The 269,134-nt window shown below is 42.7% G+C and overlaps 3 protein-coding genes, 1 non-coding gene and 2 pseudogenes across 10 annotated transcripts in view; 2 read left to right on the top strand and 4 right to left on the bottom strand.

Moving 5' to 3' along the window:
- Positions 1-47,153, bottom strand: part of EDARADD (EDAR associated death domain) — a 124,715-nt gene extending 77,562 nt beyond the window's left edge. Inside the window, exons 1-2 of one of the 4 annotated variants that reach the window (XM_031659738.1) lie at positions 46,483-47,153; positions 43,502-43,581 (exon numbers count right to left, since the gene is read on the bottom strand). Coding sequence is in view for 2 of the 4 variants with exons in the window: in XM_003893726.5 (XP_003893775.1) it covers positions 10,777-10,837 (61 nt within the window). In the remaining 2 variants the exon portion in view is untranslated. The other 3 variants (XM_021931670.2, XM_003893726.5, XM_003893727.5) reach the window with 3 other exon arrangements.
- A 32,420-nt stretch (positions 47,154-79,573) lies between these two features.
- LOC116272570 lies at positions 79,574-79,645 on the bottom strand (annotated as a pseudogene).
- A 9,989-nt stretch (positions 79,646-89,634) lies between these two features.
- On the top strand, positions 89,635-94,684 carry LOC101020278 (annotated as a pseudogene).
- A 3,746-nt stretch (positions 94,685-98,430) lies between these two features.
- On the top strand, positions 98,431-166,393 carry ERO1B (endoplasmic reticulum oxidoreductase 1 beta). 4 transcript variants are annotated; one of them, XR_002519103.2, is made up of 16 exons: positions 98,431-98,781; positions 110,782-110,901; positions 127,819-127,902; positions 129,524-129,565; positions 131,602-131,684; positions 137,787-137,860; positions 144,786-144,906; positions 145,360-145,406; positions 148,377-148,388; positions 151,354-151,380; positions 155,225-155,317; positions 155,446-155,692; positions 156,819-156,888; positions 158,649-158,705; positions 159,966-160,052; positions 161,024-161,040. XR_002519103.2 is itself a non-coding variant. In XM_003893728.4 (16 exons), the coding sequence occupies exons 1-16, from the start codon at positions 98,680-98,682 to the stop codon at positions 163,439-163,441; spliced, it is 1,404 nt and encodes a 467-aa protein (XP_003893777.1). In that variant the 5' UTR covers positions 98,431-98,679; the 3' UTR covers positions 163,442-166,393. The 4 variants fall into 4 exon arrangements, 3 of the variants coding, with proteins under 3 accessions (XP_003893777.1, XP_009195310.1, XP_017808992.1); XM_003893728.4 differs by lacking the exon at positions 158,649-158,705 and adding an exon at positions 163,381-166,393 and having other exon boundaries at positions 161,024-161,157; XM_009197046.3 differs by lacking the exons at positions 148,377-148,388; positions 158,649-158,705 and adding an exon at positions 163,381-166,393 and having other exon boundaries at positions 161,024-161,157.
- LOC116271862 lies at positions 113,008-113,197 on the bottom strand. Its single transcript, XR_004180620.1, has one exon. It is a non-coding gene; the product is annotated as a U2 spliceosomal RNA (small nuclear RNA).
- Positions 166,394-173,969: 7,576 nt separating the features above from the next.
- On the bottom strand, positions 173,970-244,481 carry GPR137B (G protein-coupled receptor 137B). The gene is given in 8 exon segments (XM_031659710.1): positions 173,970-174,831; positions 177,940-178,064; positions 199,865-199,993; positions 204,124-204,273; positions 205,369-205,591; positions 216,407-216,456; positions 244,054-244,445; positions 244,448-244,481. Coding segments are annotated over 8 exon segments (1,197 nt in total). The 5' UTR covers positions 244,467-244,481; the 3' UTR covers positions 173,970-174,722.
- Positions 244,482-269,134: the final 24,653 nt, after the last annotated feature.

The raw sequence follows: 269,134 nt of genomic DNA, 5'->3' as shown, positions 1-269,134 counted from the left end.
AGAAAGAAAGAAAGAAAGAAAGAAAGAAAGAAAGAAAGAAAGAAAGAAAGAAAGAAAGAAAGAAAGAGACAAACATAAAAGAGGAAAACGCAGTAGATCGCTGGGAAAGGCAGAGCCACAAAAAAAGCATCATTGAGGACACACACAGGACAGTTAAAAGCAAGGAAGGACCGGTCCTCACTGGCACATCACTAAGAGCTGGCAGTCTGGCCTTGAACAAATCTAGTGCTGTGGCCTTGGACAAGCCTAGAGGTGTGACCTTGGAGAAGTCACGTAAGCTTTCTAAGCCTCGGGCTCTTCCTCTGCACCATGAGGAGTCCCGGGTCTCTGGATCCCACACTCAGCTTACTACCATTATTCTGGATTTGGGAACCACTGGGTAGGTGAATTTCAACTCCCCTCAGACTCTGACCGAGTTCTGTGAGATCCTGGGGCCTGTGTTGGAGGGTTATGAAGCTAACAAGATAGAGACAGAAGACAACATAGGCTTGGAGGCACAAAGTCTCTTGCTTTGGCTGACATCTCAGAATAAATGGAACTTAAGAAGACAAAGACACAGAGAATTTAGGTTTTTTTGTTTTCTGAAGCACAACAATGAAGTGAGAGGGGAACGGGGAAAGGCACTACTTTTAGAACAGGTATTAGAGGCATTTTCAGGTCTTTTTAAAAAAATTAATTAGTTAATTTTTTTTTTCTTTTGAGATGGGGTCTCACTCTGTCGCCCAGGCTGGAGTGCAGTGGCGTGATCTCGGCTCACTGCAACCTCCGCCTCCTGAGTTCAAGCGATTCTCCTGCCTCAGCCTCCTGAGTAGCTGGGATTACAGGCACCCACCACCACGACTGATACATGTTTGCATTTTTAGTACAGACGGGGTTTCCCCATGTTGGACCAGGCTGGTCTCAAACTCCTGACTTCAGATGATCCACCCGCCTCAGCCTCCCAAAGTGCTGGGATTACAGGTATGAGCCACTGCACCCAGCATTTTTTTTTTTTTTTTTTTTTTTGAGATGGCGTCTTGCAGTGTCACTCAGGCTGGAGGGCTGTGGTGTGATCACTGCTTACTGCAGCCCCAACCTCCCAAGCACAAGCAATCCTCCCGCCTCAGCTTCCCAAGTAGCTGGGACCACAGGCACGCATCACCACACCCAGCTAATTTATGGGGGATTTTGTCTTTGTTTTTTGTAGAGACGGGGTCTCGCTATGTTGCCCAGGCTAGTCAGGTCTTTTATTATTTTCCTTCTTGTGGTTCTGACTTTATCAACCTTTGCCTTATATTAAGCTGTGGATTAAGTTCTTACATACGTGTTATTGCCATAAATGCTCACAGACCCAGGCCCACGGTGGCGCCCCATGCACTCTATCTGGTACTGCACCTTCTCCCTGGCCTGTTTGAGATCACGCCAGACTCCTTTTGTTCTCACAGGTCCAGATGCGTGTGTGTACCAGGGAAGTTATTCCCAGGAGAGCAGAGCCTGGTTATTTGAGACTGATCCAGATGTGGAAAGTTGCCCAAGGTCTTTCTTAGGGCCTTGGAGTTTCATGTTTACAATACTATTAAGTATAAAATCAAATCATTTATCTAGAAGCTTTAAAATGTTTGTTTTTCCCAGCCCCCGCCTAACAGCAGGCTGAGCCTTCAGGCAAGGCTCTGATATCTGATGGGACATGGCTCAGAGGAGCCCCAAACAGAAGCGGGGCTAGAGCCCGGCGGAGACAAGACCAGTGGCTTTGCCAGGGCCGGGTGCAGGATCCGTCCCCTGCTCGTGGCTGCCATCTTATGCCGGGCTGTGTTTTTCTGCCAAAGCTGCCTGGGCTCCCCTGGGTCGGTGACTCTGCACAAGGCTCAAATCACCTCAAATTAGCTGGTAACTGACTGATGGGGATATCTCTGTCGGCAGTAAGATTGAGGTTTCACTCCCTCAAGCATATTCTGGAAAGTTCCTCAAAAGGCATGAGAGAAACCTGGTGAACTGATGCATCAGGGCTGGCGAGGGCACCTGGCCTGGCTCACAGAGGCTGCAGGTGAGAGCAGGCAGGGCAGGCTGTACCCTCATTTTCTTTCTGTGGGTCCTAAATGCCTAACTTAAACCTCAGGAGGTGAACAGAGCACCTCTACATCCCCTTCCTGCTTCAAAAGTCCATGAGTGGTGAGTAGTAGTAGCCATAAGGGTCAAAGAGCACCTCCAAGCTGAAAGTTCACAATTAAACTTTCAAAGCTCTCACTTTGAAAAGTTCGAAAAGCTGTCCAGGCGTGGTGGCTCACGTCTGTAATCCCAGCACTTTGGAAGGCCAGGGCGGGTGGATCACTTGAAGTCAGGAGTTCAAGACCAGCCTGGCCAACCTGGTGAAACCCCATCTCTACTAAAAATACAAAAATTAGCCAGGCATGGTGGCGCATGCCTGTAATCCCAGCTACTAGGGAGGCTGAGGCAGGAAAATCGCTTGAACCTGGCAGGTGGAGGTTTCGGTGAGCCAAGATCTCACCACTGCACTCCAGCCTGGGCAATAGAGTGAGACTCTGTCTCAAAAAAAAAAGAAAATAAAATAAAAGTTTGAAAAGCTTAAAAGCTTCCCTAGTGTCTGCTCTGCATGGCACAGCTTACTCACAGTCTCAGCTAAGCCTTACAGTAACCCCAAGGAAGGCATTAGACATCCCCTTTTTCACACATTGAGTACCCAAGATCATAGGGTGGGTGGTAAGTGGAAAAGCCAGAATTTGTATCTGGGACTTTCTGGCTTCATAATCTGCCTGTTTTCCAGTATAATCAGGTTCTAGAAGTGCCTCATGGCCAGATGTGGTGGCTGACATCTGTAGTCCCAGCACTTTGGGAAGCCAAGGTGGGAGAATTGCTTGAGTTCAGGATGCTTGAGAGCAGCCTGGGCAACATAGTGAGACCCCATCTCTACTTATTTAAAAAAATAAAAAATAAAATAATTTTGAGACAGGGTTTCACTCTCTCATCCAGGCTGGAGTGCAGTGGCTTAATCACAGCTCAGTGCAGCCTCCACCTCCTGGGCTCAAGCAATCCTTCCCACCTCCTCCTGAGAAGCTAGGACTACAGGCATGCGCTGTCACATCTGGCTAATTTATTTTTATTTTTGTAGAGATGGGGGTCTCACTCTGTTACCCAGGCTGGTTTCAAACTCCTGAACCTGCCTTGGCTTCCCAAAGTGCTGGGATTACAGGCATGAGCCACCATGCCCAAGCCAATACAATAAAATTTAAAACAGAAGTAGGCTGGGCACGGTGGCTCATGCCTGTAATCCCAGCACTTTGGGAGACCGAGACAGGCAGATCATGAGGTCAGGAGATCGAGACCATTCTGGCTAACACAGTGAAACTCCGTCTCTACTAAAAAATACAAAAAAAACTAGCCGGGCGAGGTGGTAGGCGCCTGTAGTCCCAGCTACTCAGGAGGCTGAGGCAGGAGAATGGCGTAAACCTGGGAGGTGGAGTTTGCAGTGAGCCGAGATCACTCCACTGCACTCCAGCCTGGGCGACAGAGCAAGACTCCGTCTCAAAAAAAATAAAAAATAAAAAAATTAACTGGCCATGATGATGGATGCCTGTAATCTCAGCTACTCGGGAAGCTGAGGCAGGAGAATTGCTTGAACCCAGGAGGTGGAGTTTACAGTGAGCTGAGACTGCACCATTGCACTCCAGCCTGGGCAACAAGAGCAAACCTTCGTCTCAAAATAAAACACAAGTGGTTCATGCACTGACCACCTGACAGACTCTCTTGAGAAGGTGAGTGTCTGTGTGTCCCATTTCCCCTTTTTATATGGGCACCAATCATCTTGGTTTAGAGCCCACTTTGATGACTTCATTTTGACTTGGTTACCGCTGGAAACACTCTGTTTCCAAAGAAAGTTACATTCTGAGGTACTGGGAATTCCGACTTCAACATATCTTTTTAGAGGGACACAATTCAACCCCTAACAGTTCACACTCCGCCCCCTGCCCATCCTTTCCACATGCAGAATCTATTTGCCTCCTCCCGACATCCCCAAAAGCATTAATCATTCCAGCATCCACTCTAAATCCCAAATCTCATCACTCATCTTCAACTCAAAGACTCAAATCTCATCATCTACCAAATCAGAGCCTCTTCAGGAATGCTAGGAAACACGTACTGTACGCAACAGCCTCTCCAGAAAGAATCCTCAGCACATAACCCGAAACAGACACTGGGGAGGTGGCCGAGGACTGCACTGCTGCATTCTGACATCAGATAGTGGTGAATGGTTCCTAGAGACGGTTTCTCAAAGAAAGTTCAAACATCTCTAAAGATGTCCTTTCAGAGAAAACAAAGAAGGAAGTATGTCAGGACTTCCTGGCTTTCCCAAGCATCCTGAGCCAGAAAAACGCAGTCACTGTGCTTTCCAGTGAAGAACTACAGGCAATTCTTTGAATGTGTGATTGCAGGATTAATTTCTTTCTCATTTGTTATTTGTTTTGTGCCATAGCTTTTTTTTTCTTTTTTTTTTTGAGACATTCTTGCTCTGTCACCCAGGCTGGAGTGCAGTAGTGCAATCCCAGCTCACAGCAACCTCTGCCTCCTGGGTTCAAGTGATTCTCCTGCCTCAGCCTCCCCTATAGCTGAGATCACAGGTGCCTACCACCACGCCCGGCTAATTTTTGTATTTTTGTTAGACACGGGGTTTTGCCATGTTGGCCAGCCTAGTTCTGGAACTCCTGACCTCAGGCGATCCACCTGCCTCAGCTCCTAAAGTGCTGAGATTATAGGCGTAAGCCACCACTCCCAGCCCATAACTTTTCTTTTGACTGCCATTGTCATTATTGGATATAAAAAAGGCTTGGAGGTGGGGCGTGGTGGCTCACTCCTGTAATCCCAGCACTTTGGGAGGCCGAGGCAGGCAGATTGCTTGAGCTCAGGAGATTGCTTAGGCAACATGGCGAGACTCCATCTCTACTAACAATACAAAAAAAAAAAAAAAAATAGCCGAGTGTGGTGGTATGAGCCTGTGGCCCCAGCTACTCAGGAGGCTGAGGTGGGAGGATTGCTTGAGCCCAGGAGATGGAAGTTGCAATGAGCCAAGATCGCGTCACTGCACTCCAGCCTGATTGCAGAGCGATACAAAAAAACAAAAGGAAGAGAAATGAAGTGAGAATTGGGAAAACCCACACAGAGGAGAAAGAGAAGGCAGAAGGAGCAGAGAAGTGAAAACCACAGATTGCCATCCCTCTCTCTGGTGTATCTGCAGAAAGAATTGGCTGGTCCAGCTTTGCATATATGAGTGCTCCAGGAAGTGGTTTACCCTTTAGTCCTGGGTACTGCCCACAATGCCATGGGAGAGTAGGTTGCCACCTTGGACCCATCGAAGCCCACAGGAGGGGCTGTGGGAGGCGAAGTGCCACCACTGGGGCTGTCCTGAGTTGGTGGCCCAGGGCCAGGGTTCCCCCAGGAAACAGCCCTGTGCTGTGGAGTCTCAGAACAAAGGGAGAATGTGCTCTCTTGCAGTACTCTGTGGCCGTCGGCACTTGCCTTACTGTAACGAAGCAAGGAATTATGCCACCTTTGACCCAGACCTTCAAAGCCCGGTTGTTTGTTTCTGTCTTTAAAATCTATCTGTATGAACAATCAAGAATAACCAGATTTTACACACATTTGACAGACAAATCTGGCTCATCCAGTGCGAGACTGTTTCTTAGTGGAAGAGACACAGGGTGATAGCTACACTGTAACCACCATCATTGTTTTCCTTCTCTGTGACTGTGAGTCTTGTGAATTTTCTCAATGTAAAAAGTCACTTTTAAAATTAACTCATGGCCAGGGCATGGTGGCTCACTCCTATAATCCCAGCACTTTGGGAAGCTGAGGCAGGCAGATCACTTGAGGTCAGGGGTTCCAGACCAGCCTGGCCAACATGGTGAAATCCTGTCTCTACTGAAAAAGAAATACAAAAATTAGCCGGGTGTAGTGGCACATCCCTATAATCCGAGCTACTGGGGAGGCTGAGGTAGGAGAATCGCTTGAACCCAGGAGGTGGAGGTTGCAGTGAGCCAAGATCACACCATTGCACTCCAGCCTGGGGGACAGAGTGTGACTGTCTCAAAAATAAATAAACAAGTAAATAATAAAAAATAAATAAAACTAACTCATAATATAGTATAATCATATACATACTTTTGTTATATGCATGTGGATATACGAAACATCTTACTTTAACTTTACAAAGAAAACTTAGTTAATACGGCTAACTCGATGAGTAAGTTCCTAAAATGCCAATGTGGGAAGAGCTTTTTTTGCCCCCAACTCTTTAAAGGGCCTGTGGTTAAATTTTATAACCTTCCTTCATTCACTCAGGCGGTATTTGCCCAGGGCTTACTATGTGCGGAGTACTGTGCTGAGTGTCAGGGAGAGCTACCACACAGACATGGCCTCTGTCCACAAGTTTATGGCCTACTGGAAATAGCCACAGTGGCCAAATCATCACAGCTAGAAATGGTGACAGGTGCCAGAAACAAAAGGTACAGGGTTTGCTGAGTGTGTATAACATCGGGCTGGATCTGGGTGACCTATGAGCTGAAATCTGGAGGTTAAGTAGAAGGAGACGGGTGAGTGGAGGATGGGGTGAGGGTTGGAATGCAGGGGGCCTTCCAGGCCGCAGGAACAAAATTTGCAAAGGCCAGGAGGTGTGAGGGTGCAAGAGGCTTCAAGGAAATGAAGGGAGGCAGCACAGCCGTGTGCAGAGAGCAGGGGTCAAGCTAGGTGTCAGGTGAGGCAGGCGAAGGAATAGGTAGGGATTGATTGTACAGAGTGGGGAAGCCTCAAGGACTGAGGATCTGTCGGAAAGTGTTGGAAAGCCAGCGCCGGATTCAAAGTCAGCACAGAAAAATGGCAGAATCTGATTTGTTTTTAAAAGATGACTGGCTGAGCACAGTGGTTCACAACAGTAATCACAGCACTCTGGGAGGCCAAGGTGGGTGGATCACTTGAGGTCAGGAGTTCGAGACCAGCCTAAAAATACAAAAAATTAGCCAGGCGTGGTGGTGTGCACCTGTAATACCAGTTACTTGGGAGGCTGAGACAGGAGAATCTCTTGAACCCGGGAGGCAGAGGTTGCAGTGAGTGGGGATCATGCCACTGCACTCCAGCCTGGGCGACAGAGTGAGGCTCCGTCTTGAAAAATAATAATAATAATAATAATAAAGATGACCCTGGCTACCTTTTGCAGAATACGTTACCAGAAGGCAAGAGTGGGTGTGAAAACCTAAGTTGGAACGGTGTGAAAACACCAGGCGGGAGAGGAGGGTGGGAAATCAGGCAAGAGAGTATGGTAACTTGGTCTGGGGTAAAGCGAGCTCAAGATATGGGCACCATCTATGGTTTCATTACAGAAATAGGAGTAAGGGTGTCTCCTGTGGGCTGCAGAAATGACACAATATGTTAGGAAGGGGAAATTGGGGTGTGTGTGTGCCTGTGTTTAAATGGAGGAGTGCTCATTTTATAGACAGAATAGAGTCCCAGAGCGGGAATGGACATTTGGATCATCTTTTGGATGGTCAAATATGTTCCTCAGCATCCTCTGCCAACTGGTGGGGAGCTCTTACCCTCAGGAGGCCTCCTTTCTCTTTGTGGGAAGCCCAAATCCATCTCTCTCTAAAGTTTTCACCGACAGGTTTGGGTTCTACCTCTTGAAGTCAAAGAGACAGATTCTTTCCACATGACTCCCTCTTACCATCATATCCTCCGTCCATCATATCCTCTACTCCTCCACATGTTCTGGGATTTTGAAATCCCTTTGTTCCACGTTGCCCATTTGTTCCAGGTTGTGCGCATCCATTTTGGCTGGACCAGGCAGACTAAGAATACCATCTTGGGAAATCTGGAACCTGTAGCTTTTTTTTTTTTTTTTTTTTTGAGATACAGGTTTTTGCTCTGTCGCCCAGGCTGGAGTGCAGTGGCTCAATCACAGCTTACTGAAGCCTCGACCTCCTGGACTCAAGCAATCCTCCTGCCTCAGCCTCCCGAGTAGCTGGGACAATAGGCATGCACTGCCACATTTGGCTAATTTTTCTATTTTTTGTAGAGTCAATGTCTCACTATGTTGCCAAGGCTGATCTCAAACTCCTGGCCTGAAGCAATCCTCTTGCCTCAGCCTCCCAAAGTGCTGGCATTACAGGCCTGAGCCACTGCACCCAACCACTGAGCTTTTATACACTGTGGTCACTGCTGAGCTGTTTTCCAACCCCTATCTTACCTGGTAGTGTCGATTTAGGGGGGGTGCCCAAGTAGATTTTACATTTTATCTCTATTCAGTGTGTCTCTCTCAAGATCTTTTTGAATCCCCCACCACATACACCTGCAATGATCATTTAATGAGATCTGAGGCCACTAGTAGTGAAATCTAGCCGAAAACACCCCTGGGCACCTTGTCAATTGGGTTCTCAGAAGAGGAGATGGATGCTAGGGTAGAAGTGGAGTGGGATGGGGCGGTACGACGGTTTCTCCCTTTGTTTCCCCTTCTATTTTTTCAAATAACAGGTATGGGGATGGGGAATAATATCTAGACAATGTATTTATTTTCTGCATCCAATTGATAAAATGTTTACCAAACCCCACTTTAAAAGAAAAAAAAGGTAGATCTTTCTTGGAAGTTTCCAAGAAACGCCCCCAAACCCAGCCATCACAATGCCAACTTAGTTGTTGGGTGTAGTATTCTGACCACCTGCAGACACACTGTCTTATTCTAACTGCTGAAGCCACAATTTAAGGATGGAACATTCAAACTCGGCCCCTGCCCAAGCTCAAGAAATGAAATAAGAAACGCGTTTATCTAGACGGTTATATTAGGTTCTACGTAACTCTCTTCAGTGTTTCCAACCTCAACGAAACCAAGTAAAGCCCCAGTGTACTCCGAGGGATAGATCATTCATTCACTTGTGTGTTCAAGAAACACCCACGGAGGTCACCGTCTAGGTTATAGGAGAGCGCAAAGAGAGAACTCCAGGAAAGTGAGGTCTGGGACGGATTTTAGATTCACATGAGAGAAAAGAGAAAAATCTCCACTCTGACCTCGGGTACCAACACACAGTATTTTAAAATAGAGACAGAACTAGAGGCCATTCTAATCACAGATGGGATCCCACAGGTGGGATCTGCCTCTCCATTCTGCGGAAACTATCTGATGAAATAGCTTCGAGGGCCAATGTTTAGACAGACAAAATCATTTCATCCAAGTGCACTGGGGGTGAGGAAGAGGAGTAATGAGAAGGCATGTAAGCGGAGAGAAAAGAAAAAGCCCGGGAGGGGAAAACGAAATCCACCCCCTTGCGCTCATTTCTGCCAGAGGTTTGCAGGACGTGTCTCAACCTGGCATCCCGAGTCCAGAACAAAAGCCACGGGGGCTGCGGCGTGGGCAGGGGGAAGGCGCTCAGTGGGTGACGCGGGGCAAGGGCCGTGGCGAGCGCGGGAGGGGCGGTCAGCAGCCGCTCGCGGGGCTGGACTAGGAGCCCCGTGAGACCCCGGGTCTGGCGCCTGGGTTGGGGGTGGTTCCCGGGCGTCCTTCGGGGGTCGCCAAGGCCCGGCCTCGATAGCCCTGCGGCTGCTGCGAGCGTCTCCCGAGCTCCCGCCCCGCGGTGCCCGCTCCAGGTGCGGGCGCGGCGCTGTGTCCCTTTACCTGCGCGGAGAGGGTCGTCCGGTGAAGCCATGGGGGCGGGCTAGGGGCAAACGAGCGTCCGAGCGGGGCTGGCCGGCCTCCGGGGGTGAAAACTCCTGCGGTTCCGACGCGCCGGCAGCAAACCGCGGCTCTGCGCGCCCCTGCCCTCCTCCGCCTTCCCCTCCCTCCTTCTTCTCCTCCTTCGCTTCTTCCACGAGCTCACTTCCTGCTTTGGCAATCAGCAAAGCCCCTTCGCTGCGCGTCCCTCGGTACCTCCCTCCGGAGGCGCGGGGCGGGAGCCGGGGTGCCGCGACCCGGGGCTGGGACGCAAGGCGGGGCCGCGAGTGTCCCGGGCGTCCCCAACGCCCGGAGCGCGCGTCCTGCCCGGTGCCCACGTCCCCCTGGGCGCGTCCTAGCGGGGGGCTGACACGACTGCCTCCCGGGACAGACCGCGGGAGAAGGACTGGCCTTAAGAAACGGCTGCAGTCGCGGGTCGCTTTCCCGGCTCCCTAATCACGCCCTCAGCTGAGACACCAGAACTCCCCTTACACAGGCCTGGGCCGAGATGCCCGCCGGCGAGCTGATAGTTAGACAATTTCCTGATCTTTAAGCAGACTCTGCCGCTGCATGATGGCACACGCTGGTACTTTCCATTTTGATTTTTCTTTGGCATTAGTTACTATATGACCTCCAGGGTGAGTGCTGCACAAAAAGAGTGAAAACAAGTGGCCCGATACACACTCACAGCCTCCCTAGAAAAAACAGCTTCGGGTTCTCTCGGAAAGGATGGCTTCAAATATTTAAAATATTACGTTTAAGTGGGGTTTTATACCCATTACTTAAGGGGGAACACGTTGGAATTGGTTATGAAGAATATATTTAAGATTGCTACATTTTAACTAAAACTATCATCCATCATAAGTCTATTATAGGAAGGCGACGGGCATTTTAAATTAAATAGGAATCTTTGAAGAGCTCTAAATAATCTTTCTCTGCCTTCGCACATAAGAACAGAAAGATAAAAGTTGGGTCGAAAAAGATAATAACACATTATTTAGTGTATAATATATCCGAAAATTATCATAAATAAGCAACCTCTGGCTAAAAACTCAGCTCTGAGAAATCCAGGAAGACAGCAAATGCCCACATACCGTCTTGGTGACCAGGAGCTTTAGTGCCTCTCCCCATCTGTTTAGTCTTCCTGAGGCCCATGGCAATCTTGAGCTTGGCTTCCTATTCTCTGAAGTTTGCCATGGAAGAAGCAAGAGGTTCCAAGAAGATGCTCGCTGGCTGTCTAGCCAGAGTCAAACCTTCTAGATGAAAGCTCTCTGGGGGAATTTGTGGGTGGGAGGATAAACTTCCTTTTGGTCTGCCTTCGGATAGGAAGGGAAATTTTTTTAAAGGGTATTTTATCTTAGAATCGATTTGGAGGTTTGTTTGTGGTTCTTTCTGTACTTCTCATGAAGATGGAATTATTCTGACGTTGGCCGTCAGGAAACACTAAGTGAGCTTGTTAGCAGCCCAACTTCAAGCATTGCTCTAGAGCTGGTTTGCTTTTTGAAACTCTGAACTGTAATTCATCTTTTTATCATTCCCATTCTGCATTATATCAAATAGAAGATGGGCGGTATATTTTGTTTGTTTGTTTGTTTGTTTTAAGGAAGATTGACTAGTTATGTAGGTTACTATTCCCTTTCATTTTCCTTTCCTTGTGCCTCCTTTCCTATGAATTGCAACGACCCCCATCATTACCTTTATTTTTCCCATGTGCTTTGCGAACTATAAAGTATGATACAAATGGGTGCTATTGTTGTTTTGCACTTTACAAAAAAAGTAATTTAAAACTGATTCTCATTCACCAGAGTTCCCATACAATCAATTTGCTGTCATAATATGTCCTTCGACTTTTATTTCTCTTGCTGTCCAAGAGTGTTTTAAAACTTACTGTTGAAAATAGACATTTTTGGGTTGGGCGTAGTGGCTTACACCTGTAATCCCAGCAGTTTGGGAGGCCGAGGCAGGCAGATCATCTGAGGTCAGGAGTTCGAGGCCAGCCTGGCCAATGTGATGAAACCCTGCCTCTACTAAAAATACAAAAAAACTCAGCTGGACATGGTGGCACATGCCTGTAGTCCCAGCCACTCAGGAGGCGGAGGCAGAAGAATTTGCTTGTACCCAGGAGGTGGAGGTTGCAGTGAGCTAAGATTGTACCATGGCACTCCGGCCTGGGCAACAGAGTGAGATTCTGTCTCAAAAAAAAAAAAAAAGAAAAGAAAATGGACATTTTTAACATTTTCTGATAGTACCCAAACAATCTCAGAGTCATGTGAAAAATTTCATATTTCTGTAACTTCACTGCTCTTTGAGTGATCTCCAATTTTCCTTTTCCAATAAATGGAGATAGTACATTTGGTAATCATGGAGTCAAATATGCTGGATTTTGCTGATGGACCTGTCACTGTAAGGTTGTGTTACATTAAGAAACCAAAACTGAGTCTGTAAGTGTCTGCAGGATTGTGATAATTCACTGAAATAATGTTTATGTGAAAATACTGGCTGGGCACGGTGGCTCACACATGCAATTTCAGCACTATCAGAGGCCAAGGTAGCAGGATTGCTTGAGGACAGGAGTTCAAGACCAGCTTATGCAACATTTTGAGACCCAGTCTCTACAAAATAATTTAAAAATTAGCTGGATCCCAGCACTTTGAGAGGCCAAGGTGGGTGGATCACTTGAAGTCAGAAGTTCGAGACCAGACTGTCCAACATGGCAAAACCCCGTCTCTAATTAAAATACAAAAATTAGCTAGGCGTACTGGCGGGTGCCTCTAATCCCAGCTACTAGGGAGGCTGAGGCAGGAGAATCACTTGAACCCAGGAAGCTGAGGTGCAGTGAACTGAGATTGTGCCATTGCACTCCAGCCTGGGCAACAGAGCGAGACTCCATCTCAAAATAAATAAATAAACAAACACAAATACAAAAACAAAAATTAGCCAGGCATGGTGGCAGGCCCCCAACTACTTGGGAGGCTGAGGCAGGACAATCGCTTAAACCTGGGAGGTAGAGCTGCAGTGAGCTGAAATTGCACCACTGAACTCCAGTCTGAGTGATGGAGCGAGACTCTGTCTTTAAAAAAAAAAAAAAAATTAGCTGGGCATGGTGGTACGTACCTGCAGTCCCTACTACTCTGGAAGGGTGAAGCACGAGGGTCACTTGAGCCCAGGAGTTACAGACCTCGGGGAGCTATGATAACACCACACCACTGGGTGACAGAATGAGACCCTGTCTCCAAGCAAACAAACAAACCTAAACTAAGGCCTGTCATACAGTAGTTACAAATAAACCAGCTACTCTCCTACCTTCGTTCTTTCCTTGTAATTTAGTTTATTGAGAGAAGCTCCTATTGCCTTTGTTATAAGAAATAAACCAATATTTATTACAGTGTTTGTACATAGCATGGAGCAATGGATTGATTGGTTGCATTCATTAATGCAATTTTAAAAATCTGAGTGCCTCCTCATGAACGAAACAAAATTCCAAGCCCTGGGGAAATTAAAATGAGAAGTCCCTGACTGTTAGGAGTTTGTGGTCAAAAGAGATTTGCAAATATTGTTTTGCTATAGAACTGGAGAAATGAAAGTTTAAACCAGGAAGGTGTGTGTGGAAGGAGGCACTGAAGATGTACGGAAGCAAAGTGGCTTGGTCACGACCATCTTGGATTGACAGGGGAAGTTTCAGGCAAATTCCGAGGCCTTAACTCATGGGTACGAGGCTGCAGCCGTAAGTGTGGAGAGAACTGTTGGTCTCGTGTTGTTTCACAAACAGATGACAATGATCAGAAATGTGCTGTTTCAAATGGGGGAACAACAACTCAAAATATATTTTGTTTGATTCGTCATAGAATACATCGTTTTTGTTTATTTTATACCATTTGAGGTAAGTGTTACAGAAATTTCTGCAGTCTAAGATAAAAAGTTAAATTATTGAACCACATACCTCTTATTTCAAAGGATATGTACATTGTGTACAGATAAAACCCAGCAAATTGGGCTACTCAAGTGGGCCTGAGCTATAGAAAAGTGGCTAGAACCACAATGGTAAAATATGAATTTAGGAACATAAGAGACCCTACGCCTCAGAATGGGCCAGTTCCTACAGCTGAATTTGCTTGATATACCCTTACTGAATCATATGTGATGGAAGATGCCCCAACAAGAGTTACTAAGTTCCTGTGTCGCTGCATTTTTGGAACACAGTTTTTAAATTTTGCCCAGAGTGCTATAAGGCAGTTGTACTAACTTCTCGTAATAGTGCCCAAGTTTTCTTCTTGAGAATCACCGTTCCCATCCTCAATCTGAGCAATTAGGTGGTGGCGACATCACCCCTGACTCCTGAGTCCAGGGGCTGGAATATGACTTAATTACAGCCTTTCAGGGCATTGCTACAGTGAGCCACTGAGTGGAGGAGGTGGGTGCGATCTTCACAGGGACAGGGGAATGGGTCTAAAATAACTAGCCCAAGCTGGGCATGGTGGTGGGTGCCTGTAGTCTCAGCTACTTGGGAGGCTAAGGCGGGAGAATTGCTTGAACCCAGGGGGGACAGTTTGCAGTGAGTTGAGATCACACCACTGCACTCCAGCCTGGCAACAGAGTGAGACTCCATTTCAAATAATAATAATAATAGTAATAACTAGCCCAAGAGCACACAGCTGGTATGTGGTGGAAGGAAGGAGTAGGAGTGAAACATTTAGGAGGCTCTACACTACTGACCTCCTTGAATGTCAGACAAAAGCATTTGAAACTAGTTTTTAGACAACAGGAAGCCAGGAAGCTAGCGTTTGAAAAGTGGCATGAGGAAATTGGTGTTTTGGAAGATTAATCCAGCAGCTGTGTGTAGGATGCAACAGAGCTAGGAGAGAATGCAGGGAGAGACCCTTTAATCCTTTTGATACACTGTAATTTATTAGAGTTGAATTTACATCCTCATCCAAATGCAGGAGAAACTCATATCAGAATTTTTTTTTCCATAAGTTATTGGGGTACAGGTGGTATTTGGTTACATGAGTAAGTTCTTTAGTGGTGGTTTGTGAGATTTTGGTGCACCCATCACCCGAGGAGTATACACTGCACCATACTGGTAGTCTTTTATCCCAGGCTCCCTCCCACTCTTCCCTCCAAGTCCCCAAAGTTCACTGTATCATTCTTATGCCTTTGTGTCCTCATAGCTTAGCTCCTACATATCAGTGAGAACATATGATGTTTGGTTTTCCATTCCCATTAGAAAATTTTAAATCTTCTTTTGCTACCTTCTTTTTTTTTTTTTTTTTGAGACAGGGTCTTGCTCTGTCTCTGAGGCTGGAGTGCAAAGTGTAGTGGCATGATCACAGCTCACTGCGGCTTCATAGTCCTGGGGTTCAAGCAATCCTCCCACCTCAGCCTCCTGAGTGTCTGGGACTACAGACGCACCCCACCACTCCTGGCCAATTTTTTTATTTTTACTTTTTGTAGAGACAGGAATCTCACTACATTACCTAGGCAGGTCTCGAACTCCTGGACTCAGGGGATTCACCTGCCTTGGCCTGCTAAAGTACTGGGATTACAGGCATGAGCCACTGTGCCTAGACTTCTTACCTTCTTAAGCATTCATTATTATACAGGAGTCAATTGCCTTGTAGATTTTGCATACATACATAAAATTATCTGGAAAGTTATATTCCAAAATGTCAACAGAGGGACAGAAGCTTAAAAATAAGCAAAATATTACCTTTGTGAGGCCGGGCGCGGTGGCTCAAGCCTGTAATCCCAGCACTTTGGGAGGCCGAGACGGGCGGATCACGAGGTCAGGAGATCGAAACCATCCTGGCTAACACCATGAAACCCCGTCTCTACTAAAAAAAAAAAATACAAAAAACTAGCCGGGCGAGGTGGCGGCGCCTGTAGTCCCAGCTACTCGGGAGGCTGAGGCAGGAGAATGGCGTAAACCTGGGAGGCGGAGCTTGCAGTGAGCTGAGATCCGGCCACTGCACTCCAGCCCAGGCCACAGAGCGAGACTCCATCTCAAAAAAAATAAATAAATAAAATAAAATATTACCTTTTGTGCTGATTTGATTTCTGTTTGTCAGAGGCACAGTATTCCAGTGCATGTATTTAAGCATGAATAATTCTTTATTTTTTATTTTTTATTTTATTTTATTTTTTTGAGGCGGAGTCTTGCTCTGTCACCCAGGCTGGAGTGCAGTGGTGCAATCTCGGCTCACTGCAAGCTCCACCTCCCGGGTTCACGCCATTCTCCTGCCTCAGCCTCCCAAGCAGCTGGGACCACAGGCACCCGCCACCACGCCCGGCTAATTTTTTGTATTTTTAGTAGAGACGGGGTTTCACCGTGTTAGCCAAGTTGGTCTCGATCTCCTGACCTTGTGATCCGCCCACCTCAGCCTCCCAAAGTGCTGGGATTACAGGCGTGAGCCACTGCGCCCAGCCAAGCATGAATAATTCTTAAAGTTTCCTCTCTTCACTTATGCAACACCCTTCCTCACACAGGAGATTAAATCTCTCTTGTCTACTTGCAATTTACTTTGAATTGTTTACTCACTAGAAGCATGAGCAATGTTTGGTTTCCCACAAAGAGAATGGCAAAGTGTGGGTGATTCTTAGTATGGTGTGTTGCTAAACACACTGTGAATGCCCTGGGTGGGGAGTGGTAGGTGCAGAGCAGAGAGGAGGGACAGGATGGGATAAAAAAGTGTGGCTGGGCAGAGGGCACTTTTATTCTACATATCCTCCTGCAGTCTCGGGATCCTCACTCACCACCTCGCAGGTGTTCCTGGTGCCTTGATCATGGGTGTTCCCACACCCAGCATCATTTCCAGCTACTTTTTTAGTGAATGCCTTCATACATAGCAATTGATTTCTTGCTTCAGATTTTGAGGTAAAATCTGTTCCGAGAGATGAACTTCATATATTAAAACCTGAAACCCAAGTAACGAAATTCAGCTAGAGAAGTTTTTTGGGGGATGTTTGCTTTGGTTATTGCTGTTGCAAGAAAAGGACAAATGGAAAAACAATCTAGTGTTATCAGTGACTGTAGCTAGCGCTCAGTTTCCTGTGTTTTCTACCCCCAGAATGGAGAACACAGGCTCAGACTGGTAACTCAGGAATCTACAAAATCATCAATCACTTTAATATTCATTTAACAAATTGTCATTTAAAACCTATTCTGAGCTAAGACAAGAAGGTGGACTTGGATCCAAGTGAGTCACCTGAGAAACTATTAGAAGTAATAAGTGAATATAGCTTGGTGGGGAGTTACCAAACACCAAGAGCTTTCTTATATGCCAACAATACCCAACTGGGTGCGGGGGGAAGGTCCCATTTAAACCAACAAATAAAACTATAAAGTAACTAGAAATAAATTCAATATAACTTTGTGAGAGCATTATTGCAAATACTACAAAGCTTTAGTGAAAAACATAAAAAGAAATCTGACTAAATAGCAAGCTATACCATGTTAATGGATAAAATGTCTCAATATTGTAAAGATAATCATGATTCCTTAATTAATCTACAGATTCAATGCTAACTCAACCAAATTAGCAAGATTTTCTTGGAACATAAAACTGATTGCAAAATTCATATGGGAGAGTAAATTCAAGATCACTTTGAGAAAGAATAACAAGGATTTGGCTTATAATATAGCAAGATATGATAAAACAACAGTAGTTAAAACACTGAATATTGGTACAAGAAAAGTGAAAAAAAGATTAATGGAACAGAACAAAAATTCAAGACACAGACTCATGTATGTGTTTGGAATATGATAAATGATAAACACATTTAAACGGTAAAAAGACAGTTCAAAAAATGGTGTTGGGAGGATACACACACACACACACACACACACAAAATGCGATTTATATTTCTGCCTCACCCTATACATAAAAGTAAGCTTTGGATAGATTAAAGATCTAATTGTAAAACATTAATTTTCAAATTATTAAGAGAGAATGCAAGAAAATCTTTTAACAATTTGGTAAAAGAAAGAGCTTTCTTTTTTTTTTGAGATGGAGTTTCACTCTTGTCGCCCAAGCTGGAGTGCAATGGCACAATCTCTGCTCACTGAAACCTCCGCCTCCCAGTCTCAAGCGATTCTCCTGCCTCAGCCTCTCAAGTAGCTGGGATTACAGGCACCTGTCACCACATCCACCTAATTTTTGTATTTTTAGTAGAGAAGGGGTTTCATCATGTTGGCCAGGCTGGTCTCAAACTCCTGACTTCAGATGATCCACCCGCCTCGGCCTCCCAAAGTGCTGAGATTACAGGCGTGAGCCACCGGGCCCAGCCTGGAAGAGCTTTCTTAAGGCAAAAAAAGAAAAAAAAAAATCAAAACGCATAGAAGAAAAATCTGATAAACCCAATCAGATACAAATTTAAATTCTCTGCAGCAAGACAAGAGAGGTTCTAAAGCAGGGGATAGACTTGGATAAATTAATTTATATTAATTATTAATCTTCGATATATAACAAAGGTGAGTATCCAAATTTTAAAGCATTTCTTCAAGTAAGTTAAAATATAATAAAAATAATTCAATATAAATGTAAACAAAGACTAAACAGAAAATTTCCAGAAGAAATAAAAATAGGCAATAAAATTATTGTCTGAAAATGGGCCAGGAGCTTTGGAAGGTCCAGGAATTCCTTGAGGCCAGGAGTTTGAGATTAGACTAGCTTTGGCAGCATAGTGAGACCCTGTCTCTACAAAAAAAATATTAGCCAGATGCAGTGGCATAGACCTGTAATCTAGCTATTCAGGAGGCTGAGGTGGGAGGATCACTTGAGCCCAGGAGTTTGAGACCATCCTAGGCAATACACAAGATCCTGTCTCTACAAATATTTAAAAATTAGCCAAATATGGTGGCATGCACCTGTAGCCAGGCTAACTGGGAGGCTGAGGTGGGAGGATCCCTTGAGCTCAAGAGTTTGAGACTACAGTGACCTATGACTGCACTACTGTACTCCAGAGCGAGACCCATCTCTTAAAAATAAAAAAATCAGAAAAGGTACTTAACCCACTAAAAGTAAGACAAAGGCAAATTAAAATACTAATGAGTTAACCGATTGGCAAAAATTTTAAAGCTTGTTCATATCAAATATTGGCAGGACTGCAGAGACATAGACCCTCATACCTTGTAGGAATGTAAATTGACATGAACACATTGTAGAGGAATTTGACTGATGTATTTTCCCTAAGCAAACTCTTACATGTGGGCACAAGGAGACATGCATAAGAACACTGGTTGCAGCGTGGTTTGTAATAACAACGATTGGAAATAACCTAAGTGTTCATCAATGGGGTATGGGTAAATATGATGCAACACATTCATGTAATATAATATTTTACAGAAGTTACAGGATATAAACTCAAAAACATTATTTTATATTGTTTTATTTTTTTGAGACAAGGTGTTACTCTGTCACCCAGGCTAGAGACAGTGGCACAATCACAGGTCACTGCAGCCTCGACCTACCAGGCTCAAGCGATCCTCCCACTTCAGCCTCCTGAGTAGCTGGGACCACAAACATGTGCCACTGCCTGGCTAATTCTTAAACTTTTTGTAGAGATATGGTATCTCTACGTTCCCCTGGCTGGTCAGTTTTGAACCCCAAATAACCCTCCCACCTCAGCCTCCCAAAGTGCTGGGATTACAGGTATGAGCCACCATGCTCAGCCAAAAACATTTCTAAATAACCAAGTAAGTTGCAGATTAATACCAGAGGTAGAAAAAAATCCAGTCTGTATATTTTCTGTAACTACATGTAATTCTTTTGTAAATGGATACATGTCAACTTTGTCTTGCAACCAAGATAGAGTAACAGGAACAAGATTTGCCTGTCTGCCTGAAACAACACAACAAAAAACCCAGATAAAATGTATGAAACAACAGGTTTTAAGACATAGCACACCAGGTGAAGAAGGATGGTGCTCTCTGGGAGCTGGAATACAAACAAGGGGATTCCTATGATTGCACCCAGCTTATTGCCTTGAGATAATTTTTTTTTTTTTTTTTTTTTGAGATGGAGTCTTGCCCAGGCTGGAGTGCATTGGTATAATTTTGGCTCACTGCAACCTCCACCTCCTAGGTTCAAGCTATTCTCCCACATCAGCCTCCCGAGTAGCTGGGACTACAGGCATGCACCACCACGCCTGGCTGATTTTTATATTTTTAGTGGAAACAGGGTTTCTCTATGTTGGTCAGGCTGGGCTTGAACTCCTGACCTCAGGTGACATGCCCACCTCGGCCTCCTAAAGTGCTGAAATTACAGGTGTGAGCCACGTTGCAGTGCAGGTAAAGGACACTCAGACAGAGGCTGGTGGACTCCTTGGCTTGAGAAGCTAGAACTGAGAGTCTGAAGAAATCAAAACATCTAGAAATCTCAGGACAGAATACTGTAGGGCAAAGACTTCCCAAAAAGATCCTAAGAGACCTAAAGAATGTCCCCCTTGAGGACCCAGTAGAACACTTATTGATCTGTGCATGCATCCTGGAAATTATCCAAGGCTGGGGAAAGAACCATGTGGGAACATTAGAGGGAACCATGCCTGGTGCTTACTCAGGGCCAGTAATAGTGTCTGTTCCTGCCAGCCAGACTGGAAAACCTCCTCATAATTCATGAGCATTTGGTAGAGTACACAAAAGGGTCTTGCCTGAATAGTGGAGAATAATTAGTCCTAGACTGAGCACACCCTGCCCCAGTTCCACCTAACAAACCTTAAAAGTGAGACACGAAAGTTTCAAATTCTTTCCAACCAACTTAACTGCACCCAGGACAAAGCTCAAGAAGAGGTATAGGAATACAAAAATATCCAGTATCCAATGAAGTGAATTCATAACATCTGGAATACAATGATTGCCAGACTTGCAGGAAGTAAAAAAATGTAGCTTACAATGAGGAGAAAAATTGGTTGATTGAAACAGACCCAGAATGGACACAGATGATAAGTTAGTAAGACGGACATTAAAACTTTTATTATAACTGTATTCCATGGGTTCAACAAGCTAAGTAGAGACACAAAAAATATAAAAAGGCCCAAACTACAACTTTTAGAAATTAAAACAATAATCCCTGAGATTAAAGATACTCTGGGCGGAATTAATGGCAGATAAGATATTGCAGAAGAAAATATTAGTGACTTGGAGACATAGATATTGAAGGGAAAAAGTAATTTTAGACAATGAAAAGGACTATGAGTAACTTCAAATCTCTTAATATACATGTAATTGGAATCCCAGAAATGTAAAGAAGAAGGAGGACAAAAATGTTTGAAGAAACAATGGTCAAAAAATTTTTTAAATTTGAGGAAAACCCTAAACTCACAGACTCCAAAAGCTCAATGAATACCAAGCACAAGACATATGAAAAAAAAATCACCAAAGCCCAGCATAATCACATTGCTCAAAGCCATGGATAAAGACAAAATTTGAACAGACTAAGCCAGGTATAGTGGCATGTGCCTGTAGTCCCAGTTACTCTGGAGGCTGTGACAGTAGGATGGCTTAAGCCCAAGAGTTTGAGGCCAGCCTGAGCAACATAAAGATCCCATCCATCGCTGAAAAAACAAATTAAAGCAACCACAGGAAGAAAAAAAAAAAAGACACATTACAGAAGCATAAAAACAAGGATGACAGCAGATTTTTCATCAGAAACCATGTAAGGCAGGAGGCAGTGGAGCTAGTTCTTTAAAGAATTGACAGAAAAATATGTCAACCTAGAATTGTACACCCAGTAGAAGTATCTTTAGAGTTGACAGAGCTAACGCCAGGAGACCTGAACCACAAAAAAATGTTAATGAAAGTCCTTCGCGCCAACGGAAAATGACACTAGATGGAAATTTAGATCTATGCAAGAGAATGAAGGGCACGGAAATGAACAATACGTGGGTAAATAGAAAAGGATTTTTCTATTTTTTTATTTAAAAAATAGGTCTTTTTTGTTTTGTTTTGTTTTGTTTTGTTGAGACAGGGTCTCCCTCCATCACCCAGGAGGGGGTGCAGTTACATGATTCCAGCTCACTGCAGCCTCAAATTTCCAGGCTCAAGCAATCCCCCCAGTTTAGCCTCCTAAGTAGCTAGGACTACAGGTGCATGTCACCACACCTAGCTAACTTTTTTTTATTTTTTGTAGAGATGGGATAGCACTTTGTTGCCCAGGCTGGTCTTGAACTCCTGGCCTCAAGCCATCCTCCCACCTAGGCCTCCCAAAAGTCTGGGATTACAGGCATGAGCCACCAGGCCCATCTTAAAAAATATATTTTAAATCAAAATGTAAGAATGTATTTGGGGCTTATGATATATGTAGAGATAAAACTGATGACAATAATTGTTCAAAAGCCTAGAAGGGAGATATGGAAGCTAAGGTTTTCATGCATGAATTGTTGTAATATCACTTAAAAATACACTCCGACATGTCAAAGATGTATACAATAAATGCTAAAGTAAGCACTAAAATAGCACAAACAAGAGTTATAGCTAATAAGCCAATAAAGGAAATAAAATCAAAATAACATTTTGGCAGTTTATTTAAAAATTTAAATGTACACCTATTATATGACCCACTCATTCCACTCTTATTCATCCAAGAGCAATTAAAGCACATGTGTGTTCAAAGACTTATACATGAATGTAAAAGCTGAAATGACAAAACTTGAGAAGAAAACATAGTAGAAATTTTTATAACTGTGGGTTACACCAAGATTTCTTAGGCAAAACACCAAAAAGATGATCCTAAGGGAAAATATTTAAAAACTGGATCTCATCATTTTTTTAAAACATTTGCTTTTCTAGAGAAACTCTTAAGAGACTGGAAAGACCAGCCACTGCTAGGGGGAACTATTTGCAAAGCATATATCTGACAAAGGACTTTTATCTAGAGTATTTTAAAAAATAAAAAACCCTCAATAATTATAAGAAACCAACTAACCAACTCATTAAAAAAAACGAACAAAACATTCAGAGAGACACTTTACCAAAGAAGATGGCATGTAAACACATGAATAGATGCTCACATTACTGGTCTTTTGGGAAATTCTAATTAAAACCATAATGAGGGCTGGGTCCGGTGGCTTGCGCCTATAATCCCAGCACTTTGGGAGGCCGAGGCGGGCAGATCATGAGGTCAGGAGTTCAAGATCAGCCTGGCCAACATGGTGAAACTCTGTCTGTATTAAAAATACAAAAATTAGCCGGACGTGGTGGCTTGTGATTCCAGCTACTCGGGAGGCTGAGACAGGAGAATTGCTGGAACCCAGAAGGCAGAGGTTGCAGTGAGTCGAGATCTTGTCACTGCACTCCAGCCTGGGCGACAGAGTGAGACTCCATCTCAAAATAAATAAATAAAATAAAATAAAACCATAATGAGTGAACTGGGCATGGTGGCTCATGCTGTAATCCCAGCTACTTGGGAGGCTGAGGCAGGAGGATTTCTTGAGGCCAGGAATTCAAGACCAGCCTGGGCAATATAGTGAGACCCCATCTCTAAAAAAAAAAAAATTTAAACCATAATGAGATACTTATGAACACCTATTAGAATGGCTAAACTTGAAACTACTGACCACACCAAGCATTGGCAAGGATATGGAGGAACTGATATCCTCATACCCAGGTAGTTGGAATGTGAAAGGGTACAACTATTTGGAAAACCATTTGACAGTTTCATAAAAAATTAAATATACACAAACCGTATGATTTTGCTATTCTACTTTTATATATTAACCCAAGTTTTAAAAAAAAACTTACATACATACAGAGACCTGTACACAAATGTTCACTGCAGCTTTATTTGTAATCGTTCCAAACAGGAAAGAACACAAATGTTCATCATCAGATGAATGGATTAAAAAAATATTGGCTAGGCGCGGTGGCTCAAGCCTGTAATTCAGCATTTTGGGAGGCCAAGATGGGTGGATCACTTGAGGTCAGGAGTTTGAGACTAGCCTGGCCGACATAGTAAAACTCCATCTTCACTAAAAATATGAAAATTAGCCGGGCACGGCAGTGTATGCCTGTAATCCTAGCTACTCGGGAGACTGAGACAGGAGAATCACTTGAACCTAAGAGGTGGAGGTTGCAGTGAGCCGAGATCACGCCACTGCACTCCAGTCTGGGCAACACAGCAAGACTCCATCTAAAAATAAATAAATAAATAAAAATAAAAAATAAACAAAAAATGGTATCTCTTTAGAATGGAATACTACTTAGCAATAAAAGGAACAAACTATTGACACACATAACAACGTAAATGAATATCAAAATAGTTATGCTGAGTGAAAGAGGCCAGAAAAAAACAAAAGCATGCATATTGTGTGACTCCACTGATAATAAATCTATTGCAACACAAGCCAATTTATAATAACAGAAAGCTGATTAATGGGTGCCCAGGATTGAGGGTGGGGAGGGAAGTCTCACTCTGTTGCCCAGGCTGGAGTACAGTGGCGTCATCTCAGCTCGCTGCAGCCTCCACCCCCTGGGCTCCAGCAATTCTCCTGCCTCAGCCTCCCAAGTAGCTGGGTTTACAGACGCCTGACACCATGCCTGGCTAATTTTTGTATTTTTAGTAGAGATGTGGTTTTGCCATGTGGGCCAGGCTGGTCTCGAACTCCTGACCTCAGGTGATCTGCCCGCCTTGGCCTCCCAAAGTGCTGGGATTACAGGCGTGAGCCACTGCACCCGGCCCCAACCCTGAATTTTAGAATTGCCTATCACCAGTATTTCAATAGACACTTTTTCAGTTTCAAGGGTATCTGTTTTGTTGAGAAGGCAGGGATTGTGACTTTAGCTGTTTGTTTATTTATTTATTTATTTATTTATTTATTTATTTATTTTTGAGATGGAGTCTCAATCTGGCAACCAGGCTAGAATGCAGTGGCATGATCTCGGCTCACTGCAACCTCTGCCTCCCAGGTTCAAGCGATTCTCCTGCCTCAGCCTCCCAAGTAGCTAGGATTACAGACATGCGACAGCACACCCAGCTGATCTTTGTATTTTTAGTAGAGACAGGGTTTCACCATGTTGGCCAGGCTGGTCTCGAACTGCTGACCTCTGGTGATCCTCCCACCTTGGCCTCTCAAAGTGCTGGGATTACAGGTGTGAGCCACCACGGCTGACTTTAGCTGTTTAAACAGGTAACTTCCAATAATGCTGAGTTTTCCTCAGAATTTTTTTACTTCAATCAGTGCAAAGACTTGTAGCTCTAGAAAGAATAATTTTTATCCCTCTCTCCTCATCCCCTCTCTGCATCTAGTGATCTAATCAATTACAAACACTGTAGTCTGTTTTTAAAAAATAGAGTTTGGGATTGAAGATTATGGATCTAAATGTTGAATATAAAAAGAAAATAATGCAAAAGAAGAAGAATTTTAAGTACATAAGATGTTCATTTTAGCTGAAGTATAAGTGCTTCAGAGATAAATAAGGAAAAGGTGTATTTAAAAGTTCAGTAAGTGCTTGAAGTAGTAGAGTAGTTGAATCATGCTACATTAATGAAGATTGCAAAATATATCAATTCAACAATAAAATAGTGATTTTGCTCTCAAATACTTAAAACTTTATAATGACCAGCACGCAGGGAGCTTGGAAGTCGTCACTCTGTCCTAACAAGTACAGAGCTCCACACACTGAAACATCTAACAGTCTTCTTACATTTATCAGAGAAGTAAGGTCATAGGGCAAATTCCTGCCCCCCAGAATTGGAGACACAGACAGGTGGATATAGAGACCCACAACTTTTGGGCATAGAAACCTCCCCAGGAACCAGCTCTGGGGTAGGAAAACCTGAACTGTAACTGAAGAATTGCTGAGTTGCCAGCAACTCTCTGAGCAATAAAAACTTCAGGCTCTCTTACCACACTTTTGTATTCACCTTAGAAGTTCCCCCAGGTTCACACAGTGACTACTGGAGAAAAATCCCCTTGTGCTTGCAGAAGAGGGAGGCGAAAGAACCATTTTGAAATATACCAGAGCATTCTATTCTTCTTAACAAGGCCTGATCTTAGGGGAAACTACTTCATGAGAGCCTAACTGACCAGGAAGAAGGAAAATACCCAACTCCAGCCCACTCTAACCATCAGATCCCACCTAAAGGAGTGTGGGTGGGACTGAGAAACACTTGGGAAGTTCACAATTCAGAGTCATAGGCTGACAAAAAGACTGAGATGTAATCATAGGACTAGGGAAAGCTCCCCTCCCCCAACACCTTAACACCACATTGCTGAAGACCTGTGAATATCAGTTCCTTTTACCCAGTATATCACGTCCAGCAGGTTAAGAAAAAATCATAACACACAAAAAGGCAAAAAAATTACAGGTTTTGTTTTTTAATGGAGTCGCGCTCTGTCATGAGGCTGGAGTGCAGTGGCACGATCTCGGCTCACTGCAACCTCTGCCTCCTGGGTTCAAGCCATTCTCCTGCCTCAGACTCCCGACTAGCTGAGACTACAGGCGCCCACCACCACGCCCAGCTAATTTTTGTATTTTTAGTAGAAACGGGGTTTTACCATGTTGGCCAGGATGGTCTCGATTTCTTGACTTCGTGATCTGCCCACCTTGGCCTCCCAAAGTATTGGGATTACAGGCTTAGCCAAAAAAATACAGTTCGAAGAGACAGGGCAAGCATCAGAATCAGACTCATATATATACGGCAGGAATGTTGGAATTATCAGACTGGGAATTTAAAATAACTATTATTAATTTGTTAAGAGCTGGGCTGGGCGTGGTGGCTCACACCTGTAATCCCAGCACTTTGGGAGGCCGAGACGGGCAGATAGCTTGAGGTCAGGAGTTTGAGACCAGCCTGGCCAACATGGCAAAAACCCATCTCTACTAAAAATAGTAAAATTAGCCAGGTGTGGTGGCAGCACCTGTAATCCCAACTACTCAGGAGGCTGAGGCAGGAGAATGGCGCAAACCCCGGAGGCAGAGGTTGCAGTGAACCGAGATCATGCCACTGTTCTCCAGCCTGGGCGACAAAGCAAGACTCTGTCTCTAAATAAATAAATAAATAAACAAAATATATAACATACATATATATATATGTATGTTAAGGGCTGTAATGGACACAGTAGGTAGCATGAAAGAACAAATGGGCAATGTAAACAGAGAGACAGAAATTCTAAGAAAAAAATCAAAAAAGAAATGCTAGAGATAAAAATACTGTAACAGAAGCGAAGGAATGTCTTTCATGGACTCATTGGTAGACTGGACATGGCTGAGGAAGAAAATCTCCTCTGAGCTTGAGGATATGTCAACAGAAACTTCCAAGATGGAAACGCAAAGAGAAAAGAGATTGGAAAAAAACTGGAATGAATATCTAAGAACTGTAAGACAACTACTAAAGGTTTAACATACACATAATGAGAATATCAGAAGGAAAAGAGAGGAAGGAACAGAAAACCTATTTGAACAATGACTGTGTATTTCCCCCCATATTAATAATGTCAGACACCAAACCACATATCCAGGAAGCTCAGAATATGCAAAGCAGGATAAATGCCAAAAGATTACATGTAGGCATATCACGTTCAAACTAGGAAATCAAATATAAAGAAAAAAGTTTGAAAGAAGACAGAGAGAAAAAAACACCTTATTTATAGAGGACCAAAAGTAACAATTACACCCAACTTCTCTTCAGAAATGTAAGCAAGATGAAAGTGAAGTGAAATTTTTTTAAGTGTTGCTGAGAGAGAGAAAAAAAGTCACCAATCTGAAATTCTATATCCTGCAAAATTATCCTGCACAAATGATGGAGAGATAAAAAGCTTCTCGGATAAACAGAAATTGAGAGAATGTCTTGCCTGCAGTCATGCTTGGAAGAAATGTTAAAAGAAGTTCTTTAAAGTAAAAGAAAATGACATAAGTCAGAAACTCAGATTACAAGAAGAAAGGAAGATCTTTAGAAAAAAATGAAAGTAGGCTGGCCGTGGTGGCTCACGCCTGTAATCCCAGCACTTTGGAAGGCCACGGCAGGTGGATCACCTTTGGTGAGGAGTTCAAGACCAGCCTGACCAACATGGTGAAACCCCGTCTCTACTAAAAATACAAAAATTAGTTGGGCATGGTGGTGCACGCCTGTAATCCTAGCTCCTTGGGAGGCTGAGGCAGGAGAATCGCTGGAACCTCAGAAGCAGAGATTGCAGTGAGCCAAGATTGTACCATTGCACTCCAGCCTAGGTAAGAGAGTGAGACTCTGTCTCAAAAAAAAAAAAAAAAATGAAAGTAAAACGAAAACATTCTTTTTTTTCCCTTAGAGACAGGGGCTCAATCTGTTAAACAGGCTGGAGTGCAATGGCACAGTCATATCTCACGGTAGCCCTGACCTCCTGGACTCAAACAATCCTACTGCTTCAGCCTCCCAAGTAGCTGGGACTACAGGCATGCAACACCAATCTTGGCTAATTTTAAATTTCTTTTGTAGAAACAGGGTCTTGCAATGTTGCCCAGGCTGGTTATTTTTCTTTTTTCTTTTTTTTTTCTCTTTTTGAGACTGAGTCTTACTCTGTTGCCCAGGCTGGAATGCAGTGGCGTGATCTCAGCTCATTTCAACCTCCACCTCCTGGGTTCAAGTGATTCTCATGCCTCAGCTTCCTGAGTAGCTGGGATTACAGGCATGAGCCACCACACCTGGCTAATATTTGTATTTTTAGTAGAGATGGGGTTTCACCATGTTGGCCAGGATGGTCTTGAACTCCTGACCTCAGGTGATTCGCCCACCTCGGCCTCCCAAAGTGCTGGGATTACAGGCATGAGCCACCGCGCCTGGCCTGGTTATTTTTCTTATTATTAATTTAACTAACAATAACAGTTTGTTCAAAATAATAACAACAACAATGTACTCAATTATGTATGCTTACATACATACATATTTACGTATGCTTATGTATCTGTGAAATGAATTACAATAATGATATAAGAAATAGGAGGGAAGAATTAGGATTATTTTGTTATTATAGGTACCTGCACTGCCTGTGTAATGGTATAATGCTACTTGAAAGTGGATTTGTATTAGCTGTAAATGTATATTGCAAACTGTAGGACAGCAACTAAAGAAAAAGAAAGTTTAAAAATAGTAGTATAACTGATATACTAAGAAAGGAGAGAAAATGGAATTATATGAAATACTTCATTAAAATCACAAAAAGCAGAAAAACTGTAGAAGACAAAAATAGGAACAAAGAATAAAGACAATGAATAGAAAACAGTAACAAATATGGTAGATACTCAATTATATCAATAATCACTCTAAACATCAATGATCTAAGTAAACCAATTAAAAGAGATTGTCAGAGTTCAGAGTAGATCAAAAAAAGACCCAACTATATGTTGTTCACAAGAGACCCACTTTAAATATAAAGGCACATGGACATTAAATGTAAAAATTAGAGAGATACATACCATGATAACATTAATCAAAAGAAAGTGAAAATAGCTATATTAATATTGAAAGAGCAGACTTCAGAGCAAGGAAGTTATCAGAGCTAAAGAGGGGGCATTATATAATAATAAAGGGGTCAATTATTCAAGAAGACGTAACAATCCTTAATGTGTATGCACCTAACAACGAAGCATCAAAATGTACAAGGCAAAAACAGAAGTGCAAGAACTAAATGAATCTATTATTATGGTTGGAAATAGCTTGAGCTCAGGAGTTCGAAACAAGCCTGGGCAACATGGTGAGACTTTGTCTCTACTAAAAATAAAAAAATTAGCTGGGTGTGGTGATGCATACCTGTAGTTACTTGGGAGGCTGAGGTGGGGAAGATCACTTGAGCCCAGGAGGTTCATGTCACTGCACTCCAGCCTGGGAAACAGAGCAAGACCCTGTCTCAAAGAAGGAAGGAAGGAAAAGAGGCAGGGAGGCAGGGAGAGAGGGAACAGATCTAGCAGGCAGAAAATGAGTAGGAACAGAACATAGTGGAATTCAATAGCACCATCAGTCAACTTGATATTACTGATGTCTATTGACTATTTCGTCTAACAACAGTACAACACACATTCTTTCCAAGCTCACATGAACATTCATCAAGATAGACAACAGACTTAGTCATAAACACACCACAACAAATTTAAAAGAATAGAAATTACACAATATCTGCTCTTAGACCACAGTGGAATTAAACTAGAAATCAATAATAAAAAGATATCTGGAAAATCTCAAAATATTATACTTGTAGATCAAACAACACACTTCTGAATAACACATGGGTCAAGGAAGAAATTGCAAGATAAATTTTAAAAATACTTTGAACTAAATGAAAATGAAACTACAACTTATCAAAATTTGTGGGATTCAGCAAAAGCAGTACTTAGAGGGAAATTTATAGTTTGAATGTATATATTACAAAATAAGTAAGATTTTAAATCAATAGTCTATGTTTCCACTTTAGGAAAACAGAAAAAGGAGATCAAATCAAATCCAAAGAAAGGAGAAGAAAATAAATATAAAAATTAGAGCCTAAGACAATAAAATTGGAAACAGAAAATCAATAAAGAAAAACCAACAAAACCAAAAGCTGCCTCTTTAAAAAGATCACTAAAATCAACAAGCTTCTAGAAAAGCTAACCTAGAAAAAGAAAGAAGACACAAATCATTAATATCAGAAATGTAAGAAGGGGCTGGGCACGGTGGCTCATGCCTGTAATCCCAGCACTTTGGGAGGCCAAGGCAGGTGATTTATTTGAGGTCAGGAGTTCAAGACCAGCCTGGCCAGCATGGTGAAACCCCATCTCTACTAAAAATACAAAAAAATTAGCTGGGTATGGTGGCAGGCGCCTGTAATCCCAGCTACTTGGGAGGCTGAGGCAGGAGAATCGCTTGAACCTGGGAGGCAGAGCTTAGAGTGAGCTGAGATTGTGCCACTGCACTCCAATCTGAGCGACAAGAGCAAAACTTCGTCTCAAAGAAAAACATCTAAAAACCTACAGCCAACATCCATGAATAGTGAGAAACTAGAAGTTTTCTGATATGATCAGTAACAAGTCAAGGATGTCTTCTCTTGCCACTCCTTTTCAACATCATACTGGAAGTCTGAGCTAAGGCAATAAGACAAAAAAAAAAAAAGGAAATAAAATATATTGATTGGGAAGGAAGAATTATCACTGTCTTTGCAGATAGCATGATTGTCTATGTAGAAAATCTGAAATATTCAATGACAACAACAAAAAGCTCCTGAAACTAATAAATAACTACAGCAAGGTTGCAGAATCCAACATTAATATACAAAAGCCAAATCACTTTTTCATACGCCAGCAATGAAAAAGTAGAATTTGAAATTAAAAACACAGTACCATTTATATTAGCACCTCTAAAAATGCAATACTTAGATATAAATCTAACAAAATCTGTACAAGATCTATGTTTCATGGGGGGTACCTATGCAAACCTACCTCTAAAGTCCAAGGAAGCCGAGAGGCTGAAAAAAGAGGCTGACAAAGTTGGATTGAAACTGCCTTTGCAAAATTATGACTGAGATAGCGAAAGAGACCTAACTTAACCGACTCTATCTTGCTTCTAACCTCCAAGCTGTCCTTATTTATTCCTGGGTGTAGGCTGAACTAACTTTGAAAGAAATTTAGTTTATAGGTGACAGTTTAAACAAAGACTTCCTTTTTGTCTAGGGACTAGACTGCCTTTGTAGGACTAATATTAGCCACAAGATTATAAATTATGGTTTAGGAGTCACGCAGCTGGAGGCTACAAGCTTCTGACTCTCCCTAAACTGCTCCTAAGATTAGTGCTTTGGATATTTTGCAGACCCTGCACTTGATGGATCACGGGGCACCACCCTGATCAATAAACTAGCTCATCTGGTCTTGTGGCCCCCACCCAGGAACTGACTCAGTGCAAGAAGACAGCTTTGACTCCCTATGATTTCATCTCTGACTGATCAGCACTCCTGGATCACTGGCCTCCCCCAGTTCACCAAGTTATCCTTAAAAACTCTGTTCCCCAAATGCTGAGGGGGACTGATTTGAGTAATAACAAAATTCTGGTCTCCCACACAGCCAGCTCTGTGTGAATTACTCTTTCTCTATTGCAATTCCCCTGCCTTTTTTTTGGAGACAGAGTTTCGCTTTGTCACCCAGGCTGGAGTGCAGTGGCGTGATATTGGCTCACTGCAACCTCTGCCTCCCGGGTTTAAGCAACTCTCATGTCTCAGCCTCCTGAGTAGCTGGGACTACAGGCACACACCACCACACCTGGCTGATTTTTTGTATTTTAGTAGAGATGGTGTTTCACCATGTTGCCCAGGCTGGTCTTGAACTCCTGAGCTCAGGCAATCTGCCTGCCTGCATCTCCCAAAGTGCTAGGATTACAGGTGTGAGCCACAGTGCCTGGCCAATTCCTCCATCTTGATGAATAGGCTCTGTCTAGGCAGCAGGCAACATGAACCCCTTGGGTGGTTACAAGTTTCTTAGAAAGAAATAGTTAATAGGGACTTCTGAACAGAAGCCATGACTGTGTCTTGGGTGGCAGCGAGACAAGATGGTGGATCCCTGCACTCTTATCCCTTACACCCAGCACTTACATACCAAAGAGAAGTTGTGGTTCAGAAGGGATGTGTAGGACAATTGAAGTATGATAACATCAAGGATAGTTGAAGTATGATAACAATTTTATGATAAGTACTGGCTCTTATACAAAAAACAAAGGATAAACTGGAAATCTTAGATGGCTTCCTGGAACAGGGGTTAATCAGAAGCCAAAATGGCAGATTAGGATCCAAATGAAGTCGCTTTGGCCTCTGCAATCTGTATAAGGAAAAATAATAAAAGAAAAGATGAAAGAACTCGAAGAAGAACTAAATAAATGAAAAGATATTTGATGCTCATGGGTAAGGGGACTCAATATCATCAAGGTGACAGTTCTTCCCACCTTGATCTATAGATTTAACACAATTTCAGTCAAAGTCCCAGCAAGTTACTTTGTGGATATCAACAAACTGATGTTAAAGTGTATGTGAAGAGTCAAAAGACCTAGTAGAGCCAATTCAATATTGAAGAAGAACAGCAAATTTGGAGGATTGACAATACCTTGCTTCAAGACTTACTAGAAACTAGCTATAGGCTGGGCACAGTGGTTCACACCTGTAATCCCAGCACTTTGGGGGGCCGAGGCAGGCAGATCACTTGGCTCAGGAGTTCAAGACCAGCCTGGGCAACATGGCAAGACTCTGTCTCTAAAAACTTGTTTCAAAAAGGCATATTCCTTACCTCAAAAATTTACATATTTTTGGGAAGACATACACAGATAGTAAAAGAAAAATACATAGCTGGATCATGGATTGTCAAATGATTGATACGGAAAGTAAGTACTATAAAGCTTAAAAGAAATAGAAATATAAGAGAAAGATTTTTTAGAGTTGAAAGTTCACATGACTAACAAGAGGTAAGAGTGTCGTAAGAATGACAGGATGAAAGCTGGACACGGTGGCTCACGCCTATAATCCCAGCACTTTGGGAGGCCGAGGTGGATGGATCACTTGAGGTCAGGAGTTTGAGACCAGCCTGACCAACATGGAGAAACCCTATCTCTACTAAAAATACAAAATTAGCCAGGTGTGGTGGCACCTGCCTGTAATCCTAGCTACCAGGGAGGCTGAGGCAGGAGAATCGCTTGAACCCGGGAGGCAGAGGTTGCAGTGAGCCGAGATTGTGCCATTGCACTCCAGCCTGGGCAACAAGAGCAAAACTCTGTCTAAAAAAAAAAAAAGAAAGACAGACTGGATGAGGGCTGGGGTAAGAGGAGGTGAGAACAAAGATTATGAAGACAAGAGAATAACGTGAATGGTTATACAATGAGAAATCGAACAATAGCTAAATAACACTTGGCTGAAGTAAAGATTTCTATGGGACATAAGGTTTGAAAGAGGTGGAAAAGCCCAACTGAAGACCTTAAATGCCAGCCAGAGGCTTGCTTGTGATGTTGATGGTGGTAAATATTATGAGTTATATGATGAAAGTTTTATGACCTTTTGGAGATACAGAAATTAATTTTGACTGGATTCCAAATATTTTATATTACTTATTGGGATTGGATTTTTTCTTTTTATTTGAGACAGGGTCTCACTCTGTCACCCAGGCTGCAGTGCAGTGTCTCACTATGTTGCCCAAGGTGGTCTCAAACTCCTGGGCCCAAGTGATCCCCCTGCCTCAGTCTCCCAAGTAGCTGGTACTACAGGTGTACACCACCACAAACGGATAATTTTTTAATTTTTTGTAGAGACTAGGTCTCGCTATGTTGCCCAGGCTGGTCTCGAATTCCTGGGCTCAAGTGATCTTCCAGCATCTGCCTCCCTAAGTGCTAGGATTACAGGCATAAGCCACAGTGCCCAATCAATAGTATACTCTGACTATGTTTTTCCTCTTTATTTTTCATTAGAGTCAGTTATGAAATGTATATCAACAGTAGCCTATGTCTGAGTAGGTCCCTTTTTATAAATAAATAAGCCAAAACATCTTAGCCCAAATGTCTCATTTTAGGGTTTGAAAAATATTGTGGCTGGGCGTGGTGACTCACGCCGATAATCCCAGCCCTTTGGGAGGCCAAGGCTGGAGGACTGCTTGAGCCCACGAGTTTGAGACCAGCCTGAGCAACATAGTGAGAACTCATCTCTACAAAAATGAAATAAAATGGGCTGGGTGCAGTGGCCCATGCCTGTAATCCCAGCACTTTGGGAAGCTGAGGTGGGTGGATCACCTGAGGTCAGGAGTTTGAGACCAGCCTGGCCAACTTGGTGAAACCCATCTCTAGTAAAAATAGAAAAAATAGCTGGACGTGGTGGCGGGCGCCTGTAATCCCAGCTACTGGAGAGGCTGAGGCAGGGGAATCGATTGAACCTGGGAGGCGGAGGTCTCAGTGAGCCAAGATCATGCCACTGCACTTCAGCCTGGGTGACAGAGTGAGACTCTGTCTAAAATAAAATAAAATAAATAAAACCCTTAGTTTCTGCTTCAAGCCAAGATGAGATAACAGGAACTGGAGGTATTGTCTAGCCTGAAACAACTGAAAAAACAGGCAAGATATGTGAAAATGTAGTTTTCAAGACACTCTACTTTTTTTTTTTTTTTTTGGAGATGGAGTCTCACTGTGTCGCCCAGGTTGGAGTGCAGTGGTGCAATCTCGGCTCACTGCAACCTCCATCTCCTGACTTCAAGCAATTCTCCTGCCTCCTGCATGAATCTCCTGAGTAGCTGGGACTACTGGTGCACGCCACCACCTCTGGCTAATTTTTGTATTTTTAGTAGTGATGGGGTTTCACCATGTTGCCAGGCTGGTCTCGGACTCCTGACCTCAGGTGATCCACCCACCTCGGGCTCCCAAAGTGCTGGATTTACAGGCATGAGCCACCGCACCTGGCCAGATACTCTACATTAAGCAAAGGTGAACAATGATCCCTGAAACAAAAAAAAAAAAAAGAGAGAGAGAGAGAGAGAGATGAGCTCTCTGACTCAGGTTACTGCCTTGAGAAAGCTTCCAGGCCAAGATGCAGGGAAGAAGAAACTGAGGGCAAATCTGGCCAACTTCCTGCACTGAAGAAATAGAGCTAAGAGTCTAGGGAGACTGAAGCAGTTGGTGTCGGTAGGTCAGAATACCAGGCAGGAAAGGGCTACACAAAGATCTGGACAGGGTTTCCTTCAGTACTCAGTGGAGTGCCAATCAGCACAAGTGTGGACACAATCTATACAAGGCCAAGGACAGAACTATCAGAAAAGATTAGAGGTGCCCAGTGTACACAGAGGACCAAAAGGACACAATGCCTTTTCCCACCAGGCCGACTGGAAAAACTCATAATTCACAGGGCATTGAGTAACATGCTCAAAAAGGTCTCAGCTCAGTGGTGGCGAGTCATTAGCTTCTGTCAGAGCACTGCTCCACACCCACCTAACAAATCTTAAAAGCAAGACACGAGAAGCTCCAACTGTTTTCAAAAAACAAAGCTCAAGAAGATTTACAGGAATATAAAAATATCCAGCACCCAGCAAGATAAAGTCACAATGTCTGGCAGTCGACCAAAGATTTCCAGGCATGGGAAGAGGCAGAAAAACATGACCCACACTGAGAGAGGAATCCATCGTAACTGTCCCAGAACTGACACAGATATTAGTGTCAGATCTGTTACATTAAGAATTACGTTTAGATGTTATTAAAATTGCATTTCATGTGTTCAAGAAGTTAAAGTAGAAATATGGGAGGTATTTTTAAAATACCTAAATCAAAGTTCCATTGAAGAAATGACCAATTACAAGAAGACAAATACATTGGATGGAATTAAAGGCAGATTAAACATTGCTGAAAAAAGGTTAGTGAATTTGAAGACATAGCAGTAGACACTAAACCAAATGACATACTGTGAGAAAAATAAGAACAACAAAGGATGATGAGAGCCCTAGTTAACTGTGGGACAACTTAGAGCTGCTTAGCATGTAGATAAAAAGAGCCTCCAAAGGAGGGAGGCCAACTGAAAAATGTATTTGGAGGAAGAACAGACAAAAGTTTTCAAAACTTGATTAAAACTATGCACCTACAAATCTAAGAAATCAGACACGAGATTCATGAAGTAAAGTAAACCAAGCAGGCACAGTGCCTCATTCCTGTAATCTCAGCACTTTGGGAGGCCAAGGTGGGAGGATTGCTTGAGGCCAGGAGTTCAAGACCAGCCTGGGCAACATAGTGAGAGCAACTCTCTCTCTACAAAATATAAAAAAATTTAAAAATTAGTTGGGTGCAGTGGTTCATGCCTGTAATGCCAGAACTTTGGGAGGCCAAGGCTGGAGGATCACTTAAGCCTAGGAGTCTGAGATCATCCTGCAACATAGTGAGACCTTGTCTCTACAAAAGATAAACAAAATTAGCTAGGTGTGGTGGCACACACCTGTGGTCCCAGCTACTTGGGAGGCTGAGGTGGGAGGATCGCTTGAGCCTGGGAGATTGAGGCTGCACTGAGCCCTGACTGTGCCACTGCATTCCAGCATGAGTGACAGAGAAAGACCCTGTCTCAGAAAGACAGAGAGAGAGAAAGAGAGAGAGAGAGAGAGAGAAAAGAAAACCTATGTGATCACTTCAATAGATGCAGAAAAACTTTTGACCAAATCCAACACCTATTCCTGATAGTCTCAGTAAACTTGGAATAAAAGGGAATTTCCTCAAACTGCTATAGAAAATCAAAAAAACTACATCTAACATTATACTCGATGGTGAAAATTGAGTATTTTTCTCCTAAGATCAGGAACAATGCAAGGATGTCTGCTTTCACCAATTCTATTCAGCATTCCACTAGAGGTTCTTGCCAGTGGAATCAAGCCAAGAAAAAGAAATAAAAAGCATCAGATTGGAAAGAAATTAAAACTCTTATTCATAGATGACATGATATCTATGTAGAAAATGTGATAGATTATACAAAAGAGCTACTAGAACTAATAAGTGAGTTTAGCAAGTTTGCAGAGCACAAAATCAACACACTCAAATGAATTATATTTCTGTTTACCAGCAACAATCAATCAGAAATGGAAATTAAGAACTACAATTTACAATAGAATTCTAAAAGATGATGAAATACTTAAGGATTAATCTGAGGATGTGAAAGACCTGTATGCTGGTAACTGAAAACATCGCTGAGCTAGATTAAGGAAGATATGAATAAATGGAGAAGTATACCTTGTTCATGGGTTGGAAGACTCATTACTGTTAAGATATCAATTTCCTCCGAGTTGATCTATCTATTCAAAGTAATTATGATCAAAATCCCAGCTAGTTTTTTTGTGGAAATTGAGAAGCCATTTAAAAAGTGACGTGGCAATGCAGAGTTTATAGAGTGGGCAAACAACTCCGCCAAAGGACAAAGGTGGAGGGCTGACCCCACCTGATTTCAAGACAAGGCTATGATAGACCAAATAGCTTCATATTAGCAGTAAGATAGACATGTATCTGGGATAATGTATTAGTTCATTCTTGCATTGCTATAAAATGAAAACTGTTGTTAATTCCTTTAACTATAGGAATTAAGTTAAATATTATAAATACTATCAAGACTGGGGAATTTATTTTTTTATTTTTTATTTTTTTGAGATGGGCAGTAGTGCAATCTTGGCTCACTTCAACCTCCACCTCCTGGGTTCAAGAGATTCTCCTGCCTCAGCCTCCCAAGTAACTGGAATTACAGGTGCATGTCACCACACCCAGCTAATTTTTTGTAGCGACAGAGTCTTGCTATGTTGTCCAGGCTGGTCTCGAACTCCTGATCTCAAGTGATCTGCCCACCTCGGCCTCCCAAAGTGCTGGGATTGCGGGTTTGAGCCACTGAGCCTGGCCAAGACTGGTAATTTATAAAGAAAAGAGGTTCACTTGGCTCACGGTTCCACAGGCTGTATAGGAAGCATGATGCTGGCATCTGCTGGGCTTCTAGGGAGGTCTCAGGAAACAACTGTGGCAGAAGGCAAAAGGGGAGCTGGATGTACTTCTTTTAAAGTGGATGTACTTCTTTTTAAAAATTATTTGTGGAGTGGTTGTGGTGGCTTATGCCTGTAATCCCAGCACCTTGGGAAGCTGAGGTGGGAGAATTGCTTGAGACCAGGAGTTCAAGATCCCATCTTATTTTTTTAAGTAAAAATACATACATACATACATACATACGTACATACGTACATACATATATACAAACAAATCATTTGTGTAGAGACGGAATCTTGCTATGTTGTCCAGGCTGGTCTCAAACTCCTGGCCTCAAGTGGTCCTCCTGCCTTGGCCTCCCAAAGTGCTGGGATTACAGGCATGAACCATGGCTGAAGAAGGAACATGTGGGGGATGTGACACACTTTTCAACAACCAGATATCACAAGAACTCACTGACTACCAGAACAGCACCAAGAGGGACATCCGCCCCTATGATCCAATCACTCCCACCAGGCCTCACCCCCAACATTGGGATTACTACTTGACATGAGATTTGGGCGGGGACACAGATCCAAACCATATCAGATGATAAAACAAACAAACAAAAATTGACACATGGATCAATGAAAGAGAGTAGAGATGTCAGAAATAGATCTGGGCCAGGCATAGTGGTTTATGCCTATAATATATAAATATATAAATAATATATTATTAAATATATAAAAACATATAAATATATAAATATGTATAAAATTATATATAAATATATAATTATATAAAAATAAATATAAATGGCCGGGCGCGGTGGCTCAAGCCTGTAATCCCAGCACTTTGGGAGGCCGAGACGGGCGGATCACGAGGTCAGAAGATCGAGACCATCCTGGCTAACACGGTGAAACCCTGTCTCTACTAAAAAATACAAAACATTAGCCGGGCGAGGTGGTGGGCGCCTGTAGTCCCAGCTACTCGGGAGGCTGAGGCAGGAGAATGGCGTAAACCCGGGAGGCAGAGCTTGCAGTGAGCTGAGATCCGGCCACTGCACTCCAGCCTGGGCAACAGAGCAAGACTCCGTCTCAAAAAAATAATAATAATAAATAAAAAAAATAAATAAATAAATATAAATTACATATATTTAAATTTATACATTATATATTTATATAATATATAATATATTTATATAATATAAATATATTATATATTATATATTTATATGTAATTTTATATATGTTTATATACTTTTTTTTTTAACTTAAAAAAATAAGATGGGGTCTTGAACTCCTGGGCTCAAGTGATTCTCCCACCTCAGCTTTCCAAAATGCTGGGATTATAGGCATGACCCACTGCAACCAGCCCACAAATAATATTTAAGAAGTAGATCCACACATAAATCGACAATAAGTGTTTGGTAAGGGCACAAGGCAAGGCAGTGGAGATAAGATGGCTTTTACAACAAATATTGCTGGAACAACTGGATATTGATGAGGAAGAAAAAAGAATTTGAATACTTCACAGTATACAAAAATTAACTCAAAATTGATTCTAGATCTAATAAAACTTCTAGAAGCAGTAACGGAGAAAACCCTTGGTGACATTGGGTTAGGCATTTCTTAGGCACAACACCAAAAGTGGAATCCATAGAATAATAACATCAAATGAAAACTTGGACTTCATCAAAAATGAAAACTTCTGCTCTACAAAAGACACTGCTAAAAGAGCAGAAAGACAAGCCACAGCTGGGGAAGTGTTTTGCAAAGCATCTAACTGATAAAGGATTTGTATCCATCATAAATAAACATCTCGCAAAACTTGACAATAAGAAAACAAACAGCACAATTAAAACTAGGCTAAAGATCTAGATTCACCAGAAAGATATATGGGTGGCAAAGAGGCACACAAACAGATGCTCAACATCATCAGTTGTTCCATACATGCAAATTAAAGCCACAACAAGATGCCACTGCAGACTCTTTAGATGGCAGAGATTTAAAAAGATGACAAGTAATCCCAGTACTTTGGGAGGCCAAGGTGCGAGGATCACTGAGCCCAGGAGCTTGAGGTTACAGTGAGCTATGATCATGCCACTGCACTCCAGCCTGGATGACAAAGCGAAACCCTGTCTCAAAAAAGAAACAGATGACAATACCAATTGTGGGTAAATATGGAAGCAACTGGGACTCTCCTATTCTGCTTGTGAGACCATAAAGTGACAAAGCCCCTTTAGAAAACCATTAGACAATTTCCTAAAATGTTAAACATACATCTACCACATAATCCAGGCATTCCAACACCTAAATATTTCCCTAAGATAAAAGAAGGCATATAAATAAACAAAACCTTGTACATGGATGTTCAGAAAAGCATTACTTGTAATAGCCCCAAACTGGAAACAACCCAAATGACCATATTCATTCATCAGTAGGTGATGAATAATATGAATAAACACATTGTGGTATAGCCACACAAAAGCCATAATATTATGGAACAATAAAAAGGGACCACTGATACTAACAACATAGATGAATCTGAAAATAATTATTCTGAATGCAAGAAGCTGGACAAAGTCGAATACCTATGGTATGAATGAATATATTTATATAAAATTTGGCCATGCATGGTGGCTCAAGCCTGTAATCCCAGCACTTTGGGAGGCTGAGGTGGGCAGATCACTGAAGGTCAGGAGTTCGAGACCAGCCTGGCCAACATGGTGAAATCCCATCTCTACTAAAAATACAAAACTTAGCTGGGCGTGGTGGTGGGCGCCTGTAATTCCAGCTACTCGGGAGGCTGAGGGAGGAGAATCGCTTGAACCCAGGAGGTGGAGGTTGCAGTGAGCTGAGATCGTGCCACTGCACTCCAGCCTGGGTGACAAAGCAAGATTCCATCTCAATAAAATTAAATAAAATATAAAACAAAACCAAGGAATCGATAGTGGTATAAAGTAGATCATTGTTGCTTAAGGACTGGTGGCATAGGGGAAAGGAATTACACAGGGTTATGAGGAAACTATTGGAGATGATAGGCTTGTTCACCGTATCGACTGCGGTAATGTTTTCACGGGTGTATACATATGTCAACGATTTGTCAAATTTTGTACCTCAGATATGTGCACTTTGTTGTGTGTCAACTGTATGTCAATACAGCAGGGTTCTTTGTTTTTGTTTTTGGTTTTGGTTTTTACAAAAACCTTAAAATGAGACTATTTTGGGTGTCACTCCAACACCCGTTTCCAGGCTCTGGCAATGCTGCTTCTTTCCTTGTGTCCTTAATGTTGGCTGCCTTCCTACTCTGGCTGATCTCTGATTCACCTCACCGTCCAGTTTGGCTTCTCAGTCCTTCATCACTACTGTAAAAAAAGTATCCCGGTCTGGGCGTGGTGGCTCGTACCTATAATCCCAGCACTTTGGGAGGCCAAAGTGGGCAAATCACTTAAGCTTAGGAGTTTGAGACCACACTGGGCAACATGGAAAAACCCTGTCTCTACAAAAAAGTATAAAAATTAGCTGGGCACAGTGGCTCACACCTGTGGTCCCAGCTGCTTGAGACGCTGAGGTGGAAGGTCACTTGAGCATGGGAGGTGGAGGTTGCAGTGAACCAAGATGGCACCACTGTACTCCTGCCTGGGTGACAGAGCGAGACTCTGTCTCAAAAAAAAAAAAAAAAAAAAGTCCCTGAATTAAAATCCCTCTGTCCTGAATATTTGAAGTTGCTTCTGTTTACCTAACAGATCCTGTCTGATATATTTGGTCACCACACAGTAATAATTTATCCAGGCCAGTAGACGAATCTCTGTGTGATCTTGGATGGATGTCATAAGGCAACTCTTTCCTCCTTTTAGTCTCCTAAGTACCTGAAATCTCCACTTCTTTTTTCTTTTTTCATAAGACAGGATCTAGCTCTGTTGTCCAGACTGGAGTGCAATGGCTTAATCACAGCTAACTTCAGCCTTGACCTCCTGAGCTCAATTCACCCTTGCCTTTGCCTCCCAAGTAGCTGGAACTACAGGTGTGCACCACCACATCTAATTAATTTTTTTAATTTTTCTTTTGTAGAGACAAGTCTCTGTCCAATCGGGGCTGTAGTGGTCTGGATTGTACATCAGACTTAGGAAGTATCTGACAATTTGCCTGATAATTCCTACCGTTAGGGAGTTTAACAAGAGTGTGGTTTTTCTTGTAGCCACAGGAATTTAGGAAATTGCCATGCCAGCTGAGCCCTGAACCCTTGACTCACCGGTAACTTTTGTTGTCTTTGTTGATAAAGGGATGCCAACTTGGCTCTCCCAGATCACAGATATTATCTATCATCTTATGGCTGGGGAACCTGAAGCTCAGAGAGTTTAATTAATTTGTCCAAGGTCACGGAGTCAAGAAGGGAGAATGCTAGATTCGAACCCAAGTATATCTGACATTCTATATTCTAGCCTTTTCCCTCATTCTGATATTTTCTCTGAAAATCCCTGGGTTTATCCTGGCACTTTCACGTGTTTAAGTCATTTGTGCAGAAGCCAAGGTTTGTTTCCTGGGTAGGCGCTGCAATACCTCCTTGGTATTTGAGGTCAGTACATTATAGGAATAAATTGTGCTGTGTCTAGGCTTTTAGTATCTAAATGATCGAGAGTTAGTCTTCAAAGGAGAAAACAGCGTTATAAAACAGGATTACAAAGGCAAGGCTTAGTGTCTTAGAATCTCTCAGCCTCACAACCCAAAGAGCAGAAGAGAAAAAAATGTCTCCAGCTCCAAGAGAACTAATGAGCTTTAAACGAAAGAGCTAGAGTCACATTTTCCCCTGAACTCCCATACATACATGAATATAAATCCGTCTTTTCTCTTGCAAAAAAAAAAAAATTTTTTTTTTACGGAAAGAGCTGTCATTTTGCTAAGCAACACCAAAAGCTGATTATCTGGTGCCTGCTCTCAGTACAAGGCAGAAAAGCCAAATGATGAAAAGATGCCACCTCATTTAACAACTAAAATATTACTACACAGTCGAGTAACTACCAAATAGGGTCCATTTAAACACCAACCTTAGTCCAATATCTTTTTTTTTTTTTTTGAGATGGAGTCTCACTCTGTTGCCCAGGCTGGAGTGCAGTCATGCGATCTTGGCTCACTGCAACCTCCGCCTCCCGGGTTCAAGTAATTATCTGCCTCAGCCTCCTAAGTAGCTGGGATTACAGGTGCCCACCACCACACCCAGCTAATTTTTGTATTTTTAGTAGAGACAAGGTTTCACCATGTTAACCAGGCTGGTCTTGAACTCCTGACCTCGTCATCCACCTGCCCTGGCCTCCCCAAGTGCTAGGATTACAGGTGTGAGCCACCACGCCTGACTGTCCAATATCTTTATGTAACATCTCCTTGTGTAAGCAGTCGCCTCATGCAAAGTGGGTGTCCAATAATCCTACAAACTCAGAGCTAGAACGATTTTTACCACCACTTACCATAGCTGTGTGCAGATACAGATAAGGGAGACCAGGAGGGGAAGAGTTTGCCCAAGGTCACACAGTTCTCTCCTGCAGAGCTGAAACAAATCCCAGTTATGTGGGGGCTGAGAGGTAACAACCCTGGTCTGTGAAGTGAGGCTGCCTCAGTTCAAGGCTGGAGTCTTGTGACAATCCCAAGAAAGGATAAGCCATGAGGCATGTGGTGTGCTTGCCCTAAATTCACTACTGTTAGTACCATTATTACTGTTAGATAATTGGTTTTTTTAGAGACAGAGTCTTGCTCTGTTGCCCAGGCTTAAGTGCCAAGGCATGGTCATAGCTCACTGCAGCCTTGAACTCCTGGACTGAAGTGATCCTTCTGCCTCAGCCTCCCGAGTAGCTGGGACTACATGCACACACCACTGCACCTGGTTTATTTATTTATTTATGAGATGGAGTTTTGCTCTGTCGCCCAGGCTGGGGTACAGTGGCACAATCTTGGCTCACTGCAACCTCCACCTTCCGGGTTCAAGCGATTCTCCTGCCTCAGCCTCCTGAGTAGCTGGGATTACAGGCGCCCACCACCACGCCCGACTAATTTTTGTATTTTTAGTAGACAAGGTTTCACCATGTTGGCCAGGCTGGTCTTGAACTCCTGACCTCAAGTGATCCACCCACCTCAGCCTCCCTGAGTGCTGGGATTACAGGCGTGAGCCATCGCGCCCGGCCCTGGCTAATTTATTTTATTTATTGTAGAGATGGGCTAGAGTGTAGTGGTGCAATCATGGCTCACCACAGCCTTCAATTCCTGGGCTCCAGCAATCCTCCTGCCTCAGCCTCCCAAGTACTTGGGAATGCAGGGACTCACTACCTCGAGGTTTTTAAAGGAAAAGAAGAGGCAGTTCCTAAATTGTTTGCCAAGATTTCACAATTAAATAATATAAGCTATGGATTGGCTATACATTCTTTGTATCACAAATTCCAGGAACAGGAAGACACTGGGTGAGGCGGCTAGTCAGGAACAAAATTACCTTAAACGATTGACCCCCAGGTATGGGGCAGGGGGAGGGCTGGAGGCAGGCATGACTGAAGTCTCACACTCCTGTCTCTCTGGTCCCGAGTACTTTACAGAGCTCAGAATGCTTGGAGCTATTTTTCTTCCCTCAAACCTGTAGGAGGAAAATAACTTTGAAAGGACCAATCTGCTTTTTGTTCTCAGCTTCCCCTAACACTTTCCTCAGCCTTTTTCTGTCTACCAAGCCAACCGCCTCTGCTCAGCTCATCAGAACCCTCATTCTGTCCCAGCCTGCTGGCTCACGCCTGTAATCCCAGCACTTTGGGAGGCCGAGGTGGGAGGATCACCTGAGGTCAGGAGTGTGAGACCAGCCTGGCAAACATGGTAAAACCCTGTCTCTACTAAAAATACAAAAAAAAAAAAAAAAAATTAGCTGGGTGTGGTGGTACACACCTGAGAGGACTAAGCCCAGAATTTTTTTTTTTTTTTTAATCTTGCCCAAATCCCTATCTAAGGGATCTGGGGAGTCATGCCCTACAAACCATAAATTCTCATCAGATGGGTTTTATTTAACCCTGTATATCATGACTTACTTTCCAATCTGACCCTGGCATGACAAGGAAGAATATCAAAATATTTTACCCCAAAACATGTTTCTCTGCCACATCTTGAAATGGCCCTGCAAAGCCATCCCTTGTGGGAAAAATCCACATTCTATAGAGAATCCTCTTTCCCCCTTTCTTTCATTGTTCTTTTTCGTTTTTGTTTTTTTGAGACAGTGTCTCACTCTGTCGCCAGGCTGGAGTACAGTGGCAAGATCTTGGCTCACTGCAACCTCTGCCTCCTGGGTTCAAGCAATCCTCCTGCCTCAGCCTCCTGAGTATCTGGGACTACAGGTGTGCACCACCTCATCCGTCCAGTTTTTGTATTTTTAGTAGAGACAGGGTTTCCCCATGTTGACCAGGCTGGTCTTGAACTCCCGACCTCAGGCGATCTGCTGGGAATACAGGCGTGAGCCACCGCGCCTGCCACCACCTGAACCCCCCGCCCTTTTTTTTCCTTCCTTCCTTTCCAGATTCAGGAGATAATCAACTAAGAGCCAGATACCCTTTTAGGTCCGATAAGAAACATTTTACAACCTGCTCTCTCTGGTCTGCTATCGAAGAGCTTCCTCTGCACAATAAAACTTGGTCTCCACAATCCTTTATCTTAACCTGAACATTTCCTTTCTCTTGATCCCAGGATAAACTCAACCGTCAACCAGAAAATGTTTAAATTGACCTATAGCCTGGAAGCACCCCCCCCCCCCCCCGCACCCCGCTTTGAGTTGTCCCGCCTTTCTGAACGGAACCAATGTATTTCTTAAATGTATTTGATTGATGTCTCATGCCTCCGTAAAATGTATAAAACCAAGCTGTACCCGGACCACCTTGGGCACGTGTTCTCAGGACCGCCTGAGGGCTGTGTCACGGGACATGGCCACTCATATTTGGCCGTCTCATATTTAAGAGAATAAATCTCTTAAAATATTTTACAGAGTTTGACTCTTTCGTCAACATGCCTGTAGTCCCAGCTACTGGGGACGCTGAGGCAGGATAATCGCTTTGAACCCGGAAGGTGGAGTTGCAGTGAGCCAAGATCCCATCACTACAGTCCAGCCTGGGTGACAGAGCAAGACTTCCTCTCAAAAAAAAAAAAGTCGAGTACCCCGTGGTACCTGCCTGTAGTCCCAGCTCCTTGGGAGGCTGAGGCAGGAGGATCACTTGAGCCCAGGAGTTTGAATCTAGTCTGGGCAATATAGCAAGACCCTGTCTCTAAAAAAAAAAAAAAGGAAAGAAAAGAAAATCAACTATTTACTGGGCTAACACAGGAGACATTTCTGGTCCTTGTTTTTATATTATTTGGGGGGTATATTCGTTTTAGACACCAGCCAAAATAAGTAGGAAGTTGTAGGCAACCAACACTTGAGATTGCAGTATTTTACCACAATTCAAACTTGAAATGGCTTCATTCAGGGATTCTTCCATTTTGATAGGACACTCAGTGAGAGAAGGACTAGAGAAAAGGTGGGCGCCTTCCACCGAGGTTCACGTGTTGCTTCATTGGGCAGTACATCGACGGCAGCCTGGAAGTAGGTCTTTGTGTTTGCAACTGTGGACCGTGCAGGGTACCAGATTTCCGAAAGCAGCTTCTGTTTACTCCGGAATCCTACAAGTCACTGGTGTAATTTCTAACAGCCTGTAGGTATGAGGCTACAGAAAGACTCATGAAGGACGAGAGCCCCCTGTTTGCAAAAGTCCAGGCTTATCTTTGGACAATCAAGGCTGTGCAGGGTGAGGGCGTAATTGCTGCACGTGGAGGCTGTAACCGGGGATGTGGGAGGGCCCAGGGAGGAGCGCTGCGACTGCCGCCGGGGCGGAGAAGAGCGCGCCCAGCAGCCCCGCCCGCACCTCACGGTGTTTTGGATGCCCACGTGATTCCGCCTCATTGGCCGTCAGGGAGCTCCAGCCCCGAGGAGGCGGAGCCGCCACCGCCGTTGTAGTTCCCGAGTTTCCTCATCCGGCTCCCCGGTCGGACTGTATGGCCCTAGGGGCTTCTGGGATCAGAATTCCCAGAAGGCCTCACGCTCGTGGGCGTGACACTGCAGGGTGGGCGTTGCAGAGATGCAAATGAAGTCTCTGCGCCCAGCATCTGCGCGCCCTCACTGGGCTTCCAAGGGGCGGGGAAAAGCTTTCTCACGGCCGAAAGGATTCCTCCTCCTCTGACCTCTGGACTCTCTCACCGCCCCGAACGTCACCTCGGACACTGCTCGAAGGGCAGCACGTTCCAGGAGCGGCTGAGGAGGCGCAGGGCTGGAGACTGGGTTGCGTTGAAGCTGCTGGTCCTCCGGCCTGCCTGGACAGCCTGTTTGGCGCCCAGGAAGTTACGGTGCTAAGAGGGGAACCATGGGGGAACCCCGGGGGTCCCCACCCAGGACCCCCAAGTCCAAACCAGCACCACGGGGTGGAAGCCGACTGTAACTGGGAAAAAGCAGAGCCGCTAAGGTGCTTTAATTTTGGCTAAGAAGATGAGCAGGAAAGACTATAGCCAGATCAATGGGATGAATGTCTGTGGATTATGCTGCGGCGTTTAAATCTGACCTCCATAATTCTTTATCTTTCATAAAGCTTTGATCGTTTTATCCCTTAAGTTACCTTCTGGGAGAATTCCTTGGCTTCGTATTTATTCCAGCTCTCTTGTTTGCTTTTCAGCAGTGCCCGACCTGCTGTTTTGCCCACCTCTTGAAGGTTTCTTTTTCTTTCAGTAGCTGTTTCTGTGTCCAAGATCTCTGGTTAATTCTTATTCTTATTCTTTTTTTTAGATGGAGTCTTGCTCTGTTGCCCAGACTGGAATGCAGTGGCGAGATCTCGGCTCACTGCAACCTCCACCTCCTGGGTTCAAGCGATTCTCCTGCCTCAACCTCCGGAGTAGCTGGGATTACAGGCGTGCGTCACCACACCTGGCTAATTTTTGTGTTTTTAGTAGAGACGGGGTTTCACCATGTTAGCCAGGCTGGTCTCAAACTCCTGACCTCAGGTGAGGCCTGCTTCAGCCTCCCACAGTGCTGGGATTACAGGCGTGAGCCACCTCGCCCGGCCTGGCTTTCTTTTCATAACTGCCTGCTCTCATTTCATGCCGTGATATCCTTGCTTATCTGTATCCGTATTTTAGTTACACTGATTTTCACTCTTTTAAACTTTTTTCCAAGTGCAGGTTCTCCTTTAGAAAAAAAAATGAGGCTGGGTACGGTGGCTCACACCTGTAATCCGAGCACTTTGGGAGGCCGAGGCGGGCAGATCACCTGAGGTCGGGAGGTCGAGACCAGCCTGACCAACATGGAGAAACCCCGTCTCTACTAAAAATACAAAATTAGCGGGGCGTGGTGGTGCATGCCTGTAATCCCAGCTACTCGGGAGGCTGAGGCAGGAGAATTGCTTGAACCTGGAAGGTGGAGGTTGCGGTAAGCCCAGATAGTGCCATTGCACTTCAGCCTGGGCAACAAGAGTGAAACTCTGTCAAAAAAAAAAAAAAAAAAAAAGAAAAGAAAAGAAAAATATATAAGGTTATTCTTTCCATGTGTGGTTTTCCTCAAATGTTTGTGACTGGTTATGTCCCATTTCTGTACCTGAGATTCCTTATTGGCCTGTTTTCCACTCTTTGCACAGATTTGCCCCTCCCCCAAGTATGTGCAAAAAGAAGTGGGTGCTACAGGATTTAATTAATTTTTTTTTTTTTCCTTTTTGAGATGGAGTCTCGCTGTTGTTGGCCTGGACTGGAGTTCAATGGCACAATCTCGGTTCACTGCAACCTCTGCCACCTGGGTTCAAGAGATTCTCCTGCCTCAGCCTCCTGAGTAGCTAAGATTACAGGCGCCTGCCACCATCCCTGGCTAATTTTTGTATTTTTAGTGGAGATGGGATTTCACCATGTTGGCCAGGATGGTCTCAAACTCCTGATCTCAGGTGGTCCACCAGCCTGGCCTCCCAAAGTGCTGGGATTACAGGCGTGGGCCACCAAGCCCGGCCAATTTGTTTGTTTTTTATTTTATTTGAAGAGACAGGGTCTCACTCTGTCACCCAGGTTGAAGTGCAGTGGCATAATCATAGCTCACTGCAGCCTCAAACTCCTGGGCTCAAGGGATCTTCCCACCTCAGCTTCTCAAGTAGTTGGGACTACAGGCATGTGCCATCACACCTGGCTAATGTTTTACTTTTTTTTGTGGAGATGGGGTCTGGCTTTGTTGACCAGACTCGTCTTCAACTCCTGGCCTCAAGTGATGCTCCTACCTGAGCTTCTGAAAATGTTGGGATTCCAGGCACTGTAATCCCACAGTGAGCCACTGTGCCTGGCCCTATTTTTTTTTTTTTAATGAGAGAAGAGGCAGTATTTGTAGCCTAGTGGCCAGCTGGGGGCTCCCCGTTCCCCCTAGTGTGATAATCATTGGCATTTGTACTCGTACTCCCAGATGGAAGCAGTGACCCCATTTTCTGTTCCCTGGAAGGTTGTATTTTGGTGAAACTTTTTGTTGTAGTGTCTCAGTTACCCTGTCACTCACTGGTCAGGTGTCTTATTGCTTCAGATATTTGCACAATAGACTGATTAAAATCCATCTCTGGCTACTTACAAACTATTACAGGCAGTGGAGCTTTGAAGGCTTTTGCTACAAGTCAAAGCCCTGGTTGTTAAAATTGTAGGAGAGGCTATTATGTAGCTTAGGCAGTGTGACAAATTGGCACCAATTGTTTGCAGGGGTGACAAACATCTGGAAGGTTCCCAGGAAGTGGTGGGTTTTGGGGGGAAAGCAAATGAGGGTGAGATTACCAGATTTAGGAGTTAAAGCTTGAGAGGTAGGACTGGAGTCATGAATTTTTGTTGTTGGCTTGGCAGGAGTTGAGGTATGAGGGTGTCCTGGTGCAATACTGAAGTGGATGGGATGCAGGGAGGTGGTGAAGTTGCTACTCCAAAATGAAGCCGGCATTCGAATTTGGGTATCAAGACACCACCAATAGAATTCAGCTGAATTATATTTGTAGTTTTGTGTGTGTGTGCACACATGTGTGTGTCTCATGTGGGTGTGTTGTGGTAGCATGTGTCCCAAGCCCCACAGTGAGTTTATTTTATCCATAACCAGACCCAGGTCCTTTGGCTCCAGGTCTGCTAGTTGGGCTGACCATCCTATATGTCAGGTGCAAGACAACCACTGGTGAGAGGTAGATTCTTTTCATTTCCCCTTGCGGACGGTGGACCAGCTCTATCAACTCTGACCAATAAGAGAAACCCAGCAAGCCCCTGGGACCGCATGCCCAGGGCAGAGTGTGCTGGTAGGAGACTCACAGGAGGCGGGCAGGAGGTGCCTCCACTCGTTCTCCTTCCATCACAGAAGGCACTTTGAGGTGGAGCAGGGAGCAGTATGGAGGTGGAGCAGCAACAGGCCTAGAGAAGACGGGAGCCATTGGAACGGAGGGTTTGGTTGTTTTGGATTTTGCAAGTGTGTGTGCATGTGTATGTGCATGTGTATGTGTGTGCATGAGAGAAAATGCACTACATTTTTTTTTTTTTTTAATTTTTTTTTGAGAAGAGTCTCTGTCACCAAGGCTGGAGTGGGGTGGCACAATTACGGCTCACTGCAACCTCCACCTCCTGGGCTCAAGGGATCCTCCCACCTCAGCCTCCTGAGTAGCTGGGATTACAGACATGCCAATTTTTTCCATGTATATGTGTATACAAATATTTTATATATATGTATATATAATATATATGTGTGTATATATATTCTTTAGAAACCAGCTTTCGCCATGTTGCCGTTGCCCAGGCTGGTCTCGAACTCAAGCTATCTGCCTGCTTCTGCCTCCCAAAGTGCTGGGATTACAGGCATGAGCCACCATGCCCAGCCTAAATTTTTAAATCAGAAAATAGCATTTGCTTTTTCTCTGATGAGTTTTTTTTTCTGTGATACCAAGAAATTCAATATGATTGTAAATGGAGTGCCAGTGCTGGAACCAAAGATTTGGAGAGGCAGATCTAAAGAGCTGTCTTCTTCTTTTTGTTGTTGTTGTTTTTGTTTGTTTTTAGATGGAGTTTCACTCTTGTCACCCAGGCTGGAGTGCAGTGACGCGATCTGGGCTCACTGCAACCTCCGCCTCCTGGGTTCAATTGATTCTCCTGCCTCAACTTCCTGAGTAACTGGGATTATAGGCATGTGTCACCATGCCCAGCTAACTTTTTTTAAATTTTTAGTAGAGACAGGATTTCACCATGTTGGCCAGGCTGGTCTCGAACTGTTGACCTCAAGTGATCCGTCCGCCTCGGCCTCCCAACGTGCTGGGATTACAGGTGTGAGCCACCGCTCCTGGAGTAGGAGCTATCTTCTTAAGTGATGTAAACGCCTAGCCATTGGCAAGACTGCAATTCTAACAATACGCTATGCCTGATGTAGTATTGGACCTGCTAAACTTGCCTCACTGTTTTTAACCTAATGGAATGAATCTTCATGGCATTAAGTGAAAAGGGCCCTGCTGCAATGCAGTGTGAGGAAGTTGTTGGGGCCTTTGTGGGTGGTGCTCTCCTGGCCTCCCGCTCAGGCCCACTGACTTGTCACTTCAGCAGCATTCAGCATGTACTCGCTGTGCAACCTATAGCAGTAAAAATAGCAACAGAGGTCAGTTACGGGCGCTTACTCTATTCTGTTCCAGGCACTGTGCTGTCACCTGGGTCTAGAATGGTGAGATAAAATTAAAAAAAAAAAAAAAGAGATTTGGTCTCTATTTCCATGAAACTGAAGCCCCTCTGTTCTCTTTCCCATTCTGTCTTCTTGAATCACTGTGCACGTGCTTACAGGGTTGCAAGTGTCTGATTCTGTAAAGTGACGGCAGTGTCCTCAGTGTGCTCCTAAGTTTGGCTCCGCCTTGAAAAGGCAAGGCATTTCTCTTCTTTCCATTCACCATCTATTTTGTACTCTGGGGGCGGTTCCTAGTTGCTGATAGTTGTAATTAATCTGCAATGTCCAAGGTGTTATTTGTGAGAGAAGAGTGGGGGACCGTGAAAGAAGAGCAAGTCCCCAGTGGTCCCTCTTACTCTTGGGGGTCGAGCATATTCCAAGAATGTGGCTAGTTCCCAAAGGTTAGTAGGCATGCTGTGCAGAGTGGTCTGGCATTTAAAAGCAATGCTAACAGCCCAGTTATGTTAACTGACTTCCTGATGTTTCAATTCTGCAAAGCATCTTGTGCTGAATAAGATGGTTTGTGGAACAAAGGGGAGAATGATGGAAGAAGTTTTCCAGTCATCGAGTTTATTAAGTTTTTTTATTCTGAACAGCACTCATTAATCTCTAGCCTAGTCGATATGTTAGTTATAAAAATGGGCTTTCTTTAAACTGACAATTCTCGTTTTGTGTCCTCTTTTAGGAATGCAAATCATTCTAACTTTATCCCAAATTTATCTAACCCTGTCTAGTAAAGCCAACTTGAGAGTTTTATAGTTCTATAAACATTGAAGAAAAACAGTGGACTCATTCTAGTTACTTTTTATCCTGTGTACTTGCCAAAGAAAGGAGAAAGTAAATATCAGAAATCTTACCACCAAGTACAAATTGCAATTTATGCCCAAGTCAAAATCATCAGGCTCTTCAGAAGCCTTATTTCTTATCATATCTCTATTATACCATACAGATTAAGGTAGTTACCAGACCCCAGTTGGTTCACTTATCAGAGTTCAGCTTACTCCTGGAAGTACAAATCGTTTGTTACGCTCTTTTTTTTTTTTTTTTTTTTTTTTTTTTTTTTTTGAGATGGAGTCTCACTCTGTCACCCAGGCTGGAGCACAGTGGTGCAATATTGGGCTCACTGCGACCTCTGCCTCCTGGATTCAAGTGATTATCCTGCCTCAGCCTCCTGAGTAGCTGGGACTACAGGCACACACCAACATGCCCGGCTAATTTTTTTTGTATTTTTAGTAGAGATGGGGTTTCTCCATGTTGGCCAGGCTGGTCTCGAACTCCTGACCTCAAGTGATCCTCCAGCCTTAGCCTCCCAAAGTGCTGGGATTACAGGCATGAGCCATCGTGCCCAGCCGTTTTGTTTTGTTGTTTGTTTTGGTTTTTTTTTTTTTTTTTTTTTTTTTTGAGATGGAGTCTCACCCTGTTGCCGAGGCTGAAGTGCAGTAGTGCAATCTTGGCTCACTGCAGTCTCCGCCTCCCAGGTTCAAGCGATTCTCTGCTTCAGAGAATTGTCTGCCACCTCCCTTAGCTGGGATTACAGGTGCACACTACCATACTCAGCTAATTTTTATATTTTTAGTAGAGATGGGGTTTCACCATTTTGGCCAGGCTGATCTGGAACTCCTGGCCTCAAGTGATCCACCCACCTTGGCCTCCCAAAGTGCTGGGATTACAGGCATGAGCCACTGCACCCGGCCGTTTGTTACACTTTCATCTCGTTACCTTGACACTAATACAGAATTAGCTGATTCATTAGCTGATTCCTAAATCAGGAACCCACAAAATTTTAATAGCAAACAATACCCTTGATTGTATCATGAAACTGTAAGTGCCCAGAGCAAGCTTCTTAATTTGTACAATTACTTAACCACTATAATAAATGAACCAAGGCCATTGTCAAGCATATGTCAAGGAGAGTCATTAACTAGAGGAATTTCCCATTGCTTTTGGGGATGATAGCCTCCCGCCTCCGTGAGCTGACAGTTTCCATTAGTTGGCTACACACATCTGGCTGCCTTGTGGACTTTTTGACAGCTGAATAGCAGACCTGTATTTAAGGCTTTGTAATCCTTTTTCTTGATGCAAGAATGCTAGTTTTATCACCTTTCAGGTTGCTGCCCTCTTCAGGAAAGGTACTGACTCAGAGAGTATGAACCAGCTCTCCAAGGGAATTTTCAAAAGAACCAGCTCCAAGGTATCCACCTGAGATACCCTCCAAGACCGTAAGTCTATAATATTTATAAGACAAGGATTTCCCCCTGCATACCGTAATGTCATACACACCCATGTGTGGAAGGATAACTCAAAACAACAGAGCAGCCCAATAAATGGAAGGAAGAATAGGCCAGGCGCAGTGACTCACGCTGGTAATCCCAGCATTTTGGGAGGCCAAGGCGGGCAGATTACTTGAGGTCAGGAGTTCGAGACCAGCCTGGCCAACATGGTGAAACCCCATCTCTACCAAAAATACAAAAAATTAGCTGGGCATGGTGGCACGCACCTATATCCCAGCTCCTGGGGAGGCTGAGGTGGGAGAATCGCTTGAACCTGGGAGGTGGAGGTTGCAGTGAGCCAAGATCATGCCATTGCACTCCAGCCTGGGTGACAACAGTGAGACCTCATCTCAAAAAAAACCCACAAACAAACAAATGGAAGAGTAAACATGAAAATTCCGAGGAGTAAGCCTGCTAATATATGGACTCCTTGAAAGCAAGATCTTGGCCCATTTCATTCACTGCTGTGTTACCAGCACCTAGAACAGCACCCGGCACTTTGTAACCACTCAAAATCGAATAGCTTTGAATGAATCACTTTGGTCTTTGACAGTGAAGTTGTTGGTTAGCTTATGAGACTCAGGTAAGGGGTGAGATTTGTGTTGGGATTTCAAGAATGGAAGGAGCCAAACAGCAAAATTGAGAGGCTAAGACTCTAAAGGACACACTTTGGAGTGGGTATACATTCATTAAAAAAATTTTATTGATGTATAATAGAGGTATGTAGTTTCAGGACACATGTGATAATTTAATGCATTCATATAATTTGTAAAGATCAAATTAACATACTTGGGGTATCCGTCACCTTAAATATTTGTCTTTTGTTTATGCTCAAACCACTTGAATTCTTTTAGCTATTTTGAAATATACAATAGATTATTGTAGACTGTTTATTTCTTTGATCAAACTGTGTATTTGTAGCCATTAATAAACTTTTCTTCACTCCCCACCCATGCCTCCCGGTCTCTGGTAACCACTAATCTACTCTCTACCTCCATGAGATTCACTTCGTTAGCTCACACATATAAGTAAGAACATGTGATATTTGTCTTTCTGTGCTTGGCTTATTTCACTTAGCATAATGACCTCCAGTTCCATCCATGTTGCTGCAAATGACAGGATTAGGGCTGAATAATATTCCATCGTGTAAATATACTATGTTATCTTTATCCACTCATCCATTGATGGGCACTTAGGTTTATTCCATGTTTTTGCTATTGTGAATAGTGCCTCCGTAAACATGGGAGTGCTAACGTCTTTTTGATATATTGATTTCCTTTTAGGTATATACTCAAGAGTGAAATTGCTGGATCAATCATATTGTGGTTCTATTTTCAGTATTTTTTTTTTTTGACACAGAGTTTTGCTGTTGTTGCCCAGCCTGGCGTGCAGTGGTGGGTTCAGCCTCCCAGGTTACAGTGATTCTCCTGCTTCGGCCTCCTCAGTAACTGGGATTACAGGCGCACGCCACCACACCCAGCTAATTTGTATTTTTAGTAGAGACAGGATTTCACCATGTTGGCCAGGCTGGTCTCGAACTCCTGACCTCAGGTGATCCACCCACCTTGGCTTCCCAAAGTGCTGGGATTACAGGAGCGAGCCACCGTGCCTAGCCTATTTTCAGTTTTTTGAGGACTGTCCATACTGTTCTGCATAGTGGCTGTACTAATTTACATTCCCACCAACAGTGTATGAGGATTTCCCTTTCTCTGCATCCTCATCAGCTTCTGTTATTCCATTTTTGACAAAAGCCATTTAAACTGAGGTGAGATTATATCTCATTGTAGTTTTGATTTGCATTTTTCTGATGATTATGAATGCAGTATTGCCTGACTTGGTCATACTAAGTGTTTGAAAGCCACTGTGTGTTTTAAATTTAAGTTTATAGCATATCTCAGTTTAGACTAGTTGTGGGCAGCTCTGCCCTTTGGGGCCTTTGTGGGTGGTGCTCTCCTGGCCTCCCGCTCAGGCCCACTGACTTGCCACTTCAGCAGCATTCAGCCACTTTTCAGGTGTTCACTAGCCACATGTGGCTACTGGCCACAGTATGGGATGGTACAGGTCTAGATAGTCCACATATTCTTCTATTCAAAAGATGTTGTTCTGGGTTATTCTTCATCTTAATTTCAATTAAGTCAATTAATGAAGTGGTGGTAATAACTCAATCATGGAATCATGGGGGGTTTTTTTGTTGTTTTTTTTTGTTTGTTTGTTTTTGAGAGAAAATCTTGTGCTGTCACTCAGGCTGGAGAGCAGTGGCCTAATCACAGCTCATTGTAACCTCCAACTCCTGAGCTCAAGTGATCCTCCTGCCCCAGCTGCCAGAGTAGCTGAGACTACAGGTGTCTGCCACCATGCCTGGCTAATTAAATTTTTTTTTTTTTTTTTTTTGTAGAGATGGGGTCTTGCTATATTGATCAGGCTGGTCTTAAACTCCTGACCTCAAGCTGTCCTCCTGCCTTGGCCTCCTAGAGTGTTGGTATTACAGGCATAAACCACTGAGCCCAGACCTGGAATCATGTATTCTAAACCTAACAAGGCAGGTTGTTGCACTGCCCATGTCTCTGCCAGAGTGCTTGCATGTTGTTGTTTTAACTGTTTTAATACTCCTCACTTACTGTGTGTTCGATGAAAGAATTAATGAAAATGTGTGGCTGCAAAAAACAGGATGAGTCATGACAAAGACTCTCTCCTTTAACCAAACTAGAGTCATGCTCCTCTGAGTTCTTCTGACCAATCACCAACTTTGGGCTCTGTCCTTCATCCAGTGACTCTGCCCACTTAATCCAGTTTTAGCAAGAATCCTGCCACGTCAGTTTAGTGAAAATCCTTCACACTTGCTATCTGATCATTCTTTTTGTTTTTGTTTTTGTTTTTGAAACAAGACTCCATTTTTAGTAGAGACGGGGTTTCTCCATGTTGTCCAGGCTGGTCTCCAACTTCTGACCTAAAGTGATCTGCCCCACTGGGCCTCCAGAAGTGCTAGGACCACAAGTGTGCGCCACCATGCCCAGCCTATCTGATCCTCCTTGATAGCTGATCAAATTCCTTATCCCCCACCCTCAATATCTTGTCACCCTTGCCTGCCCTGGAGGCAGAGGTTGCAGTGAGCCAAGATCACGCCACTGCACTCCAGCCTAGGCAACAGAGCAAGACTCCGTCTCAAAAAAAAAAAAAAATAGTACCTGTTTCAAAGGGTTATTCTGAGATTTTTGTCAGGCATTTATCACAATACTTGGTGTGTGCACACACACGGAAATGCCTGGCACCCAAAAACTGTTCCCTCATATTAGGATAACTTATCACTGCACTTTGCACCCAATATCGATGGACTCTTTTGTCAAGAGCTCATTAAAACAGAGTTGTCCTAAGAAGAGCTGGCACCTGGAGCCCTATGAGAAACTGGCACCTGGGAGGGTTTATCTTGGCTGTGCCTCCTGATTAGAAGGTGGCAAAACAGGCCTCAGAGAAATGGCTCACCCCTTCATGACCCAGTCTATCAGGAAATTTCTCAGAGGTATTCAAGCCGAATCTTCCAAAGACCACCAGAGACAGGCCTGCAGCCTGATCAAATCGAACTTTTTAACTTGGTGCAGTGAGCAGGACATTCCATAGGAACCATAGCATCCTGCTCAAAATAAGGGAGAAGAAATGCATCTTTAGCAAGGTTTAGGATCCCACGGTAGGAGTCTGAGGCAGATCTAAGGGAAGCAGAGATCAGTTCTAGATTGGTTGTGGTATCTAAAGTGGGGTTCATAGAAGCAGGGATTAATCATGATGTGGGTGCTGTCATAAACCCTTTCCAGTTGGGTATCCCCAGTAATAGACAAGATTCGCAAAGCAGGTGTGGGGGCATCATTGGTGAAAAACCAGTAGTCAATCAAAGAGGGGATCTTTGTGAGCCTTATGGCATTTCAAACTGCAGCATGACTTTAGAGCAGCAGTCCCCAACTTTTTTGGCACCAGGGGCCGGTTTCGTGGAAGACAATTTTTCCACGGACAGCGTGTGGGGTGGCAGGGGGGATGTTTTCCAGATGAAACTGTTCCACCTCAGATCATCAGGAATTCGATTCTCATAAGGAGCAGGCAACCTAGATCCCTCGCATGTACAGTTCACAATAGGGTCCGTGCTCCTATGAGAATGGAATGTGGCTGCTGATCGGACGGGAGGCAGAGCTCGGGTGGAAATGCGTGCTCACCTCCGGCTGTGCAGCCCAGTTCCTAACAGGCCACAGACTGGTTCCAGTCGGCAGCCCAGGAGTTTGGGGACTTCTGCCTTAGAGAAATGATGATTCTCGTGACCTTTGCAGCTGGTCTCTCTGCCTGTCCTCCGAGCCTGATTCACAGCAGAGCCACTGTTTCCTTTTTCAGTTCAAACTGATTTCCACTTTCAGTGCTGACAGATTGTGACCCTCTCAGAGTTAGCGTGTTGTCCACTGGAATTTAGCAAGTTTGTTTGCACAATTGTGGAAACTGCCAAAGGTCCAGAGTCACTGGTCTCTGAACCCAGCCTCTGTCGGTGTTCACAAGTTAGGGAACTCTAGTCTTGTTCACATCCTGGGCTGCCACCAATGGGTTCATATACATTGGCTTGTTTTATTTTTAAAATTTAATTGCTTGTATGTGTGTGTGGGGTGTGTGTGTGTGTATTTTTGTTGTAGAAATGGGTCTTGTCAAGTAGCCCAGGCTGGTCTTGAATCCTGGCTTAAAGCGATCCTCCCACCTTGGCCTCTCAAAATGCTGAGATTATAGGTGGGACCCACCATGCCTGCCCTTATGTGTGTGTTTAAATGGTAGTGATAGTGAGAGCCCTTAGTTGGGCTTTCAGTGAAAATGAGGCAGAAGCTGCACCTAGAAGTTACTAATGAAACTTTTAAGAACTCCCAGTTGGTATGAGGCTAGAGAGCGAAAGAGAGAGAAGCACTTCTGCCTCTATTTTTTGAAAGTCTGGGCCAAGTGCCAGGGCTCTGTGTGGTCCCAGGACAGGCTAAATTTTAGTTAAAGAACTTTGGAGACTCCATGCAGGGAGGTCCTCCTCAGCCTCATTTACTTGGGCTGTTCCAGGAGCAAACCTTAGTTTAAGGCCGAGGCTTGGGAACGAGGAGCAGCAGGCCAGGGTACAAAGAGCAGGACCACACCTCAGACCATGTGGCACAAGAGGGCAAGGCTGGGTGCGGTGGCTCAGGCCTGTAATCCCAGCACTTTGGGAGGCCAAGGCAGGCAGATCACTTGAGCCCAGGAGTTCAAGACCAGCCTGGCCAATATGGTGAAACCCCGTCTCTACTAAAGATACAAAAATTAGCTGATGTGGTGGTGCACAGCTCTAATCCCAGCTACTCGGGGGGCTGAGGCAGAAGAATCACTTGAACCTGGGAGGCAGAGGCTTCAGTGAGCCGAGATTGCACCACTGTACTCCAGCCCAGGCAACAGAGCAAGACTCCATCTCAAAAAAAGAAAAAAAAAGAAAAAAAAGAGGGCATACTCTGGCCAGGCTGGTACCTCCTCCAGTGATCTCGGCTCTTCAGGTGTGGTGGTGCCTTTGGCCCCTATAATGGGCTGTGCAGTACCTCAAATCCACAGAAGAGAAAAGGCTGGCTAACATAACTTATTTTGGGCTAAGAAGAAAAGCAAGAAGCCAGTCTTTACTTACGACAGTCACATAAGCTAAGCAACTTGGGAATGATGGAACTCGAGGATCTGTCCCTCCTATCTTTTAACTTTTCTCTCATAACTTGCTTCTCATTGTGTGTTGTATTCTCGAAGAAGTCCTTCGCTTGATATTCTATCTAGTTCACTGATTTGCTCTTGGACTGTGTCTTATCTGCTGTTCAGCCCATCTGTTGAATTTTTTACCTTTAAAAGCTATTTTTCTCATGTAAAACCTTTTCTTAACATCCAGTCTCCATTCTGCAGGTGTTATTGACTCTTAGCCCTCCAAAAATATTAACTATAGTTATTTTAGAACCCCCTTCTGCTTTGTTAAAGTCTCCTCATGTATAGAGATTACTGTCTCTCAGGACGTTGGTTTTCCTCAAATGTTTGTGATTGTTGAACAAATCTAAGTTTGAGAGTTCCTAATAACTTGATACCTTACTGTCCATATCACTGTGGGAAAAACTGTTGTCTAAAGGCAGACCCTCCATGTGCTGCTACCTAGCTCAAAGAGAGGCATAAAGCATTCTGGCTGCATTTTCCTCATCTCTATGATGTGATGAGAGGACGATTTAATATGTCAAAACATTGAATTTTTATAGTCTCTTCATAACTGAGACTTAAACAGGCATATATTCTGGGAATGTCAAAGAACATAAAAAATATTAAGCATTAAATTTTTTACAGAAACCACTGTTTTGCATAGTGGTTTTTAGTGGCAAATCTTATCATAAAATAAGATTTTTTATGTTGTCAAAGATAGGAATAATTAAAAATATATATTTTTAAAAATTAGCTGCGTGTGGTGGCATATGTCTATAGTCCCAGCTACTCAGGAGGCTTAGGTAAGAGGATGACTTGAGCCCAGGAGGTGGAGGTTGCAATAAGCCAAGATTGCACCACTGTACTCCTGCCTGGGTGACAGAGCAAGACCCTGCCTTGAAAAAAAATCTATATATATTTAGATAGATAGATATAAATAGATATAAATAATTAATTTTTTAAAACTTATGTTTTAGATATAAGAGTAGGTTACAGATAATCATATTGCATATTCTTTCTCATTTCCAAACTCATACTTAAAATAGCAACAAAAGGACCACCTCTCATTCTAGCTTCTCCTCAAAGTTTTTGTAGTATTGACCCTTAAAACACATTATCTGAAAACTGGCAAAATGCAATTAATAGTTTAAATCCTATTAGTACCATCAATCCCTGGAGTAATGGGTCCACATAAAACTGAATTTTTTTTTTAAGTGGAAAAAGTTGAGGTCAAATGTCTTTAGTTTATTCAATTTTGACTTCTCAGCATTCTTCAGGTAAATAACCAAGGGCGCATAGAGTTATCCAAAGCTCAAATGTGTTCCTATGGAAAAGTACGATATGAAGGTGTATAAGACTTGAACTAACAGAATTAGAATATTATATTCCTATTTTATATTACTGAACTTTAGATGAATTAATCTTTTCTTTTCTTTTCTTCTCTCTTTTTTTTTTTTTTTTTTAGATAAAGTCTTGCTCTGTCACCCAGGCTAGTGTGCAGTGGTGCGATCTTGGCTCACTGCAACCTCCACCTTCAGGTTCAAGCGATTCTACTACCTCAGCCTCTTGAGTAGCTGGGATTACAGGCGCCTGCCACCACGCCTGGCTAATTTTTGTGTTTTTAGTGGAGACAGGGTTTCACCATCTTGGCCAGGCTGGTCTCAAACTCCTGACCTCATTATCCGCCTGCCTCAGCCTCCCAAAGTGCTTGGATTACAGGTGTGAGCCACCGCACCCTGCCTGTTTTCTTTTGTAATATCCCCAGGATGATAGTAAGTTTATTTCAAAGACAGACTATGATAGTATCAGACCTCACCACACTTTAAAATATAATATTTCCCTTTATAAAAATTTCCATTTTCCTCTTTCCTTAAGACAAGAAGAAATTCTTTTTTTTTTTTTTTTTTTTTTTTGAGGTGGAGTCTCACTCTGTTGCCCAGGCTGGAGTGCCGTGGTGCCATCTCAGCTCACTGCAACCTCCCAGGTTCAGGCGATCCTCCCACCTCAGCCTCCCAAGTAGCTGGCATTACAGGCCCATGCCACCATGCTTGGCTAATTTTTTGTATTTTTAGTAGAGACAGGGTTTCATTATGTTGGCCAGGCTAGTCTTGAACTCCTGACTTCAAGTGGTCCACCTGCCTTGGACTCCCAAAGTGTTGGGATTACAGGCTTGAGCCACTGTGCCTGGCCAACAACAGGAAATTCTGTAAAACTAGACAAAATATATAGGGCAATGGTTTCAAGGCACCAGGCAAAAGCAACATAGACTGCAATCCCTGAGAGAAGGGAAACTCAGACAAAGACTTCTACAGTTGTCCAGCATTCTCTCTAGGAAAAATTTCCTGACTGCATTGCAGGAACCTGGAACCCAAGCATAGCTATTGATATGGCTGAATTCTGCAGAGCAGGACACTAGAAAAGAAGGAACTGCACAGTGAACAAAGGCAGAATTGTGTGTGAGAGTTTTCTGAAAATCCTTGCCAGGCAGAAATCTGAATGGGTTTCCTGCAAATCTTTGGCAGAGGGATGGGATTTATATGCACATGGAAAGACAAATCAAGGATTATCTGATAGTGGTTGCTATGGGGTTGAGAGTGGAACAGAGATATTAGAGGTTAAGAGTTGCTGGAAGACCAAGTTCTGGCCCTGTTAGTTAAGGACTTTTACAACACCTGATGCATCAATATAAAACAACAGAAATCCCATACCTTAGGAATAAAGGCCATGCTCTAGAACACGGATTGGCAACCTTTTGCTGTAAGAGGCAAGATAATAAATGCTTTAGGCTCATGGGACTAGAAAATATGATTACTAGATGGCCCAGATGTCAGATTTCATCAGAGATATTAAAACAGCTAGTATAAATGTCCAATGACTTAAAGGAAAATATGGTTTTATAAATAAACAGATTAGATTAAAAAAACTGCAGAGAAATTAAGATTACAAAAAATAAACAAACAAAAAAGTTAAAGCTAAAGAGTATAACTGAGCTGAGAACAGAGGTTCTGTTTTATAAAGTCATTTTTTTTTTTAACTTCTCCCTCCATTCTTCTAATTCTCTCTCTCTTCTAGCCTCATCTGGTACAGGTAGTATATATGTAAACATATGGAGGGATGCATGGCTAGGATTTAGGTGCCCCTGGATTCTCTGCAGCAAAGGGCTACTTCCTCTTTGGTTGCTCTGTTCTCATTGTGCTGGAGCTCTTCACGCTATTAAAATAACTTAAAAAAAAAAAATCCCAAGCTGGGCACAGTGGTGCATGTCTGTAGTCCCAGCTACACAGGAGGACTGAGGCAGGAGCATCCTTTGGGCCCAGCAGCTCAAGGCCAGGCTGGGTGAAACAGCAAGACCCATCTCAAAAATTAAAAAACATCCTCTTTAGTGGAATAGATTTTGTAATGTTTAATTACAAATCTGATATAATAACCTCTTATTAAAAGAATAAAGAAGGAAGCATCTCCCTTTCTCAACTTCCAATACTCAGAAAATGCAATGTTAAACTGACTCAAAGTTTTAAATGACCCATACTATAGTTTCCTCACCTTCAAAAGCTTTATAACTTTGGAGAGGCCTCATGTGTTCTGCCTATTTCTCCTTACTTTAGTGAGCTTCAATTCAGGAAAGGCATCTTCCCCTAAGTGAAAACGTGTTGAAAATAGTTAATATCATTACTAAAAGCTTTATGTAAATTGCACTAAAATTATTTATTTATTTATTTATTTTTTGAGATGGAGTTTCACTCTTGTTGCCCAGGCTGGAGTGCAATGGCACAATCTCGGCTCACCGCAACTTCCACCTACGAGGTTCAAGCAATTCTCCTGCCTCAGCCTCCCAAGTAGCTGAGATTACAGGCACACACCACCACGCCTGGCTAATTTTTGTATTTTTAGTAGAGACGGGGTTTCTCCATGTTGGTTAGGCTGGTCTCAAACTCCCGACCTCAGGTGATCTGCCTGCCTTGGCCTCCCAAAGTGCTGGGATTACAGGCGTGAGCCACCGTGCCCAGTCTTGCACTAAAATTATTTCACTTAAATATGTTTATAAACTGTAGATCTTCATGGAAATGACTTTTGAAAATTACAGACACACATAGCATTTGCATCAATGTTTTCAGTGTAAAAGAAAATATACGTGAAAATAAAAGTAATAAGGTAATAATAAATCCTATAATGTTACATTTGAATTGGGACTAGCAATATGAATTCACGTGCACTGAAAGGATCTAAAAGTAGTGATATCCTTTAGCAATATCAAATAGCAAGTAGATTGGTATTTCTAAATACCATTTTTACCTAAAAAATACCATTTTACCATTTTACTATGAAACGGCAAATTCAAGGTCTAGATCAACAAATACTGTATTGCAGATAAGCCTGCAACTTTTGCGCCAGAAAGCAAGGAAGCTATAAAATACTGTGAACACAGCTGACTTAAAGGGACTCTCACTGGTGAAAGAGTCAAGTTGAGTATCAAAAAGAATAATGACTACAATTTCTGAATGATATTCCATTGTATGTATCTACCACATTTTGTTTATTCATTCAACTACTGATGGAGAATTGGGCTGCTTCCACCTTTTTTTTTTCTTTTTTTTTTTTTTATGGAATCTAGCTCTGTTGCCCAAGCTGGAGTGCAACGGAATGATCTCGGCTCACTGCAACCTCTGCCTCCCGGGTTCAAGCGATTCTCCTGCCTCAGCCTCCTGAGTAGCTGGGATTACAGGCACATGCCACCAGGCCCAGCTAATTTTTGTATTTTTAGTAGAGATGGGGTCTCACCATGTTGGCTAGGTTGGTCTCAAACTCCTAACCTCAAGTGATCCACCTGCCTTGGCCTCCCAAAGTGCTGGTATTACAGGTGTGAGCCACTGCACCCAGCCTGCTTCCACTTTATGACTATTGTGTATAATGTTCCCATGTGTGGACAAATATCTGTTTGAATCCCTGCATTCAGTTATTGGGAGGTGTGTTTCACAATGGGCAGGTCTATGCAAACCTACCCCAAAGTCCAAGGAAGCTGAGAGTCTCAAGAGGAGGACAAATCCAGTTTCTTAGAAAGAAACATTTAATAGAGATTTGTGAGAAGAAGCTATGTTTGTGTCTCCCGCAGTGAGACAAGATGGTAGATCCCTTCACGGTTACCCCCAGACCAAGGGATTATATACCATAGGGGAGGGGCATCTGTGCTTCAGAGGGAATGGGTAGGAATTTGCCCTGATTGATGGTGAGTAGGTGGTCTTACACAAGGAGCAATAGACAAATTGGAAATCTCAGAGGCCTTCCCAGATTTGGAGTTAATCAGAAGCTAATGTGGCATATGAGCATCTAAGATGGAGTTGCTTCAGCCTGCACAGGGTATATATTCAGAAGTGAAATTGCTGAATCATGTGGTGAAATTGCCGAATCATGTGGTAATTCACTTTTTAATTGATTGATTTTCATATGCTGCACCATCCTTGTATTCCAGAAAAAAAAGAATCCCATTTTCTCAAGGGGTATAATCCTTTCGGTATGCTGGTGAATTTAGTTTGCTAGTATTTTGTTGAGTGTTTTTTACATTAATATTCATAAGGATTATTGGTCAGTAGTTTTCTTGTATTGTCTTTGTCTGGCTTTGACATTAAGGGTAATGCTAGTCTCACAGAATGAGTTAGAAAGCGTTCCTTCATCTTCAATTTTTAGGTTATCCAGCTTGTTGGGATAACAGTAGTTCATAGTACTCTCCTGTAAATCATCAGTACTTACATTCACACTTTCGTTTCTGGTAGTAGTAATTTGAATCTTGTCTCTTTTCTAAGTGTATCTAAAGGCTTATAATTTTGTTCATACTTTCAAAGAAAGAACTCTTGGTTTTTTATTTTTTAAATTGTTTTTCTATTCTCTATTTTATTTATTGCTGTTCTAATATTTATTTTTTCCTTCCTTTTGCTAGCTTTGGATTTAGTTCGTTCTTCTTTTTCCAGTTGATTAAGGTGTAAACTTAGGTTTTTGTTGATTTGAGAGTTTTTCTTTTTTAATGTAAGCATTTCCAGCTACATATTTTCCTCTTAGCACTGCTTTCACTGCATTTTATAAGTTTTGATATGCTGTATTTTGATTTTCGCTTTCATTAGTCTCAAGATGTTTTCTAATTCCTGTTGTGATTTCTTCTTTGACCTTTGGTTGCTTAAGATGGTGTTAATTAATTTCCACATATTTATAAATTTTCCAGTTTTACTTCTGCTATTGATTTCTAGTTTAATTCCATTGTGATCAGAAAAGATGCTTTGTATGATTTCATTCTTTTCAAATTTTTAGGACTTGTTTTGTGACCTAATCTATTAACCTATACTGGAGAATGTTCTATGTGCACTTGAGTAGAATATATATTCTGCTGTTGTTTGGTGGAATGTTCTATGGATGTTTTTTAGAACCAGTTGGCCTGTGGTGTTGTTCAAGTCTTCTATTTTCTTATTGACCATCTGTCTGGTTGTTCTATCCATTATTGAAAGTGATGTACTGACGTATTTTACTATTATTGTAGAGCTGTCTATTTCTCCCTTTAATTCTATCAATGTTTGCTTCATATATAGGAAATTTAATATTTATTGCATACATATTTATAATTGTTATGTTTTCTTGGTGAATTGAAACCTTTATTATTATTCAATATTCTTCTTTGTCTCTTGTGACAGTTTTCTACTTAAAGTCTATTTGTCTATGTTTTTTTAGTATAACCACCCCTACTGTCTTTTGGTTACTATTTGCATGGAATCTTTTTATCCTTTCATTTTCCATCTATGTGTGCCCTTAAATCTAAAGTGAATCTTCTGTAGAGACCAGATAGCTGGATCCTGTTTTGTTTATTTGTTTTAAATCCATTTTGCCAATCTCTGTCTATTCACGTGCAGCAGGATAATTAAGGAATCAGAGAGATCAAGGGGTTGAGGAGGAATTATTTAATTATTTAGGTGTACCAACTCAGTCAGATTAACATCCAAAGGACTGAGCCTCGAACAAAGAGTCTGGTTACCTCCTCTTAAGCATTTTGTGGGGCGGGGGTAGATCTGTGCAGGGGGAAGCATATTACAGAAGTGAGAAACAAAGACAGTTATTTAATTGAGACATGCATTACATCATTTCTTACTTTTCAAGGAACATGTTTTATGACCAGCGATTCTCCTGCCTCAGCCTCCCAAGTAGCTGGGATTACAGATGCGTGCCACCCACCATACCCAGCTAATTTTTGTATTTTTAGTAGAGACAGGGTTTCACCATGTTGGCCAGGCTGGTCTTGAACTCCTAGCTTCAAGTGATCCGCCCACCTCAGCCTCCCGAAGTGTTGGGATTACGGGCATGAGCCACCGTGCCCAGCCCAGCTTTCTCCATTTCTTGATATTGCTAATGCGAGTGACTGTCACAGCAAACCGTATAGCTGGGACAATTGTATCCCCCATCAGCCATTTATGGAATCTCCTTTCCTTTTAGGTTCTCACCAAACATCAGCTAGCCTGCATAGTCAGTGGATGAACTCTTTTTTAAAATCAAATTTTTAATTTTATTTTAGTAGAGACAGGGTCTTGCTATGTTGCCCAGGCTGGTCTTGAACTCCTGGGCTCAAGCAATCCTCCCACTTTGACACCTCCCAAAGTGCTGGCATTACAGGCATGAGCCACTGCACCTGGCCAGTCAGTGGATGATTTCTAGTTTTATTGTCTAACTTATGTAACATATTTAAAGTATGGAGTTTTAAAATGAATTTTTTAGTTATTTAATAAAATTGTGTGGAAAACAAAGTATCATCATAAAATACAAGTTATACTCATTAAATAGGAATTCTCTATGATGCTTGGTGACAGAAATAGCCTCCTGGAAAGTGAGCATAGGATGAGACAGTAGAGATAAGTTATTTTCAAGGTATTTCTTTTTTTGTTGTTGTTGTTTTGAGACGGAGTTTCTCTCTTATTGCCCAGGCTGGAGTGCAGTGGTGCGATCTCAGCTCACTGCAACCTCCGCCTCCAGGGTTCAAGCAATTCTCCTGCCTCAGCCTCCCAAGTAACTGGGATTACAGGCGCCTGCCACCACACCCAGTTGGAGTGCAGTGGCACTATTGAGGCTTAGTGCAGTCTCGACTTCCCGTGCTCAGACAATCCTCCCATCTCAGCCCTCCAAGTAGCCAAAACTACAGGTGCACACCACCAACCCCGGCTAATATTTTAAATTTTTGTATAGTCGAGGTCTTGTTATACTGCCCAAGTTAGTCTCAAACTCCTGGGCTCAAGTGATCCTCCCACCTCGACCTCCCAATGTGCTAGGATTACAGGCATGAGCCACCACAACCCAACCTCCAAATATTTTTGATCCATGGGTGGTTCAATCAACAGATGCCATATGGAAGGCCAATTGCATATGTTAAAACTTAGGTGGGTAAACTAAATTTTTATAATAAATGAGTTAAAAAGTTGTATTTCCTTATAATAAACATATAATAAATACAGCATCCTGCAACAAACTTGTAACCTTAGACTCAAAAGTTAAGGGCTAAATTCCATAGGAGTGGGCAAAAAAAATTTGCACTTAAAAATTGATTATTACAAGAGGATGTTTTGCCCTTCATTTAAAAAAATTAGCCAGAAACATAACTTTATGATACTAAAAATCAGAATAAGTTCAGAGCTTTACCCCACTTGGCTAATGCTCTTTTCTCCTTGTGTCGTTATGGTGACTGACAAGTAAATATTTTTCAGCCTTCTCCCTCTTCCCTGTCCAAGGGTAACAAGTTCAGAGCTTCCTTCTCAAAAGCGTTTGCCTCATGGGTCATCTTACCCTCTCAAAGAAATACTATCCTGGTTTTTCTCCCCCTGTGGCTTCACTTTTAATAAGAGCTAAATCAAAGTCTAGGGTTTATAATTTTCTGTTTGCACAAAGGGCACGAATTCTAAAAGGGTTATCTGAGATATCCTTTGACATCAAATGGAACATTGAAACACTATCAATGATTCAAGCAACTAATGATTACTGGCAACTGTCGGGGGTGCTGTGAGAAATAGAGAGCTATTGCACGGATGAGGAATTCTCTCCTCAAGGATGTTACATTCTGGATAGGCTATGATACAAACACACATAGAAGACAGCTCATAATACAGAGCAGCTAATGGTGAGCGGTAAATAGATGATGATGGACTACAGTTGCCAATAAACTTCAAAGAAGAACGAGATTGCTTTAGCCTGTGGCCGTGAGGTTGGCTGCACTGCAGGGTAAAGATAAGAAACCCCTTGGGATGGTGTAGAGCAGTGGTTCTTACAACTGGGCAGTGTCCACATACAGTTTAGACTGTCACAACTGGCAGGGAGCTACAGTTTTCTAGTGGGTAGGGTCAGAAGTGCTATGAAACACTCTACGATGCCCCAAAATGACCACAGTGCCAAGGCTGAGAATCCCTGATGTCAGGGAAGGAATGCTAAGACTTGGAACAGTAGAAATACTGACTCTGAGCCACATGTATGTCAGACTCATCCATGTCCCATCACTACATCCCAAGAAGGCCAAGAAGATTATTTAGATCCCATTGCAAAAGAAGTTTTAAAATAAGGAAACAAGACCACCTGAGGTCTAAATGTTAGTCTCCCTTTCCCCTTGCCAACCCGGTGTGTTCATAAATATATATCTTTCCTTTTTTTTTTTTTTTTTTTTTTTTGAGACCGAGTCTAGCTCTGTTGCTCAGAGTGGAGTGCAGTGGCACGATCTCAGCTCACTGCAATCTCCGCCTCTTGGGTGCAAGCGATTTTCCTGCCTCAGCCTCCCAAGTAGCTGGGATTACAGGCGGTCACCACACCCGGCTAATTTTTGTATTTTTAGTACAGACGGAGTTTCACCATGTTGGCCCTGCTGGTCTCAAACTCCTGACCTCGGGTGACCCTCCCACCTTGGCCTCTTAAAGTGCTGAGATTATAGGTGTGAGCCACTGTGCCCGGTCATGAATATATCATTCTTAGTGGCAAGGCTTCAAGTTATGTGAAAGCTCATTAATATGGACTTTCCATCATCAAAGCTTTCACTGCTGAGTGACTAATTTTTCTACTTTTTCTGGCCACCATAGTTCACACTGGACACCTACTCTGGCACCGTGTCTCAAGGTGACCAGCCAGCTACCTGGTGGTCTGCCAGTGACTTTGGACTCCTTTCTTCTTGGAAAGGGCAGCAATTTTTCCTTCCCCAGGACATATCCACTCTGCATTTGGATTTGCCTCCTCTGTCTGCCTCGACTCTGTCAACATTGTTATCTGTGAATTCTCTCCTGCAATCGGCAATGATCAAGAATGAAGCAGTGGGCCAATAAGTTATTTGGGGTTGTAGAACATGGTGGAACACATTAGTAAGAATAATCAAAAGGCTTCTAAAGATCCCAAACCTGATCAAACTTGTTCTGTGACAGCTAAAACTTGGTTACCTATGGAAAGAGAAATATTATGAAATTGTAAGAGATCTGTTACATTGCTTAACCAGTGTTTGATTAACAGTTGAAATATCATATAACAAAGAAATTTATTTCTTTTTAGTAATTTAGAAAAACAGAATTCTGCTTTGAGCAGTGTGCTTTTATCATACATTAGGGCTTGCGTGCAGTGGCTCATGCCTGTAATCCCAGCACTTTGGGAGGCCAAAGTGGGCAGATCATCTGAGGTCGGGAGTTCGAGACCAGCCTGGCCAACATGGTGAAACTCAGTCTCTACTAAAAATACAAAAATTGGCTGGGCGCGGTGGCTCACACCTGTAATCCCAGCACTTTGGGAGGCCAAGGTGGGCAGATCACGAGGTAAGAAGATGGAGACCATCCTGGCCAACATGGTGAAACCTTGTCTCTACTAAAAATACAAAAATTAGCTGGGTGTGGTGGTGGGCACCTGTAGTCCCAGCTACTGAGGAGGCTGAGACAGGAGAATCACTTGAACCAGGGAGACGGAGGTTGCAGCGAGCCGAAATCGTGCCATTGTACTCCAGCCTAGGCAACAGAGCAAGACTCTGTCTCAAAAAAATTTTTTAAAACATTAAAACAAATTAGAAATGATTTGGTTAAATATAGGGGTAAGGATCTAGTAACCCTGATTAAACATTTAAGCAATGTAGCGGAGAAGACTGCAGACTCCCTTCCCTCCAGGTCACAAGATGGCTGCTAGTAGCTTTTAGAACAAGACACTTCCTCACTGACTTCTATTCTAGCCATAAAATGAAAGCCCTTCCCATATGTCTCACTGGACCAACTTTGATCACTTATCCTGCGTCTGAACCAATAATATTGCCAGGGGTTGTCATGAGGACAACTTGGAGTTGAGATTTTTTTTTTAAAAAAAGTAAAATTAGATGTGACCAAGATTGCAATCCAGATAGATTTGCAGACATGGTATCATGAATTAAAATGATGCCAAGATAAGAGAGGTTGCAGATTTTTTGGCAGCATTGTGTGTCACCAATAGCTGTGATTTCAGAGGCTGTCAAAGCCTACTGATGTTGAATGGCAGAGAACTTTGGGTGCCCTATAAAATATAGTAAGTAGATGGCCACCTTTTTTCTTTCCAGGGGAATTGTAGTTAAAATATTTTATAAAAATTAAAAGTAAACAAAATATGAGTTGTCCTATAAATATTTAAAAAGACGTAAAGACTGGGCGTGGTGGCTTACGCCTGTAATCCCAACACTTTGGGAGGCCGAGGCAGGCAGATTACCTGAGGTCAGGAGTTCGAGACCAGTCTGGCCAACATGGTGAAACTCTGTCTCTACTAAAAATACAAAAAATAGCCAGGTGTGGTGGCACACGCCTGTAGTCCCAGCTGCTCTGGAGGCTGAGGCAGGAGAATTGCTTGAGCCTGGAAAACGGAGGTTGCAGTGAGCCAAGATGGTGCTGCTGCACTCCAGCCTGGCCGACAGAGCAAGACTCTGTCTCAAAAAAAAAAAAAAAAATAGGTAAATGAAAATAAACATAAAAAGACATAAAGTAATTTTAATTGTGTCATAATTAAAGTTCAACAAGGACTAGGCTTGCAAATACAAGACTTCAAACTACTATGTACACTCCTTGTTCTTTCTGGATAGCACATCTATTGTCAGCAATGTTTTCGCATTCCTAGTTGAGAAATGATATAATATGATGCTTTTTATACTGTACAGTACCTGCTGTAAGAGATGCTAAATATAACATAAATCTATAATTACTGATTACTTATGGGAGAGGTGATATTCTCAATTATGGCTTTGATGATACTGCTATCATGGTTCGTATCCACTTAAATCTGAATGGACTTTCATTATATATGGGACATAGCTCTAGATTTTCCAGAGATCTTGATTAAATATGGTTTAACTATTGTCAAAAATATTGAGTTGTGTAGTAGATCTATTACAAAAGGTTCCAGAGGAAGATACTGTCTTAGAAAGTATCAAATTAGGAAAAACATATCTAAGACTGCAATTGGAGGCCGAAAAGGTTTTCCTGAAGAATTATCATCAGGAAAATTCTCTCTATGAAGGATTTTGTTTTATTCACTTATGTACATATTACTTTAGGATTTTTAAAGAAATAATCCCTTAATAAGTTAGCAATAAGTAGATCATCACTATAGATTTCTTTAGACATGACATTTGGAGTACATTATCCATATAATTCTGGATCTTGACTTACCCATTTCTCAAAATGAGTCACTTCTCAAAAGTGACTACTGGTAAAATAAAAACTTTATAAAGAAACTATAGCCTTAAAAATGTCTCTAATATGTGCCCTGAAGATGATTTATTATCAAGCAAATCCTGCTGAAAGGCCATTTGTAACATGGGTCTTCTGGACGCCTGAAATCCTATTAATCCTATTCCCTTAATGGCCTCTAGGGAGATGTTTGCATTTTAGCAAGGCTATGTTTCCGGACTTTTTAAAACCTGGAAAGAGTCTCTAATTGAGTTAATGAAGCAGACAGACTTCAAACAGAAAAGTGCTAGGCATTTGGTGAAAAGAGCTGATGTCAGGGAAAAGCCCCAAGAGTCAGGAGTCGTGATGGCCATTTCAGTTGCTATTAGGAGCCAGGAGGTAGGGACATTAGTGAAATGGGACATTAATGAAAGGGGCATTGGTGAGGGGCTATGGAGTAGTGAGGTACATGCCCATTCCAGTGGCAGCAGCGTCTGCTAAGCTCCAGACGATGATTGACACGTCTGACTGTTGTCCGATATTCTGATTTTTCTTTCTTTTAAAAAATCTTTCCATTTTTATTTATTTATTTATAAAGACAGGGTCTCACTGTGTTGCTCAGGCTGGTCTCAAGCTCCTGGCCTCAAGTGATCCTCCCGCCTTGGCCTCCCAACATGCTGGAAATACAGGCTAGAGCCACTGTGCCTGGCTCCTTCAGATTTTTCAATGGAACAGCAGCTTGAATATAAATGTGAACTGCCCTTCTTGTTAAATGTTAATGACTAATTCAATTTAAGCAAAATCTGTACGTTAACATTTTGCAAGCCAAACAGGATAGTTTTGCATCATATGGCGCCACTAACTTCAGACCACCAGTTTGAAACCCCAAGGATAGGACGCTTCCCAAAGGAAGTTGAAGAATCTTGAAGATGAAAGTTGCTCTCTTCTGGCCTGGTGCAGTGGCTCAATCCTCTAATCCCAGCACTTTGGGAGGCCGAGGCAGGTGGATCACCTGAGGTCAGAAGTTCGAGATCAGCCTGGCCAACATGTCAAAACCTGTCTCCACTAAAAATACAAAAATTAGCCGGGCGTGGTGGTGGGCGCCTGTAATCTTAGCTACTCAGGAGGCTGAGGCAGGAGAATCACTTGAACCCTGGAGGCTGAGGTTGTAGTGAGCCGAGATGGTGTCACTGCACTCCAGCCTGGGCAACAGAGTGAGACTTCATCTCAAAACAAAGCAAAACAAAACAAAACAAAAAACGGTTGCCCTCTTCTCAGCTGAAACTAGAGCTAATGACACAAGGAATTCTCACCTTTATTCTTTATGAACTATCCATGATCAAGCTTTGCCTAAGAAATGTTTCTATGAACTAGGCCTGAAGATGAAGTTCAAAGCCAATATTCAGCTCTGTCAACATTTTCAGCACAAGCAGAGGCCTTATCCTTGCCCAGAAGTCACAAGTCAATCTTCTGAGTTAATAAAATCATGGGGAATCCTGCTGCTACTTCTTCTAGGGATTTAAGAGCATAAAAGTTGTGATATACTTAGCTTACTCAGCTCTCCTTCCGTATATTGTATATATAGTACAGTACTTGGTTTCTTCAATGACAGATTACTAGGAGCTTGGAACATGAACGTCAGGACTGGGAGTTGGTATTATAAACACTGCTAAGTCAGTTAGGGCCCTGCTGTGTTTAGGAACATGACCCCTGGAGCCAACTGCCTGGCTCAGATTCTGTCTCCACCACTTAGTAACTGAACTTAGGCAAGTTGCATAACTGTCTATAAAATTGGGGATAATGAAATATCTACCTAGGTGGTTGGTCTAAGGATTGAACAAGTTAATACTTAGAACAGAGCATCATACAGTTGTTTGTTATTATGGGGAAAATATTACTTTGAAGAGCTGAGGAAAGTAGTGCTCAGAGAAGCTAATTGGCTTATCTAAAGTCACATTAACTAAAAAAAAAAAAAGTAGGTGCTGACATTTGAACTCCAGTTTGTCTAATTTTAAACATAGTATTATAGTATTCTGGTCCTTTCACTGCACCCAAAATGTTCTTATATGATGTTAGGTTTATCTGATTGTTCTATGTTAGGTTTGTCTGATTGTTCAATATAACTTTTTTTTTTTTTTTTTTTGAGATGGAATCACGCTCTGTCGCCCAGGCTGGAGTGCAATGGCACAATCTCTGCTCACTGCAACCTCCACCTCCTGGGCTCAAGCAATTCTCCTGCCTCAGCCTCCTGAGTAGCTGGCACTACAGGCACCCACCACGACGCCTGACTAATTTTTGTGTTTTTGGTAGAGACGGGTTTTCACCATGCTGGCCAGGCTGGTTTCGAACTCCTGGCCTCAAATGATCCGCCTGCCTTGGCCTCCGAAAGTGCTGGGATTACAAGAGTGAGCCACTGCACCCAGCCTGTTCAATGTAACTTTTAAGTTCAATATAAGTTTATATATAACTGTGTTTCACTGCAAATTCTGGTTGCATCTGAATCCAGTATATTACAGAAATCAATGGAGGTAATTCTAGGTCAATAGCCTTCTAAATGATCAAGACTGATTCTCTAAAGAGGAAAGCAGGTTCAAGTCAATAGATGAATGTTAATAAGGCAAAGCTGGTATAGGTCCCATAACCCAGATGGCAGGGGAAAAAGAGTCTCTCCAGAGACAGTGGATTCCAAATGTTAATAAAAAGTTTCGTTCTTTTAGTGGAGAAAATGAAAAGCTTTTCACTTGGTGCTTGCTTGGGGATGTGGTAGAATAAATTCAAGACTGGATAACAAACTAGTCAGTAAAGCCTAGAGACTGAAAGAGGCCTCCTGAGCTAAATGACCTTGCAAAATTAATGTACAGCAAAAAGTTCACCCCAAAACACTTACAGCAGTTCGACATCTCTCTATCAGCAAAGGCCTTCTAAACAGCAGGTACTCAATAATAGTCATAAAACCTCGGCTAAAAGCGGCTTAATGTGATAATTTATTTACAGATAAGGAAACCAAGGCCGTGACACATGAATGACTTGCACAATGTCACCCAGTGAGCTACCAACAGAATGAAAACTAGACTCCAAGCCCATATACATCAGTGGATGGGCCCAGGTCCCTGGCATCAAATTCTGTGGAGCCAAATCCTACATTGCTTGTTATTATCTCGGTTAGTTTAGGGTATTATGAACTATTTCTAAGCTTCAGTTTTCTCCTGTCTAAAATAAAAGGGAGAGCAGCCCTTGCTTCATCACACTGTTGTTCTGAGGATGTGATCCATGAAAAGCCTTCGCCATAAAGCCTGGCACAGAGGAAGCACTCAGACATTAGCTCTTACTGTGATGACTGCTCGCACAGTGCACCTTCAACTGCGCAATTGCATTTAATAAATAAAGCAGGAAAACGGAATAAAAGGATCGCTTTATTGGGTTGATACGGAAAGGTACTTCTCTCCCAAATCAGTTCAAAGCAGTAAAAGCTGTGGACAACCTGCACTTGCTAGGTTTAACCAGGCCTGAGACTAGGCTTCTTTTTGTTTGTTTGTTTTTGAGACGGAGTCTTGCTCTGTTGCCCAGCCTGGAGTGCAGTGGCCGGATCTCAGCTCACTGCAAGCTCTGCCTCCTGGGTTCACGCCATTCTCCTGCCTCAGCCTCCTGAGTAGCTGGGACTATACAGGCGCCCGCCACCTCGCCCGGCTAGTTTTTTGTATTTTTTAGTAGAGACGGGGTTTCACCGGGTTAGCCAGGATGGTCTCAATCTCCTGACCTCATGATCCGCCCGTCTCGGCCTCCCAAAGTGCTGGGATTACAGGCTTGAGCCACTGTGCCCAGCCAGGACTAGGCTTCTTATGAAGCAGGTTCACTCAGGCCTCTGGAGTCCATTAACAACAGGTGGTAACTAGGGTTTCAGTGGGGCAGTCAGACTCTGTGGACTGGTAAATCTGGGCACGTTTGGGTGAGTACGCTGTGACTGCTTTCACAGGCTGAGGGGAGAGTCACATTCGGCCTGCCTCTCCCTCTTGCTTTGCTTTAAAGGCTGCTTGGTTCTCATCCTTTTCGAGCCCCAAGGTCATGGGCTCCCTTGGAGGCTAAGTTCATGCCCCTGCTTACTACCCAGGGGTGCTTCCTCTGGTTGCTACATTGCATACTCCACTGGGGGACCTGGAGACCCAAGACAAGACTCCAAACACCACAATGCAAGACAAGCCACTGCAGGGCCCTGGCCCAGGGCAAAGGAGCAGGTTTAGGCATGAAGGAGGAAGTAAGGGCACTGAGCTTTGGGGCCTTTGCTGAGGGCTACTAGCATTCGGAGGGGGGTTTTTCATGTGCTTTGGAGTAATCGATTAATTCTGGTCTTTCATTTTCTGAGACCTGTACTCTAGATGGGGACAGTCTGAGCCATGCAGTTGTCCACATCTAGGGAGGCACCTTGCTGGAGATGGAAAGGGGTGCTGAGGGGCTGCTGTTGGGTCTGGGCTTCTTAGAGTGCTCCTTGGAGGCACATGTCTTGGCCAAGCCACAAGCCCAGGCTCCAGACCAGGCACCCAGCAGGTCCAGTGCTGCTGGCTGGAACCTAGTGCTGGGTGGAAGTTGGGATGGGGGTGAGACTGAATTAGGCCCCTTTAGGTAATTTCTCTGGGGGAGAAGTTGATGAGGCATGAGGACAATGAAATCAATGAAATGCATGAACCCCAATGTTAGAACTTTTAGTTGTATCCACTCTGCCTCTTAACTTTGGGGTGAAATTCTTCAGCTGCTATTCTCATTCTTCTGTATAAAACAAAGTGGTTTTTCTCTTTTCTTCTCCTCTTCCTCCTCCTTTCTTCTTCTTCTTCTTCTTCTTCTTCTTTTTTTTTTTTTTTAATAGAAATGGGGTCTTACTATTTGCCCAGGCTGGTCTTGAACTCCTGGCCTCAAGGGATCTTCCCATCTCATCCTCCCAAGGTGCTGGGATTACAGGTGTGAACCACCATGCCGGCCCCAAAGTGATTTTTTTAAAATTGTGGTAAAATATGCATAATATAAGTATCATTGTAACTATTTTAAGTGTACAATTCAGTGGCATTAAGTACATTCATACTATTGTACAACCATCACCACTATTCATTCCCAGAACCTTTTATCATCAAAAACAGAAACTCTACAACCAAAACAGTAACTCCCCATTCCTTTCTCTTCCCAGCCACAGCTAATCTTTGTTACACTTTCTGTCCCTATGTATTTGCCTATTCTAGGTACCTCATATAAGTGGAATCATACAATATTTGTCCCTTTGTGTCCGCCTTGTTTAACTTAGCATAATGTCCTCCAGGTTTATCCATGTTGTGGCATACTTCAGAATCTCTTTCCTTGGCCCGGTGCAGTGGCTCGCCTGTAATCCCAGCACTTTGGGAGGCCAAGGCAGGAGGATTACTTGAGCCCAGGAGTTGGAGACCAGCCTGGGAAATACAGCAATCCTGTCTCTACAAAAAATTTTTTAAAAATTACCTGGGAGTTGCAGCACCACTGCACTCTAGCCTGGGTGATAGAGTAAGACCGTGTCTCCAAAAAAAAAAAAAAAAAAAAAAAAAAACAAAAAAGAAGAAGAAGAAAAAAAGAAAGTCCTTTTTAAGGCTGAAAAATATTCTATTGTATGTCTATATCACATTTAGTTGACCTATTCATCTGTTGTTGGCTGAAAATGATTTTTGAACAACTAAGCATTTCATTTCCAAGATCCCTAAATGTTTTAAAAATATATAATAGCCTTTCATGTAAGTAATGTCTTCTCTTAAATTTGGAGACTATATACTTTTTAAATATATAAAGCCCTGCCTTGTTTGCTCCATTAACTCTGTTTTCTCCTGAGTAAGAAATTCCCTTTATTTTCTGTTCTCTAGTGTCGGCTTGCCCCAGGTATTCAGTAAGTTTAGACCATGGGCTTATCTTTTGGGATCAGAGTCCGCATAGAGTGTCTGTTGCGCTTATTTGTACACCTTCTTGGGAGAGGGGCGGTGAGAGTCTACAAAGGCAACAGAGACTTATGTCCTCACCAATTTCTGGTTGGAATGAGGGGGAAGCAGAATGTGCTGCCCACCCTTACAACTCCAGCCTAGAGGTAGATCCCCTCCCACTTCTCACTCCAGGCCCAGAAGAGAGGGAAGAACCCAGGTGCCGGGACTACCTTTGCTTCAGTTTCCCAACTAATTGGCTTGGCTGTTGTCCCAGGGCCTCCTCCTGCGATGTTTCCTCCCACCTCCATTTCCACAGGTGTAAAAATGGGCATGAAAGCGGAAAGAATGTTTCCAACAGATTAATGTTAAATTCTTATCATGTTTTCTTCAGTATATATATGTTTTAATCAGGTGGGTAATGTGCTGACGTAGTAACAAAGTTTTGAATCAAGAAGTTCCCCTGACCCCTTCGTGAGCAGGAACTGGAGTGCAGCTGCTGGAAGTAGCTGGCTGCTTCCACGCAGGCGGGAGTGAACTCTGCTCACTTGAACCCACCGCACTCGACCTCTCCCAGGAGGGAGCATGCGGGTGAGCAGGTGCAGGAGCCCGGGTGACTGCTTTTGGGCGCTGGCAGTAATGAACTTTATACCACCCCCATGGCAGCCTCTAGGGGTGCGCCCACAACCCCTGAAGCCCCAGAAGGAGTGTTACAGTCAGTGCTCTTTTAGCCTTGCTCTCCACAGACAGCTTAAGTGTTAACAGCTCAGTGGAGGGTCAGTGTGACAGCCTTTCACACCTGTACCGAGTTCTTGTCCAGCATCCAGAAGGAATGAGGTCACACAAACAAGTTGGAGATGGTAAATGCAGGGGATTTTATTGTCGATGAAAACAGCTCTCAGCAGGAAGAGGAGCTGAAAAGGGGACGGAGCAGGAAGGTAATCTTCCCCCAGAGTCTGGCCGCCCTCAGCTAGACACCTCTCCAGAGCTACACGGTCAAGCTGTCCCTCTGAAGTCAAGCCACTTCTCTCTGATGTTCAGTCATAATCTCCGACATCCATCTGCTTCCGCTCTTCTCTGCCCGCAGAGTCTGGGGTTCTTATAGGCACAGGATCGGGGGTGGAACGGGCCATGGGGGTTTTGGAAAAGGCAACATTTGAGTGGGAAAACAGGGATGTCAGTTCTCACTTTGGGCTGCGGTTCCAGGCTTGAGGGTGGGGCCCTTGCCAGGGACCCACTGTCTTCTGCCCAGAATTTCCCTGCCTCCTGTCCCTATCAGTTTGAGGGAGGCACATTTCATACATGTGTGTGAAACCTCAGTCATCATGCTTATGAGTTACAAAAGGATCTAGTATTTCCATTAGAGAGAATCTTTTCTAGGAATATCAAAGAAACCACATGTATCCATGTACACATGGGAACTATAATGTATCCATGGTGCATATATGTGCCTGTGTGATTTTGAGAAATGCTATATAAAAAGGAGTAGTGATTTTAAAATTATGGGTTTTTGTTTTTGTTTTTGAGACAGAGTCTTGCTCTGTTGCCCAGGCTGGAGTGCAGTGGTGTGATCTTGGCTCACTGCAGCCCCCACCTCCCAGGTTCATGTGACTCTCCTGCCTCAGCTTCCCGAATAACTGGGACTACAGGCATGTGCCACCACACCCAGCTAATTTTTTGTATTTTTAGTAGAGATGGAGTTTCACCATGGTGACCAGGCTGGTCTTGAACTGCTGGCCTCAAATGATCCACCTACCTTGGCCTCCCAAAGTGCTGAGATTACAGGTATGAGCCACCGCGCCCAGCCTGAAATTGTGTTCTAAATGTGAAATTATTTGGATGTATTTATTTGGAAAATGAGGCACTAAAAAGTAATTTCTGTGTTGCCAGGAACTGAAGGGTCATACTGCAACTTAAACTAACAATAAAATGATAATCCATTCTTCTTATGTAAAACAAATTCTCTTACAGCTGTATAAATAACATGAGCTACTTCAACAAATAAAGAACATTGGTCCAATATAATTATTAAATTAGTTCTTATCTGGGCAACAATTACAATTTTAAAATTGAACCAGTGTTTTTTAACGGAGAACTTCTTTGTGGGTAAAAATTTGTTAACCCTCTGCAAATATTGGTTAGGAAAAAAAGACAAATATGAAATTTCTGAACCTCATAGATGAACTTATGAAAAATAAGAGTAAATGATGAGGGAACAGAAGGCTTCAAACTAACAAGGTTTTTGTGGTACAGTATCCCTATGTTATTATTTATTTATTTATTGAGATGAAGACTCACTCTGTCACCCAGGCTGGAATGCAGTGGCACGATCTCGGTTCACTGCAACCTCTGGCTCCCAGGTTCAAGCGATTCTCCTGCCTCAGCCTCCCGAGTAGCTGGGATTACAGGCATGCGCCACGATGCCCAGCTAATTTTTGTATTTTTTGTACAGATGAGGTTTCGCCATGTTGGCCAGGCTGGTCTTGAACTCCTGACCTCAAGTGATCCGCCCGCCTCGGCCTTCCAAAGTGCTGGGATTACAGGTGTGAGCCACGGCTCTATTTAAAATAGAGCCACTCTATTTTAAATTACCATAATTTTTGGTTGAATAAATTGTTGTAGGCCATTATAAAGTCTAGCTGTTTGTAAGCCTGCATTCAAGACAGCAGCGGGTAGTAGAGTTCCCAGGCTTTCCAGTGAGGCTCAGTTCAGAATTACCAATGCCAGGATCAGATTTTGTTCAGATTATGAAGTGTAATCACTCCTTTTCCTTATTCCCATTTTTCCCTTTTCTTCTCGGCTGGAGGGAATATTTGCTTCAAGGGTACTACATATTTGTGTCTGGCTTCTGAGAGAGGGAAAGAACTTTTTACAAAATGACCCAGAAATGAAAAATTTTAAATCATTATAAGGAGGTTCATTCAGCCCATCTTTTATGATGTAGCTATATAATCTATTAAAGAGGTAGAATAGTCTTGAGGACCTATAACCAGAACTGAATGAACCAAGAACTGTGATCTATCAAAGGAACCAAGGCGATCTATCAAGTCAACCAAGGTGACTTGGGTCTGAGTCTTCTAGGGAGCTCTTCTCACTACAAACACCAACAAAGACCACAGTGCGTCCAGCAAACACTTTAACTGGCATTACTGTTAGTGCTGTCTGTGAACTACCTACCTGCAACATTGGAAGAGCCAATGATTTCCTTAACTCTATATAACAAATCAAATAACATATTGCTGTTTTGAATAATCTCTACCCACATTCATATCCACATTTATGGATATGTAGACTTCAAAGACAACATAGAATACTGCTTAAGCACGCAAGTAGAGAGCCATTAGTATATACTTTCCAAATCCCTCCCCGTCTGGCTGCCTTCTGTATCCGGTAGAATATTGAGCACTGTGCAGGTGCAGTGGCTCATGCCTGTAATTCCAACATTTTGGGAGGCTGAGTCAGGCAGATCACAAGGTCAAGAGATCAAGACCATCCTGGCCAACATAGTGAAACCCCATCTCTACTAAAAATACAAAAATTAGCTGGGCATGGTGGTGCGTGCCTGTAGTCCCACCTACTCGGGAGGCTGGAGCAGGAGAATCGCTTGAACCTGGGAGGCAGAGGTTGCAGTGAGCTGAGATGGCACCCAAAAAAAAAACCAAAAGGAAAAGAACAAACAACTTTCCGGCCATGTGGGGTGGCTCACGCCTGTCATCCCAGCACTTTGCGAGGCCGAAGCAGGCGGATCACGAGGTTAGGAGTTCAAGACCAGTCTGGCCAACATGGTGAAAATTCATCTGTACTAAAAATACAAAAAATTAGCCAGGTGTGGTGGTGTCACCTGTAATCCTAGCTACTCAGGAGGCTGAGGCAGGAGAATCACATGAACCCAGGAGGCAGAGGTTGCAGTGAGCTGAGTTCGTGTCATTGTACTTCAGCCTGAGGGACAGTGCAAGACTCTGTCTCAAAAAAACCAAAAAAGAATATTGAGCACTGCATTCATACCCTAAGTATGGGCTACTTTCTCAGAGCTAGTTTCTCCATAGAGATAACCATGAAGGCCAATCTGCATGTCCATTTGACAAATATCTGTAGACCGACTACTTATCTGTTAGTCTCCTGACCTGGGGCTGGGCATTCAGTTGTGACCAAACAGACCCTGTCCTTGCCTTCGTGGACGTTAAGGTTTTGTCATCTGGGTTTAGTTTTGCAATTCACAATCCAAAATATGGTTCCATTGATAGTCCTGTTCTTTTATTATGAAGTTGGATCCTCCAACGAAGTTTGGATGAGCCTTGAAATGAAAAGTACCTGGAAATAGCAAGGAGTCAGCACCACCAAATGCTGTTATTTCACTTTACTTGTACATCAGCTTTATAAGGCTTAGGGAAGGCAAGAATTATCACACTCACTTTACAGATGAAGATATCTAAAAAGAAAGATTAGATGACCTGACTCAAGTCACTTGGTGGTAGAAGAAGGACTGGAAGTTTGGTTTCCTATAGACAGGTTACCAGTAAGTAGCATCACTGTTCTTTTCTCTTACTGAACAAAGTCTTCTTTCTACTTTCCCCAAAGGGCCCAACTTCCCATGAAAACAAAAATTCTAGTGCATCCCAGTGGACACTAAGCGTTATCAGGACTAGTGTTCCTTAAGTCCCTTTAGTAAGTCTTATCAAATTGCCACTTCAATAAATTTTTTTTAGAGACTTCCCAAGTTCCGAAAATCTGAACTTAGGGCTGTTTCCTAGAGAGTTGGTAGTAAACTTTTAAGAACAAGCAAAGGGCCTATAGATATAATACTTAAAAGATTAACTCCGTTTGAAAATATGCATATATATATGCACATCTGTTCCCATCCTATCTTTATCTCTCGCTGTAGATATTCAGTGTCATCACTAACTTTATTTCACAGATAAGGTAGCTGTATAAATGTATGTGGCTGACTGCCACTACTACTACTTGAGACCGTCACTACAGCAGTTACTACCATTACTTTTGAGACCATCATTATGACTGAACGAAGGGATGAACTAGAAAAAACAATTTAAAACAAAAGTAACTATTTTAAGGAAGGACTAGCATGGGGAAGAAGAGAGCTCCCTGCTTCTAGTGAGTAATGGCAGTCCCCCAAACTTCTACAGCTCTTCCTATTTATTGGGTAACAAGAGCAGGGAGGAGGAGGTAATGATTGATCAGCTGCTTAATTGTTCATATTGTTACTGACAGGCTTCAATTATGCCTAATCATAAGAAACATTTGTGCCTCCAACAAATGTACATTTCAATAAACATTTAAAATGTACCTACATTTTTGCAAGCATATCACACTGATTTCATTTGTCCATGTTTTCTAACTGGATCTTATCCACATGCATACAAACGCCATATGTAGTTTTTAATCATCGTTCAACTTTTAACAATTTTGTATTGATTTTCTGAGACAGGGTTTTACTCTGTCACGCAGGTTGGAGTGCAGTGGTGTGATCATGGCTCACTGCAGCCATGAACCCCTGGGCTCAAGCAGTCCTCCCACTTCAGCTTGGCTGAAGTAGCCTGGCTAAAGGGACACACCACCACACGTGACTAATTTTCAAAATTTTGTAGAGATGCAGTCTTGCTCTGTTGCCCAGGCTGGTCTCTAGCTCCTGGGCTCAAGCGATCTTCCTGCCTCAGCCTCCCACAGCACTGAGAGTACAGGTATTAGCCACTATGCCCAGCCTCAACTTTTATTTTTTAAAAAAATAGGTAAATAATATTACTCTAATTGCTTTATGGTCATTTTATTCACTTTAAAATTTTTGATTGATCTAAAGGAAGGAAAATCAAAGACCATTGCTTCATACTTGAACCCTCAACTGAAGGATTACATCTCCATAAAACATTCTTTCCTGGCTGGGCGCGGTGGCTCACACCTGTAATCCCAACATTTTGGGAGGCCAAGGCAGGCGGATCACCTGAGGTCGGGAGTTCGAGATCAGCCTGACTAAAATGGAGAAATCCCGTCTCTACTAAAAATACAAAAAATTAGCCGGGCATGGTGGTGCATGCCTGTAATTCCAGCTACTCGGGAGGCTGAGGCAGGAGAATCGCTTGAACTCAAGAGGCGGAGGCTGCGGTGAGCCGAGATAGCGCCATTGCACTCCAGCCTGGGCAACAAGAGTGAAACTCCATCTCAAAAACAACAAAAACAACAACAACAACTTCTCTCCTTCATGGGTCATAGGAAGTCGAAGAGAGACGCGCACCAGTTTTGCCTTTCAGCATGGGAAGTACTTACATATGAGAATCATGTGGAAGAACAAGAAAAAAATTTTGAGGGGATGGGAAGGACTCATTTAAAACAAGTCTCAGCTTAAGTTTATTTTTTTTTTAATTTAAAAAGGAAAAATTGATTCAAATTCTCATTCACAACACAGAAAATCCTATAAAAGTGGTAAATACAGTAGAGCATATTATTTTCTTTTTCTTTTCTTTTCTTTTTTTTTTTTGATACAGAGTTTCGCTCTTGTAGGCCAGGCTGGAGTGCAATGGCATAGTCTTGGCTCATTACAACCTCCACCTTCTGGGTTCAAGTGATTCTCCTGCCTCAGCCTCCCAAGTAGCTGGGATTACAGGCGTCTGCCACCACACCTGGCTAATTTTTGTAATTTTAGTAGAGATGGGTTTCACCATGTTGGCCAGGCTGGTCTCAAGGTCCTGAACTCTGGTGATTCGCCCTCCTTGGCCTCCCAAAGTGCTGGGATTACAGGCATGAGCCACTGCGCCCGGCCAACATAATTATATTTTAAATATAATGACAGTGATGGATGAGACACTCACTCTGGGATGAGAAGATTGTCTTCAAAATCTGCAAAGTCCAAATGTTGCTAATGCTGGTGCCATGAATGTTGGAAGAAATGGTGTACTGATATCCCAAGACAGTCCAATGACTTTTCTCCCAAATAGTTATTTATGACACTAATATTCAGATGCTTTAAAATATTTCTTTAGTAAACAATTATATTAAAATAACCCCACAATAACTAGTTCCCTTCATCTCAACACCAGCTTTTGTTAGTTTCAAGTTTCAATCTTTGGGTCAGAAAGTTTTTCTCACTTTTTTTTTTTTTTGAGACAGTATCACTCTGTCACCCAGACTGGAGTGCAGTGATGTGATCTCAGCTCATTGCAATATCTGCCTGCCAGGTTCAGGCAACTCTCCTGCCTCAGCCTCCCAAGTAGCTGGGATTACAGGCACGCACCACCATGCCCAGCTAATTTTTTATATTTTTAGTAGAGAGGAGGTTTTGCTATGTTGGCCAGGCTGGTCTCACACTCCTGACCTCAAGTGAATCGCCCGCCTCAGCCTCCCAAAGTGCTGGGATTACTGGCTTGAGCCACAACGCCCGTTCACTTGCGCTCTCTCTCTCTCTCTCTCTCTATATATATATATGTATTTTAAAGTATACTACATTCCTGTTTCTTGGGCATTATTATATGTAGTCTAGTCTAGTTTATTTCATGAGTATGAGGACTGTGACTTCTGATGGTTCCATTCACTCAATCCAGTTCAAACTATTGAATGTGGGAGGACAGGACAATGGGCCACTCACTGAGTTGCTGACACTGATGTTCATACTAAAAATAGAAAGGGACTGTTCTAAAATGTTTCAAATAGGTCAGAAAAAGTGTTTTTCGTTTGTTGGTTGGTTGAAAAAAAGCTCAGTACAGCTCTGTTTTTTAGGTGGAATCATGAAAGTCAAGGTTGAAAAACTCTTAAAACCCACATGGCCCAATCATTCATTTTGATGCCTAAACCCCCTACAACATCCCTGAGAAGTGGCTGTCTACCCTTTACTTATCTCTAGTGGCAGGGGAGGGTCTATTCCTCCGCATCATAGAAATTAACAAACAAGAACACATTAGTAGGTTTCCATTAAAAAATGATTAAGAAAGGGCCAGGCGCGGTCGCTCATGCCTGTAATCCCAGCATTTTGGGAGGCCGAAGCAGGCAGATCATGAGGTCAGGAGTTCAAGACCAGCCTGACCAACATGATGAAACCCCGTCTCTACTAAAAATACAAAAATTAGCCAGGCGTGATGGCGCGTGCCTGTAATCCCAGCTACTCAGGAGGCTGAGGCAGGAGAATTGCTTGAACCTGGGAGGTGGAGGTTGCAATGAGCCAAGATTGCACCACTGCACTCCAGCCGGGTGATAGAGCGAGACTCTGTCTAAAAAACAAAACAAAACAAAACAAAACAAAAAAAGATTAAGAATTGAATGCAACTTTTCAGGACAGTACGGGGATTTTTTAGTTGTCACTCAAAACATATCAGAGCTGTTTTTTACATGCGGAAATGCAGGTGGCATAGACACCTTATGCAGCAGGCTGAGATGTAGAGAATTCTAAGCCAATTCTGGTCTGAAGCACTTCAGAGGTGACCATACAGAATGATTTGGGAAGTCATGGCTGTAGGGTGCTATTCCAAAGACACCTAAGGAAAATCATTGTCTCTCTGTCTGGGCTGCTATAACAGAAATACCATAGACTACGTAGCTTAAACAGCAAATATTTATTTCTCACAGTTCTGGAGGCTGGGAGTCCAAGATCAATGTGCCAGATTCAGTGTCTGGTGAAGGCCCACTTCCTAGTTCATAGACCGCCATCTTCTCTCTGGGTCCTCATATAAAGAAGAGACGAAGGAGCTCTCTGCAGTCTCTTTCATAAGGACACTAATCCCATTCATGAAAGCTCAACTCTCATGACTTAATTACCTCCCAAAGGCCCCACTTCTAAATACCATCATTTTAGTGTGCATACATTTTGGGAGGCTACACAAGTAGTCTACAGCAGTCATTGTATCTTAATTTTCTTCCATAACCTTGACAGTGCTACAGAGATTTTTCTTATCTCTGATTTCACTTAAGCCATCTGGATTGCTGCAAGATTTAAAATCCCACTTTCCTGGTTCATAGTTTTGGTCAGAATATTGAGTTGATGATCATTAATGTTTTGTAAGATAACTGGGCACCACTACCCATCAGTTCTTTTTCTCTTGAAAGCACATCATGCAGACAGAATGAAGAGAAACCATTTTAAGCTAATGAATTTGATGTTTTGTTTTAATCTACATGGTTAGAATGAATTCCACCTCTATGGACTTTTCCATTTGTGAGATAAACCTCTAGGTAGTAAGGTTTATTTTAAAATTATTTCACTGGGGCAAAGAGGAATGAAAAGGTAGAGTGCAGGGGATTTTTAAGGCAGTGAAAACTATTCTGTGTGATTCTACAACAGTAGATACACATTATTAAACACTTGTCAAAACCCACAGGATGGGCCGGGCGCAGTGGCTCACGCCTGTAATCTCAGCACTTTGGGAGGCCGAGGTGAGTGGATCATTTGAGGTCAGGAGTTCAAGACCAGCCTGGCCAACATGGTGAAACCCTGTCTCTACTAAAAATGCAAAAATTAGGTGTGGTGGTGCCCTCCTGTAATCCCAGCTACTCGAGAGGCTGAGGCAGGAGAATCGCTTGAATCCGGGATGTGGAGGTTGCAGTGAGCCGAGATCCCGCCATTGCACTCCAGCCTAGGTTACAGAGCCAGACTCCATCTCAAAACAAAACAAAACAAAAAAACTCCACAGGATATATAATACAAAGAGTTAACCCGAACGTAAACTATGAACTTGATAATGATGTGTCAATGCTGCTTAATTGATTGTAACAAATGTACCACGGTGGTGGTGAAGTTGACTGTAGGGAGGCAGTGTGTGCAGGGCAGGGTTATAGGGAAACTCTCTGTACTTTCCACTTAACTTTGCTATGAGACTAAAACTGCTCTAAAAGATAAAGTCTATTTTTAAAAAATGACTACACAAAGCTTTCAGATATAAACATATGGTTTCGAATAAGCACACCTGATTTTCAAAAATGTTTTATTAAAAGTCTTAGAGCCTTTTTTTTGATAAATCAGTAAATTTTTATGTATGGTGATTTCAGAAGTACAGTGAAGTCATTTGGTAGGAAAACCTCTTCTTAAGTTACTTCGTATGGTGAAGAATCGCTCTAATATGGTTGTATGATAAATCCAGGGATCCCTTTTAAAGGCACCACCAGGAACATCAGACTTTAAAACATCATTAAAACAGTGTCTGGGCCAGGCACGGTGGCTCAGGCCTGTAATCCCAGCACTTTGGGAGGCTGCGGTGGGTGGATCACGAAGTCAGGAGTTCAAGATCGGCCTGGCCAAGATGGTGAAACCCCGTCTCTACTAAAAATACAAAAATTAGCCCGGTGTGTTGGCGGGCACCTGTAATCCCAGCTACTTGGGAGTCTGAAGCAGAGAACTGCTTGAACCTGGGAGGCGGAGGTTGCAGTGAGCCAAGATTGTGCCACTGCACTCCAGCCTGGGCAACAGAGTGGGACTCCCTCAAAAACAAAACAAAAAAACAAAACTAAAAAAAAAACAGTATCTGAAAATTGGGGAGAAGATACTCCCAAATAATTATAATCTGAATTAGTTGGACATTTTCTCTCTGTTTTCTGATTGTTTTATAACTTGCTGGCAATGCAGACTGTTGAAAATATTCCTAAGAAATAGCGAGATGATTTCATTGGATAACAGAATAGAAAGCAAATCCCTAGAATCACGGGAAAAAGGAGACACATAAAATGGCCTTTTTCATTCTTGGGGACTAGAACGATTCTCTCATGTAAGTTTACTATGGTGGCTCATCCTGCTCCTGTGGGTGACTGTGGGTTATTAATAAACAAGAATTCCACTAGGATTCCAACCTTGAGAAGTATTAGGTAAGAGGCACTTGTAATGCCTTGCAGATTATATCATAAGCTTGTCTTTTCCAGAAAAAGAGCACAGTATGTTTAAATACAATTCTAAACGCAAGGCCATCCTGCTCAAGTAGAAGAAAAAGATCCTTGAAGAATGTGTATCTCTGAGAGATCATCAAAAGTCCCTAAATGGAACAATGGAAATTATATAAAATAAAACCGGCAAGCAGATGACTCTGTTAAGGCCAAGTAGAATCCAAATCTGAGTCCAGAAAGAATAACATACAGGAGGTCAGGATCTTGCCTCACTGAGGCTGCACAATAAAAACCAGACTCTAGGCTGGGCGTGGTGGCTCACGCCTGTAATCCCAGCACTTTGGGAGGCCGAGGCAGGTGGATCATGACGTCAAGAGATCAAGAGCATCCTGGCCAACATGGTGAAACCCCATCCCTACTAAAAATACAAAAATTAGCTGGGCACGGTGGTGCGTGCCTGTAATCCCAGCTACTTGGGAGGCTGAGGCAGGAGAATCACTTGAACCTGGGAGACAGAGGTTGCAGTGAGCCGAGATCACGCCGCTGCACTCCAGCCTGGTGACAAGGTGAGACTCCATTTCAAACAACAACAACAACAACAAAAACAGACTTTCCTTGCAGGTGGGTGGGAAAGGGGGACAGTAAGGCAGCGGAGGCAGAGAAGCAGGAGCGGCACAAGGCACAGACGACGCATCTGACTGTAATCCATATACATACTCAACTGAACTCACGAAAAAGGATCTGAATGTAGAGAAACTAAACTTATTGAGGCTCCCAATGACATGGCATACAGACCAACAGAAGGGAAGAACTTAGTACCAGCATAGAACCACCCACTCACCACCATGTCCAGCTGGGCTGTGTAGTCAACCTTTTCCGACTTGCTGTCACCATCTCTGTGACCTTGGTCCTTTCTACTTCCTATGATGTTTGTGGTATTAGCTGTCGCTGTGATTTACCCTGGACCCTATGTGGAATGGAGTGGGTAAGGAGAGTAGGTAAAAGTCAAATGGTCCCAATGTGCCTCACAATTCTGTGGTTATGTGAAGGCTTTTTTTTTTTTTTTTTCATTATAGAAGTTATGTGGGGGGTGGAAATTGGTAGAATTATGTTTCTAGTTTTTCCAATTATTTGGATTCCTTGTCACATCTTATATTAACTTCTAGCATAGTATCGTGTTTGTTATAGAAAAGGTTTTATCCAAACTATATCACCATGTCAACTCCTTTAGAAATAGAATGAATTCTAACTGATTCAAGTTTATCAGCTTTAATGCTCTTAAGTGAAAATATTTGAGAATGACACAGCTGAGTAAATATTAAAGAAAAACAAGGAATACTTAAGGTAGGGTAACTAATAACAAGCCGCAGGCCAGACAAGTTCTTTGATTTTAACAACTTTTAATCCCTATTAATTATCAAAAGACAAGGGGAAGAAATCCCCTCAGTAAAATTCAGAAATCCAATCACCAAGCCAAAATTCCCCTATAACTATGTCACAGATGGAAATCCAGTTTTAAGAAACTGGCATGGTCAGTTGTTAACACACCAGTACTATCTGCAAACACAGTTGTTTAAACACAACAGATTGCCATTACTCAGCAGGTTCATTAATCACAATTCAGCTTGCTATTAGGAGAGAAAATTACTGGTGTTTTTAACTTCCATCCCATTACCTTGACTTTTATTTACAGCCATTCATCAACAATTTCCTCCTTCATTAGAAATCACAAGTTAACCAAGCCATACAAAGAAACACAATAAAAAAAAAACAATACATTTGATGATATCTTGAAAATGTAAATGCTTAGTGCAATTTTGTTAATTCACAAAGTTTCTTAAGCATTATGGCAATCTATTCAAGATAATTCTCAAGTCTTTGCTTCAGAATCCATTAGCTATAGACACTTCAAGTACTGCTTGAGGCAAACTCTAGCAGTGATGGTTTCCAGTAATGGGTCTCCACTAGTCTGAGGAGTCTGTTACTCCCTCAGTCTTTTTCATAGCCCCCAGATGCACCCCCGTTTAAAAAAACTGTAATCCTTTGCTTTAATGGAAGACTGCCAGTTTCATTTTACTGCATTCTCCAGGAACATGCCTTCCTAACAAAGCCACTTCCCAGCCCCTCCACAAGACACGTTCAGGGGCCCCCACATTCAGGATTGGTTCTGAGATATTATCTCCTAAGATAAATTGAGATAGTAAACAATATCCAGTCAATGAACAAGTGTTTACTGACTATTGTTCTTAGGCAGTAACCACTAAAGGGAATACGGTACAAAAAGATAGAGTCTACTAAAACTTTGCACTCTAGATGGGCTATAATACACATACACAGTGGCACAGAAAAGCTCACTCTAATGCAGAGTGGCAGATTGCTAGTGCTACGTGAATACTGTGTGTAGGAACTGCCATAGGGCTCCACTGATTCACTTTGGACTACAGAGATGAAATGATTCGCCATCCTTCCACAGAAGAGGGGAACATGGAGTGGGAAGGGGGGAAGGGAAGCATAGAAATAAAGAGATGAGGGGAATCATTTCTATTTGAGAGTAAAACAGAGTCCATCTGTAATCAATGTAAATCTGTTTTTTTTTTTTTTTTTTTTTCTGTTCTTCTGGCTTCTCAACATCAGTCTGTTTTTGTACATGGTGTCAGTGTGACTACACTTACAATACAAATAAGGTTAATCTTGATCAAAACACTTTTTGAAGCGGCTTCGTTGTCTGGGGTAAATACCCAGGATTCGTCATCTTGCGCCAGGAAGATGTAGGACAGGAACGCACACGAGGAGTTTAGGAACAGAGGCTTAATAGGCAAAAGAAAGAGAAAGGAGACCAGCTCTCCAGTGAGAGAGAGGCTTCTGCAAGGAAAGACCCGTGGGTGGTGGAGTGCGCTGGATTTTATAGTTTGGTTTGAGGAGGCGGTGTCTGATTTACATAGGGCCCACAGATTGGACGGATCAGGTGTGACATTTACATAGTGGGCGGGGAAGACTGGCTACCCCACCCTAAACTTATTATGCAAATGACCTTTCCACTTGACCAGGCCACTGCCAAAGAAAAGGGAAGTTGAGGCCTGTAATTTGAAGATGTCTAGTCCCAGGTAGCTTTTTTCCTGCCGGTATTCACCCCTGCAAGCTTCCAGCTTATCTTCTATTGTCTGCAGCTCGATTTTACACGCTGCTCTTTGTTAGAAAATGATTTGGGGGCTGCTTTTCGTTAAAAAGAAAAACCTTACGGAGGACTCCCATACCCTCACTATCTGCCTAAGTAGTTTCTTCTTAACTCCTCTGTCATTTTGACACTATCCGTTTGAAAAGCACACTGAGGTCATCCATAGTTGAGGCTGTTTGGCTTCATTTAGAATCATAGGAAATACAGTCATGGCTGGCCCTAGTGGAATGACCATCTATGTCCCTCTCAAGCTTGTTCAACCCGCCTTCTTCTGTCGTTGTTTTTAGTTTAGTTTTAGGCTTTTAGCGGCCTGAAGTCATAGTTTTAGTTTCTGTCTCTAGTGATAAGCAGAAAAGAGAGATGAAGAAGGGGCTTGTTAAAAGAAAAACTTCAGCCGAATTAAATTTAAAAGAGTTTAACTGAGCAATGAACTATTTCTGAATTGGGCGGCCCCCAGAATCACAGCGGGTTCAGAGAGACTCCCACGCAGCCACGTAGTGGAAGATTTATGGACAGCAAAAGGAAAGTGACCTGGAGGAAATGGAAGTGAGGTATAGAAACAACTGGATTGGTTACAGCTTGGCATTTGCCTTATTTGAACACGGTTCAAACAGTTGGCTCCATTTCTTTGCCCAAAACTTAGTGACTGGCACAAGTGTGGGCTATGGTTGGTTTATACCTCCAGTTGTTATAGTTCAGAAATATCTTTCGGCTGAAATTATATATGTAAGGAGGCAGCTTGAGGCTAAACTTAATAGGCTTTAGTGGCCCAACCAGAAACAAAAACTAAGAACCCATGACTGTATTCTCTCTCTTGGACACCCCTGTAACCCACTGTCATGGCCAAATCAATTACATATTATCATTGCTTACAATGAGGGAGTTGCGCTGATTGACATAGCTAGCCCTGCTCTATCTCAGATTAGGAAATACAAGAGGTTCATAAATTCTTCCATTCAAAAAATGTGGTCAGTTTTCCTGTACCTCACTTCCAGGTAATTAGGTTCATCTAACCTAGTTGATGATAGTTAATCATAAATTACATAAGCTATGATAGGCATACTGTTGCCATTTCTGGTCAGCCAGTGTCCCGATGCATGCTTTTTGGTATACCACAATCAAGACATCTGTGGGAACTGCAGCCGGCTGGCTCAGTGAGGCACAGGCAGTGGGGGAAGATGGCAGCAGCCATTCCACTGCAGGCGTGAACCCTGGAGCAGCTGCACAGTAAGCACTTGCCCAAGAAGGACTTTATCAAGTTTCTGCAGGACCACAATTCAGATTCGTTTCTTGCAGAACATAAATTATTAGGAAACACTAAAAATGTGGGCAAGACAGCTAACAAGGACCATTTGGTTACAGCCTATAACCATCTTTTTGAAACCGAGTGTTTCAAGGGTACCAATATGGTAAGTGTTTGCAAGTGAAAAATGTGACGCTTAATGAAGATAAACCCAAAGAAACCAAGTCTGAAGAGACTCTGGCTGAGAGTCCACCAAGATATGCAAAATCTGTTCTAAAAAAGGGAGATAAGGCGGGGCGCATTTGCTCATGCCTGAAATCCCAGCACTTTGGGAGGCCGAGGCGGGCGGATCACCTGAGGTTGGGAGTTCGAGACCAGCCTGACCAACATAGAGAAATCCAGTCTCTACTAAAAATACAAAATTTGCCGGCTGTGGTGGCACATGTTTATAATCCCAGCTACTCGGGAAGGCTGAGGCAGGAGAATCACTTGATCTCAGGAGGTGGAGGTTGTGGTGAGTTGAGATTGCGCCCCTGCACTCCAGCCTCCAGCCTGGGCAACAAGAGCGAAACTCCATCTCCAAAAAAAAAAAAAAAGGGAGATGAACAGCAGTAGTGAATAACATCTCTCCTTTTTGGGAGATGGGGAGATGTTGTTCACGGCTGGTATACAGGAACACTACAAGATGGGACTGTTTTTGATACTAACATTCAAACAAACTCAAAAAAGAAAATACTAAGCCTTTAAGTTTTAAGGTCAAAGTGGCAAAGTTATCACAGGATGGGATGAAGCACTCTTGACTGGGTAAAAGAGATACGCCTCAATCGAAGACTGAAGCAGAATGGGCTTATGGAAAGAAAGCGCAGCCTGATGCCAAATTCCACCAAATGCAAAGTTCGTTTCTGAAGTGGAATTGGTTAATACTGATTGAAATAGCAGTGCTTCAGCTCTAAGGATATCAGCAACGATGATAAAACTTGGCCTTGAAGAAACTTATGTAACTAACTAGAGTTTGTTACTATTGGAAGGGAAGAGTCACCTGGAAAATTCAGTTAAAAGTAGTTTGAGGTGGGCAAATCACGAGGTCAGGAGTTTGACACCAGCCTCGCCAGCATGGTGAAACCCCATCTCTACTAAAAATACAAAAAATTAGCTGGACGTGGTGGCTCATGCCTATAATCCCAGCTACTCGGGAGTCTGAGGAAGGAGAATTGCTTGAACCCCGGAGGCGGAGGTTGCAGTAAGCTGAGATCGTGCCATTGCACTCCAGCCTGGGTGAGAGAGCAAGACTCCGTCTCAAGAAAAAAAAAAAAAAACTTGTTTAACCTGATCCCAACTTTTCAGAAATGTAATCCCTTATAAATCCCTGAAGTCTAAAATGTTTTACACTACAACTGTGTAAAATACTGGTCAAGGAGAACTTTTTCCTTTTACCTCATGTTGTAAACTAAATGGCTGAATAAAAACATATATACTTGGGAGGAGGGGCGTGGAAAGACATCTGTGATAATGTGATGAATGTGTGAATACAAGCTGAGGCGAAGGAAGTGAATTCGAATGCAGTACTCAGTAAGAACTCAACGTCCTGAAGGAGACATCTGTTGCCTTTGTCTGACCAGCATCCCTTTCCCCTCTATTAAAAATAGAAAGTTGTTTGAGGCCAGCCTGGCCAACATGGTGAAACCCCATCTCTATTAAAAATACAAAAATTAGCCAGGTGTGGTGACACACTTCTGTAATCCCAGCTCCCCTGGAGGCTGAGGCATGAGAATCGCTTGAATCTGGGAGGTGGAGGTTGCAGTGAGATGGCACCACTACACTCCAGCCTCAGGTGACAGAGTGAGACTCCGTCTCAAAAAAAAAAAAAAGAAAAAGAAAGTAGTAGTTTGTGCAGCTACCTCTGGCTCATTTCTTGTGGTCTGTAGGACTGTGAATCAAGGTGCTCACATTCTACCTTCTACCTGCAAGCTAAACTCCAGAAAGAATGTGAATTTTGATAGGAGGGACAGAAGATTAAAAGCGATGGGAATCGATAAGTATAATGGCAATGCCCTAGAAGAGACTGTTCAATCATGAATTGTACTCTTTAGAGTCCCTGAATTCTGTCCTAATGGACTTACCTTTCTAGAGGTGTGTGGTGAAATCTTCCTCAGTACCGTACGCAATTTGACATTTTTTTCCTTTACTATTTCAAAAAAATTAGAGTTACAGCTGATTTTTGTGGCGTGCAATCAAAGGGGTTTAGTTGTCTGCACTTTCTTCCTGTTTCAACTTCTAACCACAGCCTTAGGAATGAGAAGGTTCTAACAGAACATCATCTGCAGGAAGCATGGGTGATAGCACATCGCCGCAGCCTCTCACAATGCCAGTTTCAGTGTAGATGATTTTAGGGAAAGCAGAGGTAAATCAGCCCGAATGAGAGAACAAAGAGGAGGGCTGCCTGTTCACAAAGGAACAACCCTGCCATAGCACTCATAACAATGAACGCTAAAACAGATCATGACAGGCACCACTCTAAGTGAACCTTGGTACACTGATATCTCATGACAAATACCTGCTATTTCCAATTTCACTCGCCAAGAAAAATCTCATTTGTCCCTCGAAGTTATGTGTCCGGCTTCTGAGCAGAAAACAAGCAAACGGGGAGGTTTGTTGCTGTGACTTTCTGGATTCTGTAACTAAGAGGACAGAAGCTATCTGACCCCTGTCTGCATTACAGTTCCCTGTCCACTTTGTCTCTCTCTCTTTCTTTTTTCACTCCACCCCCGAACCACTTTCTTCCTTTGTTCTTTAATAACAAATATTTCAAGCCTCTGGCAGGCCATGAATTCTGCCTTTGATATCCAGGCACTAGAGAGTCCTTAAAGAACCTGAGATTTTATAATAGGAAAATTTATAACCCACAATTAAAAAAAAAAAAGTTTTGCATAACAAAATCCCAGGAAGTATGTGTTATTGACAACATCAAATGCAGCACAGACAAGGAATCTTTAAAAAAGTCTACCAAACTTGATAAAAAGTTTCTCTTATCAAAAGCAGATTTATATGAAGGGAAGAAGGCAGCGAGCAGATAGGAAGTATAGGTTTGGAAGAGAAAAGGAGACATGGAAAAGTCGCTGGAAAAACCAAGCAACAATTTTTTTTTTTTTTTTTTTGAGACAGAGTTTCTGTTTTGTTGCCCAGGCTGGAGTGCAATGGCATGATCTCAGCTCACCGCAACCTCCGCCTCCCGGGTTAAAGAGATCTCCTGCCTCAGCCTCCCAAGTAGCTGGGATTACAGGCGTGTGCTACCTTGCCTGGCTAATTTTGTATTTTTAGTAGAGACAGGGTTTCTCCATGTTCGTCAGGCTGGTCTCGAACTCCCGACCTCAGGTGATCCGCTCGCCTCAGCCTCCCAAAGTTCTGGGATTACAGGTGTGAGCCACCGTGCCCAGCCCGTTTTTTTGCTTTTAAACTAGGGAAGATCTGGATAGTTTGGAGGCAGAAGGGAAAGAGTTGCTGGAGAAGAAAAGGACAGGCAGGGCTGGCTTCATGGGCATGTGACCTATGCAGTCAGCAACCCCAGGACCCTGCATTTGGTTTAATGCTCTGCTGGTTCTGAAAGGTATAAACCACTATGTGGTAGGCTAATTAATGGCCCTCTATTTATAGATCCTTATCCTAATCTCTGGAACTTGTGAATATATTATCCAACATGGCAAAAGGGACTTTGCAGATGTGATTAAGTTAAGGATTTTGAGATAGGATGGTCTGTAACCAATGTAATCACAAGGGTCCTTATACAAGAGAGACAGAAGAGCTAGGGTCACAAGAGAAGGCATGTGACAAGGGAAGCAGAAGGAGTGAAGAAGATGTGACCATAATGTGACGTCATGAGGCAGGAAATGCAGGTGGCCTCTGGAAGCTGGAAAAGGTAAGGAAACACATTGTCCCTGAGAGCCTCCAAAAGCAACACAGCCCTACAAGTCCATTTTGGACTCCTGATCTCCGGAACTATAAGATAATGAATTTCTTTTGTTGTATGCAACTAAATGTGTGATAGCTTCTTATAGCATCAATGAGAAACTAATACTTGCCACATAAACACAAGGGAGATGTATTATTCGTTTTGTAGAAATCAAAGACATTAATAAAACTAATAGCAGTTACCATTTATTGAGTACTTCCTAGGTGCTAGGCACTATACTCAGGTTTTTCTGCATCTAATCTTATGTAGCCCTAGAACAAGATATGGGGTGGGAATTAAGGCCCAATAACTAACTAGAATGTTTTAGAGTTGGGATCTGCGCCCAATCTATGTCACTCTAAGTTTTTCTGTTTTACCCCATCCCCATATTTCATCATAAACCTTTCGGTTTGTCTTCATTCTTCAGCATGTGTTATACTTGCACGTGTCAATCTAGGAGTCGGGCGGGGGCAGGGCAGGACATGACATCCACATCTAGGGTGCATGAAATTAAAAAAAAGCCGAAGCCACCTCTACAAGTCACAGGTGGCTTACATAGGCACCCACAGCAGATGTCAGGCTACAGGAAAATGATGAGACAAAGAATACGCTTCAGACCGAAAGTCAAAGATCCCGCACCGTTAGTTCCTAACTCTCCCGCATACTGGGTGAATCCTGGAGCCTGGCGGGAGCCACAGCACGGACCGACGCAGGGAGGTCCCCAGCCTGGTTTCCCGGAGAAGAGGTCGCCCCTCTTCCCCCGCCCGCACCTCCGGGTGTTTTGGAGGCCCGCGTGGTCCCGCCTCATTGGCCGCCGTGGAGTCCGAGGCCTCGGGGAGGCGGGGCGGCTTTCGCATTGTAGTTCCCGAGTCCTCTAGTTTGTCGGCTCCGCCTTCCTGCCGCAGCGCCTAAGCGGCCTCCCAGGACCACAACTCCCACAAGGCCCCGCGCTCGGGGGGGCGTGGCCGATGAGCCGAGCGAGCTGGGGGCGGGGCCGCCTGGGGGATGATGTAGGGGAGCTCGCCTTTCCTGCCTCACTCGCAGCTGCCGGGTATTTCCGAGAGTCTCCCGCCTCCGGACCGGCGTGCAAACCTCTGATCCTGGAGCCGCTCGGCCGCTGGGAACCGTCCCCTTGGGTCGTCGCCCGGGCCGCCCGCCGTTCCCCGGCCCCGAGGGACCCGGCTGGCAGCGGCGTGGGGAGAGATCAGCATGAGCCAAGGGGTCCGCCGGGCAGGCGCTGGGCAGGGGGCAGCGGCCGCGGTGCAGCTACTGGTCACCCTGAGCTTCCTCCGGAGCGTCGTCGAGGCGCAGGTAAGCCCGAGTGATGGCGGGCCGGGAACCCCCAGCCGAACACCCGCGGCCGCTACACACGGGCCGTGGCTGTGGCGCGGGGAGGGCCAGGCCGGGCCGGGCCGGAACAGAGGTGATTTCTGGTGAGCAGAAAACCCGGGGAGCAGAGACCTGACCGTCCAGTGCGGGAAACATCTGCGAACCGCCCGCAGGGCGGGGGGACGGCGACACTCCGGGTAATGGCAGTCAAAAGAGGAAGATGGTGACGGTCCCCTGAGCTGTTTTCTTTTTTTCCTCTCGATGTTTTAAGCGGCTGGGAGTGTGGCGGGAGATGGGACGGGCATGAACCCCCTCGGCTGTCTTGCGAAGGGGGCGAGCGCCTAGAGAAACGGTGACGTCCTTCCCTTCAGGAGTTAGCGAGGGAGGGACACTGAGAGTAGGGGGCACTCCGCAGACCCCCAAGGCCCCGCCAGGCTCAGAGGAATTGGGAGGGGACAAGACTTCATTCACTTGAACTTTCGGACTAGAGCTTTCTGGGCTTTTACCCTTCCTCGAGCACCTTCCCTTGCTCAAGATTGCTTTGTTTTTACCCAGCTGAGCTGTGTCTGCCAAGTGGCCTTGCCACTTAAGTCCCAGTACGAGACTGGGGGATCTGAGTCTGGCGTAGTGGCCCGTGGATGGAGGCTCTGGCTCAGGCAGTCGTGAGGTGCTGGCTGGTTGTTGATGTGAAGAGATGATTACAAGTGTTCTCAATGTGCTAGAAATCTGAGGCTTAGCTGACCAGATCCTTTCGCCTTCAGAGAGGTGTTTGCTTCTATTCAGTAGAATTTGAATTGATTGCCAGGTGCTGCTGCCTGTTGTCTGCACCTGCTGCAAGGGCCAAAAAAAATAAAACGAAAGTCTCAGGGGGCCTGATAATGAGGGGGAGATGTCATTTGAAGCAATTAGTGCTCATCTAAGAAAAATTGAAGGTTGACTATGAGTGTAACCGTGAAAACATGTTTTTCTGAATTGAGTCACTTTATTTCATGGTTTTATGGTGCCCTGCACTAAATCCCAGAGTGCCTGAATGGTCCATTTGTGTCTGTGAACCATAAAAATAAAAGGGGCAGACTTTTTGGTGTTGGGGAACATGTTAAAATGCAGATTCTCCGGCCTCCAGATTATTGATTGAACGAATCTGGAATGTGGCCCAGATAACAGCATTTTAAACAAACATTGCAAGTACAGTAACTGTAGCAAAGTTATCTTTTGATTACCTCTTTGACCTCACTTGGAAAACACTAAATAGAATAGACAGTGGTAGTCTGGGCGGACTTACGAAAGTACATTTTCCAAATTGTCTTTGGCAAAATTATTTTCTAGTCACCAGTTGTTTCTGAGTGAAATTTACAATTAGATATTTTTCTAAAATGAGATTTCCCATTTTCTCTTTTTATATAGCATATATTAAGTTATGCTTATCTAGAAACTTCATTTTAGATTTTTTTTCATTTACCACTAATTATGTGTAACTAATGTTTTATAATTTCACCTGTATTTTTAAAATTTTTGCATAGAGATGGGGACTTACTATGTTGTAGGGCTGATCTTCAACTCCTGGCCTCCAGCAAGTTTCTTACTTTGGCTTCCCAGGTGCTGGGATTACAGGTATGAGCCACTGTGCCTGGCCTGCCCCTGTACTTTTAATTTCATTATATTCAAATGAATATAAATATAGTTCAACAGTTAAAGGTTTGTGAATATTTGAAGTAGCATTGTGCCAACAGTCTTCCAAGTGAATATATTTGGTTTTTGTTGCCAGCTGTACTTTCTTTCTTTTTTTCTTTATTTTTTGAGACAATGTCTCACTCTGTTGGCCAGGCTGGAGTGCAATGGCATGTGTTGGCTCACTGCAATCTCTGCCTCACGGGTTCAAGCAATTCTCCCTGCCTCAGCTTCCCGAGTAGCTGGAATAACAGGTGCTTGCCACCGCACCTGGCTAATTTTTGTATTTGTTTGTTTGTTTGTTTGTTTGTTTAGTAGTGATGGGGTTTTGCCATGTTGGCCAGGCTGGTCTCAAACTCCTGACCTCAGGTGATCCGCCTGTCTCGGCCTCCTAAAGTGCTGGGATTACACCACCGAGGCCAAGGCCACCAACAGTACTTTCTACTGTACTGTTTTGTTTTTTTTTTTTTTTTTTGAGACGGAGTCTTGCTCTGTGTCACCCAGACTGGAGTGCGGTGGTACCATCTTGGCTCACTGAAGCCTCCACCTCCCGGGTTCAAGTGATTCTCCTGTCTCAGCCTTCCAAGTAGCTGGGACTACAGGCGTGTGCCACCACACTCGGCTAATTTTTTATTTTTTAGTAGAGATGGGGTTTCACCACATTGGCCAGGCTGGTCTCAAACTCCTGACCTCAGGTAATCCACCCGCCTTGGCCTCCCAAAGTGCTGGAATTACAGGTGTGAGCCACCACACCTGGCCTGCTCATCTTTTAGATAGTACTTTAATCTGTAACATGGTTACACGTACATTGTTTCATTTTATTTGATACATCTCTCCGAAATGGGACCATTGAGATAACTGAAGTTCAAGGAACTTAAATGTCTTTTTTTTTTTTTTTTTTGAGACGGAGTCTCGCGCTGTCGCCCAGGCTGGAGTGCAGTGGCCGGATCTCAGCTCACTGCAAGCTCCGCCTCCCGGGTTCACGCCATTCTCCGGCCTCAGCCTCCCGAGTAGCTGGGACTACAGGCGCTGCCACCTCGTCCGGCTATTTTTTGTATTTCTTAGTAGAGACGGGGTTTCACTGTGTTAGCCAGGATGGTCTCGATCTCCTGACCTCGTGATCCGCCCATCTCGGCCTCCCAAAGTGCTGGGATTACAGGCTTGAGCCACCGCGCCCGGCCGGAACTTAAATGTCTTAAATGAGCGAGTGACGTTACAGTGGAGCCCTCATGTGGAACCCCTTCTGGTCTATACAGTATGTTGGTATTTTCAATTCTGTCTAGTGTAGAAAAGCAGAAGGAAAACAGGAAAATCAAAAAGTGGAATTCAGCCAGTTCTTTGACTTCATCCGTATAATACATTGGTAGAAAACTAACTGATAAAGGGAAGAATTAGAATTTTTGAAAACTACCTCTGTTTACAAGAAATCAGTCATTTAAGGAGATACATATTTTAAATGTTATCTCCTTCCAAAATAAAAGCAGAAAAATATTTTTGAGCACACAAAAGGATACGCGTTTGGATATCTCATGCCCCATTATCTTATAAATGAAATGTAAATATACTTTGTACTATGGTGAAGCACTGGAAGCTAAAGGCATAGTGCATACAAGTGATAGAACAATCTTCCTTTCAAAAGTAATTTCAATCAGATTCTGAATGCATTTCTGAGGTGGTGTAAAATTAAGGAATAAACAGAACCCCTCAATAAATGAAAAGCCAGAAAGTTAGAACTCAAGTAGTGCTATACCAGTCTGTTACTCTGAGGGCTTCTCCTAAACCCTAAAGATCTTGAGCTACTTTAACAGTTGCATGGAGTGGAGTGGGCAAGAAATAGCCCCGTGTCTGCCCAGTGAGAGGAAACTAATAGGAGGCTCCACCAAAATTCATTTCTCATTTACCCTTATATTGAGGAGGTAGCTGTTTGGAGCCTGCACTTCAAACAATTACATCCTCAATATAAGGGTAAACGAGAAATGAAACCATTCTAAGTAAGGGGAATGCAAAGAAACTTGCTAGGAGAAGTGGGGAAGAAACTTGGAGAATTTGTTACCATGAGTCAGTCCTCACGCAGGTTTGCAAGCCAAATATTTATGCTGGGAAAATTCATAGCAGTCCCAAATTTGTATGCCCCAGGTTACTAATAAAAGCAAATATCCATCACCTCTGGAGGAATTTATTTTTAACTCAAACCTTGAAAAATTATTGAAGATAAAGTGCCAAGAAGACTAAACAGCTAGCAGTAAAATATCACAAAACACAAGGAAACAGGGCACCATGAATCAGATATTAGACACAGACAACAGAAACAAACACATAATGACCTTAGGTTCTGAAATTATCAGATAGATAATTTAATATCACTATGTTTAATGTGTTCAAATAAAAAGAAACTTGAAGTATAAAAGGGAAAAAAGATTTTAAAGAATGGCCAAAAAGATTTTAATAGTAATGAATTAGAAGTTCTAGAACTGAATTTTAAAACTCAATGGATGGATTAAATAGCTGATCATATCCAGCTGAAGAAATGATTATTGAATTAGACAACCATTTCATGTCTTTTTTCTTTCTCCTTAATCCCCTATCACCTTTTCATCTATCCTTACTCTCAGTTCATACCTTACTAAAATTGGAGCAATCAGAAGAGAAATTCCATAGAGTAACCAACATCTATCCATTTACTAGTCTCTGTACCCACATATTTTGACTTCCTGTTGGTTACCATTGTTGAACTGTGTGCTTTTATCAAAGGCAGTCCCTTCACTTGCATGTGAGGTCTCATTCCTTCTTTCCCACTCACAGACATGGCTCTAGTAATCTTCTCTTTCTTTCCTGGATCATCAGTTTGTCCTTCTCAAATGGAATTTTACTGTCATCATGTATTAGTCCATTCTTTTTTGTTTGTTTGTTTCCTGGAGTAGAGTCTCGCTCTGTCACCCAGGCTGGAGAGCAGTGGCTCAATCTCAGCTCACTGCAACCTCTGCCTCCCAGGTTCAAGCAGTTCTTATGCCTCAGCCTCCCGAGTAGCTGGGATTACAAGCTCCAGCCACAACGCCCGGCTAATTTTTGTATTTTTAGTAGAGATGGGGTTTTGCCATGTTGGTCAAGCTGGTCTCAAATTCCTAACCTCAAGTGATCTGCCTGCCTTGACCTCCCAGAGTGCTGGAATTACAGGCGTGAGCCACTGTGCCTGGCTTAGTCCATTCTTGTATTGCTATAAAGAATTACCTGAGACTGGGTAATTTTTAAAGAAAAGAGATTTAATTGACTCACAGCTGTACGGGAAGCATGGCTGGGGAGGCCTCAGGAAACTTACAATCGGGGAAGTGCTGCACCCTTTTAAACAACCAGATCTCATGTGAACTCACTATAGGGAGAACAGAAGGAGGGAAGTCCACCCCCATGATTCAAACACCTCCCACTAGGCTCCTCTCCAACACTTGGGATTATAATTTGACATGAGATTTGGGTGAAGAGATAAAACCGGACTATACATCATAAAACATGCTGCTAATTCTACTGTTTTAAAGTTATCTTTTGATCCACATATTCCCTCTGCCTTTGCCTATTTTTTCTGTTCCCTCTAGAAAAATTCAAGAGTTAGATTTAATTTATTCTTACTATGCTGGTTCTTCTATTTTTCAGCCCTTTCTAATCAGACTTTTGCTCCTACCACACCTCTGAAACTGCTCCCAGCAAGGTCACCAATATCCTTCTTGTTGCTAAGGCCAATGGTTGGCTCTTAAATCTCAGCTTTACCTATTGACGGCATTTTTTCACAACTCATCACTCAATCTCCTTAAAATAATTTTTATTCTGACATCCTGGATATTAAACTTTTCTGGTTGTCTTCCTGTCTAGTGGACCAGTCTGTCTTAGCATTTTTTCTTTGTTCCTCCCCTGCCCTTGACTACTAATCGTTTGAACCTCGGGGTTCAAATCTTGTACTCTTTCTTCTCATTATCTTAGTCATCTCTTCTGGTCTCTTAGCTTTAAATACCAGATGTACAGTGGACTCTCAGTGTTAGTCTCCAAGACTAGGATTCTCAGCTCTAGATCTATGTATCCAACTTCTTTTTCGACATCTCCTCTTGGATGATTGATATCTCAAACTTGATATAGAAACCACATTTCTGATCTTTTCCCCCATATCTGCTTTTTCCACAGTCTTCCCCAACCCGCCTCCCCCCGGGCCTTATACATGAGCTCCAGCCAAATTGGCCTCCCTGTTCTTAAACACGGCAGATACGTTCTTGCCTCAAAGCCTTGTACTGTTTCTTCTACCTAGCACCCTCTTTTCTCGTGTATTCATGTGATTTGCTCTGTTAGATTTCTGCTGAAGTGTCACTTTATCTGACATGTCTCTTGTCTTAAATGTCCCTGAGCATACAAATCTAAAAGAGAAACCTTCTATCCTCACCAAATTCCTGTCACCCTTTGCTTAAAACTCCCCAATTGCTTCCTGTCTCACATGGTGTAATCCAAAAATATATTTAGTCTTTATTTTTGATTCCTGACACAAAGCCCTTTAAAACCCTTGGAATTTCTTGAGTCATAGGAGTGCCTTTTGTTACTCATAATGAGCCTCTTTCAATCACACTTGTGTTTATAGTAATGAAATGACTTAAGACAGGGACCCTACATAGCTTCAGGATGGGGGGCTGGTCACCACGAGAACCCAAGTGATTAGAAAGTTGAAACTTTTAGCCCCACCAACCTCCAGGAAGGGGAGAGGTGGGTGCTGGAGATTAGCTCTGTAAGAACTCTTGAACAACTAGATTTGATGAGTTTCTGGGTGGGGAACACCTTGACTTATTGGGAGGGTGGCATGTTGAGAGAGGGTACGGAGGCTCTGCACATCCCTCTGCCTTAGTAGCTTGCCCAATGCATCTCTTCCATTTGGTTGTTACTGAATTGTATCCTTTATAATAATTGGTAACTGTAAGTAAAGTGTCTTTCTGAGTTCTGTGAGCCATTCTGGCAAATGATCAAACCTGCAATGGAAGTGCTAGGAACCCCCAACTGATAGCCAGTCAGAAGAACAAGTGGCTCAGGACCTGAGATTTGTGTCAGGAGTGGGGCCATCTTGTGGGACTCAGCCCTTAATTTGTGGGTCTGCACTGATGGTGGATAGTGTCAGAATTGAATTATTGGACACCACCCAGTTGGTCTCAGAGTTAGAGAATCGGTTGGTGTGATAAAATAACTCAGATTCAGTAAAAGCTAAAATCTTACAGTGGTCTAATTCTCCTTCTTGCCTATTGCATAGTCCTCCTTATTCCTCACAAACACGGGACAAGCTTACTGCTTAGGATCTTTGCACTCACTCCCAGTGCCTGGAATGCTGTCCCCCCCATTCCTGCATGTCTTACTCCTCGCCAAAATGTCACTGACACCTTCTGTAACTGTCCCAGTTTAAATGGTTAGCAGCCCCAGTTCTGCAGTCTGTTTCCAGTCCCTAGGTTTCTTCTATATCACTTTATTACCATCTGACATTCTGTACTTGTTCATTCATTTTGCACCCCCTTTTCCCTATGAGAATGTAAACTCCTTGAGGGCAGAGATTTTTGTCTGTTTTTTTTTTTCTTCTAATTTTATATCTCCAGCACTTAAAACAGTGCAAATGTTATGTTGGGCCTCAGTAAATAGGCTGAATTAATGAATAAGTGAATGGAAGATAGATGCAAATAAATTATTCAGAATGAAATCTAGAGAGACAATGGGACAATAAATATTAAAGAGAACTTAAGATACCTGGAGAATAGAGTGAGAATGTCTAATATGTCTAATTGGAGTTCTAAAATAATAGAATAGGGAAGGAGCAGTATTGATTTCTGCAGATCAGTATGAAGAAGATAACAGAAAAGTGAATCAAAGATATAAATAGACATTTTACACAAGAAGAAATATAAATGTCTTGTAAAACATATGAACATTGTACCTTATTCGTGCAAATAAGAAAAAAGATAACTTTTCATGCTAAATAGATTGGCAAAAATTAAAGCATTGATTAATGTTAAATATTAGTGAGGATATGGGCTGGCACAGTGGCTCACACGTATAATCCCAGCACTTTGGGAGGCCGAGGCAGGCTAATCACTGGAGGCCAGGAGTTTGAGACCAGCCTAGCCAACATGGTGAAACTCATGTCTACTAAAAATACAAAAATTAGCTGAGCATGGTGGCATGTGCCTGTAGTCCCAGCTACTCGGAAGGCTGAGGCACGAGAATCACTTGAACCCAGGAAGTGGAGGTTGCAGTGAGCCAAGACTGAGACCCTGCACTCTTGCTTGGGTGACGAAGGGAGACTCTGTCTCAAAAAAAAAAAAAAATTGTGAGGATATGGCTCAACAGTAACTCCCATTCATTGTTGGGGGGCTGGTAAATTGGTACAACTGTTTTGGAAATCATTTTGCCATTTCCTGAAAAAGCTGAACATATACTTACAGCAGTTCCATTCCTAAGCATATAACCTGGAGAAACTCTTTTTTTTTTTCTTTTGAGACAAGGTCTGGCTCTTTTCCCCAGACTGGAGTGCAGTGGTGTGATTTTGGCTCACTGCAACCTCGATCCCCTGGGTTCAGGTAATCCTCCCACCTCAGCCTCTTGAGTAGCTGTGACTACAGATGCTCACCACCAGACCCGGCTAATTTTCGTAATTTTATAGAGACAGGATTTCGCCATGTTGCCCAGGCTGGTCTCACTTCTCCTGTGTCCACCTCCCAAAGTGCTAAGATTACAGGTGTGAGTCATTGTGCCTGGCCCAACCTGGAGAAACTCTTGCATGTGTTTTTATACCAGGATATGTGTCCAAAACTGTTTGTGTAGCAATGTTCTTTAGCCAAATCTGAAAACAATCTAAATATGGATTGCGGTAATTTTCTATTGCTGTTGTGACAAATTGCCACAAATATAATGACTTAAAACAACATAAATTTATTATGCTGTGGTTCTGGGGGCCAGAATTCTGAAAATGGGATTTACAGGGTTAAAATCAAGAGGTCAGCAAGGTTGCATTTCCTTCTGGAGGCTCCTTTTCAAGCTTCTAGATATTGTTGTGATTTTTGGCTTATGGCCTCTTTATTCCTTCGTCTTCAGAGCCAGCAGTATGGCATTTTCCAGTTCCTCTCTGACTCTGGCACTCTCGCCTTCCTCTCTCATGAAGAACTTTGGAACTACACTCGTCTCACCTGAATAATCCACTATAGTCTTCCCATCTCAAGATCCTTAAATTCATCTCATCTTTCAAGTCCCCTTTGCCATGCAAAAATAATATATTTGCATATTTCAGGAATTAGGGACATCTTGGGGGTGGGGCATTCTGTCTACTGTATGCATCAAGAGTAGAATGGAGAAATTATGATATTCTAATAAAATGTAACACTTGCAACAGGGAAAATGAATGAGGTACTACAAACTTCATCATCAGAGATGCCATAATAAAGTGTTAGCCAAAGAGGCACATCCCAGAAAAATTCACACATTAGATTCCATTAACATTAAAGTTCAGAAACGGGGGCCAAAATCCTCAAGCATATTGTTTAGGGATGCATTACCAGAAAAGGAAAAGTTGATAACAAAAATAAGATTTATTTCTACCTTTACGGAGAGGGAGGTAGATGTAATTAAAGAGGAGCTTAAAGGATACTGGCACTGTTTATTTCTATTTTTTATTTTTTTCCTAAGATTCAGGGGGTACTTGTGCAGGTTTGTTATATGGGTATAGGGAATTTTTCAGCTCTTGTCCCCCTCTCTCCTCACCTTTTGGGGTCCCCAGTGTTGTTTCCTTCCTTGTGTTCGTGTATACTCACTGTTCGCTCCCACTTATAAGCGAGAACATGCAGTATTTGATTTTCTGCTTTTGCATTAATTCACTTAGGGTAATGGCCTCCAGCTGCATCCATGTTGCTGCAAAGGACATGATTTCTTTTTTTTTAATGGCTACTTGGTATTCCGTGGTGTACATGGACCACATTTTCTTTATTCCATCCACCGTTGATGGGCACTTGCCTACATGATGATTGCATGACTTCACTACTATGAATAGTGCAATGATAAACATTCAAGTGCAGGTGTCTTTTTGATATAATGATATCCTTTGGGTAGATACCCGGTAGTGGGATTGCCGGGTCAAATGATAGTTCTACTTTTAGTTCTTTGATAAATCTCCATATTGTTTTTCATAGGTGTTGAACTAATTTACAGTCCCACTAACAGTATATAAGCATTCCCTTTTTTCCACATCCTTGCCAACTTCTGTTTTTCTGTTTTACTTTTTAATATGATACTGGCAGTATTTAGAAGCTTTTAGTGACACACAGGTTTCTGTCTCAGTGGTCTTTTAAAGGTTATAAATATGTACATGTCAACTTTGTGAACCCATCCCCTACCACAATTAAAATGTTTTAAAGAAGTAAAATATGGTGCTTTATAAAGTCAACAATTTAAGAAAAATTTATAAGAAATAAAAAAACTCAACCGTATTGCTTAGGGATGCATTACCAGAAAAAGAAAAATTGATAACAAAAATGATTTATTTCTGCCTTTAGGGAAAGGGAGATAGATGTAATTAAAGAGGAGCTTAAAGGATACTGGCAGTATTTACTTCGTTATTTAATTATATATATATATTTATATGTATATATTATATATATATCAGTAGATAAAATATTTTTAAAACCTAGAGAGCTTTTTGGTTTGTATTTTTTTCCTGTTTAGGGGCTAGCATTTGAAGTCTTTACAAACATATTTCAGACTGCGGGGGAGCGGAAAGAAAAAAATAGAACTCGCTGTCTTGTAAGTAGTAAGTGAGAGCAATGGAATGAAATTTGGGAGTTAGTGATAGGATCCTAGTGAGTCGGACAGCAAAATAAATATAACTCTAGAGCCAAAATTCTGATAATGATCACTTATCTCAAGATAATATAGCCCTAACTCTGTTGAAGGGAGTCTGGGGACACATTTATATTCCTAGGGAGGGAGAATGAGAATGAAACAGCTTGCAAGGACCGGTTTCCATTTTCTGACCATTACTTGCATATATTCCTCCTATGGACCATATAAATAACCTTTAACAGGCTGAGACCCATTTTTTGTTTTTTGAAAATTTTAGTCGTAAGTTCATATGCAGTTGCAAGAAATAACACAGAAATCTCATATACTCTTTATCTGTTTATCCCAGTGGTAACATCCTGTAAACATGTAGTTCAGTGTTATAACTGGGACATTGACAGTGATAGAATCTACTGATCTTACTCAGAGTCTCCCAGTTTTACTTGTTTTGTTTGTGCGTGTATGTATTAGTGCCAGACAATCTTATCACATACATAGGTTCATGTATTCACCATCACAGTCAAAATACTGAACAGTTTCATCACCACAGGTATTCCTCCTGTTGCCCTTTTACAACCACACTATTTCCTTCCTACCCTACCTATCCCACCTTCCATCCCCTACCCCAGTCCCTAATCCCTGGCAACAAATAATATGCTTTCCATTTCTAAATTTTTTTCATTTGAAAAGTGTTCTGTAAATGGAATCATATAGCGTGTAACCTTTTGGCTTGCTTTTTCATTCAGGATAATTCCTGGAAGATAAATCCAGATTGTGCATATCAGTCAATGAGTTCCATTTTTAATTTAGCCAAAGATTGTTCTATGGAATTTTGGAACTCTAAATTCACTTCGGAAATACCAATTTCTCTTCTTGGATTAGCAAATAATCTTTGAATAGTGGATAAGATCATAAAGTCTGATAGATTGGGAATAAGTTCCATTTCTACTCTGGAAAAATTACTATAAGGCTGCTAAACCTTAATTTCCTTATATGTAATATGAAGATTATAATACCTCATTCATGGAATACTTTTGAAGAGGAAATGAGATAATATAAAGCTCTTAATACTCTGCCTATCATGTAAGCGTTCCATAAATGGCCGCCTAAAGGAAAGATAAAAGACATGGGTTACTACAGCAATATTATTACAGTCTGTAACTTCTAGGTTAGGTTGGGAAGATATTGCCTTCATATTCCAGTGGCCACTTGGATTTCATATATGTTTAAGTAGAGGAAGGAGAATTCAATAATCTTCAAGTGCTAAAGAAAAATGTTCTTCCAAATGGGTATAGCTGATCTTTCTATTGTTTTTTTATTTCATTGGCCACAGTAAAAAGTAAATTGACTGCTTTAATATTATATCTTAATCAGCAAGTACTGGCTAATTTGAACGAATAAATTACATTTTTATATAACAGTGTAGATTTGATAAGGTTGAAACATCAGTAGTTTACATATTTTAAATTATATAAATTCTAGGTCACTGGAGTTCTGGATGATTGCTTGTGTGACATTGACAGCATCGATAACTTCAATACCTACAAAATCTTCCCCAAAATAAAAAAATTGCAAGAGAGAGACTATTTTCGTTATTACAAGGTAAGGTTGTAATTTTGTATTCTGTTGATATCAAAGGTTTATATGTGACCTTTATGATCCCTTTGGAAACCCATTTCAGTTCCTCTCAGCACCCTGTGTGTATCTTTCATCATTGAATTTATTATGTATCATGGTGAAAACTTATCGATCTTTTTAAACAGTACAAATCTTAGCCCCCTTCCTTTGTACGGGGAGTTCCTCATTTTTCAGTTTTGGTTTTGAGGCAGAGACTCCTCTCTCTACAGAAGCTGAAAATGCCACAGACTTATTTTGTCAGCCTCTCTTATAATATAGTTCTGCCATCTGGACACACCTACTCAGCCTTTGGGTTGTTCTGATGGCAGTGTGCTAGCATTGTTAGCAGCGCACAGTACCGCAGCGGCATCTTTGTTGGACCTCTTTCTGAAAGGGCTGGCAAAACAGGCTGAGACTTCAGGTAGACCACTACCAATAGTAATGCTCCAGAATTGGTTCTTAAATCTACTAATAGTCTACTCTAGACCTTTACAAAATAACCAGTGATAGTTTAAAGGCAGCAGCAATCTTTAAATATAGCAGTAAGGCAATATTCAAAAGAACAGTGTTTTAAATTTTAGAACAACATTTTATTTTGTTTTATTTTACTTTATTTTATTTTTTATTCTTCTTCTTATTTTTGAGACGAAGTCTTACTCTGTCGCCCAGGCTGGAGTGCAGTGGCACAATCTCAGCTCACTGCAACCTCCATCTCCTGGCTTCAAGCGATTCTTCTGCCTCAGCATTCCGAGTAACTGAGATTACAGGTGTGCACCACCACACGCAGCTAGTTTTTGTATTTTTAGTAGAGACAGGATTTCGCCATATTGGCCAGGCTGATCTCAAACTCTTGACCTCAGGTGATCCACCTGCCTCGGCCTCCCAAAGTGCTGGGATTACAGATGGGAGTCACTGTGCCCGACCTAAATATATATATGTATGTTTTTGTTTTTGCTTTTTTTAGAGACAGAGTCTTGCCATTTTTGCCCAGGCTGATCTCGAATTCCTGGCCTCAAGTGATCAATCGATCGATCAATCTATCTATATTTTTGTTTCCTAGGCTTAGGTCAGCTAAATTAATTTTTTTTTGTTTTTTTTAGACAGAGTCTCACTCTGTCACCCAGTGCAGTGGTGCAATCTCAGTTCACTGCAACCTCCACCTCCTGGCTTCAAGCGATTCTTCTGCTTCAGCCTTCTGAGTAGCTGGGATTACAGGCGTGCGCCACCACACCTGGCTAGTTTTTGTATTTTTAGTAGAGACAGGGTTTTGCCATATTGGCCAGTCTGGTCTCAAACTCCTGACCTCAGGTGATCCACCTGCCTCAGTCTCCCAAAGTGCGGGATTACAGGTGTGAGTCACTGTGCCCGGCCTAAATATATATATTTTATTATTTAATAATATATGTATGTTTTTGTTTTTGCTTTTTTCAGAGATAAGGTCTTGCCATGTTTGCCCGGGCTGATCTCAAATTCCTGGCCTCAAGTGATCTCTCTCTCTCTCTCTATATATATATATAAATCTAGTTATATATATAATATATGTGTTTATATTATATATATTTTTTTTCCTAGGCTAAATTAAATTAAATTTTTTTGTTTTTTTTTCAGACAGAGTCTCGCTCTGTCACCCAGGCTGGAGTGCAGTAGTGTGATCTCAGCTCACTGCAATCTCCGCCTCCTGGGTTTAAGCAATTCTGTCTCAGCCTCCCGAGTAGCTGGGATTACAGGCACCCACCACCACGCCTGGCTAATTTTTGTGTTTTTAGTAGAGATGAGGTTTCACCATTTTGGCTAGGCTGGTCAAATTAAATATTTTTGAGGATTAAAAAAAATCTAGTATCTTGTGCAGAAAGATAACAAATAAGAGAATTAAAGATTTTGGGACACAACTCTCTTTCTTGTCAGCACCAGGAATATCCAAAAAAGGTGATGGATGTTTCTCCTCTATACAAAATCCTTTAGGAAAGCATGTTTCATGACTTTATTTCAAAGAGTAATCTATACCTAAATAAACTATTGAGTGTCTGTTACTCTAGGCATTTTATATACAAATAAGACATGTGCTGCTGCTTTTTTTTTTTTTTTTTTCTGGAGGAGTGCACCATTCCTGGAAGTACTGCAATACCAGGTCGATGCGTGGAGTGGATGCAGCAAGCTCCTATTCCATCTCCCTACTCCAAAAATCCATAAATATATTGTTCTCGGATAGAGGACATATCAGATATTAAACTGATAAGAACAGATACTACACTTGATCTTAGCCAAAAGGCCAAGGAGCAGTGGGAGAGACAGGTGCTTCTTTAAATTCCCACCACTGAATCTGTAAATCTAAATGCATTTATAGCTGCTTTCTCTTGTTTCTTTTCTACCATTACATTGAACTATGTGAAATTTTTACTTTTATATTTCAAAAATGGTTGAACGAGCCAGTTTCATATGGCTCAATGTAACACAATGGAGGAAGTGTTTCTTGTATCAAAGACCAGCTTTTCACAAGAGGTCCAGTTCACATCTCTACATAATGTTATGTCCCTCACTCTTTCACTCCTTCACTTTGGGTTTGTATCTTCTGTTTCTCTATCCCTAGCAGGCTTGCTCAATGGAAGTACTCCAATATTTGAATGTTTGAATGAATATCTCATTTAATCTTCACACCAAAATTTTCTCAATATTAGCCACATTTTTCAAACAAAGAAGTAATAGTTTAGGTATTCCAGGTAGGATATTTTTGTTGGCTAACAAACAGAACAGAAGATTTATTAAGAAAAGATGTGGAGTAGCTAACAAAATTATAAGATAAGCTGAGGAAGCATACTTCAGAAAAGATAAAACTAAAGCTGGAACTAATGACCATTTTCTTTAAGGAACCACTGGAATTTTGCATCAAATTAACTGTTTTCCCAGATTTTCCAAACTTTATGCAAGAGTTGTATTTCTGTCCAGGTAGCGTCATATGACCCATTGGACCAAAAGAAGGAAGGACACCTTGGTTGACAGTCTCATTTGCATGAGTAAAAGTGGAGTCATTGTTTCCCAAAGGGAAATTAGGGACTGTTACCAAAGAAGGAATAATGGAAGTTAGTTAGGCAGAAATGACAATGTGGCTCTTGGCTACTCAACAAACTCTCTCATTCTTCCTCTTACACATGCGGTTTGAAAACGTTCTGATCAACACAGTGAACTTATTCCATATGCTACCAAAACATACTCATACCCTCTCACAGGGGAGGGTTAATGCTGTGATCTAGTTAATGAATTCAGCTGTAACTCTAGGATATTTGGGTGATATCTACTCCTCTTTTTGTTCTGTCAACCTATAAAAGAAAGAAAAAGGAATATACTCTACCTACAACAGTGGCAAAAAAAGGAAAGCTTTAAAAAGAAAAAGCTAAGAGAAGGGGTTAATTTAATTTTTTATTATTATTATCATTATTATTATTATTATTATTTTTGAGACAGAGTCTTGCTCTGTCGCCCAGGCTGGAGTGCAGTGGTGCGATCTTGGTTCACTGCAACCTCATCCTCCCAGGTTCAAGTGATTCTTCTGCCTCAGCCTCCTAGGTAACTGGGACTACAGGCCCACACCACTACACCTGACTAATTTTTATATTTTCAGTAGAGACGGCATTTCACCGTGTTGATCAGGCTGGTCCACAACTCCTGACCTCAGGTGATCCACCCACCTTGGCCTCCCAAAGTGCTGGGATTATAGGCATGAGCCACCGTGCCCAGCCAAAAAGAGGTTAATTTTAAACACATACCACGTACATACTTATGATTCAGCAAGCAAGGTGGAGGTAACAGTCCACCTTTACGCAGTTGGGCAGTTGTTTGCTATAGCTGGTGTTTCTGACTTCTCTTTTTTGCTTCTTATTCCATTCCTTTATGCACTAAATATTTATTGAATGATTAGTTTGTGTCAGGTACTATGGATACAGTAGTGGATAAGACAAAACTTTTCTGATAAGAGAGACAAACAGTAAACAAATAAACAATAAAATATAATTTCAGATGCTTATAAGGTAAGTTCTATGGAGAAAAGTAAAGTAGGAGAGAATGAATATTGGGGAATTGGAGGGTGGGAGAGGTAGGTAGCCCTACATTAAAGAAAGGTATTTGGGAAAATAAGGTATCTATGCTAATGTGACATTTGAGCAAAGTCCTACCTAATGCGAAACAGCCATCAGAGGGTTTGGGGAAAGAACATTCCAGGGAAAAGATGTAGAATACCAAGTAAATGATCTTGAGATAGGAATAAGCTTGGTGTGTTGAACGGGCAGAAAGCTGGTATAGCTGGAGGAAAGTGAATGAGAGGGAGAGGTGGAAATATAGGTAGGGACCAGGTTTAAAAAACGGTAGGACCTTATTGACCATGTAAGGATACTGGATCTTATTTTAAGCAGGTTAAGAAACTACTAAAGGCATTTTTGTGCAAAAAAGACTGTAAGAGTAGAAGACAAGAAATAGAGGAACCATTTAGAGGAACCAATAGAGGAGACTATTGTGTTAGTTCATATAAAAACAATACAGATTTGGGATAGAATGCTAGAGCTGAAAAATGTAGAAAATGATCAAATTAGGGTTGTACACAAAAGGTAACACTAGCAAGCTTTTCTGATGGATTGAGTGTGAAGTATGATGATAGAAATGAATCAAGGATGATGCCTAAGTTTTGAGTGCACATGTACAAGTGCAAATATACATATATGTAAAATCATGACCAAATAGATTTTATTCCAAGAATGCAAGGATGATTCTTGCATTGATGTTGATCAACAAAATTCAATATGTGCTCCTGATTTTTAACATAATAAGAATGATGTATATTTCTTAATATGATGATTTCAGTCCTAACATCAGCATACCTAACATGTCTTGCATATGGGGAAACACTAGAGGAATTCTCAGTTAGGTCAAGAACCAAGACAAGGATACCCACTATCTCCATTAACTGTTGGATATACCGTCTGACACAGTCAAATAAAAAAAAAAAACACCTATCCAATGTGATGGCTCTGATTTAAAAAAAAAAAAAAAAGAAGAAAGAAAAAAATAACTAGAGTCATAATATTTTATTTTACTTTTTTTTGTATAAATGTAAGGGGTACAAGTGCAATTTTGTTACATGGATATATTGCCTAGTGGTGAAGCCTGGGCTTTTAATGGAACCATCACCCAAATAGTGTGCATTGTACCCCTTATGTAATGTCTCATCCCTTACTCCCCTCCCACCCTTCTTTTTTTTTTGGAGACAAGAGTCTCACCTTTGTTGCCCAAGCTGGAGTGCTGTGGTGTGATCTCGGCTGACTGCAATTTCTGCCTCCTGGGTTCAAATGATTCTCCTGCCTCAGGTCTCCCAAGTAGCTGGGACTACAGATGTACGCCACCATGCCTGACTAATTTTTATATTTATAATAGAGACGGAGTTTCGCCGTGTTGGCCAGGTTGGTCTTGAACTCATGATCTCAAGTGATCTGCCCACCTTGGCCTCTCAAAGTGCTAGGATGATAGGCATGAGCCACCATGCCTGGCCCACCCCACCCTTCTGAGTCTCCAGTGACTATTACTCCACATTCTATGCCCATGTATACACATTGTTTAGCTCCTCCTTATAAGTGACAATGGAGAGGCATACAGATTTTAAAGGAATAAGTATAACTATTTTCATTGATAAATGAAAAAAGTTGTCTGGGCATGGTGGCTTCTGCCTGTAATCCCAGCACTTTGGGAGGCTGAGGTAGGTGGATCACTTGAGGCCACGAATTCGAGACTAGCCTATCTAACATAGCAAAAACCCTGTCTCCACTAAAAATATAAAAAATTAGCTGGGCATGGTGGCGCATGCCTGTAATCCCAGTTACTGATCGGGGGGTGGGCAGAGGCATAAGAATTGCTTGAAACCGGGAGGTAGAGGTTGCAGTGACCCAAGATCATGCCACTGCACTCCAGCCTGGGTGACAGACTCTGTCTCAAAAATAAAAAAATATAGATACATGAAAAAAGTTATATGTAAAAAATGCAAAAGAATCAATAATAAAATGAAAAACAATAAAACATATATCAATATAGCAAGCCATAAACTTGATATACAAAAAAATCAATATCTTCATAAATGTAAATAATAACCATTTAGAAGTTGTAACAGTAAGGAAACCACCATTTACATTAGCAATGAAACCAGGCGTGGTGGTGCATGCCTGTAGTCCCAGTTACTTGGGAGACTGAGCTGGAAGTATCACTTGAGCCCAGGAGGTCGAGACAAGCCTAGGCAACATAGCAATACTACTGACTCCAAAAAAAAAAAAAAGCAAACAAAATAAAACAAAAAATGTATTAGCAATAAAACAGATAAGGTATATAGGAATAAGTACATCAAGAAGTATGCAAAACCTAAAGGAGGAAAGCTTTAAAACATTCTTGAAAGACACAAAAGTAGATTTGAACAAATGGAAAGATATCCTTTGTAGCTTAACAATTTTAAGTCTCCCCTAGATAATATGTAAATTTAATGTGATCCTAATAAAAATACTGAATTTTGGCTTGGCACAGTGGATCACACCGGCAATCCCAGCACTTTGGGAGCCGCGATGGGTGGATCACTTGAGGTTCGAGACCCACCTGGCCAACCTGGTGACACCCTATCTCTACTAAAAATATAAAAAATTAGCCAAGCATGGTGGAGTGTGCCTGCAATCCCAGCTACTCGGGAGGCTGAGGTGGGAGAATCGCTTGAACCTGGGAGGTGGAGGTTGCCGTGAGCCAAGATCATGCCACTACACTCCAGCCTGGGTGGCAGAGCGAGACTTCATCTCCAACAACAACAACAAAACCTAGTTTTTGTTTATTTTCCTGGAGCTAGACAAGTTGTCACAGGTTAGGTTCTCTGAGAAGCATATTCTGAGACAGTGATAAGTGTACAAGAGCTTAGTTAGGGACTACTGTTGGGACCAACAGTTTGGGGAAGGCAGGGAATGAGGATTGGGCAAAGGGAGAAGTCAAGCTGTGATGCAGCCTCAGTGGAAACCTCAGGTAAGCCTGTGGGGAATTCTAAAATGGAATAACACTTCCGAGTTAGTTGTCCCCATTTTGGGCAAGAGGTCTAGGCCTTTATATCTCTCCATCAGTTGGTCATTGGATGAAGGCCACCATAGGAAATAAGTATCCAATCTTGGGTAAGGGAGCTCTTTTCACCCGAGGTTGTCTACCTGCAACATTTCCACAGCTGGGGTAATTATAACCCCTTTATTCTTGAAGGGTGATCTGAGTTGTATCGTACAGTGTCTACCACAGTCCATTCCTTGCACTATGTATTTCTTTTGCTGAATTAAAAAATTAGCGTAACATTTAGCAGCTTAAAACAGCAGGGCTGGGCATGGTGGCTCACGTTTGTAATCCCAGCACTTTGTAATCCCAGCACTGGTGGATCATTTGAGGTCAGGAGTTCAAGACCAGCCTGGCCAACATGGTGAAACCCCATCTCTACTAAAAATACAAAAAAATTAGCTGACCAGTGGTGGCGTGCAACTGTAATCCCAGCTACTTGGGAGGCTGAGGCAGGAGAATCACTTGAGCCTTGGAGGCAGAGGTTGCGGTGAACTGAGATCGCACCACTGCACTCCAGCCTTGGCGACAGAGCGAGACCCTGTCTCAAAAAAATAAATAAACAAACAAAAAAAGACTGAAAAGATGCCATTTCAGGAAGACCTAAAGAGTGAGAAAGCAAGCAATGTGGATATCTGGGGAAAGAGCATTTTTGTATGAGGTAAAGATCCAGCTTCATTCCTGTGAATGTGAATATCCAGTTTTCCCAACACTTTATTAAACAGACTGTCCATTCCCGGTTGTGTGTTCTTGGCACTTTTGTCAAAAATCAATTGACCGTACACACTTGGGATTCTTAGGTTTATTTCTGGACTTCCTAACTTGTTCCATTGGTTGATGTGTCTATTTTTATGCCAGTACCATGCTGTTTTGATTACAGTAACTTTGTAATATATTTTGAAATCACAGTGTGCAATGAGTCCACCTTTGGTTTTTTTGCTCATGATTGCTTTGGCTATTCAGAGTCTTTTCTGGTTCCATACAAATTTTACGATTGTTCTTTTTTTGTTTGTTTGTTTTTGTTTTTTTGAGACAGGGTCTTGCTCTGTTGTGTGGGCTGGAGTGCAGTGGCACAATCATAGCTCACTGTAGGCTTGAAAACCTTGAACTGTCCTCAACTGATCCTCCCACCTCTGCTTCCTAAAGTGCTGGGATTACAGATGTGATCTGCTGTGCCTGGCTGGATTGTTTTTTATATGTCTGTAAAGAAATGACATAGGAATTTTGATAGGAATTGCATTGAATCTGTCGATCACTTTAGGTAACATGAACATTTTAACAATTTAATTCTTCCAATCAGTGAATAGGGGTTATCTTTCCACTTATTTGTGTCTTCAGTTTCTTTCATTAGTGTTTTAGTTTTTAGTGCATAGATCTTTCACCTCCTTGGTTAAATTTACAACTATTTCATTTCTTGATGTTATTGTAAATATGATTGTTTTCTCAATTTGGGGGGGATTGTTCATTGTTAGTGTACAGAAATGCTATGGACTTTTGTATGCTGACATTGTAACCTGCAGCTTTGCAGAATTTATCACCAGTTTTTTACTGGATTTTTTGGTGGTCTTTAAAGTTTTCTATGAGATCATGTCATCAGCAAACAGATATTTTCATTTCTTTTTCTATATAGATGTATATTATTTCTTTTTCTCACCTTATTGCTCTGACTAGAACTTCCAGTACTATGTTGAATAGAAGTGGCAAGAGTGGGCATTCTTGTCTTGTTTCTAATCTTAGAAGAAAAGCTTTTCAGTTGTCACCATTGAGTATGATGTTAGCTGTGGGTACATGACCTTTATTATGCTGGGGTACATTTTTTCCATACCTTATTTTTTGGGGGTAGTTTTTATGAAAGGATGTTGAATTTTGTCATACGCTTTTTCTGCATCTATCAAAATAATCATGTGGCTTTTGTTTTAATTTTATTAATGTGTATTATTTTTATTGATTTATGTATGTCAAACTACCCCTTGTATTTCTGGGATAAATCTCACTTGATGATAGTGAATGATCTTTTTAATATGCTGTTGGATTTGGTTCACTAGTATTTTATTGAGGATTTTTGCATTTTTGTTCATCAGGGCTGTTGTCCTCTATTCTTTTTTTGTTTTGTTTTTTGTTTTTTGTTTTGGTAGTGTCTTTGGCTTTGGAATCAGGGTAAATACTGGCTTTCTAAAATGAGTTTGAAAGTATTACCTTCTCGGCCGGGCGCGGTGGCTCAAGCCTGTAATCCCAGCACTTTGGGAGGCCGAGGCGGGTGGATCACGAGGTCAGGAGATCGAGACCATCCTGGCTAACATGGTGAAACCCCGTCTCTACTAAAAATACAAAAAACTAGCCGGGCGTGGTGGCGGGCGCCTGTAGTCCCAGCTACTCGGAGGCTGAGGCAGGAGAATGGCGTGAACCTGGGAGGCGGAGCTTGCAGTGAGCCGAGATCGCGCCACTGCACTCCAGCCTGGGTGACACAGCGCGAGACTCCGTCTCAAAAAAAAAAAAAAAAAAAAGAAAGTATTACCTTCTCTTCAATTTTTTTTGACAAGTTTAAGGATTGATTGCTATTCTTTATATGTTTGGTAGAATTCAGCAGTGAAGCCATGAGATGAGGTCCTGGCCTTTCTTTTTTCTTTTTTTGAGAGTAAGTCTTGCTCTGTTGCCCAGGCTGGAGTGCAGTGGCACGATCTTGGCTCATTACAACCTCCATCTCCTGGGTTCAAGTGATTCTCCTGCCTCAGCCTCTCGAGTAGCTGGGATTATAGGCCAACACCACCCCATCCAGCTAATTTTTGTATTTTTAATAGAAACAGGGTTTCACCATGTTGTTCAGGCTGGTCTTGAATTCCTGACCTGACCTCAGGTGATCCACCTGCCTTAGCCTCCCAAAGTGCTGAGATTACAGACATGAGCTACTGTGCCCAGTGCCTGATCTTTCTTTGATAAAATACTTTTTATCGAATCAATCTTTTTAATTATTATTGGCCTATTCAGATTTTCATTACTTCCTTACTCTGGCTTTGGTAGGCTGCATGTTTCTAATAATTTCTTCATTTCTTCTAGGTTATCCAATTTATTGGAATATAGTTGTGATTAGTAGTCTCTTTTTCTTTAACATCAGTTGTAATGTCTCCTCTTTAATTCTGATTTTGTTTGCATCTTCTCTTTTTCTTTGTTAGTCTCTTTTTCTTTGTTTGTCTGTTTTGTTTGTCTTTAAAAAAAAAAACTTTGGTTTCATTGATTACTGATTTCTAGTTTCATGTTATTGTGGTCAAGAAAGATACTTCGTATGATTTCAGTGTTCTTAAATTTGTTAAGACTTGTTTTGTGGCCTAACGTGATCTACCCTGGAGAATGTTCCATATGTACTGAGAAGAATGTATATTCTGTCACTGTTGTATGGAATATCCTATAAATATCTGGTAGGGCAATTTGGTCTAAAGTGTAGTTCAAGTTCAGTGTTTCCTCATTGATTTTTTTTTTTCTGTCTAGAGATCTAATGTCGAAAGTAGAGTATTGAAGTCTTATTATATTGCAGTTTATCTCTCTCTTCAAAGCTATTAGTATTTGCTTTATATATTTACATTTTCTGAAGTTGGGTGCATGTATATGTAGTTTGTGTAACTTCTTGATAAATTGACCCCTTTATCATTTGTAATGACCTCCTTTGTCTCTTTTTACACGTTTGACTTAAAGTCTATTTTGTCTGACATACGGATAGCTACCCCTGCTCTTTTGGTTTCTAGTTGCATAGAATATCTTTTTCTATCTTTTCAGTCTGTGTGTATCCTTAAGAGGTGAAGCAAGTCCTTTATAAGCAGCATATAATTAGGTCTTATTTTTTAACCCATTCAGCCTGTTCATGGCTTTTGATTGGATAATTTAATCCATTTGCATTCAAAGTAATCGTTGACAGGTAAGGACTTACTATTGCCATTCTGTTAATTGTTTTATTGTTGTTGTTGTTAATCTGTAATTCCTTTATTCTCTCCTCCTCTCTTGCTGTTTTCCTTTGTGGTTTGATGACTTTTTTGTAGTGGTATGCCTTGAATCTTTTATCTTTTCTGCAACTACTAAGGGTTTTTGCTTTGTAGTTACCATGAGACCTACATACATCTTACGTTAGTAGCAGGCTGTTTTCAGCTGATGCTTACTTAACTTTGATCACTTGCATAAATGCTATACTTTTATTCCCCTCCCCACCCACCCAATTTGGTTTTACGGACATGTCTTATGTCTTGTATAGTTTGCATAGTGTATTATAGCTATAGTTATTTATTTTTAATATTTTGACCTTTAACTTTCCTATTAGAAATATAATTGATATTTACACCACCACTACAGTATAATAGTGTTCTGAGTTTGACTGTATGCTTACTTTTACTAGTGAGTTTTATGTTTTCATATTTATTTATTTTTGTTTGAGATGCAGTCTCACTCTGTCACCCAGGCTGGAGTACAATGGCACGATCTTGGCTCACTGCAACCTCTGCCTCCCAAGTTCAAGTGATTCTCCTGATTCGGCCTCCTGAGTAGCTGGGATTACAGGCACGCACCACCAAAAGTACAATTTTTGTACTTTTTTTTTTTTTTAGTAGAAATGAGGTTTCACCATGTTGGCCAGGCTGGTTTTGAACTCCTGGCCTCAAGTGATCCACCCTCTAGGCCTCCCAAGTTGCTGGGATTACAGGTGTGAGCCCCTGTGCCCGGCCATTTTCATATATTTTTAATATTTCTAGTTGGCAACATTTTTCATCAGCTTAAAGGATCCTTTTAGCATTTTTCATAAGGCAGGTCTAGTGGTGATAAATTCCCTTACCTTTTGTCTGAGAAGGTTTTTATTTCTCCTTCATTTTTGAAGAACAGGATCACTGAATATAGTATTTTTGGTTGACAATTTTTTTTCTTCCTTTTCTATCAGCTTTTTGAATCTAATATTCCACTCCTTTCTGGCCTACAAGGTTTCTGTTGAAAATTTTGCCTGTAATTTATTGGAAGTTCCCTTGTTTGTAACAACTCACTTTTCCCTTGTAGCTTTCAATATTTTCTCTGTCTTTAACTTTTGACAATTTGATAATAATGTCTCTTGGTGTGTGAGTCTCTTCAGATTCCTCCTATCAAGTTTTCATTGAACTTCCTGGATCTGGCTGGGTTTTTTTGTTTTGTTATTTTTGCTTCATTTTGTTTCTTTTTTTTTTTTCTTTCTCTCTCTCTCTCTCTGTCTTCTTTCTTTCTTTCATCATAAGCAAGCTAACATAGGGGGATCTGGCTTTCTGTTTCCTTCCCCAGAATTGGGAAGTGTTCTGCCACTTTTTCTTTGAATTTTTTTTCTTTTTGTCCCTTTTTTTCTTTCTTCTACTTCTGGTACTCTGATAATGTGTGTAATTCTGCTTGGTGGTATCCTATGAGTCCCTTAGGCTGTCTTCACTCTTTTTCAGTCTTTTTTCTTTTTGTTCCTCAGATTGGATGATTTCCAGTGAACTGTCTTCAAGTTTGCTAATCCTTTCTTCTGCTTGATCTAGTCTGCTGTTGGACCCCTCTATTGAATTTTTTTAGTTTGGCTATTGTGTTCTTCAGCTCAATGATTTCTGTTTGGTATTTTAAAAATATTTTCTGCCTCTTTGTTGACATTCTTAGTTTGTTCATGCATCACACTCCTTACCTCAGTGAGCATCTTTATGACTCCTTTTAAATGTCCTGTTAGGTAAATCACATATCTTCATTTCAGTAGGGTTGGTTTCTAATTGAGATTGTCTTTTTTTTTTTTTTTTTTGAGCATAATATTTCCCTATTTCTTCATTTTTCTTAAGGCACATAGAGTGCTGTCCCTTCTGTTTAGGCTCAAGAAGGTTTATTCTTTATTTGCTACATAGGCTCCTAGATACTGGCTTATTAGAAGCCAAAGCTGTGGGGAGTTGCTGGAAAGGCTGCCAAGATTTTGGCTTGAGGAACTAGAATAATGGAGTTACTGTTTACTCAGATGGTGAATATTACTAGAAGAAGTAATTCTTCATTTTTCTTAACTCTGTATTGGTTTCTGTGTATTATATAAAAGAACCACCTTCTCTAGTCTTGTTAGACTGGTCTTATGTAGCAGGTGTTTCTTCCCAGTCAGCCTGGGCAGTATTCTGGTTCCTCAGAACTTTGTGCTTGTCCAGCCTGTCTTTGTTCTTAGTGGCCTCCAAGAAATTAGAGTCAAGTTGTACTATTGCCTTGAGAGGGGTGGTATAGAAGCCATTCCCTTGGGATATGACTAGAGGTATTGGGATGTTAGATGCATGCTTTGGTTTCTTCTTTCCTTGCAGAGAAGCTGAAAGCCAGAGTTTATCTCCCACTGATTCTGCTCTGCACCAAGGAGAGTGTCTGAGGCAGATGTCTATATTCTTGATCTAACTGCTGACTTTTAACCTGGAGGAGATAGCTGCTGAATATTTATTTGCAAGTTTAAAAGTCACCTGTTTGTTCTCAGTGGTCTAGGAGACTCAGGAGTGTAGAGCTTCATCAACTCCCAGAGCTAGGTGATTTAGCAGCCTGTCCCTCCAATGAAAGCTATAAAAGTTGGGGTTCTCGATGTGTTCAAAAACTTTTCGTGGCGAGTTTGAAGACCTGGAATTATTGCCAGAGCCTGCAGGGAAAAAGGTGCAGGAAGCCCACTCTACTTTTTGGGCCAGCAGGTCTCATGCCTCCCTAGCAGGGGGAGACTTCTGATCTGAAGCTATTACTGAAGCAAGCCAGGAGGAAGGCACAGGGAGTGCTGACTTCCCTTTTCAGGAATGGGGAGGTCCCCCACCTCCTTCCACCGGGAGATTATAGGAATTTATCTCTAGAGCACATGGAGGCAGAAGGCCTGAGAAGTGCTGTCCCTTCCATTCGTGCTGGCAGAGATTTCAGGGCTGGGATTATGTCTGGAGCAAGCCAGGGAAGGAGGTGCAGAGAGTGCTCACTCTCCTGTTCAAGCAAGAAGTCTCACATGCACCTTGCAGGGGTAACCTTTTGGTCTGGAGTTCCCTGAAGCAAGTCAGGGAAGAAGACACAGGGAATGTCCCCTTCTCTTTCTAGTCATGGAGAGGGCCCCTTGCCTCCTCCTAATGAGAGGTTGCAAGCCAGGGAAGAAAGCACAGAGAGTGCTGTTCCTCCTGTTCTTGCTGGCAGAGGCCTCCAGTCTCTTTCCAAGGAGAGAGTGTATGGCTAGGATTAGCACCTGAAGTAAGCCAGGGGAGAAGAAGGCACATAAAGTGCTGTCCCTTCCGTTTAGGCTCAAGGAGGTTTATTCTTTATTTGCTACCTAGGTTCCTGGATAATGGCTTGTTAGAGGCCAGAGCCTCAGGGAGTTGCTGGAAAAGCTGCCAAGATTTTGGCTTGAGGAACTAGAATAATGGAGTTGCTGTTTACTCAGATGGTGAGAATTACTAGAAGGAGGGAGTACAGTTTTGGATATGTTAATTTTGAGGTACCTATGAATGCCCTATCCAGGAAGAGATAATCAAGGAAGCAGGTGGGTATACAGGCCAGAAGCTCAAGGGAGGTGTCCAGGCTGAGAACTTGCAGTCCCCAAATGTGCCATGCTGTTTTAAGGTTCTTTGTTTATGCACATCCTGCCCCGCTGCCTATAAATCTCCCTCAAACACTTCTAGTCATACCCATGTTACGTATTACCAAAAGTCAGAGTTGATCACCCTCTCCTCTATGTTGCCAATCTCTATCTATTTTTGCCTTCTCTGTAATATAGATATTGTTTACTTAACCATATTAATTTGGTGTCTACTATGTATTATACTACTGTTCTAAGCACTAAGGATAAGATAATGCAAAATTCTGATCCATATGATGGTAGGAGGTGCAGACAATAAATAAGCAGATAACATTCAGGTAGTGATAAGTGCCATAAAAGAATGTAAAACAGTACGTTGGGATAGAGGTTGCCTACTGAGCACTACTTCAGCAAGCCTGGCCAGGAATGGTCTCTCTGCTGAGGTATGACATGTGAGAGAGACTTGAATGAGGTGAAAGAGTGAGCCGTCATAAGATCTGGAGGAACAATAATACAGGCAGAGAGGACAGCAAATATAAAGACCTTGAGGCCAGGCATTGTGGCTCACACCTATAATCTCAACACTTTGGGAGTCTGAGGTGGGTGGATGGCTTGAGCCCAGGAATTGCAGCCCAACCTGGGAAACATAGTGATACCTCGGCTCTACTTAAAAAAAAAAAAAAAAAAAAAAAATTAGCCGGGCATGGTGATACATCTGTGGTCCCAGCTGCTTGGAAGGTTGAGGTACGAAGATCGCTTGAGCCCAGGAGTTTGAGGCTGCAGTGAGCCAGGTTTGTGCCACTGCACTCCAGCCTGAGTGACAGAGCAAGACACTGTCTCAGGAAAAAAAAAAAAAAAAAAGATAAAGACCGGCCAGGCACAGTGGCTCACACCTGTAATCCCAGCACTTTGGGAGGCCAAGGCGGGCAGATCACCTGAGGTCGGGAGTTCGAAACCAGCCTGGCCAATGTGGCAAAACCCTGTCTCTACTAAAAATACAAAAATTAGCCAGGCGCGGTGGTGGGCGCCTGTAATTCCAGCTACTTGGGAGGCTGAGGCAGGAGAATTTCTTGAACCCAAGAGGCAGAGGTTGCAGTGAGCCAAGATCACACCATTGCACTCCAGCCTGGGTGACAGAGCGAGATTCTGTCTCAAAAAATAAAAATAATAAAGACCTTGAGACATAGGGAGCCTGGTGTGTTCCCAGCAAGGCCAGTGTGGCCAGAGGAGCATACTAGAGGTCAGAGAGGTAGGCCAGAGGCCAGGTTATGGAGGGCCTTGTGGAGCTTGCTGCAGAGTTTATAAACTCTAAGGGTGATGGAAGCCACAGGAAGGTTTTGAGGAGGGATTGATGTGATCTGATTTGTTTTAAATAGATAACTGTAGTTGCTGTATGGAAATAGAAGTAGAAGCACGGAGACTATTGCAATAGTGTAGGCAAGAGGTAGGTGGTGAAAAATGGAAAATGAATTGTTTGATGGGGTACAAGAAAAGGGAGGAAAGAGAATAAAACCTAGATTTTGGCATGGGCAATCTGCAAGTCCTATTGAATTACTGTCTTCCTGTAATGTGTAGAATAGGAAAATCCAGAGTTTTTACCATGGTTAAAATGTCCTGCATGATCTGTCCCTTGTTTACCTCCATCCTCGTTCTCTACCACCCTCCCCCTTCTACGTTAAACATCAGCTCAACTGGTGATTTTTAGTTCACATAACTGTCCAGGCTTTTTATTGCCATATCCAAATGCACACTTCCTCCATCCTAAAATATTACCGCCTCAGAGGCCTCCATTCGCCAGCCCCACTATTGCAATTCTCTGGATTTTCTTTGTAGCACTGACTACAACTTGTACGAAACATACAAATATTTGACTTGTTTCCTTCAATAGATTTTTAAGTTCCAGAGGGAGAGGGGAGTTCTTTTTCTGTCCATTTTTTTCACCTAGAGCCTAACCAGTGTCTGACACATAGTGGATGCTCAGTTCTCATTCATTGAATAAATGGGTGCATGAGAGAACTGTCATTAATAAGATAACATCAGGAGGCTGGAAGACATTAAAGTAGTTCTAAATGCTTTCTCTGTCACCCAGGCTGGAGTACAATGGCATGATCTACCTCATTGCAGTCATTTTAAATTCTGAACCATATAGGTCCCACTGGGATAGGAAGTATTCCTTCTTATTCACCACCATGTCACTGGTGTCCAACACAGTGACACTTTGAGAACATCCCGTAACTATAATATGAGTTTACTAACTTTAATTTATTCTTTCTTTCAAGGTTAATCTGAAGCGACCTTGTCCTTTCTGGGCAGAAGATGGCCACTGTTCAATAAAAGACTGTCATGTGGAGCCCTGTCCGGAGGTATAATAAATAAAACAGCAGGGCAAAGCCAGTTTTCTCTTGGACTTTTAGAAAAGCATAACCTCTGTTTTATTTCAGGCTAATGTCAATGGATTTGGACATGTCAGCAAATTCACATGCTCTCAGCTTTCTCCTTTAGAACCAGATTATTGAAGATTCTATACTTGACACCAAAATGGATTTGAAGACACTTGTATCCAGTGATACTGGTCATCGAATGTGGAAATATAGTCTTATTCTAAAATGGAAGGAAAATCAGAGGCCTGTTCTAGGATTGAATCTGCAGTTGTCTTTTGTTTCATGCTTTATTGAATCAGCATCTTGTTTCATAGGAAAAAAACAAAATAAAAATAAACTACTAGACCCTATATTTCAAATTTTTTTTTTTTTTTTGAGACGGAGTCTTGCTCAGTCGCCCAGGCTGGAGTGCGGTGGCGCGATCTCGGCTCACTGCAAGCCCCGCGTCCCGGGTTCTCGCCATTCTTCTGCCTCAGCCTCCAGAGTAGCTGGGACTACAGGCGCCCGCCGCCACGCCCGGCTAGTTTTTTTGTATTTTTAGTAGAGACGGGTTTTTACCGTGTTAGACAGGATGATCTCGATCTCCTGACCTCGTGATCCGCCCGTCTCAGCCTCCCAAAGTGCTGGGATTACAGGCTTGAGCCACCGCGCCCGGCCCTATATTTCAAATTTGTAATGATTTAATTGGGGAAATTTCAGGCTTGGAATTAGATTTTCACTTGGCCTTGTTACGTTTACATTTTTTAAAAAACCTATACTTAATACCAAGAGAATGCTACATTTTAGACTTTGATTTTTGTTATCTAACATAATTAATTATATTCCTCTCCTTCAACAGTAATTAGCTGAAGCCTTGTTTTCCTTTCACTTTCTGCTTTTCTTACCTAATCAGTCTAGTTTGTTGTCCTTAAAAATCTGCACCAATGTCCTTCCTAAACGGAATATTCTTTAAAAATTTATAATATTCAGTTTCCTTTAAGAACAAAATATGTATTAAGTATTTTGTTTACAGTTCTGTTTGATAAACCAGTTGTAATAATTCAGATACATTTATTAAAGCCTAACACTAATTATTGGCCTTGTGAAAAAGAATGTTCCAGCTACACACATTCCTCCCATTGGTAAACCCTAGATTTACTAGGTTAATCATATGGGCCAAAAAAAGCCTTCTAGTAATCCACAATTGCCTACACTTTATTAGAGCAGAAGTTAAAATTGCATATAATACATTGCAAATAATGTTGAACTTTTAAAACTTTCTTTTCTATGGTAACAAAGTTTGTGGAAGAAGTGATTTTCAGTGTTTTTAACCTAAATTATATAAATATAAAAAATACTGCAATAAGAGTTATTAGAGCTGCTTTTGGCTTTCTGACTTTGTGTACGTCATTCAGTTTTCTATACTTTGATTTATAAGTCTGTATATTGGGATAACACTTTTACCTTATGAGAGAGTGTGAAAACAGAATTTGAGCGTATGTATATTTGCCCCTCATAGAATAAAAGACTTGATGAATTAGAGCAATGCATTGACAATTTGTGAAGAAATTCCAAAAACAATAAAGATCACTTTTTAAATTTGTGTTTTTCTTGTTTTTTTAAGAGTAAAATTCCGGTTGGAATAAAAGCTGGGCATTCTAATAAGGTAAGTCCCTCCTCTTCCTTGAGTGTTTCTGTTTTACATTGTGAAATTTACCATTTACTGACTGGCAGTGGCTGTAATAAAGAACCATATTATGGTTAGTTGGGAATGGAGACATTTTGCCTCAGAATTCCAAATCCCTAACTCTTGCATCAAGCAGATAGGTTGTACATTCCTAGATTCTTTTGAAATTACTTCAGTACTGTTTTTGGAATCTCTGGAACAACTATTAAATGTAACTATAGTGTCAGATCCCCTAGTCAGCAGGTGTTTTATTACATAGCTATTTTTAGTCTTCTGTTTCAACTAGTCAGCCTGGCAGGTTCAAAATTATATTGTATAGAGTAAATAATTATCAAGATATTTTGAGCAGAGTACTTTCAGATGGTATTAAGATATTCATTTTTAATGATTGTTCTTGTCCTCTTATGAGAGTATTATATTTTGCCATTTATATGTTTTTAGATAACTGTTTATTTCCTGTTTTTCACTACTGCACATACATAATGAAGATCATCCTATCCTCTCTGTCTCCTCCTTGTGCCTCCTTTGCATTTTCTTCTTGCTCTCTCTCCCGTGTAATCTTTTGTTTTTACTTTATTGTATTTGTTTTTGCTTCAGATCTGAAATAAATAAAACCATATAAAAGCAGTTGAAACCCCCTCAGCTCTTTCCCAGTTCATTCTACTTCCTCCCTCCCCAGAACTAACCATTTTTCTGAAGTATCCTGTGATTTTATATTCCTATTGCAGGTGTATCTACAAGTAATATATTTTACACTTTTATTGCATGTGTATTCACAAGTAATATGTAATTTATTGTGTGTAAATTTTTTTATTTAAATATTTTTGTATTTCTTTAGGTTACAAACACTTTTTTTCAGTTTGTGTTTTTACTCATGCTTTTGAAATTTTCTTTGTTGGTATATGTGGATTTTGTTCATCATCTTAATAGCTGTAGTCAGTTGTATGACTATAACACATATTAGCCATTCCTCTAGTGATGGACATTTCAGTTGTTCCCAGTTTTTGGCTATTTCAAACAGTAATGCATTAGCATTTTTGTCCTTTGTCTCGTGCACACATGCAAGAGTTTCTCTAGGTGTACATGTAAAGGCTGGATTGCTGAACCACAAGGTGTGCCTATCTCAACATTACAAATAATACCAAATAATTTTCCAAGGCAGTTGTACCTTTTTAAAAGAATGGTTGCCTTGGGATATGGTCTCACTAGTGGGAGTGCAGGTTCAAAGGTTTAAGCATTTTGCAAACATGTATGTGTGTATATATATGTATATATATGTGTGTGTGTATATATATAACTTTTATATATATTAAAACCCTCTTGGGAACTAAATTTGACCATATATATGTATATATGTGTACATATATGTATGTATACATACACACACACACACACACACATATATATGGTCAAATTTACCTCCCAAGAGGGTTGTTTTTTCAGTTGACATCATCACCAACACATCAGTGCTAATTGTTAACTTTTATTTTTAAATTTTTATTTCTTTTTTTGAGACAGAGTCTTGCTCTGTCATGCAGGCTGGAGTGCAGTGGTGTGATCTCAGTTCACTTCAACTTCCACCTCCCAGGTTCTAGCAATTCTCCTGCCTCAGCCTCTCCCGAGTAGCTGGGATTACAGGTGTGTGACACCACACCTGGATAATTTTTGTATTTTTAGTAGAGACGGGGTTTTACCATGTTGACCAGGCTGGTCTTGAACTCCTGACCTCAAGTGATCCGCCCGCCTCGGCCTCCCAAAGTGCTGATTACAGATGTGAACCACCGCGCCCAGCCTAATTGTTAAATTTTAATATATTGTTGATGGAAATAATATTTAGGTGGTGGAAATTTCTGCCTCATTTTCATTTGTATTTCTTACATATGATAGGGATTTTTATAATGGAATGTATCTATATTTAGTGTATGTCATTGTTGACAGATTGATTATTCTGCCAATAGAAACTGAAATAAAGAATAAGGTAATAATTATTACTAAACTTATGAACTTCTTTGCAGTACTTGAAAATGGCAAACAATACCAAAGAATTAGAAGATTGTGAGCAAGCTAATAAACTGGGAGCAATTAACAGCACATTAAGGCAAGTTTTATTTTGGTAGTATTAAGAAAATATTCTCTTATTGATATCAAGAATCAATTTTTTTTTATGATTTTGGTAAAAAATTTTTGTGCCCGTTAAAGTTTTAACTAATATATTTTTTAAAGGAAGAAAAAGTTTTTCTTTATCCTAAATTTCATAATAGCTTTGCCTCTTCTTGGCTGATTTATCCCTAAATTCCTAGAATGTACCATCCATAGTAAATCTTTTAAAAAGTAGAAATTTACAAGATTGTTCAGCTAACAGGGTTTATGGATCCATTTTTCCTGATTACTATGGAAGAAGGGGCTTGAACTCCTAAGTCTTTTATAAATAGTAATTCAGTCTGCATGTTGCCTTTTGAATGATAAAAGTTATTAGCCTAACTGTTAAATTTCATAGATTTTTTTCTGTTAACTTTTCCTTATTTGTTCTAAATAGAAACCAGCATAAATAATATATAAGTGGCCTCAAATTGTGCAGTGTAAAATGACTAGACATAATCAGTAGTTGGGAATGGGATATTTCAGAAATTCCTTTACGTTCCCATTTGATTAGATTTGTATTTATGAGCTGGATACAGTGGCTCACGCCTGTAATCCCAGCACTTTGGGAGGCTGAAGTGGGCAGATCACCTGAGGTCAGGAGTTTAAGACTAGCCTGGCCAACATGGTGAAACCCTGTCTGTACTAAAAATACAAAAATTAGCCGGGTGTGGTGGCAGGTGCCTGTAATCTCAGCTACCTGGGAGGCTGAGGCAGGAGAATTGCTTGAATCTGGGGAGGTGGAGGTTGCAGTGAGCTGAGATCGCACCACTGCACTCTAGCCTGGGTAACAAGAGCAAGACTCCATCTCAAAAAAAAAAAAAAAAAAAAAAAGATTTGTATTTATGTACTATAATTGCTAATGACTCAGTATAAATTAGCAATTTTATTTATTGAAAACAAAATTTAATATAGGAAAATAAAAGATAATAAACACCCACATATATATCCTCCATTTCAAATAAATAATCCTCCATTCCAAGTAAATAAATATTAACATTTTTTGCCATATGTTTTAAGGAACAAGAAATATCACATAAATTTTAAATCCCTTATGCTGTATTCCCTAATCCAGCAGAGGTAACTACTATCATGAATTTGGTGGTGTATATCCAGTCCATTTTTGTTTTTATCATATATTTATATGTATACATAAGATAGTTTTATTTTGTGTATATGGTTTTATTTTTCCTTTATATAAATGATATCCTATATTTAACATTCAGCAATTTTTTTCATTATACATTTTGCTTTCTAGATCTGTCCATGTTGAAACACAGATTTTTTCTTTTAACTGATGATTTTCATCATATAAATATGCCACATTTTACTTAGCTATTCTCCTATTGACGATTGTTTAGCTATTTCCAATTATTTACTTTTACAAACATGCCACCTTGAGCATTCCTGAATTTTTTTTCACATTAGAAATAAAATTGTTGAATCTTAGGATTGTCTTTTTTGTACCCATTCTTGATATTGCCTGATGGCATTCCATAGTACTTGGTGTGAATGTTTACTGACTCCAGTGCTGACAGCTTGTATCATTCTCTACATCCTTACCAAAAGTAATGTTTGATGAGTGTGAAATAGCACCTCATTTTTGTTTAATTTATACTTTGTAATTATAGTGGATTTGAGCATTTTTAATTTATTGGACATTTGAGTTTCTTCTTCATTCAACAAATGAATGTCTACAATGTGCCAAGCGCTGTTCTAGGGTGCTAGGAATACAGTAATGCAACTGATAAAATTTCCGCCCTCGTGTAGCTTTATCCTTGTCAGAGGAAATAACATGATAAACAAGTAAAATATATGAGAAATAAGTAAGTAAAATGATTATGAATGTTAGGGAAGACAGGCAGGGAAGAACAAAGAGGACTGGGAGTGAGTGGCATTGTTTTAAATTGGGTGGTCAGAGAAGACCTAAGTGATAATACGACACTTGAACAAATTGCTGAAGAAGGTGAAGGCATGAGTCATCCTATGGTTGGCTGGGGTATGAGCAATCCAGGTATATATAAATGTTAGTTGAAAACCCCCATGGCAGGATCATGCCTAGACCTAAACACAGTAAAACAATGTAACTGGAGCACAGTGATCAAGGGCAAAGTAGCAGAAGACAAGGTCAAAAGATGCTGGGGATGGGGCAGGAGGTGGGGTGGGTAGAGCTCTTGTAGAGCCTTGAAAGCAATTATAATGAGTATTGCTTTTAGAGTGGGTAGAATAAAAGTCACTGGGAGGTTTTGAACAGAGGAGTTAAGGGCATGTGTTGAGGGAGCCTGATACGTTGCAGAAACCTTATTACATGATTATTGTAGTAATCCAAATGAGACATTATGGTGATTTAGACCAGGGTGATAGCAGTGGAAATGATGAGAAGCGGTCAGGTTCTGGATGTATTTTGAAGATAAAGCTGACCGGATTTGCTGCAGTATTAGATATATGATATTGAGAAGATATGAGCTTTTGGATGACTACAAGATTTGGAATTATAAAAATGGAGTTGCCATTTAGTGACCTGTGGACAGCTGCAGGAGGAACAAGTCTGATACAAAGTTAAAGTCAAATTTGGATTTGTTAAGTTTGAGCTGCCTGTGAGACATCCCCTTGGAGATTTCAGGTAGGCAGTTGGGTATACAAGTCTGAATTAGGGGAGAGGTCTGGAAGTCAGTCAATGAATAGATGGTATTTAGCAGCCATAACCTGAGGTCACCAAGGAGAGAGTGTAAATAGAGGAATGATCTAGGGATTAGGCTTAAGTCATTACAAAATTTTGGGGTAAATTGCCAGTTTATATTCTTTGTCATTTTTTTCTCTATTGGGTTGGATTTTTAAATTATTACTGATTTGTAAGCATTCTTTATATAATGTGATAATTCTTTGTTGGCTCTATTGGTTGTTAGGACTTGTCTTTTAATTTTGCTTGTAGTTTTTTGTTGTTGAACAGAAATTTTTTAAACTTAAATTTTTTAAGTATAATACACATGCAGTAGAGTAGAAAATTATTAAGTGTAAAGGTCAATTTAACTTTACAAAGTGAACCCAACTCTATAGCCACCATCCAGAGCAGTACACTTGCTGCCCAGATTACCATGTGGACTTTTCCTAGTCATTATCACCTTCCAAAGTTAACCATGATTTTGAGATACCGACAGAGATTGCTTTTAACTGTTTATAAAGAGAATGATACAGAATATATTCTTTTGTACCTGGCTTCTTTTTGTTAACATGTGTCTGAGATTCGTTCATGTTTTTGGACATAGCAATGTTTAATTCTTTTTTATCAGCACATAATATTCTATAGTAAGAATGTGCCATGTTTCCATTCTGCTCTTGATAGCTTATACTTTCGGGCCATTTCAAAAATATTTTGGTGGATACAGTTGGACATGGTGACTCATGCCTGTAATCTCAGTATTTTGGGAGGCCAAGGCAGGAGGATTGTGTGAAGCCAGGAGTTCAAGATCAGCCTGGGCAACAAGTGAGATCCTGTCTCTACAAAAAATTAAAAAAAAAAAAAAAGCCAGGTGCAGTGGCGTGGGCCTGTAGTCCCAGCTACTTGAGAGGCTGAGGCAGGAGGATCACTTGAGGTCATGAGTTTGAGACTGCAATGAGCTATGATTGTGCCACTGTACTCCCCAGCCTGAGTGACAAAGTGAGATACTATGTGTAAAAAAATAAAAAATAAATTTGGTGCATACATGTGTACATTTTTATGGAGAATACACCTAGGAATGAGATTAGGTACTGCCAAATTGTTTTCTAAAATTGCTACCAGATTATATTGCTACTAGCAGTGTATCAGTTATTTTTCCTACAACTTCTCCAGCAACTGGTACTATGATGTTTTAAACAGCTTTACTTTGAGGTATAATGAAATATGACACACAGCATATAAAGTATACAGTTTGATGTTTTGACATGTGTCCACCCATATAACATCATCACAATTAAGATACCGTAGGCCAGGTTTGGTGGCTCATGCCTGTAATCCCAGCACTTTGGGAGGCCGAGGCAGGGGATCACGTGAGGCCAGGAGTTTGAGACCAACCTGGCCAACATGGTGAAAATACTACTTAAATACTACTAAAATTTAAAAAATTAGCCAGGCGTAGTGGCGGGCGCCTGTAATCCCAGCTACCTAGGAGGGTGAGGCAGGAGAATTACTTGAACCCAGGAAGTGGAGGTTGCAGTGAGCCAAGATCGTGCCACTCCACTCAAGCCTGGGTGACAGAGCAAAACTGTGTCTCAAATAAATAAGTAAGTAAATAAATAAAAGATATATTGACGGGGCATGGTGACTCACACCTGTAATCCCAGAACTTTGGGTGGCCAAGACAAGCAGATCACTTGAGCCCAGGAATTTGAGACCAGCCTGGGCAACATAGCGAGACCCTGTCTGTACAAAAAAATAAATAAATAAATTAGCTGGATGTGTTGGCGTATGTCTGTAGTTTGAGCTACTTGGGAGGCTGAAGGTAGGAGGATCACTTGATCCCGGAAGGTCAAGGCTACATTGAGTTATGATGCCACTGCACTCCAGCCTGGGTGCAGTGAGACCCTGTCTCAAAAAAAAAAAAAAAAATTATCACTCCCAGAAAGTTTCTCATTCCCTATTCCATCTTTTGTGCTCCTCATTTCCCAGTTTGAAGACTACTACTTTAACTTCAGGACACTATCTTGAAAGGATAAGCCTGAGAAATTCTCATGCAAATAGTGTTGCATCCATCTTCAAACTGACTTTTGGAAAAGTTCAACTAGATAACCTCTAAGGTCCCTTCTAATTCATTTATAAATCAAACTGAGTCAGCTTTATTAGCTTTGGATGCACATTCAATGTTTTTTCTGGCTTAGGCATGGCTTTATTATGGTTTTAGGCAGGGATTAGGTGAAAGAATCAGCAAAGCCTCCTCAAATAAGGATGCTCAAAGAAGAAAGTTCCTGAAAGTCAGTCATATCGTTAACAAGAAAATAGGAATTTATATCACTATTGATTTGTTCTTCACTATTTTCAACATAAGATCTATCTTATTAAACACAAGTTTAGTTACATCATTTTAGCTATAATTAGGCATTTTTTTTATGGCATTATGTATTTCAATTGAGTCAACTATGATACAATATTTTTGTTAATTTTTATTATATACTCCCATAGGGAAAAAATTCCACAGTAAGTTGAACTGGAAAAATATATTGATAAAGTTGATGTGGTATAGCCAAGCTGATACACTTCTTTGTAGCAGCTTCTCAAATACAAAACAAATTCTTGATTATGACAGTACCACATTTAGGAATTACCTGATTTTTACCTTTATATACCTGATTTATATAGTTTTTTGTACCTTGTTTTTTCTTTTTGTGTTACGAATAAAGAGGGTAACAAAATGATGCCTCTCTGATAGATCCTACCATCATGAGTATTCAATACAGAGAAAGCCTGAATATAGGTTTGTTAATGTAGATCAAAGTTGTTTTCAGTGAAGTTGTTCCTTATCAGTTCTTCAAGTTAGAAATCTTGATCATAGATTTTGTTAAATGTTAAGTAGGCTGTGAAATGAATGATACACCATGATGAAAGTGGCATTGTTGTAACCAGTGAATACCACATTGGATGGGAGATTATAGAAATACAGTTACTGGTATTTTAGATCTTGTAAGTATAGAAGCAATTTAAATTAAAAGAATTCTGAAAGTAAATTTAATTACTTCAGGAAAAAATACAATTAACATTATAATTTCTAAGTTAATTGAAAAGTTTAGCTTGAGTTTTGTGTTTACACGTTATATGTATTTATAAATTAATTTCTAGTTAAAATATTATTGACTAGTCATAATTCAGTGTAGTTAAGAAATATAAATTACTCAAGGAAATTAATATATATATTTTCATATAACTTGTTTTTTATCATTCCTTTGTGTAATCACTAATAACAGAATTGTGGCATCATCTAATCTTTAACTGACCTCAGATTATCTATTTTAATGATACTAGAATACAGTGTTAAAAGTTTCAGCTCCAAATTTAATAATTTTTCTTTTTTATTCCTCCTTCCCATAGTAATCAAAGCAAAGAAGCTTTCATTGACTGGGCAAGATATGATGATTCACGGGATCACTTTTGTGAACTTGATGGTAATACAATAAACTATTATCATTACATTATTTTAACTTTAACCTTTTCATGAGACATTTTTAATCAATGAGAATATAAACTGAATTATAGCTTCAATACTGGATTTTGCTATGTAGACCTTCTTATTCATAATGGCATTTAATGAGAGCCTGTGTTCCAGGCCTTGTGTTAAATGCCTTAAATACATTATTTCTGGTCTCTGCAGCTACCTTCATAAGTGTGTATTAATTTCATATCTGAGAAAACTGAGTCTGAAAAAGACTAAATAGCTTGCCCAAGATCACACAATAGCAAGAGGCTGAGGCAGGATTTGATCCCATATCCGAATCCAAAACCTCTATTCTTTCCATTATGATACCCCATCTGCCACAGACCTTCAATTGAAGCCACTTAGTTATAGGTCTGTGAACGTTTTGTAAAAATATTTACACTGGAATTTGCTAGAGGTCTTAACAAACTCATATAAAGATGCTTTCTAATGCTGGAGAGCACTCTAATTTGACTTCTCCACAGCCCTTTTTCCAAGAGTCCCCTGGAGTGGTAGAAAGACTGGACACTCTCCACCAGAGTAACTACCACTTCTCTTAACAGAAGGTAATTGCAGTGACTCAAAATTTTTTATCTATAGGATAATATTCCCAAAGAATTGTGCTAAGTAGGTGTAAATCATTCATTTGGTTTCTCGTCACCTTTTTCCTTGGTATTGTAATATTTTTCATAGTGGAAAATAATTTGGGGATTAAGTATGCATAGTTGGAAATAGTTCTTTGGAACTCTTCAGGCATCTAGAGTGATCTGCTTCCTAAAGTTTTAAAAAAGATTCACAGGTACAATTGTGCTATCAGTCCAGCCTGTAGTGGAGTAAGTTAGAGTGAGCTTCTACTGTAGTATGGTAAACTGAGAATAATGGTGGGAGATGGAATGTTATCTTGGTTTATGTGGTTTCAGTAAGGAAATTTTAAAGGAATCTGAGTAAGGTTATACCAAGGGGTAATTAATGAAGTATCCTCTCTATAATGTATAGAATTGGTAAAGGTTTTTTCAAAGCAAGCCATTGAACTTCTCCTTACTCTTGCATTTGCTCTTTGTTTGTCATTACAGTTATATTTGAGTGCTTAACACATCGTCATTTATTTCTGAATTGTCCATTTACCTATTCTTTGATGAAAGTATAAATAGTACTTATTTAATAGGTTTTCAGATTAATAATTTGTGTGAATATATATTACTCTTATGGTAAATAGGTAATTAATAAAATACTTAATTGCAGGAATAAATAATTGATATGTAGATTAGCTGCCATCAGTATAAACAGTGTTAACTTTTTTTTTTTTTTTTTTTGAGACAGAGTCTCGCTCTGTCGCCTAGGCTGGAGTGCAGTGGCACAATCTCGGCTCACTGCAAGCTCCGCCTTCCCAGGTTCACGCCGTTCTCCTGCCTCAGCCTCCCGAGTATCTGGGACTACAGGCACCCACCACCATGCCTGGCTAAATTTTTGTATTTTTAGTAGAGATGGGGTTTCACCGTGTTAGCTAGGATGGTCTCGATCTCCTGACCTCATGATCCACCCGCCTTGGCCTCCCAAAGTGCTGGGATTACAGGCGTGAGCCACCGCACCCAGCCGTGTTAACTGTTTTTTAAAATATTAGTTTCTTAAATTGTAAAAAGTAAGAGATGTTTCTTAAGAATTTATATGAAATCATCCCCTTAAGATTTTCAAGATTATATTTTAAATCAATTATTTTTATATTCTTATGAAACCATGGTACCTACTAATTGGTTTACCATGACTCTTCTGAGTTGTAATGTTCATATATATTCCAATGGTTTATATGCAGTTTTGTTGTGTTTTGTTTTGAGACGGAGTCTCACTCTGTTGCCCAGGCTGGAGTGCAATGGCACAATCTTGGCTCACTGCAACGTCTGCCTCCTGGGTTCACGCAATTCTCCTGCCTCAGCCTCCTTAGTGGCTGAGATTACAGGCATGCACCACCATGCCCAGGTAATTTTTTTTATTTTTAGTAGAGACAGGGTTTCGCCATGTTGGCCAGGCTGGTCTCGAACTGCTAACCTCAGGTGATCCACCTGCCTTGGCCTCCCACAGTGCTGGGATTACAGGCGTCAGCCACCATGCCTGGCCTGTAGTAGTTTTTAAAATTACCGTCAGGGTAGCTTTATAATCATTGTTTAGTTATTGCTGTTTCCCAAATTCAGTGGATTAAAACAAAAATATAAAGAATATTTACCTAGTTTACTGGGGAATACATTCATATACCCCATTTCCTGCCGTTTTGTTGTTGATAATGACTTCGTTTGAATGGAAGATGATCCCTATAGATCAAATCGTAGTTTTTAAAATAATTTAGTAATTTAATATCCTTTAAGGTAAACTGCTTTTCCTACCACTCTTTTGTTGTTGTTGTTGTTGTTGTTGTTGTTGTTGTTACTATCTTTATCATGGCTTGCTGCTTCTTTTTGGTTCATGTTTCTCCTCAAATGTCACTTTATCAGAAAAACCTGCTATCATCTGGCTATGTAAGATAGTAGCCACTATCACTCCCCGTCCCTTTGCACTGCTGGCCCCCGCCCTGCCCAAGCACTAACAACTGCCTGACAATATATGGCATATTATTGAGTGTATCGATTTCTTGTCAGTCTTCCCCAGCTAGATTGTGAGCTACTTGAGGGCAAGGGCTTTGTTTTTGGTTCACTGATGTATCCCTAGTGCCTAGAACGGTGCCTGGACATGGTAGGTGCTTAGTAAATACTTGCTGAATGAACTAGTTGTTTCATAAAAAGCCTAAATAGCACGATAGATTTCTAGTTTTATTTTTTCCCTTAAAATACGTTCATTAATAAATTTAATGTTTAAAACAGTAGTTTCTAAATCTGGTTGTGTATCAAAATTTCTTGAGCACTTTATATAAACTATATCTTCTCCTTGACTGTAAATGATGTTTTAACAGTGAGTTAGTAGCAGTTTGGGGTAGGGTTGGTGATGGAGGGCTTTAAGCTGAATCCTGAGTCTATAATACAGTATTGTTTTATCTGTGACCATAGCAAAGAGCTTGCACACTAAGTTGTCCTATATGCTACCATTAATGTTTAAGAGATATATGAGTTAGGAAGTAGGGAGGAAAGTTTAACATCCTAGAAAATGTGGTATGACCTCATAACTCTATTAAATTAGGACAGTGACAAGGAAATTCAGTTAGAAAAAATTGTATAGTTGAGGCTGGGCACGGTGGCCCATGCCTGTAATCCCAGCACTTTGGGAGGCTGAGGCGGGTGAATCACCTGAAGTTAGGAGTTTGAGACCAGCTTGGCCAACATGGCGAAACCCTGCCTCTACTAAAAATACAAAAACTAGCCAGGTGTGGTGGTACATGTCTGTAGTCCCAGCCACATGAGAGGCTGAGGCAGGAGAATTGCTTGAACCCGAGAGGCAGAGGTTGCAGTGAGCCGAGACCATGCCATTGCACTCCAGCCTGCGCAACAGAGTAAGACTCATTGCAAAAAAAAAAAAAAAAGGAAAAAAAAAGTATACTTGAAGAGGAGGAAATAATACTAGTTCAACTGCATGAATTCCCAGAGTTAGGAATTATGAAGCTGCTTTGTAGAGGCAGAAAGAAGATAAAACTTTTGTAGGGGAGGTCATAGTAGAGGGCCAGATAATTTAGAGAGAATTGTCTGAATGAATGATGCAGCTGTACAAACTGAGACAAGTTGCAGTTGAGGAACAAATGAAAATCAGTGTCACAGATGGCCCAGGGATAAGGATGGGCACTGCCAGCTAGTGTGTTTGTAGAGAACTTGGCCTGTAGTTGCTTTCTGCCACACACTTGGCTCACTCTGGATGTCTCATGACATTCTTGTCAGTATAGAGCAGAGGATGGTAAGGTTTGTAAGTAATGGACTAATAATAACTATTTTAGGCTTTATAGACTGACTATAGGGTCTCTGTTGCAATTACTCATCTCTGCCATAATAGTGTGAAAGCAGTATGTAAGCAAATGAACATGCCTGTGTTCCATGAAAATTTTATTTACAAAAATAAGCAGCAGGCCAGATTTGGAACACAAGCTGTAGTTTGCAAACTCCTTGTGTAGGTTAACAAAACCCACTCTTCATGATTTGAGAAAGTATTACAAGATTTTTTTTTTCAAGTATTGATTAAAGTAAGGGAATAAACATTAAGAATCTTAAAAATGTAAGTTTTACTTAAGTAGTTATATAAACTGATATAATTGAGCTGTGTGTTGTGGTGAGCACCTGGAGTCCCAGCTACTTGGGAGGCTGAGTCAGGAGGCTTGCTTGAGCTCAGGAGTTCGAGTCCAGCCTGCGCAACAGAGTAAGACCACATTTCTTAAAAAAGAACAATGAAAAACCTGATATAATTGATTTTCCTCTTGTGATTTTTTTTTTTTTAGCTCCCTTAAAGTATATTTTAAATCATCATGGTTTAATATTTGAATCATGGTTTTTCTTCTTTATTATTTGGTTGGTTTTGTTGGGAGAAGCGGTTGGTACTCATCCAATTTGTACATTTGTAGAGGATTCTATACACATGTAGTCCTACATGTACACACACACACAAATTATTTAGGAATATGTACATATATATGCATCAGAGAACATAAATTAATGTTATATTTAATTGTGAAACTTATACGTAATTCAATTTTGCAGACAAATTTATTTAAGAGCAGCTTTGGAGATTAAAACTATACAACTAAATACTGAGTTTTAAGATTTTTTTTCTTTACTAAAAGCCATACTTTCTTTTTTTTTTTTTTTTTTTTTAAAAAAAAAGGGCCTGTTGCTCAGGCTAGAGTGCGTGGTGCCATCATAGTTCACTGCAGCCTCCAGCTCCTGGGCTCAAGTGATCCTTCCACTTCAGCCTCCCAAGCAGCTGGGACTAGAGGCATGCACCACTGTGCCCATATCAAAAGCCACACTTATACTTCATAATTTGAATTTTTATTTTAGATTAAGATTTTTGAAAGTTACTGTTTCTGAGTCCTGAGTCAATCTGTGTTCTTGGACAGTTTTTTCTATGCATCTGTAAATTGTTTTATTTGCCTTGTTTTTTATAGTGGAGTATCGTTTCAAATTTAGAGCTAGAAATAGAGCCAGTATTCTTATGGTCTGCAAAATCATGTTTCCATTTTCTAAGTTGTATACAACCCATTTAATATAGTAAATTGTTAGTTATCCTTGTATTCTTCCTACATCATGAAAGTGCCAGGCGGGTGGATCACCTGAGGTCAGGAGTTTGAGACCAGCCTGGCTAAGATGGCATAACTCCATCTCTACTAAAAATACAAAAAATCAACTGGGCATGGTGGTGAGTGCCTGTAATCTCAGCTACTTGGGAGGCTGAGACAGGATAATTGCTTGAACCCAGGAGGCGGAGGTTGCAGTGAGCTGAGATCTCACATTGAGATCTCACTCTGTCTCAGAAACAAAAAGTGCCAGGTAATTCTTGGAAGGCATGGATCAAGATGTTATTTTGCCCTGTGATCATGGATAATCCCAGTCTGTGGTCATTGACTGTCCAGGGAATACTGTTTACTTACAGGAAAATATACTATCAGGTAATGAAAGAGGGACATTTAATGACCATATTTGACTCCTGTTTTAAACCAGATGCCTATTATTATGTATTATTGTTTAAACTAATGACAACAAAAGGTAGTAAGCCTATAAATAAAGGAATATATCTGTGCCATCATATATAACACTTGAGCTTATATGTATTATGAGCATATATGTGTGAGGCCTAGTCATTGTAATTTTTCTTTAGCTATGAAAATCACGTTTCCCATTTCTATTCAGAATGTGAGCTTCAATAATTAAGATTTTTAAAATCTTTTGTGTTCCTTAGAGATCTCAATTAAAATGTCCAAATAGGGCCGGACATAGTGGTGGCTCACACCTGTAATCCCAGCACTTTGGGAGGCCAAGGCAGGTGGATCACAAGGTCAGGAGTTCGAGACCAGCCTGGCCAACATATTAAACCCCGTCTCTAGTAAAAATACAAAAATTAGCCAGATGTGGTGGTGCGCGCCTGTGGTCCCAGCTACTAGGGAGGCTGAGGCAGGAGAATCACTTGAATCCGGGAGGCAGAGGTTGTGGTGAGCTGAGATTGCACCACTGCACTCCAGCCTAGGTGACAGGGTGAGACTCCGTCTCAAAAAAAAAAAAAAAGTCCAAATAGTGGAGATCAGGTAAATACTCATTTGGGTTTCAATATGGAAAATGGTTATTTCGTTTTAAATATTTCAACAACTTCGTGAAAGTTGTGCCTACTACGTTTTAGTTTGAGAGCAAAAAAAGCACTTCAGTATGTTAACATCAGTAAAAACAGTAATATATAACTTTTAAAAACTAGAGCATGGTATAGCTTTATGAATAATCAGATTTGGATCACAACGTTATGGAGCCATTTACTTCATAACTCCAAGCAGAGAGTAGCAGGGAAATCTCTATTTTTAATACAATATATGTTACAAAATGTTTCCAAGTGCGTGGTTAGGTAGGTATATTCTTAGAGAATAAATCATATGAAATATTAAAGCAGGTTATGATTCTCTTTGGTCTTTTCAGTCCTGGGTGGTTAGAACTGAAGAAATGATTCATGCCTCTGATAAGGTGAAGGGAATGTTGTATTGCTGAAGAGAGCACTGCATATCCAAAGGCAATGGAAGAGTTGTTTTTCTTCTCTTAAGGAATTTGTCCAAGTTATTACAAGTCCTGCATCAAGTAGTCACAAGTGTACTAGCCACTGTACCATCTAAGTTGGAGGTTACTTGAAAAGCATGGCATTTCTCTTACCTTTGAGTAGTCCGATTTGCTTTGTACTGTTAACTCTTAGATACATGGTGAAATACGGATGGTTTTTATGAATTGTTTCTTGTTCAGATGAGAGATCTCCAGCTGCTCAGTATGTAGACCTATTGCTGAACCCAGAGCGTTACACTGGCTATAAAGGGACCTCTGCATGGAGAGTGTGGAACAGCATCTATGAAGAGAACTGTTTCAAGTAACTGGAGGGGGTGGGGGAAGAAGGAACGACTGATAAAGAGAGGGTGGGGAGAGGCCAGGTGCTGTGGCTCACACCTGTAATCCCAGCACTTAGGGAGGCCGAGGCGGGTGGATCACCTGAGGTCAGGAGTTCAAGACCAGCCTGGCCAACATGGTGAAACCCCATCTCTACTAAAAATACAAAAAAATTAGCTGGGCATGATGGCAGGTGCCTGTAATCCCAGCTACTTGGGAGGCTGAGGCAGGAGAATCGCTTGAACCCGGGAGGCGGAGGTTACAGTGAGCAGAGATCACGCCATTGCACTCCAGCCTGGGTGACTAAGTGAAACTCTTGTCTGAAAAAAAAAAAAGAGAGAGGGTGGGGAGGGGAGTATTTGTTTCTACTGGAATAAAATTATACACTATAAAAATTAAACCATTTTATGTTCGGGTATTATGCTTTCTTTTTCAGGCCTCGATCTGTTTATCGTCCTTTAAATCCTCTGGCACCTAGCCGAGGTAGGTTTTTCCTATGTACATTTTCATGCTTTTCATTGTTTATAAAATGTCTTTATAACTAAACTTTATATTGAAAAAGCTTTCATTTTTATATTTTGTTTAATTTGAATGATGAACAAAAAGTATAAGATTAATTCATAGTCAAGTCTTGAGATTTCTAGGCATGTTGTTTTACATAATTACTGTCATTTATTGTGTGCCTGCTCTGTGCCAGACCCTGAACTAGGAAGTTTATGTAAAATAATTTAAATATGTGAGTAAGAAATATATATCAAAGATTTCCTGGGGACTTCTTGAAAAATCTGGATGCTCAGGCCCTACACTATACTAATTAAGTCAGAATCCTTGGAATGAGAACAGCAGGCATTGGTATTTTTTAAACTCTCCAGATGGTTCCAGTATGCAACCAAGTTTGACAGCCAATGTCTCGTAACTGCTTCTAAGACTTCAGCGTGCGTACAAATCACCTAGGAGCCTTGGTAACACGCAGGTTCTGATTCTGTAGATCTTGTATGAGGCCCAACAGTCTAACATGCTCCCAGGTACTGCCTCAGGTGCCGACTCATGTGCCACACTTTGAGTAGGAAAAATGAGAAACGTAGGCTGCCTTTAGCAGTGCTCTATATCTGTACTGTCCAATAAAGTAACCAGTTTCCACATGGGACTGTTGAACACAAAATTTGGCTAGTGTGAAACTGAATTTTAAATTTTATTTAATCTTAGCTTATTTAGATGTAAAAATTGTATTGGTGTTGGACAGAACCTTATTGTTTTGGTAAGTGGTAAGACTACTACAACCTATGTGTCATGTAACATATTTTTGTTGTAGTGTGTGTATACTTTTGAATTTTAAAAATGTGTCTATTAGAAACATTTTAAGTTAACACCTGTGTCTGGCATTATATTTCAATAGAACAGCTTTACTGTCATCAGTGGGTACATCCTCATTCTGTTCTCAATGAGGAGCCAAACCCTGGGAGCAGCTCTGTAATTGACCTCCATTCCAGTGTTTCCTTTAGACGGGGAGTGTTTTAAGAAATTTGATTTCCTGATCTAAATTTGTATCTTTAGACCTTTCTGAGAACCAAATAGACTTGGAAGGGTTGACTGCATAGACTGCTTTTTCATGCTCACTCTATCACAATGTGGCAAATACTTGTTTTCCCCAAATTCACATTGAAACTGCCTGGAGAAGGAAGTTGGTCCTGAAAAAGATGTGCCTGGCTTCTTATCCTTTGTCTCTTTTACTACTTTTGCTTCACAACTTTTCTGTTTTCAACTTAAAGGTTTTAATTCCACAACATTTTGTAAAAAATTGAAGCAATATAATAGTTACATAGAGTGAAAAGGGAAAGCTCTTCTATTCCATAGTACAGAGTTTGAAAGGTGTTCTTCCAGACCTTTCCTACAGCCACTTAATACTTTTAAAGCAGAAAATACAATTTTTCACTTAAGAAAACCATCAAGTCCTAAGAAACACTTCACTTGCATGTTAGTGATATATCGGAGACATAACATTTTATGCTGGAAAGATGAGAAACAGGAAACTACTACATAGAAAAAGAGGAAGGGAAGAGGAGACAAGAAGAAAAATGAAATATGAAAGAAGACAAGACTAGGTAAAGAGAATGGTTCCTAGCTGTTATAGGAGTACTCTATGTAGTAATTAATAGCTCTTGCTCATGCTATTTACATGCTATCTCCATTGAAATTGGTTGATTAATAGTTCTTTAATCTTCTTAACTCTTTCTTCCACGTTTCTGAGTCATAACCCGTAGGCTTGTACAACTATTTTCTAACAGGTTTTGAGCAATAGGAACTTTTGTCCAAAAATGAAATCTCGCTTCAGAACCCACATAATAAAGCTGATAGGCAGAGCTGCCGTGTAGCCCTAGAGCCCAGCCTCTGGCCTCTTCCCCACCTCTCGGCCTCCCGGAAGCAGCACCTTGCCCAAGGGTTTCACTGATTACAGTTTGGGATGTACTGTCATTAAGGCCTATCTCTGCTGAGGAGCAGTAATTTAAAAGAGAAAAATATTCCAGGATGGAAACAGGAGTGTTCAGAGAGGATTGTGTGCATAATGATTAAAGGAGAAACTTTATATAGTAATTAATTATTGAAAATAGTGGTCTTAATGACTTTTTAGTTGCTTTCTGATATTATTTATTGTATTTTAAAACGTGCAAATCTTTTTTTTTCTTTTCTTTTCTTGAGACAGAGTTGCGCTCTGTTACCCACGCTGGAGTGCAGTAGTGTGATCTTGGCTCATTGCAACCTCTGCCTCCTGGGTTCAAGCAGTTCTCTGCCTCAGCCTCCGAGTAGCTGGGATTACAAGGCGCCCATCACCACGCCTGGCTAATTTTTTGTATTTTTAGGAGAGATGGGGTTTCACCATCTTGGCCAACCTGATCTTGAACTCCTGACCCCTTGGTCCTCCCAAAGTGCTGGGATTACAAGCCTGAACCACCATGCCCAGGCTTCTTTCTTTCTTTACTTTTTTTTAGATGGAGTTTTGCTCTTGTTGCCCAGGCTGGAACACAATGGCACGATCTTGGCTCACTGAAACCTCCGTCTCCTGGGTTCAAGTGATTTTCCTGCCTCAGCCTCCCAAGTAGCTGAGATTACAGGTGCATGCCGCCATACCTGGCTAATTTTTGTATTTTTAGTAGAGACGGGGTTTCACATGTTGGCCAGGCTGGTCTTGAACTTCTGACCTCAGGTGATCCGCCCGCCTCAGCCTCCCAAAGTGCTGGGATTACAGGCGTGAGCCACCGCGCCTGGCCAAAATGTGCAAATCTTACACTCTTTGGCCTATATTCTGATTAAGAGACTCATTTGCAGGATGTCTACTCAGTGACCAAGGTTCGTAATATAATTAATAGTTTAACAGTTTTAATCTCAAAAAATAGTATTGGGATCTGAGCTATGTAAGACATTTTCTAAATTTTTTTCTATTATTCTCTCTTTTAGGCGAAGATGATGGTGAGCAAAACTCATGTTTGTGTTTGCTTCAAGTGTGGAGGAAATTTTTTTAACAATCAGAATTTGATTTTTCCTTTATGTAATTCAAAAGAAAGTATTCCTATTTTCTAAGAAAATAACTACTAATGAATAGTGACCAAAAAAAAAGATTATTTTATATATATAAAGTTATCCTATGTTTAAAAAAAAAAAAAGACCATTTTTCCTAAATGCTTAGTTTGTAAATCAGTTCACATTACAAGTTCCCCATTTTCTGGTTATTATATAATTTACTTGAATATGTTCTGAGGAGTGGGGAGAAAGAATTAAGGTAGTTTTACCAGATAATTTGTCTTGTGACCTCTTTATTTTCTTATTGACTTTGAAATTTCTAATCTCAGGTATCAATATAATACTTAATTTGATGACGAGCAGTTTATAAACAATTGATTACTGAATGAATGCTGGTTAAAAGATACCCCCAAAATAGCCAAAATAATTATTTAAACTGAATGTTTACCTGTCTGTGTTCAGGGGCACTGATGGGCATTGTCCAGAGTAGGAAAGTATTTAAAACATGGTGCTTTCCCTCTAGGAGCTGAGGATATATAGGATAGTAGGAAAGATAAGCACTGTACATAAACAATGGTAATGAGGTAAAAAAATACTCCATACCTGGTACAAACGGTAGATGATATATAGCTCCTTAGAGGAGAAAGAGATCGTATCTCACGGGAGAGATGTGGGAAAGCTTACTGGAGGAGGTAGCATTTGAGGTGAATTTTGAATAATGGGACACATTTAGATCCATAGAATTGGATAGTACACGTTGGGGGAAACAGCATGAAGCTGGGAGTTGAGAAAGTCAAGCATGTTTGGGGAGACAGTAAAGAGACCCTTTTTAGCGGTAGGTAAGACTATACAGTGGTAGTTTAAGTTAGATTGATAGAGGCCGTATGTTATATTTTTTAGTACGTTGGGTACTAGACTTTTCCTGTTGGCACTGAGGTTTTCTGAATCACAAGTGATATAATGATAAGTGATCCTTACTATATGTTGAATGAATTAATTTGCTAGATGTTTTCATTGTTGTGCAAAATATGAAGACTCTCAGTAAGCAAAGTAATTCCCCACCATCTAATTTATCCCTAGACTCCTTACTCAGCTCATCTGAGTGTTCGGTTTTTCTATAATTTCTATCGTTCTCAATTTAAAAAAAAAACAAAAAACAGAATAGGTAACTCAGGAAGTGCATTAACAATTTTGATCCTTATTGACTGCTCTCTTTTCTTTCTTTTTCCCCCACTCTGAAGAAGGTTATAGGGCCAGGAATAGTTCTTTTTTTTTTTTAAGTTGACAAATAAAAATTATATATTTTTATCATGTTTAACATGTTTTGAAATATGTATACATTGTGGAATGGGTATATTGAGCTAATTAGCTCACATACTTACCATTTTTTTGGCCTAAACACTTTAAATCACAACAATTTTCAAGAATACAGTACATCGTAATTAACTACAGCCACCATGTTTTACAATAAATCTCTTGAACTTACCCCTTTTCTTTAACTGAAATTTTGTACCCCCTGACCAGCATCTCCCCAACCCCAGGAATGTTCTTCAGCATTTAGTACACAGATTAGTCAAGCCCTTCTGTGTTATGTTAGTATTAACTTTCCTGAAGAATTATATAGAAAATTAAGAGATTTTCTTAGCTGCCCCTTAAAACCTTATTAGTCTTAGAAAATTGAGGAAATATTCGGCGGGGTGCGGTGGCTCATGCCTGTAATCCCAGCACTTTGGGAGGCCGAGGCGGGCGGATCACGAGGTCAGCAGATCGAGACCATCCTGGCTAACACGGTGAAACCCAATCTCTACTAAAAATACAAAAAAATTAGCCAGGCGTGGTGGCGGGCGCCTGTAATCCCAGGTTCTCAAGAGGCTGAGACAGGAGAATGGCGTGAACCCGGGAGGTGGAGGTTGCAGTGAGCCAAGATTGCACCACTGCACTCCAGCCTGGGTGACAGAGCGAGACTCCATCTCGGAAAAAAAAAAAAAAAAACAAAGAAAATTAAGGAAATATTCTTAGTTTTACTGGATTAGGAAAAGTGGAATAATCAATAGTTTGATGTTTGTGTTAATTATAATTCACTGTTTTTTTGGAATATTTAAAAAGCACTATGGTTGTTAAGAAAAGCAAATTTGAGATTGTTAAAATGTTTGTTCCATGTTTTCAGATATTTACACCTTCAATGAATAAGATTTATATACTTTTTTTTTTTTTTTTTTTTTAAAGAGGCAGGATCTCGCTATGTTGCCCAGGTTGGATCCAAACTCCTGGGCTCAAGCAATCCTTCCCCCTCAACCTTCTGAGTTAACTGGAACTACAGGTCCAAGCCACTGTCCCCAGCTCATAATATTTTGACTGAAATGTTTTCTTAAAAAATTTAATAGTCAAAATATTTATAAAAACACTCACTTAAAGTTACTTAAATTATTTGTAGGCTTTATTTCCTAGAACCATATGACTGTTTTTCTATTTTACCTGAAGCAGTAGACATTTTAGAGAGATTACTTAATCTGTCATTTTTATTTTTTATTTTTTATTTTTTTTTGAGACAGGGTCTCACTCTGTCGTCCAAGCTGGAGGGCAGTGGTATGATCTCGGCTCACTGCAACCTTAGCCTCCTGGGTCCAAGCAATTCTCCTGCCTCAGCCTCCCTAGTAGCTGGGATTACAGGCCTGCACCACCATACTCAGCTAATTTTTTGTATTTTTAGTAGAGATGGGGTTTCGCCATGTTGGCCAGGCTGGTCTTGAACTCCTGTCCTCAAGTGATCTGCCCACCTCGGCCTCCCAAAGTGCTAGTATTACAGGCATGAGCCACCATGCCCTGCAGCCTGCAGAAATATTTTATAAACCTAATTTATTCTACTTTATAAATGACCATATAATATTTTAATCCACTTTTCTTTCTTTCTCAGGAGAATCATTCTACACATGGCTAGAAGGTAAACAGTCTGTTCTAAATTTATTGGATTTTTTGTAAAAAATACTGATTTATTTAGCATATTTTTGTAAGGTCTAGGATTTTATTACCTAGTCAACTAATTTTCACAGTGTTTGAAAAAAATGTGTTTTAGGTTAACATATTGGGATAAAATTATGTGAAAATTTTGAAGATAGTGCTCAGCTAAAAACCAGGTTTATATAAATACACAGGCCAAATAGTGTCATCAGGTTTTCATAACTGTTTCCGTAATCTTATTTCTGTTCTGTATATAATGTTCATTCAAGCTACTTCTCTAATAACAAGTAATGCAAAATATTTTAAAAGTGGAGACATTCCTTTTGGAAGGAAGTACTTTTTATATATAAAATTAATGGAAGATAAATATGAATTCAAAAGGTTCAAAACATGTTTGCCATGTTAATATAGTCTAACCTTGTCTAATTAAAAGATAAAGCAATATAGATCCTGATGTATTATATGCTTTTGCATTCTTGTACTTCCAGTGTTGTAAATATCAAATGCTATTAATGGAAAGGTGAAATGTTGTAGGATTTTAATAACTTAGGTTAATAATTGGATATATAATGCTTTTAAAAATTTACCTTACCAAATTGCCATTAGTTTATGAAATTAAAAATTAAAATATATTAGTAACAGATAAGCAAGTTGAATGACATAGGAAAATTGATATTTCATAGCCATAACCTTTTAGGAGTACTATGGAGTAAAACTAATTCTATTTTATGCATGTCATTTGGTCATGTTATCTTATGAATATTACTTCTTTTTTTTTTTTTTTTTTTTGAGTCAGAGTCTCGCTGTCGCCCAGGCTGGAGTGCAGTGGCACCATCTCGGCTCACTGCAACCTCTGCTTCCCAGGTTCAAGTGATTCTCATGCCTCAGCCTCCCAAATAGCTGGGATTACAGGCACCTGGCACCACACTTGGCTAATTTTTGTATTTTCAGTAGAGTTTCGCCGTGTTGGCCAGGCTGGTTTGAACTCCAGGCCTCAAGTGATCTGCCCACCTCAGCCTCCCAAAGTGCTGGGATAACAGGTGTGAGCCACCACACCTGGCCTATTTCTTTGTTTGCAATGAACTATGTGCATACATTGGCCATTATTAAGGTGAACATTATTGATGTGCAAATTCTGTTAGGAATTATATGAGAAAATCACTTATGTAGAAGATGTTTAGCTTTGTTTAATAAGCTCTACTCTAAAGATACAAATTGTGGAAAGTAGCATTTAGGCTAGAAGAGGTAGTCAGAGACTCTGAGTGTTAGTAATGAGAATGAAATTTAGGCCGGGCGCGGTGGCTCAAGCCTGTAATCCCAGCACTTTGGGAGGCCGAGACGGGCGGATCACAATGTCAGGAGATCGAGACCATCCTGGCTAATCCTGTGAAACCCCGTCTCTACTAAAAAATACAAAAAACTAGCCGGGCGAGGTGGCGGGCGCCTGTAGTCCCAGCTACTCGGGAGGCTGAGGCAGGAGAATGGCGTGAACCCGGGAGGCGGAGCTTGCAGTGAGCTGAGATCCGGCCACTGCACTCCAGCCTGGGCGACAGAGTGAGACTCCATCTCAAAAAAAAAAAAAGAAATTTAGAAACAATGTTGGATTCTATGTATACTATATCAACCATTCTTCCAGTCTTACTGTTGGGAGTACCTGAATATTGATCCGTGGTTCCAAAGAGCATTCCCTCATAGGCAACTGACTCAGTCTTTTCAGAGATTCAGTTTCCTCATCTGGAGTGTGGAGAGGAGCAATAGCAATCCTACTAACTTACACTGTGAGTGTAGATGATGTCTGTAAAGGTTCCTTTGGAAACCATGAATCCATGTCCAAATGCCCAATGTTACTGTTACAGTAAATGCAGCACCTTTCTGAGAGTTCAGGTGCTGAAAATGAATTTTAATGAAATTAAATCAAAAAGAGGAAGAAGAGAACCATTTTCTAAGTTGTGTAACTGAATTGCTCTATGTTGTTAGAAGTTGGTGGATTCTGCCTTGGTAAGACAGCTTTTGCAGATGTTACTTCAGAGTGAGATTGAGAAGGCTTTTGCCTGGACCTCCGTAATTAAAGATACCCTGCATCCTGGCACAGACTGTATGTAGGCCAGGAGAAGCTCTCCAGCAATTTCCTGCTGAGTGTGTTGTGTGTCTGGGTGCACTTAGTTGGTGCATTATTTTTTATTAATATGCTTGAAGTTACCTGTTTTTCACAGTTTGTGGAAATACATTTCTATTTCTCTCCCCTCACTTATCCTCTGCCTCATTTCAGTGTAGGGCTTTGTGGGCTTTGCAAATTATAACTGCCTCCCAGTTTTCCAGGTCCTGGTTTGTAGGCATATGGATTTTCATGAGTTTTGCTTTGCTTACTGTCCCTTCTCTAATCTTTATCCATTTTATTGGACATAAGCACCGCTTAGAGAGAGAGGTTGGGAAGAAAACAAAGTGAACTTCATATCTGATATTTTGTTACTTGATAATAGATTTGATGAAAAGTTTTAGTAGAAGAGAAGTTAGTACTTAATGTTGTATTAAATATATTGTTTGTATCCATTGTTATCATAAACATTCAAAATTGCCATATACTTTTAGGGAGGAAGCTACAAAATAAAATTTAATTTCTTTTGGTCCCCATCCATGACAATTTGAATATTCTAGCAAGAATTCCCAATTAGGGAACGAGATCTCAAAAGAATTATTTTTTTCCAATTAGAGGCCATGTGCTTCAGAATCATCTGTGATAGGACAGAAAGAGTGAATTGCTAAAAAATTTTAATAGACACAAAACCACATAAATACTCTTATATTAAAAAAAAAATCTCCCAGCATATAAATGATACTATTTTACTTTCCACTGTTAAAGCCCATTTCCCTGAATGGGGAAAGTGTTAAAAACCTGTTGGATGAAGGAGGGAAAAGCAAATGGCCCTGTATCCAGTGACTTCTTAAAATTTTCTGCATTTTTATTTTAAAAATTTCCTGTAAAGAATATTACTTTTCTAAAGAACATTTTTTATTGTGGTGAGGTATATATAACATAGAATTTACCATCTTAATCATTTTTAAGTTTATTGTTTAGTGGCATTAAATACATTCACAATGTGCATTCCTCCTATTATGAGAGAAGATCTTTTAAAATGGGAGCAGGGGTTAGGATAGGATGACCGGCTCTCTTGACCTCTTAAGTTCTCAGCAAAAAAGCCCATGTGGCTTAAGGCTCCATCAAATAACGTTCTGTTCTATTCCTGTACTCCACTGATATGATTCCACCCAAGCAGTAAATAGTCAACATGTATTTTTTTTTTAATTAGCTGAAATTTCTGGATTTCTGTTTTCCAAGTTTCAGCTCCTTACAAGTAGAACGTATGGTTAAAAAATTAGACAATTCCAGGGCAGAAGGTTAATAAAACCCTTATTTCTCTGCTAGCAAATAACACATATAAGGAAGGGGGGAAAAATCCAGCAGTGACTTTATAATTACATTTGCTTTAGTAAGTTCTTAGCCTAAACAACAAGAAAACCTGTGCTGTTGCTGTCCGAGTAACATGAGAACTTGCCAACTTTATCCATAGTGTTTTGACTCCCAGTTGCTCAAACTTTTCTGCTTTTTTCAGCATTAAGTTCTCATCATATTCAGTTAACTTCATTCTGAAGCCAAAATCTTATTTTGCCTTCTATTGAAAAAATCTTGATCTAATCAGTTTTATATTATTCCTTGATTTATTATAATGTTCTTCAATCAAAAATAAGCTTACATACTAAACCTCCTTGAGTCAATATTTCTGATATCTAAATAGGTGTGATTTCTTTTTCAATATTTTTCTGAATAGGTTTGTGTCTGGAGAAAAGAGTCTTCTATAAGCTCATATCAGGACTTCATGCTAGCATCAATTTACATCTATGCGCAAATTATCTTTTGGAAGGTAATCATATTTTTAAGTGATTTTGCCTTCTATTAGTGTAAAAATTATTGGAGGGAATACAGATTCTTTAGAGCAGAAAAAAAATCCTATTTACTAAAATAATGTAATGTATTTCTCTTTCTCTTTAGAAACCTGGGGTAAGCCCAGTTGGGGACCTAATATTAAAGAATTCAAACGCCGCTTTGACCCTGTGGAAACCAAGGGAGAAGGTCCGAGAAGGCTCAAGAATCTTTACTTTTTATACTTGATTGAGCTTCGAGCTTTGTCAAAGGTGGCTCCATATTTTGAGCGCTCAATTGTCGATCTTTACACTGGAAATGCAGAAGAAGATGCTGACACAAAAACTCTTCTACTGAATATCTTTCAAGATACAAAGTAAGAATTGACTATCCGTGATTTGAAATTCTCCTCTCTGTATTCAAATGAGGTAGCACTTAAAGCACAAAAACTGACCCCTAACAATTAAGCAAGGGGAGATGTAGAACAGAAAAGGAAAGTGATCAATAGAACAACAGAATTTAAAAATATTTCTGAAAATGTTGATGAAAAAGCATCAATAAGGCTGTTTTTTTTTTCTAGAAATTTTCACACTTGAGAATAGTGCTTTAAAATATCACTAAATTTTATGTAGTATTAAAATTTAGTGCTACTTTAATGGTCTTTCTACCAATTTTGTATTCTTCTAGTCACTTTATTTACTTACTTATTTTTGAGACAGAGGCTTGCTCTGTTGCCCTGGCTGGAGTGCAGTGGCACGATCTTGGCTCACTGCAGCCTCTGCCTCCCAGGTTCAAGCAATTCTTGTGCCTCAGCCTCCTGAGTAACTGAGATTACAGGTATGTGCCATCACACCCAGCTAATTTTTGTATTTAGTAGAGATGGGGTTTCACCATGTTGAACAGGCTGGTCTCAAGCTCCTGGCCTCAAGTGATCCACCCTCCTCTGCCTCCCAAAGTACTGAGATTAGAAGCGTGAGCCATCGTGCCTGGCCTCTAGTTACTGTATTTAAATTTAGGTGATACTATACGTGTGTTTGCATTGGGGCGGATATGTAAGGAAACATTGGCCTTACCTTCTAGAATATAACCTTTTAAACAAAACACTTGGTCAAGAAAACTCAAGTTTACTGGTTTTTAAAATAAGCATGGAGGAGAAAGATTAAGAAGTGTTTAAAGTAAATTATATATTAAATTTTTAAAGAATATTAAGAGAATATTGTCTATTTTTTACATAGATTGTTTTCAGTTAATTTTTTAGATTATGTCATTTATTTAAAACATTACAGTATTACCAAATTTAACAGCCATCTGTGTCTTGCTTTAGTCTTTTATGAAATAGTTTATGTGTGAACTGTTTGTCACTTTTCTACATTACCAAAACTTAAATCAGAGTAAATAATGAATTTTAAATATTTGTAAGGATAGAAAATTTTATCAGATTTCTGACACAGAGTACGTGGATTTTTCATGTGTAACTTATTACAATACTATCATTTTATCAGGTCCTTTCCCATGCACTTTGATGAGAAATCCATGTTTGCAGGTGACAAAAAAGGGGCCAAGTCACTAAAGGTAAAAAGTTCTTGACTGGGACATGGGGTTAGGAGCAGCTTGCTGGTTATGTTTTAACGCTGTTCATCTAAACTATTTTATTTTCCAGTTTTCCAGCTTGTCAAAGTTGGTCTGATTGGATTTTACCACAAATGGTACAAAAAGCCTTTTCCATATTTCTTTCTCAGTTCCTATTGACCAACTGCTTAGTGAATCGTTGGTCATTAGTATGTCCTATAACACCTTTATAAATGTCTTTTTAAAACATACTAGTCGAGGGAAAGTTTTCTTTATTTAAAATCAGTGTATATTGTTGTTTTGATGCAGCTTTCAAAATACCATGAGCTTTTAGCCACTTTGAGGGCAATAAATAACATATTTTTCTAAAGTTTATTTTATAGAATGTTACAGTTTTTGAAACTATTATGTTGTTGTCCCTTTGGACTAACTTAAAAGGTAAAAACTACCTGTTAATCTGTGATATCAAAAGGAGAATGTTTTTGGAACATTACCAAACTTTATGTTAGGTGTTCTTTATTTTCATTTGCTTAAAGTACATTAAGAAACACATTGTACCCTTAAAATGTTTATAAAAGTATTTGAAATTGGCAAATACTCTTTTTTTTTTTTTTTTTTTTAGTTTTAAATTTATTTTTTGAGACGGGGTCTCGCTATGTTGCCCAGGCTGGTCTCAAACTCCTGGCCTCAAGCTGTCTTCCCGCCTCAGCCTCCCAAGTACCTAGGATTACAGGCACGAGCCACCATACCTGGCCACAAATGATCCTTGAGTGCCGCTTCACAGTCATTTACATGCACTTCTGAAATCCGGGTAGTTTCAAAAACTGAAACATTTTCTTATGTTTAGTACAAGGTAATTTTTTAGCAAAACCTGACCTAAACTGATGTAAGAATATAGCAGATACTCATAGTTTTGTGGGGTTTTTTGTTTTTCAAATTCTGCTTGGTATGAATTTTTTATATTTTGCTACAGAAACATTAATGGATTTGACTGCAGGGTGTTTCCTCACACTCTGGTGAGATGTTTCATAATATATAGTACATGTATTGTATTTCTAAAATTTCAAAACTACTGAATTCTACAACACATTTGACCCCAAGATGTTTTAGATGTGGATGTACTATAGGAACCAATAAATCAATACTGAGTGATTCTCCATTGGTGAGACTTTCCTGGTATTTCTGAAATAAGTAATTTAGTCACAACTATATTTTAGTGTTGGAAGATTGTTTTATTTTACAGTTGTTTTAGAGGTATATTACCATTTTGGTATTTAATATGTTAATTCATTTTTATAATGAATTTTTAATTTATAATGAATTTTTATAATGCTTCCTGTTTTCTAAGTATCGACACATATGTTCTACTTTTAATCTTCAGAATGATCTTGTGTAATAGGGCAACTATAATTATGGATGTTTTTGTAGATGAGGAAAGTGAGATAAGCAAAGCCTAAGAGTCTCACAAGTTTTTAACTACACAATGCTGGGATTGTGTTTGCTGTTTGTCAAGAATGTATGAAGGAGAACCTATGTCCATTTTCCATCTGCCGCAAAGAACTTATATTACATGAGAATATGACCAGCACAGGAGTTTTTGTGTTCTATTTATATTGTCTTTCTTTGCAAAGGTATTGATTCCTTTCAACCCTTTGGCAGCTAGTCAGGGCTTGTGGTAGCCAGAGTTTTCAGGCTACTTGCCTCCAGCTTCATGCAATAAAATAGTTCCCTCAATGCAATAAAATGATTTTTATTTTCTACAGTTGCCATGTGAAACAAATGAGGAAATTTTCTCTTAACCAATCTTATCCGCAGATAAGGTGAGACCAACCTTAAAGGCATATTGCACACAAATGCTTACAGGCAGGAGAATTTCCCCAGTGTAGGAAACTTTTTTGAGACAGAATTTCACTCTTGTTGCCCAGGCTAGAGTGCAGTGGTGCGATCTTGGCTCACTGCAACCTCTGCCTCCCAGGTTCAAGCTATCGTTCTGCCTCAGCCTCCCAAGTAGCTGGGATTACAGGCATATGCCACCACACCTGGCTAATTTTGTATTTTTAGTAGACATGAGGTTTCACTGTGTTATTTAGGCTGGTCTCGAACTTTTGACCTCAAGTGATCCACCTACCTTGGCCTCCCACAGTGCTGGGATTACACGTGTGAGCCACCATGCCTGGCTAGTGTAGGAAACTATTACAGCAAAATAGAGGGATCCAGCAAGCATCTCCATAAAAACTGCATTGGCAAACATAGAGGACTGTGGGACCATATGTGTCACACAGGCCTGTTATCATTCATGTTGATTCAGCAACCATGACAAACATACACAGTATGGTACTAAGGAGTGATACAAAAATTGATTATTGTTCTAGGACTAGCTTTCTGATACAGGCTTACACAAAGCAAAGAATCAAAAATAAGTGAAACATACACTAGACATATTTATTGTTGGTTGTATATAGATAACAAATGGAAGCAGCAATTAAGTTCCTTAAAAGTAAAGACCATGTATTATTTACTTTTGTGTCTCCCATAGTGCATATTTTGGTGCTTTGCATAAAGTAGCTCCTAAGTGAAGTTTATTGAATTAATATGCAGAATGAATTTTGTAATTTCCATTGATGTCAGTATTTTATGTGCCATGTTATATAAGTTCAAATATTTTTCTTTACTGTTGCAAAACACAACTCAGGTTGGGTATGGTGGCTCACACCATAATCTTAGCACTTTGGGAGGTCGAGGTGGGTTGATCATTTGAGGTCAGGAGTTCAAGACCAGTCTGGCCAACATGGCAAAACCCCGTCTCTACTAAAAATACAGAAATTAGCTGGACATGGTGGCATGTGCCTGTAATCTGAGCTACTTGGGAGGCTGAGGCAGGAGAATCCCTTGAACCTGGGAGGTGGAGGTTGCAGTGAGCCAAGATTGCGCCACTGCACTCTAGCCTGGGCGACAAAGCAAAACTCCTTCTCAAATGAAAAACACAACTGCTTTATTAATAAGCATCAAAACTTATCATTTAGCCAAATGCAGTTCAATTTTAAAAGTCTAATTAGACTGAAAAATTTTCTGCTTGCTAGGAGGAATTCCGATTACATTTCAAGAATATCTCCCGTATAATGGACTGTGTTGGATGTGACAAATGCAGATTATGGGGAAAATTACAGGTACATGTACTGTCTTCTCTTTTGAAGCCATTGCTAACCTTTATTTTTTCCACTGAGTGCAAGCTTTTTATTAAAATGTCCTCATTGTTCATTGAATTAGAATTTAGAAATAGGCAGATCCAAAGTGTTTTTTCTGTTGATGAAATTTATTAAGGTATATGTGTTACATGTATGTGAAAGGATGTTTCTCATATTATTCTTTAGTGATTTTAGTTTCATTGTGTCTGTGTTTCTATTGGTATGATACCAGATTCACCAGATTTGTGAAGTTGGTGGTCATTACGAACCGAGTATAAGATTGTATTTTACATATGTATATAGAAAGGTAAAATGTAATTATATAAAAATATTGAAATATCAAGTCTTGGTCGTTGAATTTGTTTAAATGAGCAAAAGAAGGTCACTTAGTGACAATAGGAAAGCTCCGTATGACAGGTCTGTTACTCTGTGTAAGCCAGTGTCAAAGGATTGGTGAATATTTTCTCTTTTTCTTACAAAGCTGATAATTCATAGGAAATTAAGCGACAGAATTATTACAATGGAGGGAGGCTACACTGAAATCAAATATGTCTTTTTCTATAGTGCTAATAATTGAGAAATTATTAAGTGTAGGTATCATTAATCTCTGAGTTTTGAATTGCTAAAAGCTGTAAAAAATCCTTTATGGTTACAAATTGAACATTGTAATCCTAATATGATATTTTCAAGGTTAAAAAAGGCATTTTAATAATTTGCAATAGTATGATATATATTCAATTAAGTGTTAGACTATTCAGGTTTCCTTAACAGCTCAGATATGTTTATCATATGCATAACCTGTGAGAAAGTAGAAACTATAGTAACATTTTTGTGAAAAGCTCAGTTCATATGAATTTTCTAACTGTCATAACAGTGGCTATATATTCCTTTAAGCCTTTATACTAGTTATTATTATATAAAGTTAATTATGAGTTTATTGGTATTTTCTTTAGACTCAGGGTTTAGGAACTGCCCTGAAGATATTATTCTCTGAAAAAGAAATCCAAAAGCTGCCAGAGAATAGTCCATCTAAAGGCTTCCAGCTCACCCGACAGGAAATAGTTGCTCTTTTAAATGCTTTTGGAAGGTAAGAACTATTATGTGTTGAAGATTTTTGATTTCCCATTGGGTTTCAACAAACTGCAAAGATAATCTTCTCTGCTAAAAGTAGGGTTTGTTTTGCTGACAAAAAAATATTTGTATTGTACCTGCACTAACTTCAAGAGGCCTTAATGCTGACAAGCCGGTTTCTCTGCAGGTCACAGGAAAAACTGAGTTTCCAACTGCCACTGTTTTTCCGTTTGCCGCCTTAATCTTGTGAGGAAGATATTCTTCTAATATTCTTTTTACTTGGCTATCACTTGTTCAACCACAATAGCAGGAGTAAGGAATGTGTGATTGAGAAGATGATAAAAGAAAATTAAAAGCTTCATCTGCTTCTTATTTTTCTTAAATTTTCATTACTATTTTGTTCTTCTCTCACCTCTTTCCTGCAGTATGCTCTTTATTTCTGAAGCTCAGAGGTCATTTTTCTTTCACTCATTTCTACATGATTTACTTCTATATTCAGACATATAATTTGCCTGCTTGTTTATACCACCAGTGGTTTAAAAAATAATTTGAATTTGCCGGCAGAGATACATGTAATGCCAACTGAGGAATACAGAACAGAAGGAAAAGAATCACAAAAAATAATACTGTGCTTCCTTGGGGAAAAAGAGAAAAAAGTCAACTTGAGGAAGAATTAAAAAAAAAAAATAGGGGACTAAGTAATACACAGATTATTTCTTGTTTTTCTTAACATGTGTTTTAAGTTAAAAAGCAGTTAAATTAAAAACAGATTTATTATATGTCCCCCCGCTTTTTTTTTTTTTTAAAGAAATGAGGGTCTTCCCCTGTCATCCAGGCTGGAATGCAGTGGTGCGATCATGGCTCACTGCAGCGTCCAAATCCTGGGGTCAGGCGTTCCTTCCACCTGCGCTTCCCAAGTGGCTGGGACTACAGACACATGCTATTGTGCCTGACTAATTAAGAAAAAATTTTGTAGAGATGGGGTCTCACTTTGTTGTTCGGTCTGGTCTCAAACACCTGGCTTCAAGTGATTCTCCTGTCTTGGCCTCCCAAAGTGCTGGGATTACAGGCGTGAGCCACTGTGCCTGGCCATTTCCCATCTCAATAGCAAGGATTTCACCTGTTGCTTCCCTGTATTTAAAGATGACTATGTAGGTTGAGATTTCAGGCACAGGATAGATATAGACTATCCATGAACTGGCATTTCATAAAAAATTCAGTCCACTTATGAGGCCTGTAGAAAGATAACACAGGAGATACTGAATGAAATTTAAATAAATTGAAAATTATTGTAAATAATTTAAGCATCTCTTAAGTCCAAGTTGAGAAAGATGAAAACAATTGAGAATTTCAAAACAATTGAAAATTTCTTTCAGTCTCATAAAAAATACTCACAAATGCAGCCTTTCTTGTTTTAGTTCTATATCTAGAGCTTATTACCTTTTATTGTTCCCCAGAGTAATGGACTCAGAATCAGGGGTCCTAAAGTTCTGGAATCCTGGCCTGCTCTTTAGTAGTGTATGAACTCAGGCAAATCACTGCTTTCCTAGTTTGTTTCCTGATAGTGAGATCATATATGTGATGGGCTTAGAACATTGCCTGTCCTCCTAAGTGATTAAGGAATAACTTTTCTTCTATCAAATAGTTAAAGACTTTTCTTCTATCACCCCTAATTGTCCATAGGGATAATTGAGCTTTTAGAATTACTTTTTTATATTTCCCATCCCTGAGTTTTACTTTTTGGCCTGTTCTGAGAAGCACTTCATTTGATCAGTCGGTAATCATTTATTGAATACTATAAGCATCCATGGGTATGGGGCACAGGAGAGAGACTCAACAGGAGACAGAGTAAGACTCTCTACCCTGAGGGAGCTGATAACATAAGACAAATTAGTGTGTTTGGGCAACGTTGAGTAAAGAGCAATCATTCGAAGAGAAATGTGCAAAATAAATTTATTAGACCAATCGTAAATGATTTGAGATTCTTTATTAAGAATTATTCATATCACTGTTCCCATTATTAATCTTGTGTCTGCAGATAGTATGAAGTAACAGGCTTCCTTTGCCCCTTCTAAACCAATCTTAATGAGAATACTCATTGAAACATGGAAGCTTCAGTGTTTGGTGGTTTTTATTTTGGATTTTGCTTTCAAATGATAGCTTATGTAACAATATCAATAATTTGAAATATGTATGCATCATGTTAACTTTACTAATATGCTTTTTCTTTCTTCTACAGGCTTTCTACAAGTATAAGAGACTTACAGAATTTTAAAGTCTTATTACAACACAGTAGGTAATAAAGGCTTTTATGTGTCTAACTAGAGACATAAAGTGACTGTGGAAAGCCTTTTAATTATGGACATTCAGCAGAAAGAGACTAGTCTGACTTCAAGAATTCTGAACTCTTAAATAGAAAATTTAAATGCTCACTTGAATATTTATGATTCTTAATAGATTATCAACTAGAGATATTTATAAATGAAGTATATACGTTTAAAACATGTAAGTTATACTAATTCTGTGTTTAATTTCATGTGTTTTCATGTGCTGAAAATTCTATTTTTCTTAGAATTGGTTTTGTTTTTATTCTATTATCCTTTATTTCCAGTTGTCAAACTTTAGATGGCTATGTCTGCATTCTAATAACACTGTTCACAGTCTGATATGGAAAAGGAGAACTAGGGAACAAATGTTGCTTAGGGCTGGTGTCAGTGACAAAAAATTATCAATGCTTTTTAATGTGTTTTTACTCTTGCCTCACTCTGTGTGTGTCACTTTCTATAATATAAAGAAATATTATAATATTTCTAGAATCTGGAACTGTCACCATGATGAATGGCCCTTTCAATACATAGTTACAGAAACTCCTTAAGATTCCCCAGGACTTCAATTCCACTGGTTTTTAGTTGCAGTTTTTAGTTGCTGTTATTGTTGCTGTTTCCAGTCTAAAGGACCTGCTTTGATAAAGGTGAACAAGACCTCGCCCCTATGCTACCCAGCCAGATTTCATGTGTGTAATGGGCTGGCCCAAGAGTGTTCTTTTACTTAGAACTCCTTTTGATTTTGCTTTTCTTTGCCTCTAGAAATTTTAGGGACAAAGACATTTTGGAAATTATCAGTTACTTTTAGAAAGAAAACATTGCAGAAATATTTAACAGATTACTTCTTGATAAAATTTAAATGGGATTATATGAATTTATAATGCCAACTGAAAATATTATATACACAAAAGTTGCTATTTTCACTTAAAGTAAGCATTTTTAAAGGATTTATTTTAGAATACAGTCTATGCAATCCTCAAACTCAGTGTGCTTTTCCCTGACAGAATATATAAAAAGGTAGATTAGGTCAACCCTCCTTTAAGCTTCCTCTCCCCTCACCTTTTCTTTTCACTGTATATAAACGGTACTTTCTGTGATTCGCAGCAACAGAGGACTCTTAAGTCCTAAACTGTCATTTTCTAAATCTGGGATTTAAAATCTTTAAACAATATTTAAAATCTTGATTTTTTAAAAATGTCAGCAGATACAATTTGGAAAGTTGCATCTGTGTAGAAGTAATGTAGGTACAAAATCTAGAGTTTTTCCTTAGACTCTTTAGTCTTTTCTGAATTAAAGAATAAGTGCTCTTAAATCCATATTTTATCCTGCCAAAGTCTGAAATGTGTTCATTGATGATTTGGTGACATCTAAAAAATTGTATTTAGTTGGCTTGGCTCACCCCTCTTAAAAATACTTAGCCATCTCTCGGTGGGATGTGGCGGGGGCATTAAGGTCTCAGAGTTATTTATTTTCTCACCTAATTTCAAACCGTTATAAACTTGGGGTTTTGTTATTGATGGTGGTGATATTTTTTGTTAAGTTGTTTAAAAGGCTGACTTGATTGGAGCCTCCTCTACTTTTTCTTGAGGGATACAAATATTGTATGGTGGGGGGGGGGGGCGAGCCTTAAGGCAAACTGTCTAAAAAGTGACTATCCAATTAATTTAGTAAATTAGTAAGAATTATTCTTAGTATTCATTCAGAGTTTTAAGATGTGAAAAATTTGCACTTTGTTTATTAACTATAAATAACTTTTTGATAGTGTTATTTCACCCTTCCCTCAGTTAAAGGCTATTATTTAAACTGTTTACTAGAGAAAATCCTTGCTCATGTCCATTTATTTATTTTTTTCTGTACTGTGATTTGTTTCAAGCTTAGGAAAACTAGTATATTAGAGAATGTTCTAGGAAATTAAAAGATCTAGTTAGAGTAGAAAGTTCTTTTTAAGGTTCTTAACTAATTTTTTCACAACTAAGAAAATAAATGAAGTATTCTTAGGCTGAAATTCATTTTGATTAACTTTATTTTATCATAAATTAGATTGTAGGGGGCAGCCTGCATTTTTGTGTATGTGTTTTATTTCTTAAATGATTGTGACATTTTATGGTTCTTGTGATATAAACTGTTTTTCCAATTCACATCTTTTGTTGTGAAGTGATATTATACTAGAGTACTGTCTGCATTGTGAAAATGCTTTGCTGGTGCTCTTGGCATTTTGTCTTTATCTCATCACCTAATTTAAAAACTCAGCACTTGATAATATAACTGACAGAAATGATTGTACCTGCTGATGAACTAATGAAAATGAAGAAAAGGAAAATATTCCTTCCTTCAATGGCATAAGTTTATTTTTTACTTAAGTGGCATCTGTGTAAGTTAGACAAACTATATATTAAAATTGGTAAACTTTGAATGTTTCTCCTGTTTTGATTCTTAGATTATGAGGAGGATCAGACAGAATAGTAATAGACTCCACAGTTTTAAAATTTGATAAGTCAAAACGTTTTGACATTTTTAACATTGTGAATTATTCGATTATTTTTATCCTCTGTATGTATATGAAACTCTATGCCATATTTTTCAACTTTGCCTATGTGCCACAATTAAGAAAGGACACCTATTTTGATCTTCATCAGCATTGCCTTCAGCTGAAAATTTGGGAACAGTTCACAGTAAACCTCTCAGTAGTTTGCAAACTGAGGTACCTGCAGAAACCATAGCTACTCACCAAAATACGCAGATTAGGTACATGGTATCATGGAAATTATTTGGTAAAAAAAACAAAAACAAAACACACACAAATCTTGTGTACTGTATTTTAAGTAATATCTACAGGTGAAGCTTTGATTTTTGAACAGAATTCCAAATAATTTACTGTTGTACCCACCATAATCTAGAAAATGTGAATTAAAGTACATGTTTCTGCAATCTTTTCTGTCTTGTTTTTCCCCCTATTTTAAGTGTTTCCTTTTATGGCATGAGGATTTGATTGTAACCTGCGGAGAAGGGAGATGTATTTATCAGTAGTCTGAGGTTGTTTCTTATAATGGCAAGCATTGGCTGGCACTCTGTGAAGGGCTTTTACATGCATAGTTTGGGTTTAAATAAATACACCATTGATCTTCACAACAGCACTAGTAGGTAGGTACAATTACTTCTCTGTTTTGTAAGTGAGAAGACTGAAGATAAAAAAGGCTAAGTAACCTGTCCATAATCACAAATTCTAGGTTGTGTAGCAAGAATTTGAGACGAGAAAGACTGATTCTAGAAACTTTGTGATGTTTTGTAAGTTGGCCTTTTACCATTCAGCTACAAAGTGGGAACTATTAAAAGCATTGTTTGATTTGTATTGAATCATAAAGCTTATAAAATATGCTTATTTTATTTAATTTTGTTGAATAGGTAATACATTCACACGGTTAAAAGAAACAAACAATAGAAAAAGTTACTCAGTGAATGTCTTCCTTCTATCCTTGGCCCAGCTTCCTACACTGCACACACATCTCCTACCATTAATAACCTGTGTTCTTGGTTTCTTAGGTTTCCATTCACACTGTTTTAGACATGTACAAATATAAACAAATGGAAAGTCTTATGTTTTTCTCTCATTTTTACTCAAAAATTAACATCATATACATAATATTTCATTTTTTTCACCTAGTATTTCTTGGCAGTCTTCACATATGACTAGATAGTTTTCTCATTTTTAAGTAGATGCTTGGTAGTCTATTATGTGAATGTGCCAGCGTTGAATTAACCAGTCCTCTATTAATGGGCAGTTCAGTTGTTTCCAGACCTTGTACATACGTCATTTCACATTTATATAAATATTGTACCTGCAGAATACATTCCCAAAGATAAGAATTTTGGGGGCAAAGACTGTGTGCATTTATAATTTTGAAAGATACTGGCATATTGTCTTTCATAGGGGTAGTCATCAATTCACATACCATCTAAAATGTATGATAGCACTTGCTAACCTGCAGCTTTACCAATAGATGTGTTATTAAAATGTTGGATTCTGGCCATTCTGATAGATGAAAATATATATCAATGTGTACATTCTTTTATTTTCCTTTTTTTTTTCCTTAAAAAAGAGACAGGGTCCCACCTTATCACCCAGGCTGGAGTGCAGTGGTATGATCATAGCTCACCGTAGCCTCAAACTCGTGGGCTCAAGTGATCTTCCAGCCTTAACCTCCTGAATAGCCTGGATTATAGGTGCACAGCACACACCTGACTGCTCAGTATGTACATTTTTATGATGCCTAAGGTTGATCACCTTTTAATATGTTTAGGAGCCATTTGTATTTCCTTTTGTGTTCCCATATTATTTTGTTCCTATCCATTTTTCTACTATATTGTTGATATGTTATTTGTTTATTTGTTAGGGATATGAACCCTTTGACAGTAATGAGTTGCAAATATTTTCTTTCCAATTTGTCATCTGTCTTTTGCTTATAATGGTTTTGTCATGAGTTTTAAAAATTTTTTATGTAGTCTGAATTATCAATTTTTTAGTGGTTCCTGGATTTTGAGTCATAATTAGAATGTTTTTCTCAATCCAGAGCAATAGAATAATTCACCTAAATTCTACATCTAAATTTTGAACCGTTGAAGTACATTCTGGATCTAACCTAATTTTTTCCACAGGTGATTAACCCAGTTGTTCCACTATTATTTATTGAACTGTTTGTTTTTTCCTGATGAATTTGAGAGGCTACATGGATCTTATCGTAGAATCCTCATATATATTTAGCTCTGTATCTGCATTCTGTTTCTATTTCACTGGTCTGTTTAGTCATGCACTAGTACCACATTGTTTTAATTACCCAGGCTTTAATTTTAATCTAGTGCACTGGTTCTCCCTCATTCTTCCCCACCACCTTTTTTTTTAATACAGTTTTTCTAACTGTTCTTGTTTATTTTTCCATATGAGCTTTAAAAAATTCTTAACATATAGAGCATATTAAAACTGTCCAACTCAAGTTCTCTCCCAAGGGTTGCACTTTTAACCACTTATTTTGTCACTGTTCTTATGATACTTTACCTGATAAAGATATACTTTTTATTACTTTTAAATTATTACAGTGTTCTATTTGGCAGTGCCCAAACGGATGATGGCAGATAGAGGCAGGAGGCAATGCCTGTGAGGACAGAATGTCATCTCAGTGCTTCTATTTTAAGATAGTCTCGGCCGGGCGCGGTGGCTCAAGCCTGTAATCCCAGCACTTTGGGAGGCCGAGACAGGCGGATCACGAGGTCAGGAGATCGAGACCACCCTGGCTAACACAGTGAAACCCCGTCTCTACTAAAAAATACAAAAAACTAGCTGGGCGAGGTGGCGGGCGCCTGTAGTCCCAGCTACTCGGGAGGCTGAGGCAGGAGAATGGCGTGAACCCAGGAGGCGGAGCTTGCAGTGAGCTGAGATCCGGCCACTGCACTCCAGCCCGGGCGATAGAGCGAGACTCTGCCTCAAAAAAAAAAAAAAAAAAAAAAAGATAGTCTCTAGGAATGATTTAAGGACTGTTTTCATGTAAAATCCCTATTTCATTTTTTATTCCATTATGAATTATTTGCCCAAAAGTTGGGTATCTGTCAAAGATTCATAAGACAAGAGGGAGGAACCCTTAAAAGAGCACTAAACTTGTAAAATCAATATGTGGATAAAAGTGCAAGTGCAAGAAGTTACTGTGGGGGGAAAAAAAAAGACATCTACCAAAAACCAGGATTTGACTATTCATTCACTGTTATAGGAGCTGGGACTACAGCAGTGAACAAAACAGACAAACATTCCTACCATCATATAACTTAGACATTATAACCTAACTAGATTATAGTGAGAATGCACCAAAAGAAAAAAATACATCAACCAAAAGGGAATGGCCAACTAGACACCTATCTAGTGCAGAAGGTGTCCTCAATGTGAATGAATCTTAATGCTGTCTTGACAGTGCCATCAGATTGTCATAGATTGATGCTATTAATCAATTAAAGTCATTCTCCTAACACTGGTCAGAGCGGAGTTAACATTCCAAGCAACACTCTGGTATCATTTAACTTCCACTATGGCTTCCCTTCATAGAATATACCTCCAAATGCGTGAGTGTTCTGTTCCCTTTGATTAGCTTTAAACCTGCAAACCTAGAGCCCAGACTCTTGGCTAGTGAATTCACCAAGGAGACAGCGCTCAAAGGATACTAAGTTACACATATTTAATGGCTCTGGTAAAGCACTATTTGTTTAGGATAAATGCATGTTTTATATTCTTCATTTAATCCCTTCAAGGAGCACTGTAACTTGGGCCTGCCAAGAGACTGGAGGGACTGTTGTAGGTTAGTGAGAGATGGGGAAAAAGGTCATAGTAACAGGAATCAATAGAAAAAGGGGGCAATTTTGAGAATCTTATAGGCATCTGATCTCCACTTAAGTTCAGGGGCAGAAAATCTGTTCTGGACATAGAAAGTCTAATATCTTGAATGGTAGGGCATCCAAGGTCCAAAAGGGCAGACCAAGTTTGGAGCTAGAGAATTAGTATTAGCAAGATGTTAATCAGTTTGAGAAAACAGAAGACGGGGCCCAGCCATAGCTCAAGGACTAGAGGTAGAGAATCCAGACTTGGAGGAACCTGTCATTAGGAGTTGCTGAGTCACTGGATTTAGATCTTACGACCCTGACCCTGAACCCATAATTAATGACCTGGGCAGCCAATCTCAGAACTCCACACGGAATGAATGTAGTATCAGTGCCCTGGCCCATAGGAACCGGGCAGCAGGTACAGGGACTCTGACACAGATCTAGGTTATGGGCACAAGGACATCCTCAGAAGACTTCAACTTATTTTGACCCTTGGTGCAAGAGTTCTTCATGTATCCTTGCTAAGGGCCTAGAGTAACGTTAGTATGTGGGTGTTCCTGAGTATAGACTAGGATCCACAGAAACGTGACGAGTGCCTAGCCCAGCATCTCACATATAATAGGTACTCAATAGAGATTGAATCCCACTCTCTTACCCTCACTGTTCCTTGTTCAGTGTTTCCTCACTTTAATCAGTTTGTTAATTGAATCTTTTTGATGAGAAGAATTCCACAATTTTAGCCTGATCCTTTTCAGCAGCTCCTCCATCTGGACCCATGTCTGAAGTAGCATGATATACAGTTAGAAATGTCCTTTAATACAATTCTCACATAAGATGAAAACTGGGAATGCATATTAGATGTGTCTCTGATCAGATCTATGCTAGTCTATTCTTCGTCATGCAACGATCTAAAGTGAAAGAGTGGTATTTTTTAGATAAAGTTTGTCTAGTTGGAAATCTCGATAAAAGTTTCAAATATTTAGACCCATTTAGTTCTAATATAAGTTTACCTTTACTGTTAAAAGCAAGTAATATACACTATATAATGAGATACATAAAAATGAGAACCTTTTTCTAACAGCGCTTCTCAAGTTCTAGGGTTTACTATTATGTATTCCTTTCTTCTTAATAAGGTTTAAGTGTTCAACTACGTGTTGGCCCAGCACTGAGGTCAACAAAGAGCAGTTAACTTGGATTTTGGTGAAAGGAAATTTGAGGAGGCATTAGTGAGTGTGCCTGATCTAAGCAGCTAAATTTAACCAGCAAAGCTTTTAATTTGCCTGATACATTCAAGAGAGAATTGGCATAAATACGATTGATGAGGCCGGGCACGGTGGCTCAAGCCTGTAATCCCAGCACTTTGGGAGGCCGAGACGGGCGGATCACAAGGTCAGGAGATCAAGACCATCCTGGCTAACATGGTGAAACCCCGTCTCTACTAAAAAAAATACAAAAAACTAGCCGGGCGAGGTGGCGGGCGTCTGTAGTCCCAGCTACTCGGGAGGCTGAGGCAGGAGAATGGCGGGAACCCGGGAGGCGGAGCTTGCAGTGAGCTGAGATCCGGCCACTGCACTCCAGCCTGGGCGACAGAGCGAGACTCCGTCTCAAAAAAAAAAAAAAAAAAAAAAAATACGATTGATGTGTATATTGTAATAGTCAAACCTTCTTACAGTCACAGCTCTGTGTAACATACTCTAGATGTTTTCATCAGCAGCTCAACTGAGTTCATTGTAAAAAGGATAAAGAGCCAATGAAAAATATCTATACAATATTCTTAAACAATTAACTGCAGAGGTAGACACCTATTCCAATAGTCAGAGAAACTATTTCCAACAGTTACCCAGAAACATTCCCATGAAACTTTTCAGTGTTGCATCAGACTTAGCTAAATGATGGTACAACATTTTTAGTGATTCCCTCTTCCCCATACACTTTAACTTTCAAATTATCAGGGCTTTAATTTCATCGTGTTGCTTTAAAACAAATGAACATTTGGGTATTCTGCAACCAGTAATCACCATTCTTTTCCTCTTAGCATTCAATATTCCACATAAGTAGGTTTTTTTTTGTTTTTTGAGACGGAGTCTCGCTCTGTCGCCCAGGCTGGAGTGCAGTGACACAATCTCCACTCACTGCAAGCTCCGCCTCCCGGGTTCACGCCATTCTCCTGCCTCAGCCTCCTGAGTAGCTGGGACTACAAGCGCCCGCCACCACGCCCGGCTATATTTTGTATTTTTAGTATAGATGGGGTTTCAGTGTGTTAGCCAGGATGGTCTCGATATCCTGACCTCATGATCCTCCTTGGCCTTCCAAAGTGTTGGGATTACAGGCGTGAGCCACTGCGCCCAGCCATAAGTAGTAGTTTTGTTAGTGTACCTAGCAGAACAAGTAAATTAGAAAGCCAAAGGGAATTTTAATTTTCCTTACTTACTAAGAGGGAAGTAGAGTTTGACGTAACCAATCATAGTTTTTTTTTTGTATTCTGTGTTTATAACACTTCTAGAAATTTTAGCATTACATTTTTAAAAGGGGAATGAGGCCGGGCGCGGTGGCTCAAAGCCTGTAATCCCAGCACTTTGGGAAGCCGAGACAGGCGGATCACGAGGTCAGGAGATCGAGATCATCCTGGCTAACACGGTGAAACCCCATCTCTACTAAAAAGTACAAAAAACTAGCCGGGCGAGGTGGTGGGCGCCTGTAGTCCCAGCTACTTGGGAGGCTGAGGCAGGAGAACGGCATAAACCCGGGAGGCGCAGCTTGCAGTAAGCTGAGATCCGGCCACTGCACTCCAGCCTGGGCGACAGAGCGAGACTCCGTCTCAAAAAAAAAAAAAAGGGAGGGAATGAGAAAAATGGGCACTTAGAACATTGTTATACTATCCAACGAAAATAATAGTTCAAATAAATCCCAGTAGCTTCATCATAAAAGTAGATTGACTTTTATCAGTTAATGCTGAGTATTCCAGTTTTTCTGCCAGCAACAACAGAATTATGTTTACTTATTATAGGATGAGTATGGTATTAGTGATACTTCTTATCACTATTTTAAAAAATATATCTTCCCTTAGCTGACCTAATACTGAAGGACTCCAGGACTTTCTGAAGATGTGACTTAAAGGAGTTTAAAACATGCTGAGTCTGCCTTTAAATTCTCCCAAGTATTAGTAATACAGTGTGACCACAATAACCTGGTAAAGCTATTTGGAATAATAGCTTATAATGTGTTAAGGCAACTTGAATAACAGTGTAGGGTTCACTTCAGTGTAGAATTTTTCCTGACAACTATTTTAAATGCTGTAACCCCAGTTTTTTCATGTACTGAAAGACAAGAATGTTATGTAGGATTACACAGAGTAAAGGTGTTCTATACAAATGAAAAGCCCAATGATGATCGATTTGAAACTTGAGATCCCAATTTTAAATACTACCAAAACAATAGTAGACTTCATCTCTGTGAAATCAGTGCCCAGGGATCCGTTATTCCTGAAGATCAAAATGAGAAGAGTCATGTGAAATGGGTTGCATCATGTAGTAGGATTTGTTAATGTAAGTTCCTTTTCATTGGACCTTCCCTCTGTCCCCAGATGAACATTCCTAGGCATAGCAGAAAGGTACCTTGTTTCTGGTAACAGTACTTCCTCTAGAACCTTATCTCTGTTTTATAGAAAAGCAGAGCACTTAGCCTCCCAATAGGTAGTTTTATGGCTCCAGTATATATACAGTGGAGTTTTTAGAATGGCACTTCTGGTGTGGGAGGCAGTATTTCATAACATGTTTTTTACTTAAATGAAAGATGACTTAAGGACTTGTCTGGAACATACCCTTTACATGGCTGACAGGCATCATGCTCCAGCATATTGCAGTACTATTGCCATTTTTAAATGTGCAGCTTCCAACAGGCTCTTTACAGAGCTATTTAGAAGTAAGGGCATTATTTTAAATATAGTTGGAGAGTACAGAAAAAACTAAGGATTCCACATAGTCTTAGCTTAGGGGCTTGGGGTATTTGTTATTAATGCCCTTTATGGAACCTCTTATTTTCTCCTTGAATGTAATCAACATTCAGTGAGTTGGGAAAAGGGTATACTCTTGATGTAGCCCTGAGGTAATGCACTTTCATTAGGCTGAAAGAAAAACTATGCAGAATCTGTGAATATAGCAGAGGAGGTTTAATAGGATAAGTCAGCTACATTTTTAATGTTATCAACTTGTTATCATTAATGTGTATACATTAGCGCCCTACTGAAAGGAAGTACCAATCTTTGGGCAAACCTTAAGAGATTCTCTGAGGGACCTATTGCCTGAACCTTAAAAAAAAATCTCTAAAGACCTTACAGTCTGCTGCTATTCTATTTCATTTTAACTATCAACACTGGAGTTGCAATTGGCTAAGTTGTCAATTGTATTTTAGGAGTCTACCAAGGCAGCACTCAGAATCGGAGTGACCATCAGTGACCTGAAGAGGTAAGATTTGAGGAATACTTTAGTCCAAAAGCTTTAAAAAACTATTAGACCATATATTCTATATTTTTAAAGTGAATTATGCATAAAAATCTGTGCAAACTACAACATAATTGCAGTAACATTCTCAAGAAAAAAAAAACCCTAGTATGCTTTAGCATTATTATTTAAGTTATATAAAATACATCTTTATAAAAGTACAGATTTTCTTTAAAAAGTTTAAATTATACCCACTGAAATAGCAAGGCTCCCTCTTTAGTACTAAAATAAGGGTTTATCAATCTACATTATTGCTTAGTCCTCTGGAGCCATCTGGAAACCTGTAACAAATAAAAATCAAGTTCTATTTCTTAAGGAAAAGTGCCCTAAAAATTCAGCGGTCACTACACTTTTCTGAAGCTCTTCATCTGAGCAATCGTCCATAAAACTGTTAACTGATGCTACCCAACGCTTGGTTTGTCAGGATCCAAAGTTGAGTCTTGCAACGTTCCTGCTTGTGCCAGGAAGCTGTTAGTTTGTTGTCCCCAATCATAGTAATCTGGAGCAAAACTTAAAAAGAAAAAAATATTTCAGTGACTTGAAACATTACAGTATGTACGACATGTCTAGTTTAGGTAGACAGAGCTGAGATTTTACACAAACTGTAGATAACTCTAAAGTTCTTTAAAATGGCTCTTAAAGTCCATTTTCCTACAAAACAATGCTACACACAGGACTAAATGCCCACCCACAACTCTACTGAACTCTTTAGAGCACAGAAGTATATAGCATTACTAGAGAACCCAGCCAGTTATTATGTATAGGAAATGTTTTTAGCAACAAACTGTATCTGAATCCTAACAAGGAGTACAGATCACAACCTGTGGTGTCTTTGGACAAATAACTTCTGTGCCTCAATTTCCTCCACTTAGAATGGGAGTACTATTAGTAACTACATCGTGGGCCTATTGTGGGGACTGAGTTAACACCTGTAAAGTGTTTAGAACAGTACCTAATATATAGTTAATTCTCAATACATGTAAGTCATTTTCGTTATAATATTGTTCCTCTATGTAGTAGAAAGGGGGTCTTTTCTTCACCGATATAGGTAGTGAGGACTCCCTCAGCTCTAAGTCATTTCTGGCAGGTGAGAGGGCAGGACAGCTCCAGGAGAATATGGGTTTAAAGGGGCGAAAAAACTAATAGGAAGTGCAGTGGGGTAACTGGAAAAGAACAGTTTTAGGGAAGAGGTGGAGTGACCCAAAGGTCAGCTTTTGACTTCAAGAAGTCCTCCTTGTTTTCTGGCTTGCTTGTAGCTTACATTTTTACATCTGCTGGCTCAGCGGATTGGGCAGCTTTCTTCTACTTTCTCAGCCACCATCTTTTATCCTATCTGACCAGGATTTCTCTGCTGCCTGATCACTGAGAAATCATGTATTCTCCCAGCTTTTCTTCAGTACTTCTGTCCTTAAAACAAGGGCTCTTTTCAGAGCTCCCTTAAAGTTTTCTAAAGACTTTCACTGTTACTAACAAGGCATAAAAAGGCAAGCATATCTTTTTTATCATTTCATCCCAGAGGGAAACAGTTGTAAAGTTGTTAATGCTAAGTCTTTAATCTCACAAAAGATTACAAAAGATAAGCTTTCACTTCTAAGAAGCTCCCCTTTCCCAAGAACAGGATGGGGGTCCTGGCAGGACAAGCAGAGAGAAGACAGGCTCGGCAAGCACTATTGCAGCCCTTTTGGCTCCTCTCACCCCTGCTGGCCTTGCTGGCCTCACTGTCTCACAGCCACAGGCTGAAAGGGAAACACGGTAGTCGTCGGGTAGTGGAGAATGGCTGAGCACAGCAGGCTGAGGAAAAGGGAAGGGAATCCCAATAGCTACTACCCTTCCTGTTTGCAGACCATGCCCATGCTGAGGTAGGCAAAACTTGGACTCCTGGGGTGGGTCTCTGCTATGGTTGCAATTTCAGGTGCTTCCCTCTTTTTATTTGCCTTCCTAATTCACTGAAAATTAGGCAATGGCAGCAGACTGGTATGGTTCACGTATTGTCTTACACCCTCTATGTATGCTGCTTTGAACTCTTAGTATTTAACTGCCCTCTCCAAATTTCCTGGGCCAGATCTGCATGTGGATTCAAGCAAGGAGACTCTTCCTATTAAAACTCATATGAAAGTATAACATAAGCATAGGTGAGACCAAGCGACAGGGTACTTATATACAAACTGTTTACGTAGTATAGTGATTCAGAAAACAGGTTTGAACAAGACTGCCTGAGTTAGAATTCTAGCCTAACCACTTGCTGGCTGTGACCTTGGACAAGTCACCTACCCTCTGGATACCTCAGTTTCATCTGTATTATGAGGCTAATAATAGTACTGACCTCTCAGGACTGTTAAGACTAAATGAGTTGATATTTGTGAATCTCTTAGAACAGTGTCTGATACAGAGTAGATGCTATAGAAGTACTTATTGAATAAGTATTCATGAAAATTAAGACTAAAGTAAATACCCTTCATGTAACTGAAATTTTATTATTTTATTTTTTTTTTTTTTTGAGACGGAGTCTCGCTCTGCCACCCAGGCTGGGGTGCAGTGGCCGGATCTCAGCTCACTGCAAGCTCCGCCTCCCGAGTTTACGTCATTCTCCTGCCTCAGCCTCCCGAGTAGCTGGGACTACAGGCACCCACCACCTCGCCCGGCTAGTTTTTTGTACTTTTTAGTAGAGACGGGGTTTCACCGTGTTAGCCAGGATGGTCTCGATCTCCTGACCTCGTGATCTGCCCGTCTCGGCCTCCCAAAGTGCTGGGATTATAGGCTTGAGCCACCGCGCCCGGCCTGAAATTTTAAATTAAGAACTGACATCGTTCAAATTTGAAAACTTGGTCCTTTATAATATATAATTTATTCTAATAAATAAATACTACTGCATTTACTCTCTAGCTTTAGAATGTGATTAAAGATACCATGTTCCATTGAGTGATTCCATAGACAAGTGCTATATTTCCCTCTTGGAGATTCAGAGCACACATTAGCATATTACGGGCTCTCTTGGCATTTTCTAAAAAGTTTATTTTCTGGCCAGGCGCAGTGGCTCACGCCTGTAATCCCAGCACTTTGGGAGGCCAAGGTGGGCAGATCACTTGAGGCCAAGAGTGCAATCCAGCTTGGCCAACATGGTGAAACCCCGTCTCTACTAAAAATACAAAAATTAGCTGGGCGTGGTGGTGCACACCTGTAATCCCAACTAAAGAGTCTGAGGCACGAGAATTCCTTGAACCTGGGAGGGGGAGGTTGCAGTGAGCCGAGATCGCACCACTCTGCACTCCAGCCTGGGCAACAGAGCGAGACCTGGTCTCCAAAAAATAAAAAAGGTGATTTTCTTTTTAAATCATCATTCCTTTTGCACAGCATAGCTATTAAGACAATAGTGCTTCATGGAATATTGTTTAGGAAACACTACTGTATACAATAATGCTGTGAGGCTTTAAAAAAATCTGATGTCCTTTCTCATTCCTGAATGTTTCCCATAAGTAAAATGATCTACTGATAATCCAGTCTTATACCACCTAAGGCTGCACAGTTTTAATGTAGGAATTTTCTTTTAGCTTGAATCTGTTTCATTGGTGTAACCTTTCCCTCCTAATAAGGCTTGTCTAACATGAAGTAGGGTCTTACCCTCCCTGAAGTCCCTGAGGGGCAATGTTCCAGGCAAGGTCATCATCACTGTCATATCTTCGAGGGTTGTCAAAGAAATAAGATCTGGGACTGAATCCATGGCTGGGGACCATTCCAGGATTGGTCTAGAAAGACAGGTAATCTTTCAGCATACTTACAGACATCGTCCTTGCACTAGACAAAAATAAGATCTCTTTCTTGTAGGAGACTAAAGATGTTCTATTCATTTGCATGTAGGCTGTATCTGCTCAGCTGGAATATTCATTTCAATTACTCTTACGTTTGAGAGGGATTAGCCTTGCCTTTTATCAGTATGGGCAAAATCTATCAGAGTCTTGCCTGCAACAATGAGTCATCGTTTTAATCCCTTATTGAAAAGCTAGATGATGAGTAACTATATGCCAATAAACTGTAAAATCTAGAAGAAATGGGCAAATTCCAAGACACATACAGCCTACCAAGACTAAACCAGAAAGAACTCTAAAAGCTGAACAGACCAATAGCAAGTCTTTTATTCTACCTGACTAGAATTTCTCTGCTCCCTGATCCACTGAGAAAGCAATGTTTTCTCCCAGCTTTTCTTCAGTTCTTCTGTCCCTAAAACAGAGCTCTCTTAAGGTTTCTAAGTAACAAGGAGTAGTAAAAAGGCAAGAGATCAAAGCCATAAGAAGTCTCCCAGTAAAGAAAAGCCTGGGACCCGATGGCTTCACTGCAGAATTCTACCAAACATTTAAAGAACTAGTATCAGTCCTACTCAAACTATTCCAAAAAAATAGAGGAAGAGGGAGTACTTCTACACTCATGGAGGAGGCCAGTATTACCCTGATACTAAAACCAAAGACACATTTAAAAAAGAAAAGAAAACTATAGGCCAATATCTCTGATAAATATTGATGCAAAAATCCTCAACAAAATACTAGTAAACCAAATTCAACAATACATTAGGAAGATTATTCATCATGACCAAGTGGGATTTATCCATGTGATGCAAGGATGGCTCAACATAACAGAATGAAAGATAAAAACCATATGATCATTTCAACTGATGCAAAAATAGCACTCGATAAAATTCAATGTTCTTTCATGATAAAAACCCTCAAACCGGGGATAGAAGAAACATACCTCAACATAATAAAAGCCATATATGACAGACCCATAGCTAGTATCATACTGAATAGGGGAAAACTGAAAGCCTTTCCTCTAAGATCTGGAACACAGAGTCACCACTGTTACCCAACATAGTACTGGAAGTCCCAGCTAGAGCAATCAGACAAAAGAAAGGGCATTCAAATTGGAATATTAAAAGTCAAATTATCCTTGTTTACAGATGATATATTTGGAAAACCTAATGACTCCACAAAAAAGTGTGAGAACTAATAAATGCAGTAAAGTTGCACAAAAAATTAGTAGCATTTCTATATGCCAACAGTGAAACTATATGCCGACAGTGAAACTATATGCCAACAGTGAACAATCTGAAAAATTAACAAGTAATCCCACTTATAGCCACAAATATAAATACCTAGGAATTAACCAAAGAAGTGAAAGATCTCTATAATGAAAACTATAAAACATTGAAAGAAACTGAAGAGGACACCAAAAAAATGGAAAAATATTTTCTGTTCATGGATTGGAAGAATCAATATTGTTAAAATGGCCATACTACCCAAAGCAATCTACAGATTCAATGCAATCCCTATCAAAATACCAATTATATTCTTCACAGAAATAGAAAAAACAATCCTAAAATTTATACAGAACCACAAAAGACCCAGAACAGCCAAAGCTATTTTAAGCAGAAAGAACAAAAGAACATGACCTGACTTCAAATTACACTGCAGGGTTACAGTAACTAAAACAGCATGGTACTGGTATAGAAACAGACACATAGGGCCAGGCACAGTGGCTCACGCCTGTAATCCCAACCTTTTGGGAGGCTGAGGCAGGCAGGTCACGAGGTCAGGAGATCGAGACCATCCCGGCTAACATGGTGAAACCCCATCTCTACTAAAAATACAAAAAATTATCCAGGCAAGGTGGTGGGTGCCTGTAGTCCCAGCTACTCAGGAGGCTGAGGCAGGAGAATGGTGTGAACCCAGGAGGCAGAGCTTGCAGTGAGCCGAGATTGCGCCATTGCACTCCAGCCTGGGTGACAGAGCAAGACTCTGTCTCAAAAAAAAAAAAAAAAAAAAAAAAACACATAGACCAATGGAACAGAATAGAGAACCCAGAAACAAATCCACACACCTACAGTGAACTCATTTTTCAACAAACTGCCAAGAACATACATTGGGGAAAAGACAGTGTCTTCAATAAATGGTGCTGGGAAAACTAGATATCCATATGCAGAAGAATGAAACTAGACCCCTATCTCTCACCAGATAAAAAAATCAAATAAAATGGATTAAAGACTTAAAATTAAGACCTCAAACTATGAAACTACTACAAGAAAACATTGGGGAAAATCGCCAAGACATGGGTCTGGGCAAAAATTTCTTGAGAGTATCCCTATGGGCACTGCCATGATGGCAGAGGTTTGGGGCTAAAGAGCAGAGAATTTGTTTCCTGAAGAAGTGGAAGTGCAACAGGCAGGGAATGGATCCCAGATTTGCATCTGGATCTAGATTCTGTTCATCTATTCTATTTACATATAAATACTTTGAAGGGAAGATGGTGGATAGGAGACAGGGCTTACATGCAGCTCCCACCTGGACAGACAGAACAGCGTATGGAGAGTCACACCATGGACTTTTGCTCCAGGAACCACCACAGGAGCATACCAGGAAAAGTGAAAGAATTCACAGACACTTGGAAAGAAGCAGCAGGTCACTGCAAATTCTGAGAGGTGAAAAACTCTGGTGCTCTCTTGAAAGCGCCACCTCCTGGCTGGAGGCCAACCAACTCAGGACATTACAACTCATGACAGATCCCCTGCTCCAAGGAAGGAAAAAACAACAGCTAATTCTACTGCCTCCAGCATCTTGGCTAAACAGTAGTCCTGAGTCTGTCCATGGTGGCAACTTCATTGCTAGCATAAAGCATTTAAGAAAGCCAGCACACTAAACATACTTACAACCAGGACTCTCACAAGTCTACTTCAATCCCCTGCCACCTCCAGCAGAGCAGGTGCTGGTATCTACAGCTGGGAGACCTGAAGATGAATTGCATCACAGGACTCTTTGCAGACATTCCCCAGCACCAGTCCAAAGCCTGGTAGCCCTGCTGGGTGACTAGACCAAGAAGAGCAATAACAATCACTGCAGTCTGACTCATAGGAAGGCCCATCACTAGGAGAAGGGGAAGCACCCCACATCAAGGGACCACCCTGTGGGACAAAAGGATCTGACCAGCAGCTTTGAGTTCTAGATTTTTCCAGTGAAACCGTCTACCCAAATGAGAAGGAATCAGAAAAGCAGTTCTGGTAATATGACCAAACAAGGTTCTATAACACCCCCCAAGGCCCACTCTAGCTCTCCAGCAATGGATCCAAACCAAGAAGAAATATCTGAATTGCCAGATAAATAATGCAGAGGGTTGATTACTAACCTACTCAAGAAGATACCAGAGAAAGGTAAAAACCAACTTAAATCAATTTTTTAATACAGATATGGATGAAAATGTCTCCAGAGAAATAGATATAATAAAAAACAATCACAACTTCTGGAAATGAAAGACATACTTGGAGGATACAAAATTCACTGGAAAGTTTCAACAACAGAATCAAGTAGAAAAGAAAGGACTTCAGAACTTGAAGACAAGGCTTTTGAATTTACCCAATCGACAAAGACAAAGAATTTACAAAATGAACAGAGCCTCCCAAGAAATTTGTGATTATGTTAAATGGCCAAACATAACAATAATTGGTGTTCCTGAGGATGAAGAGAAATCTAAAAGTTCAGGAAACATATTTGAGGGAATAATCAAGGAAAACTTCCCTGGCCTCACTAGAGATCTAGCCATCCAAATATAAGAAGCTCAAAGAACACCTGGGAAAATAATTTCAAAAAGATAATCAGGCACAGTCATCAGGTTATCTAAAGGCAAAGGAAAGAATCTTAAGAGCTGTTTAACAGCAGATTTCTCAGCAGAAACCCCACAAGCCAGAAGGGATTGGGGTCCTATCTTTAGCCTCTTCAAACAAAATAGTTGTCAGCCAAGAATTTTGTAGCCAGCAAAACTAAGCTTCGTAAATGAAGGAAAAGATACAAAGTCTTTAGACAACAAAATGCTGAGAATTTGCCACTACCAAGCCAGCACTACAAGAAATGCTAAAAGTAGTTCTAATTCTTGAAACAAAACCTCAAAATACACCAAAATAGAACCTCCTTAAGCATAAATCTCACCAGGCCTATAAAACAATGAAAAAGAAAAAAAGTATCGGGCAACAAGTGGCATGATGAATAAAACAGTCTCACATCTCAATACTAATGTTGAGTGTAAATGGCCTCAATGCTCCACTTAAAAGATACAAAATGGGAGAATAGATAAAAATCCACCAATCAAGTATCTGCGGTCTTCAAGAGACTCAACTGATGCATAAGGACTCACATAAACTTAAGGTAAAGGGGTGGAAAAAGATATTCCATGCAAATGAAAACAAGCAGGAGTAGCTATTCTTTTATCAGACAAAATAGACTTTAAAGCATCAACAGTTAAGACAAAGAGAGACATTATATATTAATAAAAGGATCAGTCCAACAGGAAAATATCACAATCCTAAATATATATGCACCTAATATGGGAGCCCCCAAATTTTTAAAACAATTATTAGACATTAAGAAATGAGATAGATTGCAACACAATAGTGGGGTACTTCAGTACTCCACTGACAGCACTAGACAAGCCATCAAGACAGAAAGTCAACAAAGAAACAATGGACTTAAATTATACCCTAGAACAAATGGACTTAACAGATACTTACAGAACATTCTACCCAACAACTGCAGAATATACATTCTTTTCATTGGCACATAGAACACTGTCCAAGATAGACCATATGATAGGCCATGAAATGAATCTAAATACATTTAAGAAAATTGAGATTATATCAAATACTCTCTCAGACCACAGTGGAATAAAATTGGAGATTAACTCCAAAAGGAACCCTCAAAACTATATAAATGCATGGAAATTAAATAATCTTCTCCTGAATGATCTTGGGGTCAACAATGAAATCAAGATGGAAATTAAATTCTTAGAACTGAATGATAATAATGACACAACTTACCAAAACCTCTGAGGCACAGCAAAAGTGGGGCTGAGAGGAAAGTTCACAGCATTAAATGCCTACATCAAAAAAATCTGGAAGAGCACAAATAGAAAATCTAAGGTCACACCTCAAGGAATTAGAGAAACAAGAACAAACAAACCCAAACCCAGCAGAAGAAAAGAAATAACAAAGATCAGAGAAGAACTAAATGAAATGGAAACAAAAAGGCAATACAAAAGATAAATGAAACAAAAAGCTGATTCTTTGAAAAGATAAACAAAATCAATAGACCATCAGTGAGATTAACCAAGAGAGAAGATCCAAATAAGCTCAATTAGAAACAAAATGGGAGATATTACAACCAATACCACAGACATACAAAAGATCATTCAAGATTACTAAGAACACCTTTACACAAACTAGAAAATCAAAATATACAACCCTCCTAGATAAATGAGGAAGAAACAGAAACTGAACAGACCAGCAACAACTAGCAAGATCAAAACAGCAATAAAAACATTTCCAACAACAAAAAAAGTCCAAGACCAGGTGGATTCACAGCTAATTTCTATCAGATATTCAAAGAAGAATTGGTACCAATCTTACTGAAACTGTTCCAAAAGATACTGAAAGAGGGAATCCTCCCTAAATCATTCTATGAAACCAGTATCATCCTAATAACAAAACCAGAAAAGGACATAACAAAACTACAGACCAATATCCCTGATGAACACAGATGTAAAAATCCTCAACAAAATGCTAATAGCTAACTGAATCCAACAGCATATCAAAAAGATAATCCACCATGATCAAGTGGGTTTCATACCAGGGATGCAGGGATGGTTTAACCTATGTGAGTCAATAAATGGGCTATATCACATAAACAGAATTAAAACAAAAATCAAATGATTACCTTAATGGATGCAGAAAAAGCATTTGAAGAAATCCAGCATCTCTTTAGGACTAAAGCCCTCAGCAAAACTGGCATAGAAGGGACATACATCAAGGTAATAAAAGCCATCTATGACAAACCCACAGCCAACATTATTCTGAATCAGGAAAAGTTGAAAGCATTCCACCTGAGAAATGGAACAAGACAAGAATGCCCTCTTTCACCACTTCTATTCAACATAGTACTGGAAGTCCTTAGCCAGAGCAATCAGACAACAGAAAGAAAGGGCATCCAAACCAGTAAAAAGTAAGTCAAACTGTCACTGTTCACCAATGATATGATCGTATACCTAGAAAATCCTAAAGACTTATCCTAAAAGCTCCTAAAACGATCACCAATGACCAAGGTGAGAATCAAATAAGGAACTCAACCCCTTTCACAACAGCTGCAACAACAAAATACTTAGGAATATACCTAACCAAGGAGGTGAAAGCTCTCTACAAGGAACACTACAAAACACTGCTAAAATAAATCATAGATGACACAAACAAATGGAAACACATCCTCCATGCTCATAAATGGGCAGAATCAATATTGTGAAAGGGACCATACCGCCAAAAGCAATCTACAAATTCAATGCAATTACACTGAATGCAATCTACAATCTACAAATTCAAATGCAATCTACAAATTCAATGCAATTCCCATCATCAGGCTGGATGCAGTGGCTCACACCTGTAATCCCAACACTTTGGGAGGCCAGGCAGGTAGATCACTTGAGGTCACTAGTTCAAGACCAGCCTGGACAACATGGCAAAACCCTGTCTCTACTAAAAAATACAAAAGTTAGCCAGGTGTGGTAGTGCATACCTGTAATCACAGCTACTTTGGAGGCTGAGGCATAAGAATTACTTGAACCCGGGAGGCAGAGATTGCAGTGAGCCAATATCACACCACTGCTCTCCAGCCTGGGTGACAGAGCAAGACTCTGTCTCAAAAAAACAAAAAGGTCATCATTCTTCACAGAAATAGAAAAAAATTCTAAAATTCATATGGAACCAAAAAAGACCCTGCATAGCCAAAGCAAAACTAAGCAAAAAGAACAAATCCAGAGGTATCACATTACCCAGCTTCCAACTATACTACAAGGCAATAGTTACCAAAACAGCATGGTACTGGTATAAGAATAGGAAGGCAGGGCCAGGCTCAGTGGCTCATGCCTGTAATCCCAGCACTTTGGGAGGCTGAGGTGGGTGGATCACTTGAGGTCAGGAGTTTAAGATCAGCCTGGTCAACATGGTGAAACCTCATCTCGACTAAAAATACAAAAATTAGCTGGGCATGGTGGCGGGTGCCTGTAATCCCAGCTACTCAGGAGGCTGAGGCAGGAGAATCACTTGAACCTGGGAGGTGGAGGTTGCAATGAGCCGGGATTACGCCACGGCACTCCAGCCTAGGTGACAGAGTGAGGCAGGTAGACCGATGGAAACGAATAGAGAACCCAGAAATAAAGCCAAATATTTACAGACAACTGATCTTCAACAACACAAATAAAAACATAAAGTGGGGAAAGGATACCCTGTTCAACAAATGGTGCTGGGATAATTGGCAAGCCACATGTAGAACAATGAAGCTGGATCCTCATCTCTAACTGTATACAAAAATCAACTCAAGATGGATCAAAGACTTAAATCTAAAGCCTGAAACCATAAAAATTCTAGAAGATAGCATGAGAAAAACTCTTCTAGACATTGTCTTAGGCAAAGAGATCATGACCAAGAATCCAAAAGCATATACAACAAAAACAAAGATAAATAAATACATGGAACCTAATTAAACAAAAAGTCTTCTGTACAGCAAAGGAAATAATCAGCATAGTAAACAGACAAGTCATAGAGTAGGAGAAAATATTCTCAGACTATGCATCCAACAAAGGACTAATATCCAAAATCTTCAAGGAACTCAAACATATCAGCAAGAAAAAAAAAAAAAACTAATCCCATCCAAAAGTGGGCTAAGGACATGAATAGACAATTCTCAAAAGAAGATATCCAGGCCGGGCGCGGTGGCTCAAGCCTGTAATCCCAGCACTTTGGGAGGCCGAGAAGGGCGGATCACGAGGTCAGGAGATCGAGACCATCCTGGCTAACACGGTGAAACCCCGTCACTACTAAAAAAATACAAAAAACTAGCCGGGCGAGGTGGCTCGTTTTTGGCTGAGTCCCAGCTACTCAGGAGGCTGAGGCAGGAGAATGGCGTAAACCCAGGAGGCGGAGCTTGCAGTGAGCTGAGATCCGGCCACTGCACTCTAGCCTGGGCGACAGAGCAAGACTCTGTCTCAAAAAAAAAAAAAAAAAAAGATATCCAAATGGCCAAGAAACATGAAAAAATCCTCAACATCACTAATTATCAGGGGGATGCAAACCAAAACCACAATGAGATGCCACCTTACTCCTGCAAGAATGACCATAATTCAAAAATCAAAAAATAACAGATGCGGGCATGGATGTAGTAAAAAAGAACACTTTTATACTGCTGGTGGGAATGTAAACTGGAAAACAGTATGGAGATTCCTTAAAGAACTAAAAGTGGAACTACCATTTAATCCAGCAATCCCACTTACTGGGTATCTACCCAGAGGTAAAGGAATCATTATATGAAAAAGACACTTGCGCAGGCATGTTTATAGCCGCACAATCCACAATTCCAAAAATACAAAAATATGGAACCAGCCTAAATGCCCATCAACCAACTAGTGGATAAAGAAAAATGGTGTGTGTGTGTGTGTGTGTGTGTGTGTGTGTATACACCATGGAATACTACTCAGCCATAAAAAGGAATGAAATAGCATCCACAGCAACCTGGATGGAGTTGGAGACCATTATTCTAAGTGAAATAATTCTCAGGAATGGAAAACCAAACATCATATGTTCTCACTTATAAGCAGGAGCTGAGCTATGAGGACACAAAAGGCTAAGAGTGATATAATGGACTTGGGGACCTGGGGGAAGGGTGGAAGGGGGCGAGGGATAAAAGACTACGCATTGGGTACAGTGTACAATGCTAAGGTGCTGGGTGCACCAAATCTTAGTCACCACTAAACAACTTTTCCATGTGACCAAACACCACCTATTCCCCAAAAACTTTTGAAATTAAGATTAAAATTTAAAAAAATAATAATTCTTGGCCAGGCACAGTGGCTCATGCCTGTAATCCCAGCACTCTGGGAGGCTGAGGCAGGTGGATGACTTGAGGTCAGGAGTTCGAGACCAGCCTGGCCAACACGGTGAAACCCCATCTCTACTAAAAATACAAAAATTATCTGGGTGTGGTAGCTCATGCCTATAGTCCCAGCTACTCGGGAGGCTGACACAGGAGAATCACTTGAACCCAGAAAGTGGAGATTGCAATGAGCCAAGATCACGCTACTGTACTCCAGCCTGGGCAACAAAGCAAAACTCCATCTCAAAAATAAAAATAAAAATAAATGAATTCATGAGCAATACCCTACAAGCACAGGCAACCAAAGCAAAATGGAAAAATAGGATCACATCAAGTTAAAAGCTTTTGCACAGTAAAAGAAACAACAAAGTCGAGACAACCTACAGAATGGGAGAAAATATTTGCAAACTACCCATCTGACAAGGGATTAATAACCAGAATATATAGGAAAAGGTGTAGTAATCAAAATAAAAAATGGGCAAAAGATTTGAACAGACATTTCTCAAAAGATGACATACAAACGGCAAAAAACAGGCATATGAAAAACTAGTATCACTGATCATCAGAGAAATGCAAATCAAAACTACAGTGAGATATTACCACACCGCAGTTAAAATGGCTTATGTCTAAAAGGCAGTAACAAATGCTGGCAAGGATGTGGAGAAAAGGGAACCCTTGAACACTGTTGGCAGGAATGTATATTAGTACAACCACTATGGAGAACAGTTTGGCAGTTCCTCAAAAAAACTAAACATTGAGCTACCACATGATCCAGCAATCCCACTGCTGGTGTCTACCCAAAAGAAGGGAAATCAGTATATTGAAGAGGTATCTGCGCTCCCATGTTTGCTGCAGCACTGTTCACAATAGCTAAGCTTCGGAAGCAACCTAAGTATTCATCAACAGATGAATGGATAAAGAAAATGTGGAATATATACAGAATGGAGTACTATTCAGCCATAAGAAAGAATGAAATCCAGTAATTTGGAACAACATGGATGAACTGGAGATGATTATGTTAAGTGAAATAAGCCAGACACAGAAAGACAAACATCATATGTTCTCACTTATTCGTGGGATCTAAACTCAAACAACTGAACTCATGGACACAGAGAGGAGAAGGATGGTTGCCAGAGGCTGGGAAGGGTAGCGGCATGGGGTAGAGAGGATGGTTAATGGATTAAAAAAAATTTTTGAATGAATGAATAGGACTTACTGTTTGATAGCACTAACAACAGAGTGACTATAGTTGATAATAACTGTACATTTTAAAATAGTATGATTGGATTATTTGTAACACAAAGGATAAATGCTTGGGATGGAGACACCAGTCTCCATGATGTGATTATTTCACATTGCATGCCTGTATCAAAACATTTCATGTACTCCATAAATATACACACACACCTATTATCTACCCACAAAATTTTTTTAAAAGCTAGGTGATGCCCAAGTTAGCCAATAAAGTAGATAGTTCAATTTGGATATAAATCATGAAGGCATTCATGACAATGGCGAAATCATTTGGGGGGGGATTTCTCATCCCATTTCCATTTCCTGCCTCTATAATCATTTCATCCTGTTTCTGCCCCCAAACTGAGTTTACTTCTCAAAAAATTTCCGATGACTGGTCTCAGGTACACCCTAGAGGTCACTGCCAGTTTTCAAGATCACAGCTGCCCTAGGATGACTGTTGGGGTTTGAAAAGCCTTTTCTGCCGGCAGCTTCTAAAAGGTAAAGTTGTCTTTGTCGTGAAAGATTTTAAATAAACAGGATCAGAACTAGATTATATGGCACACCAAATCAGGCATATGTTTTGACATCCTTGTACTTATCATCCATGATCTATTTAAAAGTTAATAGAACATGAACAGAGGTGGCCACAGGATGGCTATCTAAATGTGAATTCCTGCTTTGCTAAGATTAATGTAGCCAAACATAAGGAGCAAAGTGGAACTAACACAAGGTGGATTGCCTTAAAATTTACTATTTTTAATAGTTTAAGAATACCTATGAGCCACGTGCAAAAGAATAAAGTTGGATCCTTATCTCACACCATATACAAAAAATAACTCAAAATGGATTAGAGACCAAATGTAAGAACAAAAACTACAAAACTCTTAGAAGAAAATATAGGGGCAAGTTTTCAGGGGCAAATACAGATGCTTCTCAAATTGTGATGAGGTTACATTCTGATAAACTCATCGTAAGTTGAAAATAAATAAAAAATACACACCATAGAGTATTGGTTTTTGACCCCTATGATCGTATGGCTGACTGAGAGCTGTGCCTCACTGCCCTATACATCTTGAGAGATTATCATAACCCATATTGTTAGCCCAGGAAAATATTTAAATATTCAAAATTTCAATTATAGTTTCTACTGAATATGTCCTGCTTTCACACCATCTGTAAAGCTGAAAAATTGTAAGTTGAACTGTTGTAAATCAGGGACCATCGGTATAGGATGTGGCAAAGGGTTCTTGGGTATGACACCAGAACACAAGCAACAAAAGATAAATATAGTGGACAAAATTAAAAGCTTTTGTGCTTCAAAGAATACCAATCAAGAAAGTGAAAAGACAGCTACAGAATGAGAGAAAATATGTGCAAATCATATACCTGACAAGGGACTTAAGAGTATATTTAAAACATATAAAGAACTCTTACAACTCAATAATAAAAAGACAACCCAGTTTAAAAATCGACAAAGGATGTGAATAGACATTTCTCCAAAGAAGATAAACAAATGACCACTAAGCACACAAAAAGATCCTTGACTTAGTCAACAGAGAAATAATACACATCAGAAGCCAAAAGGAGATATCATTTAATACCCATTAGGATATCTAGAATCAAAAAGTCAGATAACAAGTGCTAGGAGCGTGGAGGAATCAGAACCTTCATACACTGCTGGTGAGAATGTAAAATGGTGCTGCCTTTGTGGAAAATAGTCTGGCAGTTTTTCAGAAAGTGACACTCAGAAATACCAAATGACCCAGCAATTCCACTCCTAAGAATATACCCAAGAGAAATGAAAACGTATGTTCACACAGAAACTTGTACACAAATGTTTACAACAGCCTTATTCATCATAGCCAAATGGTGGAAATGACCCAAATGTCCACTCATATCCACAAGTGGTTTCCTTAAATGTGTCCTTTTTGTCATTTCAAGCTTCTTGATGTGGGTCGTCAAGAAGCTTGAAATTATAGTCCAAGCACAGTGGCTCACACCTGTAATCCCAGCACTTTGGAAGGCCAAGGCAGGTGGATCGCCTGAGTTTAGGAGTTCAAGACCAGCCTGGCCAACATAATGAAACCCCATCTCTACTAAAAAATACAAAAATTAGCCAGGCGTGGTGGCGGGTGCCTGTAATCCCAGCTAGTTGGGAGTCTGAGGCAGAAGAATCACTTGAACCTCTGCCTGGGAGGCAGAGGTTGCAGTGAGCCGAGATCACCCCACTCTACTCCAGCCTGGGTGACAGAGCCAGACTCTGTATCCAAAAAAAGAAAAACTTGAAATGAAATGATAAAAAGAAGGAGAACTTAAAATTCCTTAAAACCAGTGATGTCATACAGGAATAAAAACATATCACCTATTAGATGGCCGAATAGAAACAGCTCCAGTCTGCAGCTCCCAGCAAGATCGACGCAGAAGGCGGGTGATTTCTGCATCTCCAACTGAGGTACCTGGTTCTTCTCACTGGGACTGGTTGGACGGTGGGTGCAGCTCACAAACGGCAAGCCAAAGCAGGGTAGGGTGTTGCCTCAACCGGGAAGCGCAAGAGGTCGGGGTATTTTCCCCCCTACCCAAGGGAAGCCGTGAGGGACTGCGCCTGAGAAACCGTGCACACTGCAGCCCGGATACTGCGCTTTTCCCACGGTCTTCACAACCTGCAGACCAGGAGATGCCCTCCGGTGCCTACCCCACCAGGGCCCTGGGTTTCAAGCACAAAACTGGGCAGCCGTTTAGGCAGACACTGAACTAGTTGCAGGAGGTTTTTTTTTTGTTTTGCTTTTGTTTTTTCCTCCATACCCCAGTGGCATCTGGAACACCAGCGAGACAGAACCGTTCTCTCCCCTGGAAAGGGGGCTGAAGCCAGGGAGCCAGGTAGTCTCGCTCGGCAGGTCCCACGTCCATGGAGCCCAGCAAACTAAGATCCACTGGTTTGAAATTCTCACTGCCAGCACAGCAGCAGTCTGAGGTTGACCTGGGACGCTCAAGCTTGGTATGGGGAGGGGTGTCGGCCATTACTGAGGCTTGAGTAGGCGGTTTTACCCTCACAGTATAAACAAAGCCTCTGGAAAGTTCGAACTGGGCAGAGCCCACAGCAGCTCAGCAAGGCCACTCTGGCCAGACTGCTAGATTTCTCCTCTCTGGGCAAGGCATCTCTGAAAAAAAGGCAGCAGCCCCAGTCAGGGACTTATAGATAAAACCCCCATCTCCCTGGGACAGAACACCTTGGGGAAGGGGCAGGTGTGGGCGCAGCGTCAGCAGACTTAAATGTCCCTGCCTGATGGCTCTGAAGAGAGAAGGAGATCTCCCAGCACTGCGTTCAAGCTCTGCTAAGGGTAAGACTGCCTCCTTAAGTGGGTTGATGACCACTGTGTATCCTGACTGGGAGATACCTCCCAGTAGGGGCTGACAGACACCTCATACAGGAGAGCTCTCGCTGGCATCTGGCAGGTGCCCCCCTGGGACAAAGCTTCTCAGAGGAAAGAACAGGCAGCAATCTTTGCTGTTCTGCAGCCTCTGCTGGTGATACCCAGGCAAACAGGGTCTGGAGTGGACCTCCAGCAGACTTGCAGCAGAGGGACCTGACCGTTAGAAGGAAAACTAACATCAGAAAGGAAGATCATGTCCACTCAGAGACCCCATCCGAAGGTCACCAACATCAAAGACCAAAGGTAGATAAATCCACAAAGATGGGGAGAAATCAGTGCAAAAAGGCTGAAAATTCCAAAAACCAGAATGCTGCTTCTCCTCCAAAGGATCCCAACTCACCAACAAGGGAGCAAAACTGGACGGAGAATGAATTTGATGAACTGACAGAAGTAGGCTTCAGAAGGTGGGTAATAACAAACTCCTCCGAGCTAAAGAAGCATATTCTAACCCAATGCAAGGACGCTAAGAACCTTGAAAAAAGGTTAGATGAACTGCTAACTACAATAACGAGTTTAGAGAAGAATATAAATAACCTGATGGAGCTGAAAAACACAGCACAAGAACTTCATGAACCATACACAAGTATCAAGAGCTGAATTGATCAAGTGGAAGAAAGGATATGAGACTGAAGATCAACTTAATGAAATAAAGTGAGAAGACAAGATTAGAGAAAAAAGAATAAAAAGGAATGAACAAAGTCTCTAAGAAATATGGAACTATGTGAAAAGACCAAATCTACATTTGATTGATGTACGTGAACATGATGTGGAGAATGGAACCAAGTTGGAAAACACTCTTCAGGATATTATCCAGGAGAACTTCTCCAACCTAGCAAGACAGGCCAACATTTAAATTCAGGATATACAGAGAACACCTCAAAGATACTCCTCGATAAGAGCAACCCCAAGATACATAATCATCAGATTCACCAAGGTTTAAACAAAGGAAAAAATGTTAAGGGCAGCCAGAGAGAAAGGTTGGGTTACCCACAAAGGGAAGCCTATCAGACTAATAGCAGATCTCTCTGCAGAAACCCTACAAGCCAGAAGAGAGTGGGGGCCAATATTCAACATTCTTAAAGAAAAGAATTTTCAACTCAGAATTTCATATCCAGCCAAACTAAGCTTCATAAGTAAAGGAGAAATAAAATCCATTACAGACAAGCAAATGCTGAGAGATTTTGTCACCACCAGGCCTGCCTTACAAGAGCTCCTGAAGGAAGCACTAAATATGGAAAGGAACAACCGGTACCAACCACTGCAAAAACATACCAAATTGTAAAGACCATTGACACTATGAAGAAACTGCATCAACTAACAGGCAAAATAACCAGCTAGCATCATAATGTCAGGATCAAATTCACACATAACAATATTAACCTTAAACGTAAATGGACTAAACGCCCCAATTAAAAGACATAAATTGGCACACTGGATAAAGAGTTAAGACCCATCAGTATGCTGTATTCAGGAGACCCATCTCACGTGAAAAGACACACATAGGCTCAAACTAAAGGGATGGAGGAATACTTACCAAGCAAATGGAAAGAAAAAAAAAAGCAAGCAGGAATTTCAATCCTAATATCTGATAAAATAGACTTTAAACCAACAAAGATCAAAAGAGACAAAGAAGGCTGTTACATAATGGTAAAGGGATCAATGCAACAAGAAGAGCTAACTATCCTAAATATATATGCACCCAATACAGGAGCACCCAGATTCATAAAGCAAGTTCTTAGAGACCTACAAAGACACTTAGACTCCCACACAACAACAGTAGGAGACTTTAAACACCCCACTGTCAATATTAGATCAACGAGACAGAAAATTAAGGATATTCAGGACTTGAACTCAACTCTAGACCAAGTGGACCTAATAGACATCTACAGAACTCTCTACCCCAAATTAACAGAATATACATTCTTCTCAGCACCTCATCTCATTTATTCTAAAATTGACCACACAATTGGAAGTAAAACACTCCTCAGCAAATGCAAAAGAACGGAAATCATAACAGTCTTTCAGACCACAGTGCAATCAAATTAGAACTCAGGATTAAGAAACTCACTCAAAACCGCACAACTACATGGAAACTGAACAACCTGCTCCTGAATGACTACTGGGTAAATAAGAAAATTAAGGCAGAAATAAAGATCTTCTTTGAAACCAGTGAGAAAAAGACACAATGTACCAGAATCTCTGGGACACACTTAAAGCAGTGTGTAGAGGGAAATTTATAGCACAAAATGCCCACAAAAGAAAGCAGGAAAGATCTAAAATTGACAGCCTAACATCACAATTAAAAGAACTAGAGAAGCAAGAGCAAACACATTCAAAAGCTAGCAGAAGAAATAACTAAGATCAGAGCAGAGCTGAAGGAGATTGAGACATGAAAAACCCTTCCAGGAGCTGGTTTTTTGAAAAGATCAACAAAATAGATAGACCACTAGCCAGACTAATAAAGAAGAAAAGAAAGAAGAATCAAATAGACACAATAAAAAATGATATAGGGGATAGCACTACTGATATATCACTACTGATCCCACAGAAATACAAACTACCATCAAAGAATACTATAAACACATCTACGCAAATAAATTAGAAAATCGAGAAGAAATGGATAAATTCCTGGACACATATACCCTCCCAAGTCTAAACCAGGAAGAAGTCGAATCCCTGAATAGACCAATAACAAGTTCTGAAATTCAGGCAGTAATTAATAACCTACCAACCAAAAAAAGTCCAGGACCAGAAAGATTCACAGCCGAATTCTACCAGAAATACAAAAAGGAGTTGGTACCATTCCTTCTGAAATCATTCTAAATAACAGAAAAAGAAGGAATCCTCCCTAACTCATTTTAATGAGGCCAGCATCACCCTGATACCAAAACCTAGCAAAGACACACACACACAAAAAGAAAATTTCAGACCAATATCCCTGATGAACATCGATGCGAAAATCCTCAATAAAATACTGGCAAACATAATCTAGCAGCACATCAAAAAGCTTATCCACCACGATCAAGTCAGCTTCATATCTTGGATGCAAGGTTGGTTCAACATACACAAATCAACAAACATAATCCATCACATAAACAGAACCAATGACAAAAGCCACATGATTAACTCAATAAATGCAGACCTTCAGCAAAATTCAACACCCCTTCATGCTAAAAACTCCATAAACTAGGTATTGATGGAACGTATCTTAAAATAATATCTATTTATGACAGACCCACAGCCAATATCATACTGAATGGGCAAAAACTGTAAGCATTCCCTTTGAAAACTGGCACAAGGATGCCCTCCTCTTACCACTCCTATTCAACATAGTATTAGAAGTTCTGGCCAGGGCAATCAGGCAAGAGAAAGAAATAAAGGGTATTCAAATAGGAAAAGAGGAAGTCAAATTGTCTTTGTTTGCAGATGACATGATCATATATTTAGAAAACCCCATTGTCTCAGCCCAAAATCTCCTTAAGCTGATAAGCAACTTCAGCAAAGTCTCAGGATACAAAATCAATGTGCAAAAATCACAAGCATTCCTACATACCAATAACAGACAAACAGCCAAATCATGAGTGAACTCCCATTCACAATTGCTACTAAAATAATAAAATACCTAGAAATACAACTTACAAGGGATGTGAAGGACCTCTTCAAGGAGAACTACAAACCACTGCTCAAGGAAATTGGAGGACACAAACAAATGGAAAAATGTTCCATGCTCCTGGATAGGAAGAATCAATGTCGTGAAAATGGCCACACTGCCCAAAGTAATTTATAGATTCAATGCTATTCCCATCAAGCTACCATTGACTTTAACAGAATTGGAAAAAACTACTTTGAACTTCATATGGAAGCAAAAAAGAGCCCACATAGCCAAGACAATACTAAGCAAAAAGAACAAAGCTGGAGGCATCACACTACCTGATTTCAAACTATACTACAAGGCTACAGTAACCAAAATAGCATGGTACTGGTACCAAAACAGATATATAGACCAATGGAACAGAACAGAAGCCTCAGAAATAACACCACACATCTACAACCATCTGATCTTTGACAAACCTGACACAAACAAGCAATGGGGAAAGGATTCCCTATTTAATAAATGGTGTTGGGAAAACTGGGTAGCCATATGCAAAAAACTGAAACTGAACCCCTTCCTTACACCTTATACAAAAATTAACTCAGGATGGTTTAAAGAGTTAAACGTAAGACCTAAAACCATAAAAATCCTAGAAGAAAACCTAGGCAATACTATTCAGGACATAGGCATGGGTAAAGACTTCATTCTAAAACACCAAAAGCAATGGCAACAAAAGCCAAAATTGACAAATGGGATCTAATTAAATTAAAGAGTTTCTGCACAGCAAAAGAAACTATTATTAGAGTGAACAGGCAGCCTACAGAATGGGAGAAAATTTTTGCAATCTATCCACCTGACAAAGGGCTAATATCCAGAATCTACAAAGAACTTAAATTTACAAGAAAAAAACAACCCCATCAAAAAGTGGGCAAAGGATATGAACAGACACTTCTCAAAAGAAGACATTTATGCAGCCAACAAACATATGAAAAAATGCTCATCACTGGTCATTAGAGAAATGCAAATCAAAACCACAATGAGATACCATCACACCAGTTAGAATGGCGATCCAACAGATACTGGAGAGGACATGGAGAAACAGGAACGCTTTTACACTGTTGGTGGGACTGTAAATTAGTTCAACCATTGTGGAAGACAATGTGGTGATTCCTCAAGGATCTAGAACTAGAAATACCATTTGACCCAGCAATCCCATTACTGGGTATATACACAAAGGAATCTAAATCATTCTACTATAAAGACACATGCACGTGCATGTTTATTGCAGCACTGTTCACAATAGCAAAGACTTGGAACCAACCCAAATGTCCATCAATAATAGACTGGATAAAGAACAGGTGGCACATATACACCACGGAGTACTATGCAAGCATAAAAAGGGATAAGTTCATGTCCTTTGCAGGGACATGGATGAAGCTGGAAACCATCATTCTCAGCAAGTTAACACAAGAACAGAAAACCAAACACTGCATGTTCTCACTAATAAGTGGGAATTGAACGATGAGAACACATGGACACAGGGAGGGGAACATCACACACCAGGACCTGTCGTGGGGTGGGGAGCTAGGGGAGGGAGAGCAATAAGAGAAATACCTAATGTAGGTGACGGGTTGATGGGTGCAGCAAACCACCACAGCACATGTAACAAAACTACACATTCTGCACATGTACCCCGGAACTTAAACTATAAAAAAAAAGAAAACCCAGTGATGTCCATCAATGGATGAATGAGTAAGCACAATGTGGTCTATCCATACAATGAAATATTTATTTGGCAATAAAAAGGAATTAAGTACAAATATATGTTACAACGTAGATGAATCCTGAAAAGCATTCTGCTAAGTGAAAGAAGCCAGTCACAAAAACCCACATGCTATATGATTCCATTCATACGAAAGTCAAGACTAAGGAAATCTGTAGACACAAGAGATTATAGTGGCTTATGCCCAGGGGTAGGTCAGGGACAGAAAGGAAATGGGGAATGACAGATGATAGCATGGGGTTTCCTTCCGAGATGATGAAAGTGTTCTAAAATTGGCTGTGGTGATGTCTGCACATATGTGAATATCCCGCAAACCACTGAATTATACACATGAAATGGGTGAGTGAGTTACATCTCAATAAAGCTGTCTTTAAAAGAAAAAAAAAAACAGCCAGGAGTTTGAGACCAGCCTGGGCAACACGGCTCATGAAAGTAATCCCAGCTACATGAGAGACTGAAGCGAGAGAATCGCTCAAGCCCAGGAGGTCAAGGCTCAGGTGAGCTGTGACTGTGCCACTGCACTCCAGCCTAGGTGACAGAGCAGGACCCCTGTCTCCAAAAAGAAAAGGACAAGGATAGAGATTCTCAAACTTTACAGTTCATTCAGACCACTTGGAGTGCTTATTAAAAATGTACATTCCCAGAACCTACGCAGAGATTCTGGTCCGGGTCTCCAACACGACCTAAGAATGTTTACACCAAGCGCCCTGAGGCATTCTGAGACGGATGGTAAAGAGCCACACTTTAACTATCTCCTTACCTAGACCCTGAAGTTTGGCTCTAATGATGCCAAGTTTAGAGACCTGTTTGCACCAAATGAATTATGGATAAAAATGTTAGATGACATTTTTTAAAAATGCCCCACTTGCAGTGTATTCCTTTAAAGTTGATGGGTATGAGTTAAGTTATAGATTTCATCACAAAAGAATATTAGACTTTTTTCCTATGTAATTACAGAAGTCATAGATAGGACTATTAGGTCATATATATTAAGAATATAATTTCTTCTCAAAACCTTATGATGCCAGAGAAGGCTACAGCGTAGCACAGGGATTAAAACCATGGACTCACATGGGCACAGTGGCCTACGCCTGTAATCCCAGCACTTTGGGAGGCCGAGGCAGGTGGATCACCTGAGGTCAGGAGTTCGAGACCAGCATGGCCAACTAGTAAAACCCTGTCTCTACTAAAAATACAAAAATTAGCTGGGTATCGTGGCGAGCATCTGTAGTCCCAGCTACTTGGGAAGCTGAGGCAGGAGAATCGCTTGAACCCAGGAGGCGGAGGTTGCAGTGAGCCGAGATCTTGCCACTACACTCCAGCTTGGGCAACAGAGCGAGACTTCATCTCAAAAAAAAACACACACACAAACAAAACAAAACAAAACAAAACAAAACCACCACCATTGACTCTGGAACCAGACTGCTTGATTTGAAGCCTGGCTATGTCTCTGGCTTCCAAAAACAAGATAAAACACAGGTCAGTCATCTGGGTATGAAATAAGAATTGTGAATTATTGGAGGACGTTACTCATCTATGCCTTCCTCACCACCTGCTCTTTGCTCACATTGCCCCAAATCCACTCACTGTATTTCTTCTAGGGTTTCATAGATCAGTAAGTCAAAAAGCTACCACTAGTTTGTGTGGTTGGAATAATTTACAGAACAAGGCTCCCAGGTGGTTTCTCACGCTACTTGGTTTTGCATTTTCTGTCCTGTCCCCATAAAGACATTTATATAAAGTTGGTTGAACAGAAATGTGACCAAACTAGGGGAGCAGCTTTAGCGTTCCTTGCAATAATGTTTCTCATTGCCCTATCCTCCCATTCCCTAGTCACCATCCAGCATACTATTTCTTATGAGTATTTTCTATTTCCTATTTCTATTTCTCTATTCTCTAGTTTCCTTTGCTATTAGAAAAGCTTCTATATTTGGTGTGTAGCAAGTCCAACTCTCAAATACTAGTGAGGCAATGTTGCATTAAAAAAATAGGCCGGGTGCGGGGTGGCTCAAGCCTGTAATCCCAGCACTTTGGGAGGCCAAGACAGGCGGATCACGAGGTCAGGAGATAGAGACCATCCTGGCTAACATGGTGAAACCCCGTCTCTACTAAAAAATACAAAAAATTAGCCAGGCGAGGTGGCGGGCGCCTGTAGTCCCAGCTACTCGGGAGGCTGAGGCAGGAGAATGGCGTAAACCCGGGAGGCGGAGCTTGCAGTGAGCTGAGATCCGGTCACTGCACTCCAGCCTGGGCGACACAGTGAGACTCCGTCTCAAAAAAAAAAAAAAAAAAAAATAGTTAATCACTTTCCCCAGGCCTTAAGATGCAACTTACAATACTTTCATTTCTTTTGGAAAATAAAACTAAGCTGAAAAAACATTTTCCCTCAAAAAATAAGGGAAATGAATGTCTCAATAAAATACTCAAGGAAACTTTTCATACCACCACAGAATGGAAGAGGCCCTCTTCTCTAGTGAAAAGTGAAGAAAAAGTTCTAATTGCAAGTTTCATGATCACAGTCAGGAGATATTTTCTTACAAATATAAAATGGCTTACTTACAAGGTCCTTTGTAGGATTTCTAACTCGGAAGAAATAAACTACTAAGGTGGTAGGTAAGAGTTCCCAAACAAATAGCACCACTCCAAATAATACGTATCCAGCATCTCCCAGCTGATTCTTCAAATCTGCCTGTTAGAAAGAGAGAGGGAGAGTCATTAGACCAAGGCAAGAGGAAATCAATTTGATTCCTTCTAACATGAACAGAGAATAATTCTAATACTATAGTACAATTCATCCCCCTATATTTTAGAATGTACTATAGAATATACTATGTTAATATTTCTATTTAAAGTATTAAAATATAGTATAGTACATTCTCCTAAAATATGCACATTGAAACCAGATAATAGTAATGGTCTACATCTCAGACAGGGATTATTTAAACCATATGGGATAAATGATTATCTTCTTCAAAATATTCAGACAGAAACTTCTAACCTAGGATGTTTTAATACTTCATGCCCCCAAAACTCTTAAGTCCAAATTCACACTCTCACTGAAATCTAAGCTGATTTTCTTCAACAATTGAATAGTGAGAAGGTTATGCTGCCTCCTCCTAAATTCTTGAGAGCAGCATATAACTATTATCCCTTAGTCCATCCCTAGGATAAAGAGGTCAACTCTCAAACTTTTATTCACATAAACCATATCCTGTTGTTTACCCTTTAAAACCTACTGTAGGCTAGCTTGTCTAGAAAAAGAATCATCAGAGCCTAAGGTATGCGGCTCAGTGAGATGGCCAGAGAGCTTGGTGGAGCAGTGTTCTCTCTTCAGAACAGAAGGTTCGTGAGGAAACTGCATGGTTGGGTTTGGGCAACCATATCAGAAAGGCCATTGTTTTAAAGAAAGAATGTACCTGAAAAGGGCCAAAACACCTACACTTAACTGTTTTGCTTTCTCTGTAACATCATCCTTAAAGCATGGTGACCAAAACTACTCAGGCTACTTTCAGAAAAATCACCCTCCTACTTCCTCTACATCACATCTCAATCATGTGTTCTTTTTTGATTCTGCACAAATAAGGTATACAACTGTGGTCATTTGTTTGCTTGCTCCTAGATTATTTTGGTGGCAACACACAACCAGATAACCGTAAATATCCCATAAAAATAGAAGAATTTTAAAGATTGTCATATTTTAAATCTATTGCAATTATAAATTTATATATATATATATATATATTTTGTTTGTTTGTTTGTTTGTTTTGAGACAGGGTCTTGCTCCATCACCCAGACTAGAGTGCAGTGGTGTGATCACAGCTCACCTCAGCCTTCAGCTCCTGGGCTCAAGTGATCCTCCCAAGCAGCTAAGACTACAGGTGTGCACCAACATGCCTGGCTAATTTTTTAATTTTAATTTTTTATTTTTTGTAGAGATGAGGTCTCAAACTTCTGGCCTCAAGTGATCCTCCCAAATGCCAGGATTACAGACCACTGCACCCACCCATAAAATTTTTTGTTGCTTGCTTGTGAAAGCAAGATTAGGAAAGTACAGAAATAAAGAATGGCTATTCCTCTATATACAGAATTTATAGGCAGAGCACCCACGCATTCTTAATTGAAAGAAAAACTGAAGTAATTTTGTTAAAACCAAATCTTTGTTGTTTAATGGATACAGAGTTTCACTTTAGGAAGATGAGAAAATTCTAGAGATGGATGGTGATGATGGCTGCACAACACTGAATGTACTTAATGCCAGTGAACTGTACACTTAAAAATGGTTAAAATCGGGCCAGGCAATGGTGGCTCATGCCTGTAATCCCAGCACTTTGGGAGGCCGAGGTGGGCGGATCACGAGGTCAGGAGTTCAACACCAGCCTGGCCAATACGGTGAAAGACCATCTCCGCTAAAAATACAAAAAAACTAGCCGGGTGTGGTGGCACTCGCCTGTATTCCCAGCTACTCAGGAGGCTGAGGCAGAAGAATCGTTTGAACCCGGGAAGTGGAGGTTGCAGTGAGCTGAGATTGTGCCGCTGCACTCCAGCCTGGTGACAGAGAGAGACTCCGTCTCCAAAAAAAAAAAAAAAAAAAAACAAAAAGGTTAAAATAGCAAATATTAAAATGTTATGTATATTTTACTACAATATAAAATCAAATCCTTTGTGTATTATGCTTGTCTCTAATTAATCATTGTTTAAAGTTTAGATTTTTATATACTTGATTTCCTAAAAATAGTGCACACCCTTAGCAGTGCCTTGCCCCACTTTCTGCCATCCTGTGTCATATCGGGACGTGGCTTGGGCTATTCAGAGATGTGGTTTTAATCCTTTCTAATTATAATACAATTTTACCTTGTCCTCACAGGTTTAGCTTATCATGATCATTTTATTCTTTCTTCCACTATCTAAATGCAGCTGAGGGTTTGAGCACTGTTGAGATGTTAGAAGCACATTTATAGATGGTTAGGTATTCAATACTTTTCCAGGAAAAGCTAAGGAACCTTTGCAAATCAATCTAATACATTTATAATAGGGAAGTTACATTTCTTTACTGTTAATAGCTAATCTGTGTGTCTCTTTTCCTTAGTGGACCACAAAGCTCCCAAAGGGCAGGGAATGAGTCTGTTTGGTTTTGTATCCCTGGCATTTTTCTCAGTGCCCAAGATAAGGGAAAAAAATGTTTGGGTCAAGTGGCCTGCCTTTCCTCGTAATCCCAGCACTTTGAGCATGGATCACAAGGTCAGGAGATCAAGACCACAGTGAAACCCCCGCTCTCTACTGCTAAAAATACAAAAAATTAGGGGCCGGGCGCCGTGGTGGGGCCGTAGTCCCAGCTACCAGGAGGCTGGAGGCAGGAGAACAGGCGTGGAACCCGAGGCGGAGCTTGCAGTAGCCAAGATCGCCACTGCACTCCAGTCTGGGCGACAGCCGACTCCTGCCCCAAATGCTGTTTGTCAAATGAGTGAATGTTGGTTCATTCTCATTGTTGTTTTGAGTTTTTTGTGAGTGTGGATGGCAGATGACATTTCACTACCTTTGTTCATTTGCTTTATGACTCGTAACTTATACATGTATAGAACGAATTTTTAGAAGGAGTATCATACTGCAACAACTAGTGCCATGAGCTTTTTAAAACTTTAATATCCTCAGTCACTTTTGTCTAGATTTTCTCAAATGCCGTGTACATACTCTATTAAAAATCATTCTCTCCCTGAGGAGGATGATGACAAAAAAAAAAATTCTCATAACTTCATAGTCCTATGTATTTTCTGAAATCTGAATACAATTTGCTTAATCTTTGCAAATGTCACCCTTTAATAATACCATCTTACATTTATATGGAAGCATGTTAAAAAAAAAAAAAATTAAGTACTGGCTGGCGCAGTGGCTTACGCCTGTAATCCCAGCACTTTGGGAGACCGAGGCGGGTGGATCACCTGAGGTCAGGAGTTCAAGACCAGCCTGGCCAACACGGTGAAACCCCATCTCTACTAAAAATACAACAAATTAGCCAGGTATGGTAGCAGGTGCCTGTAATCCCAGCTACTCTGGAGGCTGAGGCAGGAGAATCGCTTGAACCTGGGAGGCAGAGGTTGCAGTGAGCTGAGGTCGCACCATTGCACTCCAGCCTGGACAACAAGAGCAAAACTCCATCTCAAAAAAAAACAAAACAACAACAACAAAAAACAAAATTAAGTACTGCTTAACATGAGCCCTAAGAGGGAGAATGGAGTGAAAAGTATGTGTGTGCACATGTGTGTGGATACATACACACACATATGTAATCTCCTGGTTTTCTCAAAAGACATGTGAAAGGGAATGAGGCAGGTGCTGTGATCCCATCAGACAGATGAGTTCAGATGTCACACAGGGAGGTGACCTCTCAAGGTCACTCAGTCATTCACCGGGAGAAACAAGGAGCCTGTACTTCTCTGCCATGTGAACCACTGAAATGCAAATACAGTCGGCCCTCCATATAGGCGGGTTCCACATCCGCGGACTCAACCAACCGTGGATCAAAAATATTTGAAAATAACAAATACTAGTAACAATTAAAAATACACATTTTCAAACAATGTAGTATAACAACTGTTTACATGGCATTTGTGTTGTATCTGGTATTGTAAGTCATCTAGAGATTAATTGAAAGCATACAGAAGGATGTGTGTAGGCTGCATGCAGATACTACACCATTTTATATCAGGGACTTGAGCATCGAGATTTTGGTATTGTCTGGGGTCCTGGAACCAGTGCCTCGAGGATACCAAGGGTCAACTGTGGTCCCTGGTCAGGTGACACCTCCTCAGAACCCCCACTGACCTGGTCTGATACATTGTACCAGTCGTAATCGAAGGAATGGACACTCTTGTTCTGAGAAAATGACAGGATGAACAGGTTGTAGCAGGCCCGAGAGGTATAAAGCAGTATTACGGTGACACCGATGGCAGTCACTTGACACACGGAGGAGCCCTGGAAAAGAGGGAGCAGGAGGTATGGGCCACTCCAGGTCCAAGACACCAGTCCCTTCCCCAGCCCCTGCCTGGTATCAGTCTGGTAAAGCCCTTTGGGATCTCGGGGCACTGTGGTCTCGTTGGGTCTTCCATCAGAGTCCTTTTCACACTCCTCCTTCCTACAATTTCAAGTATCTTCATAAGGACCCTGGGACTTGGTTTGGAGATGCCTTTAGCGGGGTTAAAATACGCACCATTTTCCCGAGGCCTGGAGTGTACAAGCAAGAAAGTCAGATGGCTCATTTGCTAAACCTCTAATGGCCGCTGCTCAGCTCCAAGAGGATCTTCTTGGCTTCTACACACAGCAGGTGAGCCCAGGCCAGGGCCTCTGGCTCAAGGAGGCAAGTAAACAATCTCAGAGGGACATTGGCTGGGGCAGAGCTCAGGACAGCTCTGTCCAGAGTCTTTGAGGCTGGGAATACAGGAGCCCTCATGTGACTTTGGGCTTGGAATTATGTGGACATCAGTGATTTGTGCCCCACGTTATGAAGCTATCAATTTCCAAAGACAGTTAAAAGACCCCTGGCTCAAAATGGATAGTTAACATGACCAAAAAACTAAAACTGACTTTTGAGTACTGTTATTAGACAGTCAGTCATTAACTAAACCTGAGATACTATTTTCTTTTGCCAGTAGTGCTTTGTTAGCTTGTGTGCCACAGGGGTGAGCTCATGAGGTCAGGAGATCAAGACCATCCGGGCTAACATGGTGAAACCCCGTCTCTACTAAAAATACAAAAAATTAGCCAGGCGTGGTGGCAGGTGCCTGTAGTCCCAGCTACTCGGGAGGCTGAGGCAGGAGAATGGCATGAACCCGGGAGGTGGAGCTTGCAGTGAGCCGAGACCGCGCCACGGCACTCCAGCCTGGGCGACAAAGTGAGACTCCGTCTCAAAAAAAAAAAAAAAAAGTGAGTAGCCCCTGTGTGGGACACAATAAAACAGAGAAAGTCAAGGCAAAATCAAGTCTAAAATTCATCAAAATGCACTTTTGCAAACCAGGAAACTATTTTTAGAACACGTTTCATGGGAGGGATCTTGACCACATTTCTACCTACCTTCGACTCCAAGTAAATGTTGGCTAAGGACATCTTAGAGATTTTGTAGAGACAGATGGAGAGAGAGACGGCACACAGCACGAACAGTGTGTCATTAATGGCCACTCGCACGGAGACGATAACCTTCCTCTCCCAATTTCCCGTCTTTACCAGCACAGCACAGGTTAAATTCACCAACAGGAAAACAAGGCTGATGAAGAGGGAGGCCAGGTAGAGGGGCAACCTGGAAAGCATGAGAGAAACTTGTCAACTGCCCATCCCAGGTCGACCTAGAAGGAAACTGTGATGTGTTTTGGTGAACTGCTAGAAGCAGACACACCAAAGGTTACATTTAAGAGCTTGGATGGCCAGGTGTGGTGGCTCCCGCCTGTAATCCCAGCACTTTGGGAGGCCGAGGCAGGCGGATCACGAGGTCAGGAGATCAAGACCATCCTGGCTAACACGGTGAAACTCCGTCTCTACTAAAAATACAAAAAATTAGCCAGGCGTGGTGGCAGGTGCCTGTAGTCCCAGCTACTCGGGAGGCTGAGGCAGAAGAATGGCGTGAACCCGGTAGGCGGAGCTTGCAGTGAGCCAAGATCGCGCCACTGCACTCCAGCCTGGGGAACAGAATAAGACTCCATCTCAAAAAAAAAAAAAAGAGCTTGGACTTTGGCAGTAGACGTTCCCAGATTCAAATTACAAACTGACCCCAAATTGTGGCTCTGGATGGTCCTTTACCTCTCTGAACCCCACTTTCCCTATCTGTGGGATGTTGTGAGGACTGAGAGCTCACACACGTTGGCTGGTGTGGACACTCACTGAGCACTCCCTACTCACATCAAAGAGTGGAGAGCACGGCTGGGGACGGGGTTTTACAGGCATTCTGAACTCCACATTGTCAGAATTAACTTAGGCCAAATGCAACCTCTCTGAGCCTTGGTTCCATCACTTGAAAATAAGACTACATAATACCTACCTTATTTATAGGTCTTTTGTGGGGATTAGATGAGATAATGAATTTGTATAACGCATTTTACCCCCAAAAGTCATTATTGACATGGAGTCCAGAGAGCACTCACTAATGTGATTAAAAATCTGCCACAGGCCAGGTGCAGTGGCTCACGCCTATAATCCCAGTACTTTGGGAGGCCGAGGTGGGTGGATTGCTTGAGGTCAGGAGTTCAAGACCAGCCTGGCCAACATGGTGAAAACCCATCTCTACTAAAAATGCAAAAATTAGCTGGGCGTGGTGGCACGCACTTGTAATCCCAGCTGCTCAGGAGGTTAAGGCACGCACTTGTAATCCCAGCTACTCGGGAGGCTGAGGCAGGAGAATCACTTGAACCGGGAGGTGGAGCTTGTAGTGAGCCGAGATCACGCCATTGCACTCTAGCCTGAGTGACACAGTGAGACTCAGTCTCAAAAAAAAAAAAAAAAAAACATGCCACAGAAACTGCCCAAGTATCAATAGATGCAAAACTCTACTTCATTGGCCATTTTTAACCTGTAGTTTCTCAGAGCTACACACTTCCTAAGTGACCTGTATAAAATCTATGGGAAAACCCAGACATGGAAACTGGGATTCTAGTCCCAGATCTAGACATGCCACTGATGATGAGGGAGTGGGTAGGGAGAGGGAGTGGGTAGGGAGAGGCAGGGGGTAGAAAAGAAAGAGGCAGACAGAGAAAAAGGGACAGAGAGGAGCAGTATGGGCCAAAGAGACCTTGGTTCAGCCCACCCAGGTCCATGCCCAGCTGCAGTTTTATTTCCTGCCTTCAGATTCCATCGTGACATAGCAACCCCCACTTACTCAGGCTAATCTGAATGGCATTTTATGTCTTGTAATTAATAATGTACTACCCACTGGCAAAACCTCTCACATAACTTTCAGAACCCAGTTCTACCAAAGAACTTTGTCTACCCGGCTCCCGCTCATCCTCTAGATCTTAGCTCAAACAGCACTGCAGCAGACACACCCCTCGACTCTCCCTGCACCTCCACCCATGCACACACACCACGGGTACACAGGCAGTCAGGTTTCTCTGACATCTGCTCTCCTGGTCCCCTGTATTTTAACTTCACAGACTCATCACAGTTTATAACAAAACAGACGGGCGACCATCTGATCAATGCCTGCGTCTCCCTAGACAGAAAGTCCCGTGGAAAATGAGACTCCCCATTTCCACTCTCTCTATCCACGCTGTAGGTGGCAGGGTCTCCATAAAGAAGGTTTAAGAGGGAGGGAAGGAGTCAGTCCAAAAAGCATGACATCAGCTCTCAAGAGCTGCCCTTTTATTTCCTATGAATGCTCTAGCACAGCAGCTGCTAGGTCTTCCCCTGGCTAGTGGGGAAACGAGCCATCACAGGGGAATTAAACAACTTTCTGGGGAGGCGAAAAAGACTGCAGGCTTCTCACTGCACAGCCCTGGGGCTGGCTGTTCATCAGGCCCGTGCTGAGAGAGTGGGATGAAGACCAGGCGGCCCGGGGCCTCCAAGCAGCTCAGCGGGGCAGGAAGGTGCCACATTAAGGAATGTGTGTGCCCTGGAGGAGCGATACAATACTTGCATCAGACAGACGAGCAAGTCGGACATGCAGGAGGGGAGCCGCCACCCCAGCATGGCTGCAGGGGGATGGGAACAGCGTCCCCCACCCCCCAAGAGCTGTGTGATGATGGGGAGCGCTATGAAGTCTTGGGGATTTGACCTCACGTGTCATAATGCGCTCAGAGCTTTTCAAACAGACATTAATGATTTGTCATGGACAGATTCTTTTCTAGGCCCTGATCACTGAGCAAGTCCCCTCCATTCATGTCACAGGCCCTGCTGTTCCCTCCGCACCTCCAACCTCTTCCCCACCAGACTGTGGGCATGAGAGGGGCAGCCCCACCCTCCCACATCCCCAGCCTCAAAATGCCATGCCGGGCTCCCACTAAGTGCCCTATCTTTCAATTCTATGACACACTCTTTGCTTCATGTTCTCATGTTTCCACGGTCAGGATCACCTGGCACTGTGGAACACTGCATTCAACGTGGCAGTGCTTCTTCTCCTCCTGGAACCTGCTGTAAAGCCCTGGGTGTAGGAGGTCAGAATCAGGAAACTGAAATTTGCATGAGACCTTGAGCCAGTCGCCTAACCAAGCAAGCCCCGCTGCTTCCTCCTCCCTAGAGCTGGAGGTGTTCCGTGTCAGTCTCTTGGGGCCATGGAGTGGGCCAGGGAAATCATGGCTGTGGAGCTTTGAGGGCAGCGTCTGGCTTACAGGTTTTCATGTGCTCTGCCCCATGTTCTCGCAGTGATGGGGGAATCAGGGGAGGGGGGTATGAGCCAAAGGAGCTGTGGAGAGAAACAAAGGCAGGGCCACTTGGGAGTTACCAAAAATCTGTATTCCAGATTCTCAAAAGTCCTGCTTTTATTGTTTTATCTGCTGTGCTTCTGTGAAGAGCGCTAGATAGAAACATCTAGAACCGGCTGGCCATGGCCCTATTGTTTCTGGACCCTTGCTGGTGTGTACACACATTCCACATAGGCAGCCACTTACGTTTTCCAAATGATTCCTTGTGGGTGCTGTTTGAAATACAGCTGACCCTTGAGCAATACAGGTTTGAACTGTGCAGGGCCACTTATGTATGGATTTTCCTCCACTGCCACCCTTGACACAGCAAGGCCTTCCTCTCCCTCCTCCTCCTCCACTTACTCAGCATAAACACAATGAGGATGAAGGCCTTGATGATCATTCGCTTCCACTTAATGAGTAGAAAATTTGTTTTCTCTTAGGATTTTCTGTATTTTTTAAGAGACAGCATCTGTGTCACCGAGGCTGGAATGCAGTGACACAAGCATGGCTCACTGCAGCCTCGAACTCCTGGCCTCAAGTGATCCTCCCGTCTCGGCCTCCCAAAGTGCTGGGATTATAGCTGTGAGCCACTGCACCTGGCCTTCACTCTTCCTCAGAAAATATGCTTTTTTCTGTAGCTTCAATCATGACTTTTGTACGACTGACTTCGAACATCTTTTGTCTCAAGCCACGCCTCTGATCTGAGTCCAGACTCATGTCCCTAACAGCCTGCCATTCGGAGGCCCTGCCCCCTCAAGCCAGCATGTCCCAAACTCAATTCCAAATGTCCTTTTTTTTTGAGTTGGGGTCTTGCTCTGTCACCCAGGCTGGAGTGCAGTGATGCAATCCTAGCTCACTGCAGCCCTGAACTCCCAGGCTCAAGTGATTCTCCCACTTAAGCTTCCTGAGTAGCCAGGACTACAAGCGCGTGCCACCACACCCAGCCTGTGTCCCTCTTCTAACACGCCTCTAAGTATTCCTATTTCTGTTAAAGGTGCCATAGCTTTTCATAGACTCTTTAACTGTAATGTGCTGCTTTGATTCCATCCACCCGCTATGTAATCCATTGTCAAGGTCAGTAGATTCTTCATTCCCACTCTATCCATGCCTCCTGTGACAGCTCCACACACTGTCTCATGCCTCTGACCAGAACTAATGTAGTTTCCTAATTCACCTTTGCCCTAAAGCCCCACCCTGCATCTTCCAGACCCAAGCACTCAAGAGGCACTCAATCTATGGACAGGCTACATGCTAATCAAGCTGGTCAACTCCATGTTTTGTTTTGTTTTTTTTTGTTTTGTTTTTTTTTTTTTGAGACGGAGTCTGGCTCTGTTGCCCAGGCTGGAGTGCAGTGGTGTGATCTCGGCTCACTGCGAGCTCCGCCTCCCGGGTTCACGCCATTCTCCTGCCTCAGCCTCCCGAGTAGCTGGGACTACAGGCGCCCGCCACCATGCCCGGCTAATTTTTTGTATTTTTAGTAGAGATGGGGTTTCACCGTGTTAGTCAGGATGGTCTCGATCTTCTGACCTCGTGATCCATCCGCCTCGGCCTCCCAAATGCTGGGATTATAGGCGTGAGCCACCGCACCCAGTCAACTCCATGTTTTAAACATGTCTGGGTGTCTCCACCTCCCGTCTTTCTGCAAGCTGATTTTTCTGCCTGGAACCTTCCTCCCCCTTGATTTTTATGTATCAAATCCTATTCTCTGAGCCTTTAGGAGGCTTTGTTTAGTCTACTAAACAAAAGCCTGTTATTATCTTAAGAAAGGAGGCTGTGTTGGGAGATTTGAAACAATATGGAAAAAATATGTGTGATCTAACATCAAGTTAAAAAGTCAGGATGCAAAATTGGAAATGCAATACAGACATCATTGTATTTCCTTAGGGCTGGAGGGGGGTTTATGTTGGGAGGAAGGAAGGTTCAGTGGACTTGCTTTTTTTCTTTCCACATGTCTATATTCACAAAATGTCTATCTTTTTCTATTTTATAATTTTTTTCCTAATACGCTTGTTATCACTTTTATAATGCAAAACCATCTTGCAAAACAAGTTTTTTTCCCTCTATGCCTGCAGCTGTGGTAGAAAGGGAGTGACCTGGAGGTGTAGTGAGAGAGTTTTAAAAGGGGGCCAGAATAACTGTATCAAAAAAGTATGTTTTCACAAAAACAGAGTTTTGTACATTGCCCCCAAAACTACTTCTTTTTAACCTAAACCATAGGGCCAGGATAAATAGCTCATCTTGGCATGATGACAGAAATGACCCAAAGAAATAAAACAATCAGTGTGACCCCGCATCTGGGAAGACCACTTTGCTTGTAGGACCAGAAGGATCAGTGCTGCTGGTCAGCAGATGCAGGCGTGAGGCGAGTCTTCAAGGCAGCCAACACAGCAGCGCCTGACCACCTCCCACTGGGAGGCGACAGAAGCAAGGGGCTGTAAAGCATGCTTTAAATGTATCTCTCAATACCATCGCTTCCTTCCTTCCTTCTTCCCTCCCTCCCTCCTTCCTTCCTCTTTCTGTTCCCCTCCCTCCCTTCCTTTCTCTCTCTTTCCTTCCCTTCCTTTCTTCCTTTCTCTTTTGTTCCCTCCCTTTCTTCCCTTTTTTTTTTTTTTTTGGGGGTCAGGTCTTGCTCTGTCACCAGGCTAGAGAGCAGTAGTGCAATCACAGCTCACTGCAGCTTCAATCTCCTAGGCTCAAGCGAGTCTCTCACCTCAGCATTCTGAGTAGCTGGGAATACAGGCGCGCACCACCACGCCCAGCTGAATTTTTTTTTTTTTTTTTTTTTTGTAGCAATGGGATCTTGCTCTGTTGTCACAGCTGGTCTTGAATTCCAGGGTTCAAGTGATGCTCCCACCTCAGCCTCCCAAAGCACTAGGATTACAAACATAAGCCACTGCTTTTTCACTTAAAGAAACAGAAAAGCAGGCCAGGCGTGGTGGCGTGTACCTATAATCCCAGCACTCTGTGAAGCCAAGGAGGGAGAGTTGCTTGAGTCCAGGAGTTCAAGGCCAGCCTGGGCAACATAGCAAGACACTGTCTCTACAAAAACAATTTTTTTTTTGGTAGCTGGATGTAGCGACGTACACATGTATTCCCAGCTACTTAGGAAGCTGAGGCAGGAGGATCACTTGAGCCCAGGAGATTAAGGCTGTAGTGAGCTATGATTGCACCACCGCCACTGCACTCCAGCCTGGTTGAGACCTTGTCTCTTTAAAAAAAAAAAAAAAAAGAAAACCTGGCTCACTATATTTTTTACTTATTTAAAAAATCACAAAGCTAGAGGGCAAACAGTTGAAAATGTTTAAAATCAACGTGTTCTTGAGCACTCCCATGCCCAATGTTCACATTTCTTAAACCAAATAAATTGAAATACACGGACTGAGAAAGAGAAAGCCTGAATCAAACTGCCTTCCACTCCAGCAAAACTCTGAGCTAGCAGATGTGGGAGGGCAGAGGAGGTTTTAAGTGAAAAACAAAGTGGTTCTTGGCTGAGCTGAATAGAAATTATCTTCAAAACCAGTGAATTACCACAGCAATAGACTGGAGTGGAAAGTTTCCACTAGTTCTAGACTAATGGCTCATGTTTTATTTCAAGGGAGTCATGATTAAATTACAGAAGCCAATCTATTTAGAAGCCAACATACCAAATCATCTCAAGGGACAGACTGTGGCCTGAAATGTCTCTAGTGGCGTCCGGTTTAAGAGAACTGAGGAATTCTATAGATGAGACTAAAGATGTGCCCACACAGGAATAACTCCTAGTATTTCTTTACATTTGGCAACAAAATCACTAGGACTGGGTTAACAGGCATCTCCCATTGAAACTTCACCCTCCTGTTTCAAGGAACTCTCCAACTTCACTGGCCCAAACATCTCACTTTTTTTTTTCTTTTTCTTTTTTTGAGATGGCGTTTTTGTTCTTGTTGCCCAGGCTGGTATGCAATGGCGCAATCTCAGCTCACTGCAACCTCGACCTCCTGGGTTCAAGTGATTCTCCTGCCTCAGTCTCCCAAGTAGCTGGGATTACAGGTGTACACCACCACGCCTGGCTAATTTTTCTATTTTTAGTAGGGACGGGATTTCACCATGTTGGCCAGGATGGTCTTGAACTCCTGACCTCAGGTGATCTGCCCACCTCGGCCTCCCAAAGTGCTGGGATTACAGGCATGAGCCACCGTGCCGGGTCCCAAACATCTCATTTTTAACATCTGGATCCAACTATATTTCTCCTCATCTTCTCCCTTCATTTCTGCAAATCCCTTCCCAATAAAATCCAGCCATAACTGTCAGCACAGCCTGTCTTTGAGGTACACTTCGGCTCAAGGATCAAGCGAGGACTGCCCCACGCACATATCTTCTCACCTGAAGACCCCAGTCCTTGTGCTCAGAGGTTGAAAGCTTTTTAAACAATTTCCCTTCTGACCAGTGCTTTCATATTCCACCTTTAGAAGACATTTAATTACCCTAGCCTCAACTGCTTCCAAGATAAAATCAGTTCCATGATCTAATCAGACAGAATGTTCTCCACACCCATCTTCACTCATGCTTTGACGTACATTTCTGGTTGGGGGCATGCAGGGCAAAGACTATAGATGCAGAGGCGAGGCTACTATTTTGTTACTGGAGAAGAGAGGGAACTGTCTACTTGTACTTTATACGGGTTGAACATCCCTAACCTGAAAATTCAAAATCTGAAATGCTCCAAAATCTGAAACTTTTTGAGCATCTATCAACATGATGCTACAATTGGAGAATTCCACACCGGACTTTATGTGATGGATTGCAGTCAAAACAGTTAAAACTGTTTTATGCTGAATTATTAAAAATACTGTATAGGCCGGGCGCGGTGGCTCACGCCTGTAATCCCAGCACTTTGGGAGGCCGAGGCGGGCGGATCACAAGGTCAGGAGATCGAGACCACGGTGAAACCCCGTCTCTACTAAAAAATACAAAAAATTAGCCGGGCGCGGTTGTGGGCGCCTGTAGTCCCAGCTACTTGGGAGGCTGAGGCAGGAGAATGGCGTGAACCCGGGAGGCGGAGCTTGCAGTGAGCCGAGATCGCGCCACTGCACTCCACCCGGGGGGACAGAAGGAGACTCTTTTTCCTAAAAAAAAAAAAAAAAAAAAATTGTATAAAATTGCCTTCAGGAGATGTGTATAAGGTGTATCTGAAACATAAATACATTTCATGTTAGACTTGTGTGCCATCCAATCCCCTCATCTCTCATTATGTATACACAAATATTTTTTTCCTTTTTTTTTTTTTTTTTTTTTTTTTGAGACAGAGTCCGCTCTGTTGCCCAGGCTGGAGTGCAGTGGCGTGATCTCCACACACTGCAACCTCCACCCCTTAGGCTTAAGCAGTTCTCCCATCTCAGCCTCCTGGGTAGCTGGGGTTACAGGCGCCTGCCACCACACCCAGCTAATTTTTGTATTTTTAGTAGAAACGGGGTTTCACCATGTTGGTCAGACTGGTCTCAAACTTCTGACCTCAAATGATCCACCCTCTTCAGCCTCCCAAAGTGCTAGGATTACAGAAGTGAGCCACTGTGCCCAGCCTGTATATGCAGATATTTCAAAATCCAATCTGAAATCTGAAATACTTTTGGTCCCAAGCATTTCAAATTAGGGACACTCAACCTGCACTTTAAATTGCTCTCCTTGGGACCAACATCATTTCATAGCGGATGCTGAGGCTCCACCTGAGTCTGGCAGAGACGTGAACTGAGCCACGTGCAAAGCAGTGAAGGGAGACAGCAAGATCAGGTGACAAACAAAACAAAGCCCGGGATGGTGAGTTTTGGGACTTATATCTTGGCCCAGGCACCTTCACAGAACTTTCTGAACTTCAGAGAAACTTTCTGAACTGGTTTCCTTGGATATAAACTCAGGATTAAACTATTACACCTTCAGAATTTTAAGTAAAAAGTCTTTATGTATTTTTAGATGATATATATTTAAATAAAATATGTATACGATTTAACATATTTTTTAAAATGACAAAATAATTTTTCATTTTGACCCCAGGAGGTGATGGCCAGAGTCACCTTTTCAGAAATGTTTGCCGGAGGCAGTGGAGTTCTCCTGGGCAGAGACACCAGAACCCCTGGACTCACGCTGCACCCCCTCGCCTCTTCCAGAGGCCTGTTCTCCTCCCCCAACCCCAGTCAAACCTGACCATTCTTTTTTTTTTTTTGAGACGGATTCTCACTCTCTTGCCCACGCTGGAGCACAGTGGTGCAATCTTGGCTCACTGAAACCTCTGCCTCCTGAGCTCAAGTGATTCTCCCACCTCAGCCTCCTAAGTAGCTGAGACAACAGATGTGCGCCAGCTCGCCCAGATAGTTTTTGTATTTTTAGTAGAGACAGGGTTTCACTGTGTTGGCCAGGCTGGTCTCGAACTCCTGACCTCAAGTGATCAGACCACCTTGGCCTCCCAAAGTGCTGGGATTACAGGCATGAGCCTCCATGCCCGGCCAAACCTGACTATTCTTTAAGCCACTGGTTCTTGGCCTTAGGAAAGTCATAGGCCTCTTTGAAAATCTGGGGAGAGCTATGAACCCCTACATAGGAAAATGCAGGCCGGGCGCGGTGGCTCACGCCTGTAATCCCAGCACTTTGGGAGGCCGAGGCGGGCGGATCACAAGGTCAGGAAACCCCGTCTCTACTAAAAATACAAAAAAAAAAATTAGCCGGGCGAGGTGGCTGGCGCCTGTAGTCCCAGCTACTCAGGAGGCTGAGGCAGGAGAATGGCGTGATCCCGGGAGGCGGAGCTTGCAGTGAGCCGAGATCGCGCCATTGCACTCCAGCCAGGGGGACAGAGCGAGACTCCGTCTCAAAAAAAAAAAAAAAAAAAAAAAAAAGAAAATGCAGATCCCCCTCTTCACATAACTTAAGAGGTTCCCTTCCAGATTACACTCCGGCACAAGCCTCTCTTCTTCCACAAAATGTCCATGCCTCCCGGTGTCCATGCTTTTGGCATGTTACATATCCTGCTTTGCCTGATTCTGCAAGCCTTTGTGTTAAGCCATCTTTACAAATATAGTGTCCACTTCTCAACTATAATACATTCTTCCTCATGGTGCCTAACTGAGCACTGAATGGTCAGAACGGTATTTCTGGATGTGGATGGATACCTTTCAAGTAGCTGTGTAGCAACTTAGGGTTCAATGGGCTCTGAAGTTCCGGAAAACAAGGAGCCGGAGCCTACCAGCAGCTGAGACAAGGCACGTAAGGCCACCAGGTGGTAGGCTGCAGGGGCAAGGCCCTTCCACAGCTGCAGCTGCACCTGCACCTACACCTGCAACTGCACCTGCACTTGGAGCATGGGAGGGGCAGGATGGGGAACGGGGAGCACCTGGCAAAGCACCGCATCTTCAAGGAACCCTGTTTCCTTCTGCTGAGGCTCTTACTTCTCAGAAAGGTTTAGAGGCAACATACACCTATTTTATTCCCATCTGTTTCCTCCTGTTAGGAAAGGCACCAGGCTCTTGTTTCCGAACTGGGTAAGTATGATGCAAGCCCCCATGATTCATGAAGTCATGATTCGATGACCTGACTGTCACCGGCAATGCACACGATGCTTGTGGGCAGCCAGCCAGCAGGCAGGACTGCTTCTGGCGGCTCACAGAGCAGCGATGTGTGCAAACCCTGACGGAGAGATGAGACTCACATGTCAGCACTTTCCCCTTCTACCACAGAAAGAGATGCCCCGCGGTACTTACCGGTATTTGAGTAATTCTGGAGAATATTTTGACTTGGCTTTGAAAATCACCTGCAACGACAGAAAAACATGGCAGGTTGACAGAACCAGACTGATACCATCACTGGGAATTCCTCTGCCCCTGCAGCCCCCGGTGCTGGGGCATGTATTTTGTAATTAAAACATCCACATTTGTTATGCCAAATATTTCTTACGTTGCACATACAGTTTTAACAGTAAAGGACGGTTAAAAAAAAGAAAACAAAAGTAAATGTATTACTGGTCTACCATGGCCAAGTATTTCTCTTAAGATTTTTTTTTGTTTTTTTTGAGATGGAATTTCACTCTCGTTGCCCAAGCTGGAGTGCAATGGCGCCATTTCGGCTCACTGCAACCTCTGCCTCCTGGGTTCAAGTGATTCTCCTGCCTCAGCCTCCCGAGTAGCTGGGATTACAGGTGTCACCACACCCAGTTAATTTTTGTATTTTTAGTAGAGATGGGATTTCACCATGTTAGCCAGGCTGGTATCGACCTCCTGACCTCAGGTGATCCACCAGCCTCAGCCTCCCAAAGTGCTGGGCTTACAGGCATGAGCCACCACACCCGGCCTTAAGATTCTTATTTAAGATAAGCAGTCCACTCTCTTTATTAGCATTTTTGCTGGCACCAAATTAGTAAGTGTCTGCCTACCCAGGCCTCAAACACTGCAGTACATTTAAAATAACAAAACGTCTCTGGACTATGGAAGTATTACACTGGACTGTTTTCTAAAAGAGAAATATTGCAGACTGGCATTTCTCAAGCTCTTTTCTAAGTCTTCACAATTGCTGAATTGCCCACACACACTGGATGGCAGAGAGCCTGGCAGAGCCTTCGAGAAGGTGAAGAGGAGGCAGAAAGTAGACGTCCACGCACGCTTCCACTCCCCAGACAGGGAGGCTGCTACTGCTACAGCATGTGCTGGAGATTCAAGCAGGGGCCCAGGCTCATGGGGATCTCAGTGGGCGGGGGGGTCTCTGGGGACTGGGGTAGCCCGTGGAGCAGTTATACATGAGCACACGGATCCCTGGGGTTTAATAGGGTTGCAGTACAGTACTGGGAGAAGACAGAAAGGGTGTGGAAGACTGGAGGAGACAGGATAGCTTTTCAGAAACAATCTGTCGAGTAGCTGAAGACCCCCATTCCAGCAAGTCTGGACTCTTTGACCAACATCTCTCCATTCTCCCCCCACAGCCCCCTCATCCCCCAGCTCCTGGCAACCACCACTGTACTCCCTATTTCTACAAGTTCTAACCTGTTTAGATTCCACATATAAGCGGGATCTATTTGTCTTTCTGTGCCTGGCTTCTTTCACTTAGCGTAGTGTCCTCCAGCCATGTTGAGTAAGTCCTGGCGAGTTCCACAGCGTGGTGACTACAGTCTGTAACAATGTATTGTATACTTGAAATTTGCTAAGAGAGATCTTAAGTGTTCTCACCACAAAACAAGGGTGGGCAACTATGTAAGGTGATGGATATGTTATTAACTAGCTTGACTGTGGGAATCATTCCTCATGTATATGTATTATCAAAACATCACAGTGCACACTTTGAATATATTCCATCTTTGTCAATTATACCTCAATGAAGCTGGGGTGGGGAAAGAAGACTCAGATTCCCCACTTGCAAGCAAACTGCTCTCCATGGAGTTCCTAAACCCACCCTCGGCCTCGGGGCCTTTCCTCCCACAGCCCCCTGAAGCTCCTGAACCCTGGTGCTCAACGTGCATACCCGCCTGGTCCTCCTCTCCCTCATGAATCCCCCGGTCACATCCACTCTCCGCTGCTTCTCAGGGAGATGGCTGAAGTGGGAGGATCGCTTGTGCCCAGGAGTTCGGGACCACCCTCGCCAACATAGTGTGAGGCCTCAGCTCTTAAAAAAAAACCATAAGATAATGATCTTATGATGGCCAGGCATGGTGGCTCACACCTGACCTCAAGTGCTCCACTCACCTTGGCCTCCCAAAGTGCTGGGATTACATGCGTGAGCCACTGTGCCCGGCCATTCCTAAAGACTTTTAAGTAAGCACTTCTTCCCTTTTATAACCTCCTCTGAGCTTCACAGGTGAGCCTTCCAACCTTCTAGAAGAATTATTTGGTTCTGCTGTGAGTTTTCTCTTTGTCATAAATCCTTTTTGGAAATAGGTAAGAGGTAGGGGTTTACACCATGTATACATTAAAATATTTTTCTCTGGTAATGGTGCAACAGATGGCTCAGTACAGCAACCCTCCTTTAAAGAAGTCCTGGTTCCGCTTTATCTGACAACCCCCCACGGGATTTTAGTCAAGACACATCACCTTTGGTATTTCTCTGATACCCATAAAAGGACACGTTACCAAACAACCTCTCTTAGAAACAAGAAACAGATTAATACATGACTCCAAAGTTCCATTACAAAATATGCTACCGATTTCATGCAATGTAGAACAATGCCCTTCTGTTAAACAGTCCTGAGGGATCTTGCTTTTAATAACTGAGGCTTCTTCACAAATGCCAAAGTGAGAAGAAGAAACTACAGAATTTTTTTAAAAGTGTTTGACCCGTTCAATATAAAAATCTGTTTTGGTATTTTGCCTACTTGGTGGGGTTTACTGAGTGGTAGGGAACTCAGTTCAACGCTCCTGGATTACTCTTATCCAACACATAAAGCGGCTATATTGCAGTGCTCCGGGCCACCATATATAAATGTTCATACGCTTTGCCCCAACAATTCCACTTGTAAGAATTTATTCTGAGGCAGGCCTCCTCAAGCTGTCCCAGCAGAACTGGAAATTAGTAAGAAATATTACTGAAAATAAATGTCATGTGATCAAACAAGTTCAGAAACTGCTAGGAAAACTGTCTCCCCCTGCAGGAATTCTCAGAGCCTTTCAAAGGCAGATACATCGTCAATCTTCAAGAGAAACATACGGTAGACAGTGGTTTTCCAAATTTATTTGACCAGTTACAGTCTTCCTAATGCGTGTTCCCGGGAATAGAGTTTGCAAAGCACTGTGCTATGGAACCAAGCATGAACAGAAGGTTCACGGCAGCCTTAATAAGAGTGATGATAACAACAACAACAACAAAGGAGAAGCAGCAGCAACTTTAAGATGCTCCCCAGCCTTTACCCCACGAACATGAACACAGATCAAGCAATGCACTGAGTACAAGAGGGCCCTGGAGTTCACCATTCTAGCCCTGAAAGGAAAGGATGACTTACGCCAGCCAAGAAGCGGATAATTCACAAACCCTCACTCATTTCATCACTAGATCCACCTGCCTGCCTGAAGGGAAAAAGTCATCAGCATATCAAGGCACAATCTTTTTTTTTTTTTTTTTTGAGACGGAGTCTCGCTCTGTCACCCAGGCTGGAGTGCAGTGGCGCGATCTCGGCTCACTGCAGCTCCGCCTCCCGGGTTCACACCATTCTCCTGCCTCAGCCTCCCGAGTAGCTGGGACTACAGGCGCCCCCCACCGCGCCCGGCTAATTTTTTGTATTTTTAGTAGAGACGGGGTTTCACTGTGGTCTCGATCTCCTGACCTCGTGATCCGCCCACCTCGGCCTCCCAAAGTGCTGGGATTACAGGCGTGAGCCACCGCGCCCGGCCATCAAGGCACAATCTGATGTTAAATCAGTCATTTTGATCCTCCCAAGCTCAAAGCCACAGTGCTAGCAACATCAAAATAAAAGCCTTGACCATGATTTTGAAAAACTCTATCCACTTCTTATAATTTGTGGCAATATATCTTGAATTCGGGCTGGGCGCAGTGGCTCACACCTGTAATCCCAGCACTTTGGAAGACTGAGGCAAGTGGATCACCAGAGGTCAGGAGTTCAAGACCAACCTGGCCAACATGGTGAAACCCTGTCTCCACTAAAACTATAAAAATTAGCCAGGTGTGGTGGCAGATGCCTGGAATCCCAGCTACTTGGGAGGCTGAAGCAGGAGAATTGCCTGAACCCGGGAGGCGGAGGTTGCAGTGAGCTGAACTGTTGCACAATCACACGATTGCACTCTAGCCTGGGCAACAAGAGCGAAACTCCATGCATCCATCCATCTATGTATCTATCTCTTTCTCTCTCTCTCTCTCTCGAATTCATCTGGGCACTATTCAAGCTGTGCTTAGAAACTTCCTTAATCCTTCAAGTTAATCCCTAAACTTAAGTTCCTTAAAGTTGTGTTTTAACTCCTGGCATGTGAAACTGAAATAATATATATATGCACTTACATTATCTATATAACTTATTATATAGATAATATCAGCACACACACATATAATTTCAGTACAACTTTTGCCCTCGTTAATTAAAGGGCATAAACCAAGTTTTCAAAAACAAAAATCTAAACTCTCCCACCCACTCCCCTGTGTGTTCTGAGAGACTGTACTAAAGATTGATGGGTGTCCGGAACTTGAGCTAAACCTCCTGGCTCACCCTGGCTCTCTGACTGGCCGGGCTCTCATATCCGGCTGCCCATCTCTGCCAGTCTGCACTGGCTCCCACTGACCTTGGCAGGAACTTGGCTGGGAGGGGCGACGGCTCCTGTGGGGAAGCAGACATTAATTCTGTTGTCATACTCTCTGGTGCTTTGACAGAGTGGGCACTCCCTGCTCAGTGTCCCCAGATGTACGAGAATGAAAAAGAGGGAGATATGACCCCTATGAGAGGCTAAGGAACAAATGAGGCCAGATGAAAATTTACATCATCCTGGCTTTCTGACTGCTGGTGTTCAAGTCAGGTCAACTGACACTCAGCACCAGATACTGGGTTGGACCCAAGAATTGTAAAAAGAAGGAGAAGCTGGGCCTGTCCCAGAGAAATACACAGGCAGACAGACATGTCAGTAATAAGTACCAGTGGTGTGAGGAGGTGTGGGAAGTGTGAGAGGCGTGGGGAGGCATGGGGAGGTGTGGAGAGGCATGGGAGGTGTGAGGAGGTATTGAAAAGTGTGAGGAGGCATGGGAGGTGTGAGGAGGTATGAGAGGCGTGGGAATGCATGGGGAGGTGCGGGAGGTGGGAGGAGATGGGAAGAGGTGTGAAAAGTGTGTGGAGATATGGGAGGTGTAGGAAGTGTGAGGCAGTATGGGAGGTGTGTGGAGGTGTGAGGAGGTGTGAAAAGTGTGGAGGCATGGGAGGTATGAGGAGGTGTATTAGTCTGTTTTCATGCTGCTGATGAAGGCATATGCGAGACTTGGAAGAAAAAGAGGTTTAATTGGACTTACAATTCCACATGGCTAGGGAAGCCTCAAATCACGGGTGGTGACAAAAGGCACTTCTTACACGGCAGTGGCAAAAGAAAAAAATGAGAAGGAAGCAAAAGTGGAAACCCCTGATAATCCCATCAGATCTCCTGAGACTTATTCACTATCACGAGAACAGCGCAGGAAAGACTGGCCCCCATGATTCAATTACCTCCCCCCAGGTCCCTCCCACAACACATGGGAATTCTGGGAGATACAATTCAAGTTGAGATTTAGATGGGGACACAGTCAAATCATATCATTCCATCCCTGGCCCCTCCACATCTCATGTCCTCACATTTCAAAACCAATCGTGCCTTCCCAACAGTCCCCCAAAGTCTTAACTCATTTCAGCATTAACCTAGAAGTCCACAGTCCAAAGTTTCATCTGAGATAAGGCAAGTCCCTTCTGCCTATGAGCCTGTAAAATCAAAAGCAAGATAGTTACTTCCTAGATACAATGGAGGTACAGGCATTGGGTAAATACAGCCATTCCAAGTGGGAGAAATTGGCCATAACAAAGTGGTTACAGGGCCCATGCAAGTCTGAAATCCAGCAAGTCAGTCAAATTTTAAAGCTCCAAAATGATCTCCTTTGACTCCAAGTCTCATATCCAGGTCATGGTGATGCAAGAGGTAGGTAGGTTCCCATGGTCTTGGGCAGCTCCACCCCTGTGACTTTGCAGGGCACAGCCTCCCTCCCGGCTGCTTTCACGGGCTGGTGTTGAGTGTCTGTGACTTTTCCAGGTGCACAGTGCAAGCTGTCGGTGGATCTACCATTCTGGGGTCTGGAGGACAGTGACCCTCTTCTCACAGCTCCACTAGGCGGTGCCCCAATAGGGATTTTGTGTGGGGGCTCTGACCCCACATTTCCCTTCTGCACTGCCCTAGCAGAGGTTCTCCATGAGGGCACCACTCCCACAGCAAACTTTTGCCTGGGCATCCAGGCATTTCCATACATCTTCTGAAATCTAGGCGGAGATTCCCAAACCCCAATTCTTGACTTCTGTGCACCTGCAGGCTCAGTACCACATGGAAGCTGCCAAGGTTTGGGGCTTCCACCCTCTGAAGCCACAGCCCAAGCGCTACATTGGCCCCTTTCAGCCATGGCTGGAGCAGCTGGGACAAGGGCACGAAGTCCCTAGGCTGCACACAGCATGGGGACCCTGGGCCCGGCCCACAAAACCCCTTTTTTCTCCTGGGACTCAGGGCCTATGATGGGAGGGGCTGCCGTGAAGGTCTCTGACATAGCCTAGGGATATTTTCCCCATGGTCTTGAGGATTAATATTAGGCTTTTTGCTATTTATATACATTTCTGTAGCCTGCTTGAATTTCTTCTCAGAAAATGGGTTTGTCCTTTCTATTGTATAGTCAGGCTGCAAATTTTATGAATTTTTATGCTCTGTTTCCCTTTTAAAACTGAATGCCTTTAAGAGTACTAAAGTCACCTCTTAAATGTTTTGTTGCTTAGAAATTTCTTCTGCCAGATACCCTAAATCACCTCTCTGAAGTTCAAAGTTCCACAAATCTCTAGGGAAAGGGTAAAATGCCACCAATCTCTTTGCTAAATATATAACAAGAGTCACCTTTGCTCCAGTTCCCAACAAGTTCCTCATCTCTATCTGAGACTACCTCAGCCTGGATTTTATTGACCATGTCACTATCAGCATTTTGGGCAAAGCCATTCAACAATTCTCTAGGAAGTTCCAAACTTTCCCACACTTTCCTGTCTTCTTCTGAGTACTCTAACTGTTGCAATCTCTGTCTGTTACTCAGTTCCAAAGTTACTTCACATTTTTGGGTATCTTTTCAGCAACACCCCACTCCTGATACCAATTTACCGTATTAGTCCGTTTTCACACTGCTGGTAAAGACATACCCAAGACTGAGAAGAAAGAGAGGTTTAATTGGACTTACAATTCCACATGGCTGGGGAGGCCTCAGAATCATGGCAGGAGGCAAAAGGCACTTCTTACATGGTGGCGACAAGAGAGAAAAAATGAGGAAGCAAAAGCAGAAACCCCTGATAAACCCATCAGATCTTGTGAGACTTATTCACCATCACAAGAATAGCATGGGAAAGAGCTGCCCCCATGATTCAATTACCTCCCTGTGGGTCCCTCCCACAACACATGGGAATTCTGGGAGATAAAATTCAAGCTGCGATTTGGATGGCGACACAGCCAAGCCATAACAGGAGGTGTGAAAAGCATGTGGAGGTGTGGGAGGTATGAAGAGGTGTGAGTGGGAGGTGTGAGTGGGAGGCATGAGGAGGTGTGAAGTGTGTGTGGAGCTGTGGGAGGTGTGAGGAGGTGTGGGAAGCATGAGGAGGTGTGAACCTGCATGTGGACTTAGGAGCGGTGAGGGAGGGGATGAGGAGAGAAGGTGCTGCAGGAGCCTGGAGCTGGGGAGGGCAGCAGAAGGCCAGGCTGGGGCGCGAACCAGTCAGGAAGAGGCTGCCGTCCAGGGTATGGGTGTGGAGGGCTTCGGGGGAGCATTGGCACAGTTGGAATGCAGACCTGTGCTGTGAGAGGGGTCCCTGGGGTACAGAGCAAAACAAAGGCTGCAGACCACGGGTTGACAGAGAAGGTGAAAATGAAGACAAATCAGAGGCCCAACGCAGATTCATGATGCCTGGGCCTGGAGGGCATGGCGGGGAAATAGAGGGTGACCACTAAGAAGCACGGGGTTCCTTCTGGGGTGGAAAAGGTCTACAGTGGACTGTGGGGTCACTGCGCAACTCTGAATATGGTACGCTTTGAGATAGGGACAGCACAGAAAATGTGAATTGTATCTCAATAAAGCTGTTATTAAAAAAAAAAAAAAATTAAGAGTAGGGAGGAGGTCAAGGAGCAGTCCCCTCAGTGGTAAAGGCCTCAAAGACTACAGGGGAGAGAGGCCCGGGGCAGGCGACAGTCAGGGTGTCCAGTGCGGCTGAGAGACTGGACCGCTTCACCTTGAGCTGCCATAGGGCCTGGCCAAGGGCGGGCTCAGCTGACAGGGAGGCTGGAGGGGGAACGGGCAGGCCCTGGATGGCAGCAGGAGGAAGTGGGAGCAGTGAGTCAGTTCAAGAGCATAAACTGCTTTCCACAAGCGCATGTTTGTGAAATCCGAGAGAGGTTTTCAGGGGGTTCAGACCTGGTTTTTAAGATGGGGAGACCCGAGCATGCTTGTAGGCAGACAGAAGGAGCCTGGGTCCAGAGAAGGGTAGGCAGGGAGAGGCAGGAGGCAGGGAAGGGTGGAGGCCGAGACACTGAGGCAGCAGGGAGGGGTCTGAGGGAGCATGGCAGGGACAGCCATGGGGGTGCCATCTGCCTAACGACAGAGACCCCAGGGGAAGTGAGCTCGGGTTGGAGAGTCCCAGCTGCTTCTTGGGGAACCCGATCAGGAACTGAATGGTCAGTAAATGACAGCCCCACTTCCTTTCCCTCCCCTTCCTTGGGCTCCACACAGCCTCTGAAAACACCAGGGTTTTTCAGGGCTTCCCCCGTTGTGGCAAAAAAGGATGGGAGGACAGGGGAGGGCAGCAGAATCGGGCCTGAAGGAGAAAGAAGAAATTGCGGTGACTTTCATCAGAAACCCTGAAGTCTGTCATCTGGTGAAAAGAAAGCATTTCTCCCTAGTGGCAAATTTCTTTCGGTTTTAGCATCGTTTCTTCTGCTTTTGAAAGTCCCACCTAAAACCTCAGCAGAACCTAGAATGGATCTGGGGATGGTGCTGTGGGTGATGCTGGCTTTTGACTTTGAAGGCTGAGCTGCAACTGGAAGATGTCCCCAGCTGGCCGCTGTCAGGTGCTGGGGAATGTTCAAGAGCCCTCATGGGCTTTCCGCACCACCCGCTCCCACAATGGGCCAAGGCCTCCTCATCCCCGACCTGTGGGTGCCTCGTGCCCCCTCGGTAACCCAGGCCTTCACCCCATCCTTCGGACGACACAGGAGGGCCTAGAACTCTGCATGTGACGTACTTGTTTCGACAGAAGCAGAAAGGCCTTTGAGCAGCTGCTGGACTCTGCCCCCTGCCCTCATAAATCAGTCTGTTCACGCGTCACTGATTTGTTCCCACCCTTTGAACTCCTGCTCGCCGCCTTTTTTTTTTTTTTTTTTTTTTTGGAGATGGACTTTTGCTCTCGTTGCCCAGGCTGGAGTACAGTGGGTATGACCTTGGCTCACTGAAACCTCCGCCTCCCATGTTCAGGCGATTCTCCTGCCTCAGCCTCCCGAGTAGCTGGGATTACAAGCACCCACTACCATGCCTGGTTCATTTTTGTATTTTTACAAATACGAAAAGAGACGGGGTGTCACCATGTTGGTCAGGCTGGTCTTGAATTCCTGACCTTGTGATCTGCCTGCCTCGGCCTCCCAAAGTGCTGGGATTATAGGCATGAGCCACCCCGCCCAGCCTATTTTTTTCAGCTACTAACTCAAGTTGACATTTGCTGTCTTACAATCTTTTTGTTTGTTTGTTTGTTTTTAAGAAACAGGGTCTTGCTCTGTCACCCAGCTTGGAGTGCGGTGGTACCATCGTAGCTCACTGCAGCCTCCATCCTCCTGGGCTCCAGGGATCCTCCTGCCTTAACCTCCTGAGTAGCTGAGACTATACACAGGTGCAGCCCAAATGCCTGGCTAATTTATTTTATTTTTCAGAGATGATGTCTCCCTACATTGCCCAGGCTGGTCTTGAACTCCTAGACTCAAGTGATCCTCCCATTTCGGCCTCCTGAGTTGCTGGGTTACAATCATTTTTACTATGTCATAGTGATGTTTCTGGCAGAAATGTCCCCTGCTGTTCTCTGTGGGTATGACAGTGTCTCCTGTGCAGTCAGCAAAACTCAACAGAAGTCACCTCCAATGTCCCTGGCGGCAGTGCCTGTGATGAGCCAACGAAGCACGATGCTTCTAAACCGTGCTTGATTCAGAATCTCTGCAGCCATTTTACTTTACAAATCATCTCCCCTAAGCCAGGAGCCACATTTGGACACCCTAGTGTCTCCACTTCTGTGCCACCACTCTCTGGACACTTCATAATCCCCCTATCCTCAAAAGGGGTGCATCCTGATCCTACCTGCCTGTGGGCTGAGACCCCTGAGGAGACCCTCGCAGTAACTGAGGGGGTCTGAAACTCTCAATGCACCAAGCACAGACTCCAGACTAAAGAAACCAGTCTCTATCACACATGCTGGTTCAAAACATATGTATGCAAATTCATCTGAAAATGTTACAAATGGCAAGTTGAAATTTTATATTATAAAATTGTTTATGTATATACAAAGAAATAACAGCAAATACTCATGCACCCAACACTCCATCCTTAACACTTTGCCACGTTTGCTCCAGCTATGTTTTGTTTGTTTGTTTCTGAGACAGAATTTCACTTTTGTCGCCCAGGCTGGAGCACAGTGGCAGCATCTCGGTTCACTGCAACCTCTGCCTCCTGGGTTCAAGCGATTCTCATGCCTCCTAACCACCACACTCAGCTAATTTTTGTATTTTTAGTAGAGACAGGGTTTCACCATGTTGGCCAGGCTGGTCTCAAACTCCTGACCTCACGTGATCCGCACACCTCAGCTTCCCAAAGTGTTGGGATTACAAGCATGAGCCACCGTGTCTGGCCCCAGCTGTGGTTTAATAAATAAAAATGACACAGCTGGAGCTCCCAGCCTGCCCCTCCTGGTGCCGCTGGCTCCCAGGAAAGTAATCACTATCCCGAATTTGGTGTTTTTAAGCCCAGGCAGGCTTTCACTAGGTACACCTGTATTCATGAACGATACAGTGTACTGTCCGGCATGGTTTTGCACTTTATATGAATGCATTAATACCTTCCATAGCCTTCTGCAGTTTGTTTATTCCCCATGATTAGATGTTTGGAATATATCTATGTTGATACACACAGGTCTAGTTCATGCATCTTCACTAAGGCACAGCACGGTTGACCCCCGGGCAGCATGGGTTTAAACCGCATGGGTGTACCTATACATGGATTTTTTTCAACTGAATGGGAATCAAAACTATGATGTTCTCAGGATGTAAAACCTGAGTATAAGGAGGACCAACTCTTTGTATATGCCGGTTCTGCAGTGATGTGAGTATGTGGGGGTCTGGGCATACTTGGGGGTCCTAGAACCAGTCCCCCATGTATACTGACAGACAACGCTACTCCTATATAACAGGCCATAGCTGTGTAGCCCTCTCTGGCAGAGGGACACAGAAGGATGGTTAAGAGTGTGGAATCTGGAGCTGGCTTACCAGGGCTTGAATCCTGGCTCCACCAATTGTTGGCTGTGTGGCCTTGAAAAGTCACCTGACCTCTCTGTGCCTCAAGTACCTCATCTGTAAAATGAGACTAATAACACCATCTACCCGGTTTTCATAAGCATTTGGTGAATTAACAGACATGCAGAGCACTTAGACAAACGCCTGCCACCTGATAAGTACCACGTGGGTGGCTGCAACCCCTGCTGTTGGTATTATTAGTCCTTATATATGTTCCCAAACCATGATTCTAAATGCACAACGACTACCAACTGTGACCACAGATGCTTTCTTAACCATAAAAGGAACTTTCATACTCAAAAAGGTTAAGAACCACTGACGCATTCGATATTTGTTCTCCTGGTCCCTCTGCGCTACCCACTTCCTGATATATTGGGGAAATTATGCAAACCCCAAGGCCCTGGTCTCCCCAGGCAACAGTCATTAGTCAGCTGCTTCAGTCTGTTCCCATATGCTGAGCATCTTCACTCACCAGAGCAGGGCGACAAGACAGTCAGAGTCCCCAAAATCCAGACACCGGAGTCCTCCTTTCTGCAGGGTTTCCGGAAGATACACGAGGCGGCTCTGCGGCGGGGAGGGGATCTGCATTTGAGGCTGAGTCTCCAAGACAGTGCGAGCAAGGGCAGCGCCTCTACGCCTGCGTTAGGATGTTCTTTTCTTCCAAATGTCAGCTGTGGGCTGTAGGTCCAGGGACTCAGGACCTGGATAACCACCACCACAGCCCCACTCATAGTCCTATGTCTGTGGCAGTGAAGGTAACTGGCCAGAAAAGGCAAGCAAGCACGCTGTCCATGCCATAAAGTTCTGGGAGGCGGTGGCCTGAAGCCAAGGTGTGCCTGGTCTGTGTCCCAGGCTGGCCAGGCGTGAGAGGGGTCACTGGAATACAGGGTAGGGTGTTCACAGCATCACCTCCCACCTTTGACCATGGCAAGCAGTGGCCCAAGAAACTGGTCCTGCCTGCTCCCAGCCTCGTGCTGGCCCTTGGAATGGGGGCCCCCAGACTTCAGTAAGCTTCTTCCCATGTGATCAGAGGCCAACCATGATTGCCTCTCTGGATTTCTGTAGACCTCAGAGCCCCCTGGATGTGTTTGCGCCCTTCTCTGGCCCTTCTGAGAGCTCCGCTGCATGGTCCTGTTCAGCTCACCTGGCACCTACGATCCTTCCTCAGGTGTGTACGTGTGTGTTTGTGTGTATGTGTGTGCATGTGTATGTGTGCATGTGTTTGTGTATGTGCACCCCATGACACAGGAGTTCAGCTCCCACCCAAAATCTCCCTACTGTCAGTCCTCACAAGGCATTCCTCATTTCATAAAAGATAATGGATAATGGTCTTCACCTTTACAGATAAAGGGCACCTCCACTGGCTGCCCTCCTTCCCAACGGCTCCTCTTCTTCCTGTTCCCAGCAGCCCAGCTCCCCAGGCAGCAAGCACCTCTCGCCTCCTCCACCCCTCCACCGGCTCACGAGAGCCTCCCTGTCCTCATAAACAGCTTCACTCCATCCAACGGCACCAATGCAGGCTGGCCCCCCAGAAGGCAGAACTCGGGGTGGCCCTGAGCCCCCACATTGATAAGTCAGCCCAGCAGGCAGCTCGCAAGGAGGCTGGACTCTGTAGAGAGCACACCTCCCACCCATACCCTTTGTGGCTCTCAAAGTCAACCTAAAGCCACACCAAAGGCCGTCCTTCAGTCTCCCTGCTTTTCTGACTTGTCTCTTGTCCCCTGAGCACCTGGATTCAGGGGCAAGGCTGGTCAACCCCCAGGAACCTACGTTGCCGGTTCCTGGTTAGCTCCATTGACCTTTCTAGGCCTCAGTGTCTATCCACGAGATGAACGCATTAGGACAAATATTCATTAAGCTGATTCTACTCTGACAGCTCCACGACTTGAAGTTCCTTTCCAGGGCAGCCCGTGTCCCCCGCCCTGGAAGCCCTGCAGGAACGGCTGCGGCCCGGCCGCTTCAGCCACAGAAGCGCACCGGCCTGCCCGCCTGCCCACTGCCTGGGTGGAGTCCGTCTCGGCATCAGTTCCACACAGAGGTGGAGGCAAATAATTCCGACCTGCCTCCCTGACAGGATTCTCTCTCTTTGGCCTTGGGAATGACAAGGGCTGTGGCCACACAAGGCCCTACCGTCATTGTTATGTCTCTTAACTGCTCAGCCACAAATTGCAGTTCACAGTTTACCAGCCAGGGCCCTGCCCCTAATTGTTCTAAATGTACTTAAGGAAGGTGACACCTTAGAAGCACAGAGGACACATTTCTCCCGGTGGGTAAGCGCTGGCCCGCCGGGCCCCGTGGCCCTGTGAAGGAGGGTCCCGGGCTGCGTACGGCAATGTGTGGTATCGTACCATTGTGCCCTGATTCTTGCTGGCTAATTAAGCAAAAGCTACAAAATAAATTCACAGGGAAAATACTCCAGTTTGTTTTTTTCCCCTCCTCACAAAATAACTTTCTGCTTCAGAAGTGAGGAGAGTTCTGAGGTTTTAGGCTGCCCTGGGAACTCCTGCCCTTGCTGGACATGTCTGGTATTAGATGATGCTCCCTGTGTCCTGCCACCAAGAGAATGACCATCCGGCCTCCTTGAGGAGAAGCCATGTGGGTAATAGGGGAAGCTCCTCACTAGGGGTAGGGCCTTGGTCTGCTCCTGACACTGTCCCAGCTCACTGGGGCCTTCGGGAACAGCAACCAGGATGGCAGGAGACACACCCACATTCCTCCAGGAATAATGAAAAAAACTGGGACTAGCTGACCCCAAGCAGAGAGAACTTGGAAGAGACACTATATATGCTGTCAAAGCCGTGACAGGCCGTGTGTCCTGGGAGGAGGGGTGACGCGTGCTGTGCACGGCCCCACGGCGCAGGAGTGGGGGTTACCCAGCACCACCCTTCCATCTTCATGTTGGTCTGGACCCCATGATTCGCTGAGAACAAACCAGGCAGACCAGAAATTCCAGCTTAACCTGGAGCAGGGCCCAGGAGGACATGGAGGTTGGGGGCTTCCACACACAAAACCCAAGACTAGCCAGGAGCCCACTTGGTTGCCCCAGAATCTGATTCTGGTGAGAATACAGCTGCTATGTCAACCTAAACCTAGGCCTTCGCCTCCTGGTGGCACCCAAGGAAGGGGCCCTAGGAGCAGGACCAGGACAATGGTGGGTGGAAACCCGACAGCCCAAATCACAGGTGGCGGCTTCCACCAAGAAGTTCCTCCACAGCCATGCTGGCACTGCTTCATAGTGAGTATCTGTGTTTGGGAAATATTTTGATTTCATTACAATGAGATTTTTTAATTGGATTTGACTTTCATTTAAATAGCAGCAAAAACCACTGGTTCTTTTTAAAACACGTATCCTAGAGGGGGGACTCACAGAGGTGAAGGAATGAATTAAGTCTTCTTTTTTCCCCTGAAAACATCTCACACTTCGTATCTCTACTGTAAGGACAGCCACTAAGTCACATCAGCCAGTCAATCACACAATGGAGAAATCATTGACATGAAGTCTGTTTTCCCTGCTCAAGGCTGAGTTCCACGGAGGGAGAATCTAAGTCTGACCTCAAACAGTCTGCACAGTGTCTGGCGCACAACAAGCACCCAAACACGCCTGATGAAACAACCTAAATGTCCACCAGCGGATGAATGGATAAATAAAATGTCTCTATTCATGCAGGGCAATATTATTTAAGCTCATAAAGGAACGAAGTTCTGATAAACGCTACAATGTGACGAACCTCAAAACACTATGCTAGGTGAAAGGGGAAGACGTACAAGAAGACACAGTGTATGATTCCTTTGATATGAAATATTCAGGATAGGTAAATCCACAGAGATAGAAAGCAGATGGGTGACTGCCAGGGGCTGGGGCGACGGGAACTGGGGAGTGATTGCTTAATGGGCATAAAGTTTCCTCTGGGGGTGATAAAAATGTTCTGAACTAGATAGGGGTGACAGCTGCGCAACACTGTGAATGCACTGAACATCACTCAGCTGCAAGCATTCAATGGTTAATTTCATATTGCGTCAATTTTGCTTCAATACATCTTTCTTTTATTTGTTTTGTTTTGTTTTGCTTTTGAGATGGAGTCCTGCTCTGTCACCCAGGCTGGAGTGCAGTGGTGTGATCTCGGCTCACTGCATCCTCCGCCTCCCAGATTCGAGCAATTCTACCTCAGCCTCCCAAGCAGCTGGGATTACAGGTGCCTGCCACAGCACCCAGCTAATTTTTGTATTTTTAGTAGAGATGGGGTTTCACCATGTTGGCCAGGCTGGTCTCGAACGCCTGACCTCATGATCCACCCACCTCAGCCTCCCAAAGTGCTGGGATTATAGATGTGAGCCACCACACCTAGCCCAATACATTTTTTTTTCTTTTTGAGACAGAGTTTCACTCTTGTCACCCAGGTTACAGTGCAATGGTGCAATCTTGGCTCACTGCAAGCTCTGCCTCCCGGGTTCAAGCAATTCTCCTGTCTCAGCCTCCTGAACAGCTGCAATTACAGGTGCCCACCACGCCTAGCTAATTTTTGTTTCTTGTTCTTTTTTTGAGATGGAGTCTCGCTCTGTTGCCCAGGCTGCAGTGCAGTGGCCGGATCTCAGCTCACTGCAAGCTCCGCCTCTCCGGTTTACGCCATTCTCCTGCCTCAGCCTCCTGAGCAGCTGGGACTACAGGTGCCCGCCACCTCGCCCGGCTAGTTTTTTGTATTTTTGGTAGAGATGGGGTTTCAACGTGTTGGCCAGGGAGGCCTGGAACTACTGACCTCAGGTGATCCACTCGCCTCTGCCTCCCAAAGTACTGGGATTACAGGCACGAGCCACTGTGCCTGGCCCCAATACATTTTTTTGAGACAGGTCTCACTCTATCACCCAGGCTGGAATGCAGTGGTGTGATCTCGGCTCACTGCAGCCTTGACCTCCCAAGTTCAAGCAATCCTCCTACCTCAGCCTCTGGAGTAGCTGGGATTACAGGTGCGTGTACTATGCTTGGTACAGGTACAGGTACTATGCTTGGCTAATTTTTTAATTTTTTGTAGAGATGAGATCTCACTATATTGCCCAGGATAGTCTTGAACTCCTGGGCTCAAGCGATCCTCCTGCCTCGGCCTCCCAAAGTGTTGGGATTACAGGCAAAAATCACCACACCCAGCCAATACAATTTTTTTAATTAAAAAAAGAAAAACACTTGTTGAATAAATGAAATGAATCTCCATGTTCCAGCTGCACTTTATGCTGCTTTGTGAAAGCTGGGAGGACGCAGCCCTCTCGCAGAGACAGATGTGTGCTGTCTTCCCAGAAAATGAGTGTGGTCCTGATGGGGCCTGGCTCACAGCACGGCTCACTCACTCCTGCCCATTTCTCTCCTTATCTGCCATGACTCACGCACTACAAACGGACTGTCACACAGCCTGATGGGACAACATGACCTCTGACAGCTACGAGGAAGCTGTGGCAGTAGAGTCCAAGGCGCCAGGGAGAGTAGCCTATGGGGTGGGAACAGCCCACGGAGCGGACTCCACTGTGTGTGTGGTTTTTTCTCACCCTGTGTTTTGCAGACTGTGTAGCTCAGCCTCACATGTGTGTATGCCATTTAAAAATCGAGGACGGAGGCCAGGTACAATGGCTCACGCCTGTAATCCCAGCACTTTGGGAGGCCGAGGCAGGCAGATCACAAGGTCAAGAGATCGAGATCATCCTGGCCTACATGGTGAAACCCCGTCTCTATTAAAAATACAAAAATTAGCTGGACATGGTGGCAGGTGCCTGTAGTCCCAGCTACCCAGGAGGCTGCGGCAGGAGAATCACTTGAACCCGGGAGGCAGAGGTTGCAGTGAGCTGAGATTGCGCCACTGTATTCTGGACTGGGCAACAGAAGGAAACTCCGTCTCAAAAAAAAAAAAGAAAAAAATCAAGGGAAAGAGTGAGCTGATAATATCACATGATGTCAAGACTGCCTCCCCAGCCCAGAGAGCCATGGTGAGGGTCCCTCCTATGTGCCAGAGGTACAGGTGGCTCCCAGCCCTCTCCTTTCCACCTGTGTCTGTCCTTCCCAATTGACCGTGGCCCTTCAGAGAAGAAATCCCAGCTTCCTACCTCTGATCCCTGACACCTGTGTGTAGGGATCACTACAGCTTGTTCACTGAATGCATGAAACTCCCTAAACCATGAGAGAAACTGAAGCCTGTTTCTGACTTGCCTTAGCAAAAATGGTAAAGGTGATGATGGTGGAGGGGGATCTTGGTGACAAATAGTGACTCTGTCCTAACCCAGGGGTCAGCAAACTAAAGCCTGCAGGCTAAGTCCATCCCACAAGCTGTTTCAGTAAAGCCTGTGAGCTAAGAATGGTTTTTACCATTTTAATGCATTGCATTTGCTGCTGTTGTTGTTTAAAAAAAAAAAAAATATGCGGCTGGGCACGGTGGCTCATGCCTGTAATCCCAGCACTTTGGGAGGCCGAGGCGGGTGGATCACAAGGTCGAGAGATCGAGACCATCCTGGCAAACATGGTGCAATCCCGTCTCTACTAAAAATACAAAAATTGGCCAGGCATGGTGGCACATGCCTGTGGTCCCAGCTACTTGGGAGGCTCAGGCAGGAGAATCACTTGAACCCCGGAGGTGGAGGTTGCAGTGAGCTGAGATCGTGCCACTACACTTCAGCTTGGCAACAGAGCAAGACTCCATCTCAAAATAGGAATATGCAACAGAGACCATATGTGGCTCACAGGCCTAAAATCCTGATCCACACAAGCTTGAGGTAATCAACCCACTTGCAGAGTAAGACCATTTGGGCTTCATCTGTCCTCATAGGTTAATGGACTCTAAACTTCAGCCGCAGGAAACATAAAAAGTGAAATATTTACAGCCTCTGCAGCCTTCGGGGAATCCTGCTGTCCCAGGTACTGTCTAAACAGTCTGCTGGGGCTATTTCTGTGCTGAGAGAACTGGCCAGCCAAAATGTCAGGACCCAGACAGACCTTCCAACCAGGAACCGGCTTTCCTCTTGTCACTGGAAAAGCAAGGCCAGCAGGAACAGCCTGACAAAAGCGGCCCTTGGGATCACATGACGTTGTTGTTTACAAAAACCCTAAGATGCTTGCAGTGAGATTTTGTTGAGGGGCCTTGGATCTTGCAAATACTCCTCTCTGGGCAGCTCTCCCCTCACTGTCATGACCCCTACCCTCCACTCCCCATCACTCCATGCCGAGCAGCTAGCCTGGGGCTAAGACGGTGGGCACAGCAGCAGTGGGACAGCCCTGGCTGGGCCCTGGAACTCCCTGAGAACCTGCACTAGCCTCAGGACAGCGCTCCGGCCCTGCTTCCCTGCTGGTCACTACCAGTTCCTGCCTGTCTGACTACGGAAAGGCAGGTGAGCAAGAAGCTCTAGCAAAGCCTGCAAGTACCACAGTGTTCAGAGCCGATAGTGGGCACTCCTGATGGAGACTGCAGCGGCAGCCTCAGCCCAGCCTCTGCCGTGGGGAAGTCCAGGCTTCCTGGTGGTCACTGGGGTTGGATGCTGAATGTGCTGAGGGGCCTAACTGTTTCCCGAGTGTTGAGGGCATTAACAGGATTTGGTTCCCCCTCGGTTGGCAGGGCATCACTGAGGCACTGATGAGGCCACAACCTCAGCTGCAGAGAGAAGAGCACGCTTCGCCACTGCCTCGGCGAGGAGGCTCGGGAAACTGGCCAGGCTACGAAAGTGGCCTACAGGGAGGTGCTGGGGGTGAACGGCAGACCAAATGAGAATAAGGAAACCTTTCCACACGCACAGGCACATACATACACACAAACACAGGCAAACACACACACAGGCACAGACACACACAAACACAGGCACAGGCAAAGACATACACAGGCACACACAGGTACATACAGACACACACAAACACAAACCGGCACACACATGCACAGACACAAACAGGCACACACAGGCACAGACACACACACGGGCACACACATGCACAGACACTCAGAGACTCACACAGACACAGGCACACAGAGGCAGGCACACACACACAGGTATACACACAGGCACACATACACAGACCCCCCCACACACACAGGTGCACACAGGCACATACGCATATGCACATACACACACAGGTGCACGCGGCCACACATGCACAGGCACACATGCGCATACACACACAGGTGCACACAGGCACACATGCACGTACACACACATACAAAGGTACACACCTAGGCGCACACACGGCTCTGGCTGGCCATCAACCCACTGAGCTGTCTCCGCAGGGAGCCGGTGCCAGGGGCTGAGGCCATGGGTGCGGGGCTCAGAGGTCGGGCTGAGCACAGTCCTTCCCCTTAGTCTGCCTTGTCTGTTTCCTAAGCCTCTTACTTCTTCACAATCACCAACAGGCCTAGAAGCTTCCCTCTTCACAACTCCTAGACTAGGGCCTGGCACACGACAGGTATTTGACAAACACGTCCTGACTAAACTGACTGCCAAGAGCCACAGCCGAAGCCCCTTTCTCCTGCAATCACCCACGTCCCTTTCTGAGCGTGGAGGACGAGGTCCTGGATTCGATTTTCAGGGGCCTCTTAGTTCCCTACCAGCAAGAATGAGGACTATGACCCACTTCAAGTCAGTGTGGCGTGTGCAGCAAGCACAGAATCGGTCAGCCTGAAACACGGGACTTGTCCTGCCTCTGCACGCCTGGCTGGGCTGCCTGGGACCATTTCCTCCACTGGTCGGCTCATCTGCAAAGGGGGGACTGGGCTGCTGGACCCCCAGTGCCTTCCGCTCTCATGTCAGGCACTGCGATTAGGCTTGCCACATGCTCCCTACGGGTGTGCCAAGAGTCACCACCGTTTTACAAACAGAAAAGTTGCTGTTTGGTGGAAGAGTAATTTTGATAGCACAGTGGGCTGGAAAAGGGCAGGGTCAGCCCGCAGACCTGACCTTCAGGACAGTGGCTGGGTGTCAAAGCAGGAGCCTGGGTTCAGAGCTGTAGGCAACATACAGTGAGAATCTCAGCCAAGGGAGGAGAGGAGCAAAGGGATTCAGGACACGCGGCATCTCCTTTAACCCACACCAACCCGTGGGATGAGTATTACGGTTTCTGCCTCCCTGGTGAAGCAGCAGCCTCGGAGAGGTGGTAACTGGCCATGGGACCCACACTGGAGGCCAAGCCCATATTGGAACCCAGATCTGCACCCAGGGACCCTGCTCCTTCACTACCAGGGTTGCCTCCTGATTCATAAGGCTTTGCTGGCCTAGTGCCCATCATGAGTTCCCAGCACCAACCGTTTGCCCCTACCATGAGCCGCGGGCCCTCACCACGAGCCGCTGGCACCATCCCACAGGACCGCATGACTCAGGAACCATCCCTGCTGCAGCTGAGTGGAGGGTGTGGAAGTCCCTAGCAGAGTTTCAGAACAGAACAGACCCCGATAAATGTCAGCTTCCCATCTGCCCTCCAGGGCGTGGTGAGGTCTCAGGTCTCAGTTCCCACATCAGTGTCCATTCATCACAGCACCTCTCCCCACGGAGAGAACTCGCTTCTCCATTTCCTTCCGCAAACCATGTGACTGCAATGGCAGGAGTTTGTCATGGGGCCCAAGACAGAGCTGAACCAGCTTGTTCCATTCTGCCAAACTCAGGAACCTGGAGAGTCTGAGTTCCAGGCTGGGAATTCCGAGGAAGAAGGGCTGGGATACATGGCTGCTGAGGTGTCACCGAGCCCACCGTCACACCAACTTCTGCCCCTGCAGGGCACAGACCTGTCTGCCCAGGAACTGCCTGGGCACAGAAGCTACCACCTTTGCTTCTGAGCCTCTACCCTAAAACCTGGAGGTGGATGGCACCACAATTCCTCATGAGCAGAGACCCCTGCCTGCCTCAGGTTCCAGAGTCCTGCCCCTCTCTAAAGTCCCCATAAGGGCCAGGCGCGGTGGCTCACGCCTGTAATCCCAGCACTTTGGGAGGCCGAGACAGGCTGGGATCACGAGGTCAGGACATCGCTATCCATCCTGGCTAACAGTGAAACCCCGTCTCTGGCCTAAAAATACAAAAAAAATTAGCCGGGTGTGGTGGTGGGCACTCTGTAATCCCAGCTACTGGGAGAGGTTGAGGCAGAGAATACGTCAACCTTGGAAGCAGAGCTTGCAGTGAGCCAAGATCACAGGTGGCACTGCACTCCAGCCTGGGCGACAGAGCGAAACTCTGTCTCAAAAAACCAAAAAATAAATAAAGTCCCCATTAAAATGGCGATCTGACACAGCGCTTAGAACAGGCTCTGAGTCCAAGGCCTTGGTGCAAAGCCTTGGTCCCACCGCTTCCTCCTGCAGCCGGGAGCAGAAGTTCAGCTATTCCCCAAAGCTGACACAAGAGCCACAGCTGGAAACAACAGGCACTCAGCACGGCATGTTCCAAACATTCGGGGCCAGACAGACACTGCACACAGGCGAGAGAGTTAGAAGAACCAGTCCTACCACAGCTGCCTCCCCATATTCCCAGGCTGAAATGGAAGGTGGAGATGAAGAAAAAGAGTTAACAGCCTGCTACCAGCAGGGCACCTCACCACAGGTCAGAAATGAGAAAGACACACGGGCACTGCTCTCAGGGACTGGGCAGGAAGGGGGCCTGGGCAGACGCTTGCTGAGCTGGGACTGTTTGCAGATGGAGTCCCGGTTGAGCCTGACCTGTGCCCTGGTGATCTGGAGGCGCCAGGCACTTGGAGGGTGATGCTTGCTTCCACCTGGGATTTTTTTTTTGAGACAGAGTCTTGCTCTGTCACCCAGGCTGGAGTACAGTGGCACGAGCTCGGCTCACTGCAAGCTCTGCTTCCCGGGTTCAGGCCATTTTCCTGCCTTAGCCTCCTGAGTAGCTGGGACTACAGGCGCCCACCACCTCGCCCGGCTAATTTTTTGTATTTTTTAGTAGAGACGGGTTTCACTGCAGCTAACCAGGATGGTCTCTCTGGACTCTGACCACGATCCACCCTTCTAGGCCTCCCAAAGTGCTGGGATTATAGGCTTGAGCCACCGCATCCGGCCCCACCTGGGATTTTTACAGGTAGGAGGACCCCCAGGCAGGCAAGGAGTGAAAAGCAGCCAGGTGCAGGGTCCTGAAGACACTAGTTAGGCATCCAGCCTGTCATCCATGTGGCCAAGGGGGAGTGGAGGGGCCTCAGTGGTCCCATGGCTTTTCAAGAAAAAAAGCCCCTAAACTAAGTTTTTCTCAGCAACTAAAGCCACGGGGCTGCCCCCTGAAGCAGGAATTAGGATGGAAAGGAGACCAAAGATGGGGCTAGGAAGAAGCTGAAGTCCATCATGTCAACATGGCCACGTGGCAGAGCTACCCACAGAGGCAGCACCAGAGCAAGACCAGAGGCCGACAGGCTAGCAGTCATGAGACAGTGTGCCCCTCCCCTGGGCAGCCTGGGAAGATGGAAGGGGAGAGGCTGAGAGCATGGGGCACACCCTCTGCGCCAAGCCCTGCGGCCCGAAGCCTGGCTGGCCTTGGACAGGGTGGGAGAAGCTTTAAATTAGATGTACAGATTTAATAAAGGAGTATGGGCCAGGCACGGTGGCTCATGCCTGCAATTCCAGCACTTTGGGAAGCTGAGGCGGGCACATCATCTGAGGTCAGGAGCTCAAAACAAGCCCGGCCAACATGGTGAAACCCTGTCTCTACTAAAAATACAGAAATTAGGCCGGGTGCAGTGGCTCACTTGCATCCCAGCACTGGGAGGCCGCAGGCGGTGGATCACCTGGAGGTCGGGAGCGCCCGAGACCAGCCTGACCAACAACATGGAGAAAACCCCGTCTCTACTAAAAATACAAAATTAGCTGGGCTCAAGTGGGCACAGCTGCCTATAATCCCAGCTACTAGGGAGGCTGAGGCAGGAGAATTGCTTGAACCTGGGAGGCTGGAGGCTGCGGTGAGCCAAGATCGCACATTGCACCCAGCTCAAGAATAAGAGTGAACCCACCAAAAAAAAAAAACAAATTAGCCAGGTGTGTGGCACACACCTGTAATTCACTACCAGGAGGCTGAGGCAGGAGACGCTTTGAACTGAGGCGGAGGCTGCAGGAGCCAAATCACACTACTGCAGCCTGGGTGACAGAGCCAGACTCCAAAAGAATACAGTACACACCACCTGTGCATGACTCAGCCACAGGGATTCCGCCTCCAAGAGGTCATTAGGGGTGGAAAGAGACTTAACCTGGCAGAATTTAAAAGCAGTGATTTAGGGGGAAGTAAATCAAATTGAGTCTTCTTCTAAGGATCGTGACATGCCAGATGTACCCAAGGCAGCTTGGGGCTGCCAGCTCTGCAGCATCGTGTGCATTGCATGGAGGCTCAGAGCGGGTAGTGTGGGCAAGCGTTCTCACCTCTCTGAGCCTCAGCTGGGGGGTAACAGTGCCCTCTGGGTCACCAGGGAGGGTGACATGAGTAAGGCCCAGGTACAGGGACCCCGCAAAAGGACAAAGCACTAACAACAGGAAAAGGTTCCTTCCCATCTCGGACCTCCCTTCTAATTCATTCCCAATTCCCAAACTTTCCCACAGCTTCCTTCCCACCATCCTCTCCTCCTCCCCACCCAGCTTCAGCCTCGAGACACCTGCTTCTTCTCAGAGGATTCCTGTCTCATTCAAGTCTCCTGATGCTTCAATATCCATTCCCTTCAGTGCCCCGAATTGTGCCTTAACTGTGCTGTATGTATACTTTGATTCTCTGCAACCCGATTTTGTGCTCCTGGAGAACACGAGGTTGCATTTAGAGGTGGGTATGTTTTCCCATTGTTAAAAGGTTTCATGGCCGGGCATGGTGGCTCACGCCTATAATCACGACACTTTGGGAGACCGAGGAGGGCAGATCACTCGAGGTCAGGAGTTTGAGACCAGCCTGGCCAACCTGGCAAAACTCCATCTCTACTAAAAATACAAAAATTAGCCAGGTGCAGTGGCAGATGCCTGTAATCCCAGATACCTGGGAGGCTGAGGCAGGAGAATCGCTTGAATCCAAGAGGCCGAGGTTGCAGTGAATCCAGATCACAACAAAGCAAGGCTCTCTTCAACAAAAATACAAAGAGGTTTCACATACTGCACATAAAAGACAAGCCTCGGCCAGGCACTCAAGCCTGCATCCCAGTACTTTGGGAGGCCGACGGGCGATCAGCTGCTGTCAGGAGATTGAGACCATCCTGGCTAACACGATAAAACCCTGTCTCTACCAAAATACAAAATTAGCCGGGCGCCGGGTGGCGGGATGCCTGGTAGTCCCCAGCTACTGGAGCGAGGCAGGAGAACATGGAACTGGAGGTAGATTGCAGTGAGCTGAGATCGCCAGCCATCAGTACCCAGCCTGGCAACAGACATGACCTGGCCTGCATTACCCACACTGGTGACACAAAGCACGAGGCAAATGAATCCCAGCTCCACCATGCACTGACAGTGTGACCTTCAGCAACTCATCTATAACCTCTCAGCCTCAGTTTCCTCCTCTGGAAAATGGGGACAATATCAGTACTTTCTTCAGAGAGTTCTGTAACAAACAAGGACCAATTGCTTAGAAGTGTGCTTTCTTTGCCAGGTGCGGTGGCTCATACCTGTAATCCCAGCATTTTGGGAGTCTGAGGTGGACAGATGAGGTCACAAGGTCAAGAGATCGAGACCATCCTGCCCAACACGGTGAAACCCTGTCTCTACTAAAAATACAAAAATTAGCTGGGCATGGTGGTGCACACCTGTAGTCCCAGCTACTTGGGAGGCTGAGGTAGGAGAATCACTTGAACCTAGGAGACAGAGGTTGCAGTGAGCCGAGATCAAAATTATGCTTTCTTAAACTTACTTCTGAATTGTTAGCTGTTAGCCCCTTCTCCAAAATCGCATTTACTTGGTCTGAGATGGAGGCCCAAGCAACAGTCATTCTTAAAGCTCCCCACTTTAGGTAATTCCAATGGTTTGTGTAAGAGAAAGAGGGGGTGAGGGGGAGAGGAGGAGATGGGAGGCAGTGAGCTGGGTTGGCGACAAAAGGCGGACCACTTTATAACCCCTCTTGGTGAAGTATCACAGTTTTGCTCGGGGTAGCTTTGTAAAATAGCTTTGTTCTGCCAGGCTCTGAAATGCCAGCACTCAGAGACGGAGACGTGACACCTTCTCCAGCCAGCCACCCTGGGCCCTCAGGGGAAATGCTCTTTGCTGTGGTGCCCGCAGACCTGGGAGATACAAAGAAGACAGGGCCGTCACTTTGGGCCCCCGGGCCGGAGTGGCTCTGTCTGCCTGGTCACTTTTTCCCTTGCTCAGCATTTACTCACCAACCAGCAGACAGTGCAGAAAATGTGCTGCCCGGCCCCTAATCCGGCTCTAAGGTCAGAATTTGCATGTGATTACCAGAGAGCTGTGGCAGTTCCCTGCATTTTCCCCACTGCCCCCCAAGAGGGGACAAATATAAAGAGCTCAATGTGCAATACCACCATTGCCACAGCTCTTGAGGTAACATCACCTCACCTGTCTTTTGCATCTTGATGGAACCACCCCATTTCAATTACAAAGCCCAAGTGTCTGTGCAATGCAGCTGACTGCCTGAACTGGTTTGCTGGTTTAAAGGTAGTACTTGGACAGACAATACACATTACTCTCCGACTGGAAAATATGCTGATACGCTGGACTTCTAAGGAGTCTCTCAGCGTAGACCCATTTTAAAAGATTATAATATCTACTAAATATCACATATGCTATTTTTTAACCAAAAGTATTTCTTTGAAATTTTCAGTCAGTGGCTTCCAGGGTACCACAGCAATCCTTTTCCTACCTTTTTTTTTTTTTTGGAGTGGGTCTGGTTTGTCACCCAGGCTGGAGTGCGGTTCAGTCTCCGCTCACTGCAACCTCCGCCTCCCGGGCTCGGCCTCCCACCTCAGCCTCCTGAGTAGCTGGAACTACAGGCAGGCACTACCACACCCAGCTAATTTTCGTACATTTTGTAGAGAGGAAGTTTCGCCATGTTGCCCAGGCTGGTCTTCAACTCAGGGGCACAAGCGATCCTCCTGCCTCCGCCTCCACAATGCTGGGATTACAGGCGTGAGCCACCGCATATGGCCTCTTTTTATAAAAATAAGTGACTTTTTCTCAAAAAAGGAAAAAAAAAGACACTTAAAAGGAATGAGATGCCCGCTTGCACAGGGTCTCTGCCCATCCAGTTCTTAAATTAGCCTCGCCAGGTGACACCGTGGGCGCCTTCCCCTTCGGCAGAGTCCTAGTGAACCAGAATTTTAGTACTTGGAAAATTCTACCGGAATCAGAAATGATGATGCCCATGATGACTGCGCACCGCGTTATTAAACCTTTGTGCAATGCTTTACAGTATTTGCAAAGTGCTCAACAATTACTGCACTCTCAATTAAGTCAATCATCACCAGTAAAGCAGCAGCCACGTTAATTCACGTACTCTCCGATTAGCTTATTGAATAATATGCCCCATAAAATGATTTTTGTGTGGCTGTAAAAGATCCCCAGTCAACTTTTATGGCCTTTTCTTGGGGCCTCTCAGATGAGCTCAGACAGCAAGTCTGATGAGCGGCAGCAGCTCGGAAGCTGGGTGTTACCCCAGCCTGCTGTTTAGCAATCTGGAGGAATGAGTTCGTAAGCCGCAGTTCAGTAGAGCTCCTAAGCCGGAGGTTCAAAACATCTCATCAAAACCAGCACGGTCCCACCCTGCCAGCGCTCAAAACAGCAGTGTCGGGCCCAAATCTGGAAGTTAACGTGCCGAGGACCTTTCCAGGACGGTAGTTAGGTGCCTTGGGAGGGAGGGCAAATTCTAGAGTTCAGGCCTCCCTTAGGGGCACACCTTCCATCCGTACTAACTGGCGTGTGCAGGCGCTGCTGCTTAGCGCTTTGCACGCAGAAGCGCCCCGAACCCACCAAACGATGCGGAGCCAGGGGCAGCGAGTGACTGGCGGCCCCCAGCCCTCCCCTTCCTTCTCCTCACCCCTTTTGGGAATGGCAGGGAGTTTCCTATGAGAAATGCCGGCAAGCAGGACAGGGTTCGGACTACCCCAGAGCCGGCGCCTCTCCCTACATTCTCAGCCCTAGGGCCGGACCCGCCCCCGCGGCTGCCATCGCCCCAGCCTCCGGCGCCCCGCGGGGACCACTCCGCCAGGTGAGCGGAGCCTCTCTGAGACTCACCTGCGTGAAGTACAAGTTCATCAGCGTGAGGGTGAAGAACTGCAGGCACACGGGGAAGCAGTACAGCAGCCAGAAGACGAAGGGGCTGAGCGAATTGGCCGCCACGAAGTCTTTGAAGTAGAAGGAGAAGAGGACGGTCCGCAGGGAGGCCCAGAAGAGGCAGAGGAAGAGGAAGACGCTCTGGTAGCTGAGCCGCTTCTGACGGTAGCGCAGCACCAGCCAGAGCTGCACGTAGATGAACACGAAGAGCAGCGCGTAGAACACGGTGTAGACCACGGTGAGGCCGAGCTTCACGTAGGGGGGCACGGCCGGGGTCAGCGTGGGCGGCAGCGAGTCGTTGCGGGCCGGGTCCCACGGCGGGGTCTCCATCGGGCCGGGGGCGCCGCCGCGCGCCGGGGGCGCTCCGGCCTCATCGGAGCTCGGGCCGCCGCCGCCCCCGCGGGGGTCTCCGCGCATCGCGCTCCGCCTGCAGCCCCGAGACTGGAGGAAAGAAAACAAGCCGCACTTCCTCCCCCGGCACCACATGATTCACTGGGGCGGCCTTTGTCTGCGATTGGCAGCGCCGCGCCCGCCGCCCCGCGCTCCGCCGCCCCCAGGCAAGCCGACTGGCTCCTGGCATGCCCCCGGGTCTGCCTTCTCTGCACTGCGCGCCTTTAGCCCCCGCGCGCCCCGGCCCGCCCTCTCCCGGGCACCGCGCGCCCACACAAGGCGCGCCCCCAGAGCCGCGCGCCTCCTCCCGGCCCCTTCCCCATCCCGGGGGCCGCGCGCTCCCACACTGCGCGCCCCCAGAGCCGCGCGCCTCCTCCCCGCCTCCGGCCCCCTCCCCGTCCCAGGAGCCGCGCGCTCCCGCACTGCGCGCCCCCAGAACCGCGCGCCTCTTTCCCGGCCCCGGCACCGCCCCGCGCGCCCCCAAAACTTCCCAGCCGCGCCCCGCGCGCCCCCAAAACTTCCCAGGCACGCCCCGCGCCTCGGGGGATCTCGCTCCTGGCCTCACGCATTCTGCTGCTGATTGCTTGTTTTGCAGAAGTTAATTCCTTTATTTAAAAACAAAAATTTTTTTTAAAAAAACTTTACAAGTCCTTTCCGTCCCCCTCTTTAAAAATAAAACTTTACGACTCTGTGGCTATGAACTGGCCGGCGTCTGGAATGATGTTTATTTCTAAATGCAGAAATGCCAAAGACAGGGTTTGTGTTTTTGAGGTCAAATTTGTATACTCAGAGTAAGGAAACAGACGGTGCCTACGGCTGCTGCCTCCTCTCGGATGCAAGCTGGGCTGTTTTCTCCCGGAGAGCCTCACGCGCTCCCAGCGCCTCACCTCCCAGCGACGCAGCTGGTGCCGGGAGGCGCGCGGGCCGCGGGGCAGTGGATGGAGCCCACTGGGCTTCAGAGAGAAGTGGGGCAGCTGACGGCACACAGCCTCCCTTGTCCGATCCAACCCATTCCGAAGGAGGGTCTGTCCCCGCCGCCCGAGAGCCCTTCTCTTTTGCTTTTGCTGAGCAGCTCGCTCCTCGAGGGTGTACATGGACTTAGTTTTTGCCCCGGGGCACCACGCCACCCTTGTCTTGGGAGAGCTGGGGAGTGCTCTGGGAAAAGAGGGAAAGCCGGGCTGCCCTCTGGAAACATTGCTGGGCAAGCGCTTCTGGTAAACAGAAGAAAGAAACCCGGATTTCCAAGGCTCCAGTAGTTGTGATTTTTTTTCTTACTCCACCTCGTGCCTAATTGTGTGTTCTTTTTCCAAAAGAGGGCCTGGCATATTCAGAATCCACCCTGGCTTTTGCTCAGAATTGCTTAGTGGCTACAGCGCACCCAGCGTATTCCAGGTGGTTCATTGGAGCCAAGTGTGCCTTTGGCGTGGAGCTCCTTTTCTAGTTTTTCTATCTTTTCCCTCTCCCTATCGCGATTTCAAGAGGAAATATGGAATTGGTCTCCACGCCTCTGGCCTCGTTCCCCTCAATCCCCGTTCTGAACACCGCAAGTGGAACGATGGAATGATCGTTCTAAAGAACACCTGGCCACTTTACTCCCGGGCTTAAATGCCCTTCCCTTGCTGCTCAGAGTTCTGGGGATAGAGTCTAATCTCCTACCCTAGCTTACCTCCCTGCCTTATCTCTTCCAAGGTGTTAAGCAGTGTTAACACCTCCTGACTCCCCTAGACTAAGAAAACTCTACCCTTTCTTCTAACAGCTGGTCCTTCCTGTCTATCCGTGAGGGTGTTACTTCCTGCAGAGAGCCTTTCCAGAACTCTCCACCCACCATACTCTCAGGATTAGGCTAGGGTTTCACCTGTGTGCTTCCCCAATCTCCTTGCCTAATTGTTAGTCCCCCCCGCCCCCACCCAACACATTTATGTGTCCTTATGATAGAAACTGTGTCTTGTTTACCAGTATCTCCCCTGGCACATTGGAAAAACATCCGCATACATTTTATTACACTGTTTTATTATACTGAAGAAATATTGTTTGTCAACAGAGGTCCAAACTCTGATATTTCTCCCTCCAGTGTGCATGGATTCTACCTCATGATCCAAGAGGGCTACTGGCTCTCTAGACATGGAGTCCACATCCCAGGCCAGCGTTAGGAGGAACACGGGAGACTAAAGAGCCCTTGTTTCTCCTGTTTCTGGAGCCTTCCCAGAAAGACCACACAATGCATCCACTTTTAGCTCATTGGTAGGACTTAATTACTCTAGTAAGCTGGCTACAAGAGATTGGGAAATGTAGTTTTAGTCTCCACGGCATTGTACACAGCTGAAAGTCATGGTTCTGTAATTATGGATGAAAGGGTGAATGGATTTAGGAAAAACTAGCCATCTTTATCATGCCTTCAAAGCAGAAAAAAAGAACGCCAGATGGCTACAACAGTTTCCCTTTTTGACTACCTAGTATCAAATGTGTTTCTTATCATCTTTACAATTCTGAAAATAAGGATGATATACAATAAAGATGCTCCCACTTTATATCCCTTGTACAACTGGAAAACATTCCAAACCAGGTGCTCAGGCCTGTAATCCCAGCACTTTGGGAGGCCAAGGCAGGTGGATCACCTGAAGTCAAGAGTTCGAGACCAGCCCGGCCAACCAGGTGAAACCCTGTTTCTACTAAAAATACAAAAATTAGCCAGGTGTGGTGGCGCATGCCTGTAATCCCAGCTACTCAGGAGGCTGAGGCACGAGAATCACTTGAACCCGGAAGGTGGAGGTTGCAGGGAACTGAGATTGCACCACTGCACTCCAGCATGGATCAAAAGGCCACAGAGTGAGACTCCATCTCAAAAAAAGAAGAAGGAAAGAAAGAAAGAAAAGAAAGAAAGAAAGAGAGAGAGAGAAAGAAAGAAAGAGGGAGGGAGGGAGGGAAGGAAGGGAGGGAGGGAGGGAGGGAAGGAAACAGAAAAACACATTCCCTCTTTCCCTGCAAAAGGATCATCATTTTCCGTGTCCAGCTCCAAGCCCAGGAACTCTGGGTGACAGCCATTCCTCTAATTCTATCACTATCTCCTCTCGACATTCTGTATCTTACGGACTAAATTATTAAGTTATCCATCACTAGTTTGTCCTATATAAAAGTGTAGAGGAAAAAAATGTAAAGGAAAGGAGAATTCATTATTAGGTTGGCGCCAAAGTAATTGTGGCTTTTTTGCCATTCAAAGTAATAACAAAAACCACAATTACTTTTGCGTCAGTTTATGAAATACATATATATGATACAGCAAGAAAAAAATATAAGTTAGAGTTCTTGTTTTTCTGACTGGTCCTAAAGCTGTAATTGGTATTTATGACTGCTCTCCTTAATGGACATTACAAATCTCCCCTTCCCTTCATCAGGAATCTCAGCTAGTCAGGGGTAGCCCTGATTTCTGAGGAATCCAATCTTGTTAATGTTTGCCACTGGACATGCCAGTAGCAAGAGGCACTACCATGACTGAATTCTGTCTATTCACTTTTTTATGCTCATCATGTAACAGCAACTCTGCTTCCCCTTAATAGTTACTATCATCACAGCCAACACCATCTTACTATTTTTTGCAACACATCCACTAGCATGAGGAGTCTGAAGTAGCCAGGGTCTCAACTTTTATTTCAATTAAACCACACTTGAATCTCCTGGGGTAGAAGAGTTCCTCCTTGGTTACTAAGACCTTCAAACTAGCCAAGCGTAGAGGCGAAGGTACAGGAAACACAAAAATTTGCAAGTAAGTCATTGCGTGTTAGTGAAAGGCACCATTCTCTTGGTTCCTGTAGCCATGTATCCTGACTGCCAGGACAAATAGCACTATATGTCAGCTTTGGGTTCCGAAGAAATTCTATGTATTATAGGATACCAATACTACTTTCTGTGCACTGTTGTCCTGCAGGCACAATAACTAAGTCTACAGTCGGTTATTCCACCACTGGATAAGGCCAGCTGCTACTTGAGGGACAGAAATTAGCCCACCAATTTCTTCTTTTAGTATAAAGTGAGGTCCTTGTTCAGAGCAATATTGTATAGGATACCATGATGATGAGCGATGCATTCAGAAAGTCCCGAGACAATAATGCAGGCCCAGGGGGCAAAGAAAGTCAGTCCAAGTTCAGAAGCATTGTCTATTACATCGAGCACAAATTGCTGATGTCCTACGTGATTAAAGGTCTATGTAATCTGCTTTCAGGTGGCTGTCTAGGACTTCTCCTGAGTTTCGTACCTCTTGGAAGACTCGGAGTTGGCTGGCGATGCTCATGAAAAGCCAAGTCAGCCTTGGTGGGGAAGTCCAGATTGTTACAAAATGGATCAATCAGTCCCTGCCTGCATGGTCACTGTGTCCATTAGCCCATTGAATAAGCAGTGGGCTAACTGGGGACAGAAGACGTCTTCCATACCCAGGACAGGTCAACGTGTCCACCTGAATGCTGAGAGTCTCCGGTAGAGCTGGGTGTTTTGGGGAACCAGACTTGGTGGCTTGATGGATCAAAATAACATGCTGCTTGAGATGGGCGGCTCAGACTGCATGGTAATCTGACTTCTTGATAAGACATTCAGTCTCTTCCACAGCCCAGGAGCAAGCCAACTCTTTTTCTCAAAAGAAAAATAGTTATTTGACGAATAAGGCATGTATGTGTTCCAAAACCCTTATAATTGACACTGTGATTCTCCTAACAGGGCTTGTCGCAGGTAACGTACCCCTCTCCAATCTGCCATTGATATTTTAAGCACCGTTAGATCCACTGAGTCATGGATGACAAAACAGATGGCATTGCAGCCTGAACCAAATGGAGCCTCTCGTCTGCCCTGGGCCCCTTCTCAAAATTAGCTCCCTTTTGAGACACCCCATAAGTGGGTCAGGGAAGCACACTAATGTGACAAATGTTACTTCCGTAAATAGGACCTCAAAGCATTATGCTTCTGTTTCCTATTTCTGGTGTAAGGTGTAATATCTCAGCCTTCATTTTGGAGGAGCTATCTCAACCTAGACTCCCTGAAATGCTTCCGTGAGGTCACAGGCCCCTGTAGACTCATGAAATTTACATGTCTCTTACATGCCTAGAATAACTGCCATCCCTGCCTTGTAGGTCTTTATAGCATGATGTCATTAATGTAGTATCACTGTGATGTCCCGAAGAACATTAAAATGATTAAGATTTCTGAAGACCAAATTGTGGCGTGGACCAGAGTTGACCTAATCCTGAAGGAGATGGGAAAGCATCCTTACTAGATGAGACAAAGTGGCTTTTGGAGTTCTTCACTTATTGGGAATGAGAAAAAAAACATGTTCCTCCAGGGGCTGTGTGGGCTTGCTGTAATGAAGTCACCACCATATGAAGCTTATGATTACCTGTTTTATTTTCCAAGACCCCTCCATCTGTGTACCAACTGAGCAGTTAGATGAAAAAGTGATGGGAATTTACCACTTCTTCTTTTTTTTTTTTTTGAGATGGAGTCTCACTCTGTTGCCCACACTAGAGTGCAATGGTATGATCTCGGCTCATAGCAACCGCTGCCTTCCGGGTTCAAGCAATTCTCCTACCTCAGCCTCCTGAGTAGCTGGAATTACAGGTGCCCACTACCACGCCTGGCTAATTTTTTTGTATTTTTAGTAGAAATGGGGTTTCACCATGTTGGCCAGGCTGGTCTTGAACTCCTGACCTCAGGTGATCCGCCTGCCTCAGCCTCCCAAAGTGCTGGGATTACAGGCATGAGCCACTGCGCCTGGCCATTTTTTTTTTTTTTTTTTTTAAAGATGGAGTCTTGCTCTGTTGCTCAGGCTGGAGTGCAGTGGCATGATCTCGGCTCACTGCAACTTTCACCTCCCAGGTTCAAGCAATTCTCCTGCCTCAGCCTCCCAAGTAGCCGGGATAAGGAATTTAGTGCTTCTTTGGCATCCAAGTTTGGGTCTGAGAATTGGATGTGGGTACAACACTCTCTGTTGGGATGTTGTAAATCAGATCTAGGGAGTTTTTATTTTGTTTTTGTCAACTATATTAAGCAGGCCCATAGAGGACCGCCCATCTCATTTGTCCTAAAAGCTTATATCCAATTAGTTTCTGCCAAAGATCTTTGATGTGCAGGCAATTCTGACTGTCGGACTGGCCATTCTCAGACTGGTCATGATCATCATGCCTTCTATTGGGATAACCTCTCCCTTAGTGGTGGTTGTGCTGCCATTGACCTCTGGCACCCAGGATCCTGGCAAACATGAGGGAGTCCACTCCTCTCCAGCAGCTCTCAATAGCATCCCTGATGTACAGAGTATAGCCATGACAGTATTTTTGAGATACACTTTTCTCACCAGGGTCTCTCTCGGTGCCTTGACAAAGGGAGTGTCTTCTGGTCCCTCTCCAGGGACCAGTTAGGGGAGTGGTGAGTGAGATTTACACAATAAATCCACAGCAACAGTCCTATTTCCTTGGATTCCTGCTTCTACATTATGCTGGATAATTTCAGGCCTCTCGGCTTCTCTTGAATGATGTGGGCTGCCATTAATTCTAGGTTTCATTCAACCAATGAACCAGACAAACAGACCCCTCTCTCTGCTCCAGGAAGCATATTAAACTAGAATCTCTTGGTAAACAAATGTTCTTTGCCTCCTAGTCTGGTTTAGCATCCTCAAAATCCATTCCCACGTGTATTCCAAAGACTTTTTTCCGGTATAAAGAGCAAAGTCTTGTAGTTACTCTGGTGTGTAATTCTCCATCCAGGGTTGGTTTTATCAAATGAGGGATATATTGGTATGTAGTTCTGTCTTTGAAAACAATGAGAAGTGGGAGATACAAGGCAACTTGACTTCCTCAGGCAAGAACCTGATAGTTCTTCCAGCAAGGCAGGAACAGCCTCCTCACACAGGGAGAAAGGGCTGCTTTCTGTGATAAGGGGAGCTTTGTGCACTCAGTCCTCAGTCCCATCTGTCCCCATTCTCCATCCCCTGATTCCAACTCTTTCCAATCAGTCCCCAAACTATCACATAAGAGACCAGAGGAGGCTGTGCATTTAACAGATGTTGAAAATCGGAAACCTGTCTCAGCGCGGTGGCTCATGTCTATAATTCCAACACTTCGGGAGGCTGAGGCGGGAGGATCACTGAGGTCAGGAGTTCGAGACCAGCCTGGCCAACATGGTGAAACCCTGTCTCTACTGAAAATACAAAAACTTTCTGGGTGTGGCTGTGTGTGCCTGTAATCCCAGCTACTTGGGAGGCTGAGGCAGGAGAATCACTTGAGCTGGGAGGCGAAGTTTGCAGTGAGCTGAGATCATGCCACTGCACTCCAGCCTGGGCAACAGAGTGAGACTCTGTCTCAAAAAAAAAAAAAGGAAGAAAGAAAGGAAGAAAACCAGAAACACATAGGCTCTGCCTTTTGGCCATGGGTTGCAAAAGATAAAATATTTTTTTGGCATCATCATTGAAAGTCATCAAAAGTCCTTGGTTTTCAGACTGTGTGCCTTGAACTAGAATTTCAGCCCTTGCTATTCGCTTCTCAAGCTATCCAGCCATTAGAATCTACCACTTTTGCCCACAGCTCTTAAATTCTTCGTGTCCCTCATACTGTTGTCTGGCAGCATCACTCTGTTTCTGAAAACTTTAATGTCAATGGGATCTCATTGCACTGGGTTACCTTTACCGCTGCTGACAACAAATGACAATTTACGCCATGAACCGTCTTAACACTATCTGAATTTTCATTTTCCTCCAGCTCAACCAGACATAATAACCAAGCTCAAATTCTCACCATTCTCTGAGAGTATGTGGCTGCCAATACTCCTGGTGTCTATTTTTATATTTCCCAGAGTTATTGGTTGCAAGCAACAGAAGTAAGATTTGGTTAATTTAAGCAGTAAAAGAATTCATTGAAAGGCACATTATATAGTTCACAAAATCTTCAAGATTGCTGGAGGAGCTTGGAGATTAAGAAGAAGGAATGATACCCAAAGCAAGGCTGCAGGACTGGTTCTAGAATAACATCACTACCCCTACCACTGGCTCTGATATTAGTAGTTTGCCCCACAGGAAATACAAATGCTGGACACTGGAAATTGCTTGTCTCCGGCAAGAAGAAAGTTTGCAAGTATCAGAAAATCTGGCTAATAATAGATTAATAGTAAATGTTTGTCTTTCTTACATATGTAGATGTCAGTTGTTGCAAGCATTGATTCAACCATTTAAAAATCTGTCAGGGATCCTGGCTCTATCTATCTTTCTTCTCTATCATCCCTTAGCATATTGGCTTTAATCTTCAGAGTTGTGCTCTCATGGTTGCAAGATGGCTGCTCTAGTTTCAGCCATTACATTTGCATTCAAGGCAGAAATTGGAAGAAGACAGGAGTGACTCCTATATCAAGAGGACAAGGTTTTACCAAAAAAACCCAAGTCAGGCCTCCACCTATATCTTTCTGGCCAGAAGTGTGCCATAAGCCATCTAGAGCTCTAAGGGAAGCACTCAGTTGGCACGTCCAGCCTCTATAGTAGGGACAGGCAAAGGGAAGAGGTTACAAAGGGTTTTGGATAAGTGAATCCCTCTGTAGCATAGACTATGCAGTCCATGCTCCCTTAAGTCACAGGCTTCCAATTCAAAGTCTGGAGCAGGGGCATTTGATTAGCAGAGCCTAGACCACATGCTCTCATCTTAGCAGCAAGAGTGGCTGGGAGCATGACTCCCTGGCATCTGCCGCTTCTATGGAAGCTTCCACTTCATTCCCTTCAAGTAGGGAATTTCCCAGGTGGAGAAAGGGAGTGCCCAGGCTGGAAGTCCAGATGGGGACAAATACCTTTCCCTACTGTTACAGATCTTCCTAGATTATGTTATGCGTGTTGTTAAAAGTTGAAAATTGTTCCGGCATGGTGGCTTACACCTGTAATCCCAGCACTTTGGGAGGCCAAGGCGGGTGAATCACCAGAGGTCCGGAGTTCGAGACCAGTCTGGCCAAAATGATGAAACCTTGTCTTTACAAAAATACAAAAATTAGCTGGGCATGATGGCGGGTGCCTGTCATCCTAGCTACTTGGGAGGCTGAGGCAGGAGAATTGCTAGAACCCTGGTGGTGGAGGTTGCAATGAGCCGAGATCGCACCACTGCACTTCAGCCTGGGTGACTGAGCGAGATTCTATCTCAAAAAATAAATAAATAAAAATAAATGGAAAATTCACGTTTTGGAAAATGTATATCACATTTTTTTATTATCTGTCCTCAGGAATTCTTTCCTACTTCCTTTTAAATATTTAGGGAGTGAAAAGAAGGCAAGCTAAAGATGGAATTCCTGTTTTGCAACTTGGCTGGTCTCTGAGATCAGGCTACCAACAGGCATCTCTTGCAGTTCCAAACCTCCTACCCTGCCTCTATACTGCTCAGGACTCCAGGAACCCCCAGTGTGAAGCTCCTCCAGTTCCACTGACAGCAGCATGCGGGATACCCCTCCCAGAGTTTATTAGAGAAAATCCCACTGGGGCTACCTGCTTGAATTAAGATCTGATTTGTAATTTATGACTGGAAGGATGAAAACGGTTTAACACAGATTTATGGTGATAGTTGCAGGACTTGGTGAATTTACTAAAAATCAATGACTTGTGTACTTGAAATGAGCGAACAGACCCCTCCCATACTTCCTGCCCAATAAAACCTGTCTGTCTGTGTTCCGCTTCAGAGGACTCGAATTTCCAAGGTGGCAAGTAGCTCGTTTCAACAACCAAATCCATGCTAGTATTTCCCTGGGAAGGAACACTTTGTACTGTTTGGTTCTGCTGATTCCAGCTATAGAAATAAATTATCATTAGGAACCATATAACCAGCCATAGCCTGCTCAATCTAGAATATTAATAGAGGCCCCCAGAAAAAACACACTAGCCAGAAGGAATGTCAGTCAACTAAGGAGGGCAGGCCCCTTAAAAAACGGAAACCTTGACCTAACAGCAGAGAATCCCATCACCAGGCTGGACTTATTTATATTCATGGTTGTACATTGTTAGAGGAAACCACCTCAGCAGTTACAGTAGAATTCTAAAAATTCAAGCTTTGAAAACTTAGTGTCATGTGGCTCTCAGTCTCTGAATTCTGCCCATAAAAGACTTTTTGTTTGCTCTAGGCAATGACAAGTCCTGCTCCACCAAACCTAAAGTGTTAGAAACACACAGTTACCTCTTCACTTTCAAGATCAGCACATATTAGGTGTTGGATTCATTATTGAATGAACGACTGATTCACTGGCTGGAGTGTTTGTTCTTAGCCACTCAGGACAAAGTCTACATTTTTTGTGAGCTTTTTGGTTTAAGTCACAATCTTAAAATTTGAATGCTAAGAGTTTCAAAGGTTTTAGGAGTGCTGAGATTCAAGGAGTAGGTAAGATAGCATAAGTGATAAGTAGGGTTTTACAAGCTAAGATTATTCTTGTGTAAAAGCCAGGAGTGTTTTAAAAGTTCCTATTTTAACTAACAAATTGTACTTTTTGTAAGATATACATGAATTTTATGCCTATTTTTTGCTCTCATGTTTGTAATTCCTAAATTGAAAGAGCATTAAGCATATCAGATTTTTAAAAAACATTATCGAATAAAAGTTCACTCATTTCAAAGTGTATAAGTCAGTGATTTTCAGTAACTTCACCAAGTTGTGCAACTATCACCATAAATCTGTCTTAGACTGTTTACATCCCTCCAGTCATAAGATAAAAATCAAATTTTAATTCAAGCAAGTAGTTCCAGTGGGATTCTTCATAATAAACTCCAAATCTAGGACAATCCCTAACTAGTACCTAAGCAAACAGGCAGGTAGTATAACCTTCCTAGAGCTGCTCAGAAATGCTCTCTTAATGATTCAATAATTTCATTAAAACTTTGGTATTAAGTGGATCTGCAGTAAAAAAGGAAATTTAGTCTACAAGGTCAAGAACATAGACTATTTCCTATTCGCCTGGAAACAGAATGAAATTGTTGCTATAAATGAATCTTAAGAAGCATGTTAACATCATACCCTCAGCTGGGCGTGGTGGCTCATGCCTGTAATCCCAGCACTTTGGGAGGCCGAGGTGGGTAGATCACGAGGTCATGAGTTTGAGACCAACCTGGCCAAAATGGTGGAACACCCTCTCTACTAAAAGTAAAAAAATGAGCTAGGCGTGGTGGTGTGCACCTGTAATCCCAGCTACTCAGGAGACTGAGGCAGAAGAATCACTTGAACTCGGGAGGCAGATATTGCAGTGAGCTGAGATCAAGCCATTGCACTCCAGCCTGGGCGATATAGCAAGACTCTGTTCCCCTCACCCCAAAAAAACAACATCATTCGCTTCTCCAGGAAGTCACAGTGAGTGGTTTTCTCAAGTTTCAGAAGGGAAAATTAGATCCAGTTCTTTCCAGGAGTTCTTGCAAAGGCATTTAAGCTGTCTGATAATGTTCAATGTTCTTCCTAATAGGTTCCTATTTTCATCTCCAGAAAAGGCAGTGTTTCAAGGAGCTCATGCAAGAAGACGTGGCTAGTTGCACCCACACAATTTCATTACATCGAAGGGACTGAGAACTGACCAGATCTTGCTTTCAGTAGTATAAGATTCATGCACTGCAGGGAAAATTAGCTACTATGATTGCACCATGGGTGTCCCTGGGCACACAACCTGTATAGCCATTGATAGTGGTTGAAATCTCCAGGCTTTGGTGAACTATGCAAGAAAGGCTTTACCTATGGCCCCAGGGCAGGGTAAAAGGAATGAAGGTGAGGGATACATTGAAAGTAGTGCTGAGAAAGCAGTTCCAGAGACCGGGCCAGATCCAGTTTTTGTGGGACCTGCAACCTTATTCAATACTGGAGATCCTCTTTAAGGAAAGAAACAAATGGCAGAACATTCCATGCTCATGGATAGGAAGAATCAATATCGTGAAAATGGCCATGCTGCCTAAGGTAATTTATAGATTCGATGCCATCCCCATCAAGCTACCAATGACTTTTTTTCACAGAGTTGGAAAAAACTACTTTAAACTTCATATGGAACCAAAAAAGAGCCCTCATTGCCAAGACAATTCTAAGCCAAAAGAACAAAGCTGGAGGCATCATGCTACCTGACTTCAAACTATACTACAAGGCTACAGTAACCAAAACAGCATGGTACTGGTACTAAAACAGAGATATAGACCAATGGAACAGAACAGAGCCCTCAGAAATAATACCACACATCTACAACTGTCTGATCTTTGACAATCCTGACAAAAACAAGAAATGGGGAAAGGATTCCCTATTTAATAAATGGTGCTGGGAAAACCGGCTAACCATATGTAGAAAGCTGAAACTGGATCCCTTTCTTACACCTTACACAAAAATTAATTCAAGATGGATTAGAGACTTAAATGTTAGACCTAAAACCATAAAAACGCTAGAAGAAAACCTAGGCAATACCATTCAGGACATAGGCATGCGCAAGATCTTCGTGTCTAAAACACCAAAAGCAATGGCAACAAAAGTCAAAATTGACAAATGGGATGTAATTAAACTAAAGAGCTTCTGCACAGCAAAAGAAACTACCATCAGAGTGAACAAGCAACCTACAGAATGGGAGAAAATTTTTGCAATCTACCTACACATCTGACAAAGGGCTAATATCCAGAACCTACAAAGAACTCAAACAAATTTACAAGAAAAAAACAAACAACCCCATTAAAAAGGATATGAACAGACACTTCTCAAAAGAAGACATTTATGCAGCCAACAGACACATGAAAAATGTTCATCATCACTCGCCATCAGAGAAATGCAAATCAAAACCGCAATGAGATACCATCTCACACCAGTTAGAATGGCGATCATTAAAAAGTCAGGAAACAACAGGTGCTGGAGAGGATGTGGAGAAATAGGAACTCTTTTACACTGTTGGTGGGACTGTAAACTAGTTCAACCATTGTGGAAGACAGGGTGGCGATTCCTCAAGGATCTAGAACTAGAAATACCATTTGACCCAGCCATCCCATCACTGGGTATATACCCAAAGGATTGTAAATCATGCTGCTATAAAGACACATGCACACATATGTTTATCACGGAACTATTCAGAAAGCAAAGACTTGGAACCAACCCAAATGTCCATCAATGATAGACTGGATTAAGAAAGTGTGGTACATATGCACCATGGAATACTATGCAGCCATAAAAAAGGATGAGTTCGTGTCCTTCGTAGGGCCATGGATGCAGCTGGAAACCATCATTCTCAGCAAACTATCGCAAGAACAGAAAACCAAATACTGCATGTTCTCACTCACAGGTGGGAATTGCACAATGAGATCACTTGGACCCAGGAAAGGGAACATCATACACCAGGGCCTGTCATGAGGTGGGGGAGTGGGGAGGGATAGCATTAGGAGATATACCTAATGTAAATGATGAGTTAATGGGTGCAGCACACCAACATGGCACATGTATACATATGTAACAAACCTGCACGTTGTGCACATGTACCCTAGAACTTAAAGTATAATAATAAAAAAGAATTTTTTTAAAAAAAAGAAAGAAAAAATAAAGTTACATATACAAAAGTTAACACTAAAGTGAATATTTATTTAGAACAAGAAATTTATTTGGAACAAATTACAAAGTTTTAGAAGACCAATACTACAAATATCACAAAACTCAGAAGAATAATGCAATGTTTTTGCTTAGTAATTGCCCGAAGTACCTCTGCATTTTTTGGCTGTATACCCCTCTTCATATAAGAATGATTCTGCACGCCTATAGTCCTAGCTACTTGGGAGGCTGAGGTTGGAGGATCACTCCAGCCCCTGAGTTCGAGGCTGTAGTGAGCAATAATCATGCCACGGCACTCCAGCCTGGACAAACAAACGAGACTCTGTCTCTAAAAATAAACATTAAAAATGAAACAAATGACAACAAAAAGAATAATTCTGCAATAATATATTTCTGTAGAGGGAATAGAGAGATAATTCTTTCCTCTCACACAATTGATCACGCCTTGTTTTTGTTATTAAAGATCAGGAGAGTTTGTTTCAGCTTTGCAACTCGTTGTTAGTCTTGTAGATTCTTAGGGTTGTTTTCAAGCTTCAGGACATGGTGATGAACTTTTCTTTCATTTATGGTTCAAAAGCTTTCAGAGCATTTCAAGTTTTCTTGTGTAGCAATTAATCTTAAATAGTCTTTGAGTTGACACTCTTTACCTAGTTTATTGTGATGTCCATGTCCTGGCATAGTATGAGTTTTAAGTAATCTTCAGAGTTCAGGCCCAGCCTGCAGGAAGGGAAAACAAAGGCTACCCCATAAAGAATGCAGGCCAGCACTTGAGGCCCAAGGAACTTGGCCACACCCAGAGCACCATTTGCATTTTTCCTCTGCAAGGCAGAGCACAGTGACTGCTTTGTGTTTAGAGAGGGAAGAAAGACCTCTGTGCCCACAGTGCAAGTAAAGGCCTTCTTGGGACAAGAGTCATCCTGTGTCTTCTCATCTGGAGACTAGGGGACAAAGGGAGAGAAAGGAGGCAGGAAGGCAAGCCAAGGGGTCCTGCAAGTGGGAGCTTTCTGAGCTCTGGGAGATCCAGGTCTTGGCTGGTAGGATTTGGCCAGGAGGCCCCGCTTCAGACAGATGCCCTGGGAGTAGACGGGCCCTGCTAGAGTGGACAGAGAACTTAAACTTGGTCCAAGAGCACCTAGAAGCAGATTCTTAACAAAGTGCCTCTTAGTTGCCCTCTCAATGTGGGAAAACAGCAGGGAATGCAATTTCAAAAGGAATAATACTGGATCTCATACTGGGAAATCGACCAAAAGGAATCAGCAGAACAGGGTAGGGGAAAGCCTGGGTCTTGCAGGGCTTTTCCCAGGAGAACTGGAATTATAGGTGCTAAGAAGCAATTTGGAGAGTCAGTGGATGGGTGAGTGGCTGCTCTGCTCCGCACACGACCACAGCACAAAGCCACAATGTGGCTGCAGCAGCCACGGCCTGACTCATGTATGCTGCCTCAGCACGTCTGGGCTGTGGGAATATTGCCAGCCTTCTGCTTGGACAACCTCCACATCCAAGCCTCAGGGCGATCATCTGTGGCAGTCTGATGAGAGCCCACCACCAGATTACAGCAGCAGCCTGCACAGTCCCCTGTGAGCAAGCTGGGTGAGTTTCGGGAGCAAACTGGGGCCCCAGAGAAGGAGGCAGGCCACTGGCACACAGATGCCAGCTACTGAGGTGAGAAAGGGGTCGCTCTGAGTTTTGCTGGGATGCACAAGTGCTGTGCTTCACTGAGGTACTGTAAGCACAGCCTTGTCGATACCCACAGCTCTTCCTGTCCAGACTAGGCCATCAACCTCACAGAGCTACTGTGAAAATGAAATATTAAAATAATGCATGTAAGTGCCTAGCCCTACCTCTGGAACATGAGAGCCCACCAATTGGGAGCCATGAATGGTGCTGATCCTGACAGTTTAACGGTGGCGATGGAAGACCTTGAACTGTTCTTACACTAACGGTGACAGGTAGATGCTGGTCTGTCTCACTTTTTATGTCTCTCCCCTTTGACTTGGGGCTGGGCGACCAACAACTGACTTGGGGCTTGGCGCGGTGGCTCAGGCCTGTAATGCCAGCACTTTGGGAGGCCAAGTGGGCAGATCACCTGAGGTCAGGGGTTCGAGACCAGCCTGGCCAACATGGCGAACCCTATCTCTACTAAAAATACAAAAATTAGGCTGGGCGTAGTGGCTCATGCCTGTAATCCCAGCGCTTTGGGAGGCCGAGGTGGTTGATCACTTGAAGTCAGTAGTTCGAGACCGTCCTGGCCAACATGGTGGAACCCCGTCTCTACTAAAAATACAAAAATTAGCCAGGCATGGTGGTGTGTGCCTGTAATCCCATCTACTTAGGAGGCTGAGGCAGGAAAATCCCTTGAACCTGGGAGGCAGAGTTTGCAGTGAGCCGAGATCGTGCCACTGCACTGCAGCCTGGGCAGCAGAGTGAGACTCCGTATCAAAAACACAAACAAACAAACAAAAAAACACAGGTGACTCAGCCATGCATGGCCCTGAAATGAGCAGTCACTTACTAGGTGCACAATTTCCCAGCTCCGGGACTGAGAATCACACGATTAAGATGGAAAGAAGGAAGTATACAATTAGGGAGGCCTCAAGGGACCAGGAGGAACTAGGAATGTAAAAGAAAAAGAATGAACACAGAAAAGTAGGGGTTCAGATAGCATAGCCTGTGTGAGCTGCGAGGAATGAGAGCGAGCAGGTTTTGGAAAAACCTGAGGAGGTCAGACCATAAGAGGTAGAAGGGGAGGAGGACCACAGATTGGAGTTAAGCCAACCAAATGAGCAAATGAACCAAAAACAACCATTTTTAAGGTGTTAGAATTAAACATTTTAACACACAGAATTTTGTTCATCCCTAAACATGTCTTTATTAATGTATAATTATTGTTCTCCCTAACAGACGATTAAACGAAGCTCAGGGTTAGGGACCTTCCCTAAAGGCACACAGCTAACTGAGGTCAGAGCTGGCCCAGGAAGCCTCATGTCTAGCTCTGAGGCACTGGGCAACGTGGCCCAAAAAGCTCAGTGAGGACCCACCGCTTCCGCCAACCTGGGATGAGATCACAGCCAATTCCATGGCTATAATAGTGGCCCCTGGAGCTGATGACCTTATGAACTGCAATTCCCCTGCTGCCCTTTCTGGCTGGCGTCCTTCAATATGCAGCCAGGCTCTGGACTCTGGTCCCCCCCAGCAAGGGCAGCGAGGCCAAGGGCCAGTGAGCAGCCAGTTCTGTTCCGCTCCAGTAAGTGCTGCTCAAGTAATGGCGTTTTAACTCTGAGCTGCTGTGGAGGTTGGATCTTGGTCTGGATCCTTTTTGACTCTGCAATAGCAAGCTGTAGAAGAGTCAATGCTGGCCAGGCACAGTGGCTCACACCTGTAATCCCAGCCCTTTGGGAGGCCAAGGCCCGCAGATCACCTGAGGTCAGGAATTCGAGACTAGCCTAGCCAACATGACGAAACCCCGTCTCTCCTAAAAATACAAAATTAGCCAGGCATGGTGGCAGGCGCCTGTATTCCCAGCTACTTGGGAGGCTGAGGCAGGAGAATTGCTTGAACTTAGGAGGTGGAGGTTTCAGCGAGCCAATACCGAGCCACTACACTCCAGCCTGGGCGACAAGAGCAAGACTCCATCTCAAAAAAAAAAAAAAAAAAAAAAAAAAAAAGGGGAGAGCTTTGTTGGTTGACATTAATTTGCAAACCAGGAAGCGATGGTCTCCAGCTGGGACTGAAGGTGCTCTCTCTTCAAAGAGGGAAAGGGCAGGATGGGTGTTACGCTTCACAGGGTCTGTGTTATACAATAGAGTCATGCATATTCAGCAAGTCTGGGGCAAAATCGATACGTATTTATGAGGGGAGCTCAGTGTGTGTGCAATAGGTAAACACATATGTAACATACATCCCATGTTCACTTTGTGGGAGGCCTAGATTAAAATGAGGTGGAATTGGGCTCTTTATGTCAAAGGTAACCTAGAAGACACAGACAGTTTGTGTGCAGTCTCTAGATCTGACTGCAGCTGGCTGGAGGTGTGCAGTTGCTTGTCAGGAAAGAGCGTGTGTAAGATGGTCCTCTGTCCAGTCGAAGTTTTAGTGGTCTGGGTTGTAAATCAGAGTTAGGATAATTTGCTGGTTAGCTCCTATTGTTAGGGAGTTTAGCAACAGTGTGGTTTTTCCTGTAGGAATTTAAGAAGTTGCCATGGCTGCCAAACTTTGAGTCCCCCTGTCGGTAAGTTTTGGCTCCTTAACCTTAGGGTCTGTCTTAGTTGATAAAGGAGTGTCTATTTTGGTGTTTTGTTTTGTTTTGTTTTTGAGATAGGGTCTTGCTCTGTCACCCATGCTGGACTGTAGTGGTGTGATCATGGCTCACTGCAGCCTTGACCTCCTGGGTTCAAGTGATCCTCCTACATCAGCCTCCCAAGTAGCTGGGACTACAGGCGTGCACCATCACACCTGGCTTGTGTGTGTGTGTATGTGTGTGTATGTATGTGTGTGTGTGTGTGTGTGTGTGTATGTATGTGTGTGTGTGGTCTCCCTATGTTGCCCAGGCTGGTCTTGAATTCCTAGGCTCAAGGTATCCTCTCACCTTGGCTTCCCAAAATGTTGGGATTACAGGCGTGAGCCATCGCACCAGGCCAGGGATGTCTATTTTGGTCTCTCAGATCATAACCTAAGACAGATACACACCCACCCTTGTGATATGTGCTTAAATAACCATCGGTAAACGGTGCCAGGAAAGCCCATGGGAGGGAGCCCCAGGCTCTTGGTGAGAACTGAGCAGCTGTCACCACCATCGGAAGAAGTGGTCTGGTTGGTGTCAGCAGACGCTGCTCAGCAGAGCCACCCACTCTGCTTAGAGGCTTGTTCCAGAGGCCCAGAGTGACCCTGCAGTGCCCTGCACTACTACAGGAGTGAGAGGCAGGCCAGAGCCCCGGCAGCAACCACTGACCAAGAGTAGCTGAACATCAGGATCTGACTCCATAGAGACTATATTAGTCAAGACCGTCTGAGCTGCAAACGTCATAAACCACATCTCATTTACTTCAGCAAGAAAGGAAGCAGGGTTAGCCAAGGAATCGAAGCCCAGGCTGGCCTGAGACGTGCCAGAACCAGGTGGAATCTCTGGCAGATGCCTGCTCCCCAACAACCCCAAAATGGGGGCTTCTCTCTCTGGCAGGGCCGCGGCTGCTACAGCTCTGCATGCGTTTTCAAAGCTCTGCCAGGGGAGCGGGTCTGTGGCTCACACCTGTAATCCCGGCACTTTGGGAGGCTGAGGTGGGAGGATCGCTTGAGGTCAGGAATCTGATACCAGCCTGGGTAACATAACAAGACCTTCATCTCTGCAAAAGAGCAAAGAAATTAGCCAGTGTGGTAGTGTGCACTTCCAGTCCTAGTTAATCAGGAGGCTTAGGCAGGAGGATCACTTGAGCTCAGGAATTCGAGGCTGCAGTGAGCTGTAATGGTACCACTGCACTCCAACCTGAGTGACAGAGTGAGACCCCAGCACTTCACAACAACAAAAGAGTAGTCAGGGAGGCAGCTTCCTTCCCCAGGTGTAGCTGGAGAATTCCTGGGGACAGGGTCAAGGGTCTCGCCCTAGGGTGAAGTCTCTTTCATCTGCTTCTGCATGGAAACTCCTTGACAGGTGGTTGGTTCAGCCTATGCCCTTGTAGCAGCACAGGGCTTGGCTCTAAACAATCAAGACAACTTCTGTAGTTGCATATATTTGAGAAATGCAGGGCTAGGCAAGGTGTGCTAGTCGACTTGGGCTGCCATGACAAAGTGCCACTGACTGGCAGGCTTGAACAACGCAGATCTCCAGTTCTGGAAGCTGAAAGTTGGAGGCCAAGGTGTTGGCAGGGCTGGTTTCTCCTGATGCCACTCTCCTTGGCTGCAGACAGCCTCCCTCCTCTGTGTCCTCACACGGGCTTCCTTCTGTGTGTTTCAGTATCCTTATCTCCACTTCTCATCAGGACCAGTCATATCGCATTAGAACCCACACTGATGGCCTCCTTTTACCTTAATTACCTCCTTCTATTTGGAGAGAATTCCCTCTCTCCAAATACAGTCACGTTCCGTGTACTGCGGGTTAGAGCTTCAACATACGAATTCCGGGGGAAATACCCAGCCTGTGATACAAGGCTCACCAGGTCGTCTGAGGTGAGTGGTGGCGGAAGGGAAGATTGCCTGTGATCATCATTCCTGCTGCTCATTGGCTTCTCTCTCTGTGCCAGGCTTTTTCTACGTACTTTTCATGCAGTCGGGAAGTAAATCCTATTATCCTTGTAATGACCAATGAACTGACATTTCCCAAGAGAAGCAAAACCAAACAAGGCCCAAGTATCCGGACTGGTCTTGAACTGGAACAGGAAAGATACAGGCAGATGACGGTTCACTGGAGCAGGCCCTGTTCAGTGTGTGCTTTCATCTGTCTTCAACGCACATTTGCAACCTGTTGCTTGTCCAATGTGTTGGTTTCAAGATCATTAGTTAATCAAATTCATCAACAGATGTACTTAATTTACTGAATTTACTAAAGATTTACTTGGTGTTAGGCATGGAGCAAGACAGTTGGAAAGTTTGCAACGTTCCCTTGCTCCTCTGTCCCCACCTGCCCAGGTCCCACCCTTAACCATTACTATTGGTTTCTTTTATAGCATTCCAGAGTTTTATTTTATTTTCTTTTCTGAGATGGAGTCTTGCTCTGTTGCCTAGGCTGGAGTGCAGTGGCGCTATCTTGGCTCACTGCAACCTCCGCCTCCTGGGTTCAAGCGATTCTCGTGCCTCAGCCTCCCCAGTAGCTGGGTTCACATTTTAGTGGAGAAAATAAGGAAGATACTCAAATGAGCCTATGAGTACACGTTGTAGTAAGTCCGATGAAGGAGGAAAAAGAGATGCTCCGAGGAGGAACAGCCAGGGACAGCACTTGGGCTTGGGTGGTCGGGGAAAGCTCTGGCTCAGCGACGGTTCAGCTGAGATCCATCGAGCTACGAGAGGGCTGTTGAGGCGTGGATAGGACTGTACAAGAGAAGGGTCATTCCTCGGGCCCAAAGCCTGTGGTTTTCTAATACAATGCCATTTGTGGGTTCCCTGTTGGCTCATCAACTACCAAACACGTCTTATGTGCCCAGATTGGTACCAGGCAATTTGGGATAGGATGAAAACAAAGTAGAAAACATGCTGTTTGACCCCAAAAAACTTACCTCCTAGTTGAAGAAGTGAAAATAACCCAGAAACAACCACAGAGTGCTTTACGGAGTCATGGGATATGGCTGGGCGCAGTGGCTCACGCCTGTCATCCCAGCATTTTGGGAGGCCGAGGTGGGAGGATCACCTGAGGTCAGGAGTTGAAGACCACCCTGGCCAACATGGTGAAACCCCATCTCTACTAATAATACAAAAATTAGCCGGGCTTGGTGGCACGTGCCTGTAATCCCAGCTACTTGGGAGGCTGAGGCAGGAGAATCGCTTGAACCTGGGAGGCAGAGGTAGCAGTGAGCCGAGATGGCGCCACTGTACTCCAGCCTGGGCGACAACAGCAAAACTCTGTTTCCAAAACAACAACAACAACAACAACAACAACAACAACAACAACAAAGAATCATGGGTTAGGGGAGGAAAGGAGAGATGGAACCAGGTGTGATTTATTTAGCAGGTGGGAAAATGGAGAAGGCCTGACAGGCGGAGAATTGAGGTGGGTATACTTGTCTTATGGAGACAGACCGTGGTCCTGGAGTCATTGATGTTGAATCCCAGCTCCTCCGTGTGCCAGCTGGGTGACACGGGGCAAGTTATTTTTTCTGTCCAAACTTCAGTCTTCGAATCTGGAAATTAAGTTATGTTTCTACTTCTTATGTGGCTGCAAATATTAAATGAAGTCAGATGAATGTAGGATTTTGGAGAATGAAATGCCTGTGGCCCACAGCCGCCTAGGATATGGGGGTGGACATCTCCTGGGGGGCGGAGCCGGGTGAATTTCCAGTGTCAGCTGCAACCACCAGCTCAGCCTCCTGGTTAATAACCATCCTTAGGGCTACAGACAGCAGTCCTCATCTCTGCCCGCTAATTAGCAGTCCTAACTAAGTGATAGGTGGGTTTGGTGGAAACCACACACAACTACTGAGGAAACCAGCTGGGTTTGTAAAAGGAAACCAATCTCCCTGTCCCTCTCCCTGCCCCTCTCCCTCCCCACTTCTCTTCCCTTTCCTTCCCTGCAGTGACCTAGCATTTCGCTCAGTACAGCCAGCTTTCACAGAACGCTAGGCAGCATCGCTCGCTCCTTGATGAATCAACTCTAAGGCCGTTTATCTCAACTCATAACGTGAAAATAGTTAAAATCAAGAGTGAAACGGAAGATATATTTCCCCTAGAGAATCAAGAGTGAAACTGAAGTTGTTTCCTCTAGAGAAGCCCCTTGAATATCTTGGACATTTCTTTTTTTTTTTTTTTTGAGTCACTCTGTCGCCCAGGCTGGAGTGCAGTGGCGCGATCTCGGCTCACTGCAAGCCCCGCCTCCCAAGTTCATGCCATTCTCCTGCCTCAGCCTTCCAAGTAGCTGGGACTACAGGTGCCTGCCACCATGCCTGGCTAATTTTTGGTATTTTTAGTAGAGACGGGGTTTCACTGTGTTAGCCAGGATGGTCTCGATCTCCTGACCTCGTGATCCACCCGCCTCGGCCTCCCAAAGTGCTGGGATTACAGGCGTGAGCCATCGCGCCCGGCCTATCTTGGACATTTCTATCAGCAACAATCCTCTACAATCAGGTCACGGTCAAGGGTGAGGGGAGAAGTCTGTGATTCCCAGCACCATGAGAGGACGCAGCCACCACTTTGATACCTTGGAAAATGTGGATCAGTTTAATCTGAAAAATGTTGAACAATCTTTAAACACAGATGTTCCCACTTTCTGGATTTCAGGTTGAAAGAGATGGAAACGACCCCGTTTGTTTTACACATGAAGGCTGCTGGGCCTTCTGAGATTGGCCAGTCAGTGGCAGATCTAGAAAAAACCGGGACTCCGCCGGGCGCGGTGGCTCAAGCCTGTAATCCCAGCACTTTGGGAGGCCGAGACGGGCGGATCACGAGGTCAGGAGATCGAGACCATCCTGGCTAACACGGTGAAACCCCGTCTCTACTAAAAATACAAAAAACTAGCCGGGCGAGGTGGCGGGCGCTTGTAGTCCCAGCTACTCGGGAGGCTGAGGCGGGAGAATGGCACAAACCCGGGAGGCGGAGCTTGCAGTGAGCTGAGATCCGGCCACTGCACTCCAGCCCGGGCTACAGAGCAAAGACTCCGTCTCAAAAAAAAAAAAAAAAAAAAAAAGAAAAAACCAGGACTCAAGTTTTCTGATGCAGAGATGTCTTTCAGCCGCACCACTCCGCCTGCCTGCCTCTCGGTCCCGTGTGAGTGCATCTGAAGCAGCAAGCTCCTGTAGACTGTGACCGGGAGGCAGGGAGAGCATCCCCCTCTCCACCCTCCTTAAAATGCCTCCTGGTAAGAAGTCTCTCTACTCTGGTCCAGGATTACAACACTTACTTTATTTCCTTTATTTTCTTAGGACCATGCAGAGACTGCATGCATTTCCTCCAAGGCTTTGTCACCCCAGGAGGTCCCTCAGTAGAAAGGATGTTTACATAGTGGGAAGGGTCAGAACTTTCCAAGACCTGACTTCCAGTCCTTGCTCTGTCCCTTAGTGATTTCCACTCCATCGAGACATTGATCTCTTTTCCAGAGCAGCACACATTTATTCATTGTCCAAATATAAGGTACACTAAGCACTGAGACGTAAAGAGGACAAGCAAGACCTCCCCCACGCCCCTCACCCCCGCTCCCAGGACCTTGCCCTGTTGTGGAGACAGACGGGCACACAGGCAACTACATCCTAAGTTCTAGGATAAAGCGACCACATATGCAGAGACAGGGAGGCAGGAGGCAGCCTGGGCTTCCAGCACTAGGACTGCAGACGATTCTACTGCAGACTGTAAAGGGGTGGGGTGGGGTGGGGATAATGTTAGAGGTCACCGGGGGCCGGATGACAAGGGACATCCTATATCTAACTAAGGAGGTTAGATGTTATCCTGTCAGCTCAGGCTGCCCTTGTAGACTTGAGGGCAGCATCACATTTCTTTCCCTGGCAGAAAGATCTTAGTTGTCTCATCAGCAAGGCCAGAGGCAGGGAAACCAGGCGAGTGGTTATCGAAACGTTACAGGGAGTGAGGATGAGTTCCTGAGCCAGGAGAAGAAGAAGCCAGAAGAAAAGATCCTGCTTGAGTCCAGGAGTTTGAGACCAGCCTGGGCAACATAGTGAGACCCTGTCTCTATTAATAAAATAAAATAAAATAAAATAAAAAGGGAAGACTAATTTAAAAACATGAAGAGGCCAGGGACAGTGGCTTACACCTGTAATCCCAACACTTTGGGAGGCCGAGGCCCGCAGATCACCTGAGGTCAGGAGTTCGAGGCCAGCCTGGCCAACATGACGAAAACCCATCTCTTACTAAAAATACAAAAAAGTTAACCTGGCAGGTTGGTGGGCACTTGTAATCCCAGCTACTCGGGAGACTGAAGCGGGAGAATCACTTGAACCAGGGAGGTGGAGGTTGCAGTGAGCCGAGATCGCACCATCGCACTCCAGCCTAGGAAACAGAGCGAGACTCCAGCTCAAAAAAACAGAAAGAAACAAAACAATCAAATAAACAGAAAAACATGAAAAGAAAAGAACAAGAAAACACCCAAGAATTAGTAGTAGGAAACTCGAGAGAGAGTGTTATGGAAACCTGGGGAGGAGATAATTTCTGAGAGAGATTGGAAAGCAAGATTGTCAAATGCTGCAGACCAGAAACAAGACCAGACCAGGAAGCAGCCCATGAAATTCAGCCCCTGGGAGGTCTCTGACAGCCTGAAGGGGGTCAGTTCCGGGACAGCCACGGGCAAAAGCCAGACTGCAAGTGTTAAAGAGAAAACACAAAAGCAAGGTTAGGAAGAAAGCCTCAGCTTCCTCACCTGACAATGAGGACGGCAATAAAGTGTTATGAGACTGGATTCAAAAGCATGGATGATTAAGAAGTTCCGGAGCTGGATGGTGGTGACAACTGCAACATCATGAATGGACTTAAAGGCACTGAAT

The sequence above is a fragment of the Papio anubis genome, chromosome 1 (assembly GCF_008728515.1).
Source record: "Papio anubis isolate 15944 chromosome 1, Panubis1.0, whole genome shotgun sequence".
Taxonomy (NCBI): Eukaryota; Metazoa; Chordata; class Mammalia; order Primates; family Cercopithecidae; genus Papio; species Papio anubis.
Note: the sequence above shows the minus strand (reverse complement) of the source record. Positions and strands in the feature narration are given on the sequence as shown.

Bases quoted from the DNA above. Each gene is read 5' to 3' on its own strand.
- ERO1B (XM_003893728.4), top strand. From the start codon at position 98,680: ATGAGCCAAGGGGTCCGCCGGGCAGGCGCTGGGCAGGGGGCAGCGGCC. The intron at 137,861-144,785 runs GTAATACAATAA...TTTCTTGTTCAG, and splicing joins TCACTTTTGTGAACTTGATG to ATGAGAGATCTCCAGCTGCT. The intron at 144,907-145,359 runs GTAACTGGAGGG...TTTCTTTTTCAG, and splicing joins TATGAAGAGAACTGTTTCAA to GCCTCGATCTGTTTATCGTC.